This window comes from Solanum lycopersicum, chromosome 1 (assembly GCF_036512215.1).
Source record: "Solanum lycopersicum chromosome 1, SLM_r2.1".
In the NCBI taxonomy this organism is placed as follows: Eukaryota; Viridiplantae; Streptophyta; class Magnoliopsida; order Solanales; family Solanaceae; genus Solanum; species Solanum lycopersicum.
The window spans coordinates 90,668,983-90,947,857 of record NC_090800.1 but is presented as its reverse complement, the minus strand read 5'-3'; the positions used below and the strand labels follow the sequence as shown (position 1 = coordinate 90,947,857).

Sequence of the window (278,875 nt, the reverse complement as noted above, 5' to 3'; positions counted from 1 at the left end):
TATTTATATATTTAATCAAAATAAAAACGTATACGTATTAGTAATTAATAAAGAAAATATCTTTGGAACTAAAAATAACTGGCCACCATGGGAAGTGTAATGAAGTAGTATTACCAAATAATACAAACAAGATAGGAATTTTTTTGTTATTGCAGAAGCTCTGAGACAGTGTTAATGGCGGACAAATTAGGTCTTCCTCTTCTACTACCAAACCCTCCACCTTCAAAATCCATCTTTCAAGACTTCACTGTTTCTTCCACTCCATTCTTAAATGACTTCTTTCACAATCAAAATCCCAGCACTTCTCCTAACTTCCCTTCTACTTCTACCCAATCACCTCAAATCCCTCAATCCATTAATTTTCCTTCTCCAATCCCCAGAACACGACGGCGTATTATTGGCAAGGACAATGATTCCAACAGAGGCAAACCATGGAATCCTCATCGACTTTCCCCTCAAGGTGAGAAAATTCTCCAAACCCTTATAAGCCCGGAATTCCAAAGCGATAGTATGCACCAAATTTTGCTTAGTTTGTATACTGTGCATCGTTTGGAAAGTTCTGAATTGGATACAGAGTCTTTGAGTTTTGATATTTTGGGCATTATTAAGGGTTTAGGGTATTATAAAAAAATTGACTTGGCGCTGAATGTGTTTGAATGGGTGAGGAATCGACCTGATTCTGGGGTTCTGTTAAATGGTTCTGTAATTGCTGTGGTTATAAGTATGCTTGGCAAAGAGGGGCGGGTTTCGGTGGCTTCATCTTTGCTACACAATCTGCATAAAGATGGTTTTGGTATTGATGTTTATGCATATACTTCTTTAATTACTGTATTTGCGCGTAATGGGAGGTATAGGGACGCAGTTATGGTTTACAAGAAAATGGAGGAGGAAGGGTGCCAACCTACTTTAATCACTTACAATGTGATTTTGAATGTTTATGGGAAAATGGGGATGCCTTGGAGTAGAATTTCGGCTGTGTTTGAAGCTATGAAGAACTCTGGAGTTGTTCCTGATGCTTATACCTATAATACTCTTATTACTTGTTGTCGTCGGGGATCATTGCATGAGGAAGCGAGGCAGATTTTTGAGGAAATGAAACTAGGAGGTTTTCTGCCTGATAAGGTTACATACAATGCGTTGTTAGATGTGTATGGGAGGTCTAGGAGGCCAAAAGAAGCCATGGAGGTTTTACGAGAGATGGAGGTGCATGGGTTTTCGCCCAGCATTGTGACTTACAATTCTTTGGTATCTGCCTATGCTAGGGATGGTCTGATGGAGGAAGCAATGGAGCTGAAAGCCAAGATGATAGATAAAGGGATTAAGCCTGATGTCTTCACATATACCACCTTATTCTCCGGATTTGAGAAGGCTGGGAAGGATGAATCTGCAATGAGAATATTTGAGGAGATGACAAGTGCAGGGTGTAAACCAAACATCTGCACTTTCAATGCTCTTATTAAGATGTATGGAAACAGGGGAAAATTCACCGAAATGATGAAGGTTTTTGATGATATCAGGACGTTTGGTTGTTCCCCAGATATTGTCACTTGGAATACGCTCCTAGCCGTATTTGGACAGAATGGAATGGATTCAGAAGTCACTGGAGTGTTCAAAGAAATGAAGCGAGCAGGGTTTGTAGCTGAGCGGGACACCTTCAACACCTTAATTGGTGCTTACAGTCGTTGTGGAGCTTTTGATCAAGCTATGGTCATTTACAGGAGAATGTTAGATGCAGGAGTCACTCCCGATCTCTCCACCTATAATGCTGTTCTAGCAGCATTGGCTCGGGGAGGGTTATGGGAACAGTCTGAAAAAGTACTTGCAGAAATGAAAGATGGTCGTTGTAAACCCAATGAGCTAACGTACAGTTCCTTACTTCATGCGTATGCTAATGGGAAAGAGATTGACAGAATTCATTCTCTTGCAGAAGAAATATACTCTTCTGTAATCCAACCTCATGTTGTGCTTCTGAAGACCCTTGTATTAGTTTATAGCAAAAGCGATCTTTTAGTGGAGACTGAACGAGCTTTTTTTGAGTTACGAAGTAGAGGTTTCTCGCCAGACATCACCACCTTAAATGCCATGCTTTCTATATATGGTCGGAAGCAAATGGTTACAAAGGCAGCTGAGATCATGAACTTCATGAATGATGCTGGTTTCACTCCTAGCTTGACTACATATAACAGTTTGATGTATATGTACAGCCGGTCTAGCAATTACGAGAAATCAGAGCAACTGCTAATGGAAATTATAGCAAAAGGAGTCCGGCCTGATGTTATTTCATACAACACAGTAATATATGCTTATTGTAGAAACGGGCGGATGAGAGATGCCTCACGAATCTTTACAGAAATGAAGGAATCTGGAATTGTTCCTGATGTGATCACATATAATACCTTCGTTTCAAGGTATGCAGCTGATGCAATGTTTATTGATGCCATTGAAGTGGTTCGCTACATGATCAAACAAGGTTGTAAGCCGAATGATAGCACATATAACTCCATTATAGACTCATATTGTAAACTCAACCGGAGAGATGAAGCTCTGGCTTTTATTAACAACCTCCGTAAGCTTAATCCTCACGTCTCTAAGGAAGAAGAGACTAGATTATCAGCCAGATTGATGAAGAAATGAATTTTTTTTAATGGATGTTATAGTTTAGTATAAATACCGTTATGTTGTATTCTCTTCCTTTTTTCCATGTTATATACACGTACACTGCGAAAATACAAGTAGTGTGCTAATTGCTCTGTATATAGAAGGTCTTTTACAATCTAGGAGATCCTTGTTACTTTGTGATGCGTTGAGGCAAGGTTTGATACTAAAGGGTAACCTTGGTGGCTAGGTTTGATTAAGCTCTTAATTAAATTATGACATTTGTTGTACCAAAATGCAAACTTGTTAATAATCTATCTTCTGTTTAATTGAGATTTTGTTAACCTTTCAATTCACTGTGCAAGTGCATTGCCATTAAGATATAATTACGACCCTAACTTGGCATCAACTACTGATAACTATAACCTTTAACCTTGTGTGTGCGAACAAATGGATACATTCGTCTTACATGACAATTTTATGTCATACGGGACATTCCATTAGTATTATACCACATAGAACATGTGTGTATACAAGTTTAAGTACCTACTTGTTCACAGTCATAGTTGAAGGCATGATTGTCAGCTGTCAAATTAGAATCATGTTTCCGTATTAAACCTAGATTTTAGATTAGTGTATATTTATTTATATTTATGAATAGAAACCACATAACTGTAACTACAAGATAAAGAGGTAATCCGATTCTCACATTATTCAACTCTTTGCACAGCAAATGCAAAATACTGCAAAACCTGGGGATTTCAGAAAATTCCCCTACCTAGAAATTGTCATGTCAAAATAACAGGAGTCCTCTTTTGCACTATATATCTCAAAGCACAATCCGTCTGAAAAGAACAAAAAAATGGGTTTGGTCAAATCCTAAACTGAACTTCTGCTCTCAATTCATCCAATCAGCCACCCATAATCCCGTTTCATCTACATCAAACCTCTATTCTCTCCATATAATACTTTGTTTCTGTTGCCATTTCCCTATACAGTAACATTATGTACTGAATATACCATCCTCTTGTTGCGGTTTCTGGCAGTTCAAAAGGCTTCAATCACTTGGTTCTCCTCAGCATCATCTGAATTAAATGAGAAAATGTCTACAGGTGCAGTGATGGAGCCAAGAGTGCCTTTGGAATGGAATGATTCTTTCTGGTGATCAAGATAGATCACAATAACTGTTATATCATCATGGAAATAGCGCCTAATCCCCTTTTCTATCTTCAGGATGTCCTTGTACCTCATCTCCCTCTTCTTGGCAGCCTCCTGAAGGGCTGCTCGCACCAGTCTCTTAGCTATTCCCTGCAAGTACATCAACCAAATAAACATACAAGTCATAATGGGAATGACTCATATCTTAACTACGACTTCTACAAATCAAAGAACTGGTTTCACCAAAGCAGGATGAGCTATACAAAAGTAAAAGTAGCAAAATTTCAATCCATGACAGGTTACACATACTCAAGCTTGCATCCAGGACTGCAGTGACGACTGAGCATAGCTAGAAAGTTGGCTGAAATATCACTGACTACTTTTAATGCCATGTACACTTTGACCCAGAGGTATATCTATGATATAAACTCGACATGTTCAACCTTTAAGTTTCTTAGCACTAAATTGAACTTATAGAGAAGTTGAATGGTTTTAAACATATATAATTACGTTCCGTGATATCAACTTAACCCATAGATTTTAAGCTCCAACCACCTCTGACTTTACCACTATGCATAAATGCAAACATTTCCATTAGTTCACCAGGAGACAAAGGTGAAACAATTCGAACTTACAGCTCTTGGGTTTTTAAATACCATCTCCACAGCTGATTGATCACTTAATTGTTCCCAGAGGCCATCAGAAGCAAAAATAAGGAATAAGTCATGAGGCCTAATACTTCTTGTAACAATTGAAGGTTCTGCTGTCAATACAGGCCGCTTCAGAGGTACAAAATTCCCATATCGTTGGAAGATAGGATCCCTGTTAAATTCAGGTTTCTTCAAGTAGGCATCCCCAATAGATCTTGAGACCTGCAAATTTAGATGTATAAGTTAGCATCGTCTGAGATCTCCAGTAGACCACACAAGACTGAAGAGAAAACGGACAAATGACTACAAATATTCCTTGTTACGTTCCTAGAACAATTTCCCTTGCTTTTATCAGCAGAAAACATACAGAATCTACGTCTAATAGTTAGATAACCATCACAGGAACCCAGAGCCATTAAAATCACGACTCATTGCTTTATAAAATCTTCATGGGCATCTCATGTAGGGAACACAGACTTCCTCTAACTTGAACTAGGTGAAACAGTGGATCAAGAGGCATAGCGTGTGATTCCTGGAAGAGTAGGAAGATATAGAGCCTTGAGAAAACGTACGACAAAGATAAACAGAAAATTCCTCTCGGTATGCACACAAAATGATATGGAGCATAATTACCACAGTTCATGTTCTGAAGCCTAAACTTTCGCAAGTCATACAATATACACAACTCATCTCATAAATTCAGGGCTCAGCAATTATGAACCTGACTGAAAGAGAGTAAAATATAACCAACAGTACGACCATCGGAGGTTAGAGATAAGATTTGTGCAAAATAAAGATGAACCTAATGATGTATAAGGAGGCCTACAAAAGATATAAGTACTACTAGATAAGTCGGAACAACGTGAAGTCAGCACTGAGCAAAGTAAAAGCGCAAAAATTATATAACCTGGACTATTCAGATAGAACATCATTCCCACCTGGAAAGTTCAAATTTCACATTACTCCAAATAATACATATTCTCACATTCAGAACACAGATATAACAACTTCAGTACTCATCAACTGAAAAAACAAGAAAGATCACCTGAATTATGCCTTTAATTCTCCAAACACCTCGAATATGTACCACTATATCCTGATCATCAGGATGAAGTGATTCAACTTCTTTCCGCACTTCCTCACATGAAACATTGTGATCAGTTGATAACCTTTCTGCAACCACAGAATTTTTTTCCGCATCAAAACCTCTGCGTCCTAGAACTGCCCTAGAATCTCCTAAATTAGCCACATACAATTCACCCTCAGAAATTGCACCAACCAAACAACATGATCCAACAGAGGCAATTTTTGGCATTGCAGGTAATGATCTCTTCACCAATTGAATAAAATCCTCTTCTGTAGCATGAAATGCACTCTTTATAACATCAGACGACAAACCCCCTTGCTCTTTCGAAAACTCTACAAATTCAAAACCAAAATCCCTCATAAAAATCATCAACGGAAAACGATCCTTGAGCGAAAATTGCAGAAACAATTCGTGACCCACAAAAGAATACAACAGGAAAAACTGAAAAATCACGCCAAAACAGAAGAAAACTACGCACTAAGCAAATCAGAGAAGAGGGGTCTGTATAAATGAACGAACTTAAAAGCAGAAATTTCAGAAACAAAGATGAAAACGGCACTAAAACTTAAAAATCAGAAGAAGAAAAAAATAACGTACTATGCAAATACGAAAAGAGGTGTCTGTTGACAAAACGGGAGGCTTCAGGTCCACCATGTCCATCATAAACACCAACATAGGTAGCAGAAGGAGAAGTAAATACTTGACTTTGGTCTTCAAGAGAAGAATTAGCTTGAACGACGGCGATAGAGAAGTCGCCGGAAGCATGTGGCTTTAAGTCCATATGCCATAAAAGACCATCTCCGTTTATCCTCTCAAAACACCTCTCCAATGGCCTATAACACGATCGCATCATCATACTCTTCTCTCCGATAATCCACAATTTTGCAAAAGGGATTCGTTGAGACAAAAGTATCGAAAAAAGTAGGCTATTGTAATTCGAAAAGGAACAAGTAAAGAGGGCCTTCACGCGTTTCTCTCTATATTTATATACCCAACTACTCCAGCAAACAACACACACTACTTCTGGAACAATTGATTGTTCATTTTGTATTTTTTTTGCTAGTGTGACTGATAATTATTTTATTAAAATTAATTCTTTTTATAATTTAATTACTTTTAATTACAAATTGAATGACATTCTTTTGAAATGAATTGATACAAAAATTGAAACAGAGTACAATGTAGCTGACTCAAATGTTTATTGGTTATTTAATGATAAAAAAGAATTATTTATTTTCCTTTTAAATCTATTTTAAAGAGAATATTCTTTTTTGATTTTGGCAGTATTTTAATTTCTATTTTTTTTAAAGCATGTTTAAGACAAAAAAAGAAATTAATGGAAATTTTTATATCAATTTAGGATTATAAGATTATATTTTTTATTTATTTTATATTTATGTCAAGTTAAATTAAGTTATTCTTTTTAAACGGAGAGTATATTATTTTACTAGCTTTTAAGTTACATGAGTTTGTAATTAAAAAAAGTTATTATACTAATTATTAGTATAAGTTAATTTAAGTTAATTATATAAAACAAATGTATTACACTATTATACATTAGTGTACACAATTTATTTATTTATTTATGTAGAAACAAAGCAAACTGTCAAATAACTAACTATGGAGATGAAGTTTTAGGCAAGCTTTCTTTCTATCCGTGATTTATGTGATTAATAATCTGCGACAGAACAAATGACTTAAAATATTTATAGTTGATTCTTAAATTAATTATTATATTTCATTTTAGAAAAATAAACTATATTAATTTTTTTACTAATATTTTTAAATGTATTTTTTATAATATTGAAATGAAAAAAGTTGCACCATAAAATGTTTTTTTTACTGTATTTGAACTTGAAAATTTTAATTTTATGACTTATTTTATTGATCTAATTCAATTTTAACCATAAAAATTATGTTAAATTGACTCTCTTAAGTGAAATATGATTATATAGAAGAAATTTTTATTCATTTTGTCAGTTTACACCATTTACTTCTTTGTCACGTTTTTTGGTCATATTGTTTGATGCAATTGGATATTTATGAGTGAAGTCAGAAGTCAAGCTAAGGCAGTTGGATTTTTGGTAACAAAGCACGTTGTATGTATTACCAAATAATTTGTTTAATATTTATAAAGGAATTGATCATAGTTACGTATAATTTGTAAAATATCCAAACCATTTGGTAATAAAGCATTTTATTCTTTTTTATTAAATATAAAATAAGACTTTTTCCCTATGTTTCATTTTGATTGACAATACTTTTTAGTAGTTCATTAAAAAAAATAGATATGTTTTATATTTATTTGTTGATAAAATCATAATTTTAAAAATCTTATAATTAGACAAATATTTTTTAAGATTTAAGACCACATGCTTTAAAGGTTTTTCTCCTCTTCTTTTCGCAAATTTGAATTTGTATCAAATCAAATTACCCAATAAAGGAATAAATGCTTTTGTACATGTGTTATCTCCAATTTCTCTTCATCATTATTATGGATATTTGAATTTGGAATGGAAAAATTCAATTACTTTAAATAAAATAGTAATATCATTTACTTTGGTCTTATTTAAATTATTTTTTTCATGTTGTTCATTAATATTGCAAGCTATAATTACAAGTGTCAAATATTAATCATTAATTCTTAAAATGACAATTGTTTTGAGATAATTTATTATGTAAAAATAATAGTTAAAATAAGACGAAGCGAGTACCTCATATAGATTAGTTTAATTTAGGCATAAACATAATCCAAGACCAACATTCTTCTATTCGTTGGAATCTTCAAAATATATATAATTTTTAAATTCATTGGTCGTTAGATAAATTCGCATGTACAGACAAACAAATTAACGACTAATTGTTTGTCTCAGAATAATAACTGAATGTGTCTGCCTTAATATTTAATTAAATCAATTATATTTTATTGATTATTAAACTGCTGAGGTTTGAGTTCTCGAAATAGAAAAAGATCTTGGTCCATAACTTGAACTTTTATGGACCTTAATCGATGTGTAACTCAAATTAATTGGAACAAAATGAATTAAAAAAAATATCGTGATTATCCATCTGTCATTGAAAAATAATCACCATAAATTCGACAGGTAAAATTTGTCTAGCACTTGCACCACGGCATGGATTGTTGACATAGACTTACACTGTTAATTATTAGTCTTTTTCTAAATATAAACTTACTGATACGAGTAGAAAAAACACATTTAATTCCACCAAATATGGTTACCTTGTCAATTCAAGACTCAAAAACATTGAACAATGACATATTGATAGTTACACGAGACTTACAGACGTTGGGCGTCACCTAAATTCCTTAAGAAGAGACATAATATTACATTTTGACCAAGTCTCACCAAAGCATCACATTTGTAATTTGGAAAACTATCACCAAGGAGAAGGCAAGTAGTTTCCTGTTCTACTCATTTTATTAGAAAACTATCATTCAACCAAACAAAAAGGTCAAAGTCATCAAAAAAGAACTTCACAGAAGAGGTCACCATTCTAGTCTATGGTTGGCTTCACAACCTTCCTATGGCCCTACAAGAAGTTACACATGTATAGCTGCTCGACAATATGGGCAGTCCCCACAAGTTCGTACCCATGGTTCCAAGCAACAAGGGTGATATCTGTGCCCACAAGGTAAACATGCTAGCTTGTCTCCTTCCAAGAAAGCATCCAGACATATGCTACAGTCGATAACCGCCCGGGCCTCTTCCTTGTCTGAGTTACTGTAAACCCCAATATGCAATAAATCCATGGCTTCTTGACTCAGGCCAGGGGGCCTCTTGTTTTCTCTTAACCAGATAAGATGATCAGGGCTGGGGGTAGTTCCAGCTAACCACAAACTAGAATCCGCTTCCCCATCACTGGCATCAGCAAGTCCAAAATCATCCTCAAATGTAAAGTTGTTGCGATGGGAGCTTGTTCGGATCCCGTAACTTCGCCTAGCAGAAGTCAATATCAGCTTTCAATAAACTAGATCAACACTTTTGATGTTCAAATTAAATCGCCAGTGCACATAACAATTTTCAACAGAAGATAAACTAAAAAAGTCTCTGCAGTTTAGCATAGAATGTCCAAGTGACCCACAAAATTAGGGATGGCAATGGGGCAGCGGGACCGTATTTTCAATCCGCCCCCATAGCATTTCTTTCTCACAAAATGAGTGATGGCAATGGGGTGGTGCGGGGCCGATTTTGTCAAACCCACAAATTTTCAATCTGGCCCCCGTAGCATTTCTTTTTATTCTCAACCCGCCACAACCCACTTAAGTTCTTTTTTTTCTTACCTTTATTATTTACATGTACAACTACTTTCAAAGTTTATATATCACCACTGTTATATTTAGAATAATTTACCAATTGATTTAAAACTATTTTATTAGGCTACTAACTAACAAAATTTTCCTCGACAGCTATTTTATGAACCCGCACCATTAAAATGTTTGCTGCTCCTGTATTTGTCAATGCAGCATAGATGGGTGTCCATTTTTTTATTATACAAGGTTGGGACTTTCTTTTCAAGAAAGTGTTTTATCATTTTCTTTATTTAATAGAACATGATAGTTTATAACTTTCAGGAAATAAATTCTTACATTATTTTATGATTGAATATATTACTCTTGCCTGAGGCATTTCGTGTAAATACATTTTAAATGTTCATTATTTGCAAAGTTGGTGCTCCTAGAGTAGCTCAAATGCAGACTGGAAAACTGCATTAACAAATATTGGAGGAGACCCGCAGCCGCGCCACACATAATTTTAAAAAAATCGAGATTTTGACCCACCCTGCCACACACACACAGATTTACCCGCCCCGTCCCATCGCCATCCCTACACGGAATGGACGTACCAAGTTTAGCCAACATAGAACATCCTAAAACAGACAGCTAGACCAACTTTGAATGATATCAAGCGCCAAACTGCTCATGTAAAATGAAAAAGAGGAATAGTCTTCCCAGAATTTTAATCATATTGTAATAACCACCAGAGCAACTTACGAAGACTAGTGAGATATCATGCTAACAAGAAAACCATAATAGAAAACATAAGACTTGTAAGACTGCTGGGAAATTGACATCCTAAAACATGTCGTTTAACTTCTACAATGAGGAGGACCATAGAGGAGGAAGGGTCAGCAAAATCAACTAAACTTCTTACAAACCACTCAACAATGTATAGGAGCAACATATCTTAATAATCCTATGATGAAAGTCCATTCACTACAGGAAACTAACATATCCAGTAATTTTCATCTAAACATATGTTCATTTTAATCAGACAGCTCAAAGTTCATCAAGACCAAGCAATTTCATGTATGCTTCATCAGAAATTTACCCACTTAGAAATGTACTCTTACCCATCTCCGTATTTATTTAATCGAAGGAATTGTGGACATGCAATATCATAAACTACAATGGCCTGCCAAGAGAAGCTCATACTATTGGGTATAATGGATTCAAAATACCAACCTATTTCCAGATATAGATACACCTCTCAATCTCTGTAGAAGTCTTTCCCTTGCAAGTAGTACAGTACCAGGGAGCCGCTCGCTACCTGAGGTTCCCACCCTATCTCGTATCCTGTTATTGTTGTTTGTTGCATGATTGGTGTCTCCTGATGCAGCCTGGCTATTCGCAGAGTCGAGCGAAACAGAATCACGATCCTAACTTGTGAAAAAGGACCAAAATAATTAGCATCAATGTTTCAGGTCACCATCAAAGAATTGAAATCGACCAGAAAAACTAGGTGTTAAGAATTTATAACTCACATCCTACGACATTTTTGACCATCAAATCAGCAATATATGACACTAAACACGAAGCAATGAAATGTAACAACAAAAATGAATGAGCTAAATAAAAGTAATCTATCAATCGATTACAAGAGCACCAAGTACATGCTTGTACCATCTTATAAGTGAACATCAAAGCTGATTAATAAATTGTTTGAGGGGGGACGTAAAGATGTATCACATACATAGAGAAGTACATGCAGCACTATATTAAATATACAGGAGTCATACTTTAAGCACCTTATAATCAGGGTAATCCAGAATACAATGGCCAACACTTGGGCTAGGAAACAACCATTGTCTCGGAAATTCATACAGCTAAACCACACCGGGGCTGGCAAAAGTAAGCTGTCACAACACATTTGCTCGACTCATGCAACAGGGGACTTAATCTCAAAATGGCACACCACATGGCAATAATGACCTCAAAATATTGCCACCAATGGCAGGAATTAATTGGGAATGGAGCAAATCTCTTTTGTGATAACTAATGATGAAAAAAGATCCATATAAGACATATTTGAGATTTCAGCCTAATTGTTGAGTATTATTTTTGGTAGGTTCAAAAAATTAGAAGAAGTAACTATGAAATTGCACAAAAGCTTTATCATTATCGATACATTTACGGCATATCCCATGTTTGCCAGGATTTGTTTTAGCATGACTAGAGATTTGTATGTAGTGTAACGATAAGAATGAAAATAGAACCCTTAACTTTCTTACAAGCCAGACTACTGAGTACTACTAAGCGACGGACTCAAAGCAGATGCATAGAACTGCCCAACTCTAACTAGTTTGTATTTAATGTAGTTGATTGGTTTACTGATAAATAGCAAAAGAACAGGCAATAATTAACCAGGAAACAGAACAAACTTCTTATCATGATCAGTAGAGGAAAGTTAGTATTTTAATGGCATTGTACATAGTCCATACTAATACGGGAACAGGTGCAGATATATATGCCAGCCAAATAAGACTCTAACATTTACAGCAAGAAAATGTTGGATTAACGTAATGCAAGACTAATAATCAAGAACAACAAATCCAGATAATGTTATCCTGCAACCCACAAGTCCATCATCCATATAATCATCATAGGTGTTGAGTGTGATAAGGCAGGTACTATGTCAATTAAACGTCCATATCTGATTGTGGCACAATCTAAAAGATTCGTAAGTCTCCCGTTTGAAAAAATATTGTAGTATTATACAAGAATGCTGTGAACCAATTTATATTACTATCTACATTCACTACCCCTGTATCATATTTCATGTTTTCATCCTTTCCTTGCTTTAACTAACCCAGGCAAGAAATTATAGCTATAAAATGACAATCGGAAAATAAAAAAGGAAAGAATCCAGTGAAATGACAATTGGATTCAGCTAATTAACAATTCTAGTATTTAATATATGCATGTTGATCAATGTGACTCAAAAGCTTGAATATAATATGCCAGCACAACACAACAGATAAAGCAGCACCTAATTTTTTAATATTATCATTCTACAGTCTACACACCAAAAAAAAAAATCCAAAATCTTACAGGAGGCCAACGTCTAAGGCGGTGAGGAGGAGATCGGCGCAAGGGCTCACAATCGTTCACATCGACGCGATCACGGCGGGTATTATTGCCGGTTGGCTGGTGACTGTGATGATGATGGCGGCGATTACGAACGCTGTGGTTGTGAGAATTTCGAATTGTCGATAAATCCGACCCTAATTCGAGATCGCTTCGACCGTAACGAGACCTCCTAGTGAAAAATAGCTCTGAAGCACTCGTCATACAATTACAATAAGGTTTCTTCTAGTCTACCACCTTGCAATGCTCTGAGAATGATGGATATATATATACATACACAAAAAAAATTCACCAGTTATAGGATATTCCATTGAAACAGACAAGAAAAATCTCATACCTTAGGAAGAACCAGCGAAATGAGGAGGAAGAAGCAGATCAAGCGAGTCGGTCTAATTCGGTTACTAAATTGGTCATATGGATGATGCGAAAAAATAAATAAATGGGCTGGGCCTTCCTTACATCATTGACTCATGAGCCCAATGTGTTTATTTGAATTTAAATCAAACTAATAACCTAAATTAAATGGAATAGCTATGGTTTGATTTAATTGTGCTCCATAGCAAACATTAGCTAAAATTTGTCAGCATCTCTCTTCCAAAAATCTCGCTCGCCACTCTCCATTCTCGCTCGCCTCTCTCGCTTTATACACAGAAGTGTATAATTTTGTTTCTGTTTTGTATAAAGCGAGAGAAAATAGTATATACACATGCAAAAATGTATATCTTCGTGTTATACACTTAATATATAATTTACAAACATTTTACTTCAAATATTGCAGAGAAAAAGGCCAACGAATTATACAATTGCAGTGAAATACAATTTTCTCTAGCTTTATACAACAGAAGTGTATATATTGTGTTTGTGTTTTTGTATAAAGCGAGAAAAACATATATCTTCTTGCTATACACTTATAATTATGCAATATACATACATTTTAATTCGATTCAACCGTATGCAAAATAAATTATACAATTGCAGCGAAATAGGACAGCGAATTATACAATTTAGGCCAGCGAATTATGCAATTTAGGCCAGCGAATTATACAATTGTATATGTATAGCAAATTAAACAGTTTTATGTTTGCTATGTAGCGCAATTATGCAAAGTTTGCTATAGCATACAAATATGAATTTTTTGTTTGCTATATGTGAAAGTTGCCCTTATTAGTATATACTTTAATCTTAGAAAAACTATCTAATTAAAAAAAAAATCCTACTATAAAAACTTATTCACTCTATAATTTGAAATAATTACATATTGTCTAGAAATTAATAATTCCATATTTAGTTTCAAGACAGATAGACCACTCCTTTAGATTTCAAGTCAGATATATATGTACCAAAAGAAACATGTATCATTAAATCACACACAAATATGTATAAAATAATCATATATATATATATATATATATATATATATATAATATATATATATATATATATATAATACAAATATATATGAGGGAGACAAACAAGAGAGAAGAGACTTGAGCGAGAGAGTTAACATGTATATTTGATACCAAATACATTTTGAAATACAGATACACAAAAAGAGAGGCGAGTGAGGAGACATTATAGCCTAGATACATGTGAATCATGTTTAAATGCAGTGCATAATTATACCTATTTTGACTCACATGTATTTGAGGTATCTGTATCTTTCGAAATAAATATAGTATGAAAGGTAATTTCAAAAATTAAAGTGAAGGCATATAATACAATCCTAAACTAGTGAAATTTGTATTATTTGCTCTTTAATCTTTAGTACTAAAAGGTTGTTTTTTCAACTAAAATCATATGAGTATTTTATCGTATGATTAAATTTATATATATGTAAGATCTAATACGTATAAATATTTTTCAAATAATAATGTAATCTTGCTTCTAGACTTGTAGAATTTTTGAGTATTGGAACCTATAGTTCTAGTAACCAAATGGATTGTGTTTGTAATTTGTATGATTATTTTGAAGGGTAAATATTAGAGCAATTTTTTTCGTTTAGTTAGATGTATTTGTACAAAATAGTTAATTGAAAATCATACTTTTAGTGAAATTATTTAGGCCAAAATTTATCAAAGTACAAACAATTTGCTGATGTTGGCAGTGACAATGATTAGCATCATTAGGCACTATTTTGTATGCCACTGGAGAAATACCATTATGTCAATGGCTATATATTTATCATCAGAAGATCCATTATTTATTTATACTTTTCATGATTATCTTCTCAATCTTTTGGCACTCCATGGACTTTCTAATTCATCGATTATATTTTATTCCCCCGTCATTTTTACTTAGTTCAAGATTTTACGAATTTAAAAATAATGATAAATATTATATAAAATTAGGGTAAATATCCGGTTAAATTAATACATAATGGTGTATATTTGAGTTTGTATTAGTTTCATCAGATATAGGTCATTGAATTTTTTAAAAATATTGTATATTTAGGCGATTCAATTCAAATACATATTTTTAAAAATCTAATCTCGAGAAATAAATTACTTACGCAATTAATCTAATTTATGTTGTTTTTTCTCTCAGCTCATCTAGACCATATTTGCATCTACTAGGCTACTTTTTCTTGCACAAGAATATGGATATGTGTCGATTTTTACACTCAAACAGAAGAACAATAAGTTCTTTTTTTTAAGTGCAAAAAATAAACAATTTTTCTACTTTTGCTACAATTAAATTATTTATATTCAAATTCTATCGCTCTATCAGTTAAGATTTAAACTCATAAATTTATCACCTACATATGTCTAAATTTTTTATTTTCAAAGTTTAAACTCGAAAATTTTAATTAAAAATAAAAAATAATTAATTTTTCCATCACATATTTTGGTTGTAGTACTTGAGAATAATAATGAAGTTGATGGATTGTAGCCTAATACGAGGCAGTCATATCGTTAAAGAATAGTACATGTTCTTTATGTACTTTTAAAGGACAACAAATCCTTTTTATCCTCTCTTGGTGCCTTTAGGTATCAAAACTGAGGTCTTAATTAATCTTTACCTTTTTTAAACAAGAATTAAGAATAGTTATCGTTCTTCGGTTATTAATAAATTTAAATTTCAATTCTTGCGATATATAATCGACCACATTTAACTAATTAAAATATATATTCTGATAATCTTTGGTATACATCTGACTTATATTATTTGTTCTGTGTAGTAACTAACATCAGTATAACCTTAATATTAAGTAAAATGAACAATTAATAATCATAGTCAATATCAATTAATTTTTCGATTTTGTTTGAACACCTCTAATTCTATCCATGTCCAAGAAAAAAATATTTTTTTCATGTCAGTATCTTTTTAAGTAAAATGACTTACGTGGACAAAAAAAAAATTACGTTAAACTTGTACATATAACAATTGTTTTGCTTTGTTATTTATTTTTCAAAAAAAACAAACAAACTTTTTTTGAGGTTTTTAAGATTTGCAAACTTTCTTAGAATAGAATCATATTCTACTGGGAGTATATATAAAGCCCTAATTCCCTATAAAGATTAGCATTGCTACACTTTCTAATTTATAATTTGGTTTATCAATATTTATCTGCATATGACTGCAGCTGGAATCACTAAGCTTTCACAGAGATTACAACTAATTAGGTAATTAAAGTGTTGTTTAATTTCTTCTTCTCTCAATTGCCTTGCGTTATTAGTTACACGTACTCTTAAATTTATAGTAAATGTATAATTATTAATCATTCACAAATGCTAGCAGGATATATATCATACTTGAATTTCACAAATAGAGCCAAATATTACCAAAGTCTACTCGAATCGTTTTTCTTATTCAATCCGTCAACAAAAAATAAAAAAGTTTTAAGAATATATGGTGGAAATCATGTCCTTTTATACAATGGCAAAATTATGTTGGAGGTAGGTGAATAAATTTGTGATCTTTTCGTAAAATTAGATATTTTAGATATTCTCTTTTTCTTATTTTATGTGATATTTTTTTGAATTTCGAGATTCAAAGAAGTTGATCTTTGATCGTATAGATGTTTTATACATTTCGAAATTATCATTTATTGTGACTTATAATACTTTTTACGTAGTTTACAAATATATAGATTTCACTTCAAAAAAATTAAATATTTCATGCGCAAATTCTCGATCAAACTTAAAATATTTAATTCTCAAAAAATAACAAATGTCATATAAATATGAACAGAAGGAGTATATTTTTAAAAAAACTTAGCATAATATTATGCGTTGATATCCATAATATAAGATGGCTAAATGGTGTAGTTAGTTGGATGCATTGCCTCTACTCTTATGACATACTACTAGCAACTAAATAGTTAAAATTGTTTGATGTAGATCACAAAAAATATATCAAATTAAACGCGTGATGAGTACGTTTTCAAATATTGATGACAGAGCTGAAACACGAAAGAACTCTAAGGAGGAAGAGATAAAGAAAGAGGAGTGGTGGGTGCCACATCCTCGAACAGGAATATATTTTCCAATAGGGCAAGAAAGAGTAATGAATGATATACCAAATGGTGCAGCCTCTCTTCCCCAGAATTATTGGTTAAGGAATGAAGATGGTGTTGAAAAACCCGACCCGGATTCTCCTATTGCCTATAAACATTACTATTAGTTCTTAAGTACTTATTAGATAATAAAATAAAAGACTATGGATCTTCCAAAAATAACTAGTAATCTTATATATATGATATTAATGTTATATATATAGTTGTAATGTAATGTAATAATAACATACGTTGCGAAATAATAATGTATTACTATAACATATGGTTTATTATATATTCAGGCATGTTGGAAAAAAAGAGAAAAAAAAAGGGACAAGAGTGATGTCTTATGTTAAAAAAGATGTAAATAGTTTTAATTTTCAAGTTTGTTGAAAATTAATAAATAGTAATATTTTTTCCTCCGTAGTCTTTATCAAATCTAAGAATCAAAATTCGACAATATTTGTTAGAGACTAAAATTATGAATTTTTTATATTTTATAAATTTTTTTTATAGTTTTAAAATATTTATTTTTTTTATTTAAAATATCAAATTAATATAATCTAATTTTATTTTGAAAATAATCAAATTGACTTGATAAATAAAAGTAGATGGTGGAGTATTTGATTAAGAGATTATTTTAAACTTACCTTTAAGTACAAGAGGCCATTTTTTGTTTTTTCTCGTTAACTAAACACTATAATTTATACGACAATGATCATGATAATATATGATGCCAATTTGATAAATTTAAAATAATCAAATTCTAATACTTTAATTAACATTAGTAGGAATTAGAAAATCGAAATAAATAAAATACAACATATAGAATTAGAGAATTTCTAAAAACTAGGGTTTTGGTCTTAAACCCCAAACAGAACACTATCACTGATGCTTCCACCATTAAACCCTCTCTACCCTTTTCGCCCTCAAACTTTGGCTTCGAACCCAAAACAGAACACTATCACTCCTGTAACAAGGTATGTTTTCTGGTATGATAAAAATTTGTGGAGAAAGATTTAATTTTTATTTCAAAGTTTTTATTTTTTGACACGCAAAACAGGCGTATAAGCCATTATTGCTTCTTTTTATGCAATTTTTTTTTGTGGGTATGTTATTGTAGACTCTGTTTTTTTCTTGGGCATATATTTTACCATATCTTATTCATTGCAGAAGCAGAGTTTGGCAATGGCAGCATCTGCTTGAGACATTGCTGCAACAGAGTTCTTACAAGTATGATCACTATTTTATTGTTTTGAATATGTTCTGTTTAATGATGTTTAGAAAATTGTTTTTTAAATATGCTTTATTTACATTGCAGGGTTTTCATAGACAAAAGTTAGCATTGCCCAGACATTCTAGTAGGCAGACAAATCGTTTGCTTTGGGGGTACACTTCCAAGATTGAGCCCTATTCCATATTCACGTAAAAATTTGAGATTAAGGTCCCATATTCCAGCGAAGATTAGAGCTGTTGTTTCTAAGGATGTCAGTAGCTTGGTAAATGAAGATTCAGGCGAATTTCAGGAGGTTGCTGAAAAGGTGATACATGTATATGGCATTCCGTTTCAACAGGACAGTGCCACTGCTGAGCTTCTCAAATTGGTTCAGACAAAGATATCAAATCAAATAATTGGCTTGAAAACTGAACAGTACCTTAACATTGGACTTAGTTCAGATATTTGAGGTGATAAACTTTCTGTGCTTAAATGGGTTTTAGGAGAAACTTATGAACCTGAGAGATTGGGAAGTGAGAGTTTCCTTGATGGGGAGAAGAGAACAAGTGTGGATGCATATATCATTGAAGTTGGTCCACGGTTATCTTTCACTACAGCGTGGTCTGCTAATGCAGTGTCGATTTGTCAAGCATGCGGGTTAACAGAGATAAATAGAATGGAGCGTTAGAGGAGGTACTTATTATATGTCAATGAGTCACTTCTGGATAGTCATAGTAATGCATTTGCTTCGATGGTTCATGATCGGATGACTGAGTGTGTATATGCTGAGAAGCTTTCCTCTTTCAAGACAAGTATAGTTCCGGAGGAGGTTCGATATATACCTATCATGGAAAAGGGTCGTAAGGCATTGGAGGAAATTAATGAGAAAATGGGCTTGGCCTTTGATGAGCAAGACTTAAAGTACTACACCAAACTTTTCAGGGACGACATTAAACGAAACCCAACTAATGTAGAACTATTTGATATTGCTCAATCTAATAGTGAACACAGTAGGCACTGGTTCTTTACTGGAAAACTTGTACTAGATGGTCACCCTGTGGATAAGACTCTTATGCAGATCGTCAAAAGCACTTTACTTACGAATCCAAACAATTCGGTTATTGGTTTCAAAGATAATTCCAGCGCTATCAAGGGATTTCCAGTGAAACAATTGCGCCCTACTCAGCCTGGCTCGACATGCTCGTTGGACGTGACTGACAGATTCCTTGATATCTTGTTTACTGCAGAAACCCACAATTTTCCTTGTGCTGTGACACCTTATCCTGGAGCTGAGACAGGTGCAGGCGGACGTATCCGAGATACCCATGCTACTGGAAGGGGTTCTATTGTTGTTGCATCTACATCTGGATATTGTGTTGGGAATCTTAATCTTGAAGAGTCATATGCTCCTTGGGAAGATTGTTCTTTCACATACCCAGTAAATTTGGCATCACCACTGCAGATCCTTATTGATGCTAGTAATGGAGCGTCAGATTATGGAAATAAATTTGGGGAGCCCTTGATCCAGGGTTATACTCGAAATTTTGGAATGAGACTGCCAAGTGGTGAGAGAAGGGAATGGTTGAAGCCAATCATGTTTAGTGCTGGCATTGGGCAAATAGATCACCTTCACATATCGAAGGGAGAACCCGAGATTGGTATGTTGGTAGTTTAGATTGGAGGACCTGCATATCACATTGGAATGGGAGGCGGTGCTGCATCCAGCATGGTCAGTGGACAGAATGATACCGAGCTTGACTTCAATGCCGTGCAGCGTGGAGATGCTGAGATGGCACAGAAGTTATATCGGGTTGTTCGGGCTTGCGTTGAAATTGGTGAAGACTACCCCATTATTAGTATTCATGATCAGGGTGCTGGTGGAAACTGTAATGTCGTGAAGGAGATAATAAACCCAGAGGGTGCCAAAATTGATATAAGGGCAATTGTAATTGGTGACCACACTATGTCTGTTCTTGAAATTTGGGGTGCAGAGTATCAGGACCCTGAAAGTCGCGGTCTTTTGCAAGCTATTTGTGCAAGGGAAAGAGTTCCCATGGCTGTTATTGGAACAATTAATGGGGAGGGGCGTATTGCTCTGCAGGATAGTGGGGCAATTGAAAAATGCAGGTCTGGTGAACTGCCTCCTCCTCCGCCTGCAGTTGATCTTGAGCTTGAGAAGGTTCTTGGTGATATGCCTAAAAAAACATTTGAATTAAATCGCATGAATACTCTGCGTGAGCCACTTGATATTGCCTGCAACAACAGTTTTAGACTCACTGAAGAGAGTCTTGAGGCTTCCCTCTGTTTGTTCAAAAAGGTTCTTAACCACTAAAGTTGACAGATGCGTCACAGGCCTTGTCACACAGCAGCAAATTGTGGGTCCCTTGCAGATTCCTCTTGCTGATGTTGCTGTAATAGCTCAAACTTATACAGGCTTAACTGGAGGTGCATGCTCAATTGGGGAGCAGCCAATAAAAGGTCTTTTGGATCCAAAAGCAATGGCACGGTTGGCTGTCGGAGAAGCACTCACCAATCTAGTTTGGGCGAAAGTTACATCTCTTTCTGATGTTAAAGCAAGTGGGAATTGGATGTATGCTGCAAAGCTAGATGGCGAAGGCGCTGCAATGTATGATGCTGCTGTTGCTCTTTCTGAAGCTATGATTGAACTTGGAATTGCAATTGATGGGGGGAAAGATAGTCTTTCCATGGCAGCCCAAGCATCCGGGGAAGTTGTTAAAGCTCCAGGGAATCTAGTCATCAGTACTTATGTGACATGTCCTGATATAACTAAGACGGTTATGCCAGACTTGAAGCTTGGTGATGATGGTGTACTGCTTCACATTGACTTGGCCAAAGGGAAACGACGACTTGGTGGATCTGCTCTTGCCTAGGTTTTTGATTAAATTGGGGATGAAAGTCCTGATGTGGATGACGTCTGTTATCTTTAAACTGTTTTTAATGAGGTTCAGAATCTAATCTCTGATGAGCTGATATCTGCCGGTCATGATATCAGTGATGGGGGACTTATTGTGGCTGCCCTTGAAATGAAATTTGCAGGGAACTGTGGCATTAATTTAGATTTAGTTTCTTCGGGGAGTAGTGTACCCCAAACACTTTTTGCAGAGGAGCTTGGCCTTCTCATTGAAGTTAGCCGGAAGAACTTGGATTTAGTTCTGGAAAAGCTCCGCCTTGGTGCTGTTTCAGCTGATATCATTGGTCATGTTAATTCATCTCCAATAGTTGAATTGAGGGTTGACGGGGTTACACATTTGAATGAGAAAACTCCTGTGCTCAGGGATATGTGGGAAGATACCAGCTTTCAACTGGAAAAGTTCCAAAGACTGGCTTCATGTGTGGAATTAGAAAAAGAAGGATTGAAAAATCGGCATGAACCATCCTGGAAACCATCCTTCACACCAAAATTTACTGATAACAAGTACATGACTGCCAGTTCAAAGCCAAAAGTTGCAGTTATCCGTGAAGAAGGCAGCAATGGTGATAGAGAAATGGCTGCAGCTTTTTATGCTGCTGGATTTGAACCATGGGATGTTGCAATGTCGGACCTTCTCATGGAGATATCAAGCTTAATGAATTTAGAGGAATTGTATTTCTTGGAGGTTTTAGTTATGCTGACGTACTTGATTCTGCGAAAGGCCGGGCAGCGTCCATTCGCTTTAATCAGCCTCTTTTAAACCAATTTCACGCATTTTATAACCGTCCTGACACTTTCAGCCTTGGAGTTTGCAATGGTTGCCAACTTATGGCTCTGTTGGGTTGGGTTCCAGGGCACCAAATGGGAGATGTTTTGGGTGCTGGCGGGGACCCATCACACCCAAGGTTTGTACATAATGAGTCAGGAAGGTTTGAGTGCCATTTCACGAGTGTGACAATAGAAGAATCACCATCCATAATGTTCAAAGGTATGGAAGGTAGTACACAGGGTGTTTGGGCTGCTCATGGTGAAGGAAGAGCTTATTTCCCTGATGAGAGCGTTTTCAATCATATTCTTGGCTCAACCTTGGCACCAGTGAAATATTGTGATGATGATGGAAGACCAACAGATGTATATCCTTTCAATCTTAATGGCTCTCCCTTGGGTGTGGCAGCAATTTGTTCTCCGGATGGCAGATATCTTGCATTGATGCCTCATCCTGAACGCTGTTTCTTGATATGGCAGTTTCCATGGTATCCCAAGAATTGGGATGTGGAAAATAAGGGTCCAAGCCCCTGGTTGCGGATGTTTCAAAATGCCAGAGAATGGTGCTCATGAGCTAACTATTTTTTCATCTTCCTGTCGCTATTGGCAAATAAGTTCATGTTTTCGTGTAAATGCTTTAGTTTTCATACTCCATTATGTGTTGAGTGCACCTTCAGCATTGAATCATTGGGCTTCATGATTGGATTGAGGCTGTACTTGATTTTAGGCTAACTTCTTCGATGATTGATCAGCTTGTCCAGAATTGATTAGACACAAAGTAGAGAAGTCTAAGAAGCCGATGAAGGAGCGGAAGAACATATCCCAGAAAGTACGCAGTGTCAAGAAGGTAATGGTTTTTATTTTTTCCTCAGCTGCTACAACATTAAGAGGTATCACTTATTCTTGTTCTGTTTGTTTGAATTTTGCAGATGAAGGCTGGAGATGCTGGCAATAAGAAATGATCTACAAGGACCAGTTCCTTGAAACCAAACACACAAAATGTTTTCCCTTATTATGTTACTCTGGACATTTTATGCAGAATCTTTTCAATTTTGTTCATGTTGCACAATCTTTTTTTTTGTATGTACATGTTATAGTTTATCTTAACTTGGAGAATTGAAGAGTGTAGTTTTGTCTTTTTCTGTAAAGTTCTTCTTTGTTTTATTATTACAAGTGACTGAATGTATGATAGTTCATTTGTATTTATTCGATTTAAATATTGGATGCAGATAAATTTTTGTGTTCTATCTCTGGCAGCAAAGTCGCTATGTTGTTTTACAAAACTTACCTTTAGATTTAGATATTATAACCAATTATCACACTAGATTCTGATTTGGTGAATCTTTTTTTTTTATAATCGCTCTGTTATCTCATCCTAAAATCTATTCATTTCATAATTGTCCCTCGTCATTTTTATTTTATTTTTTAAAAAGATTATCTTAAAAGTAAATGTATCAAAATACAAAATCTTACTTGTTTAATCCATGTAGAAGTGTCTTTAATTAGATAAAGATAATTTCTTTTAATGTTATATATCAATGTTTCCTGATAAGATATTTAATCAAATTACCATAAAAAAAGATATTGAATAAAAATTATCAAAAAAAAAAATAAAAATCAGAAGGACAACTTTAAGAAATTATGCCAGAATTGATCAATAGGATAATGAAAAAGGAAAAAAAAAATATAAATTTTAAATTCCACTATTTTCTAAAATTATTCATTATCATTTATTAATAGTATTTATGTATTATTAAGGGTACAAGGAAGAAGGATAAACAAAAATATATAAAAAGAACCGTTGGGAACAAAATGATCGGTTGTAACGGATAGTTTTTCTTTACTCAAAAAAGCTATACTCTCTCTTCTTGTAAAATCAAGGAAAATCACAACACAAATTTTTCAGTTCTTCTTTCAGTAAACAATTTGGATTCAAGAAACGCTAATTAACACTCCCCATTGATTTTAGTAAGAATTTCGTATACTGCAACACATTGTTGAGGCCATTTGGCTAATTGTTCTTTTTAGTTCTACGAAAAGATTCAATTTTGATTTTGTGGAGAATGGATTTGGGTTGTTTTGATATGGGTTGTATTGAAAAGAAGCCGGCGAGCGACAATTTTTCTAATTCTGAGAACAGTCCCACCGCCGCTTCCAGAGTCGGAAAGGTACTCATTACCCATTCCTTTTTTTAATATCTGAGGAAAAGAAACTCTGTTTAGTTTTTGAATTTATTTTCTCGATTTTGCTTATGTTTTTTGGTTGGGGTTCTTTTGATCTTTTGGGGTTCTCTAAAACCCTTGTTCGTAATTAGGAAAAAAGATTTAATTTGATCCCCCAATGTTGATCTTGATTGTTATTATTGTTAGCTTAAGGATTTTGTGAGTGGGTGCAACGGTAATGACAAAAATAAAACTTCATTGTCATTGAGTTTGAGTGAATGTTAGGTTTGGTATGCAAGTAAGAAAATATTATCCCAAGAGCATTTATATGTTATCTAGCAAAACGTTATGGAGGCGGGTTGGGATGGGGGAGTGGGGGTTCAGGGATGGAGGGATTGGGATGATCAAGTGGGGTGAGGGTTGGGTGGGGAAGGAGATGATAAACTTGGAATTTCACTTATACAAAACATTTTGATCGACCAAACATTTCCTCCATACCAAACACACCCTAGATCTTCCCTTAAAAAGGTGTATATTTCTTTTGTTTTTTCATGTTCTTGTTTTCTAGGTTGCACAACAAGGAAATGAAGAAGGGTGACAATCAGATTTTGTTACTTTAAAGCGAATTCACATAAATGTTCACTTTGATTTGTGTGTTGTCAAAGTTTGGTAGTTGTCTTGTTTTCAGATAGTGCTGAACAAGGCAATCAAAGAAGGTCGCCAGTCAAATCTAGTTGCTTTGAAGTATTCTTTAATTAGTGTTTTCCAATTTGGGTTTTTCATTTTGTTGTTTTGGAATAGTGCAGACTAAGGCAATGAAAGAAAGTGGCCAGTCAAGTTTAGTTTCTTTAAACAAATCTGGATCACAAATTAGAAAGCCCCCTCATCGCAAAACTTCACCTCTGAATTGGTTCCCTCGCAAAAAAGTGGATTCCTATTTGAAGAGGAAAATAAAAATGCTCCAGGTATATTTATATTCTTGAGCATTCTCTTTTTTATCGTCAATATATAGTAGAAGAAGTACTGACAGAGTTATTGACCTGTTGTGAAATCTCAGGAAGTGGATGGTATGAACTCAACTCTTGATGAGACTTTGGGGGACGCTAATCCCCACTATTGTCGAGTTTTGAGAGAAAAGATTGCAGTGAAAGAAGCTGCTCAAAGAGCTCTGGAAGCTCGGAAGGCTGCTCTTGTTGAAGCATCATGGTGCCGAATACTTCAAGCCTCAAGGTGAGTAATTTAACATTCATTTATCTGTATTTGTTGTTACATGCATTAGATCCGGTGTTTGTCTGGAATTGTTTTTTCTGCTTAGAAACTCATACAGGAATTATTTGCCAATTATGTGATATTGGATACATTAAATTTTAGAGATAGTTACAGTTGAATGCCTTTTGTGATCTAATTTACAAAATAGCTAAGAAATGTATAGGTTTGTTATATTTAGTATAAATATACATAATATACTCACAGCTGAGAACATGATTTTATATATAGGAAGTTATGGTGGTAGAGGATTTAGGGTAGAAGGTTAGTAGATAGTCGAGTGTTGTTGTGTTGTAGTATGATTTAGGTTTCGTGAGTTTCTCTAATGTGTATTAATATATGTTGCTTCACTTGTTTTGTACATTGTTATCTTGTTGTCTCTTTTTCTTACTTTCTTGTGTCAATTACATTTGTTTTGATAGGAGAGTCTTATCGGAAACAACCTGAAGGTAGAAAGGGAAAGGTCGGCGCATGTTGTTGTATACATGTAATATATACGTAATCAGTGTTACATATATTGCACTAGCGCCCGTAATTAATTTTGGCCAACAGGCAAAAAATGGAAAAAATACCCAATAGTATTAGCTTGTTTATGACAGAGACATTGTTGATTGATTGAATAGAGATTTGGTCATATGTTAGTCTAGAACTTACCTTTCCTGTATCTGCCATACAGGATTGATTGTAAAGAAGCAGAACAATTGCTGATAAAGTCAGAAAAATATTCTGCAGATGCTTTTGAAGCAGCAACAGCTATTGGAGTAATCTTGTATGACATTCCTGATTGCTCACAGAAGCATTACAAAATAGAAAAGTCACCAGCAAAAGGAGAAGGACCCACCACTCATACTGTTAGAACATCTTTTGAAACTGCATTTGAGGTGGATAAACAAGTAGCAAGTGCAGTTAAGGCTGCCCTTCTTAAGCTTGCAAATTGCCCTTCTATGAACAAAGATGAAGTTAAGGAACTGCTGCACAGAATAAGCCAGAACCCTGAAACAGATGATAATCATCAAGAAGTGTCTGAGTTCTCTTCAGAATGTGAATCAGATACGGCATCTGAAGCCACAGAGTTAGAAAAAGAAAAAGTAAGGAAATGTAAAAAGAAGCAGGCATATGAAAAGTTTAATATGCCAAATCTTGTGGAAATGATGCTGGAAAGGCTTAGATGTTTGCAAGAAGATGAACTTTCATCTCTTGCTACTATAGTTGCAACGTGTGGGTTGAACGCTGCTCTAGCTGAAGCGGAAAACAGCAAAATGCATGTTTCAGGGTCAGCTGCTGATGATAGATCAGAAATATCTGTAGGAGACGGAACAGTTAAGGGCGCTGAGGAACTTCCAAGCCTGGATAAGTTTCTAGTTAAGCGGTTAACGAGACTTGAAAGGGAGGTATTAGAAGCCAAAAATGCTAGAAGTGAAGCTGGGGAAAGAAGTGAACAAAGTCAGAATGAATCTTGTCATAAAGTGATTCATTCGGGATACCATACAAATTCAAGCCATGATCTGGCAAGTATTCTTAAGAAACCATCTGTTTCAAAATTTGAGAAGGAAATTGAAGAGGCCAAGAACAACTCCAAAACTTTGGTAAGAACCAAGTGTAAAGCTACAGATAATTCGTCTGAGGTTCCAAGCCTGGACAAGTTTTTGGTGAAGCGATTAACGAGATTTGAAAGGGAGGTTTTAGAAGCCAAAAAAGCCAGGAGTGAAGCGGGGGAAAAATGTGAAAAAACACGAGATAAATCTAGTGATAAAGTGGTTCACGCAGACTACCATACAGATACAGTCAATGATCTGGCAAGTATTCTCAAGAAGCCTTCTTCAAAATCTGAGAAGGAAATTGAAGAGGCCAAGAACAACTCCGAGACGTTAAAAAACAAGTGTAAAGCTTCAAATAGCAATGTGCATTCATTTGAGGTTCCTGACTTAGGGAGTGTGTTGGTTAAGCACTCTTCAAAGCTTGAGAAAGATATTGAAGAGGCTAAGAAGAAGAATGAAAAACTTAGTGAAATAGAGGGCAAGAATTCGAATAGATTGGTGGGTACTGCAGCAATTGGTCGAAGAAAGAAACATGAAATGGATGTTCCTAGTTTAGAAGATTATCTGGTGAAACATATGACCAAACTTGAAAAGGAAATTCAAGAAGCAAAAAATAGGGAAAACACTGCTGACCCTGATGCCAATGTGTCCGAGACTACCTCATTGGTAGGAAAAGAAAATGTTGACCACAATGTAAATTCTTGTAATGGAGAACAACCATCAAACCCAGCAGACACGTTATCATTTGAAGTTGAAAACAAAGAAGCAGTGGATAGTCTGGACAAGATTCTAGTAAAGCCAGTTCATCGTCTGCAAAGACTTAAAATGCAAGAATCATCAACAAGAAGAGACTATCGTGCATCGAGGACTCGAAGAAAGTTTGAAGCTAATAGTGCCACAGATAGCGAAGGCTTGGACAAGATTTTAGTGAAGCATGTTTCAAAGCTTGAAAAAGAGAAAATGTCTTTTCACGCAAAGGAAGACAATTTGCTGAATGTAAAGAAAAGGGACACCATTTGTAAACAGTTGCAGAACAATGAAGGCAGTTTGGATCAGATTTTGGTGAAACACAAGTCGAGACTTGAGAGAGAAAAGATGGCTGATATTCAGCCACATGATGATGATGATCAGATAAGACATTCAATTACTCGGAAAGCTATAAGGGAGAGGGAGCTGCAAGAAGCTTGGGGAGGCTTAAGCCTCGGGAACTCTATGCGTCCTCATATGTCTAGACTTCAGAGAGACAAGGCAAGTGCATTAACTTCAGTCTTAAGCCATTTTATATTGTCGTTCCTTTTTCTACTTCTCATGACTTTACTCTTGTTTTCCCTTGTAGGCTGCCTGGATTAAAGCTGAAGAAGAGGAGAGGAAGGGAACCGTGGAGGAGGCGTGAAATTATGAGAACTAGTATATTAGAAATATCATAAATTCTTTGTATTTCCCCTCCCCATGCTTTTTCTGTTGATCAACATGACAACAACCAACTAAACTTTTGAATACTTCTCCACTACTCGTATAGTGATCTCGTGTGAGATGATCTTTTTTTTTGGTTCTTTTTTGGGGCAAATAGAATTAGAATGCTATTTTTTTTTCTCTTTCGAATATGTAACTGAAGGTTGCAATGTAAAGAAGAGTGCTGCAAATTTGTACATATTGCTTGCATATGTTCCTTTTATGTATATGAGTGAGCTAAGGATTTAAATATATAATATATAAGAGAAAGTATCGGACAGTGTTAAGTAATGTAAGAATAAAATGAGAAAAAATAGTGAAGATAATTTCGGCCATATTATCTTTCAATTATAACATTTTTGTTATTTACTAAAAATGAAATAAATCTAAAATCATGTAGAGAAAATTATCTCAAGCGACTTGTAAACAATTTCTTGAAATAAAAAAAAAAATCCCCACCCTTTTCCCAACCCCCCAGTTTTGTTGTGAATATTAAATGCTTGCATAAATTTGCATGTAATTATTGAGAGTGTAGTGAAATGGTCGAGATGTCATTCAATCAACAATGTTGGATTTGAGTTCACATAAAATACTTAAAAATTAGGAAATATAAATACTTAACCCCTTTAATTTTGTGGTTTGGCATTTGGTAGACAATTATTTCAGTTGAGAGTTGAGACAGGACAGAAGTCCTTGTGGAAAATCTCACAGTGATAGTGTGAACAACAGAACTGAGCACTGGTCTCATTTACTCACTTGAATAGTAATAACTTATACAAGGTTCTCAACAGTTGTACAAACACTCAACAGTATTTTACAGCTTCCAAATTTGACTTGACCTCTCTCTTATATAACACCCCTATTGGTTCTACCACTACTACATGTACTTTCTTCTCTGGCCTAAAACTTCCATTCTTTCTCCATTTCTTCAATGGCTTTTCCTTCCTCATTTCTCTTCTTCTTCCAAATCATTCTTTGTATTCCCTCTGCCTTCTCCACAAATTCTGAAGGTACTTTCTGCTAATCTAAGTTTCCCATGTTTTCTTAGGGTTTAAAGATTTCAGCTTTGTGTTGCTATATGAACCCCTCTTTGTTTTATTTTTTCTTTTTGGTTCATGGGGTTTGAGTTAAAATCTTGGAAATGGAAATACTTGTATAAAAAACAAGAAAAAGGTTCAATCTTGAAATGTTACTCAAGATTCTTTTTTTTTTTTAATTTTGTTTTGCAGGGACTGCTTTGCATTCTTTGAGAACCAAACTTTCTGACCCAAAAAATGTTCTACAAAGCTGGGACCCTACACTTGTAAATCCTTGTACATGGTTTCATGTTACCTGTGACTCAGATAATAATGTTATTCGCCTGTAAGATGCTCTATCAGTTTCTTGATTTTTGCCTATCACTTCTTGTTGTTGTTAGTAATTTGACAATTCTTATGATTTCATTTTAAATTTTTTGAAATTTGCAGGGATTTGGGCAATTCTAATATTTCTGGAACATTAGGACCAGAACTTGGTGAACTCAAGAATCTACAGTATCTGTATTTTTCTTTGTTTATCTCTTTTCTTGTATTTTTGTTTCTTGTCTCAGTTTAGTATCTTTTGTTGGCTGTACTGAAACCGTGGATAAAGTAACGGATAAGTTATAGAAAAAGGGGCGTTTTTTTTTTTAGACAAAGAAATAACTATGTATAGATTAGTGTCACATGATTAATGTTGTTTCTGTGATTAACAGTTCAATCTTTTGTGTGTTTTCTTTGCTTGCAAGTCTATCTATCTGTCTTTAAGATGATGGACAAACTTTATCCTGAATTGCAGGGAACTTTATAGTAATAACTTAGAAGGGGAAATCCCAAAGGAATTTGGTGATCTGGAAAATCTTATTAGCATGGACCTATATGGCAACAAATTTGAAGGCAACATTCCCCAGTCTTTTGCTAAACTAAAGTCTCTTAGATTTTTGTAAGTATATATTCTCATTGAATGATCAATGAATTTGACATTTTTTAATAGATATTTGATGTGATGTTATAAAGATTGAATCTTTTTCATGCTATGACTACAGACGGTTAAACGACAATGAACTAACTGGTTCGATTCCAAGGGAACTTACGACACTCCCCAACCTTAAAGTATTGTAAGTTCTCAAATTCTTATCTGCTGTTATTACCTTAGTATGTACACCTTGATACAGAAAAAGACAATCGAACAATATGGCGGTGATTTCTGCTTGAGTGTATTTGTTTATTGCATTGCTGCAGTGATGTTTCTAACAACAATCTTTGTGGAACAATCCCTGCTGATGGACCCTTTGGAAGCTTTCCTATGGAAGGGTAATCATTTTTTCTTCTTTCTTGAAAATTTGCTTACATTTTTCGCTGATCCTCTAACTATCCCTTGATATGGTGTACTAGTTCATTTCTGCTAATTTTATTGGTGAAGGTTGTTTTGAGCTTCATTCTGTTAGCTGTGTTACTGGGGGAGAAAGAAATCTATTGAATGACCGGTTGCATCATGCTAAAAAATGTGCTTTAAGGTTCATAAAACACATGTTGTGAGCTTAATCCACCAACCTATTGCAAAAATTTAACTTATGGCATGTCATTAGTTAGTAGTTGGTGGCTTTGGGTGATAGCTAAGTGATTAATGCTTGTTTGTTTGCAAGTGCAATTACTATATGCCCTCAAAATTGTTATCTGATGCTGATGTTCATATGATTCTAGTATGAGTCTTGGAAACCATTCATTGGCCTTGTGTAATTGAATTCGAATGACACACACAAGTTACAATCTCTCATTCTTGGATTAGGATATGTCATATTTTCAAGTAAAGCTGTGATATTTGAGCTAGAATGAGTATCACAACATCAAACTTTTATGTTGGGACCTTTACTATATAGTGTGATTCAATAGTAGATTCAGACACTGTTGTGTATTATTATTAGTTCTACTTGTAGTAAAATGAGCAATCAATGCAACTCTTGATGACATTCCTTTTGTTTCAGTTTTGCACACAACAGACTCAATGGACCTGAATTGAAAGGACTAGTGCCCTATGACTTTGGATGCAAAGAAGTTGAAGTATAGTTTGACAACAGCCTTCACAAGGTTGTGGTTGCTATTATATCTTATGTATTGTATATGTAGAGTTTGACAGTGTTACTGAAATTAAAAATCTCAAGTCGAATGCACTTCATGATACATAACGTTCTTTAAATTCATCACTAAAGCTCACCTTCACTGATAACTTGGCAGCAGAAAATTGTTGTCTTGCTGAATTTTGAAATTAAGTGCTTGATTGTTTTTGAAGTGAAATTTCTCTGAAAACAATCTATCTTTATTTCGTATCAAATCGATGTTGCTTCCTAGCAAAGACGATTTTATAAGAGTTGGGACCAAATTGTGGTGATAACACTATACATGTAATATGTGGGTTCATTATTTTTTGGTTTTTTATCTAGTGTTTGGTACTCATATTGGAGCCTGACTATATCCAGATTTCTGCTGGGAAGTCCTACATTTGGGATAAAAGCAATTCCGTACCAAGGAAGCTCAAATTTGAGATCTCTTGATTAAAAACAAAGGAGTACTTACTATTCCACCATAACTCTGTTGGTTTGTGATTGTTAATAGGCTTGTTATCTATGAGTAGTGGCAAACGTAGAGTTGACTTGTTATTAAAAATATTCCCTCCGTCTCATTTTATGTAACACTTTTCGCATTTCGAGACTCAAATAAGTGTATCTTTGATCATATTTTTTTCATATATCTTTTTAACATTTTGAATTGTCAATTATTGTAATTTATAGTATTGTTTACGTAGTTTACAAATATATAAATTTCATTTAAAAAAATTTGAGATTCATACGCAAATGTTCGATCAAAATAAGTTATTTGACTTTTAAGAAACAAAAAGTGTCACATGAAATTAGACGGAGGAAGTAATAAATTATTGATGTGAGATATTAAAAGTAGTAAAATAGTTTTTTGAACAATTTGGCACGTGAAGCTAAATTTGAAGAATTGGGTGGGTCATCCTAAAAATATTCAAAACTTGGAGGACTTACAAAGTAAGCTGGAAGGAGGTCCTGGACACGTGTTAAAAGGAGAATGGAAGTACGGAATCGTGTCAAAAGCTACTGCTGACGTGGCTGTTAACTAAAATGCTGGAAACCCTTCAATGCAATTCGTCATGTGAACTGACATCTCTACTGGCGGTGCCAATTATTGCTTTTTTTTTTCTTTTTCCTTAATAAAATTATATGCTATATTTTTTAAAACAAATTAAAAAAAAAAAAATTAAGTAATAGCATCGGTATATACCAAACTAGGGAAACAAATACTTTTTCTTGTTTAAATTTTATAATTTAATTGGAGAAAAAAAGGGTGTGAAAAGTAATACAAACATATCAATTTATTTTGCAAAAGAGATGGACAGAAGACTTTTTCATATAAAGTTTCACACGTTTAATTGGAGAAAAAAAAGGATTAAAATAATTTGAATATGAGCCTCTATAATTGCCTTAAAAAATGCATATATTTTGAGTTTAGATAAATCATATGAAGTTAAGAATAAAAACATAAATCAGTGTAATATCAAGTAAAAACAGCAACGAAATCATTATTGTTTTCTTCTTGAGAATTATACTGATTTAAGAAATTTAAAAAGAGTATATTGAAGAGTTACAAAACAAAAAATTCAAAGTTAAAACGACTCTCTTATCTCAAATGTTTTAGTGATATTAATCTTCATTTTAATTTCCTATATAACATACTACTTGCTAACAAAAAGAATGAATAGGTCCTTTCTAATTTATTCGCTCATCTAATTTTACTTATTCATTATATTACAAATAAATATTTATCCTTACTTGTTTAAACATTGAGAAATTATTCATCATCCAGATTCTAAAATTAAGAAATAAAATTCATCTCTCCAAAGTCATTTGATTAATATGATTCACATTAATTATTATTTCTTAAATACGAGATCATATATATATATACACCATTAAATTTTTAGAAAAGGCTTATTTTTGTTATCAATTAAAAGTTTGGTCATTTATATCATTACTGTTAAAGAAAAAGTTCATTTATGCCATTATTTTTTAACGGTAAATTTGCAAAATCATTTTTGACACGTGACAAATTATAATTTGACCACGTCATTAATTTTTTTAATAAAAAAATAATTTAATTTTTATTCACAATTTTGGTTTTTTTATTTAAAAAATTGATGACATGGCCAATTATAATTCGGTCACGTCATTAATTTATTTAATTAAAAAAATAATCAATTTTTTTTAGAATTATAATTTTTTAATTAAAAAAATGATGACGTGGCCGAATTATAATTGGTCACGTGTTAAAAATAATTTTACAAAATTATTATTAAAAAAAAAAATTTCTTTAAAAGTAATAGCATAAATGAACCTAATGACATAAATGAAGTTTTTTTGAAAGTTCGATCGCGTATATATTATATATATATATATATATATATATATAGTGAAGAAAAAAAAGAGCTATACACGTGGATGAAAATTAGGGAAGTGCTTGGTAAACCATAAGGCTTTACTTTATTTTTGTCTTCTACAGTTTGCTCCTTTTTATTGGCGGCCATCTTTGAAGGCCTGAAGCAGAAACTTCTCTTCCCCAACTGACGACGACGACAACAACAGACCCTTTTCCATTATAACTCCTCTTCTGCCATCAATATACACCTGGGGTTTATCTACAGATACAAAAGATGTGTGCTTTTTTCCTCAGAAATGGTTCTAAAACCCACCATTCATTGCAACATCTATGGAAAAGAAGTCCCTCCGTTGAATCTTGGAATATCAAGAACCATATTGTTCATCACCAACTTCAACATTCTAAAGTTTATTCACGATTACCTCATTCTTTTTACAGGAAAACTAAGGAATTAGAGTTGTCAAATCCCAGTTTTCTTGCTTTCTTTTCAGGGGTTTCGTCTTCTGCTTCAAAATTTGGGTTAGTGGGTTGGTACTTAGAGAAACTCAACTCTCGACCCATTATCACCAAGAGCATCACTTGCGGCCTTATTCTTACTGCTGCTGATTTTTCCTCGCAGGTACTTTTTCTTCAGATTCTTGAAAGTTACTTAGTTGAAAAATTCATTGTTAGGTTAAATAATCATGCCTGCTCTATATTGCCTTGTGTGCTTTGAAGAGTATAGAAATGCACTCTGTTCTTTAATTTGGGCTGTTGAAGGGGTTTCAATTGCAGAGAGTGTATTCTTTACTTTTAAACTTCTTAATCAAACAAGACAAACAGTCTTCTGCTTTTCAACTGTTAATGCACTTCTTTGATTCAGGAGAGTAGTTTGATATTCATTCCTTCTTCCACAGATAATCATGGACAAGTTCAACCACATTCAGTCATTTAACCAATAAGTTCCACAGTTATCTTCTCATAGTTGCCATATCTGACTCTGGTCTTTCTTTCCATGAGTACTTTCTGGGTTGAAAAAATGAATTACAGTTGGGAGTTGCACCAATTTCTTTCACATCATGACCATTATTGGTAATTCAGATTGTTTGCATCTAAAGACTTGGGATGGTTGATGTTGTCTTAGACTACACTAGACTGGATTCCACCAAATAACAATGAAGTGAAAAGGATTGTTAATTCTTAAAAACTAGTGCAAATTTACAAAGAGTGCTGCTTTGTGATTTGATAAATTGCAAGTTGAGATTTTGTATGAATAGTTCTAATACTAAAAGAGAAGATGTGGTGGAGAGAACTTTAATAGCAGAACAAACTTAAGAAAAACGATCAACATAAGATGAAGATAGAGGGTTAATGTAATCTTATTTTAATCAATGATGGTTTGATAATAGCAAAGCTCAAGTTAAAATTGTCCTCTTCAAGTTGGATTAAGTGATTAACTATTTTTGTTACGATTCTGATCTTAAATGTCCCTTTTTGATTGGTTCTTAGTTAGTACTCGTACACGAAAATCTTGTTCGGTAACACTTTAGAATGTCAAAGTTTGTTAGTTCTCTTACATTTTTCTCAACATATAATTATATAATTTGCATTTCTCCCGTCTTATTTATCATTCCCTCTTTTAGTGTAGCTTTTGATACTGGTTCACCTGTGGAATATATTATGGCCTGTTTTTAATCCTTTCCCCCTTCTCTGCTCTGCAGATGATTGCTGGGTCATTGTTGGAGCAGTATGATCTCACACGAACATTGAGGATGGCTGGTTATGGAGCGCTAATTGTTGGACCTTCACTGCATTTCTGGTTCAATTTCCTGTCGAGGTGCTTTCCAAAACGTGATGTCATTACAACATTTAAAAAAATAGCTTTGGGACAAACAGTTTATGGCCCTGCAATTAACTCTGTTTTCTTCTCCATGAATGCTGTAGCACAAGGTAAAGCTGAGTCCTGTTTTAGAAGTTCTGTGTTGCTTCTTAAATTTACTAATAGGCTGTACTCTTACTGTTATTCACAAAATAAAATATTTATGGAGGAATCTAAACCTCTGGTAATTATCATCTTCGAGATAGAACCTGTTCTTTTTGTACATGTGTCCCTGAGGCCTGAGAGGAGGGCATAGGGTGTGACATGAGAGGGAGAAGGGAGGTGGAGGTGGAAACTAACTCGAACCTCGAGTTTTAGGGATAGTGTTTAAACACTGTCTCTCTTTTCCCCCCATTTTCAACAAAAACTAGAAAAAGAAATTTAAGATTAGAAAAGGAACATCTAAAAGTTGGACACAAAATAAGAATCTGAGTCTGTTCATTTGCAAAGCTGCATTAGGAAGTGCATTAGCTCCTTTCCCCTTTTTATTCTTTTTGTTTTTTCTTAGTCCTTAATAGCTTTCTACCATGCTTGCTGAGTTTGAATTTGATTGTGTTGCGAACTTTTTATTTTACGGAATGAACTTGCAACAGATTTTAAGATCTATTCAAACTCTTGAGAATTCTTATTTTCTGAATTACAGTAGGCATTATCTTAGGATGCTTGTATCACTAATCCTTGTATTGGTTGCTACCTTAGGTGAAAGTAGTTCAGAGATTGTTGCCCGACTCAAGCGCGACTTGGTTCCCACCATTGTCAGCGGTCTTATGTACTGGCCAATATGTGATTTCATTACATTCAAGTTTGTTCCTGTTCATTTACAGGTATGCTCAAGGTCTCATCAATTTCTAAGGTTACTTTACACAATTTAGGATGTCTTTTCTGCTCCTCAAAGACTAATCCAGGATATAAATTCGATGGATTCAAACTTTGTGTTATAGTGCTCTTCTGCAATTGTGCATTCAGATTTAATATTTGTTACTCCTATTTTAGTAATTTTTCGAATATACATATATGCTCTGAGTAAAAAAATGTTGGTTCAGTTGAACCAATTGATTATACATTCCATTCCATTCATCTACCTCTGGGTCCTGTATCCTCTGTCTTTGCCGAAGGCAAAACTATGGTTCAGATCCCTCAACTCCCAATATATACATGTATTTGAGAAAGTGACTAATTAGGTGTTTATTACTACATCGACAGCCTCTTGTGAGCAATACATTTTCATATGTATGGAATGTATACCTGACTTATGTGGCAAGCCAACAGAAAGTCTCAATGGCATGATTTATGACAGCCTCTTGTGAGCAATACATTTTCATATGTATGGAATGTATACCTGACTTATGTGGCAAGCCAACAGAAAGTCTCAATGGCATGATCTATACCAAGCACGTATAATGTCTTCTCTGCTAACAATTCATATATTCTTCTTGCTAACAATCTGGCTGGAGGCATGACTTTGGAGTCATTTTCATCGCTGTAACATGTTAGTGTGGTGGAGCAGAACTTCTGCAGAATCACAGAGACCATTGAATGTGTTAACTGAGAGTTGCTCGGACCATCACTGTTCTTTTTGTATATCCTAGTTCTAGTTACAGAAATCGCGTATTACACTGTCAGCTTACATAAAAGAGCAATATCCTACTATTTAGGGCAGACGGTTCTAATTTTGAAGGTTTTGCAATTGTATCCTCCTTCTCAACTCATTAAACTCGGTTTATTCTTAACGTTGAAGTGAGTGAAGTTTTCATTCTCTCTTCTGTTTATTGTTTTAAAAAATTGTCAAATCTTTAACTACTTTGTGCTATTCCTCTTTGTTCTTATGTTGTTAATTTTAAATAAATTGTATTCATTTTATGTCACCAAGAGGATGCCTACCACTCTGTGCTGACAAAGTCTTTATTTGGACTTTGCTCTCATATTAGTGGGTAACCATGAAGCCATTACATCAAATGTCAACAAGAAAGATGTCATATTGCTGTATAAAAACCAGAGCTCCTAAAAAAATATGCAAGACAAGTTTTTAGTTCTCTCTATCTCTTCTCTAAGCATAGCTTTGGTTTGCATATCAAAATGATAAGCTTAGGGAAGCTGGGGCAATTGCCCCTACTTGCAGCTGCTTTGGCAATTTGCTTAGCAGCCAGCACTGTTTTTGCTGATTACTCCTATGGTTATACTTCTCCCACACCTTACAGCTCTAACAAGTACTACAAATCACCATCTCCATCTAAGTATCATGTGCCTACTCCTTACTACAAGAAACCTGTTGAATATTCTCCATCACACAAATACTACAAAGCACCTGTACCTTCCAAGCACAATTACTACAAGTCTCCATCGCCAATAAAATATTACAAATCGCCTACTCCTTCAGAGCATTACAACAAGTCGCCAATTGCAAAGAAGTATTATAAGTCACATACTCCTTCGAAGCATTACTACAAGTACCCAGTTCCATCAAAGCATTACTACAAGTCGCCATCGCCAGTAAAGTACTACTACAAGTCACCATCACCGATTAAGCACTACTACAAGTCTCCAACTCCTTCAAAGTACTACAAGTCACCAAGTCCTTCAAAGTACTACTATAAGTCGCCAACTCTAGTAAAGTACTACAAGTCACCAACTCCTTCAAAGCATTACTACAAGTCACCAGCACCTGTAAAGAACTATTACAAGTCTCCAACTCCCGCAAAGCACTACTACAAGTCCCCAACTCCTAAATATTACAGCACACCGTCACCAACGAAATATTACAAGTCACCAGTTTACTACAAATCTCCACCACCACCAGCTTATTATGAAAAATCACCTTCATACTACAAATCACCCCCACCTCTACCACCAAAATATTACGAGGAATCACCAATTAATTACAAGTCTCCACCTCCACCCTACTATGAATCTCCACCACCTCCACCAAAGACCTATGAACAACCACCATCATACTACTCACCTCCACCACCTACGAAGTACGAGCCATCAACCACCTATGCTTCACCTCCACCCCCATCACCATCTCCTACACCAACCTACAACTAATATTCAAATCCTTCACTTCAATATTTTTCCGCCATTTCTCTGACTTTTTGACTCATCTTCACCCTCCTATTCTGAGCATTTCTATTTTCTCTGTCAAAATTTGTTTGTGCGCTTTCCAAAATGATGGAGGTTGCTTGTTGTTTGTTCTTTTGTTATAATAATTTGTAACATGTATTTATTCGAGATCTCAATCAATTTATCTCATGAATCAAAAGATTCTTTTTGGTATATTCATCTGAGAATTGTATTAATGCTTTACTACCATCTTCTTCTTTCTCTACTATTGTATCTGCTTTATCAGCTGAACTGCTTGACTTATACCACTCGTATGAGCCATTGATAGTAACAAACCAAGTTATGTAATATCATCCCTCGTGATGATCAGAGTTCTCCCAGTATTCATTTGAAATCAAAGAAACAAAGACGTCTATTGTAATTATTGAGTCAGCTAAAACCTGTAGCTCAAGGAAACAATGATACAAGCTCAGCAATGCTGTTACGACATTCAATTTACATCAATTATAAACAAATGGGGTTACAAACACTTCCAATCATTCTGTGACCCCAATCAGTACTGTTCATGGATACAGTTGCATCAGCACATCCACATAGTTGTGTAGTTTGTCCTTCGGGAATATTATCATATCAGTCAGCTCAGTTCAGTCGGTATGTGCATTGGGCAATTCAAACAACGATGGTTGATGTTCCTCGAGTTGCTGGGACAAAGGTTAACATCTGTCGCATTAACATGAGGTAAAACATCTTATCTGCAGATTCAACTGAGCCATATCATTACATTTTCAGCCGAGCCTCCACGCTCACTGCTAATACATAATGCTCCTCCTTGTTAGTTTTTACCTCTCTAGTCCTACACACACATAAGATGAGCTATTAGACGGTGCTCAAAACATAGACGATGAAATTCATCTTCAGATGTGGAACTATAAGTGACAGAACTGGAAAAGCATGTCTGATATTAAATGTGCACGTTGTAAAGTTCGCGTGCAGAATTCTGAACCTACAGCAAGGCTGTTAGGATTTGTGTACAATTAACATTGAGAGCATGTTATCGTAGAGAAGTGCTACCTACTATGGTCGAAGACATAGGCAAATACTATATGTAAATATTTGAGAAACAAAATAATAATGAAAAAAATGGTGCAAACTTAACAACACACCTAGTGTAATCCCACAAGGTTGGGTTTTGGGAAGGGTAGAAGGTATGCGAACGCTACCCCTACCTCGCGGAGGTAGAGAGGCTATTTCCGAAGGACTCTCCTCAAGTAATGCATAGCAAAGTAGCTTTAAAAGACAAAATACTGAAAGAAAGCAGGCATGAGTCATGACAACTAAAAAGAGAAATCGTGCAAAATTACATAATTAACAACACTGAAAAAGAACAATCAAGGACACTATACTGTTGGATGATGTCAAGGGCCACTGTGTTATTGATTCTGCCTGCTCATTTAGAAAAGTAAATATTAGATCATTGAAATTATTCAGTACCACCAAAATGATAGCATTTGCTAAAATTGATCTTTCTAAAAAAATACTAATCACACTGATTCTGGTTATAAAGCTTACTATATATGAAGTACTGAAAATCAAGTATCTAAATTGAACACAAACAGACCTCTATGTATATCTTCATTCTATCCAACCTTGTTGCTGTGTTCTGCTTCTTTTCTAGCAAGTAATTAAATGTCAATCGCTTCAATGATGCAAAATTTCACAATATTCAGCTTCCCTACATAATCACTGAAGAATAGTAATATATTTTATTTTGGTCCCTTTCAAACATTGTATAACAAAATGTACTATATACAAATATTGTGTATGAAAAATATTGGTTGATTAAAATTCAAATGAATCAGTAACTAAAATCAATCCAAATTATTCAAATGTTCTTTGCCCTATCTCATGTGTTACTTGGTAAGGAGAAATAGCTGAGACAATGAGATCTCCATATTTCAAGAATATATATTTTAAAGATTGAGAAAAATTAGAATGCAAACTGCATATTGTATAGAGAAGGGATGCAAGCGCAAGTCAGAAAAAAAGAAATCATTAACATACAGAAAAAGCCTTTACCTGCACTAACAAGCAAATAACCAATTTTTTAACAATGCACAGTATGCTGGAGAGTGAAGACTGCCAATGGCAACCAACTTTCAAACAGAGATGTTACACTTTGCAGCCAAAGCTGGAAGCACATATCAACTGAGGGCTTGAAGGTGCCAATCAAGGTTGGGATTGGACAAACTTCAGATCAGCCTTAATAATTTAATGACAAGAAGAGCATGCCTCAACCTCAAACATTTAAAGGGTTTTCTCATTTCGATGAACTAGAAAAAAAGCAGGGCAAAGAGATATAAGCCCATACAACATGCAGAAGTTTACAAACAGGCACAGAAACAAGGAAGAGTAACAATTTATGCTATACTAGAGACAAAAGAGTGCCAAAAGCAACCAACTGCTGAACAGTAATTTTACCTTTTGGTGCAAGTACTGGAATTATAAATTATTTGAACGCTTGAAGCAACCAATCAGGCATCTAATTTGACAAAGTCAGTTCAGACTCAGCAATTTAAGGGCATGAAGTGCATACCTCAGCCTAAAACTTTTAAAGAGCACTGTCATATGGATAGACTAAAAAGAAAGGATGATAAAGTGATCAGAATAAACCCGCCAACATGCAGAATTGCACTAACAAGGAAGAAACAAAGGAAGAGTAACAATGTTTAATATGCTAGAGACCGAAGACGCTAAAAGCAGCCAGCCTTTGGTCCATGATGTAACCTTTTGCTGCCAATGCTGGAAGCATATGCATAACTTGAAGGACTGAAACCACCCATTAGGCATTGGGCAGCCTCAACCTCAAACATTTAAAAGACATTATCATTTGAATAGACTGGAAAGGATGGATAAAAAGCAAAGAGAAAAATGCCCACCAACACGTAGAAGTGCACTAACAAGAATACAACCAAAAGAAAAATATGTAAGATATGCTATAGACAGAAGATTGCCCAAAGCAACCAATCTTTGAACCAGGATGCTACATTTTGCAGCCAATAATGAAAGCATATGTCACCTGAAGCTTGAAGCTACCAGGAAGTGCATATCTCACTATATTCTTCTCTACAGTAGGAATGCACTTGACACTTCAACCCAGGAAGAAAAGTTAAAATGTCCATTTCACTTGACATAGGAAATATAATTGTTGCCTCTATGTTGCAGAAGTGGATCACTGAAGAGACAGGAAATTGGAAATTTTTGGGAGCTGAAATCACTCAGTAATGGTTAGAAATTGATTCACTTGCTAACTTCTCAGTTTTACAATAGTACACAGCTGCATTGAACTAAATGATTTATTTCATGAAAATATTTCATAGAAACCTCATGTTATTTCATAGAAACTTCATCTGTAAAATGAAAAATGACATACGAGCAAATGCTTGTAAACAATATCTATGCATAATCTATGTAACCCTGACCCTCCCAAGGGACAAATTCTCCTAGAATACAAATCTCACAACACACATCCGACAGCTTCCCACAATATTCACATGTTGTTCCTTTGGCAATTCTCATAGATACTTCATTCCGTCAGAAATCATGTCAAGAACCATCATTCTAATCAGACACAAAAGCCTGAATTTTCCACTTATCCATCTGGTAACAAGATTGATGAAAATGAGTTGTTTATTCAGAAGCAGCACAGACCTTCTCAAGTAGCATGGACCAATCTCCCCCAAGTATATGAGGATTAGTCTCCACTGCCACTCGGAAATCCAACATCCTACCAAATGAGGATCTTGTTTGTCTTTTTGTATAATTTCCAGGATATTGTCCATACCATCCAGGCAGTGTTTGACCATTACAATATCTGACACGTTCATTTGTATGTCGGGATCCAGCCAGTCCTATGCAAGGTTCAATCAGCCTTTTCAAAAATGCATCTAAGCTATTATTTAGCAGGTTAGCACAGTCCAATGTTATGCCAAGCCCTTCCGACTCTAACTTCCGCTCCAAACGACTTCTTAACGATCTACTCTCAGGCAATTCTCTACAGCTTTGAAAAGTCTCGAGACGAAAGTTGTACACAGATCCACTATGGAGAGTTTTTCGAGCACCACCTACATTCACAGAAATTCCAAGAGGAGCAGTGACGAGGCTTCTGCTTTGAATTCCTGGACTTCCAACAAATTGTTCAACTTCTTCCCCATCTTCTACTGATGCAACTTCAACTGGAGGTCTGCTACCAAGAGAATGCAATTCTGTGGCACTTTGCTGTTCTTGTACCCTAGGCGCTGCTTCTTCACACGTAACAGGACTTTTCCCAAGTGGTCCAAGAGGACTTGTACGGTCCCGCAACCTTCTGTCCCTACTAACTGGAGACCTGGTTTTGCGAGGTGATGAGGGAAATGCATCACCATAGAGCGATTGTAGACAACTTCTTTGGCAACCGTTCCCAACTTTAATGCTGAGAGATTCTTCAGCTTTTTTAGGCCTTGGTGGTGGAACCTTACCCAAAGAAGCATTTTTCACTATGGATAGAAGGAGACGATTATGTAGGTGAATATTCTCTCTCCCAATAGTTCGAATGCACGACTTATCGAAGTCAACCTTGCTCAACTTTGAACTGAAAAATCTACTAAGCTCATCAAAGTACTTTTCAGCTCTCTGCTGCCCAATCTTCCTATAGATTACATCCCTCAGCTCCAACGTATCCACTCGAGTATAATGGTGGTTGGTCACCATTTTCAATTGAACTTCCTAAACAATCAAAATAACCACACTTCCGTGAATTCCAGCAAAGAACATAAAACAAAAAATAACATCATTTACTCCCAACACCCAAATAAGCCCTAATTCCATATACATTCTCCTAGATCGCATTGTTACAATTCAACTATCCAACAATTAGATCAAATAAAAGCAATTAAACCTCAATTAACAGAATTCAAGAATTAACAAGAACCCCAATTTAGCAATAAAGTCAGCAATTCCTCCTTTACTAGCTCCAAATTAAATATATCAAAAACCCCAATTTAGCAATTTCAAAGTAGAATTAACCTCATGAAGATTAAAAATAAACCCCCAAATTGAGATTAAGCGATCGAAGGACAAAGAGACGAAAATCTAAGTAAGATTAAAAGATAATTAAGAAACCCTATTGATGATTAAACCCCTAATTAACGAAATTAAAGTAAACAGAAACACTAGTAATAGAAATTGACCTGTGTTGGGACGAAGACGACGTTGTAGGTGTTCACTCAAAGCTGTCTTTTTAGTATTTGTTTTATTTTATTTGAGGAATGGCTTTTGCGATCTGTCTGTCTTTTGTAAACTATTTCTTTTTTTTTTTTTTTGGTTTTTTTGTAATGAATATAAGCCAAACAGGAATAATTATTTTCTCAGTTATAAGCCCTAATGTCACACGTGTGATTTTAATAATGGGCAAGTTTTGTTAGGCTGTGTTTGGCTGATGTTGTATGAGGATTCCGTCAACAAATGGCGGCAACCGGAAAGTTTAGGCGCCGTATAAAATAAAAATGGTTTTTTTACGTATATTTGGACAAGTTTTTATAGTATTTGACAATATCACCAAGATAAATAGTTTTATTTTTTACTTACAAGAATTCCTTTGGTTTTTAGTAAATACAATCTAAAAACAAATCAACTTTTGATATCATGTTCAAATAATAAATCGGATAAAACTTGTAGATAATGCATCGAGTTACTAGATATAGTATATCTTAATTAGTTTGAAATTTGTATGTGCTTTTCATTATATAATGATTAAAAATGATTAAAACATTTTCAAATCTAGTTTTTGAATATTTTTGTTGTGATGTTTATAAATCTTATATTATCTCTGGACTTAACGAGTTGACTACGAAATACTTCATCAAAAATATTTTTCTGATAAAGATCATTAGATGACGAGTTAAAGATATTTCTTTTGGTCAAAGCTAATGTTCTTCACAAAATAAGAAAATACACATTTAACAATGATTTGACATGATATTCTGAGTACACATTTTAGTGGGTCTCTTCTATTTTCCTCAAGTTAAGAGCATATTTGTCTTAAGTATTGTTTTATGAAGCTGTGACTTATTTTAAAGGATAAATCATATAAATATGTTATATAATAAAAATATTTTTATCTATGTTAACATAATTTTTCTAGCTAAATATAACATTTTTTTTTAAAATAAAAAGATTATACCGTCTTGTCTCTTTCTCAGCCTTTTTTCCTCTTCTCTTCTTCACCTTTTTCTCAACTCTTTTTCCTCTTCTTCTTTCACTATTTTGCTTTTTCTTTTCTTTCTTTTTATTCTTCTGCTTCTTATTTCTTTCTTTTTTTTTACTAATCTATTTTTTTATAACTTTCTCTAACTTTATTTAGTTTCCACTTTTTTTTCTTCTACTTTGAATTTTTCATCTAAATAACCATCTTCAAATCAAGTTTTGCTCCTATGTCGTTATTTTTATTCAAAAATAAGATGAAAAGGGAAATAGAAAGATCAAAAATTTGTACAAAATCACGTTTTTTAGCAGAAATTTCAAATCTTTAGAATTACTGAAGCAAGAGTTCATGTCACAACCCAAACCGGGTTGCGACTGACACCCACACTTACCCTCCTATGTGAGCGAACCAACCAATCTAACCTTAACATTTCAATGTAATAACAACAGAAAGTAATGCGGAAGACTTAACTCTTTAATAAAAACCAATTCAATAACTATCAATATTAAACATCTATTATTCCCAAAACCTGGAAGTCATCATCACAAAAACATCTATAATCAAATTACTAAACTAAGAGTATTCTAAGAAGCTAAAAATACATAAGAAGCTAGTCCATGCCGGAAGTTCAAGGCATCGAGACTTGAAGAAGAAGATCCAGTCCAAGATAGAAGCATTAGCTCACCCTGAATTTCCGATGTAGTAAGACTGGCTTGAATTACTGTTGAGTCGAAGAGGACGGCACGATTGCTGCACTCCACAAATAACAAGAAGAAAAACATAAAAGTAGGGGTCAGTACAAAACACGGGTACTGAGTAGATATCATTGGCCAACTCAAAATAGAAAACAATATGTATTAAGCAATATCATAAAATCAACTAATATCCTTAGCATGCAGCATTTATAGTTACCATAACCCTTGGTTACAACACCAAGCACATCAATGAGGACTCACGCCTCCTCATCATACTCATTTGGGAATTCAGTTCATTAGATTGGATACATTAACATTTTTCAAGATTCATTATCTTTATTCCCCTCGTGTCGGTACGTGACACTCCGCTCCTCATTCTATCCTGGCACCGGAACGTGGCACCCGATCCATATTCTATCCTGGTGTCGGAACGTGACACCCGATCCATATATTCTATCCTGGTACCGGAACGTGGCACCCGATCCATATTCTATCCTGGTGTCAGAACGTGACACCCGATCCATATTCTATCCTGGTATCGGAATGTGGCACCCGATCCATATTCTATCCTGGTGTCGGAACGTGACACCCGATCCATATTCTATCCTGGTGTCGGAACGTGACACCCGATCCATATATTCTATCCTGGTACCGGAACGTGGCACCCGATCCCCTAATCTCACCACTTTCGTTCATCAAGCCTTCTTTTATACCAAGGCATCATCATTAACAAAATAGATTAGGGTTTCTTTCAAGATTTTGGGATTCAATAGCTTCATCATGCTTATTTATTCACAATTACATAATCACATCATTCATGCAAGCATACAATTAAGCATATAGAAGGTTTACAATACTACTAACACATATCATTCGCTATTAAGATTTTACTACGAATAGCATGAAATAACCATAACCTACCTCCACCGAAGAATTGAAATCAAGCAAGTTAATCCTCAAAGCTTGGTGTTTTCCTCTTCTTCTCGATCGCTTCTCTCTACTCGTTCTCTTTCTTTTTCTGTCTCTCTCCGTTCTTTCTATTTTTCTTATTCAAACCTTCTTTCTTTTACCCTAATTAGTATATAATTAAGAATAAAAGATGGCAATAATACCCCACTAATTAACTTAGGGTTACCTCTTTTAACCCCCAAGAATTTGAGTTATTAATATAAACCCACGAAATCTATAATTAAGGAAAGAATAGTCTAAAAACGTCCCTTAAAACTTCACCAGAAATCCGACTCTGCCTGGGATTTGCGCAACCTGTGACGGGCCGTCGTGCCTGCGACGGTCCGTCCTGCAGGTCGTCGCAGAGTTCAGAGAGTTGATTTTCAGTACCCAATTTCAGATTTTCTAAGTGTTTTGGGACGAGACACCCTCGACGGTCCGTCGTGCCCATGACGTTCCGTCGTGGGGTCCATCGTTTCTGCCAGTTTTTCCAGAATTGAAGTCTGTTGCTCAAAACGACTAAACGGGTCGTTACAGTTCATCATTGATGGTCATTATAAAGCTTCAAATTTTAAATTCATTATTTGAATTTTACGAATTTGTGATTAGTTTGGATAGTTAATTCCTACAAATAATTGATAATGTCGTTTGGAGTTGATATGTCAATTTTAAGAGGGTTAGGTTAAATTTATAATTGTTTATAGGAGAAATATTAGTTTATAATTTGAAAAAAGTGAAGCTTATGGAATTTTAAGATTTTTTTCTTACTTCAAAATAAAAAGGTTCAAACTTTTATATAAAAAAATTATCTACTTTTCACAAAATAATAATAATAGAATTTTGAATTAAATAATAAATTAAGTTTTTACGACAAACATCTAAGGTAAGGTAATTTGAACACATCATTATATCATCTAACTTACTATGATTATTCATTGATTTTATATTACTACATGAGGTTGAGTAAAGGCAAAAACAACTCTAAAATATTTATTTTTGTGTGTTTATTTATGTAGATTTGAGACATCTTATTAAGATTTTGTCTTACGCTACTAATTTTATTGAGATACTCGTACGACTTAGAAATATAAAAATTAGTGTACAACTTATTGAATAGCTTGTGAATGTTGTTTCTTATTACTTGCCCTTTGTTTGAAATGATACATAACTTTTCTGGTTTCATTCTTATAATTATTATCTTTTGTTAATTACTTTTATTTTATAAGTTTAAGTTCTTTGTTTATTAGATTTCTATTTTAAGTCTCTAGTGCATATGCATCTATTTTTGTTACATTTTATTTATTATTCAAAATATAGCGATCATTTTTTGTTAGTGACTTTCGATCTTTTCAATACATAATTTGGTGATATAGATAGAATAATTGAAACAATGCATCTAAAATAAAATAAATAAAACTTCACGTTATACATATTGTTCGCAAAACTTGCTCTTATGTGACACTGATGACATTTTAATGATTTTACATTGAGATGACATTTGCTTAAGACTGGTCAACGGATCGAAATCGATTCATTGGATCGAAACAAACCGAAATAGGACGCGTTGATCGGTATGATGGTCGGTACCGGAATGAACCGGACCAGAATTATCGGGACAAATAATCGGTTCCGTCTTGTTCGACTATATACCGGGATGGAATCGGAACAGAATGAAATAGAACGAAATTATGAATATTTTTTTTATTTTTCTAAGTTTAAATTAATAATTTTTAAATTTATACTATAATTTTTTACTTAAGTTTATTTTAAAGATATTTTTTAAAAAATTTTTTGTTATTAAGTTTGCAAGTAAAGTCTAATAAAGTTTTCAAAATTTAAATCTTTTGAAGTTTATACTTTATAAGTTATTACTTATTATTCATTAATATTTATTTTATAAGTTATATTTATAACTTGTGTTTTGTAAATTATAAATAAATAAAATTTGTAATTTTAAAAAATTTAAAATAAAATAAGGATAAAACAATTACAAAAATTAAAAAATATCAATTTAATTTATTTAAATTTGTAACAAATTACAATAGCAACTCTACAATCCATTAGTTCAAAATAGGCACGTAAATATTGACAACGTTTTTCTTGAAATTCAAAATATCTCTTTTTACCATGCTTCTTCATAAACCTTTATAACTAGGATTATATGTTTCAGGAATATATGCAATAAAATCCGGATGTTTTCCAAAACTAAAAGGTAAACCACAAACAACAACCATTTTAGCAAAGTTTTCACGATCACGATCCTTGTTATAGGTTCGATGTGTAAGAGGACCACTTGGGTTCGAAGTATTTAATTCACTTTGAACCATATTTGATCCTCTAGCCGATGCTTCAACACTACAATTTTCACCAATTTCAAGAGACGACATATATGCAAACCACTCTTTACTATGCTTGTTAATCAAATGTTTTTTTTAGTCCCTTGTTGAACCTCCAGTCCCACCAGATGTATATTTTAAATGTTACATATACTAAAAGCTTTTTCTTCATTCAAATAACATAATTTCCACACATGTGATTTTAAAGAACGTTGTACCTTGGTCTTACCTCTAGTTGGAATGATAGGGGGACGAGTAGTTTCAGTCGGAGGTGGAGCTTCAGTACCTATACTATTGAGGTCGGGGCTAGTCGATGTATCATCTAAATCTACTTCTTCATCTAAATTTAATTGTTCATCCATTTCCACTTCTTCATTTTCTTGATTAATACCATAATGGTTTTCATAGAGTTCATGGGGAATTATATAAGTATCCAATTAATATTTATAGGACTGGGACGGGAAAACTAATTTCATTCACATGTGTAAATTCATTCGTATTCATTCTAACAAGATGAATTTTATATTTAGAAGAACTAGCACCTTTATTAATTTTTTTAACTAAATTTTTTACTGATTCTACTAGACCTTTTTTATTTTCACTTTTTTTAGAAGACTCCATGATATAAAATTATAAATTACAAAATACGAAACTTAACAAAAACAATAATTTAATAAGAACAGCTTACAAGTTACAAATAATAAATACAAAAAAATAAATATAAGATTAGAGAGTGCAACGAAGTTACCAAACGTTTGTGTAAGAACAAATGATTATAATGAAAATTAAAATATTGATGTCGAAACTTGAAATTTGAAGAAGTTTTCTCCTCCGAAATAAACCAAATGACCAAATCACCAAATGATATTAAGAATTTAGAATTTGAATTGAATATTCAAAATCTGAAATTTTATAATTTATGATCCGTAATCGCTAAAACTTTGAAATATGAATGGAAATATATATTCTCTCAAACTTATGTATGTATATAGTTTTTAGAAATCAATTCTGATTTACAAAACAAAAAAAGTAGTCATTTAAATTTTTTCGTTTTAAAACGACTGTTGGAAAAAGGGAAAGGGAAATGGGAATGACGAATGGGGGGTTGGAAAGGGGAGCTGCAGCTTTATCAAAATTTGCAGGGCAAGGGCATGCGGTCAGGGACTCAGGCAGCTTTTAATAAAGTTGTCGCCTGCCAAGTATCAGGGAAGGAGAGGGTGTGGTGGATGATTAATTTTAATATATAGAGATTATATAAAATAATTTATATAAAATATAATATAATTATATAAAATATAAAAAAATTAATATATATTAAGTAAATCGGACCGGAATCGAAACGGAACACACCGAAACCGGGATGAACCGTTAACGGTACCGATACCAAATCATGATTCCGTCCCGTTCCATCTACCGATTCAGACTATCCCATCCCGTTCCATATGCAACCGAAACGGCACGAATCGAAACAAATTGGAACAGTACCGGTACGTCCCGTTCTGTCGCCCAGTCTTATTTGCATTGTAGATATCAAAAGACCCAAGTGATACCAACTCAAAACTACTTGACATATAGTTGAATTAGACAAGAAAAAAAATGAGAGAAGTTGATATATAAGTTTCTCGGAATTTTGATAAACTAGAAAAAGAAAGAAATGGAGATGGTGAAAACTAATGTTAGGCATAAAAAAATTATCAAATTTAAATAGAACTTTACCATATAAGTTGATCGATTTTGAAACTCTAAAATTTTAAGATTTGGAGATTATTCTATCCTAAATTCTAGTTTACGTCTTTATTTCTTGGTATTTATAAAGAGATCATAATGTTGTTTTTTTCAAAGACGAAATGATCAAGAAACATTTTTCCTTAAGATCAACTACAAAAAATAAAGTGGTGTCTTGTGTTCTTGGCGATATAATACATCACAAGGAGGTACACATCATCCTACATTCAAAAAATACATTACTAACGGTTCTCGAATCACAATGAAAAGTAAAAGATTAAAAATCAAAAGAATATACAAATTTGTACTCCTAATCTTAATATATAGATAGAATCGCAACGATCTGCTAAAAAGGGGAAACTTACATAAATATATCATAGTAAGAAAATATTTATCATTTATAGCAATGACATTTTTTTCACTTGATCACTTTTAATTTATTTATAATACAAGCTTAATACATATTACAAAGAACAATTTATTATTCACATATAACACAAGTTTTAATGATGGATAATACATTTATCACAAATTTTAATACACTTATAATACAATCTGTCAAATTTTTACCAAACAAACATAATATATTTTAAAAAGCAATTATAATCATATATATTGTATACATAATTTATTTTTAGTACACATTATAAATTTAACATAATATTTATATAAATATTAATAAATAAAAAATATAACTAAAATTAACAATTAATTTATTAAAATATACCAATTTACCTAATTTTTCCACTAAAAATTTGGTGGAGAATTCCCTTTGTAAATCTAATTGGGCCTCCAGATTTCAAATCACGTGGGCCGAAATATGCATTCGAATGGGCCCGTTTAAAGCAATTTTGCATTTTTTTGGAAATTTTAAGTAAGAAAAAATGGCACAGCATGTACTCTCTTTTCATTAATTGACAACATATAGCCTCTTTTTATTTTTATAATAAAAAAAGATCTTTAAAAATTAAAATTGACATATTTTAGCCATTATGGCCTACGTTAATACGTGAGAAGTAATTTAATTTTAGATTAATTATTTTTTAAAATTAATGATAACATGTTGCAGTTTTAAAGGGAAGTGAGACTTTGTTCCCTTTTTTTCTCCTCTTTTCTCATATACACGTTTTTTTTTATTGGTGAATATTTATGGGAATATTATATTTAATAGCAAATTAATAACTTAAAATAAATGGAGTAGGTAGGGTTTGATTTAATTTTGCTCCATAGCAAACGTTAGCTAAAGTTTGTCAGGCGTCTCTCTCCCCAAAACCTCGCTCGCCACTCTCCGTTCTCGCTCGCCTCTCTCGCTTTATACACAGAATTGTATAACTTCTGTTTCTGTTTTGTGTAAAGCGAGAGAAAATTGTATATACACATGCAAAAATATATATCTTCGTGTTATACACTTAATTATGCAATTTACAAACATTTTACATCAAATATTGCAGAGAAAAAGGCCAACAAATTATACAATTGCGAATTATACAATTGCAGTGAAATACAATTTTCTCTAGCTTTATACAACAGAAGTGTATATATTGTGTTTCTATTTTTGTATAAAGCGAGAGAAAAACACATATCTTCTGGCTATACACTTATAATTATGCAATATACATACATTTTAATTCGATTCAACTGTATGCAAAGTAAATTTTATAAAAATATTGCAGCGAAATAGGCAGCGAATTATACAATTGTGCATTATACAATCGCAATGAAATAGGATAGCGAATTAAACAATTGCAGCGAAATAGGCCAGCGACTTATACAATTTAGGCCAGCGAATTATACAATTGTATATGTATAGCGAATTATACAGTTTTATGTTTGCTATGGAGCGCAATTATGCAAACTTTGCTATAGCATGCAAATATGATTTTTTTGTTTGCTATATGTGAAAGTTGCCCAATATTTATTGATAATGTAAACATTTAGATCATTCTTCTTCGATCCTTTTAAATAGAAGTATTAAAAATTGATGTTATATCTTCTCTAGAAGATTTGTATGTTTTCACTTTTTATATTATTGTTAACTTTTTTCTTGCTTCTTAATTTTTTCAATTTGAAAGTTTTAATTTTTATATTTAGGTGAATATTAAGGAGATAGTAATTAATTGTGGGTATCAAATGTCATGGTTATGAAAAATATTTCAAAATTATTCATAAAAAAATAAAATTTTGATTCTGATTTTGTTGAATCTTCAACAAAAACTTCAAATTTTAGTCATGCAAGTTTTCGCAGTATCCGGTTCATACTAAGGATAATTTTAAAGGTAAACAATATGAATTGGTTGGTGTTGCTGATAAAAAAAATTAAGAAAAGAATTATTCCAATTGAGGTTGCTAAAAGGAGAATGATTATAGAAAGTGGTGAATTGTCTAACTTAGAATATTTTTGACTTGTGTGATACTGAATATTTTAATTTCCAAGTGTAATCCTCATTTACACACTAAAGGAAGAATCTGGAATGTATACAATTTTTTAGCGAATGAATAACATGTATGCATATATGAATTTTTGTATACATGATTGTTCATTCAAATGATAAAAAATTCATTCAAGTGATAAAAGATTATTCGATTCAATGTTTACATTTTTAGTGAACGAATACACAAATTGTATACATGAATGCATTGTATACATAATTTTTCATCCACGTGATAAAAATCCAATCATAAAATAAAAGATAAATTAGTTAATTATTTACATATTATAAATGATTGGATGCATAAAGTATATAATTTTTGAAAAGGTGTCCATTGTATTGGATAACATAGATTTATATGTCTAGTTATGCTAATTGAATTGAATAGTGTGTGGTGATTAGTTTCACAAAAAAATTATATTAAAAAAAATAGTAGTATACCGTCGGTTAATATGGACTACTTTGTGCTCTTTTTTCTTTTTGGTCTATAAAATGCTATTTATTTATGGGCTATTTATTGCTATTTTTTCATAACAATTGTATATATATATATGTCATTTACTCTCTTAGTAATAGGGTTAAGCTCTAATTATATGACATTCCTAGTTTTTTCAAAATTATAAAAATTACTTAAATTTTGTAGAATCTAGATATATTACAAAATGTTGATACAATGCGTTCCAGTTTCTGATACATCCCTCAATGTTCCAATATATCGCGTTTTGATTTTGAATGTGTCACTCAACGTCCCGATACATCACGTAAACTGATATCTTCGACTGATACATCCCATAAAATAATATATCCGACAGATACATTGTGTAGAGTGATGTACCCAAGAATCCGATACATGGCATAAGATGATGTATCCAACCGATACATCGCGTGAACTGTTGTATCTGATAACAAGAGAGACTAGACTTTTGTAAGTTTTTTAAATGGCAGAATTTTTTTTAAAATCTGATAAATTAAGTTGGTATAGTAATTTTCCCACAATTTTACTTGTACTATAATTCTATGCGCTTTAGTTAATGTTATACGAGAATTTCTTCAATTGAGTATGAACAAATGCATCTTTAAAAAATAATTTCATAACTCATAATAAACTCAAAGTGTAGTGTTATAGGTTCAAATTAAGTAGCCTCTTAGATAGGTCACCAAATGTGTTTAGTCATGAACAATAAAGTGATGGTTGAACTTAATAATACCTACAACTTAGTGAAGAGTATTATATATATTATCACTAGTCAGCGTCAAGCTACAAGTAGTTTGTCTAATTAACCAAACTATATTAGTAGTACTAAATATTAATAAAACACACATTCAAAGTACTTGGTTATAATAATCTACAGCTTTACCAAACACAGTCTCATCAAGCTTACCACATTAAACTTTCTTTAAATCTAAGCTATACTTAATGGCACCGTTAACATGTCAATTGTATATATTTTTATTAAGCCATTCAATTTCACTTTCTCAATCACTCTTTGGCCCCACTTTCTTAATTTTACTATTAAAAATATTAGATCTTGACTTAAACTTTGAGCTACAGTTTTGTTTGTTAATATAACATATTTCTAGTTTCTAGTAATTTAGAATTGCTTAAATTGTCACGTTTTGCAAATTGTAGGAGAAACAAGAAGCAAGGGATATTATATTCTACACAGATTCCACCAACATACATATATCAAATAATTCTGTTCATAATTTCAAAAGGTCAAGGAGAAGGGTTGACTAGGGCTGTGTATCGATCGATTCGTTTTGATTTTGAAGTTTATCGGGTTGTTTATTGGTTATCGGTTTGTAGAGATGCTAAACCGAATAGAACCATTAAGATATTGACTTATCGGTTATTGGTTTATCAGTTTTTCATTGTTATCGATTCGGTTATCGGTTTAACCGTTAAGATTTGATACAACAAAAAAAACATTGAAAATCACTTAAAAAACAAGGTGACAAACCAAATAAACCATTGCACTTGAGTTCACATGTTACATCTTAGTCAAAAGCAAACACTTTTACATTGTTGAATAACCAAGTGTTTGAGACAATAAAAAATAAAAGTAGGAAATCAAACTCCAAGTCGAGGACTTTCTATACAAAATGGTACAAATATAATTATTTAATTTAGTATCGGCTTATCGGTTAACCCGTTAAGAAAAAATTTCAAACTGTTAAGAACTGATAACCCGATAACAAAAAAAATCAAAACCGTTATCAAAACCAATAACCCAATACTATAAATCAATAACCTTTTTATCGATTCGACTTATCGGTTTCGATTAGATTTTGAACAGCCCTAGGGTTTACGGTCTAATTTCAAAAGGAACCCTAATTTTCATATTAGCAATATATTGCCATACCAGAATTCTTTTATGTCATTTTAAGCGAAGTTGAACTCTTAACATGAATCTAGATTAGTTGGGGATCGATGAGTATACTTACTAAACATCAAACCAAAAAAAAAAAAAAAAAAGTGATTCAAATCAAGAAGGGTTGTAGAGATGGTTGGCTGACACACGCCCCTGACCAGTGCTATAAATACATATGTACTCGATCATGATAATTTTATTTATAAATATTTAATCATACTCCATAAACGTTATATATTTTTTAAGTCACGAAATCTGTTCCTTAAATATTGAAATATTTCACTTTGTTTCTTGATCATAATTCTGTAGAATCAACACTCCTAAGTAAGATCTTGATTATGATTAATGGAATCCAAAAATAATGTTTATGATAGCATATGTGAGTCAGCTTGAATGGAGGATCTTAGTTTCTTGTTTTTTTTTTTAAAAAAAAAACAGCAAAAAGTTAAAAAGGAAGAAATAATTAAATTAAAGATATGAATTTGTCCACAGTAATGTCTATTTTCTGTTCCCTTGTGACTCATCATATCTGTTGATGCACACTTACTAATAATAGTATACTATTTTCTATAACTCCAATTTCTGGCACCTTATTATCGTTATCAAATTCAGAGCCATGAGTATCCAAAGCAATATATATTCATATTAAATTATCTAACATGAAATGCATTAATTACTCCATTTATTTAATCTATTTTAATTTAATAAAATAATATTTTATAAAAAAGATTGTGATCTAAAATTAAGACACATCAAATGTACTAAAAATGCTCTTTAATTTTGTAGCTTTTAATATGTTACATGAACAATTAAAATTAAAATATATTTTTTTAAATGAACTAAAAAAAAAACAGTACTTAGTAACAGTAATTAAAAAAAGAAAGATGACAAAAGAGTCTAATTTTGTTATTGAGTTTGGAGAAGTAAATAGACAAATGCATGCATGAAAAACAAAGATATCTGAATACATTCAGAGATACACACGTGCATTCCCATATTTTTATGTTTATAATCATTTTTGGATTCAATTTATTTATTTATAATTAAAATTATGGTTTTTCTCGATGAAAATATAATTATCCACGTGAAATCAAATTTTAACGTGAATATCAAACCTCGAGAATAAACTAAAATATAAAAAGTTTGAATTTGAATGATGTTATTCGAAAATAACCCATCATTTATTGTATTGACCTACTTGCTTCAACTCTCACCTTGATCATCTCTTTCTTATTAAAAGACAGAAGCATATTATATATAGGAAATAAATAAAGTCACGGGTGAACATAATTTCAAAAATAAAAATAAAAACTATATACTTCTTTGGACATGAAAATTCTGACAATATATGTGAATGTTTGGCAACAAATGGTTCTGTTTTAAATTATGATTTTGATGTAAATATGAGATATACACACATTATTCATGAACCTACATTACATAGGTTGGTTTTACATAATTAACTTGGTTACTAGTTACTACCTCAGAATCTTGTGACATATCTCACAACATTTATATGATACTTAAGACTTTTTTTTTCTTTTTTGTAGTTAAATATTATAATAAAACGCGAAAAAATGATTTTTCATGACCAAATATTATTTTCAGATCAATTGTAAAGAAAAGAAAATATTTTTATGAAGGTCAAATCTCCTAAATAATGTTAACCAAAAAATTTAAATGGTTTAGAGTACAACTTGTACAACATCAAATACTATAGGTGTTCTCTTAGAGAGTAACTTATTTTTTTAGTGATTAGTTAATAATAAGAAAATATTAATGCCCGGATCGAGAGTGGGGTTCCGGGTACATACTAATTAATTTATACATATTTATGTACTTTAAGATTTGTAATTATGATACTAATAACTTAATTAGCCGTAAAAAAGAAACGAGTTTAGAGCCAAAAGTTTGCTTGGATCAAGTTTAAATGGCTGGGTCAAAATGAACCATATAATTAATGGGTAACTTCGATTTAGTATAGTTAAGTTTGAATCTGATTAAATTATAATTTATTAAGTTATTGTAATTTCACTTGTATTTTTATGAATGTCGTTTTAACATTATAATTTGATAGATTATTTCGAGTTCAACTAGTTAAATTAATAATCAAAACTCAAACGAGTCGTAACTCAACTCGTTTAGATATTCGATAGGGTATTGAATAATTTAAGGCGAAGGAAACAAAGTGAAGGAACAAGGATAGAAGCAAAATGCGGCAAAAGCAAGGGGAAATATTATATATTTTTGTGACAAAAAATGAGTAGGACGGAGCATCTTATTACTAGGCTGAAACTTTAAAGAACTTTTTCCATTAATTATTTAACAAAAATACAAAATAAAAAATTGAAGCATATAGTATTATTTAGAACTTTTTTGTTTGCAAAGATTACAAGGCAAGAGTTTCCATTACTTACTACATTTGACTTCTCTCCTTCTTCTTACTTTCCCATCCTTAAGGTAATCTTTTGTACTCATACTATATCAAGTTTGGAATATATTGTGATCAATACCATTCGTAAAATTAATTTTGTATGTAAGACATATACTGCTAGAAGCTGAGGTTTTCGTATTTCAATTTAGTATAAAAGTATGCTATAAGATATTATTTTCTTGCTCAAACCCAATAAACCGGCTCAATGGGAAAATGCCTGGTAAAAATATACTCTTATTGAAATAGTGACAATTTTTGGAAAAAAATTATTGTTATTTTATCTTTACACACCGATTCAATTAAAATATTATGAAAATAGTCACTGCATATTTTTTCATTGGGAAAAAAATGTATGTATTTTTTTTTTTTTGAAGATATATACATGATTTTTTAGTATTGTGGTAGATGTTCCATTCATAAAGCTATGGAGGAAACTTGGATGAATCATCATATTATATAGAAAAAAAGAATGTAATGTTTTAGTGAAAAAGACATTTGATCCATATGAACAACTTTAGACAGACACAATTGACACTCAACTTAAAAAGTTGGCATACACTTATTTCTGATATATACACAAACTATATACCATGTACTTTATTACTCTCTACTGTGTTGCAATTTTACTAAATTTAGCAATGCTCACATGCAAATAAAACACAAAATTTTAATGCCTATATAAATTGTATCCATCCATGTCATTCTTTGTCTTACTTATATGCCAAAATATTAAAAACTCAAATTTAAGTTTGTATACATTTTTAGTATGCATATGAAACTTATAATAAATAAACATTTGTTATTGTTTAATCTTTGCACTAATTAGATTCCTTGGCTTGTTGCCTCTAATTACTAGTAGCTACTGAATAATTTTTTAAGCATTTCCTTTTTAATAGCCTGCTTAATAGTCAAACTATGAAATTTGTGTTTTGTTAGTTATTAACCTATATAAATAGCTTTGCTGCCCAACAAAATTATAGGTGCTTAATTAATTTAAAAAAAGTAACTAAAAGATGATGACCAAGATTAGCATGACCCCTAGGAACAAATGGAATCTACTAGATAGGGCTTTCACTTTTCAACTATTTTGAGTTGTCCAAATTTCTAATAGTATGGAGATATATGTTATTTAACTTTATAGTATATAGTATAACTGAGGGAACTAGGAAGTAGGGTATATAAATATTCTTAATTTTGTTTTTTCTTTTTTTAGATTGATTTGACACCCAAGTGTAATATGTCTTTCTTATTTGAAATATATAAGTATAAATAGTTTAATTTATCATATAGCCAAAAAAATAATAATATAATTTCCAAGTTTGTCCAAAAAATAATAAAAAATATTAATGGTGCAACTTTTGTATGTAAGGTTATTTAGATTTTACATATATAAAGATAGATCAACAACTAGAATTAGAAAGAGATGAATGGTTATGATCTAGTAGACTACTTGTTCAATGTTTGGATCAAAATTTTGAATTTATCTTTAATAGAGTTAGAGTATATTTTTAATCGAAATCTACCTCAACTAGGTTTATATTGGAAATAAAATAAATAAATAAAACAGATCGCTACTTCAATAATTTACTTTGTATAATATGCATACTATACTGTTTAAACAAAATATAAAGAATACCATAATGTACTATGTGAATTACATGAGTGATAATATTCGCTCGTATATAACGGATCTTTTTTGTTGATATGATTATACTTATATTGATTTTTTTTCTTTCTTTTTATTTATGTGATGATGTTCTGTGTGCATTATTTGAAATTGAATTTATAATTTTTGATGTTTTTTCCTAACTTTTTGATATAAAGGCATTACTGAAAAATTAATTATGATTTTAATTATACTAATAAATTTAAAAAATAAATGAAGATCCATCTGAGGTGATGGAATTCCTCAAGTGCTTGGTATCATGGAAGAAGTCAAGTTGTAGCAATTAACTTATCGAATACATATATACCCCATTTTGTTGGATTTTTTTGTTATGAAGATGGAATGAGTAGTTGTGGGGATGGTTTAGGGAGCGGAGGTGCTTATTAAAAGTTTCTAGAGACGAGAAACAGGATATTCTAATTTACTGTTTCTGCTCAGAGCTTTTCTTTGTAAATTCATTTTCGTAATTGCTGCATCAAGGATGCCCTTAGCCCAGCCAATGTATTTCTTAGTCATCCATCTTCATATTTCTTTTTTATTTTGTTTTTGACTTTGGCTACCACTTCTCTCACCAAGGGAGAGTGTACCTTGTTCGACACCTTAATTTGTAATTTATGTTCAAGAGTATCTATCTATTCTATCACACTGCTTTGAAGATTGCATGTTATCTCTTCAATAGCCCATACATATTTAAAAAAAAAAAAAAAAAAAAAAAAAACGAAACCTGAAAAAAAAAAAAAAAATACCATGGAGCTGAGAGGTATTAAAACATTATATTTGTCTTGATATGTCATATTCATTATGAAGGGAAAGGATAAACATTTTAAAAAGCAAAAAAAATTATTAAAGTAATTACTTGCATTTCAAGTATGGGAGTTTTTATTTTTTTTTATTTTATGTTTTATTATTTTCCCAACTTTTATATGGAGTTGGGACACGTCCATCAATACCTACGAACTCCACTTGCAATCAACAAAAATAAAGATTTAATTGATGTAAATAAGTGAAATAATCATTTTCTAATTACTAATACTAAATTACATTATTATTATAAAGTAGTGGAAAGGAAGCAAATTAAATATGATTATTAAGAAATATAATTGTAACATAAAAATTGTGATTTGCTTAGCGTAACGTCTTTCCAAAGATTCACAAAACCCCAAAATCACCCATAGCTAAAAGATGCACCAATTTTCTGTACCCCCAAATCTGACCCTTTTCTCTTCACTTCTTCCTCTTCACTCTCGCCGGAAACCTTTTCTGTTTCCTCATCTTTCTGCCTTTTTAGCTGTATAATCTTGATAAAAAATGTTTACTTTACCAGAAATACATAATGGGGTTTTGAGTTATGGTGGGATTTCTTGAATCTTGAATCTTTTTTGCAGGATTTTAGCCATGGAGACATGGAAAGAGTTAATGGGTAGGTGTATTTTGTTTTGAAAGTACAATGTGAGAGGTGAATTCCCATTTGGAGAGAGAGAGAGAGTGAGAAAGTGTGTGTGTGTGATGATGGTTGCTGCTGTTTCTGGAGCAGTTTCAACTGGCCGACAAAACCCCAAAACCCCATCACAAGATGAGACTTCAAGAAGACCCCCATTACTGCCCTCTGAGAAAGACAACAATGGAGTTGTTAACCCAAAAAGACCCAAATCAAGAACTGTTCAATCTCGGTATATGTCTCCTTCTCCTTCAACTTCTTCTTCAAATTCTTCTTCAGTATCTTCAACTTCTTCTTCTAGTAGAAGATTTCCGTCTCCTTTGATATCTAGAAACTCGGGCTCTACTCTTTTGTCAAATACTCCGGTTACAGTTCCCAAAAGATCTGTTTCAGTGGACAGGAGGCGGACCTCAGTTTCCAGGCCACTTACAGCTGATCTTGATTCAAAAGTTAGCAATGTAGCTGAAGTTTCTGCAGCAACAAAGCTGCTGGTGACATCTACTAGGAGTTTATCTGTATCTTTTCAAGGGGAAACCTATTCACTTCCAGTAAGTAAGACTAAAGCGGCTCCACCTTCTCCAAATTTGAGTAGTTTAAGGAAGGGTACCCCTGAGAGGAGGAGGACTACTACTCCCCTTAGAGGGAAAGCTGATGGGGCGGATCAGTTGGAGAATTCTAAGCCTGTTGATCAGCACCGTTGGCCGGGGAGGTCTAGGCAGGGGAATCCGCTGGCAAGGAGCTTAGATTGTAGTAATGGGGACAGACACAAGGTTATTGGATCTGGAAACGTAATTAGGACACTTCAGCAATCTATGATTGATGAAAGAAGGGCTTCATTTGATGGCAGGTTGAGTCTTGATTTTGGAAATGCAGAGCCTTTGAAGGCTGTTGAACAAGCTCAGGATGTAAATTCAGCCAATAATGATTCTACTCTGCCATCTGATCTTACTGCATCTGACACGGATAGTGTTTCTTCTGGTAGTACAGGAATGCAGGAGTGTGGTGGGAGTTCTCGTATACGTGGTGTGCCTCGTGGGATTGTAGTTTCTGCTAGGTTTTGGCAAGAAACAAACAGTAGGTTGAGGAGATTACAGGATCCAGGTTCACCTCTATCGACAAGTCCAGGGTCCAAAATGGTTGCGCCACCAAAGTTGAGAAAGTACCATAGTGATGTCCCAGTATCGTCCCCTCGAGCAATGTCATCGCCTATTCGTGCTGGCATTCGCTCTGCATCTCCTAGTAAGCTTATTGGATCATCTCCTTCCAGAGGAATGCCTAGTCCATCTCGTGTCAGAAATGTGGTTAGCACCATTAATAGTAACTTCATTGAGACCCCGTCAGTTCTTAGTTTTGCGGTTGATGTTCGGAGGGGGAAGGTAGGGGAAAACCGAATTGTTGATGCACACTTGCTGCGGCTTCTTTACAATCGACACTTACAGTGGCGCTTTGTAAATGCTACTAGTGAAGCAACTTTGCTGGTGCAGAAACACAGCGCAGAGGTAAAGCTGCATTTTTTACTTGAAAGTTTGAATCTCTTAACTTGAATTAGATTTCTCATCTATATGTTGTCTGTTTGCTATCCTGAAATTGGTGCCCTAATTTGCCTTAGAAGACAAATTACTTACCATTATTGAATCAAATAGGCCTGAATAGAGCAGAATATATAGAGGATCCATAGGCGGAGTCCAACTAGTTTGGAATTAAGTTGTAGTTGATTGATTGATTTGCCATTCACCTCAGTATCTAGCTGTTTGCTCTGACTATGTGCATTGTGAGAATTGAGAGAAAGAGGAGTTCAGGCTCTTTATATTTGCAGAAGAACCATGAGAACTAGTCACTTCAAATTGTACCTCTTACAGGAGATTTTCTTTGGTAGGTAATGGATGACATCTAGGGACAAAGAAGGCACAGGTTGATTTGCCTAGATATTTAGAAATTAGCGGTCCTATCTAGGAATCCAACTTTTCTATACATGTGGGGTTCTTGTTACTTCTAAAATAATGAAAAAGGTGCAATTTATAAATCTGATCAAACATTTCACCTATTCCTTGAATTTCCTTCTGTTTTGTTCTCTCCATATAATCTGCATAACAGCTTGTGGTATTACATTCCAAGCTCTACTCCTCTGGTTCTTCTTTTCTGTTCCCGCCAGAATCGAAGAGTCTGAATAACAGTCCTAGGCATTGTCTGGTTCACCGGAACGTTGCAATGAGAAATTCCGATGGTTGGTTGGATGGCTATCTTACAGAGAATGAGCAAAAAGATTACCATATTCATTGGCTTCTTTGCACAAAAACTACCAGCTGTTATTTATTCTTTTGTTCTTTATATAATTATCTCATGTTAAGATTGTGTCTGAAGCTGCTGTCCAAACTAGTAAGTTCATGTTGCTAGGAGCATGGCTGTGCCAATAGCCTAGTTAGGAACTCTCTTGTTTGCTGGTCTTATAAGTTCAACCTTCAATTCTAGTTTGTGGATAAGAGATGTTGCATGGGAAGCTTTAAGTAAAGCTATAAGTTCATCTATTTGGCCGTTGTTCTTCTCACTTGCTATTGAGGTAGGTAAAATTTAGGAGCATTCTTTTTTTCCAAGTGGAGTTCTATCTGTTAACATTGATCAATTTGATGGTTCTGCACTTCTGTTCTTAGAAAGCTTTGATCAGATCCCATTCACTTTGTTCAAGTTGTCATGAAAATAGCTTCAATTAACTAGGTGGCTATAAGATTGGAACAACTGCAACTTGTCCTTACATGACACTTAGGCTAATTTTACTTCATCATTGTATTTGGATATTAAAATGGCTCATTATCAGAGATCGGGCATCTGTTGGGGAAAATATAAAGCGTTCTAACCGTTCTTGTTTATAGAAGTAATTTCTATGATTTGAGAAGCATACGTTTTAAACTTGTTATGAAGACTCTTTTGCTTATAGTTTTACCAGCTCATGTTTGAGAGTCATGCATATCAAGTGATACAATTGAGAAATTATCTATTTCTGTGTGTTTTAAAAGGTTTATACTAGTGTTCCACATATTGGAGTTTGTGCTAATTACTTAGGTTATTGTATTTGTCAGTCTAGTAAGTGTTTATCACAGTAGGCAACTTTTCTAAAAGAGTACTGAATTTTGCAATTCGACCATACAGAATGTTGTTCTAGCTAATTTCTTTTGGATGTGCACATTGTATCTATCAGTGCATTAGGTACTGAAATGGCTGCATGTACACTGCTACAAAAAGAGTGAATCGGGTGCTCTATTGACCGAGGCCACTTTACTCTCTTCCTTTTGAAGGCATTATCTTAGTTCCTTCCTTAAGATTCAGCTGATCATAAGCAAGACTATAGTCCATTTTAAAAACATATTGAGCTCTTTTGCAGAAAACTCTCTGGAATGCATGGATAACAATCTCAGATCTACGTGATACAGTCACTAAGAAGAGACACAGGCTACAGTTGCTGAGGCAAAAACTGAAGCTAGCTTCCATTTTAAAGGGACAGGTATGGTCTCAGCCCCTTTTTCCCGTTGCACATTTTCAATATTATAATTTTGCTGGATTTTCGGTGAAAAGATATGCTATTTTCATCCTTATTTTGAAATATTCTTGTTAAAAAAGATATTCCCTACATGGTTAAATCAACCAACCTGGTGCAGTCAAAGTTTTGGGTATTTGCTTTGTTTCTTAAGCCTCATAATTGCCTCCTTCCTCTGGTGGTTATTATTGAATTATCGTGTTGGTTGATCTACCTCTTTGGCATATGAAATAGAACCCTCAACTGTGTCATTCATGAATCATGACTAAAATTGAATTTACAAGTGGAATCAGTTCAGGTCCTTCATTGCGTGTAATAAAAAGCAAGATTCACTAAAAATTGTACAATCCTAGCGAGTAATGATCTTTTACACTTGAATTTTTTTGTCTGATTTTCTACTGAAATTCGGATCTCCGCAAGTTCACTTGGAATTTTCTTTTTCTGGTAGCATAAAGTCAGTTAAAATTTGAAGAATGGGATGAAGAGATACTTCCCCGTGTCAATACAAGTTGAAATTTATGCGGGCACAATGGTTAAGAAAATAGTTGAAGTTTATTGTACTGAAATAGAAGTAACTTCTAAAACTAAAATTCCAGTAGATTTGAACCCATTTTACTGGGTGTCAGATGAACTTCTCATAGTAGAATATTGAGAAAGTATTGAAGAGTGAGACGGGAAGTGACAATTTCCGATAAAGGGATTTGTTTTTGTTTCATATTGATACTTGCCTTGCTTATTGAATGAGCAGTTGAGGTTAAATAAGTTGATGAATGAGAAATTGGCAGAAGTTACAACTTACCCTATCCAACCCAATCATTTATCAATTGTTTTAATTTCTTACTTTGATCGTCATCATGAAAGTTACTTGCTATATGTTCTTAAGTTTGTGACATTATCCTAATTCTGTATTTCTCAGTTAAAAATAAGTTTGTTGTCATACTCATAATGTTGAAAAGCTCTCTGTAAAGCATTACTTCTACATGTTAATGCAAGTTCCTGTGCTTTATAAGTTCATTATGAAAGAGCATTTTGTTTTACTTATTTTTCCCCTTTTTAAAATGACGGTGGTGTCCGAGCCAGCTTGCACACGCTTCTACTACTCCACAGGATACCATTTCATTAAAAGTAGTCTATGACTTGTAGTAGTAAGATTACCATATACAAATTAGATGTCAGTTTTCACCTTCAAAATATACGAAAAAACCCTGAACTACTTACTTTATGACTATGATTTGCAAATAAAAATTGCATCTAGTTTCCTCACTTAGTTTACATTTTCTGTGCACAATACTATCTTTTATTTTTCATACATCATCCATCCTTGTCAGTTATTTCAGCAAAACTATAGCCAATTGATCTGCAAACCAAGTCTAGATTTGAAATCTGATAGTTTTTAATATTAACTGCAATTTGTTACTCTGAACAAGCCTCTGAGACTCTTAGAAAGTATCTTCAAGTTGATATGCTTCCTTCGTTTAAAAAAGAACGGCCTAGTTTGACTTGGAACGGAGTTCAAGAAAAGAAAGAAGACTTTTTAATCTTGTAGTTCTAAATTAAAGTTATGTCAAATGTTCCAAAATTCCCTTTTATCTTGCGGCCTTAAACATGCCATGTAAAAAGTTGAAGTCAAAGTGTTGCCAAAAAAGGAAATGGGTCATTCTTTCTGAAACATACTAAAAAGGAAATTGGGTCATTCTTTTTTAAACTGAGGGAGTAATTGATTTGGCCTTGTTACAAGTATCAGAAAGAGTAACTGTAGGCATGATATGATCATTTCTGAGCTAAGTTGATTCTTTTCGTATGTAGATGATGTCCTTAGAAGTTTGGGCTTCATTTGATAAAGAACACTCTATCTCACTTCTTGGAGCAATTGAAGCCTTGAAAGCTAGCACTCTCCGTCTGCCTGTTGTTGGAGGAGCTAATGTATGTAGTTGTGCGACACATATTCTGGTTTTAGGTTTATTTCTGTTCTTCACTGAATCACAAAGAGGCCACTTGTAACTTTTCTGTGGTAATATCGACAGATTAACATACAAAACCTGAAGGATGCTATTAGTTCAGCACATGGTGTGATGCAGGCAATGGCAACCTCAGTTGGTTGCTTTTTGGGCAAGGTAAACCTCACTTATCTAGTCTTCTATCTGTTAATGCTGATTGTTTCCGTGAAGTCGGTTAATGCATAGTCATTTTACTAGTTTCTCTTTGTTTTGCATTTGTGTTTGATAAAACTGTTAGGGATATAAAATCATAATAAAATATTTTCTATCAAGTAGATCACAACTGAAGTTGGAGTTCGTATGAAATAGCTATAAAATTGTTCTTCTGCATCACTGGCTCTTGGAAATTTCTCGGTTACCCAAAAAAAGTAAAGATTGGTCCTATGTATCAACTAATTGTTCAGCATGGATCCTCTTTAGATCTGTTATCTTTTCTAATCTCAAGTGATAAAAAATACCAAGTGAAAGAAGCAGCATTCATCTCAGCATATTTCAAAATAAGAGAGATGCCTTGATGGAGAAAACATCTTATATCTTTTGTAAAATATAGGTGCTTACAGAATTTATATTTTTTGTGAAGGAACAAATTGCGGGGATGTAGTGAATTGAGGAAGTAATCTTTTTGTTGTTCTTTTACAGTACTCCCTTGGTACTTTGCTTAAATGGAACACTACTGTCTAATTTGATAAAAATATCTCTTAAAAAGATAATTTGTGAGGTTCCGCTGGTGCGACGACATTTCTTTTGACTTAGTATTATAGGGACAGGCATACTCTTAAAACTGCTTCATTCAAAGCAATTGTAAGCGGAGAATTCCATAAGAACTTCTAAATAATAAGGGAACCCAAGGGCATGACCTGGTCATGAAGTGGGTTGGAACCATGGGCTCTTAGGTTCAAAGCTTGGCGGAGGCAAAAATATTATGATCTTTTTTTCATCTGTTCAAGCTTTGGTGGACATAGTAACACAATATTTATGCTGGTGGGAGGTACCAGGTACCGCCGCAGAATTGGTCGAGGTGTGTGCAAGCTGGCCTAGAGAGCCCACAAATATTTAAGAAAAATAATAACTAGCCCACAACCCACAAATGTTTAAGAAAAATAATAACAAATCTACAATTATTTAAGAAAGAAAAACAAGGAACTTGGTTAAAGTAGGTTATTACATGAAATCTGGAACCCTTTATATCATCAGAGTACAACCTCGTAGAGGCAAAGTATTAGTGAAAAGAAGGAAAGAAGATCGACTTCCATATTTGAAGACCTATTTTCAGAACCTTGAAAGGAGTACAGTGATAAGCTGTCATTATGATACCCTTGAAAGATGTATAGCTTGAAGTAAAGTTACCATTATCAAAAAAATAAATAAATGCGTAGCTTGAAGTCTCAGACTATACTATTCTGGCTGCTCCACAGATTTTTTCTATCCAGGAAAATGAATTAGCTGTCATTATTCACCCTAGAGCCTTAAGCTTTTACTTTGGGTTACCTCCTAATTAGTTTATTCTGGGCTACAGGAGCTGACATGTAGGGATGGATTTCCATTATTAAACTGCAACAAAATTTTGAGACATAAAAATGGAGTTATGTATGGTGGAGAGGGTGAACTGAAATATAAAGCAGAATATATGATGGAAATGACAAATACATGAACAGGGGATTTGGAGGGTTATTGAAGAAAATCTGAGAACCCCACTTCTTTTTTTCTTTTGATAACATAGAATTCCATGGCAGACGGGTTCTAAATTCTGTGGATAATGGGCCATCCTGATCTGAGAACCTCACCTTAATCTGTTTAGATATCATTTGCCAAGTTGCTTGTTTTTTTGTTTGGCTGATTAAATTACAACCTGGTGACTTGCACTTGATTGCACTATCGTGAGATGTGAACTTCCAGTTCTTCGCTGAAGCCTAGACCAAAAGATTTACTCAATTAATAACAGAAGTTATGTAGCATGACTTTACCCAATGTCTCCTTTTGAAATATATAAAAGATGAGTTTACCCAATGTCTTACGGAACGACGCCATACAGCCATTTGTTAGCATATAATAAGAGCTGATTAGCCATGAAACATTGTTGCCAAATTCCAGAATAAGCCTAAATATGGGGAGTTTTTGGCCAAAAGCATCCTTAAACTATAGCCAACTTAAACTACATCCTCTAAATTATTTTTCTTAACAGAAAAAATTCCTCTATTATTTAAAATGTGACAACTTTCATCCTTTTTTCTATAATTTGTCAAAAATTAACAAATTCTTCACAAAAACACGTACAGTTCACACTACTCTCAACCAAACTTTCTAAATCACCAGCAATAAACCAATTTTGTCCATTCTACATACATCTAAAACAAAATATTGGGAATTTTTTTGGCAACAACGTTTTGCATTGGTTTCCTTTTAATTAGCAATTTTGTTTTTATTACTTTTCATTTGATTTTATATCAAAAAATTAAGAGTTAAAATGTTTTCTTCTTATTGAATCTGCAAAAAGCAGTGTCGATCGAAGACTTTTACTTCTAATAATGGAAAACCAAACTCGAGTACAAGCGATCAAAATTAGCTGAATCTTGATTACCTCAATTATCAGTTTGCCTCCCAAAATTATTGATCTAACGACATTTTGACTTAGCAAGGTGAAGATGGTGTAAAATTAATCTCCCAACTTCATTCAACTGTTAAAGGAGAAGATCAGATCATGTCTCCTCATAGACTCACACTGTCCTAACATTTATTTATTTTTAATAACAAACAAGGGTCTAATAAAAAATTATTTTTTGATAGCTTTTCCCAACAAGTAATAAAATCATAGAATTATTTTTTATGAGAATAGTATGAATTGCATATATTTTTGTGTGGAATTCGCTAATTTTTTGACAAATTTTAATAGATGGATGGAAGTTCTTAAGTTTTGAATACTTGGAGGATGTTTTTTTCTTAAGAAAGATAATTTGAGGATGTAGTTTAAATTGAGTTGTATAGTTTAAGGATGTTTTTAGCCAAAAACTCGATCTAACGACATTTTGACTTTGCAAGGCCAGAATAAGTCTTCCAAAATTTCTAGTTTTCACTTGTATCAAGTCTTCTTGATTGTATCCAGCAACACCAGTAACTCATATTGGATAGTTTGAACCACCTCATCTAAAAAGTTAAAGCGATTAGCTGTTGGATTGTTTTGCCTATGTCTCTAAGCATTTGAAACCTTTGGCTCATTGGTGCCATAAGATGGAACCTTTTAGGATTATTGTATGTACTGTTTTGTCTGTCGAAAGATATTAGTTTGAGGCTTTAATCTAATGTTGTCCAATCCTGCTACCCTGATAAGCAACAGATGGCAACAAGTTTGCCTCAATGCTCAGCTTGTTAAGGCTGACCAGTCCTGCTACCTGGATGCATTTACCTTCTCTCTCTTTTTAATTGTTTTGATTAGTCAAAAGAATCATCTAAGTCATAGACACAAGCAGGTGCCAAAAGTTAAATAGATAAAAGTGTTTAGTATTAAGCTTCAGAAAAATCTAACAATTATCTTTACAAAAAGTATCTTCTTTGTACCAGAAATACAAGTCGAAAAGTAGGCAGTCTTGATTTTCACACAGGCTTCTCAAATCTTGAAACTTATTTTTGTTTCCTTCCAGTCCTCTAGAAGGTTCATGAAGGTTGAAGGTTCTATTCAATGACCTTTCTCTCTAATTTAACGCATCTCCTAGTCACAATGCCTTCGGTAACTGTTCTAAAGCAGCCGTGAAATGTTGAGCGTGCTGTACACTTCTTTTTCAGTCTTCCAAGTATTTCTCCACATGGATTCCTCTTCCCTTTTTTGTTATTATTAGTGAAGGTAGGTAACTTCTAAAAAATATCAGCACCAGGACAGAATTACAAAGTCTTCGCCTGGTTTCCTCTCCTCTCCTATCATTTTGACAAAGGATTTCACCGAGGAATTATCTAACTCAGGCCCCTCTGCAGTCACTAGGTTATGTATTGCTTTGATGAATATGGTCTTTGCAGTTTACCTTGTTTGAAAAAAAGAAACAGAAAAAGATGGGCTTTCGATCATTCCTGATAACGAATTAGTCTTCTAGAGGAAGCATTTTCAGGAAATTGTATGTGTCCCTTTAACTAGTATTACACCACCAAATGCTTCTGTATTGGTGAAGTTTATCTCTTTGCTATCTTTATTAACTACAATGTCAGAGTACAATCTTTATTAACTACAATGTCAGAGTACAATTCTTCAGTTGGGTTCCCACTCTTTAAGTGTCAGTTTATAGTGGTGAATATATATGAAGATTATGTATGTCTGTATCACTGCCAAATCGACTATGACATGCCTCTTTTCATGACCAAATGTCAGAATGTAGTTGCAATATGGCTCTTGTTATTGCATGGTGGAATTCGATGACCTAAGGACCAATAGTTATCCAAGACTGTAAACAGTGATGAAAAATGTTGGTTGTAAAAGCATCTGATTAGAGATTCGTGGTTAAAAGTCTCTAGTTTGATTTGTGAAAGTGGGTAGTAACTGTTCCTGACATGTATCTTGTGGTTATACCAGTAGTGCTGCGATTCCTCCTTAAAACTGAACTTGTTGCTTCATCTCAGTAGTAATATGCTGCAGTGGACAAATACATTCATTGGATGCCTAAAAAGGGGTTTTCATTTTGTTCAGGTGGAGGAATTAAATTCTTTGGCAAGTGAACTTTCCAAAGTGACTGCGAAAGAACAGGCTTCTCTTGAACAGTGCAAAGATTTCTTGACGATGATAGCAACAATGCAGGTAATGCAGCCCTTTGGTTTTTCTGCTTTGTAGTATTTTTCCATGATTTTAACATTTATCATTTGTGGAACACAGGTTAAGGACTGTAGTTTGAGAACACACGTAATACAACATAACCGCAGATCAACAACCTGACATGACAGGCGTAGAACTGATCCTTATTTTGACCAATTTTTAATGCTAACACCCCCTATTAGTAACGGTGGCCAGAGCAAGAGAACGATGACCAGTCCTGGTTGTTGTTAGGCATTTTTTTGCAACACATCTGCGCGCCCTAATCTCAATGTATTTTCTTCTCTATCAGAAGATGATTTCGGAAGTGATTTCTTTCTCACTAATTAGTTGTATACATGTTCTAATCTTTCGTTCTTTTCTTTTTCCACTGTTTGTCAAGGAAGAAGAGAAAAAAAGAACTCCTGTATATATATGTAAAATTCTAACTAGACAATGATTCAGTAGTTCGTCCAACTTTCTGGTGTGTTTTTTCGTTTCAGTATATCTATATGACTTTAGAAGTACTTCACAATGATGCAATTGATTCCTTGTTACATCGCATTTTCGCCCTCTTAGTGAGTATCTCCAACTTCTTTTCAGGGGGGGAAAGTTGGTTTGTTTCTCTTGTGTTAATACGCATTGTTACATTATTCTTGTTATGTTTGTAATGTCGTTACTAAGTAAAGAATTTGGAGGACTTTGATTGATTTATCTCCAAAATTAATATTAAAAGCATTTTTCTAACAAAAGAAACATTTATAATAAACAATCATCTCAAAGTCAACCTCACATTTAATTTCACACAAATTCACAACACTTTGTAAGAGTTTAATCTCAATGCGTACACCTAAAGTCAATGACCATTTTAAGTAATACCCACTCTAATAAGTTCAATCTTCTTAATTATCTAAAGCAAGAGTTACCAACAGTTTCAAGGTTGAAAAAATAAGGATTTGATTCCCCAAGGCGTGCTTGCAACGTCAACCACTTGTCCTCTTCACTCTTACCAAGGTTTGACGATCAAACTTTTACCAATAAGATGACAAAAACCGACGCATGTGCAAACTGTTGTGTTGTGACTTTGCCCTGATACAACAAAATGAACGTAAGAAAATAAAAAGTCAACAATCTTGTGCGCCTCGTAACTCTCCTCTTAATTTGTCTTGAAAAAACTCTTCATCCAAAGATTTAATGGAATCCAAATTTCTGTCAAATAGTATTATTATTTACAGGTCAAGATTCTGTCTCAGATAATTTGGGCCTATAACTATATGGTGGTGGTCCTCAAAATCTAGCCATCGATTTTGTGGACCTTACTATATTCAAATGGTCCAAATTATAGCCTATAGGGGATGTGAGAAAACCCTCTCATGTTATATAGTTCATGAATCACTTATAATTATAAGGCTGTTCACAAATTTGTTAGTAGGTTGTGTGTCTGGAAATATCCTCCTCACTCCACACCAGTACAAATTTTGTTTCAATTTACATGATATGTTAACTGATAAAATATATATATATATATATATACATATATACAAGTTGATAGAGAAGATTGGATCAATAGAAGGAGAGATTAAGACTTTGAATTGGATTTTGATTTTTTTTTTTTAAGAACGAATTAAAATAAAAATAAAATATGCCAGGTGGTTCAAAATAGAATGAAAAATATTAGTATAAAATAAAAAAGAATATGTTATAATTAGTGGTGGGGTTTATTTTCCAAGTCTTTTGTGTAAAGTTAATGGATTATTAACCAATGTGACATTAGATATTGACTAAAAAATATGCTTCTTAAATTTGGTTGGTGCTGCTACCTCTTCTTCATATGATGATATCATCCAACTGCTGTGTGTTGCTGCATTTTCAACCTTTTTGTGTTTACATTTTTTTGTTATATCTATTATATTGTGGATTATGGATCCTTCTTTTTCTACTTATATATATTCTATTCTATATTTAGGTCGTGGATTGTGGACCCTACTTCTAACATACTTCTTTAAACATCTTTTTTTGTAAAGCTAATTGGTAGGGGGGGCTAAACCTAAATTGCAACTTTGAAAGTAAATATGCAAGCTTTACCTTAAATTATATCCATCTTCATTTTTAAAAATCACTTATCTTCAGTGTCTATGGGATTAGGGTTGTCAAATCAATCTTATAAAAATTAAAGCTGCTTAAATTTGGGTAGACATGATTTTTCGTACATCAGTTAAAGTAGTATTTAAAAAAAATTCAATCGCATTAATTTGTTGTCCAAATAAACTTTTTAAACGTTCAATAATTATCGAGTAAATCTAATTATTTCAAATATAAAATTATTTAATTTTTTCATTTGACAATCTTACATACTCGTATCATGATTAATTCATCGAACAATTAGATAAAGCGATGAATATATAATGCAAATTGTGCGTAGGACCCTCTTCACCACCGGCCAATTTGCTACTCCCCGTCATCCCTAGCTAAGCTAGTAGTTCTTTTTGTTTATTTTATTTTAATTTTTTATTGGTTACCCCCAAAGTTGGGAGTACATAAATGCATGTTAAATATGGCTCTTTCAGAATTGAAAAGCCAGAATTAATGTTTTATGGATTAAATATGTATACTGACTTCGTTCAACAACTACTACTTTATTTGATATAACTCACCTTTTATGTTGTCTGACTCATTGAGATCATCATTTCTGTCATTTAGTATCTCTAAAATATTTCAGTTTGCAAAAACCAAAAGCTTTGAGAGACAATATAACTACTACTACTACTACAAATAATAATATTCAGAATCTTTTTTATGATATTGATTGAAGTTAAAATGGTTGTCATGTGAGATTCATTTTTCAGGTGAATGACCTCACAAATATTAGCCCACATGGTATGCACGAGCTGTGCCTTCATTATTTCTCCCAACATATAGTTTATCATATTATTAATAGGATGCAAATGTCATGGTAAAGCTTTACTTTAAGAGCTAGCTAATGAATTTCGAGAGTCAAGTTAGTTAAGTTTGTAAATTTACGCATAATTTTTTATTATATATTTAACGTTAAAAGTACTATAAATCATTATACAATATTCATTCATATGTGCGTTAAGTCTGATTGCGCCTCAGACCTCACAGTAGTGAAAGCAACTTCATTTTTGTGTAGCTCTTTCAGTGGTTTCTTTTGGGACCAATTCTTTGTGTAAAGATTGACTAGATGTTGAAAATTTTCTAACAGTAAGTGTGTTTTACACAATATCTTTCACTATTTATGTCAACGTTCTAACTTTTGGTATTTTCAAGTCTTTTCACCAAAAACTTTTTCCATTAACAAAATGTTCCACTACTAACACTTGATAGTTGAAAAAGAAACCGCATAAGCTCCTGAGGGACATAAATAGAGTCCGAAGCATAATAGGTATAAAATATTAATAAAAATTTTAAAACAATACATAAATTTTAAATTTAATCAAAACGACAAAATCGCTGGTAGATTTTGGTAAAATATGTAAAAGCCATTTTATATTTGGACGTGTTTTAGTCAAATACTCCATAGGTCCATACGTACATTTTGCTTCGTTGATTCTCAACGCAATATCTACGTGGAGCGAAGAAGCATATTAATAAAGTATTACTCATTCATGTAGATTTTTCTAAGTATTTGTTTGGAGTATCACTTAAATTAAACTAATTCTTATATGACAATATTCGTCGCTTCATTTGCTTTACACATTTGACACCAATAAAAAAATTTAGTCAAACTTAATTTGGCAAATCATAATAAATAACAAGTATTATTGATAAACAAATTGCAAGTTATAAACCTTTAACTTTGTATTCTTGTGACATTCAGATGTGACAACGTAATTCTTTTTTCGATGTTTATAAATATACTTGATAATATAAAGAATTTAGTATAAAAAGTTGGTATACGCTATATTTTCAGTAGTTCAGAATTTAAAAGTTTTAATACATATTACTGAAAAGGATTTTTTTGGTTACATTACCTTTATTACGCTAAAGTGACTTTTTATTACGAGTCATTAAAACAAAAAATAGAAAATCCGAAAAAAAAAAGAAAAAGTAGAGAGCAAGCCAAAAAAAAAAAAAGCAACTCTCATTTTTCCCTCAAAAGTTCATTAATGGAGAAATCCAGATGCCATGGAAGCATTTTAATTAATTACCTCCTTAAGTTACCAAAAAAAGCAAAATTCGCTTCCTAAGCTTAAGTTAATCGGTAACTTGTAAGTAGGCCAAACTAATAGTTGGACCAATCTTCAGAAGAACAATCTAAGAAGCTTCGTTTCATTTCCTTGTTCTGGATTTTGATGGTATACAAAACCACTTTCCAAAGTTGTTGTATCAGATTCATCGGAATTCAATGAAGGCGTCGCCGCTCTTCGTTTCTCCGTTCGCCGGTTCAGTTTACCTCCGGCAACCATCGGTGATGATCCTGATGTAAGTCCGAGATCTAGATCCTCCGACACCTCATCTACAATTTTTCTCTTAGATCGGAAGTTGGAGCTTTGCGATCTAAACAGATCAACGTCGTTTGCTTCGGAATCAAATTCCGGCGAAGCAGTAACACCTGAAAACTCCGGCAACGGCCGTAACACGCCTCCTTTAAGCACTGTTTCTACCGCCGACTGGCACACGTGCCAGTTACCCGTCCACAGTAATCCTACTGCTCCGTGCACCGGGTTTACCGTCCTTCCGCACGCTTCGAACAACAACGACTGAAATAAAGCTGCAGGTACGCAAACCAAAACTCCTCAGCGCGTTTTTTTTCTCCAAATTCAAGTAAAATAAGAATTACTCCATATTTGTGTATATACTAGTTAAAAAATGGGTTCATGCACTTGAATTAATAGTAATTAGTACCTGGTCGTTGAGATTCGGAAACGGAAGTGAGGAAAGACATAAGGCCAGCTCTGCCGAAGAATTTGGCGACGAATACAGTGGCATTGGCTTGAGCATGAGAGCTTTCAATGCCCTGTAAACTTTGTCTGAGTATGCAATTCTCATTGCAACCTTTCCTGAGAATTCGACAGCCGTTGCAACTCATGATGAGAAAACGTAAACGTAAAATTCTTTTCTAAATTATGAAGAAACAAAAATTGATTATCAGAATTATAATGAATAGGAAGAAATGGAGGAATGTTGAAGTGATGAAAGTAGAAGAGAAAAGAAAATGGAGAGAGATATATAGAGATGAAAAGGATGTGGAGAAAAGTGGAGAATTATTGGATGAAGGTGAGGTAAACCATGATTAATAAAGTAAACTATGGTTGGGTGAAGAATAATGAGTGGCTTTTGAGTAAAATGAGTGGACATGAGAATAAGAAAATGAATCGAGGGGTTCCAAAAGTATTGGGTAATTAGAACGGCTCCGTGTCTCCGCGAATGGGTATAGTGCAACGCAGTTGAGAATCTTTTTCTCCGCCCATTGTATGGGAGACTCTGCCCTCGATTTACTCAACTTGCTCCACTTACCAACGCAACTACGTCGACGAGTGCTCGCATATCTTTTTCTCCACTACTACTTTTATTTTCCTTTCACATTTGACTCACTTTTCAACCCCCTTCACTCTGGGGATAGTACATCTTCTTTTTAGATTGATTTATAAAAAATAATTTTATATATTTAGTATAATTTTAATTTTGAATCACATGATTAAATTTTTATTTTTTTTTTAAATTTCGTGTCAAGTTAAATTAAATCATTTCTTGTGAAACAGAGAGAGTAATTCTTTAAAGTGCGGAAAATTATTTTGAAAACACTGTTACGTATTTTGAAGAAAAATATTGCAGTTGAAAAAAAGTATTGACGTGTTTGGGAAATAAGTGTTGTTAAACACTTTTCTTTTATCAAAATATCTGAAATACCTCTAAAATTGTTTATATAGAAATAAGTTGATCAATATAAGGTTTTTATTCTAAGAAAAATTAAAACAATATTAATTTATATTTTAATTCAATTTCAAATAAATTAATATTTGAGTTCATCTTAGATGTGCAACTTATTTTAAATTTCAAAAATAGAAAATTTGAATTAGATCATATGAAAGAATTTGGAAATTGTTCAAAAGAATTAAGGGTAAAATAATAATATACTTGATCAAAGTAAATGACTTTTAAGTTAAAAAGATAAGTAGAGGTCACTGTACTTTTAACTTATTTTAAGGTGTTCTTGTAACTTTAATTATATTTATCCATATATTAGTAACTCGGATATTACTAATTATGTCATGGTTTTCTTTTCTTATGTACAAGAAAGCATTAAATAGATAGAGCATATAACTAATAACTTGTACATAAGTTGAAAACTCTATCAAATATTACCAAAGCTAATCTCAATATTATTTTCACAATTACATCCCACCCTAAATATTTTGATCGCTGTCACATAATGCTTCCATCAAACACTTCATTACGATAAAAGAATTTCAATATCGAGTGCTTTTATGTAGTACAATTAATTTCTGGAAATCAAAGGTAAATTAAACAAAGTCCTTCAAAGAGACCAAATGCAATGGAGCTAACAGAATTGGATTCTTTTCGAGAAGCTTTTGTGATAGAGATGGTGAATTTATTAATATAAAATATACAAGGCATTTTTGGCTTCTTTTAGAGCAGCTGTCAATATTGACAATTGGAACAGTAAGTTATGATTTTATACTTTCTTCGCATACAATGGAATATGGATGTTCCCGAGGGATTTTGGACTTATAAATACTCTAATAGGGTATGCTCCATTAATATTGTTTTCTTTTTTATCTACTCCTCAACCAACGTCTTATAATTAATCATAACTTTCACTTATATAACTAGGATAAAAGTCAATTGCAGAAGCACATTTTCTCCAGTTAATTATTTCCTAAGATTCTTATAGCGGCATTTTCCTTTTCTTACATCATTGACTGGTTTAGATTGGTATAATGTTGCCCCAAACTTATATTATATTATAATTATTTCCTATGATTATTTGGTGTGTTAAAAAAAATAGATGTCTAAAATTTAACATAGATGAAGTAAATATGTAATGAATTTTTTTTTATACATATGCAATTGATTAGTTAACCACTTGACCTTATGGAATTAGTTTGCTTATTTTACTCTCTTATGTAGAATTAAAAGAAAAGTAGGTCAATTATTAAATTGGACATAATATTTGCCATTTGATATCAACATTTCAGATCCCACAATAATTAGGAGATCGAGACCAAATATGTTCTATTTTGTCATTGCCTTGTTTCAAATTATATTTTTATAATATAAGGGTTATGAGATTATAAGTTGTTTTGCACTTATCAGATAAAAACATATAATGGGCAGAAAAATGAAATATATTAGGAGTACATTAAATACAGAAATATATAGTAGTGGGGATAGGTTGAGTATGGCCCATGATAAGGGAAATAGATAAGCTACATTGTATGAGGTCCATGAAGATGATTGAGATTTGAGAGGAAGGGGCAAAACAATTTCAAAAGTAGTTGTCAGCTAAAGTTGCAATTGTCCTTTCAAGAACATGTAAAGATCTTTCTCATTTATTTCCCTACTTTTTTAACGTGAGATTCCCTTCTTCTTATATATATCTATTCATCTATTGATGGCAACTTATGACTCATCCTTCACTAAAAGCCCTTCCCCACTTCCTCTTTCATCTTTTTAAATAGCTAAAAAAGGTCTTTTAACTTTCGTGCACGAGTTAGTGACAGAGACAGAATTTTTTATCATAATCATTTACTATGTCCGTAAAGATCTACGGGGCTTAACGCCCAATAATTAAGTAATTTATAATACTACATAAAACATACATGATCTGATAACTATTTATATTGTCAGTGTATATAACTCAAATTTAGGTCATATATAACTAAGGGTTCTATTTTCAGTACTGTTACTGATCCCTTTGGTTTCTTAAATTGTGAGAAATGCTGATGCAACATAAGCTTAAATGATCAATAATTGAAGCAGAAGTCCATCCATTATAAATTCTTAAAGTGGCCCTTTTTGAGTTGTTAACTATGCATAGAAGACCCCTGTCTGAACTGACTCTACAAAAAAGTATTGTTAAATGCTTTTGTAATACCAATATGGATCACATAATCAATTGTTTGGATTAGTTATAAACAGCTGTTAATTATAAGTGATGACTGATGAGTAATGACAATGCATTACAAGCCAAAAGCTGTGAGATTCCCATTTGTTTTCTTTTTACTTGTGTAGTATTAGCCTTTGGATATATTAAAAGAATACCTAAAAATATTTTGGAGAAACACTTACATATGGTTTATTAATAATAAATTGTTTGATATTATCAAAGTTAATATTTCAAAAAACAAAACCTTCTATAAGATTGGATGGTCATAACTCATATGTTCAAGGATAAAACCAACCTATATTCAATATTTACATCAAACCATAAACCTATAATATGTATTTACACATCAATTTTTTTTAATATTTAATTAATACTTAACATACATTCTCATCTTATTAAATTATTTATGTTATATTGAGACCAGGAAGAAGATTCATGGTAAGTTACAGTTGTTGACCTATAGTACGTGGCATCTTAATCCAAAACATGAGGGTCTTAATCTGATGTGGACCACAATAATAAAATCCATAACTAGCATTGGCTCCACATAGAAGTTGTATCTCTCTTTTTTTTTTATGGAATTTAAGTGCAAATTCCAATGTAGAAATGATGTATGCTAAGAATGGGATTCCAACCCATGAGGGGAGGATGTTTGGCACTAGTTGAGAAGTTAGTCCAAATTAAAATTATAATAATAGTAATGGGAGTTTGGGTTCCAATTTCCAAATATATATGTAGATAATAATTGGACCACCTCAAGTAAGTTGAGGAAATTCCAAAGAGTAGGACATTTTGGATTTATTATCATAATAAAGCAAATGTGTCCTTCCATTGGTATAGAGAGGCAATTGGTGTTTTACACTCTCCAAGGGGAGAGCCACATGCACATTGCCCCCCATCAATTCAATTATTATTATTATTCTCTATGTTGCTTGATTAATTATGTGATAGAATGATTTAATTGAACAGTTATAGTATCTTTTAGTATTATGTTTGCTATATTAACTTCAAACTAATTAGTTTAGCCCTACATTGCATATGTAAGGTGATACAATTTTTTTTGGATTGAAGTGACAATCTAATAATCACAATTGCACTCAAGATTATTTATGTTAAAAGAAGTCTGGTGAACTAATCTCTATTGAAATTTTTTCATATGTACATACATATGAATATTTAATATGTATGTACTATCTATCAAGATGTACAAGTAAATTTTTCACATAATAGTTTCCCTGCTCAAATCCATAATTTAATAGAAATAATGTTTAATTTTTGAAAAATAGTTTTTTTTTTTTTTTTTTTTAAAAAAAAAGGAGCTTGCTATGCACTGGTGATACCATAATATACATGAACTATTTTTATTTTATTTTTCAAATTCTGTCAAGTAGTCCTGAGGGGGAAAAAAAAATCAGTTATAGACTGTGTCTTATATGTTTAAAATAAATTAATAATAATAATAGTGGTTAGTCGTTTGTCTATTTTGTGACTTCACCTTATCTAACAATTTTATCAACCTAAATACAAGGGCATAGATAATGTACTAAAATATGGCCAGCCAATTGTTAAAGAGGTCATATGCTTCTAATACTTTTATTTAATTGGCTTTGTCTACTTGGATTAATCCGCCAAGATAACTTAAAGTTTCTCTAATACATACATGTTGCTTTGTCTTTTTCAGTTTAAATGTAAGCTGAAATTTTAAGTTTGACTAATCATCCAATTTCAAAGATAAGATAATTAGCTGGTTGTTTTTAGTTACTTTGTAAATATCATTTCTCTGCATTTATGATGAAAGATTAACAATTCTTTAACATGCTTTGAGATTTACGGTATTCAGGTATGTGAAAATTACTGTCAAGCACGTGAAAATTATTTTTAATTTTTAAGGATGGCGATGAGATTTGATTTGAGGACCTTAATTTTTGGATGGTAGTGAGATTTGATCTAAGGATCTTTGCTTGCTCTGATACCATATTGAAGTGTGTGATCATCTCATTTAAAAACTTAAGTTTTTAGAAAGAGAGAGTACACTTTTATTATTTAATTATATTATCAATAATGAAATTATGAATATTTCTTGCTCTTAGTTCCTAATTTACCCTTATCATTAATTATACTAATTTTCATTGCAAGAAATTGTATTTATTATATTCAAAGGTTGGTATAATAAAATTACCTTTCTAAGTATAATTTCTTATCAAGTGTGCAAAGTCAATAGTGGACAACTATTGTTGGACGAAGAGAGTAATATTTTTCATAATGACTTGATACATGAATTAAGAAACAATAAATGATATGTATAATTTTAACAAAGCACCCTTATTAATATAAGTCATTTAAACGTTGAAAAATGAATAATTATTAATAGCAAGAAAAAAAAAGATAAATTATTCATTAATTTTATAAGCTGAACAAGTATAATTAGAAGTATCAAATTTTTTTTGATTTATTAAGGAGCTTATAAAGAAAAAAAAAAGTATACAATTAATATGAAATAGAAGGAGTATCCTTCATGTATCTTCCATAAGTTTAGATATATGAAAAATTAAAAAGATTTGGTTATTGGGCCAAGTGACCCAAATGTATTGGGTCAAACTTATCTGATTAAAGTCCATAATCCGGATATGAAAGAGATCGAGTTATTCATTCAAAACAATGTTATATTTGGGGCTAATTGCATAAAAATCAATTTGAACTTCTTTATCTTAGTAACACATTTCATTTCTTCTTATACACGGACTTATTTATTGTATTCTTGAAACAAAAGGATTTGATTCTAATTTAAAATTTTAAAAATAAAAAATACATTAATAATATTCATTTTCTGTCTTTAAGATATTTTCAAAACGAGACGATATAATACTTAAAAGTAAAGTTATCTCAATGAAATTAGTGATTGAAAAAAAAATCTTAATATAAGATTTTAAGTATATATACAAATGCGCGCACACAGAAAATTCATTTTATTATTTTAACATACTTGTTTTGAATGCAGTGTGCTTAAATGGCATAAAACATTTAATTAAGAAATATAAGACTAAAAAGTGGTTCTCGTTAATAAGATACTACTCATTTACTTGTAATACATTACTTTAGATTTTGTTTTTAGAACATTATTTATTAGTATGAAGATTTAAATTATATTAGTTCGAAGTTCTAAAATATTTTTGGGACAAATTAGATAGGTTTTTTTTATATATACAAATTATGATATATTATGTTGAATGTTCAATATTATGTTTTTTGCAACTAAAATGATATAATTCACAATTAAAAAATTCAAGAGTAAAGAAGCTTCAGTAGCTTCACCCGTTAGAAATAAGTTACATATCTTGGTTATTGATATGGGCCAACAGAAAACGCCTTAAAAATAAAAGAAAATTGGGCTAGTCAATTTGAGTTGCAGCATTTAGAAATCTTCACTAGCAGGATTCTAAATTAATCGAACCAGTAAACTAAATACGAAATGATTAAGCAACAAAAGGGGCAACTTGCCTCATACTGGGAAATGAAATGTATATATAAAATGAACTTACCTTTGCCATTCATAAGTGACAGTGTGCTGCTTAGACTGTCTTAAGTCTAAATTCACAGTAAAATTTCTTATATGATAATAGCACACCAGAAAGTCATAAAATTTAAGAGCCACCTAATGTTAGAACATCTATACAATAAAAGCTCTGTTTTTTTGGCTCATAAGAGGGGCTTCATTTCATCCTACAAACTTTTTGTTAATACTATATCCTTCAATTTTCTTCTAGAGACTTCAGAGAAAGATGACTAGTCTTTTGACATATGCTAACATCATTTTTTAAGTTCAAAAAAAGGCCACCAACAATGCATTCCTAAAAGCTGTTAGAACTAAGAAACTGAATGCCTTACTTTTCTTGAAGGTGTAGATTTAGCTTCTTCCAAGTTATTAGCAGATCCAAGACTCTCGGACGAATCTGAGCCACTATTCTCCCCTTGTCCACCTTTGTTTGACCAGATTTTCGAAAAGAGCCTCTTTGACATGAGCAAACCTTTCATTTTACTCATGGCAGCCCTGTCTGCATGGCTCTTGGCATCAATAACATTGACTTTGTCATTTGTTCCTCCATTTCCCATTCTTAAGGCTGCCAACTCTCCCCTCAAAGCCCTGAGTTCTTCTGCAGAGGCTGCAGCATCCCAATCTTCTTCTGTATTAGTTGTTGCAGATCTTGAGCTTCCATATGAAGTACTGTTAAGGTCCCTAATTGCTTTTGGAAGATCCGGAGTACTGCTTCCAGATGAGGCGTTAGCCCTGACTTGCTCAAAAAACAGCACTTGTACAACAACACGAAGGGGAAGCCTCTCATTTTGGACAGCATGCATACAAGCATCCACAGAGAGCTTCTTGCAGTCCATCAGCTTACAAATTCTTTTCCTCTCACTCTTGCTGATTCCAGGATGCTCCTACACAAATGCAAGGTTCACTAAGTACATACAGGGCATTCATTAACATGAACTATTTGTATTGAATTCAAGCATACCCTAACCGATACCTTCCATATGTAGATTCAGATTACACAAAGAAAAGTTGCATCCACTGGTAGCATAAACTAGTTTACGGAATTGACAAATGCAAGATAACATTTCCCATCATTTTTCCATAGCAGAAAATTACTAAGATATTTTTTTGACACTAATAAAACGTTAACTTCCCTTATGGAGTGAGCTTTCATGACTAAGGAAACGAACAAATGAAGTTAATCAAGGGGATTTGCAGGATCGGTTTGTTTACTTCTTTTTTTTTTTGGTCTGCAAGATCTTTTGACATGATTCTTTTGGACGCTAAAAGTTCCTCCACGAACTTGACAAATCTTACATGATAAATGAATACAATTGACTTCAGAAAAGCAACATATTTTGAGATAGCATAGATGTGGACATTCATTTCCAAATGTGGTTCAGTAAGCATATCTGTGTTTAAATTCTAATAAGAGTGGAGGGGAAGATATCCGCTAGTTATTTCTATTATGCAACTGTATGCAGAAGTCAAGGGAAACTCACCTTAAGGTACATATCAATTGCGCGATAAATTCCATCATGACCGGGTCGAGGGAAATTAGATACCATCTCTGCCAGACCAACAAATGTTGATATAGGGAGATTAGGATCTCTTGCAATTTCGGTAAGATATCCATCAACTAGCTTTGCCACCATCAGTTTTGAAGCTTCTGATAAAATCCCTGGCTTTCGGACCTCCTGAATTTCATCTTCATCTTCTAACTGAGGTTCAGAATCCTTATCTCTCATCATAAACGCTTCTAGTATTTTCTGTACAACATGGGCATCATACATGGTTCCTTCCCCATCTGCCGCTCGAATCAAAAGATCATTCACAGAAGATTCTTCCAATTGCTGTCCTATTCTCTTGACTAGTTCTGCCTTCACAGTTTCTCCAGAGTCTAGTGAAATTGATGCTTTTAGCAATTTAAACAAGAAACTACAAGAGACGCAACCTTTCTCAGAGGGCAATAGCCATACCACCGTATCCAATATTGGGCGACATTTGGAGACATCATTGAATTGGAAGGCTCCTTTATTAAAGCCTGGAAACCTTCTATATGCATAAGCTTTGGCAGCTTCTCCAATAGCTTCAGAAGAAACAATCCCTTTGTTTTTTATGGTGATAACCACCCGCTTATATAGGTCTACTTCAAGTTCACATAAATCCTCAACCCACCAATCTTTTGGCACCATGCGGCATCTAATTCCATTCAAGTTAGGATCATTTCCATTCTCCTCTGGAAGCTTTTTACGATTATAGGTATAGGACCAATCCACCCTGGAAACATCAACGGAAGCCCTGGATGCTACAGCATCAATGCAGTGGCTGGTCAACTTCAGTTCCTCGCACATGCGTGATTGAGACTTAGTAGTCTGAAGAACTATTATTGAGTCTTTCCAACTTCGGAAAATGCTAGAGTTCAGGAAAACATCAATCTTGTAGATCAGGTTTCCTTTCTCAAGACTTTCATTCATACCGAGATACTCAGCAGCACACCTTGTAGAAATGACATTATAAGCATTCAGTGTAACAGTCATGCCGTAACAAAACTTGGCACATATTTCAAAAGCACTAGGTCCTCCAGGAATGTCATGAATGTCAACTTCGTCACTATTCCCTTCACTTGCATTAGAAACCAGCTTTTGCAAAGTGGCACTCTTGGAAAGGAGAGGAAACTGCAGAGCATTTTCAGCAAAGAATGAGTAATCGGAGTAAAAATATGGTCAATTCAACAAGTCAAATACGTAAATAAGACATTTTCTTTGATCAAGATACTTCATATATGAAAAGTACTTTACAAAATTGTATCAAAAAGTTTTGCATCATAAAAGTACTCATACAGTAAAGCACCACTTATTTGAATTATGAACAACAGGTACTGCTACTGTGATACCATCAGTCCAAGGCAATCATAAGTACTACAGCATTGAGTGAAGTGACCATTTAACTTTAGGCACATGCACACACATAGAAATTATTAATTTGTTATCTTTTATCATACATAATGAGCAAATACATGGATTATAAATTTGTGTATTAGCACAGACAGCATAAGACAAATTAAAAAGAACTATTCAGCTACTATGCTGCTGTCTATTTGACACACCAATGAATGCAAAAAACCCATGCTAATATAGAAATTATATTTATCTTAATAAATAAGAGGAAACAGTAAACAGAAGCATAATTTGGACCTACTGTTTTCCTCCCTCCTTCAGGAGAAAAGGTACTGTACCGCCATTTCACAGAGTAACAAACACACAAAAACGAAAACAAATGCATGATTAACTCATTACTCTGTTGACTTGTTAGGCCATTGTACCTTATGCAGATAAAACTTCACATCTCCTACATTGATAGCGATGTCCGAGGCCAACTCTGAAGCAACATATCTGTAGTAAGAATCTGTTAGTAGAACTCAGAAGAGTCTAGACAGATCCATTAACAATAAATATGATAAGATTATAAAAAATCATGGTATAAATTATAAAACCAACTGCTACACCTCAATCCAAAACATGTCATGGTCAGCTATACAAATTCACGATATTTCTCCATTTTAACTCATTAGTGCTATAAAATCATACTAGATAGAAGTAAAAAAGAAAAAAGGTAAAACATATATAAATAATAATATTAAAAAATAGTTTTGTATATTTCTTTTTCTTCACCATAATTCTAACTCAACCAAATGAAAAGACACTAATCTTCTCTTTTAAAACAAGACTAGAAGGATGTGATGTCATTTAATTAGTTCGGCACAAATGTCCTCTCGGCTGAAAAATCTGATGGTTCAAATTCATCAGCTCAAGTCATAAAATGAAGTAACAAGGTTTCATCAATCATGTATGAGTCATCAGACGAAACTGGTGAGGCATAATGCTGCTGCATAATTATTGTTAGATACCCATAACCAGAGTGCAAAACGTTTAAAATGAGCAACATATGTAGGCCCTTGTGTCTGCTTATATTATCACTTATATTACCACGCTGATGTTATAGACCGTGCACAGTACTGATGAATCTTTTTTAGGTTTGATAGCTAAGACTAGACAATCATTTAATCAAGGATCAGTCGAATAAGCTACACATAAGCCAAAGATAAATGGATCATCAAAATATGGCTACTGTAAACTGGCTAGATATCTTTATTTTGATTATTTTGTTTATCTGTTAGGTTAAGAAATCACAAAATAAAAGATGAAGTTTATCTCTAAAAAACACCCTTATGTTTGGCATTCCTTCACAGTTCTCTCCTAACAATACCAGAAATAGAAAACTGAATGGTAATAAAATCAAAGTCCATAGATTTGGGGAAAGATTAATTAGGATAATTAGTAAACCTTGATATAATCCTTAAACCATTTTCTAAAAGAACATCCTAGACCCATCCCCACACACTCAAAAGTCAATAAACTAATCTAGGACAGAACACAAGTAAATAGACAAGGCTGGATGTTGACATTAGATGAAATGCCAATTTATTAACACCAGATACATAAAAAGACAAACACTAATTAATTATCTTGAGAATATGAAGATCAGTTACAATCCTACAAAAGAAAACAGCTATAGATGACCCATCTAATCGACGAAGAAGAAAGCTTTTTCTTCTTTTAGAAAAAAAAAACTTTAAAGAAATCTAGAAGAAGATCTGACCTGACATTGTTCCCATCTGTTTGAAAATTATCAGGCTTGGATCCAAGTTTCATGAACTTCATCTTGACAACTTAGAAAGATCTGATATTTGTATACACTAGAGAAAATTTACTTCCTTTAAGTACTCAACAAATCACTGCAAAATAAAACAATACCCTTTGTTCATAACCTGATATTCCCAATGCTCAAACATAACCTGAAACCAAGGACAAATAGCTCCAGAAATGGAAAAAATGTAAGAATCCAGGTGTGGGGACCAAGTTTCTGAATATAACCAATTTTCCTCAACTTCAAGGGAGAGAAGGGGGAAGACTAATGGGATCTCAAAGAAGGGTATGATAAGTAAGATATAAGTTATAGCACTTGGTATGACCGAATCTTGAAAATAAACAAAGGTAAAGCTGGATGAGCTATCTTAGAGTAAGAGAAGAAGAAATGGTTAGTTTAATTTAAAGAAAAAGAGGATCACTTAAATGTGAAGAGAGCCATTAAGAGAAGAGATTGTTTCCTTGGTCGGCGGCAAAGCCCACGGACCACGGGGGCTCCTTCTCAGCCCAGGAGACATAAACAACAGACTCTCTTCACTAAATTATTCACAAAAACCAGTAACTACACACCCCCACTAGCATCCATCTGACTCCACCCCACCATCTTTCTTTAATACTACTTTACTTATTTACTCTTTATTTCTCTCTCTCTCACACACACACACATAGTCTTGACTCTTTGCTTGTTTCTTCCACAAAAAATTGGTTCATTTTTTTATATAGAAAAAAGTTAAAAGGCTTGAGTTTCAGACCACACATAAAAGAAAAAACTAAAAATGGGGTCTTTTAAAAGATCCAAACTTCCAAACAGAAATCACATGTAAATCTAAACAAATGTAAGATATAACAGCATTTTTTAATTGAAAGTTGAGAGATTTCAAGAACCTGCAACAGAAAACAGCATCTTGGTATCAGTTGAAGGCACCACCAAAACGGGAGACAGCAAGCATCTAATCTTTATAGTTTTTGCAAAGCCAAAAAGAACAAAAAAATTAATGAGAAAGATCACAAGAATTAATAGAAGCATAGTTTATAATGCATTATTTCAAAGGACAAAATCAAACATCACCAACGAACAAAATCTGTAGAAACAACAAGAATCATCTCAGAGAGAGCAGAAATCTAGCCAGTAAAAAAAAATTCAAGAAATCAAGAAAATTTACTTTGTATTTTAAAGACACAACCCAAAAGCCACTCCCTTTGTTACATGAAACCCCTATGTAGAAACACAAGAAATTTACTTAAAAAGCAACTAGAAGAATCAAGAATACCCACAAAAATATAATCTCAAATCTTTTTCAAGAACCATTTTTTTTTCTTCTAGAAAATAGTTTTTAAAGTGATAAACATAAAAACCCACATGCAAATAATATAAATAATTTAAAAGAGCACATAAACCAACAAAGCAGAACTAAAGCCACCATAGTAATGTGAGAATCAAGAAAATGAGTTGTGTATCCTGTTTCCAGTAACTGTGGGAGAAAGAAAAAAGTAGAAAAATATAGCCCAAAAAGCCAAGATTTGCTAGTATGTGCTTACCAGTTTTGCTAGAATCAGCAAAACAACTTTATGGTATCAGAAGTTTTCTATTTTACCATTTCTTATCAAAGGACAAACAATAAAAAGGCACAAGTCCACTCAAATTTAAGAGTATTTGCTTCTTCTTTTTTTCCTTTTTATGTTTTTTTAAACCTTTTTCCTATTTTTTTTTTCACTCTGTAATTTTCAGGGCAAAGTGGGAAAACTATTATCTATTTCAGTACCAAAAGATTGAGAAGGTTGTAGTGATGAAGACACCCAATTTGCTATGATATGCACGCCATACTGACACTCTGCTTTCTTGCTCCCTCCCTTCTCTGTTTTTCTCCTCTTTAAAGTGATTGGTTTTATGACTATATTATTCTAGAATCATAATTTTGATATTATAATTTCCAAACTAATTAATATTTAGTTTGAAAAAATTAAGATGAAATGATATTAAGATGATAGAACTAAGATAAAATTTACATTGTATTTAATTGATAGTGGAATAATAAAAAAAACGTAATATAAATTTAATTCTAGATTATTCAATCTTAATTCACGTATCAAATAAGTCAAATGAGTACGTTGAATGTAGAATGAATTAAAAGAAAAATGTGTGCATTAACTTTATATATTACTAATATTTTGTTTAATATATATTTTTAATGACGGTAATAATGTAAGTGATCAACATAGTTGTGGTGCAGTTGAATTATTTTGACCATTTATAAGAAATAATAATTAAAACACAATATAAATTTAATTCTAAATTATTTCATCTTAATTTGCGTATCAAACAAGTCAAACGAGTATGTTGAATGTAGAATGCATTAAAAGAGAAACGCGTGCATTAACTTTATATATTACTAATATTTTGTTTAATACATATTTTTAATGACAGTAATAATGTAAGTGATAAACATAGTTGTGGTGCAGTTGAATTATTTTGACCATTTATAAGAAATAATAATTAAAACACAATGTAAATTAAATTCTAGATTATTCCATCTTAATTCGCGTATCAAACAAGTCAAACGAGTATGTTGAATGTGGAATGCATTAAAAGAAAAACGTGTGCATTAACTTTATATATTACTAATATTTTGTTAATACATATTTTTAATGACGGTAGTAATGTAAATGATTAATATGAATTGTGGTGCAGTAATTGAATAAGTTCACCATTAATCAGAAGAAATAATAATCAAAACACAATATAAATTTAATTATAGATTATTTCATCTTAATTTGCGTATCAAAGAAGTCAAACGAGTATGTTGAGTGTATCGAATGCATAAAAGAAAAACGCGTGCATTAACTTTATATATTACTAATATTTTGTTTAATACATATTTTTAATGACAGTAATAATGTAAATGATCAATATGGATTGTGGTGCAGTAATTGAATTATTTTACCATTAATCAGAAGAAATAATAATCAAAACACAATATAAATTTAATTCTAGATTATTTCATCTTAATTCGCGTATCAAACAAGTCAAACGAGCATGTTGAATGTAGAATGCATTTAAAGAAAAATGTGTGCATTAACTCTGAATATTATTGATATTTTGTTCAATACGCCATTTTTATGACAGTAATAATGTAAGTGACCAACATGGGTTGTGGTACAATAGTGAATCGTTTCACCATTAGTCAGAAGTCTCGAGTTCAAATTTCGTGTCTGAAGAAAATCGTATTGGAAGAGTCCTCCTAGAATTGGTCATGCAGTGCGCGATTTAAATTTAGTTGGAGCTCCAATGCTTAGCTTGCTTCAGACATCGAATAAAAATAAAAAAAAAATAAAACAATACAAGTAGTTTTAACGCATATATTAGCTTGATCAAAAACACGATATTTGTAAAGGGTTTTTGCAAACAAATAAATAGTATATTAGTAATGCAAATGATTTTAATTCATGTATTAGCATAATTAAAGACATAATTATATCTAAAAGTAATTATTTTCTTTCTATCATATATTTAGATGATATTTTTACAAATAAATATTTTTTAATATAATAAAATGTATACTATTTTAGTACACTAAGTCAAACATTACATGCAAATAATCTCAATATATATAATTGACACAAGAATTAATAATATTAGGATTATTACTACACCATATTTCATAAATTTCTTATATGGTGTTTACCTCAAAGTCTATATCAAAATTGACCCCATTATTATTACTAGTAATGAACTAGGAACCACTCCTTTGTACCTCAAAAATGACTTGTCAATCCAATCAATAATTCTTTAAAAAAATCTTTTAACTTTTTCTTGTTTATAATCATTGTGTTTGTACTTGTATAAGATCTTCATGGATCACATCTCCCATCCCTCCACTGTACATGCTAGATGAAATGAAACATCTATCAAGACCTGTCTTTGAAATCATACTACTTTATTTTTTGGTAGTAAAATATATGATAAAATACTTGCCTACTAATTACTAGTAGGTTATACTAATTAGTTAATTAGATTTTAGTAATGTAACCAATATACTGTTTAATGGTGCTAAATTTTTGTCATCATATCAGATTAGAGTAAATAACAATGTCGAATCAGACCGTCTTCTTTCTCAAAATAAGAGAAGACCTGTTGCTTACTGCTCATGAAAATATCTGATTTATATTATAGTCAAGTTGTTCGCCTTCGCCAATATTTCTGATCTTATTTTTTTCTATTCATTATATTTGTTGATATATATGTTTTTACTTCAGATTCAATATACGTCAAATGTTTATATTCTTCGACTGACACTACACTTGTCATCAAAATTCTTACCATATATAAATATAGGGATGGAGCTAAAATCCTAATACGAATTCGGCGAAACTCAATAATATTAAGTTTTTACTCAAATACTGTAATTCTTTTCTCAAATAATATATTAAAAAGTTTGTCAAATATATATTACAAATATTAAGTTTAGAATCTTATTATCAGCACTTAAAATTAATATTATAAAATTTAAAAATCACAAAATTAAACTTCTACCTTCGGCTCCGTATAAATATATATATATATATATATATATATTGAAAAACTTAGGTCATTTTATTTTATGTATATACTATACTGGTGTGAATCCTATAATATGGTCAAATCAACTAGTAGAAAATCCTGCTCAGCATGTTTTTCTAGAATAATAAGAGGCTAATTCCACTATCATAAATACAAAACACTTGCATATTGACTATTACGAATAATATTGAATATAAACGTAATCAAGTTTTCCAATCAATGCTAAAAACGACATTTGACTAATTGAACACCCCACATTTCAGGTGCCTAATGAAAATATCTTCCAATTCATATTACTTTTTATTAATCTGATTGATACATTCAATATATAAATTTAATTAAAAGTATGTTAATTTAGTGTGAGAAAAAAAAAAAACCTCTTTATTAATTTAAATGAATAAAAAATATATTATAAGAATGAGTAAAAAAAATCAGAGAAATACTACTAGCTAACTTTAATGTACATATGTAAAAAAAATTAGTTTTATATTTCTAAAAACTCGTGATATTTTTTGTCACTATAATTTTTATGATAGTTTGTAAACAATAAAAAATATAAATTGCACTGGATAAATCTATGTAACATACTCTACTCAGAAGATATTGAGGGAAAATGAATCCCGAATCATTCACGTTAATCACTGCTCTCCAATCACCGGAGCCATCAAGAGTGTATATGCAATTTTGAGCAATAGAATCAGTATTTGTTACGTAAATATTATTATTTGTGTTCCTCCAGGTTATAAGGCACCAAAATCTCTGGTTTATCTTCAATAGCACTTGACTAGGTCTTTGTATCTAATGACACACACATCTTCAACTATAATTACACTTTTGAAAGTCTATGAAGAAAAAAAAAACTGACCCACACTTCAAGTAAACACTTATCTACCACGGCACATTTGTGGGAACTTGAAGAGTGCAATCCCCCTCTAATAATATTCCTTCTGTCTACCTCCGGTAATGAAGTTGAAAACTTTTTTTAGATTACCATTGCTTGTTAAAAAACTTTTTTAATTATTGAATTCATACAAGGTAGATTCGCAATTGAAATTAACTATATTTTGCCATACGCATACAGATTTTGTCACTCATTTAAAAAAAGTTTACTTATTAAAATTATTATTTGACTAGGTTATTATTTATAACTCCACGAATTCTTTTACAAAATGTAAAATTAGTATCAGAATGGTCTAGATCATTCTGGAAATAAAATTTAAATTTATAATCAGATACCACCATGTATTTTGAATGGTATTTGACCCCCAAGATAGTCAACGATTTTTTCGTCAATACTTTTACGAATTAAAAAAAATATATATGTTTGATTAATCTTAAAATATTCTTTGTAGGGGAATAATATATCACTTGCTTGGAGGGTCCCCTTGTGTTTGATTTACTTTGACCCATCACATGCTTAATTATCATCTTCCCAACTTGCATGGAATCCACGAGTCCACGTAGTATATATATATTTTTTTATTTATACTAATAATAATATGATTTATTTTATTATAGCAGGTTAATTATTTAACAATTATCCTTGTTGAAATATAGATCAACACTATTAAATATAGAGATATAATTACATATAACCATATTTAATTAATATGATTTGCGTAAATATATTCATAGTATCGTAGCGTTTGGGATGAAAATTTGATGATTAGTAGGATCTAATTTCAGGTTTTGAGTAACAATTGAGTTATTCGTATTTGTCAAATTGTTTTTATAATTCTTTTATTTTTTTATAACGAAGCAAATTGAATTTTGGTGCTTCTATAATTGATTTTCGATTTTAAAATTTTTTTTTACGTTAAATTTGACATTATTTATTTTCGAATTTACGAGTGGGGTTTGGTGGGGGACAATGGTGCGACATCGAGACAAGAAGGATTCTCTGTGCCTAAACTCTTTATAATATCTTCGTAAGGAGGATTTACTAATTATTTTCCTAAGATTCAAGATCAATAATCATTGAAATTAATTAATTCGTCATGGCTGAGCGCAAAATTGCAATTAATTATTTAATCGATTATTTAACTGTTTTTATAGCCACTGCTTTTTAAAAAATTTCATCGTAATAACTCAATTAGCACATGGCCACATCCCCACCACCAAAATGGCAGATTCTACGTAGATTTATGGCTTCTTTTTTACTAAAACACTTGATGTGTGTGCTTAATTAACCACAATTTTAATTAATATGGATTTGATTCTTCTCTGTTAATTATGATTAGTACCATATGGGGTTATACTCATGGCAACTTGCTAATTAATCTCTTAATCACATGATTAAGAGTATATTCATATATTGCCATTTGTCAAACTCACAGATAGTCTATTTTTTTTATATATAGATCCTGGACCACTAATCCACAATTTATTTCCTTGATGTTCTTCTATTGATTCTTTTACTTTTATTGGTAGAAAAAAAAAACATATATATGGAAAAAAGCTGTATCCACAAAAAGGTAGTAGATTCCAATTGGGAACATTCTGGTTTTAATTGTCCATATTATTGTGCTACAGAATCAAATAGGATGATTTGAATTAAGATATTTTAAGTTTTCTTTATTATTTATTACCTATACAAAGAAAAATATCAACACAAATTAAATTAATAGAGTGTCGTCTTCACTTACTAATCGTACCGGTACCATCAAATTTTTGAAAATAACGAACATATCTATAGTTATAATTTTGATAAATATGCTCTGTAACTATAGTTTCGTTTGTTATGAAGACTGTGATTTGTATATATTTATCAATTTGTATATTTCATTTTGCGAATATACAAATAGATAGAGTAAGTATATGTATTTAGAATTTTTCAAACTACATTTGTATATTTCATTTGCAAATATACAAACGAAGTGATATTTTCATAAATCGTATATAAATAGATAAAGTAAATATATACGAAATTTTTAATTTATATGATCAAAAATCAAATTATATAAATTAGGCGAACAACAAAAACTTAAAAACTCTAACACCAAATTATAATTTTATTAAATTATAACTATAATACCTAATATAAGCTAAATATTTATTATTCTACATAAGTTTTCCTTTATTACATCTCAAGTTTAAGCCTTTCGTATACGTATCTAAGACAATATTGAATAGAGCGATTGTATCATTTTCCATATTGTCTTGATCATCTTTCAAATAATTAGTTGATATTTTAGATCGTTCAATAAGAACAGACTTCATAAGCACATAATATATAAAAAAAATATGATCAACCGTCATAAAATATGTTTTATAGGCTCAGTGGTAAATGTGAATATCATCCAATGTTATCCTAAAAGTGATTCATATGTATCTTTTTTATTTTTAATATAATATTTCGAGATTAAACTCTAAAAATAATTTATCTTATTGGAAGTAAATTATTTAATTTTTAAAGTGAGATTTTCTTATGCAAATTTAAATTCATTAAATTTTAAGATTATATTATATATACGATGAACAGATTGAGTGTTAGATTATTTTTTATCCTTAATTAGTAATTTTGAGTTTAAACCATAAAAATGTAATTAACTTTTGCTTTGAATCATGAGGTTCCTTATAATCAGATTTTATGCTACAAATTTAAATTTATCAAACTCCAAATTAAATATTAGAAATTTGACCAAATTATAAAAATTTGTAATATTTTTTATTTTTAAAACAAACTAATTTTTTTCTATTTCTAATTAAAAAATAAAAATATTTCAAAAGTAAAAACAACAGTAATAAACTATCATTCTTATAAATTCTGACCAAATTTTCTCGCGAATTTTTCGATTCTATGAACTAGAATGGAGTATAAGACGGGGATAGGACATAAATGCAATAGAAGAAACAGGCTGGCGTTGACAAGGAGGTTGATTTTAGAGTTAATATAGGTCCAGCTTTAGCATTAAATATTGAGTGTAACTGCAGAAATATTATTTCAGAAAAAAAAAATCAGATCAATTAATTCTAATGTCTACAAAAATAATAGCTTTCTTCTTGTCAGTTCTAAATTAGAACCTACAACCAATAACTCCTCTTAATTAATTTTGAACTCCTAATAAGAATTGTTGTACAAAAGCTTTGCATAATTTATTATGGTAGGTAGGGACCTGATTTTGAGTACATTTTGTAATCAATTAAAAAAATACAAAATCTACCTTGCTTAGTATGAAACAAATCCAAGTTTGAATATTTTGACTAATAAAATTAGACTTTCAAATAAGGCAGTTCACATAACTTTAGTGTCAAACCCAAACATTTAGGGTCCGTTTGGATGGGATTAATAAAAGCAGCTTTAAAAAAGTACTTTTGAAAGTGCTGAAACTTATTTTTAAAATAAGTAGTTATGCGTTTGGATAAAAGTGCTGAAGTTGTTATGCCAAACGTGAAAAAGGGAAAAATGAAAGAAAGAGATGTTAGGGTTATATGGGTAATTTGGAGATTGTATAAAAATATTAAGGGCAAAAAAATAAAAACGTGGTCAACTTAAAACAGCTTATAAGCTAAAAAAAAAACACCCCTACCCCAACTTTTAACTTTTGGCTTAAAATAAGTTTTTTTTTAACTTAAAATAAGTTATTTTGAGTATTGTCAAACAGTTAAATGAGTCAAAAATCAGCTTTTAAGTCAATTTGACCAGCTTTTAAGCTGAGCCAAATAGGCTCTTAATCACTTGAATAAATAGTTGCAATTAGAGGAGTCAAAATCAATTCATAAAATTATGACTCGCTTCATCTGTTTGGGTTTGAACGATGTTAATGATATTCGCTTAATTCAATTCATTTTAATACTCAGCTAATATACAAGCCAATTAGATATTAACTTTGTTAAAAATATTTTTAAAAGATATTTTTCATGTCTTGTACAAAGAATTAAATACCAATTGAAATTAAACAATTACAATTCAAAATTTGATATATCATAGCTAGTAAAAAAGAACAATTTTTTTTTATGTATACTCTTGCTAAATTAATGTTGTGTGTGTGTGTTTTTCTCTCTCTCTCCTTGGTTTGTTTTCAATCAAAGGTACATCCTAATATTTTCTTTAAAAAGCAAAAATCATAGAGTGCATAGTTGTGCAATTATTGAACTTTGGTACCACAAAAATGATTAACCTAAAAAAGTAAGGTAGCTATTTTTTGAGATTATAAAGTAGAAATTATGTCATTTTTAATATATAAAAGAGAGCCGATTTATTGACTTGTACGATAAAATAAGGGTAGCTCTTGCTATTAAATGTTGCTACCAATGGAACCGATAAGCATGGACGGAGGAAGAATAATAGTTACGGGTCTAATTTAATTTAATATCTATGATAGCGTGTTATTTTTGAAATCAAATTTCATTAGAAATTATATATTTAAAAAAGTCTACATAGAAAAATTGAAACAATTATTATAATTGTGTTTTGAAGAGGAGCATCAAGTTAGTAATTCTTGGAATTTTTAACATTTTGAGCCAGCGCAGTAAAAAAGATTTTTATGCTTGATACAATTTTCTAAAATCCTGCTTTGAAACTAAACTTCAAATTATTAGTTTTTCAAATCATAACATTTATAGCAAGTCCGATATGAGTTTTCTATGCTGAATACTCCATCAATCATGGATCTATCTTTTAATAACAAAACAACCCGCAGATAGAATTCACAAAATAATAGCACTTCTCAACTCTTTAAATTTCACAAGTAAAATTTGGAGTTCTTTTACTCGTAAATTTTGATATTTTATGAAAATGGTTACTGGGTCATTGGCCCATTTCTAATTTATTGGGCTAACTTTTACTTATGATCGAAGAGTGGGCCAAGCATGCTACTGGGCTAATTAACTACGACACGAGAGAAGTTTTGCTTTCAAATGTCCATTGGGGAAACAATGATACGTCCGTTGTCTCAATTTATGTGATTCTTTTTGTATTTTGAGAGTCAAATAGTAATTTTATTGACCATAATGTTACATGCGGAATCTTCAACCTTTTTGCAATAAAATTTACATGTTAAGAAACTATAAAAAAAAAGTACTATAAATCACATTGATTGAGATATTTTGAATATATATGAAACTATTTGATTAAAAAAAATTGTTTGAATCTTAAAATTTCAAAACTGATACATAAATTGAAATGTAGGGAAAACTAGGGACGAAAAGAACAAATTATGTTTTATGTTAAAGCATTTCACCATGTTTTCTTAAAAAAATTATAATGATTAAAATAATAATATATATATATTTGGAGTTGAGGACCTATCAGGATATATATTTGCTGTCCAATATGTTATTAAGTTTTAAATTTAGCAAACATAAATGCTATATTTGTATGATAAAGGTATAGTTGCACAATTGCATTTCATATAATAAATTTTATATTTGTCATGAAACATCAAATTGTATAAAATCGCTGACAGGAGCATTAAATTTGTAAAAATTGCTGATACGATTCTCGTTTATGTAAAAGCGACAATAGTATATATATATCAATTAGATAGTTGTATATATGCATCTAATATGTATATGTATGATGATTGTGTTTGTATATCTGAATGAAATTTGAATCGAAATAAAATAATTTTTTTATCAAATTCTTCTCTCGTTTTATACATCACAAATTATACATTGTAATTTATATAATCTTTGTTTGTATAAACCTAGGGAAAAAAAAGACAAAAGATAACGGGGCAGAGGAAGATCTTTATCTATATAATTATAAATGTACATGATAAAAATATATGTATTTGTATTTGTATATATACAATTTTCTCTCACTTTATACAAATATAAACACAATTTATATATTTATATTTGTACAGAATGAAAGAGGCGAGAAATGAAGAGTGGCGAGCGAGAAGTTTGGGAGAGAGACGAATGACAAAGTGTTTATTACTGATTAAAATTACATGAAATTATGATAGTATTTGATTCTAATTAATAATTTGCTATTTCATATGATTTAAATCAATTTCTTTTCCTGTATCATTCTTTTTATTTTTTCATTTTTTATTTTATTATGTCTAACACGCAGCTCTTTTTGGTAACCAATTGTCACTTTTTCCTCATTTGGTTGTTAAAGCATTTAGCAATTTCTTCGCATCGTCGTTATATATATTTTCTATTAATATATAAAATGTTAATAATAAAAAGCAAATCATAAAAATTATTAATATTCAAATCTGTGATAATTTAAAATATTTATTAAAAGAAGGTAAAAAATACGGAAACATACTAAAAAATAATTTAAATTTACGCTCCCTAATTTCGTTAATCGAATAATAATCAACTATTGAATATGCCTCTCCTTCCACCCCTTTACGAGAAGACAATGAAGGACATAAGCAAAACTTCAGTCAAGTCATTGATTTGACCATGCTTCTACATTATATATATATATATATATATATATATATATATATATGATAAAACAAAAAATAATTTAAATAATAATAATAATAATATTTTCAGAATATAATTTCACTAAATAGGAAATTGTATTTTAGTTGGCAGACTTTGTAGAACGTTATAATAAAGTTGGTGAAGTCAAACACACTTCCTATTTGAAACCAAATGGAGGTTAGAGTAAGTTGAATTTTTCATATTGATCTTTAACTCCATAGTGCCTTAGCAGCCTCTCCATTTTCTGTATACATTCAACAATTTATGTATAATATTGTATATAGTATTCGTAGTAGTTATTCACTTGCTTTCTACTATTGACGTCTTCCCATGAGCTCGTATTGATATACATTAGCCTCAATGGCATATTATATTTACTTCTCCACAAATTAGTTGACAAAAAGAAAAATATGACTCTTTCCATCTTAAATAATACGTATCGTATTTCATTTTTTTTCGTCAAAATAAACTGTATGAGCTAATATTTTGAGATATTTATCTTTTGATACGAGAAAAAAATATACTTTTTGTAGTAATATTTCTATGTTAGTCGCTGAATTTTCATTTAAGCTAGCAAATTAATACAATGTTATTAAACTTTGATAATTATTTGTCATGCAATTATTGGTCGATGAAGGAAAAATATCAATTTCGAGGAGGAATAAGCAATTATGCACGAATATCCAATGAAATAAAATCGAATCATCTATCATGATCCTCAAACAATTGTAGTTGGTGTGTTAAATAAATGTATTGAACTAAATGACTTAATAAGTGGATGAGTACCTAATATTTTATTTTCCCTCGCAATATTATGATAATATATATATATATATATATACTAGGTAAATTTAATTGTGATTCGTGTGGACATAAATAATCTTTTTAAGCTTTTGAACAACCTTTTCAATAATTGACTATTATAAGAAAGAAGAAAAAAAGAAATTTTAGTAGGTTTTAAGAATATTTCAACAGAAATTTAATGATTTGACATCATCACATATCTCAAGAATTGTAAATATATAATGAATGATTAAAAGTATCTTCATATCTAATTATTTTTATGTTTTACATAATTTATCATAATTTATGTTTGCTAATATAATTGTCTTGTAAAATTGAGTATTATTTTTATGTAGCGATGAAACAACACTTATTCTGAAATTTTTGACATGAGAAATACATAATTTGATAATTTTATGATTAGAAAATCGTTTAACTATGTACATCGAAACAACATAAATAGATTTTTTTTTGAGAAAATCTACTTGTTTGAGATCGAACGTTCAACACTTTTCGTTATTGATACTTTGTCACTCTAACAAAATTTATAGAAGGAGAAAAATAAATTTGAAACAATATCAAAAATAATATTTTTGATCCTTTTAGAAATACATTCTTTATGAAACTGCTTCTCTGAAGACCCTTCTAAATGTTCATCAATGCAAGTTTATGACTTTTTCAGAAATATATACGTATAATTATTATTTTATGAAAGTACAAGTAGATCAAAATGATGGATTCTAGACTCATTTTAAAGAAATATTTTTGAACATGAAAAAAAATTAAAAATAGATCTAACCTAGATAACTCAAATGATCAACAATGCACTTGAGACATGAAGACCAACAAATCTATATTAATAGACATATATATTTTAGCTTCAAACATTACTTTTATATGTAGTAGTTTTTTTATTTTTTCATATAAGCTTGTCAAAAATAGTCAACTCACACCAAAAATATTTGAAAGAGCCAAATGTGAAGGAAAAAGAAAAACATTAAAAGGATGGACTTTGTGAAAGTAAAATTATATACAAACACTTCAATCAACTTTCAATAATTAAAATATGCATAGTACTCATTGATAATTAGTTAAGTAGATAACTTAAAAAATAAAAGCCAAAAAATATGAGCATGAAAAATTATTAACTCTTAGATGACTGTGTAATGAACAAAACATATCAAAAAGGACACAAAAATTTACTTTTCCAGAAGAAGAAGTTCATATTTTGTTGTTTGTTTTACAATAAGAGAATTTTATTTATTTATTTTATAGACAATAAAGGGTAGTATGAACAAATGTTTATTGTGTCTTATTGAAAATGTTATAATTCTTTGAAAAAGTTATAATCCTTTGAAAAGATCACAACTTTTCATAAAAATCACAATTTTTCGTATAAGTCGCAATATTTTATAAAAATATCAACTTTTCCTAAAAATCGCAACCTTTTATAAAAAAAAAAAATTAGTTTTGAAAATAAAATAAATTTTCAAAAAATCCCAGTTGGTGATAACGCCATATGCAGGCCTAGAATTCCTTTTCTTTTATATATATAGGCTGATTTCGTCACGCCTAATTGAATTTTCAGTAATAATTAGGCAAAATTGTTACTATTTAAGAAGTCAGCATTGTGGTTTCAGTGTTTCCCTAAATATTTTAATTTCTTGGTGATCACTAAGAAAAAACTAGAAACTTTATTATTATTAATGGACAGAAGATAGAGTTGAAAAAATACCAACTACCAGCTTAACACCAATTAACAAGTGGCATGCATGATACTACTCCATCCGCCAATTTTAATTTGTCCACTATTTATCTGATATAGTTTTAACAACCAATTTAAAAAAAATTGTGAAACATCAAAATTTAATATTTATAAAAATGAATCGAAAAATGATCATAGTTAATAATAAAATATAGCGTAAAAATTATAATTTTAATATAATGGAGAAAAAAAATTAACCTAAAAGAGTAGAGTTTTACAATTGATTTAAGGAAAAAAAATTGGATTTATTTGTAGAATGAGTGCGTCTTATAATGCAACTTTTGGCAAGTAACCTAACTCATTAGGCTTTCTAAATTTAGCTGATTCATCAAATCCATTTTTGGGTTTTTTCTACAACCAAAACAAATCGTATTTGGATTAAGGACAAATTTCTGATTTATCTATCGAAAAAGGAGCATTAATTCGGTTTCATATTTAATTAAGTATTATAAATCTAGTTTCAAGAGACATTTTGAAAAGTAACTGAAACTTTTTTGTAATGCATAGTAAAATATAATAATTCCTGTTGATTGAGCCCTTCTTTAAATTATATGCATAACAAAATTTTAATGCATTGAACTGTCATTTTTTTCGTTCTAATTTATCCAAGTGAAAAGTAGTCTATAAGGTCCAATAACATATTTAATCAATACAGCCATATAACCTTTTTCGAAAATTGTTGTTCAAATTAATGTTTTCTTTTAATAATAATAATTAAAAAAATCATAATTGAACCAACAAACAATTTCAGATATATTACATTATTTTTCCTCTGTCTCCACAATAGATTAATTTGGATTGGAACTACACAAATTTGAGGTCAACTAAAGGAAGCCTAACCATATGCTAATTAATAAATTAGTCCATACGTTCCTTAATGAACTCTATGTATAGTCTTATCAGAGCTGTACTCGAATTTAATAATTAATGAATTTAAGCTAAACACATAATACAGTACAAAGACAATGATATGTCTTATCTAGCATTATAATTAATTAGGGTACCATTTTTGTTACATAAAGGTAAGTGTATAAAGTTTAAACTTTTTCACAAAATTAATATGATTAGGCACGATTGAAGTTGATATATCAAGAGATGATGCTTTTAAAACAAGTGTAAATTTATTATTTAACTTACAATCCAATTTGAACACTTCTTCTTACTTGCTAAGTATCTATGACACTTGGGTTAAGTGATAAATGCAAAGTTGCTAGAACAATATATGACAATAGGACTATATACTATGTACTAGAGTGATTGTATATCACCTTGTTATGAGCTGTAAAAGCTACTAGAAGAAGCTATTACAAATATATATATATATCTCTGATTCATAAAGTATATTTTATAAGTGATGTCAAATTACTATGGGTCAACTAATAATGAAATTTTAAAAAAAATTATTAGCGAAAGAGATGATAAAAGATATTAAAATTTTATAAAAATTGAGTAGGCTGAGTATAACTCATCAATATTTAACACACTTGGATCCAATTCAAGTAATGTTTGAATAAGTTAATGACCTGCTAACTTATTAATTTAACATATTTTAACTCATCAATATTTAATAAAAACCGCCGATGGACTGATTTTTCGACTTATACAAACTTGATCAATAAACAACTTTAATGTTGATCAAATATGTAAATAAGCAACAAATTAAATCCTCATAAATTCATTTAACTTTCGTATAAACTTTGTTAACCACCTCCTAATCTTGAATATGGGTGCAAAAGAAACACCATAATAATTAGTAGAAAGAAAGTAGGAATCACTCAATTCCCTGGTTACAAGGGATGGAACTACACTCTTGTCGAGGTGTCCAATTAGATATCTTTGTCGAAAATTATATTGTTTATACAAGTAAAATAATAAACAAAATGAATAAATAACATATTTCGAACACCCAGTAATTTTAAGCACCTTAAGAGCTAAGACTAGTTTATTTAAAAATTTCAATACACATTTGTCCAAAAAAAAGAAAATATATTTGTGTAATTTTTGAACCCCCTTCATGAAATTTCTGACTATGTCATTTTTATTATGTTGTGTAATTTCTCAACACAATTTCTCTGTCATTTTTTTTATGATGTGAAATTTCCATAGTAACAAGTGAAAGTAAAGGCAAGACACTAATGTTGGATCTCATCAGTAAAACACTTGTGTGTTTATGATTTTCATCATGTTAAATCATTATTATCAACTATATATATTCAGAAGTATTAGCTTAATGTAAACATCTACGGAGATTTAAATAAATAAATAAATAAATAGTGTGATGGTACAATTGTGGCTTATATGAGTGCATGCTTTAGCATGAATCCACCGCCAACAAATATATAGTAGATGCATATCTGTGGAGGCTGTAAGCAAAAGACACCTTCTGAGTACAGCCAAAGCAAGCATCACGAGTCTTACGTATCTGGCAAAACAAACACCCTACTATACAAATTCTTGTGAGTGACAGTAAGGTTTAGAATAATATTGACAACTCAAAACAACTAAACACTTAGCTTCCTTCACAATTCCATCATTAATCATTCTTTACTTTAATATTCTAATCACATATCATAGGGGTGACTTGTTCTTTTAAATAAAAAAATAAAATAATAATTAAAGAGGATTCCAAGCCGCGTTATGTGGTGCTTGCTCAAGAATAAAACCTTATTCACAATGCACGTACTCTACACGTTGCCTTGTTAATCACGCACACATATTTCATTTCACTAAACATCCATCATCCCTCATCTCACTCAATTCATGTTTTAGTTCATTTTACTGCTTATTTTGTTGAGCTATAACAAACTAATACTCTTTTTAACTAATGAGATTCGATATATAATATAAAATCTCGACTAATTCCAATTTTTTGTTGAGCTATTATAACAAACTGCTAAGTAATGAGATCCGATATATAATATAAAATCTCGACTAATTCCGATTTGCATCATCATTCATTATGTTATGAATTGAATTGAACATGGAATTAAACAATTGTTTTTTTATTGATATGTTTTTGTTCACCGCCCAAGTAACAACATTCTGCAGATCGTGCTATGGCATGCACCATTATACCCTTATCCACCGTCCTTTAAATTTCCACCTAGTATTAACCAATTCAATGATTGACTGACTGAAATAAATAATAAATTCATGAGTAAATAAAAAAGAATATTGTATTGAAATAGTAGAAAATGTAAAACCAATGAATAACCTACTGTTTGCTTCTATACATAATAATAATAATAATAAAAAGTAGTACTTATCAATGTTTTTACTTTTTTTCCCTAAAATGTATATATTAAAATAATATCATCACATGTAAAACCAATTAACTAATTTGACTTAAAACAGAATTCAATCAAATTTTCACTCGAAAAATAAACGCGGCTTCTTAGCAGGCATTGGACTTTCCACTTCTTGTTCAATCGGATGTTGAGTTCTACCTCCGCAGTCGATTGTCAGATCCAATTGCCATCCCGGCGAGGCAGGCATGTTTAGGTCAAAGTCACGCGCAATCGGAGTCGACGCGCCGCCGCCGCCGTTGCCGCTTCCGCCGTCTGATGTAGTCACAACGCTTCCACTATGAACGCCTCCGCCTTCTCCGCCACCGCCGATATAACGATTGTTACCGCCGAGTTTTCCTTCGTAGTGGCGGCGTTTGTGTCCACCCAAAGCTTGTCCAGTTGGAAAAGCCTTTTGACAAATAGAGCACACGTGAGAACGGCCACTCGGATTCAGAGCAGAGATATTAACGCCGCCGCCGCTAGTGGAAGTAGACGTCGACGGATTGCTATCATCGTCTCCGGTGGCGGGAACGTTAATTTTACGGTGACTTGCTTTATGCCCACCAAGTGCTTGATAAGAAGTAAAAACTTTAGGACACTCGCTACACCTGAATAATTGCTCTGTTTTTTCTTTAACAACAACCGGCTTCAGTAATTGCTCTGTTTTTTCTTTATCAACAACCGGCTTCAGTAATTGCTCTGTTTTCTCTTCAATAAAAACCGGCTTCAACTCGGCCGGTTTTTTCTCCGTTTGTTCAACACCAATCGAACCGGTTCCGTTTCCTTTTCCTTTCCCGAATCCAGTACCGTCATCGTTAGCGAGCATGAGTAAACAGAGCGCTAAATACTGATCTCTAGTTGGTGGATTTTCAATACGTGGTCGTTTCGATCGTTTACCTTTCGCCCACGAATCCAAATTATGTGAATCATCATCAATCTCTTCAAGCGGTGGTAGCTCCGCCACCGTGGGTGACAGCTTCGCCGCCATGGGTGACTTCAAAGCTTCAATCGACATCGAGAATAAAAGTACAAAGATATACAGAGAGAGAGAGTAAAATTGAGATGAAAGTTGAGTGAATTAGGACTGAAAGAGAAGTGTGTGATATATATAAGGGGTTAGGGTTTGGAGAATTGGAAGTTGCGTATGGAGTGGCGGTGAACAAGTTGTACAGGTTAGTATAAGCGTATAATATATAGTTTTTAATTCCTAATTCAATTGGGTTAAGGAAGAAAATATTAACAGGAATTGACACGTTTAGACATGACTTGTATCGGAGTCGGTCAAGTTAAGTGTAAGAAGAAATACACTGTATAATTATGGTAAAAGGATTTAAGCTTATGACTCAGCTTTTTTTAATTTGACTTATTCTATGGTCAAATTAAGAAAGAGTAGTGGATTATTATCACTATAATCAAATTACTTGGCAATATCGACTTAGTACGTTCGCAACTACGTAATCGCCTAATTGATTTTTATTTTTATTTAATCTATACATATAAATTAAACTAAAAGTTTTTTTTTTTGTTGTGATAAGCATGAATAATAACTTATGGAAATTGACCATTTGTCAGGTAGTTACTACCGTGAAACAAGACAAGTCCTATTTTTTAAAAGCTAAAGCAAAAGATGACTTTTTAGAAAATCAAAAAGTGGAATATTACAAAAAAAAAAAAAAAAAAAAGTACTCCTACTCTTACTTTGTTCGTTAATTTTATATACTTTTTAGGTAATTATTAACCTCTTCAATGAATAAATGAAAAAAAAATATATGTATAGTTCCTCACCATGACTCTGCTTATATTCACTCAATTATTTTTCTACCGTTAAAATTAATAAATTAAATGTAGGTAGAGGGCATGAGACTTTATGAAGTGATGAGATACTTGGTTAGCTTTATGGTTGGGCATCCATCTAGAAAGACACCTATGTTGTACAAAATTTGACACGTGTTTTTTTATGATGATTAAATTAATATTATTACACAATTTTCTAGAATGTAATAGATCTCCTTTGATTGGTAACAAAGTGTACTTTTTGACATGGAGTATCAACTCTAGTCTAGTCTAGATAGGAACAAATGTGATGTAGAAAATATTAGATATTTATCTCTTCATTTATTTTTCATACTATATGTACTTGTCAATTGCTAAAGCCTTTTTCCTGTTTTTTTTTTTTTCTTCTTTCAGATATTTTATTTTAATTTTAACGAGTGGATAAGTGAGAAAGGAGATTTTTAACTTCCAATACACATTAATTATTATTTATTTAACACTCGAACACGTAGCTAACAAAGAATAGAGTAGCAATTTTTTCTTTTTAACCCTGGTATATAGCTCACAACTATTATAATTTATATCACAATTTTAATTCTTTAGTGAATATTTCTTGTGCATTGAGTGAATTTCTTATGTGTTATCATCTATATAGGAGATGTGAATTGTAATAGATAAAACTTATATAACAAATTTAACTCAAAAAATAATAACGGAGGAAATTTAGCACGATTAATTTATGTAAATAATTACCTATTTATCGTCCAAACCAATCGAATCATCACAAGGAACTATAAATTTTTTATTATGACGATAATATTTAAAAGATTTTGTTTGATTATTATGTAATTTATAGTCTTATCTTTTCAAATATTTCAAGCTTATAAATCTTACTTATAAATCTTATGTAATCCACGTTTGAATAATTAATAACAAAAATAAAATAGTTCACTCATTAAATATAGAGATAAGTGTTAAAAACATATTTAAATCATCTTTATTTTTTAAATTACCTAAACTATTGAAAAGTTGAAGTTTTATATCTAAATCACTTTTTATTTTGACAAACGCACATTTTACTTTTATATCATTTTCCCTTTCTTTTATTTTAAAAAAATTTCACATCATACTCCACATTGATAAAATATTCAATCTTGACAAAAAATAAATAAATTATTAATTTACTTAAAATTCAAAACTTTAAAACTAGTATAATCTTTATAAAATAAAATGTAAAATATTTCTTAGCTCATGCCACCACTTCCTCACACCTCTCACCACCACCCCGGGTCATTTTTAAAATTTTTTAATTTTATTCAAATTTCTTTTATATAAAAGTATTTTATTTTTTTACTTCTTTTCATCCCCCTCCTAAAATCTAATTTAAATATTATTTTATTTTTTAATTAATAATTCTACCATCCCACTTCTTTATTCAATATTTTTGGGTGTATAGATATACGTATCAAAAATATTTTATTTGTTGTCATAAGATCTTTTTTAATTTTTCAGTTATTTGTACTATATTTGATGCATGAGTAGAATTTTTTTCTAAAAATATATGTATGTGTATATTTAACAGAAAATGAGATAAATGTAAAAAAACAAAAACGCAATTTCTATCTGGGGGAGGAGGCGGGGGTGGGGGTGTCTGGTCTTTTGTTTTGTTTTTTTTTTTTTTGGGGGGGGGGGGGTCTGCATGGAGGAGGCGGTGAGTGGAGTAATCTTTTATATGGATATTAATATTTTAATTTTTAATTAATATTAATATTTGATAATTTAATTTTTATCTTGGTAAAATATTTGTAGAATGTTATGTGTCAAGTGTTTTTCAAATAAAAAAAAGTGCATTATGCACATTACTAAGGTGTGTTTTTCAAATGAAAAAGTATTAATTTATATATAAAAATTACATTTTCATAATTTAGATATAAAATTAAAAAAAATGAATAATTTGAATGTATTTTTATACTTTGTCTCATGTCAGTTCTTCTCTCGTATCTTGTTAGTATAATCTTACTTTGATCCTTACACATATAACTTAATTTTATGCAGATTGCTTCTTTTATGGATAAAAAAATCATTTTTTTAATTCTGCAATCACATTTTACATTCACTAATTGTAAAATCATACTACTAAGATTTTAATTATGACATACTTATCATAATTTATCACGTCATGCTGACGTCAAAGATGTTTTAAAATGGTTTCTTCTCCATTGCAACAATAGACAAATTTAGAATAATAATAAAAAAAAAAGTTTGTAGTGAAGTGAAAAGAGTAGTGTGAAGACAAGAAACACGGCACGCAACGTGTAATATGTTGTGTGCGATGGATTTTGCAACACGTGTACACAAAACATTCAGATGAATAAAAAGTCAACACGTGGCGGCAGCTTCCTCAATATTTGGAACAAGTTAAACATACCTTTAAAGAAGAGCCCTCTCCAAGCACCATACAAAATTTGACAATATTAAACAACACACCAAATTAACTCAATCTATTTATTTATATGTGATCAACTTCTATTAGTAATTCTGAGTTTTGAATAGGAAAAGTTTTTGAAGAAAGAAAGTGTTATGCATAAATATAAATCAATTTGACTTTAATAGAGAGTATACATATGAATGAAAAAATAAAACGAAATATATATCCTTAACAATTTGTTGTAGGTATACATATTCGCATATTTAATTTTATCAATTAAATAGTTTTTTCCTTCAAATTTATAGAGATCATTTGTGCATACGCGACTTGTAAATCAAATTAAGCGACTAACTATATATAAGATTAAAAAAAATACGAAATATGTTAAAATGAACATAATATTACGCATCTACTATAGTCGAGGAAAAAAAGATAGACTAATATTAATTAATTACATTCATATTTTAAAAAAAAACAAAACATAATAAACATTTAAATATATGATTGGAAAAAGGAGAAACGAGAGGGAATTATAAAGTGTTGAATTAAACTCCAACTTAATCAAGAAAGTAAACTCTAACTTAATCAACAAAGTAAAAGATTAGATAATTATTTAAAAAATTAATTTATAATATATAATTTATATATTTATGAGTTCTGGCAACTGAGCACTAACATAATTGGTGGGCGATATCTACGTTTAATGCGTTCCCATAAATGTATTTGGAATTTAGTACAAAAATGCTACTACTATTTTTACAAATTAAAAGTGGATTATAATTGATAATTATCAAATTCCAATCTTGTTTACGTTTAGACAAAAGTCTCTCCCCAACAAACTTTTTGCCGATTCTTAAAAACAAGAAAATATGGTTCACAACAAGTGGCCAAACTCAAAATTAATTAATTAATGTCATGGATTGTAACATAATAGTAGGTGCTGGGGTTAGAATTTTTAATATAGAAAATATTGAAAATTTTACTTTATCAATGAAATATATCGTGTGGTTCAAATTTAATGAAAATATCAATACAGAATTCAAACATAACAAAGAAATAATTTATGTCTACAAACATACATAAGTCATGTAACTTAACTTTATGTCTTGTAGATGTATTTTCAAATCCCAAATAACACCTTTTTACTCTGTTTTAATTAGAGTAATATGTTGAATCATTTTTAATTACACAATATTTTACACCTTTGTAGTGAAATTCTTTTAGCTTAAATTTAAATTCAGTTAGATTTTAATGTAAATATCGAATAAATTTATATAAACAAAAGTCTATTAAAATAATAGTTAAGAAAATAACATTTTGCATACGAAAATAATAGATATTTTTTTTATATATATATTTAGATAACGATATAATCATTTTAGCAAACTGACCAAATATATAACTTGCACTCTAAATATATGATTTGGTTATATCGATCTGTATATAGTTTGGAGCAAACGCAAATTATTTGGCAAAAGCTATGTATTGCAAACTGTCACCACTTCATTCAATTCCACTTTACACCAGTTTTATATATCAATTGTTCCGTGCCAATTATCATCAATGCCCAAATATTTTGTATCCTCCCCCCCAAAAAAGGAAAAATATATCATATTGTAGACATAACTAAGTACATAATTTTTCTAATTTTCAATTTAATTTAGGTGAAATGGACATATAATTCAACATAAAGATATTGAAACCCGAATTTTATTGCTGAAGGTTCCCTGCATATTTGACACATAAAAAACATGAAGCTGAGATATAAAGAAATCATGTTAATATATAATTAAATGAATAAGAATATATTCTCTTTATTAAAGTTCAATGTATGTTGTGTTGACGATTATATATGATGATTTCCTATTTGTAAATTAAATAACGGCCTAACAAAATATCAAATGAAAGTGATTTTCTTGTTCTTCTCAACTCAATCCCTTTAGCGAGAGTATATAATGGGTTAAGCTTGAATGTGTTGAGATTGAACCTAATTCTAATTATCTTGAGCCCAACTCTGCGAGTTATCTATGTTTGAGTTCATTTTTGACACTCCTACTATGGCATATACTCGTTCTATTATATTTTATAAAGTAACTTTCATAAGTCAAAAGGTATTTGTGTTGTTATATTTATATTTTAAGTTTTTTTTTTATTTTTATATTCAACTAGTTATATATGTATATAAGTAATTACTTTAAAAGTTGATGAAATTATTTGTTTTAAATCACAAAATTTTTTGTATTTACGTAATTATATACAAAACTACTTTAGGGATTTGTGTATATACAAGTACTATATGCATATTTTTATTTATACATGTACAATTACTTGTATATGTATATAATAATTACTTTACTATTTGATACAAATCAAACGATTTATATTCATTTTATTTATATTAGTATATAAACTTATATACATTAAAAGTTTAGTTTTCCAAAAATAAGTTTGTATAGTTTTTCTGTTGCTATAGAATTCTTTTTTGAAAAAATATTTGATTTTGAATACTTAGCTTAAACCATGAGATCATGTAAATGCTTTTTAATGTATTTAGGGCTAATGTTACTATTTAATAGAAAAGTAAAATATAGTACAATTTTTTTAAAAATAAACATTTTATACAAATTAAAAGCTAGATAACAAATTAAACTACATTCATAGAATGTAATTCTGTAACTATACCCATATAATGTTATTTCATAAATCCAATTTGCTATATATGAAACTTTTTCCAAAAAAAAAGTACTATCTAATTAAACTTATCACTTGAAAAGAATTAGTTTTAATCAAAATTACATATATAACATATCTTTCAAATAAATAAATATTCCTAAATAGGATCATAGTCCAACTTTTTCTATGGAGAAAACCTAATTCAAAAAGACAATTATTTTTATGGTATTTCTAATTTATTTTGAAGATACATTTTATTTTTTTATATTGTTTGTTAATAGGTAAAGAGAAGTTATGATCGCGAGCAAAACAAATTTTTTCTTCAATTTTAAATTAATTTATAAAAAACATTTTTTAAATTTTACTAATATACGCGATTAAGTTAACTAATTTTAAATACATTCAAAACTGATTTTTTAATTTGTCCGTTTGTGCATGTGGTTTATAAAATAAATTATAATGTCTTTTTGTTAACTGATAGTTATTAATATACTTTTTTAATCTTGTAAATTAAACTTGTGTCTTTTTGTAATTGAATTTGTATTCAAATAGGATTTGGAAAAAGAAAAAGGTTTATATAGGGGTTTAATTGTGTTATTGCAATAAACAATTAATAGGAGTGTTTCTGTATTTAAATGCTTTTATTTTTCTTTCCATCACTTTAACAATTAATAGGAGTGTTTCCGATGAGGGACAAATACATAAGAGGACTTTTCAAATTTCCAACTATTCAAGTACTCAACTTTTCAAATTTCTCTCCATCTCTTTATTTCTCATCAATTCTTGCTACATATCCAACAATTATTATTTCAATCAAACCAAACCAAACGAATCTACAAATTTTAACTATGACGAATTTAATCAACCATGACTAATATAAGTTGACTTGTAAGGATTTGACTGTTACATTTGTCATGGTTGATTAAATCCTTACAAGTTAGTTTTTATAATAATTAAAAGCTACATAACAAATTAAATTATATCGATAGAATATAATTATGTAAATTAGTTATTTCATAGATTCAGTTTATGGTATATGAAATAATTCCTAAAAAATAATTTTACCATCAGATATTAGTTAACTTTGACTATGTCTACGTGGTGTACCCAACTCTCTCTCGATATATATGCACAAATTTTATATCTATATTTATAATGAGATTATTTTTAATAAATTATTAAATTTCTGAAAATTATTTTATCGAACGTTTTCGAAAAAATGTCAGAAGGCACGGAAGTTTCCTGACCCATTAGTGTATGACTCATCAATAGTGATTATCCATTTAAGTATTATTATTATTATTATTATTATTTACAAGATTAAAATTAAAATGTATATTATACTAATTGAGTTTCTAGATAGTTCAGTTCCAACTCTGGAAAGGTATTTCAGTAAGGCACTTATCTACATTCTATATTTGTTTCAAATTAATAAATATATGATATTTATTTGCTTATCTATAACACTTAATTATGATTAAGTATAATTTCGAAGGTGTTACTTCGAAAAATACTACAACAAAAAGCAACTTAGCAAATGGAACTTATTGCGTGTGTTGTCTCATACACGATAATTATACTTCACTATTAAGAATGGAATACAGTATCAAAATTGTACAAGTAATTCCCTTCTCAATCATTATTCTATTCTGCAATGTTTATATTCTTCCTTCCCATTCATCACCTTGTTCCACTTTCACTTAAATTGCTTAATTTGCTCCCAAATAACTGTTGGTGTCGTGTCAATATATAAACACTATTTTATCGAATATAGATTACGTGCTATTTCCCACCAATATACGTTAAGTTGATTACCTATGAGCCAATGTAACGATTACTTGTAAGAAATTAACTCTAGCATGCTTGTAGTTATGGCATAACAAAGGAGTTACTTTTTCTAGATTCGGACGTATTTACCATGTATTTAATAGTATAAAGAATTAATTTATCGAATCAGTACTAGCTAAATGAGGGGGAAAATTTCATTGTTGACAGTTGAGAGAATAATTGGCTGTAAATGGAAATCATGAATACTGTGAAAATTTATCTATATGGTGTTTATACATTGAATTACTAATGCATAAGAAACAATAAAATACAGTGAAATCCTATATAAATAATACATCAATAATAATAAACTCGGTGAAATCCACAAAATATGCTATGATAACTTAAATTGATTTGATGTATATAGGCATATGAAAAAATGAACCATCAATATTTACCCACGGGATCCTTACCATGAAAGAATAGTAAAGACGTTTACAAAGTGGCACGGCATTACAATTATCTGGAATCAAATTGCAATTGAAGTGTTAGTGAGATAAAATGAGTACCCAAAAATGCATTTGCAGCCTGGTTGAGTAACAAATATACACAGGTTGATGGCCAAAAAACTGTTTTCATTCCTGAAGCATTTGACCCCAGAGCGATTATAGAAAACGGTAAACAACCAATGGAAAAAAAGGCAACCATGCTATTGCACTATCTTCAGAAAATGAGGCTGCGGAATGTCATAAAGAAGGTACAATTGCTAAGTGGATAATTACAAATTTCCAACTGTTCTTTAACATTTCCAGTCGAGGGAATTGGAGTCCTGGAATTCAAACTGGCATATGAAGTAGATAAAATATTTTTTGTTTTCAATATATGATAACAAGTTCAACACACAGAAGATGGAGGAGGATTTCTAGTTTTTATGAGGTAGGATTTGGCAAAACTTTTGGCTTTGGCTTCACTTCAACTTCATTTACACTGCGGACAAATATGGCATCCGGCTCATGACTGCAAGGTTAAACCACAGAGTTAAGTCTTATGGCAAAGTGAACAACTATGGAGTAACAAAAGAAGTTAACAAAATAAAAAGAGTGTTCTTACGGCTTTTCTCCCTCTTCAAATGTATAACTTGATGCTACAGCCAAGAGTTTACCATCTCTGCTAAATGACAACGCGGCAACGCTTGAAGGATACTTAGGGTACTACAGGTTGGTCCAGTAAAAACAATCAACATACCTGTCAGTAGATACAGTGTGATAGAAACCAAAGGGGTGTCAACAAATATTTACCTGATACAGCCTCTTTTTGTTGTTACCATCCCAGACATTAACATAACCATCACAACCACCAGTGGCGAAAGTACCATAGCTGCAGTTAACATGGATATGGTTGTTAACCAAAGAACATTTAAGATCAAGTCAGCAGTACGAAACTAAAACACATGTCACACATCGAAACATATCAATGAACCCAGTGTTTTGGGAAGCGAGAAGCGGAAAAAAGCGACGAGGGCTTGCTTCACAGAAGCGAGAAGCGTGAAGCGAATTGCGCGCTTTTTAAAAAAAAATGACATTTAGTATAAAAATAAAAAAATATTAAATAACTAAATAGAGGTAATATAGTCTTAGATTGAAAGAAATTACATAGGCAAAAATACTCATAAGTCATAACATATAAAGCAAAAAATCAAAAACATAATTAAATCACAAAGATTCAACAAGGCTGCTAGACTGATCACAAAAAAAAAAAAAAACAGAGAAGGCAGCAGTAAGTAATAAGAAACAGAGCAGGCAGCAGAGATGAAGAAAAGAAGAGAAGAAGAAGAAAAAACTAGAGTAGTCGAAACTCAGAAAGATGAAGAGATGAAGCACAGGCGAAGATTGTATATTTCAAGAGAAAAGAAACTCATAGAGATGAACTAATAAACATTAGCTAAAAAAGAGATGAACAAAAAGTTACCTGCAATCGCGGTCCAGGTTGAAGAGAGAGGCAGCCTCAGTCAAGATCGTCATAAGAGAAAGAAGGGAAAGAAGTATTGGGAAAGAAGAGTCGCGAGGAGAGAAAGAAGGGAAAGAGTCGTGAAAGAAGAGTCGTGAGGAGAGAGAAGGTTATATTTCAGATTATTTTTAAAAAAAAAAACTATTTTTTTTTAAAAAAAAAAACTAATTGTCGCTTTTTTTATAAAAAGCGCGCTTTATTGCGCTTTTGCCTTAGGGGTCGCTTCTCGCTTCTTCATCTGAAGCGAGAGCTTTTTTCAGATCGCCTCGCCTCAAGATAAAAAAGCGCACAAGGGTCGCCTCGCTTTGAAGCACGCTTTAAGCGCGCTTTTCACAACGCTGAATGAACCAAACAAGCAAAATCAAGGAATTTGCTACAAATGGGCCATCAAAAGTGTTAACATAAATCAAAACATTTATGAAGAAATTAAACACATGTCACACATTGAAGCATATCAATGAATGTAACAAAAGGCAATTGCAAAAATACACTGTTAATATAAATCCAAGACACAGATTAATTGAAATTTCAGATATTTTAAGACCATTAATTCTGAAATGTCAGGATTCAAGGCAGTTATGATTCAGATGAGATGTTATCACAAAAGACATCACCCTTATTCAGTCTTGGACATCCCAAGAGAACCACTTCATTTCTACCAAATCGTTATGAAATTTGATCCATAGGACAAAATATACAAAAATACATGTCCTGCTCCGCTAGTTTGAGGAAATATTTCTCATAATATCAGCGATTAAACATTTTGCTGAAAGTTACTCCGTTTATTTAAACAAGAATAAAGGAAGTTGAAGTGAAGTTGGGACTCACATAGGGTGAAATGCAATTGCATTTACAGGGTACACGATATCTCTTCCAGCTTCAGATTTCCGATGACATTTAAATGCATATCTGCAGAGTAAGTCATTTCATTACATATGAATAATGCCAAATAGACAAATGACCTACCTAGCACATTGCAAAATCACTTCACATCCTTTGTGTTTTGGAGAAAGCTAATCGTAAAAACTAATCTATAACATGGTTCCCCATTCCCATTTCCAATTTCAGGAGGACTAGCTGTCTCTATCTCGTTATTGAACCATTGACAAACTTCATTTCACAATATACAAAAGGCCACATTAGAATTTCATATCAAAGATGAAAGAAAACAATCCAGCAAAAAGTTAACTGGACATTAAAGGTCTATTCAAAATTATATTTCACATAAAGACTTTATTTCCCATTCAAATTCCTTGATTGTAGAATGATTCTCTGTTTGTACAGACCATTTTGTCTGTCTGTACAGTATAATGAGCTCAAAGAATATTATCTTTAACAGATTTAAGTTAGATACACAGGCAATGCGGTTTAACTTGTGGTAGCAAATTAATTTCCCTTTTTAATATATCACTATTATTACTTATCATAAAGATTAACTGTAATTATCTTAAAAATGACTTAATTTTATAAATATTTTTCACTGTTAGAGCATAAAACTTAAACTCCTCTTCAATAATTACATTCTGTTCAATACCAAAAACAAGAAATCATCAAATATAACCAAAGAAAACACAAATAGAAGTCTTTTGAAGAAGTACAACATGGATAAAGATTGTTAGCAAATTTACATACTTCTTCGATTGACCGGACTCAGAAAGATCAAAAAATTCCATTGCAACCCGACCTTCAACTGAACTTAGAGCATAGCCTGCAAATTACACTTATAATGAGAATAGCTAGGCAATGCATCAAAGAAACCAGAAAATTGATGAAAGCATAAGTCTTAATCGGAACCAAATGCTCGGTTGAAGCTCTAACATTCATGATCCAATAAGTTAAGTTTCCTTCATGCCAAGAATTTGCTACAAATGAGCCATCAAAAGTGTCCTCCAAACTTCAACAACATTGATCATGAAAGACTTCAGATAATATTTGTGTGTCACTAGGTTTTTCATACAGATAATGATGTAAATGTGGTTTTATGGTTTATTTCAAATTAAGGATTGACTCTTTAATTTAATGGATCAGATTAGCTCATTTACTGAAACCACCAGATATTACAGAACTGAAAGTATACACCGGTTTTTAAATTCAACCCTGGAAGAGCTATACTCACAATTTTATTTTGACTACTGAGACTCCAGAAAGATATATATATATATGTGTGTGTGTGCGTGTGTGTATATATATATATATAAAAATAACTGATACATCTAGCGCTTGTTAATCTTTTTGACTCTGAAAATTTTAAATAACATAGAGTGGAAGCCCTATGAAAGTAGGCAGTTGTGGTGATGGATAATTGAGTCCAATACAGTGAAAATGGACCCCATGATGTCAATCATTAGAGTTACCTGCAATTAGCTCTAAGATAGAAAAAAGCAGAAACCTTGCAACCAGAAGTCCAATATTGAACCATTAAAACTCTACAATGGAGCAGCAAATAGAGATAAAGGAATAAACCTGTTCCATTAGGATAACACCGCACACATCTAGTTTGATACTTCAAGGATGATTCCCTCCGCTGTTCAGGTTGATTCATGTTCCGCAGGTCATAGACATTCACATGTCTTCCAGCAGTTGCTACAACTAACCGGTTCCCAACAAGGGAGAGAGAGTACACACGCTCTGGTTGTGTATAAGTTCCAACAAGAGTATGCTCCTGTCCACTTGCACCTCTAGGATCCCAGCATTTCAAGGTTTTGTCCCAGCTACCAGTTATCACTTGTCCTATGCCACACAAGAAAATCACAGAATTCCAATGGATCCAACTATCAAAACATACAGACTATAAGCTGAAATAATAGAATGCCACCATTGCGATTTCCAATCAACATTTATAGGGTCCACATAATCATCATGGACTAAAGTCATATTGGACCATATCATACTAACTGATGCATGATATTAGGTTAATATTTGACCACAATAGTAAGAGGCATATACTGGGCACTTTTGAAGAGATAGGCAATAAGTTTATGAAAAAGGTAGGTGCACAAGCAACTTCTCTATCCAACCAACCAGAGCTTGAGTTGTGATTGAACTGATTGAATTTCCGTTGCAGAAAATTCTATAGAACCACCAATATATTGGACATATGATTTTCTTACAATAACGTATTACTATCATTTTTGGTAGCTTTACAATTGGGAACATAATGTTGAACAGAATAAGAAAGCATAAGAATTGAATTGTGAAAAAGTGTAAAGATTCTTTCAGTTTTCACTATAGCCTGATTACAAGCTGGAATATGCATAGCAGAATGCACAAGATAATTTTTATCTGACTGGTAACTTTTTTTCAGTCTCCTTATAATTCAAATCAATACTCCACAAAGTCATATCTTAGAGCAGCAAGAAGTAACTTAAATTGTCAATCGAAAATTGTAAACGCCGTGAATTATCTATACTGACCAGTTGCATATGAGTAATCAATGCAGCGAACTGGTGCATCATGCCTTCCCAATATATCCTCTCTTCCAGAGTTGAACACAAGCCTTGAATAGGAGAAAACATTTTCCAGTGAGAAAGTTATTATGACTGAGGTAAATGTTCAAGCAAACACATACTATGCCATAATAAGAACTAACAATATGACATGGATGGCTATGACAGTTGTTTTTTTCCTCCAAAATTGTTACCAGTAACCAGAGAGCCAGCAAATTAGTATACAATATTAAATCCTAGAGAAAAACAATAGAATACTATTCACCAATTCACCTAACATGGATAATTCAGCTATGCACCGTATTTACACACTAGGTAAAATAGTAAACACAACATCATATTACCTTCTAACGGTATTATCAGCACTGGCACTGAATCCAGATGAATCATCGTGGAAGCAACAATCAAGCACTGCACCACCGTGCATGAACTCCCCTCTCAAGGCATTAGCACTTGCATCGTACAAACGGACCGTCTAATAAAATGCAAAGCAATTAAGCTTAAAAATCACACTAAAAATCAAACTAAAGATATAGAAACAACATATCTAGTGTAATACCACTGCGGTGGTATGTACACAGCCTTATAGACTTTCAGCTCAAAGTAAAGCATATCAAAAATCAAGCAAGTAAAGCAAACTAGAATTCAGATTAGTAAGATCTAATAGCCACAAAAGAGATGAAATCCAATAAATTGCTCAAAATTAAATTAAATGAACTCAGAGATTTAGCAATTCAGAAAAGTGAGTAACCTTATCCCAAGAAGAAACAAGGAGGTGATCGCTGTGGTTGGAGAAGCGGAGGTTGGATATGCCGTCCTTGGGCGGGTTTTCGAGCTCTCTTCCGGCAGATTGCGACACCGCCGTCATGATATCGCCGTCGTTCGCTTAAAATGATTGATTTCTGAGTTAAGTACAGGATGTGGGAGCGTATGGAGTGACTAGGGTTTCACAGAGAGTGGAGGGAGAAGGGGAGAGAGAGAGATTTTGAAAAATGAAAAAAAGGTCAGATGAATGCTTCCAGAATTTGAATTCAAATGGGGGCCAGATAGGGAGTAGTAATTGGTTTGGGTTTTAAATTTTGGCAAAAGAATTTTATAGAGCTAAAAGCGAGGTAGGCCTAACGTCTTTTCCGTTTTGCTGCGCTACTACTACTTCGAAAACATCGAATCAAACACAAAAGATTCCCTATCAAATTTTAAATTGTTTACTCAGTATAACTTTCTTATTCAGTTTGTGCCTTGTGAGTATGGGCATTTGACGTGAAAGCAAAATAAAATTTCTTACTTTCTTTCATTTTTTTTTTTCAAAATGGGATGGAAATATGAAATATAATTTAAATGAGGTTATATTATACAAATAAAAAGTTCAATATATATTTAAAAGAATAAAAATGAGGCAAGTCAAAGTAAAATTAAAAGCGTCGAATGGGCAAATAGGATTGAAATTAGAAATATTATAATAGGTTGACTAAATTTAGATTGAGTTTTGACCCGCCCAAGTTTTTTTTGAGCTCAAATGGGCTAAAAACGGTTTGGGGCTTGACCAGTTCAATTTGATCCGATTAATCTTAATAATTTAACATATTAATATTTAACTTTTATAATCACAATTTAAATTTTTTCCTCAAGATTTTTTTTGTTAAAAAAAGTAAAAAATGGATAGTTTGATCCTAAAAGATGTTTAATAGATAATAATTCATGTATACAACATTGGAACATATCTTAATAAAAAAATTTAAAACGAGTTGAAATTAGAAATTGTGTTGGGCTCAATTGAGAGTTCTCTTCAAATGGGTTAAACTTGATTGGATTGAAATTGAACCCAATTCAAATTATCTTGAGTCAACCCTTAAAATGCTGGCAAATTAGGCGGGTTAACTATGTTTGGGTTCATTTTTGACAGCCCTAACTAAAATTGTTCTCTAAATTTCATATGCAACAAGTTATATTTAAAATTTATAAACAATATTTTTTAAATAAAGTAAAAAATAAAATAAAATCCATAGTCAAATTAGTCCTTAGTTATACTGGTCTTACTCTCCTTCCTGTTTGAACTTCTGCAAATGTATTTTTATTGAAAAAAGAGCGAACTTCATTACTTGTAAAAAAAAATCTAAAATTTATGGATTCATTTGCCATTTTACTAAATACGGAAATCATGTTCATAAATAAGGTATTCAAAAAATAATAAGGGTCCAAGTTAGAAGATTATATTAAATTATGACCTTAAGGGAAAAACATTAAATGTTGTAACTTGTAAGTTTTATTTATAAGATTAAATAATCTATATATATATATATATAAATCTGAATCTTGATCCGCTGATGTGGCGCCCTCCAATGGCCAGCATTTGTCAATATCTATTTTTATCTTTTTCTGATTTATTTTTTATTTTTATCTCAAAACAAATACATAAATGAGTAAAAACATCACATTAAATACTATAGCTAATTACTTGCTCAGTTATAGCCCAAAAAATGTAGTCCAACCCATTTAAAACTCAGCCCATTAACATCACATTAATTACCCAAATTAAATAGATTTTAAATTAATTTTTTTAAAAAATTACTCACTCCTCAAATTTGAAATTGTTATAAAGAATTATTTGTTGAATTGCTATCTTTAGACTTTATGGCAACATTTATTGTTATTTCAATTTAAAAACACATTATGATTTTGTTAAAATATTTATTACTTATTCAATCCATAAAAGTTATAGTTATATATAATATAAAATTATTTCTTTCATCTCCTTTATTCGTTTTTATATTTATTCTTTTCCTCTTTTATTTATTTTTACAATTTCATATTTATAACTTATACCTATTAAATTTCTACTTTTAATACTATCATTAACTCTTTTAATATTAAATTTTCATATTCATAACCCCCAAGTATTTAATTACAATATAGACACTTTATAATATATTCTCAAATTTTACCTTTATAAATTCATAATGTGTTGTTTGTTCTCTCCATGTAAATCAAGATTTTTTTTTTATTTCATTGTTAATCTTTATATTATTGTAGGATCGAATTTATTTTGTGGCATAGCTCAACGAAGAAGGCTCTTGGATGTTAGTTTGCCAAAAGGGATGTCGGATAAGAGTAACAAAAATTGTGCATTGATTATACATTATTATTTTTATGTATTTTCTTATGATTAAAAGGAACTAAGAAAGATAGATGTGTTGTGTGTTCTCTCCATGTAACTCGAGATTTTATTTTTTATTTCATTGTTAATATTTATAAATATTATTATTATTATAGGATCACATTCATCTTTTAGGATAACTCGATGAAGAAGACTTTTAAATGTTGATTAGTCTGTCAAAAAGGATGTTGGACAAAAGTTCAAAAAAACTGTGCATCGATCTATATTTCTATTTTTCATTTATTTTCTTGTGATTAAGGTTAAGGAAGATGTGTGTTCTTTTCATTTAATTTCTTTGGATTGAGTTTTCATTATTTCTACTCATGACTATTCTTTTCACTTCATATTTGAAGTAGTGTTTTGCTATTATTATTATTATTATTATTATTATTATTATTACTATTATTATTATTATTATTATTATTATTATTATTATCAAATTCTTATGCTTGACTCGGTGAAGAAGACTCTTGATTATTGATTAGTTTGTCGAAAATAGTGTCGATAAGAGTTTTAAATTTCTACATTAATTTATATTATTCTTTTCACTATGTTCTTATGATTAAAGTCATAAAAAGATGTGTGCATTATGTTTTTTTTCATGAATTTTATCATGTTTGAAGTTTTATGAATTTTTTATTGTCACAAATATGTACCTTTGTTAGATACAAATTAGTTATTGTAATTTTGTCTAGAATATGATAAAAACTCACCTATGTTCAAAATTTTTTAGAAAATATTGATCTCATAATTGAAGATTTTGTAAATTTTTTAGTCAAAATTGTTCTCTTTTTGCTTTGATTTTCTTATATGTTAATTGTGCTCCATGCAAATATTTTGTAATATTAAATACTTGTATTTGATATACTATGAAAATCATATTTTGTAACTCTTTTGAAGTATAATTAAATATAGATCAAAATAAATAAAATGGTGAATATAAATATTTAATATACATTTTATGAAATTTAAAAATAGGATAAACATATATGCCAAAAAAGTTTATTCATGCATTTGATAAATTAATTTATTTTTATTAAGTATGTATCTTTTGAAAATTTAAAATAAAAGATGAATATAAATGACTAAGTAAGTTGATTTGATTTTTAATATATTTTTTAAAAATGAAACACAAAATTTTGTACATAAAAATTTTCCATATGAATTAACTAAATAAACACAAAAGTATGATTAAAATTTTAAATTATTTTAATATACTAAGTAACGAATATATATCTTAGGGTGTTCATGTATTAATTTTATATAGAAAGAGGTGCAATCATTGATTTGAGAATGCAAAAAATATATTTGAAATGAAACATATTATCAGAGTATTCAATTTAATTAACTTTTAAATTTTATTATTCTATACACATAATATGTGAAGATGTTTATTATCTATCAAATATTTTTACGTAGTTTATATAAATCTTTTATCTTTATATTTCATATAAAAGATATAGATTAAAATATAGTAAACGAGTTAATAATTTTTTTGAAAAAACATATTCTCATCGAGGTTGATTATATTGAAATTTAATAATAGCGTAACATTTTGGATAACATCCTTAAAAAACAAATTTGACAAACGATAACAATTATCTTTGATATAGGTGCAGCTAAAGAATCTAAAATACCAATAGATGTGATTCATGCAAAAATCATACAAATTTAAATAGTATATTTGAAAAAAGGAACAAAAACGATTGAAAAATGAAATATTCAAATGAGTTTTATCATATCAATATGAAAAAGGATAACAAGACGTGTAGATGTATTTTATTAGTATTTTTCAGTTATTTATAATATAATTCTTATGTACTCAAGAAAAAAATTACATCGGAGTATATGTTGTAATATAAAGATTCAAACTCATTGATATTCTAATAAAATGTAGAAAGTGACATATTAACTACATGTCCAAACAAAAAAATTACTAAGAAAATATATATTGACATTTGACATATTGATTAATAATGTACTATCCCTCATTTAATAGATTATAGATGTTAAATTTGTTAAGTTTCATTTCAATCGTCATCTAAAAACGATATTCATAATTAATATATAAGTAAAAAAAATAAAGTGATAATATTACGTTTGAAAATAAAGAGAGCTATAAAATTAATTAAAAAAAGTAATCCTTTAATATTTATTTTAAAGACCGCGCGAAGCGCGGCCAAATTTCCTAGTATACGAATAAATATTGAACTCAAGATCCATATATTATCTGAAAAATAATTTTCAAATACAATATTTACAACACGTTTAAATTATAGATACAATTAAACTAAAATAATTTGCGTAACAAGTGGTTTTGGTACCCATAAGAAAGCCCAACACCGAGCCCACGCTCCACAGATCCAGTAACGAGCGCCATCGTCATCAAACCATTCAACAACTCCCAAACATCGAAACGGATCTGTAAACTCCCCCTAAACTTAATAAACATAAATCTGAAATTGTTGCCATTTGCCGCTACACACACTGGAGTTTCTCTCTCTGAATTCTGCTATTGATTCGAATTCTCCGCAGCCTAAACCCTAACAATTCTCTGTCTATCGAATCCCCGATCTCAAACTCGTCTGTTTCACTGCTACTTTAGCCCATGCAATGGTGGTCTGCAAATGTAAGAAGGTATTATTCTCTCTTCCTCTCTCGCGTGTGCGATAGATGTGTTTGTTAGTTCAGATGATCAGATAATTTGTAATTTTGAAAATGTTAGAAGTCGATTGTATGAAAAATAAACGTGGGTTTCTATTGCAATTTGATCCGATCGGATGTTTAATTGCCATTCCAATCGTACATTGCTGATTTTACTGAATTCCAGCTGGTAGTATTTTAATTTGTGTGTCGATTTTCCAGATTCATTAATGAAGGCTGTAAAAGCTTATTGTTCTATGAAAGTTAACTGAACCTCTATCTCGTGATTTTTTACCCTAAAATTCTCAAGTATGTCTGGGTTGTTTACTGAAAATTTCATCCTTAATGTCCATTGAGGACTTTGACTTGTGATGTTTCATATGATCAATTGAAGTGTAAATTGTGTTGGATTGCAGGCAACTAAATTATACTGTTTCGTGCACAAAATCGCTGTTTGTGGAGAATGCATATGCTTTCCGGAGCATCAAATATGCGTGGTATTGTATTTTTGCTATTTATCTTTCGGCTTTTATCAAATATGCTGCTTACGTCTGTATTTTCCATTTGTCTCAATATGTGACTTTTATTTATCAGTGAATTGATAATAAGATGAGTGATGGAACCTCATTCAGATGATTGCACTAATATTTGTTTACATAAAACTTCATAGTTTTCAATTTTTCGGTCCTAATAACAAAGTAGACTGGAACTCTGAACCGTGGAGGACAAGATGTTTTTTATTTGATAGGATATATGTTTTGTTTATCATTAATGACCAATTCTATTGTGAAAAAGCTGTTTGAGATCTTAGCTCGAGGGTGTCAGAAGGTGCTAATGCAATCAATCTTCTCATTAATGATTTTGATCAAAGCCAATACTACTATGCCGACTGAGTAGTCATTCTGAATTTCTACTGTAATTGGTGATGTTTATGTTTTCACTTGAATCACTATTAAAGTTCGTGGTGATCAAAATATATGCATTTTTGTTCACTTTATTTTCCATCAGGCGTTGTACACTAATTTTGATAAGACCTGACTAATTTAATATTATTTTTGGGAATATGGGATATGCTATCTACCTTGCTGCATTTTTTATATAATTCGTATTTTTCATTACATTCTTGTCAAGTTGTTTTGTTTTTGATCTTGCTTCCAATGAGATCCACTTGCTTTCTTCTATCTTCCATCATTTTGTGTTTCCTTAAAGAAATCCCAATTTCAGATCCGCGCATATTCCGAGTGGGTCATAGATGGAGAGTATGACTGGCCTCCTAAATGTTGCTATTGTAAGTCTGAGCTTGAAGAAGGAACTGATGCTGGGATAACTCGGTTGGGTTGCTTGCGTATGTAATCTTGCTAATCCATTGCGACATACAAAATACCTTCCTTAATACGTTGATAACTTCTCTTGTAGTATTTTTTACATCAGTCGTTGCTTCTTGCAGATACAATACATACAAGCTGCTTGGTTTCACATCTAAAATCTTTTCCGCCACACACTGCTCCAGCTGGCTATGTGTGTCCTATTCCTGAATGTTCAACATCGGTACAGTCTGCCTTCCACAATTATTATACAAGTATTTTATGTTGCTCTTGTGCATAAGAAATTGATAGTCGAGATACTCTTCTGGATGAAATGGCTCGATTCGGGACCCTTAGGATTAGGTCTAGTGGTAAGGCTGCTGCGGCGCATAATATGTGGATTAGGTGCACCTTATGGGTCTGATCCTGCCGGACACAAATGTCTGATGTGGAGAAGGGTAGAGGGGCGGCCAGTACTCACTAAGTTTTGAACTGTTGCCATTAGTCTTCAGGGATTTCTTGGTTACAAAAAGGAAAAAATATGGCTGGATTAAGGTGTGAATTTCAGCTGTACAGTCTTTTGCTAGGATGACTTAAAAGGCATAACACATTGTCTGTATATAAAATGTCTTCAGTTATGGAAAGAGCTTTAGTAGTATTACCTGGATTAGAAGAGAGAGACTATTTTGTACCTTAGCATCTGCTTTTTGTTCCAGTTCATTAAAGAATTTAACACAAGTAGCAGAAAAAAGAAAATATATGTTCCATCGCAAGTCTATTTCTCAATGAATTTGTGATTGTTTTTTGTTCACCTGCATTTAGTTACTGCCTTATGTTTTTGCAGTTAACCGGCTTACTAGTAGGATTTTGTTCTAGTTAGAAGCTAAAAGATGATTTCTCTTTGCTCACTGGCACTAGTCTACTGGTGGGAGTGCAACTTGTGATGTGTGGGTTAACCACTTGTTACAAATCCATATCCTGACCAGTCAAAATCCTGGTTGGTATTTAAGTGGAGAAAGGTAGAGGGCCAGACCTATTACTGGCCGAGTTATGAATTTTGCCATTGACCATCAGCAATTGCTCGGTTATTGAGACAAGATGATTATTTTATTGAATAATGAATTCAGAAATAACCACTTTGAGATCATTAGAAATGTTCCACTTTGGACATATTGGCATAAAAGCTTTCTGACGCTTTGATACACGAGCTTAAGCGTGTTTTGGCCATATTCATTTCTCAATCACCATTGATAGGAGATACTTTGTCGATGCAGATATGGCCTCCTAAAAGTGTTAAAGAATCAGGATCACGCTTCCATACAAAGTTGAAAGAAGCTATTATGCAGGTAATTGTGTTGTCAGTTGCAAGCGCAAGTCCCCCCCCCCCCCCCCCCCCCCTTTTTTTTTTTCTTCGAGTCATTTAGTTATTGGGATATTCTTGCTTTGTGATGATTATGAAGAATAACACCTTAACACTTTCATACTTCAAACTCGTGTTCCGACAATGCCATACTTTTGGAATGATTCCAGTGATGCATGTTTATCACTTTTTGTGTTTATCTGCTTCTTTGAGCCAAAGAAAACAATATAAAGTAGAATACGGTGGTTTTGATCCTGACCTTCATTATGCTGCTTAAACACTTCCCGTTGGTGTTACTTCTTAAGTTCTGAATTTCTAGTTGTCTCCTTGTTGAAGTGCACTTTTGCTAGGCTGTGACAGCTAAGCTGATTGTTTACTGACATGATGGGTGTTGAACAATCAAATTGTGATTTTATATTCCTTCACCAAGAGAAGTTCGGTGGGTGTTCCCTTTTTTCTTTTATCAGGTAAATATATTTTCATTTATAAACATGGCCAAACTAAACCAGAAGGTAAAGAATCTACAAAATGATATGATTCTCTACAAACTCCACCAACATCTATAGTTCTATACAACAAGGAACTTTATGTGAGCACCAAAGAAACTAAGTGAACAGAGACTACTCCTTAACTGGGACAAACTAGACTCTAAATCCTTCAAAAACTCTCCTATTTCACTCTCTCCAAACAACCCACAGTAATGCAAGTGGAATCTCGTTGCAAGCCCTTCGTCTTCTCCTCCTACTGCTCTTCTAGCTGAACATCAACTCTTTCACAGTTTTTGGCATTGCCTATGTAGTGTCAAACCACCTAAAGATATCTCACCATACCTCATGGATGCCTGCAATGGAGAAGAAGATAATCCACGTCCTCAGTCGTCTTGTTAAACATGTAACACCAATTGACGCAAGCAACCTTTGGCTTTCTAAGATTTCCCGCAGTCAAAATCACCCCTCTAGCGGCTAGCCAAGTGAAAGCAACAGTCCATCTTTGGCACCTTTTGATATCCATATCGCATTACATGGAAAAACATATCCTCTCTAACCAACAGTTTCATATAGGAGTTCACTGAGAACACCCCATTGATTCTGAAGACTCCCACCAAGCATGTGGTTTATCAACCGGATTGACCTGCCCATGGAGTAAGGCAATCAATCACTAAAACTCAGGCACTTCCAAATCATGAAATTCCCTTCTAAATCACAAATTCCAATAAAGACTCTCCACCTTGTGTCCCCTTAATATGTTCTATTATTGAATTTCTTTGGCAGGATATTCTGCACAATCTTTGGAATTTCCTTGTTACATTGTTTACTTTTCCTTTTGGTCGTCGAGGTTCGTTTTAGCAGTTCCATATCATGACTACGGTCAGTTGGCTTGATGACATTTTGCATAGAGTAGTATGTAGTTGCAAGTAGGTTTAATCTTCTGAAGCATGTTATTTTCTCTATAAGGGTTGACAAATAAATGCATGGTGGACTTTTGGTTAGTCAGGCACCGTACGCTGGTGAAATGTGCTGTATTTATCTTTTAAGTGGTTCAGAAAAAATGTCTGATGAGAAAGTCACAATAAAGTCTTTTTTCCCCTTCTCAAAAAAAAGAAGAGAATGAAGCCCCTATTAAATTTGAGCATTCATTGTGCTTTTCTGTTTGACTTTGTCCATCCATACCTTCTCGTCATAACTAAATTATCTATCCTCTATTATTTTTCTTTTGAAATAATATATCTCATGTTTCAACAATGTCGTAGCTTTACGGTGTGTTTTGTCATTTGTGTGACTTTAAATGTTTACCATGTAAAATATCTTTTGTCAACGATTTCTTTTGTCGATATTTGGTTGGCATAGACGTAAGTTACATTTGGTATAATGGGGGATGGTGAGTGGTGAGTTTGACGGTTCCAACAATAATGTTTAGTGTATTGGTTGAAGTGACAGATTCAGACCTATATTTGATTAGCCCATAAATGTCATGTCATTTTCTCACGCGAGTGTTAGATTAAAACATCCTGATCAATTTACCTCAACCATATTGGAAAATGAACTTTCTGGTTTATCTTGGTTTCCTGGAGTACACCCTCCACATTCCACCATAGATGGTACTAATTGCTTTATTCTGAATATTCAATGTATATACTGTTATATCTATGTGCCATCATATACATTGGTCATTGGCTCCCATGTGAACCTTCTATCTTCTAATGAAGATGATTGTAGTAAGGATAGTACATAAGCTTCGTCTCCATTAGCTGGCTGTAACTTATTAGATGAAACTTCTTGTATTGTGTGGTATCTTGGCTACGGGATGATATTTCATTTCCAAGTTAGGTGTCATAGTTCCTAATAAGATTTTCTTCTGAAATAGTCTGTGTTTTTGCTTTCAATTTCGTTTAAGGGGGGGGGGGGTTGAATTTCATTGTCGCAAACAAACCAGTTGTGAATCACCATTCTGACCTTTTGCTGCTTTGCAGACTGGCCTGGAGAAAAAATTGTTTGGAAACCATCCAGTGACTCTGCCCGGAACGGAACCTCGAGGTCCTCCACCTGCTTTTGCTTCTGATCCATTGAAGCATATTTCAACTGGTGGAAAAGATTCTGAAGGATTAGCTGCAATTGCAACAGGTTCTTCCAAACCCGCAAGCCTGGACATTGTGGAAATAGATGGCTCCACCTCAGCACCGTCATCTATGTCTAATCACGAGACCAATTTCATGAAAAGCACAAGTCCTTCTGGTGTAAGCAACTTTTTTTTTCATTGTTGCAAGAGGCGTACTATGTAGAATAGATTTTGAATTTGTGTGTTGTTGGGTTTATTTGAACCTTATTCATGATGACATTCCTAGCAGCCTGGAGCCACCACACGAAAGAACACAGTGCAAGTAGAAAGGCAAAACTCTGAAGTATCATACTTTGCTGATGATGAGGATGGAAAGCGGAAAAAGTACACGAAGAGGGGTGAGCTCTCTTCCTTTTAATGATGTGTATATCTTTCCTTGCTGAGGCCTGAGCTCCGATGAGTCGAATGAAAGAAAAAGTTCATTGCAATTTGCCACTAATACTTTTTTCAATGCCTTTTTGTTGCTTTTATTTTTCTAGGATGATATTGCCACTTGGTGTTCTGAAACTGTATTTATCTGTCTCATTTTGAAACCATTGGGATTTTTCTGAAAAAAGTAGGAAGTATGATTAACTAGCATTTGCTCTCTGTAGTTCTTGGAGTTTCCATGTCAAAGGAGGGACCACAGTAAGAATTCCTTTTGTAGATAGATTGGTCTGTGCCACGATTTGATTGAATTATGTTGAAAGGGGATTAGTTGAACCTAAATCACATGGAGTAAAGTTGTTTGAAAAGACCTAGTCCATATGTTCTTAACAAAGAACATTATCCATATAAGTGATATTGACTACTTAGGAATTATGTTTTAGTCATTGTGGGGTATTACACTAAGTCAGGTGCTTGTCAGGAGTCTTTAATTTAGATATAGATTTGTATGTTAATGTCACAGAGTAAGCATGAGATTTAGAAAGTTGTTAGCTTTAGAGAATGAGACGATGGATTAGATATATAAGATTCGTGTAGACCCAACTGGTGTAGTTGTCTTTGACAAACTAATGCCTTTTATCAGCAGGTTCATTTCGCCATAAGTTTATGAGATCATTGCTCCCTTTTTGGTCGAGTTCCTTGCCAACTCTACCAGTAACTGCACCACCACGAAAAGATGCATCAAATGCTGATGAAGTCACCGAAGGTCGTCAGCGCCATCTTAAATCTTCAAGAATGGATCCAAGAAAACTCCTCCTCATTATAGCAATCATGTAATGCTAATTCTGATTCTTGGCTTCCCCATTTTATTGCTTCTTTCTTGATCAAATTGATTATGTTGAATTCTGTCTTTATTGTACATAAATTTAAATATAAGGTAGTTTAAGGAAGAAGGCTTGATAAATGATACTTTGAAGACTAAGAGATCTTGAAACCATGCTTAATTTTGTCTTAGCCATTGTTTTGAACTTGTTCAGATTGATATGTCACGTGTCCTTTTGTTCTGTTCATTTTGCATCAGGACAAACATTATCAGTATTGAAAATTTCTGCCTGCCTACTTATGGGAAGACTGCAAGTTGTAAACATAGATACTTGACCCAAAATATCTGGTTCATATACCCAGTTTCAATAGAAAAGTACAAATAAAAAGAAAAAAAGGAAAACCCTCCTGGAAGAAGGAAGTTTGCTAGCTTACATCCTAAGATTGCTTGTACATTCAGCACCAAAGTAATTCTCAGATGACTATGTTAAGGCTGTTGATGTGTATTTTTATTGTTGACATTAGTATTATTATTAGGTTCAGTTTTTGGTGGACATGAAACTTCTCTTCTCTCTTATGTGCAGGGCTTGCATGGCAACCATGGGTATCCTGTATTATAGAATTGCTCAGAGTGGTCTGGATGAGGAGCTGCCTGATAATGAATAGTGGTAATTTTATGGCCATTAAGTCTTTGGTGGCCTGAGTTACGGCTATACATCATTTGTCAACAGGACCGACAAGAGTTGCTTATTCTTCTGCTGCTTGTACGTGCTCAGTCTTTGTTGTCATCATGTCACTGTTTTGGGTGGAACACAAAATTCTTGGTAACCTGTGATTTATAGAGATACCTCCCCAGCTCCCATGTACCTCATTGATAGCCTTCTCTCTCTCTCTCCTCCCATTTCTTTTTCTTGTTTGGTTTTTTTAGTTACTTCTTTTTGGAATTTAAATAGAGTAACATGCTGAAATGAAATAATATCACCTTGTCACATTGTTTTTGCAACCGATTACATTCTGTTAATGGCTTTGAAATTGGTGAAATCATGTGATTAGTATGAAGAATTTGATTTAACAAGGATATGCAAGCCTGAGATCCGTTTGCCTCTTCACAAATCTCATTTCTATCATGTTACTGGTTTTAATATGTCAGTAGAAGTCCTGATATTTGGAAACTGTATGTAGAGATGCTTTTAACCTTTTTGACAGGCATCGGCTCTCACATTAATAGGATCCCAGAAAATCACTTCTTTAAGCAAGTCTTCATGCATGTTATTTTGAAGTTTCTGCTCAGAAAAGAAATTCTTAGTAGTTGCACTGATGATAAATTTTACTCCTCCGGGGTTATATCTGTATTGTTCTTGTTTCTTGTTCCAACTTCAAATCATGCCATCAATGCCTGTCTATAACTGAATATGGCTTATGGAATGTAAAGTTTACTTTCATCAAGCTTTATGTTCTGCACAGCAGATGTTGATCCAAGTTATTTCAGGAAATATGTGTCGTTATTAATCATGCCGTTCAAACTTCGGGTTCATTTTTAATAAATGGTTCAAAATTTACTGTTTTATTAGAACTTGGGCCAAAATTGGCGGATCGTCAAATTTCTTATTTAATACTAGGCATGAAAAGAAATGAAATTCAATTGATTGAGGAAATGAACCGCGCTAGTCGATCATGCTTTTTAACAAGTTTATGATGATTTAAGGATTGTCGCCATTAGGCCGGATGATTGCCAAAATATTTTCAATAGTATTTGGTAAAAGATGAAAGTGGATTGCAACATCAATTAATTTGCTTTTTAGTCAATTTAAAGTCTTAAAGATTAAAAATCTCGCAAACATAAGCTCTCTTATATTATTAACCGATTTACTAATAATCCACTCATTTTATTAAGTATTTTGTACAACACTTATCAACGATTTATTCTACCTTCAACACTTGTATTCTAACATATAGTTATTTATTTCAATGTTTTTATATCTAATCATGGGGTAATTACAATTTCACAGTTAGAGCAACTAGATATACCATATTACTAATATATTGCATGAGAAAACGCGTCGTTAGAATTAGATTAAATACATATATTGTTTCAACGTGTCGCCGCAATTCGACAATTCTCCATCTCTCAAACCACACCAATCTCTACATTTAATTAAAATAAGATGTATCTATATTTAAGAAGTTTAGCTTTCAAACGCAATCAAGCGGTAGATAGTCGATATTAATTAAAGATTTTGAGTTTAAGCTTTATGAATAAAAACAATTTTATTATTTTGTTTAATAAATTTTATTTAGTGTAAATTTAAATTATTCGAAGCTATCAACTACAAAAATAAAAATGAAAAAAATTATATTAAATGGATTATATATAAGTAGGTACCCACCCTCTCAAAAGGTAATGGAGCTATAAGGCAAGTAGAAAAAATTAGGGTAGCCTCGTCTCACGAGACATGAGCGACCCTTATATGTAGCAAAATCTTATGTTGTCTTTGAGTTATATATTCGTTAAGACCAATGAAATTATGTGTCTCAAAGAACTTAAATATATATATATATATATATATATATATATATATATATATATATATAATTAAAGCATGAATAAAAGTTTAATTAAAGTACTTCTCAACATCCTCCTCTCACCAATCTTTGAAAAGTCTTAGTACTCGATTTTTCAATAAGCTTTGAGATGATAGGTTATTTATTTTTATCGTTCGTTTACTCTTAATTATTTTCATTATTTTTCAAGGGGAGCGTATGTATTTAATAGATATTTTTCGTGAAAAATTATATAAAATAAATACTCTTTTTCTTAAAAATCAAATAAAAATGATTGTGGAGTGTGGTAACTAAACTGGTAATGATTTGATTTGAATTTAATTTTAAAATTCTCTTGGCTTCGTATCTTCCAACAGAATGTTCTTTCAGCGACTAAGGCTTTCTTATTCTCAATTATAAATTGAACAAATCATACTCCTGGTTTAAGAAATACAATTATTTTAAGTTTGTTCATGCAAGTTGATTAATTTTTTTCCTCTCACTCTATAGAGAAAATTTCAGAAATAACAAACATAATAGATATAATAAGACTTTATAATTATAATTTTTATAATTGCGCTCCATACTTTAATTCTGTTTGCTATGGAGGCTGCAGTTTGTATATTTCTGTCCGTTTGTATACTTCACTTGGTAATATAGTAATATACCTATAGGGTAAGTGTATACAAATTCTATATTTAGAATTTTTAAGAACTCTGTTTATATATTTCGCTTGCCAATATATAAAGAACATAATTTATTGTGAATTTTTCGTAAATCGTATACTAATAACTAGAGTAAGCATATACAAAATTCTCGATTTATATCATCAGGAACCAAAATATATAAATTCACATTCATACAAATCAGACGAATAACAAAAATTGAAGAAACTGTAGCGGCAGATTATACTTTTCTTAAATGACAAGATATAGTAGTTGAAATAAGCTAAATGTTTGCTTTAATTTGGAGTATAATACTGACCATTTGGAACCTTTGATTTGATTCAATGAGCAAAATACGAAAAGAGAGTGCCCCAAATCTGAAGCCCGTTTTGAAATTATCAAAATTGTGTTTTACTAATATTTTTCCAACAGCAGTACTGATGTATAATTTTTTCAAATTAATTGATGTTTCACTTTACATTATTTTAAATGAATATCGTATATATAGATATTATTTTCCAAAAGAAATATTAGTACTATATAATTGTACAACTGTACTAGCAATTTATAATAGTTTACCATGATTGGGCACCCCCTCCAAAATAAAACAAAATAAAATAATAAATTATGCTTTATTTTAGGGAACTATTTTTTTTTTCAAAAGAGAAATAATGCCTCAGGCTTATAGAAACAAAACAGACAAATTTGCAGACGTGCAGGCCGCCACTCAAACTGAATTTATTTTATGCTTAATTTAATATAGAGAGAAATATATAGTTCTTTTTTTCTCTCTCGATATTATGTCCTCACAAGATGAAATAATATCCATTAAATGATAGTTCTTATTTATTTATTTATTTATCATACTTTATGATAATTGGAAATCAGCTTTTACTAATATTATTAAAATAGTGCGTTTGTTTTTAGTGTTTAAAATTTAGGTGAGATTAATTTTTTAAGAGTTAAAATAAATTGATATACATTCTTGATAAAAAAAATTATTCGTCATTCTATATTTACGTTAAATAAGCTCTAAGTCTAAACTAATTGGTTCAAAAAAAATAAATATCATCCTAATAAAAAATAAATAAAAATGTAACCGTTAGATATAACTCTTTTAAGTTTTTTTTTAATATCCTCTCTTAATCTAAAAGAATCCATAGAAAAAATGTTAAGAGTTTTTCTTAATATCCTCTCTTAATCTAAAAGGATCCACAAAAAATATTAATTAATCTGATAAACTCGTGTTGTGGGCGGACTTTCGATTATTAATTAAAATATATATTGTAAATAGAAAATGGGAAATTGCAACTCGTTTTTAAATGTATTGTGCATGGTTTTTTTAATTAATATGATCATTGGATGTGAAGGAATATTAAAGTACGTCGTGCAATGGCCGGCACGCGTCACTCTTCTAAAAATGTTTATATCTGCAATATTCATTTAGAGTTTGAATTCTTTGGCACTAAAATAAATTTTATTTTTTTTACTATAAGACGTGTATATTTTCATAACAAGTAGAAAAACATAATTTGAAATATAAAATAATTAATTGTTATCAATTATATCGAGTTGAATTACACTAAAGATGTATCTGATCCTTTTTCCTGAGAAAATAAATGGGGTTTTTTTTTCTGGATACTTCAGCAAAAATGTTGTTGCATGTGAACATAGTACTATAGTAAACCAACATATTACTGTGAGGGGCAGGGATTGTGAGACCGGGATAGAGGCGTATTTAAGATTTTAAGATGATGGATGTATTATTATGAAAAGATGAATCTAAGAAATAAATTTAATCGATTTGATTAGGGGTGTTAAATGGTCAGATTGGATTGAAATTGGAAATATTAAAATGAGTTGAATAGAAATCGGGTTGGGTCTTGACCATCCCAAGTTTACTTTGGGCTCAATGGGCTAAAAATGGGTTGGGTCTTGACCCGCCCAATTTGACTCGATTAATCTTAATAAATTTAACATATTGATATTTAACTTTTATAATGGTGGAAGAAGTCCCTATTTTACTGGTAGTTCGACGCGTGTTGAAGCGTTAACACCGCCGGAATCTTTGGCTTCAATCGAAATATAATGAAGTAATGAGCCATTGACACTTGTTGGTTGTTATAAATTGTTACATGCCATGACACATACTTCCTCTGTCTCATTTTATGTAATAATATTTGATCGATTCAAAATCTAAAAAAATAAATGAAAATTTGAAATATTTATCAAAATAGCTTTTAAAAAATAGTCGTTGAAAAATACTTCTCCTCATAAATGTATTGGAGTACTACTTTTTAATGAGACCAACAAAGATAAAAGAAAAATTGTACATTTAAATATTTACAATATAAAAAATGTGACATTCTTTTTGGTACGGATTAAATAGAAAATGATGCCACATAAAATGAGACAAAGAAATAATATTTATCATTGATTACAAACTAATTTATTTTTATCTATATTGAAATTTGATATATTGAAAACCATTAAGTTATTAAATTGCTCTCACACTTTTGCTAAATTCAATTATATACGCTTTTTCTAAAAATTATTTACACAATCAATATTTATAGTTTATGAGGCTAGGTCCACCAGCTAGACAGCTATTTTTCATATAAATAATTCACAAATATAACTACGAAAGCAGACAAGAAATTAGGTCAGTCCATAACCAACAATTTTGTTAAATCCATTAAACTATAAAGTATATATTTAATAACTTCAAGTAATCTGTTCCAACAAGATTAGTCTTATTTGAATAATTTTATGTGTGAATTATAATCCTAATGTTATGCCAAGACCCTTTGCTGCATTCACCTAAGCAAACAATATGTGAAATATCAAGCACAATTTAGAATGATGAAGGGAAATAGTCATAGTGTAACTTTTAATTTATTATGATTAAAATAGTAAGTTAAGGAAATTATGAGTATAAATTAACTATTCAATTTAATAACAAAAATATATGTGTAGAAAATATGTCTCATATATTTATGTAAATAATCGATGCAAGTAAGTTTTTATCTTTTTCTATCACTCAAGTTAACAAAAAAGTATGCTTTTGTCCAATACCAGATATTTTTGTGATGTGATTTGAGATATGTTTTTATTTGTCAATTTTCAGAAAATCTAAAGTCTCAATAGGCCAATATATTTTTAATAAGATACTATCAATAAGATCTACTAGATAATTTCATATTAGAAAATCTTGATTACTCAAGAAAGTCAAAAGTTACCTTTCTGACTTTTACCTTCTAGAGCCATATATATACAAAAAAATTCACCTAAATTTAATTAAGTTGAGTTTTAGAAGAAGAAAAAATTGAAAAATTTTACGATGGGAGAGGTCCAATCAATAATAGTTGGGTGATCCTCAATTGATTAATTGACACATGGATAAACGTATGTTTTTTTTTTACCTTTTTACCATCTTTCTCTTACTTACCTTTCTTTTCTTTTAATTTTTTATTTTCTTACTTCTAATAAATATTTTTAACTTCATTTTCTTAAATTGTTGATATATTGAATAAAAGAATTAATAAATATTTCTTTTATCACAATAACTAAAAAAAAAATTTAGGACGAAGAATTTAAAATACTAATATCATACAATATTTTTTAAAATAATATCATATGAACTAAAACAGAATTAAAATAACAATGACTATAAATATATAAAGTAAAACAGAATTTTAAAAAATGAAAAACTAAATTTGAATTAATTTAATTCTTTTAGGTGCTAGTAATTGAAACACTAAATATTTTTAAGTTAATTTGATATTATTAAAAAATATTGCATGTTATTAGTGTCAATTAATCAATGGAGGGTCACCCAACTATTGTTGGTTGGACCTCTCCCATTGTAAAATTTTTCTAAAAAATCAATCTTTCTTTTCAATGAGTCTTTATTTCTTGCTTTCCCTTCAGTTAAAACTTTTAAACAAATACTTGTTTCTTACATCATATTGTTATTGCTTTATCCTGATTTGCTTCTTTACTTTCATTAGTAAAGTTTTGGTTAGGAGAATTCTTTGCGTTTATAAATCAAATCAAATGAATGACAAAAATTTCTATTACTATTCCAAACTGATTTGATCATGTAAAAGCAGGTTTCAGTTACGCGTATGTGAAAGGTTGGCTTGACCTCTTTCTTTCTATTCAGAAAGTGAAAGTCAACATTTTAAAAAACGTCCAAAAATATTTGTGGCTTTAAGAAATTATGAACGTTGGATAAAAATACAAAATATAGAGGAGTAAGTTGAAAAGATTAGATTTCAGAACTCCTTTACTTCAAATTAAAAAGACTAGAATCCAAAACTCATAAAAACTTAAAATTGAAAAGATTAGAATTCAGAACTCATTAACTTAAAGATTATAATTCAAAATTTATAAACTTTAAATTCTAGTTGTGCGACCGGTAGTGAGGTAGAAGACTTTCTGTGAAGCAGCAAATAGTTTAAATGTCCTCACCCATCACGATCTATGTTTTATTTGAGGATGTTGTCATTTTCATTAATATATTTTATTATGAATAAAAGACCCCGCACGTTCTATAGATTGCCAGATATGATTCTCTGCAGTATCTACTTCACCAAATGATATCTCACTTAATTCTATCTTTACCTAACTTCATTGCTTTTGATAACAACATTTTATCCTTTCATCAAATACTATATGATTTAAGTTTCAATCATATTCTCTTACACTTATTTATTATTGGAGTTCAAATTCATGCCCTCTCAAGAGTTCATTAATCATTTTATTGTTAGCTCACATAACTATTTTTAGTGGCAATCAGTTTTCATTCCAAATGTCAGACATTGGACCGTATGACAGATTAACAAATGCCTGTGTATTTTATTAGCGCTAAAAACTATTTTTGTTGTAGCGCCTGTCTTAATTGTACATCATTAACAAATGATTGCTAGTTCAAAAGAATTGGCTTTACCAAGTCCTAAAATATTGAAATACAGTGAATACCAAACAAAGTCAATATATCCACTGTCACATTCCTACATTTGTTTTTTGTTATATGAAGGAATATTCTTACATAGATATATATATATATATACACCTAAACGTTCAAGTATAAGCCTCTATCCGTAATAATATAGAAGGATATATATCGATAATATCGAACATCTCCCTGTATAATCAGAAAAAATAGAATGGAACCTGTGGTAGCCATGTCTGAAGGTGAATGGAGTTCCTTAAGTGGAACATGTTCTACCGAGGAGGCGAATTTCATGGCGCAGTTATTTGGTGCCTGTCCAAATGAACAACAACTACCTAGTAGTGGACTTCCAAATTTTTGGACAAATCATGAATCAAACATTGGAGGAAGTAGTGAAGTTTCAATTTTTTCTTCTCAACATCATACTAATAGTAGCATCTACCATTTCCCAACTAGTACTAATCATTTTCAACCAATGTTATTGACAACTTCAATGACAATGGAACATTTGCCTCCAACTAACAATTTAATCGAAGCGGATGCTGTTGAATTTTTGAACAAACAAGTGAACAATGACAGTATTGAATCAGGTGAAAACATTATGTCTGAATCTGTTCTTCATGGAAAGAGCTTGCAGCTAGGAAGAGAATATGATCAAATGCATCAACCAGAAAGCTCTAAGAAAAGATCACAATCGCCTGTTGATCATGTGAGTGTTTCATCTGAACTCAAATATTTGTAATGTTTCATCATCTCATTAAATTATTCGTTACTTATATACATATATATATTTCCAGAAGAACAAGAGAAGCGTAAAACCAAAGAAGAACATGAAGAGTAGTGTTGCTGATGATGAGGAGACTGGAAACAATAATAATAATAATACTGTGCTTCATAGACAGAGCTCATTTAGTTGCTGTTCAGAAGATGAATCTAATGTTTCTAGTTATGATATCTATGGATTAGCTTCGAGCGATAACTCAAAAGGAGTTTCTTTGCCCAATGGAAAATCCAGAGCCAACAGAGGCTCAGCAACAGATCCTCAGAGTCTGTATGCAAGGGTAAGTATCAACTGCATTGTAATTCATGTTATCCAAATTCATCTAAAAATGTTGGTCTTTAATAAGCCTTTCTCTTATTACAGAAAAGAAGAGAGAGAATTAACGAGAGATTGAGGATCTTGCAGAGTCTCGTCCCTAACGGAACAAAGGTATATGTTATACTGAATGAAACTGCATCAACTAATGATGTGTTGTGTTAAAACTGGAATCTGATTAGCAAGAGTTTTCATGACAGGTTGATATTAGCACCATGCTTGAAGAGGCTGTCCAGTATGTCAAATTTTTGCAACTTCAAATCAAGGTAACTCATATTTTCTCTTCACAACATATTTACAGATGGATAACACGATCAAACTCATTATGACTCTGAATCCTGAATTTGCTGCTAATTGTTATGATTTTTGTTTTGGTATTTTTGTAGCTGTTGAGCTCTGATGATTTATGGATGTATTCTCCCATAGCATACAACGGAATGGACATTGGACTTGATCTGAAGATTGGAATTCCAAATCCAAAACCGTAAATTTGGAGGATTGATGAATTCAGCTAAAGGCATTCTCAGGTTAATTGCAGTTGGAGAGCATCATCATACATATAATTTATTGCCATTTGTATAATTGTCTAGTTAATAATTAACACTTTAAAACTAAAACACTTTGTCTGTCGTGTTATCCATTATCAACTAATCATCAAAACATTTTTAAGTGTAATAAGTTCCTCTCTATGGAAACATAATGGGAAGTTCTTTATTGTTTTTATTTTTCCTATTCGTTTAGCATTTTCTTATAATGTTGATCATTAGGAAGTTAACATACATTGAAAATCAAAACCATATGAATATTATGACACGTGGTTAAGACTTTCATGAGCAAGTGTCTTAGATTTTACAAACTAACAAATTCACAAATATCAGACTGTGAACACAACTTCGTTAGATCTAGAATCCTATAAACGAAACTTAAACCAGGTCTTACAACAGTAAATATTCATGCAACAAGACATAGTGGAAGAACGAATATCATTCGGCAAGATTTACATGTTCTAGTGTAACCCTGCTTCACATATATCACAGCTTCTAATAGTGTGAGCCTCTTTAATACAACAGAAGTACTTGTGAGTCGAGACGAAAAGGAGACGCAGAGACGCAATTTTACATGACTGCATGCACCAACTTAAATTTATGGTGATACAACTCATCCATATTACAGCTGCAAATCCTACCACAAACTCGTTATCCTGACCCTAAACTGATGCCTATTACAAGACCCTCAACGATACATCATAAAATGAGAGGTGAGTAGCAGATAAATTAAAAGAAAGAAAACAACAATCTTACGTTGTCTTTATTATCCCCTGTATATAACAGATGTAAGAATTTACTTTCAGTTTCTATATCAGAAACAGAAGGCAAATGAATCTGAATCTGCCACTTCATCCAATTTCTCACAAGAATAATTACGGACAATATTTTCCATCTGCAATGCGAGCTTGGCAACATTTGGACTTCATCTTGGATATCTGGTGGCATGACGATATCTATTTCAAGCATGACCCTCGTTGACATGACTTTGGACTTCGTTTTGGCTGTCCAGAGGCATATATTGTGCCATAATAGCCCTGATCTCTGAATCCATGTATGACTGAGGATGTAATGGCAAAGGAGATATTAGTGTGTATCCAAACAAACAAGCAATGTCCAGAAACAAGCGTATTGCCAAGTTTTGTATTTCTGTCTTCCAGCATTAGTAATAAGCTAAGGAGATGATTAATTAACCAAGTATCATCATTTAAGTATATGTTAGACATAGACAAACAAATATCTTCAACTTATTCCTTCGTTTATCCAACACATAATGGAACAAAGTAGAGACAAGTGTGTTTAGTGTCGGAGTAAAATAGAAAATCAAGCTGTATATAATAGAAAAAGGAGGATAAACATTTCTTTCCGAACTAAGAATTACTCTTTCCTAAAGCTGGTGAGAACAAAAAGGACGATTAATTCTCGGATATGGGGCAACCCATTTATTTTGAGCAAACAATCTACCTATAGTAATTACTGAGAATGCTCTGGTCAGTCAATTATCTATTCACTAACAAATAAAACTTCTAAAAGTAAAGTAGAAGATTGTTTACCAAGATTTTCATGGGAAAGTCAAATACTCTAAAAAGAACTACTATTAAAAATCAACAATACAAGTCCAAATGATTTCTAAACTTACCCTTAATCTGTATTTGTACACAAGATATGCGCCGCCACCAGCCATAGCCAATCCAATCAAAATAGCCCAAACTGCAGCCCATGCCGATTTGACTTCCCTAGCTCTCTTGCCTAAAAATGAAAGTTGTCCTGACCAATTCTTACTTTGGATGAAAAATTATGCACATTTCTGAATGAAGTCTGGACTATATGAACTTACTTATGCAGGTATCATGGTCTCTGATGTACAGTAGTTCCCCACTGCAACTGCACTCATAACTGCCCCATGTATTTTTGCAGCTGCATTCAGGGCATTGACATGCTTTCTTTTCTCTACATTCATCAATATCTATGAAGTGGAAACACAATACACAATAATAGAGGTTAAAGTGAAATACCAATGATAGATCTCAGTTTGCATACACAAAAAGCTCATCTCGTACAATGTTTGCAGGTTATCTAATTCCCAGCAGCAATTCAGCACATCCCTTGCAGGCGCATGGGGGTTGTTGTGGGGGGTGGGGGTGGGGGTGGGGGGGAACCAGCTTATTCCCTAATACAATAACTTCATCATAATCAAGAAAAACCGCTTACCTTCACAGCTTTTAACACCATCACCTTTAAACCCTGGAGGACAGGTGCACTTGCCCTCCTCGTTATCCTGTTAGAACATGCTAAGCATTCAAATCTGAACCAGTTTGAAAATGGGATGTGGAGATACATATAACAAAGTGAAGTTACAAGAGATGAGTAACTAACCACACAAGCAGAGAAAGTGTGACCATCTCGAGTATCATGCCAACAGCCTCCATTGTTGAGTTTGCATCGCCCACGTCCACTTGCTGAAGATGGTGGAATTAGATTATTGAAGTCTCAACATAATAATATGAGACGGGAAAATTGTGTATGAAAAAATAAAAAGAAATACTCCCTCCGTCCCATTTTCCATCCCATTTATGTGAGGTACTTTGAATCGGCACAGAGTTTAAGAAAGGAAGACTTTTAAAACTTGTGGCCTAAAATAAATATATAGAAATTTTTGTCGCTATAACTCATTTTATTAACAATAAAATAGACATTTTAAAGTTAAATTATTACTTAATATAAAAATGTGTCATTCTTTTTGGAACTAACTAAAAAAGTGAGACATATAAACTAGGACAAAGGGAGTAGAAAAGATTGAGGAAAGAAGAAACATTAAGACAAATGTTTCTCAAGTAATCAGATATGAGCTGTATTCAACCTCTGAGAGCTAGACTTTTTAGATCATACTTTTCACAAAATAAATTCATTTCTTTAATACTTCCTTTGTTCACTTTTACTTGTTGCACCCATTAAGAAAATAATTATATGATATAGGAATTTGGCGCCAACTCCAAGTTCCTTCTCTTCTTTCTTTTTTCAAACCAAACTATCCCCTATAAAATGATGTCTTGGAAAATAAGTATTTAACGCTGAGGGTAAAACATGAAAAAGTTTATTGTTTTTTCTTGATATGTCAAAATTGACAAGTAAAATGAAAATCTATTTAGGAATAAGTGACAAGTAGGAAATATATACTGCCCACAAAGGGACTTATATACTGCCCAAAAATGGGCTGCCATGCATGCCCATATGGCAGCAAATTAAAACCCAAAGGGGCTGCTTAGGAGCTGCTTCTCATGCCCATTTTGGGTCACATCCAAAAGTGGTCGTGTTTTGGTTCTATATTTGGAAACTTTTCTATTATTTCTTTAGGGAAGATTTTTGGTATTATTTTTACATGCTTTCCTAGTTTAAAGTCACCCCCAAAACTGGGTTAGTTTCAATCATCTTATTAATACCTGCAGTCATTTTTCATAACAAATATGTGAAGTTTGCTTCTAACGAAATTTATGTGCATCTAAGTTGTACTTCATTTTAGCTTGTGCCCGGGTAACAACCATCATCATACTCTATCCACCTTTGCCTTATGAGTCCAAAAGGATAAATGCAAAGACAACCTGACCCAGCCTCCTGAGATAAAATGATGTATTTCACACCAACAGGTCTACAATAGTTAGAGAGGGAGCAATCCTCAACAAACTCTGCTGGCCCTAGACAACCTATCAAAGAGAGCCAAATGATAGAAACATTTACGCGGACAACATCAAGTACACCTCGATACTAGCTTGGTAATCAACCCAGACTTCTGCTAACTGATGAATACTATATCATTATTGACGGAAGGTTTGCTAGGACATTACTTAGATTTGATTTTATAAATAAGAAAAAAGACAAACCAATGTACGGTTGCATGCACAAAAAAGAATATTCTTAGAATATTTACCTATTTGTTTTTCTGATCTAATAACACACAGACATACAATTTTAGTATTTTCTACTCTTGAATTTACAGCACTTGGATGATCCATAATTAGCATAACCATCATTTCAAAATGAATAGATGGAGCAAAGGTGTTAGTTTACCGGTACAAGAGCTATAACCATCTCCTTTGAACTGAACACCATCAACCACAGGACATTCACAGACTCTACCACGAAATGTGTCCTGCTCATACAGATTAATAGTTAATAAGAAAAGAGAAAGAAAACAGGGATTGTTAGAAAATTTGATACAGAAACTGTTGTGAAAATTCCACAATTCAATGCAAGAACCTTGCAGGCAGTGATATTAGCAGCCTTGTCTTTCCAGCAGCCACCATTATTATCCAGGCATTCATTTGTCTCCACATCTGTTATAAAAGAAAGAACCATTATATGTTGTGATTAAACATCTAGTTGATATTTAGATTTAAGAATCATGTGCACTCACCATCGCTCAGACAAACTGCAGGCTCAGTAGTCTCCTCAAAACCAGCACAAATAGCCTTCAAAACAGCACCCTTCTCCAATTTCCCTGAAAGAAGAAGCATTAAGAAAGAAAGAATAAAGGTTCTCAGTTGAAGACAGGAGTAAGTGTGTGCACTAACCTCGATATTGTCGATTGTTGACAACAAGAGTAGGTAAGATGGTGACATCTCCTCTTGTTCCTTTACCAATCTGCATAGGAATTCTACTTTTCTAAGTGTTTGCACAAAGTTAAACTGTTTTAAACGTTTAGGAAAGATAAAGAAACTTGCTTGGGCATCCTGCTCTTCTTTCAGAACGGGGTTGTCCTCATCAGCATTAGGGTCTCCCATACACTTCTCAATCTTTCTTGAATCAAGACCTGCAGATAGGAAATATTGACATTAATCTGTTATCTGTTCACTGATGATAATTGGAGGGCATTGAGGGGAAGCATTTAATACCTAAAGATTTGATAACAGCATCAGCACATTCCTTGTTATATTTTTTCTCCTTCATGGGACACCGAATCTGAAAATCAGTCACATAATCCCACCAGACCCATGGCTTATTTGTCTCATTGGCCACTTTAAAAACACACAACTGCCTCAAGTTCTCAACAACAACGTCCTTCCCTTCATATCCAGAGCTGAAATCTTGTTCAGGATCAGGAGCACAATATCTTCCATGGTTGATACATTGAGACTTGCATTGCTTGCTGACAGTGAATGCCTGAGGGCAATACCAAGTAATATAATGCGGTGTGAATTGAGTATATCCACCTTTCTCGAGAATTTGTGCTGCACCTTTGAAATCTTTGACATATTTCATCAACATGTCACATTTGAAGCCACATTCATCATTGCTACTTGTCCAGAGCTCATACTCCACACGATCATCTGGGTGTGGCACAGCTTCTCTCCAATCAAGATTCACATTAACCATTTCCCCTGCACTTACAGCTTTCTTCAACTTCTCCGCAAAGTTCTTTTCAATGAGGGCAGATGGTATTGTTATGTTTTCAATGTATTTTGCAGAAGAACCATCTGCTTCAGGCGAGTCCATGGTTATCAATCTTTCATCGACATCATCAGCAACTAGAACTGCAGCAGCACCCGCATTTTGTGCATTCCAGACCTTCAGAGCAAAAAAGCAATCTGCCAACAAGAAAAAAGGCAACTCCCCATAACTTTTGATAATTTTACAAACGACCTCTTTCTAACTACAAATGATTACATCCACTTTCTTTTTCAATCCCCGATTACTTCTCAAAGTATCAGTGAACTATTGACACCTTTTGGGATCCAAATTACACTTCCAAATTGTAAAATTAAATTAAAAAAAGAGAACCAAAAGTGTTGAGGGATTCAAAATCAACTATAAGGGTAAGCCTATGTAATCCAGTCCAACTAAAAGCTGCATAAAATTTATCAGCCACTATTAGAAATACTAAAAGAAGCACTACAAATGATATGCCACTTACAAACAGTAAGAAAAGCAATAGGACTTCAACAATAAAGCTATCAACTTTAAGTATCATTACCTTTATAAGCAAAAACTACTGATACAATCCAAAAAAAATGACAACAAAAAAATTCCCCAAACCAGCAACAATAAAGACAAGGACCAAGTCAATAACTACAGCTATGCCTCATAATCAAATAAGTCAGGTCGACTATATGAATCCCCAATATCCCATTCTACTCTATTCACAACCATTTCAATCGAACACACAATAAATTATATAAAATTGATTATAAAATCCTACAAAGAGCTAGGTAAGCTGAGCCAATAGCGAGCATCTACCACATACCTCCGCGATCGACGAGAACAAAAGTGGGCATAGCACCAGACTTAGACTTAAAAGAAGTCCCAGAATCCTCAAAATTTCGACACCCCTTTCGATTTTCCTTTGGATAAACCACAGTCCCAGGAATACTACCTCCATATTGTGGAATCCCAAAGTTTCCAATTGCACTATCGTAAGTGCCTTTAATATCATCAGGTGAAACGACCCTTAAGCTGTTTTTTTCCACCACGAAACGACCCACTACTGATTGAAACAGGTTCAGCCAAAGAAACCCTAGAAAGATTGTAGCTTTTGAAGTCTTAGAAACCCCCATTTTCTTGAAAATCCAAGAAATGGAAGGAGGGTAAAAGGGAAAATCTTGAACCGTACTCGTTAATAGAGGAAACTTCTGGGTTTCTTTCTTGTTTTGTTTTTGTGAGCCTTTCGTGTTGAGTGTGATGGTAAATCTGAGTGAATTCCAATTTACGCTTAATTTAGTCTTTTTGGGAATATATTATTAGGCTTAAGATAAGGTTTTTATGTAATTTTAGTTAAAAAAATAAATTTCATTCATTACTTATTCGTTTAGGAAACTAATGGAATTTGTTTACCTCAGAATTGAAATTTAATGAAAATTGGAAAATGGTTGAACCATCTTTAAGCATATCCCCAATCAATACCCACGTGATAAATGGTACTTTATAGAGCCCATTGTTATGACGAAGCTCAACCAACCAACTTATTCCACGTAAACAAACGGTCAGTTTTCAGTTTTAATAATACTTATGTAATTTTCTATAAGTCGTTATTTTCGTCATTACTCATGTTCAACAAGTGTTGAGCTGATAATCTAATTTTGAATTAAGCGTGACAATAAGATGTTAAATATCGATAACATAAGTCTTAATTACTGAGTATAGGTGACATTGATGATAATAGTTTACGAGGCTTCCTGTTATTAAATGTCTGATAGTTTAAAATGTCTTTTTACTATAATACTGATACATTTTATAATTCTCGCAATCCAAAGAAAACATTTTGAAGACTCAATGTCTTAAAACTTTAAGAATTTGAAAAATATTGTGCTACAACCTTGTTGTCTTAAACCATATTAATGATATATTACATTCTATTGTGCATGATATCAATGAATTCAATCTTGTTTCAAAAACTATTACATCTTTGAAAATAAAAAAAGAAAAAAAAGCTCAAATATGCTATTAAACTTTTAAAAAAGACTTATTTATGCCATAGTCAAAAGTTTGACAACAACAACAAAGAGATCTATTCAAGGAACATGGAGACTAGTTGAAGTGCTCATTTATGCTATTTATCATTAAAGAAAAGGTGCATTCATGCCATTATTTTTTAACGGTGATTTTGCAAAACTATTTTTGACACGTGATCAATTATAATTCGGTCACGTCATCAATCTTTTAAATAAAAGAATCATAATTCAATTTTTATTCAGAATTTTGATTTTTTTCAAAAAAAAAATGATGATGTAGCCGAATTATACGTCATCAATTTTTAATTAAAAAAATTAAATCAATTTTTGGCTACAGTAAAATCTTCCCTCATATAAACAGGATTCGACATTGATATATACAAAAACAAAACAATTTCCCTGCATAGAGAGGGGATTCTGTTTGAATATAAATATGAGCTGATATTTAAAATTTTAGTTATCGACGATGTAACGGAGCACTTTGCTACTTTCAAAAGCCATTGCAGTCCTCTCTACATGCTTAAGTAGGATGCCATATATTTTGTTCCTCACTCTATGACATGTTTCAATTTCTGAGTCATCCAAATTTGAACCTTCTTTGTTGATGATCAAATCTAACCAGTCATTTACTCTCTTGATTTTATACATCATTGCTGCTACCTGATTATCTGATACCATCAACGACATTTTCCTTTCAAGTTCATTGATATATTTCTCTATGTATCCCAAAAACCTTTTTCTACAATCGTCCAACAACGAAGAACCTAGGTGAGTAGCTGCATCGATAGTGCTACCCCTCGTCCATTCAGGTTGCGTGTCATTGTTAGATGTCAATACAGGAGAAATGTCATCCGTGTTCTTATTATGATCAGTTTTAACAATGATTGCGCCTTTTTGTTTGGTACTGTCACTCGATGTTATCGACTTTTTCAATGTATTGGTGATGTTCCTACTGTTAGGAATTGGATTGAGAGCAGCGGATGATAGTGAAAGATCTAATGCCACAGCTGATTTTATCCATGTAGTCGCATTTTTCTTTCTTTGCACTGTGATTGACGATGCTTCAGTATCTGCACTGGTGCTACTTGAATCAGTTTCTTCTGTTATCGATGGACTTATATTTGTTAGACACTTGATTATTAGTCTTGTTTGAGCCATATCATCTTGAAGATCCAAAAACGTATCAATACAAGGTTGTAGATCATCTTCAGGTAAATGGAACTCCGAGAATTTGCTGGAAAAAACAAAATGTTCTGTTCAACTTTCTATGTTTTAGGATTCACAAGGCAATCGAACCGTATAATAGAGAAGAAAAAGAGAATGCAACAAACGAAATGCACATAAATCGGATAACAACTACCAAGATAGTCCTTATAGTATTGTGAACAGATTTTCAAACAAGGCGATAGTATACATGAAAGTTTTTAACTCCAGTTTGAGTTCATTTATCTTGGCACATTGCGAGTTAACAAACTTTGTTGTATGGTCATTACGACTATTAAGGAGATTCAACGTAAAGAAGAAAGTTGTCGAAAATTGTAAGATTCATTTAGCAAAAAGGAGGAAAAAGTAATCACCTTAAGGAATTGAGCAACCTCTCAGCTACACAAGCTTCTTGCAAAGCCTCAGCAGCTGCAAACAAAGCAATGTCTCTTTTCTTTACAACTTCCTGAAATGCAATAGAAAATCGCGGACATAGTTATTATTATGAATTTCTCAATAATGTCATTCAAGTTATGCCAATTAACTACACTTGAACTCAGTACCTTCCCAAGCTCCACCAAACTCGAGGAGAGTGAATCCCATGAAATTCCACTTTCTGCCCCTTGTCTGTCAAATACTAATCCTTTAATTGGACGGTTAATTTGTTCACTGTTGATCTTTGACACAGAATTCTTGCTCTTAGCTGAAGCCTTGACTGTTTTCTTCTCAACATTAACAACCTTTCTTCTTGATAGTGAACTTGAATTGTCATCTGAGCTATCATATTTGGTAGAACGAACAGGTGAAACCTGTTGACATAACAGATAAAGATTGAACATTTGGTAAAGTTAAAGTGTATATCTGAGACCATTTAACAAATTTCTACCACGAGTACATCAAACAAAAAAAGATGGAACATTGAGAAAACTAGTAAATTTGAAGGAACTCACAGTTGCACTACGACAACGTGGTGGTCTGATATTGTGTTTGACAACTGAAGAATCAAAAATCTCCTCAGCTCCCAAACTTTTTAACTCATTCCAACTTTTCCTCTTAGAAGTCCATGTAGACGACGAAACTGAAGATATCGTGCTATCTGTATCGCTATCATTGTCAATAGACATTCTCCTACACCTACCATCTAACCTCATACTATCAATATCACCTGATCTTTTAACTCCTGGACGAGTTTTCGAAGCACTCAAGGACCTAAACTTCCTTTTAGTATTACTACTTCCGTCAATAACATTCGTATTACTACTTTTTTTCCTCACTTCATCTACATCAGATGACTCTAAAGACAACCTTCTTAAACAAGAGGATATATCCATGATATTTTCTTCAGAAATAACACCCTTTTCGACGATAAAATCAGAATTTGATCCATCAAGAATATTCTTTTCCAATTTTGGAACCTTACCAATTTCTTCAGGGGTTCCATCACACAGACGTCTACCAGGCAGAGGCGTAAAATCTTTGAGCAATGGAAATGGTTCTGCATCCTCTAATTTTTGTACATAAATGAATTGTCCGAGTTTTAATTTGTTGCCTAAAATCAACTCATTTTGGTTTTGGGGCAATGTGACGTAAATTGCGTGTGATACATCTGAAATCTTGAGGTAAAATCCTCTGTTAGGCAGCAAGAGATTACCTTCTTCAAGAACAGGAATTATGCTTCTGATTTGTAACAAGATTGGTTTTCGATCTTCGACTATCATATTTTCGACCATCTTCATTTCTTCAAGTAACTTTACAAGAACCCCTGATTTCAAACTAGCCATGATAATTGAAATTATAAGATGCAAATTAAGAGGGTGTTTTTTCTAAGATCATGTGGATGAAAGAGAGGAAAATAAATACCTCAAGAAAGTGAAATTTTCAAGTCAAAATTTAAGTTTGTTGTTTGTCAAAAGATATTATCCCAAAATTCTAGGATTCTTTGCTGAAATAAACGCAAGGACCGGGTGATTTGAGAGGTGGTTAAAAGGGTTATAGAGGAATTTTTTCCTTGAATGGAAATGAAATTGGAAAAAGTAGTTCTTTTTTTCTAAAAAATAAATAATAAGTATTGAAAACAAACTTAGATTCGGTGTGAGTTATTATTTAGAACCTCAATTATTGATAGTTTAAAAAAAAACTAATTTTAAGTAATTTAAAAACATTTTTCTTATACATCATGTCATTTGCTCAAACATATATGTTATATATGAGTTTTTCTACTAATATGATATACACATAAATATATCTAATAAAATAAATATTTAATAATTAAATGCGATAACTTTACACGATTAAAGAAGATAAGAAGAACTTTTTTCTTTTATAAACAAATATTTTTTATCACCTCACTATCTACCTACGCCCAATAAAATTTCTGGGGTAAGAAAACATATTCTATTTCAAAAGTAATTTTAATTTATTTTTTTTTAGCACAAGGAGCGGGGAAAGTCGGGGTAGGCAGTTGTGTGGAATAAGAATATTTTTTAAAAATCTTAATAAATAAAAAATGGAGAGTTTGGGGTATTGAGTAAAGGATAGCTAATGAAAAAAAAAATCTTTCTTTATTATATAGAGGAAAGAGTCAAAATTATTTTTTAATATTGTTTTATTGGTTGATCTTATCTTTTTCGGCAATAAATTTAATAAATATATCCTTTTTTTGATGGAAACCTCCAAATCAATTGAAATTACTCAATCTTAATTAAAAATTATCCAATTCTTTTTTAACCCGAACCAAAATTCGACCCAATAAACTAAATAAAATCCATAATAAATTGGATTAATTACGGAAATCTCACCTTTGGTTTACTTATTACCATTATCTCCTATAAGTTTTACAAATTTTTAAAATCTCTCATTTTCGCGCATCACATTAATGTATCTCGTGCATCAAATTAATGTATCTTGTGCATCACATTAGTGTATCTCGCGCATCACATTAGTGTATCTCATGCATCATATTAGTGTATCATGCATAAAATGTACCTCGCGCATCAGATTAGTGTACTCGCACATCAAATAAGCGTATCGTGTATAAGATGTAATGTATCTCGCGCATCAGATTAATGTATTAGCACTTATATTATTGAATTTGTTTTGAGAAATTTTTGTAATTATAAACTTTTAAAAGATAGATTATAATTTTACCTTAAAAATATGTTATTTCTGTAATTTGCCTAGACAAATTAACCCATGAGTGGATGGCAAATGGTAATAACTAATAATTGAAGTTTTCAAAAATTAAAATTAAAAAAAAAAAAAGAGAGAGAGAATACGCTAGAAGGAGGGGGCTTGAACCTCCGACCTTGTGGTTAACAGCCACACGCTCTAACCAACTGAGCTATTCCAGCTTGATGTTAACCTAGCGCTTTATAAACTCAAGTATGTAAATCTTTGCGGTGCTACTAATTATTAAATACACAAACGAGAAAACAATTTTATTACAAGGTAACACTCCATAATACATGATAAATCAAAATCTTGTGGATGACTATGCAAAAAAGAAATCTTATGCTAACATCACTATCTTAAAGCTTCTTTGTCAAAACAGGAGTACTCAACACAGAGCCAATAATCTAAATCAAGGACCTACTCCCTTTGTCCCAATTTATTTGACCAAGTTAAATAGAATTGTGAACCAAAATAAGCCACAAAAATATAAAAGTAACCAAAATAAGTCATTATTTTAGTAAGTAACTAAAATAAGCTTAGTGGAAGAAAAAGTTCCACTATATCCAATAATTTAAACGTTTTCCGTTAGTTTCATAACGTTTATTTTTAATATATAACGGAATTTTTTCTTACACTTTATAAAGTGGAGTTTTTTCTTCCACTTTATAAAGTGGAACTTTTTATTACACTTTATAAGAAGAATATTTTTCACGTCTTGAAGAAGCTTTTTCAGTGTTGTCATATAAATTATATTGATTTGATATGTCATTAAAACGGAAAAAAATATTTCATTATGTATTTTTATTATTTTATTCTGAAAAATCTATTTAAGGACGTTTATGCATAGTTGATAGCACCTACAACATAAAGTCTTCTATATTTGTTCATTTCAATCTAAAAAAAATATCTTCTACACGTAAAGTTAAAGTTTCAATTTATTGAGATGACGAAATTATACATGACGGAAATATCATTTATTATAATTGTCCTCCCAAACACAATGCTAAATATCCAATAAATGTCCGATATCATAATTTTATTTCATCAATTTATAAAAGAATGAGTATAAACAGTACGATTATAATTTGATTATAGCCGAAAAATACCCTACTTCATTTTTATCACAAGGACAAGTAAATTTTAGAGAGTGAATTATATATAATGACGAATTCGTTGACCGACTTTTTAAGGGTTCCAAATGACTATATAGATCAAATCAAGTCAACAATACTTGGAATATATGTTAGGAAGGAGCCTAAGATTAGTCAACAACGTTCTCCTTTATCGGTCGATGTTCATTCCTAATTAGAAAATCATAATAGCATTGATGGATTTTCGATAACTCAATCTACTGATTTTCCTAAAATGACTCATTATCAAAATACTCTTACTGGTCGATATGATTTTGATTTAAACAAAACTATCAATGATAGTGATCGGTAATGCTCAATTAATATATTTCAGTTATTGTTTGTTGATTTTGTCAATTATTTATTAATTTATATTATTTATTATTCTTATTCTTATATATTTTGTAGCGGTTTACCTCAGCAAGATAGGAATATTGCTCCAAGTTATGACGAAAAATATTGGGACATTCTCAAATTTTCATGTCTCGCCTACTTTTGATGCAGATGATTATCGCTATGTCTAACACTTATTTTTTTAAGTGAATTTTTGATGCAGATGACCATCTTCAAAGTGATTTTTTTTGGAAGCCATGAAAAGAAAAAGGAGAGAAAGTGGAGGAGAAGATGAAAATGTAACTTTTTATAAAGTGGAAGATTTTCTTCCACTTTATAAAGTGGAATAAAAAGTTTCACTTTATAAAGTGGAAGAAAAAGTTCCTTTATATATTAAAAATAAATGTTATGACAGTAACGGAAAACGTTTAGAAAATTGGATATAGTGGAACTTTTTCTTCCACTAAACTTATTTTAGTTACTTATTAAAATAGTGGCTTATTTTAGTTACTTTTATATTTTTGTGAGTTACTTTTGTTCCCAACTCGTTAAAATATCATTATTCTATCCTTCAAAAAGAATTAATCAAAATTTCTTTTATATATTTTTAAATATTTTAAAATATTGTAATTTTTTTTTTAAAAAAAAAAGTTTACATAGTTTTAAATATATAAATTTTATTTCAAGAAACTGTAATTGTCAAATTTTAGAAGTTTTTAAATCTAGAAATTTGGTAGTACTTTATGTTGGTTTTATGCTTTTTCATTCTTTAGAATCAACAGAAAACATTCATGAAAATGCATACACACACATATATATATATATATGTATATGTATATATACACGTACTTGTGAAACAATATTCAGAAAGAATTTATTTTCGCTTCTTTACCTTTTCTCTCAGCATAATTCCCACATTTCAATTAATGCTTCATTCTCGTAAAATATCTGCATTTCCTACTGCATTGCCATCAGTAAGTTGAAGTTTTCTCAACATCTTCCTCTTCTACTTCTTTTTCTAATTAAGCGAGTCAAAAATGAATGATTTTAATTGAACTCGTTATTTTTTTGCTTGAATTATATATACATAGATAAAAATAATTAAATATTACTTATTCTAAATCGACTAACTCTAAATCATAGATTTGCTTGTTGACAAAATGATGGATCTTGGAGTACTAATTAGGTTTTGCACAAGTGGACAAGAGATGAAGAGGTGATTAGAGTTGATGGATCAATTCCAATGATATAGGTGTACAAACTTGAATTGAAAACTTAATTAAATTATAAATTGAGTCAAATCGGAAAAAAATTTCGATTAGTGATTTGGTTTGATTTGATTTGATGTTGGAAAAAAAATCTGATTATATATGAGTTGGTTTGGTTTCAACTAAAAAAACAACTCGAGACCTAATCAACCCGACATTATATATATATTTTAAAATTTTATTTTATACGTAAAAATACTTTAGTATAATTTTAGAATATCTCTTATACTTTTGCATAATTTTTAACTTTTAATATATTTGTTTCATGTTTGGAAGTTAGAATTCTTAATGATCTAATAAAGATTATAGTCCATACATGTTGGTAATTATAATTAGTGTAAATTAGATATATAGCATATTATGTAGTCATCTTCTCAAGTTATGGCACAAGATTTTGATTTTCATTATATAACATATAATATATCAAACTTATAGCATTTCTTTTAATTAAAAATATTGTAAATATTTATTCAGTTAAATTAGGAAGAAAAAAAGAATTTAAAAATGAGTAATTAAAATTGGATAATCCGTGAATGTAGTTACTGTTTTTAACTGACAACCAAATGTGCACCTTTTAAGGGAATTTAAAATATATTAATTATAGATATGCTCCTTAATTATCTCAATCAGTTTTTAATGGTAATTTTTATTGATTTTTTATCCTAAAAAAATTCTATTCTGTTATCTATCTTTCCATAAACGTGTTTCATTTTTTTTTCCAGAAATTGGACTATATTCATATATTCGAATTCTGTCATATTGTATCATTTTTTTTTGAAAAAACAATTAAAATTGAAGGTTGAAAAGGTTTATATTTGATTTGATGGAGAAAATTGTGTCAATTTTAATTAAACATGGTGGCAAATAGAATTCATCAGGTTAGTTTTTTTTAATATTTTCGTAATGTTTTATTTTTTTTCCCTTGTTATATTGCATATGTTAAATTGATATAATTTTTTTTGAAACATTAATTCAGTGTTTCTACTAATAAAAATTTCGTAATATTAAATATATTTTCATGTGTAATTAAAACGAAGAATGATGGTAAATGTGATTACTGGTTAAAATTTAAAATTTTAAAGTTTTTGATAAATTTAGCAAATTTTTTGTTTTTGAAACATTAGAACAAATATCTGACATTTTGTATTAATAATGTATACATTTTGTATTCTAATGTATATAAATAGTGTATGAACAATATATACGAAAATCAATGTTTATAGTTGTACGTAGCTATTATTGATTTGTAATATATATATATATATATAAATTCTGTATAAAAATGAATTAACTGTATATTATTTTTTATATTAAATTGGATAAATTGAGTATGAAATTGTATTTTAGATTGTATGTAGTATTTAGTTGTGTAGTATGCAGTATGTATAAAAATTGTTTTAATTTTGTATTAATTTAAAATCTGTTATTGTATATATAAGTGACTTGTATATAATTTTGTGTGATTTGTGTATTGATTTTTGTAGTAAACAATGTATTAATTGTGTATTAATTAAAATAGTGTATAAACAGTGTGGTAATTGTGTATTAAAATATGTATAAAGTGTGTATTATTTTTTGTACAAACTGTATGAAATGTGTGGTAAAAAGTGTATGATTTGTGTATTAATTTTGTATGAAGTGTGTATTATTTTTGTGCGAAGTGTATGAATTGTGTGGTAAACAGTGACTTGTATATAAATTGTGTATGAAATGTGTGTTAATTATGTACGAATATATTTTTAATTTTATTATGGGATGCACTGAATGTAATTTTAATGTTGTGGAACAGGGAAATACGTCGATGTGATGCTATCAGGTTGGACACAATAGGAAGACAAAAAGCACATGCAGTAGATGCCATCAGGTTGGACACAATAGGAAGACTTGTTCAAATTATCCTGTACAAAAACAATGATGTCGTAATGTTAAATCTGTGTTTTTGAGGCATTACATTGTTATAAAATGTTTTTTTATTGAATAATATTATTATTCATACAAATGTCATACAGTATTCATACAGTTTTCATACATTATTCATACCAGTAATATACATAAATTTGTTTCTGTTTGTATTTTGAAAAATATATTTTATAATTTGTCATAATTCATATATTTTTTCATACAGTATTCATACCTGTAATATAATTAATATATGTTTCTGTTTGTATTTGAAAGTGTATAGTATTCATGCAAAACAAATTTATGGAATAATTTAACATTACTATGTACTATATATCAAATTTAATATGACATTCATAATTCATATGATTTTCATACATGATTCATACAGTTTCATATATGTTAAATTGATACACATTTAGTAATAATCAGTAATAATTTATATAAAACCATCAGTAGTCACAATAAAAATACAAACAGAAACAAATTGTATGTATATTACTGGTATGAATAATGTATGCAAGATGGTGATACACATTTATTAATGTATAATTGTATGATATAATTCATACATTTTTCATACAGTATTCATACCAGTAATATAATTAATATATGTTTCTGTTTGTATTTTGAAAGTGTATAGTATTCAAGCAAAACAAATTTCAACATTACTATGTACTATATATCAAATTTTCATATGACATTCATAATTCATATGATTTTCATACATGATTCATACAGTGTTCATATATGTTAAATTGAGACACATTTAGTAATAATCTGTAATAATTTATATAAAACCATCAGAGTATTCATAATAAAAAAAACTGGGAAAATACATAAATTGTTCATAAGTTAAAAAAAAAGTACTATGTGCCATGAATATTTCTACTTCCTGATACGAAATTTTGGAGTAGGATAATTGGCGGTGTCCATAACTTGTTCTTTATGAGTTCGAGGTCCACCCTTCTTGCTAGTTCCTGTAACTTCACTTTCACTGATTGTGCCTTCATCATTCTTTGATTTTCCATAATGTCAAAGTAATGTAGCACATCTTTGATGATGATATGTTGAATCAATATCAATATGTGACATATCAAAAACACCATTGCTCATGTATTCGGCAAATAGAGATGTGTATAAACCACAATCACTGTAATCAAATTGAAAAAAAAATAGTAATGAATATATAACAATTTCAATTTAAAATGAATAAAAAATAATGTAAGAAATATACATACTTTGAACTTTCTTCTTGTTGAGGAACATGTGTAACATTCTTGATGCTTAGAGGTTCAGAGTGAGACTTCTGTTGATAATCAGGGAGATTATTCGCATACAAATCAAGCCTTTTGCCATAAAACCCTGTGCTCGTCAGAAATAAAGGTATCATGGTTGCAAGCTTATCAACGGCTTCTTTGACTTTCCTTGAATGAACAGATCCTCCCATCATAAATAAGTGTCTCAACAATTGACATTGGATTTTAATGTGATGCAAATTATAAAAAAATCCAAAAGGTGTTTCATCTAGGAATTGTTGAAACTTATCTTGACCTAAAAATGTCAACAAATCCGCAAACACATTCATGTTAATACATGAAGACAGATGTGTTTGTGTCTTCTTCTCCTAAAAAAATTGTAAAAATTAAATACATTAATCATACACATATTCATACACATAGTATACAAAACATAATACATAATTCATACACATAGTATACAAAACATAATACAATATAATCATACACATTTCAAACAAACTTACAGCATTCTTTCATACACAATATATTGAACACCAAAAAATACAACTCAAAATATAAAGTATAACTAATTATGGATATTACTAGTAAACAGTACCCAAAAACTTGATAAAAAAAATTCATACACATTTTATATATACAGTGAATCATACAGTGAGTCATACAAAATTCATACAGTGAATCATACACAATTCATACAGTTATCATACACAATTCATACAGTGAATCATACATAAAAAATATATTATTTATTTTAAACAGAAATTTCATACATGAAATCATACACAATTCATACATTATTTATTTTACACAAAAATTGTATAACTATTTTATATCCAAATAACAGAAAATAAAAATAACAGAACATAAAAAAAAATTAAAAAATTAACTTTTACTAACCTTTGAACTTTTTTTGGGTTTAACTGTTTCTTCTTCTTCTTGTAAATGTGAAGTATCGATTCCAGATGCTCTTGGTTTTTTGGATTTTGATTTTATCAATTCTTCCTCAAAATCAGATTCAGACTCTGATGATTCCTCGATTTCTTTTCCTTTCCTTTTCATTCCTCTTTCTTTCGTCGTTTTCTCAGATTCATCTTCTTTTTTCTTTTCTTTCCCTTTTCTCTTCTTCTCATTTTCCTTTGGATGTTTTTTTTTCCTGTTGTTGATGATTTAACTTTAACAGATGAAGGTTGAGATTGTGTTTGTGATAAAATTTTGAAAGATGGAGCATGGAAATCGTCTGAACTTGCTTCTTCATTCACTCTTCTACTTTTTCTCGGGGTTTCGTTGCCTCTTTTAGACATTGTGCGGTTTGTTTATTGCAAGATTTGAAGATTTGAGTGCTAAAAATGAAGATTTGAATGCAACTATTTGAGAAATCTTGAAGAAGACTGTTAAGAGAGATGAAAATGGTGAAAAGTTAGTCGTGCGAAAATGGAGAAAAGTTTAGGCGTGCGAAAATGGTGAAAAGTTTTGATAGGTGTGCAGATGTGAGATTTTTGTCATTCTTTAACACTCCACCTCACGCTATGAAGAAACACTCGATGTGAGATTTTTGTCATTCTTTAACACTCCACCTCACGCCTTGTCCACCCATCTCATCAACCATCGAGGTGGACTTTTGTCATTCTTTAACAGTAATATTTATTAGCATAATTCATTATCTTGATGTTCGTACATACGTTGAAAAAAAGTGCAATATTTTTGGATAATTAATATGTATACATATATGCGACCACTAGCTAGGTTGTATTTTGTTGACAAAATGATCCGCCAATGCAATAATTAAACTAATTGTCTGCTTATAGACATTGTATGATTATTATTAGTTTTTGTCACTTGCTGAAGATTTTGTCATGAAAAGACGTCTGACGTTGAGAAATAATTAGTGGAATGTTATAAATTGTCCAATATTTTGTTTCCTTTTGACGAAAAACATTGGGGTAAACCATGATATAATCCATTGTATTCGGTGAAAGAGTAAAAAATGTTTCACATGTTCCTATTTAATATTAGTCATTGTCAGAATGCAAAGTTAAAAATTCTCTTTGATTTTCATATATTATATTATTGAGTTATAGTATAAAAAGATCAATTAAAGCAATGACTAAAAAGTTAATCAACACATTAAGAATTGAAAATTAAAATTTGTAAATTGTATAACACAGTAACTTTAAATTTCTCCAAGCACTTGTTCAATCCTTGAACCTTAAAGCAACAATATTTCTATATAAGCTTAAAATCAAGCAAACAATATATTAATGGCTAAAAAAGTCATGTTTTACCTTGTTTAGATTTGCAATTTGGCAAACATTTTGCAAGTAAACTCATCAAGTAGTGAACTTAACACGAAATGAGATAATTTGTATATTAAGTGGAAGTTGAATAATAATAATAATATATCAACTTGATATAGTCTTTATTTTATAACAACCATATCACAATTGTTTGAACAAGACGAGAATAGAAAGGAAAAAAAAATCAAACAAATATTGCACATTTACACTTGAAAATTTTAAAAATTGAACACACGTAGTACATAATATCATCATTTTTTTCAACGCAATCATCATTTCCTGTGACGGAGATTATCAACAGCGTTAGTAGTCCGTTGTAAAGTAGCGGCATCATTCTGGTTGGAAAACAGAGAAGATGCTCTGTTATTGAAGGTTCTATTCTGAGGCAGATCCAGGAAATCAACAGTGGTGACCGGAGGCTGAAATTCCGATCGAGTTCTCCGGTGAGACGAGCCTTCCATGGATTCAGCTCGAATGAGCATGTGGTAGCTCCGGTTAGAGGTGTCGGAGAGACAGCGAAAAGTGTTTTGATGTGGCTTGTGTTTCTTCATAGCGTGAAGGAGAAATGGGATTAAACCTTCCATTAGTATAGTGGGTGATTGAATTTTTTTTTGAGTTTTAAGTTTTGATGTTACAAATTGAGATGGCTGACCATTATTTATAGTGGAGAAAGAGACGAAATTACAGAGTAGGAGGATATGGATTCCAATTGCTAAATTGTCAAACTAGTGTACCTACTTAATTCTTAAAACATATAAAATTTAGGATAATGTCCGAATACCCCTCAACCTATGCCCGAAATTTCAGAGACACACTTATACTATACTAAGGTCCTATTACCTCTGAGCTTATTTTATTAATATTCTTTTATCCCTTTTTAGCTTACGTGGCACAATCTTGTGGGCCCAACGTAAGCTAAAAAAGGGTAGAAAATCACATATAAAATAAGTTCAGGGGTAATAGGACCTTAGTATAGTATAAGTGTGTCTCTGAGATTTCGGGCATAGGTCGAGGGGTACTTGAATTTTTTCCCTAAAATTTATTTATATTATATTAAATATGATCTCAAATTACTATATTTTAAGCCTAACCCATCTCTTATCTATACAAAATCCTTTCCATTCATCAACCGGTTTTGGTGGGGTCCACCTCAGATAAATAGGACTCTGATATCATGTCAAATTAGATTTTAGACCTGATATACACTTTAAAAATAGTTCCAAAGAAAAGAGTTGAATCTTATCCCTTAATGGAATTCTTTACGTTCATCAATTTGTGTGTATTTTTAAACATGCTAAAATATTTATGTACACATACTATTGAACCTTATATTGTTAGTAGATGTATGGCCATAGATTTGAGATATTTCTTGAAAAATTATGAAGCTAGGATTGTAGATAAAGTGGTGTGTAATTATATTTTTGTGAAAGAATATTGAGTTGAAATAGTGCTCATGTTTGAATGTAATACAATTTTATATGTAAAAATAAACTAATACAACTAAAAATGAATTTAAAATTTTCATAATTAAATTATAAGGTTTTTTTTTTTTTTTGAGAAAATACAATGGACGGTATGATTTGCCTTGGGTTGGTAGGTGAAATACAACAAACTTACATACCATGTGATGTAAGATTTACTTTTTTTAATTGTCAATTTGCATTCAAGTAATTATGATTTTGCCCTTTAACTATTCTCACCTAACCTGTTAAATTTGACACGAGTTAATTACACAAACATCGGTTAAACATTTCATACATGCCTAGCAAATGAATATTAACTTGATCAAAAGTAAGAGTTAACAAAATTAGTCCATACAAATACGATTTTTCTTACTCGTTTAAGTTTGGGCCAATTTATGACCCCTTCTTTATTAACTTAATTGATTTTGATTTATCAATTAAGCTCACGCAAAAGTTTGAATTGATACGTATCTTAGACTTACTCATTAGATCTTGTTAAAATATTTTTTATAATATATATTTTTTATAAATATGCTATATATAATCATAATAAAGAGAGACAAAATATATTATATACTTGAATAAATTTTAAAAAATCTTAATAAAAATTAAGCGTATTGAATTAGGATTCATTATTTATTTTAGTCTGTTTTAACCCGATACATCTCAAATTAGGCTATATTTGAGCAAATTAATAACATATTATGTATCAGTTCAGTTCATTTTAATCCTCTCAAATTTAATCGAATGCATCCCCCTAATTTTGGAAGTAGCGAGGTGCTCTTTTAAGAGATAAGGGATAAGGAAAAAGACATAATCAACTAGTGAAGGTGTGTTCTATGTTCAACTTGTATTGTAGGGAGTATTTGATTTGAAATAGTTAATTGATTGAAAAAACAAGTTCAAAACTTGAAAATTAGTGGATTCCAACTGTCTCTAACGCGTTATTATTGATAACTATCTACTATTTCAATTGCCCACAGTTCCACTCTTATACAATGTGTAAAAAAAATAAAAAAAATCAACGGTCAAGACTTCTTCCTATTTAACTAATAATATTGTCTGCTAACTTTTTTATTAAAGATCAATTTAAAGTGTTAGAATTAGCGTTACGTTGAAAAAATGACATAATCTTGCAGCGCAAACAACTAATCAATAATTTGAACCTTCGTATTTGTGATTAAGATATTTAATTGTACGCCCAAAAGTGGCTAGGTAATCTTATAACTTAAAAAGATAAAAGAATAATCTTATAACTAACTTAAATTAGATTTTTAATTTGATCTCACGAATAAAATATGAAGAGAAAAGGCTACATAAATTATATGATACAGTCAGAATTTACGTTAAATTATATTAAAATAAAAGACGAAAAAGCTAAAATAGATTTAATTATTTACAAATAACATAACTTTATTTAATCAAAATCACTTTATAGATGAACCTCATCAACTCTACCTAACTCCGCTTACTTACGTCAAATATAAAAATTATATCAGATAATTACAATAAATTTCAAAATGATTGAAACATATTTAGTGCACTAATTTATCTTTCAAAAAAAAAAAATCATCATTTTGGATAGAGGTGATTGAATTTGTTACACTGGTTTGACAATTTTGCAAATAATCAACTTTGTTGACTATTCTCATCATCCATATCCATGAAACTTCTTCCTGCAAAATTTGTTTAATCTCCATTATAAATATTGGTCAGCCATCTCCATTTCTAACATCAAATTCTCAAAAACACCCACTAAGAAGAAAAAAGAAAACTAATGGAAGGTTTAATCCCATTTCTCCTTCACGCTATGAAGAAACAGAGGCCTCATCACAACAGTTTCCGGTCCCTTTCCGACACCTCTAACCGGAGCTACCACTTGCTCGTCGGAGCTGATTCCATCGACGGCTCATCTCACCGGAGAACTCGATCGGAGTTTCAGCCTCCGGTCACCACTGTTGATTTCTTGGATCTGCCTCAGCCTAGAAGCTTCAATAACAGAGCAACTTCTCTGCTTTCCCCTGTTTCCAACCAGAATGCTTCCAGATTGAAATTTGGTTCAAACAATATGGCTGCTACAAACAATTTACAAGGGACGGTTTCTGTTGATAATCTCCGTCATAGGAAACTTTGATTGCGTTAAAAAAACTGTTACTGATGAAGAATTTGTAAATGTTACTATATTTGTTTCATTCTTTTGTATCGACTATTATAAAACGGTGTTCTTTTATGTTATTAAAATGATATTTTAAAGATTTTTTATTTACAGATGATAAAATAAATATCAACAATTTAGCTTAATCTATTTTAATTCAATTCATTAAAAATTAGATTGATAAATAACTTAAAGTGATTTTTAATCAAATCTTGTAAAAGTATTTTTAATTTTTATTTATGTTATATGTTATATATAGTTATAACAAAGAAAATAAATTTTTTATTAGGCACATAAAATTTATAAAATAACATATAAAATTATTGAAAGTTAGTAAAAATTAACGAATTGAGTTATGATCTGTTATTAACCTGTTTTGACCTAAATAAATTTGGATTGAATTGGGGCTTGACCTATTCTAATCCGCCCAATTTAAGAAATTTGAGTTATGTTTAAATATTCATAAATAAAACTTCAAAAGTTCTTTAATTTTAAGATATAATAATGATCATAATTAAACATTAATTTTTAAATAAAATAAAAACCTATTAAAAAAATATAAAATAAAATTCTTATAATCAAACGGATCGCTAAAAAACTCAAGACTAATCGTGACTGCTACCAAACCTGAGGACCCATAAATCAGACATCTCTTGGCTGATTAAGTGAAATATAACAATCACATATTAGCACGTGTTAGTAAGATTTAGGTCGTACTATACAAATTATAGTTTACTAATTATTTTGAATTTTGCAGTACAAAGAACTAATATCAAAGTACTTGCATGAATTCAAACATCAAAATTTGACTTAATAATAAGTAGTATTTTTTTTTTATAGTGAGACAAAAAGTCTGTCCTAATAGTGAATAAATTAAGCCATACGGAAGACTATAAGCTTGTTTAGATGGTTGTTACTTATTTGTATTGTTAATTTGAATAAAGAATAGTATTTTATTATTATTTAAACTTATTGTATTTAAATGGTTAAATTCATGATTATATAACAAAAAGGGTCTATTTAATTTATATATAAAATGATCTTGATGTATGTGCATAGCTATCTTCTCTTTCAAAAATGATTATAATGTACTAATTTATCTTGATTGGCTTTTTGTTCAAGGGTATGTTAAAAACCATCGTCTTTTCTTTGTTTGTATCACCGAGACACCCGAAGGGCCGGCCATATGTACCTCGGGCCGGGCGAAGGGGAAGGAAGGGATGGGTGGTCCGGGAACAACAATGAGAGAGGGAGAATGGGCACAGCCCCACTAGCAGCCCGCGTTTCCGACCCGAAAGGAATTGAAAATCGAGAAAGCCCTTCGTTCGGACAGAGTGCAAGACACGTCTCTTTTTGAGAAAAGGCACCCCGTTTGTTGATTATGCCCTTCTTGGAGTCAAACTAAATAATATTAATAACATTGTTGTTTTTTGAATATACTATTACACTCGTTTGACAATTTCCCTTTAATCAACCTTGATGACTATTCTCATCCATATCAATGAAAAAACTTCAACCATATCTATATTTAATTGTTAGCCATACCCATTCAACACCAAAACTTACATAGCTAAACATCTAAAAACTCAAGGGAGGAGTCACCAACAAGCAACTCATCATGGAAGGTTAATACATCCCACTTCTCAGGTAAAATCACCCTAATTTTTTTTTGTTTGATTCTTAAAATATAAATTTATAAGTTGTATGATATAAACGGGGACAAATCACAAAGATTGTATATGCTACAACAAAAGAGAAACTTATTAGTGTTCATCGTTTTTCCGTTTAGGGTAATATTTATTGTCACAAAAAGATTTAGCGGTGGGTGATTAGTTAATGTCATTGCATCTAGAGGGTTGGTTATGAATAAATATATTTATTATTGCCAGTATATTGTGGAAAATTAAAATTAATTTTTTGGAGGTACAAAATATATCTTAGATATGTTGTACAGCATAGAAATATCTAGATTTTTTTGTTACATAGTTAGAGATTCAGGAAATCTAAATATTTCTTGTAGATGTATCCAAAATAATTTCTAGAAACATCCCTATACAAATATAAATAGGGGTGATATTAGACATTTGTATACAACCCAAAGACAACTCAAAGAAAAGAAATCTTCTTTCACAAACAAGTTCCCATTTCTAGTTTCATGTTCTTAAGTTGAATCTTTCTATTTTAGTTAACATCTTCGGCTAACAAAAGGTATTCCCGATTATATTTTCTTCTGCTATTCTCTACAGATATAAATTATTTTTTTGTTGTAGTGAATGTGGCGCCTTATGAGATCTTGTTTTACGAGTTATGATTGACTCAATTGATAAGATTGATGTAAGAATTAAGGAATAGTTTTCACAATTATAGGAATTTCATATTTACGAGGAAAAAAAGTACAACTTAAGAAATTCAAATTAAATGTCTAAACAATATTTTAGACTTTAAAACAATCTGATTTCAAATCATGTCAAAACAGACCTAACAAGGTGTTTGACCGTTGAATTTGGAACCTCTAGATCAACTTTTGATTTAAAATCAATGTTTGTTCATGAAATTTGCACAAAATTCCAAATCTTAATTTCACCAAAATACGATATCCAAATTGTGATTTCAATTTTATTCTAAATATAAAGCTCAGACTCGTAAGTTTATGAAATCGTGCACTCATCATTTTAATATTGCAGACAAAAAAAATAAGTTTAACTTGTAAAGATTGTCCATATTGTGTGAAAAGAATACTTATATTAAATAATAGCTAGTTGACTAGTAAATCTTTATAAAATTAAATATATTTGACCACAAACATTTACTTACCAAAAAAGTATAAATATATGCAGTTTATTAATGAGGGTCTTACAATATCCTGATACCTTGTTTATTAACTATCATTTGCTCTTTAGGTAATAATTGTAACTTCGAATCAACATGATTTGAAGTCACTTGCCATATTAAAGTTTAAATGGTCAAGATTAGCATAATCTAATAAGTTTTCTTACCAAATCTAATTTGTGGAACTCTTAGGTGATTGAAATCTATGGCCTCCAAGGTATCCATCATTTCAACATGGACTGTTAAAGCTGCTGGAACAAGTCAGCACCATACAGATAACTGTGAGATTATTGAGTTGACACCATGGGACATTCTTGCACTTCAAATTGACTATGCGCAAAGTGGACTCCTCTACCCCATGCCTACTGGGGAACAAGTAAGAGATGTATCAAAATCAACAAATACTACTACATTAATTGATCATCTTAGGGTTTCACTATCCCGAGCTTTAGATTTCTACCCTCCATTCTGTGGCCGCCTTGAGGCAATCACAGAACAGAGTGGAACTACTTCTTTCGTCATTAATTGTAACAACGCTGGCGTTCTATTCAGCCATGCCATAGCTGGTGGTGTTACAATACGCGACATCATTGAATCAAATTGCGTTCCTCATGTGGTTCGTGATTTTTTCTCATTGAATGGTGTACAAAACCAAGAGGCTACCTCCCAATTACCCTGTTTGGCTGTGCAAGTAACAGAGCTTGTGGATGGCATATTCATTGGCTGCACGAACAATCACGTGGTTGTCGACGGAACTTCTTTTTGGAATTTTTACAATTCTTGGGCTGAGTTATCTCGCGGTTCTAAAATCATCTCAAAAATCCCCTTTTTGAAACGTGAATTCCCTTTCAAAATTGATGGTTTCTACCCTAATCGTATTTCTATACCCAATGAAAGAATCAATTCAGGTGATAAATTCATTCCACCAGCACTACAAATGCTGCGAGAAAAGGTATTTCACTTCACCAAAGAAAATATCTACAAGTTAAAAGCAAAGGCCAATCATGAAATGAACACCACAAAGATTTCTTCTCTTCAAGCTGTGTTGGCTCACGTTTGGCGATCTGTGATACGTTGTCGTCGTCTCGATCACAACGAAGAAACTACTTTTGAGGTATCCATCAACATGAGGGAGAAAGTGAATCCTCCATTACCAGAAGGGTACTTTGGGAATGCAATTTACCCTGTTACCGTAACGATCAAAACGGGACAACTGCTGGAGCACGGATTTGGATGGGCTGCTTTGCAAATTAATGAGTCGATTGCTTCCCATGACCATGAAAAGTTGAAGTGCATATACGAGAATTGGATGAAGGACCCTGAGATACAAAAATTGGATGAATTGCCTAGCAATTACTTCATGCTGCATAACTCTCCGCGATTCAATTTTTTTAAGTATGATTTTGGTTGGGGAAAGCCAATTGCACATAGAAGTGGTGAGGGAAACATGTTAGATGGGAAAATAACAGTGTCACCTGGAGTAGAAGAAGGGAGCATGATCGTTGAAATTTGCCTTTCTTCAGAGACAATACAAGCATTGGAGGAAGACATAATATTTGGGGAGTTTGTGAACACTACACCAATGGTTGCTGTGGAACCAACGATTCGAGCTCGTATTTAACAGCTTTTTATGTTTTATTTTAATGCATGAATAAGGAGAAACTATTTGAGAAGCTACATTGTTTAAATAAGCCAAGCATCTGTATCTGTTTATCTTGGTGTCTCAGGGCTGCTTGTATTTGAGAAGCTACATTGTTTTCAAAGTTGGTACCATCTTTTGGGGCAAAATATTTGCTTATTTTTGCATCATATGTTTTATTAATCTCTATATAAACTTAGCTATTAATGAGTTGCCAATAGCTACACAATCTACTTGCAAAGAGTCTTAGAATTAAAAAGTGGAAAAAAAATAAGTTTAATAAGTGACATTCCATATTGAATATGTTTTCTCCTCCCACTATCGAACCCAAAGCTATGGCTTCCAAGGTATCCATTGACATGAGGGAAAAATTGAATCCTCCTTTACCTGAAGGGTTCTTTGGAAATGCAATTTGCCCTGCAGATACTTAACAACATGCAATAAATCACAACATCTGATACATTACTTTATTCACAGTTTATACAAACAAAGTTCTGATTTTAGCATAAAGCATCGGTGTTTATGTATCAACAATAATATTTGATAGTTGAATAAGGTTGGATGTGTGCACCAATAATAAGAGATAACAAAATTTGTAATAGTTGTGTATCCAATTCATAACAATGAACATAATACATTACTAATTAGTGTTTTGAATTATTTATCAAGTATCAAACACTAATATTTGATTTTTTATCAAATAAATAAAATAAATTAAAAAAATCGTTTTATTTTCCTCGGAAAACATTTACGTTTGTACCGAACACGCATACAACGGGCCGGGGAGGCCCGGGTTATATTGCCAACTTAAGAGAGCTGTCAATAAAAACCCAATAGTAATTCCATTTTTCTCCATCACAAACAGTTGCTGATTCTTAATTGCGGCGAGGTTACCAGTTCAGGTCCCGTTTCCGGCAACTTTTCCGGTTATTAAGCTGTTCCGCCGCTGAGCACACTGATTTAACTTCAGATTTACCCAATACAGAGGTATAATCGTATCTTTCTTCTATTTACTACTTTTGCATTTCTTTCTCTTATGCTTTCAAATTTCTTTGAAGAATTGATTTCTTTAATTTTGATCATTCAGAGTTTTGAATGAGATTACATCACTTGACTACTGTTTTAAGTAATTGTGAAGAAGTAATTAGTCTCAATTAGTTTTTTTTTTGGTTTTCCGACCCATATTGGAGCTCCTGCTAAATTTGGATTGTGCTCTGCAGGGTCCGATACCATGGACTCGAATCCGAGACTTTGGTCAAGTATAAAATATTTCTACCACTACACTACAACTCATGTTGTTAGTCTGGTTTAGGTTACTCATACAATAGTTAGCCAAAATTATTTATCCTACTAAATGCTGAGATTTTTTTCTTCTTTTGGGTGTACAACTTTTTATGTCAGATTTCGTAAGATGAACGGAAGAATTGAATTTGAGCCTTACAGCCCGATAACATGGATTAGGTTGTGTAGGTGTGCCTAAATTGTGTGATTTGATGGTGAAAGTAACATGGATAGGCAAACGTTGCGTCAGTTGCCTAATACCTTATCCTTGATGAACAATCTTTTAATCATAATTTGTATCATCAAACTTGTTCTTAATCCCTTTTCTTTAAAAGAACATATTGTCACTTTCATTTTTAAATCTTTCAATCTTCAACATATAATAAGGTGTGTGACAGGTGATTGAAAGCTATGGCTTCCAAGGTATCCATCATTTCAAAATGGACGGTTAAAGCTGAGGGAAAAAGTCAGCACCATACAGATAATTGTAAGATTATTGAGTTGACACCATGGGACATTCTTGAGCTTCAAATTGACTACTTTCAAACTGGACTCCTCTTCCTCATGCCTGCATTTGAACAAGTAAGAGATCTACTAAAAACAACCAACACCAGTTCCTTAATTGATCATCTTAGAGTTTCACTATCTCGAGCTTTAGAGCCTGTTTGGCTCAGCTTAAAAGCTGGTCAAACTGACTTAAAAGCTGGTTTTTGACTTATTTAAATGTTTGGCAATACTCAAAATAGCTTATTTTAAGTTAAAAAAACTTATTTTAAGCCAAAAGTGTGCTTTTTTTTTTTAGCTTATAAGCTGTTTTAAGTTGACCATATTTTTATGTTTTTTCCCTTAATATTTTTATACAATCTCCAAATTACCCATATAACACTAACTTCTCTTTCTTCTATTTTTCCCTTTTCACGTTTGGCATAACAACTTCAGCACTTTTATCCAAACGCATAATTGCTTATTTTAAAAATAAGTTTCAGCACTTTCAAAAGTACTTTTTTAAAGCTGCTTTTATTAAGCTCATCCAAACGGTCCTTAGATTTCTTCCCTCCATTTTGTGGCCGCCTTGGCACAACCAAAAACGAGAAGAATGGCACCACTTCTTTCTTTATAAACTGTAACAATGATGGTGCTCAACTCAACCATGCAACCGCACATGGTATTAGAGTCAGTGACATTGTGGAGTCAGATTACAATCCTTACGTGGTACGCGATTTCTTCCCATTAAATGGAGTCCAAAATCTAGAGGCTACCTCCCAGCCCTGTTTTGCAGTGCAAGTAACAGAGCTTGAGGATGGTGTATTCGTTGGCTGCTCAAACAATCATGTGGTAGTCGACGGAACTTCTTTTTGGCATTTTTACAATTCTTGGACTGAGATATCTCGAGGTTTTAATGTCATCTCGAAAATTCCTTTTTTGAAACGTCAATTCCCTTTCAATATTAATCATTTCTCTGATCGCATTTCTATACCAAATGAAAGAGTAAATGCAGGTTATAGATTCATTCCTCCACCAATGCTACGAGAAAGGGTATTTCACTTTACCAAAGAAAGTGTAGCCAAGTTAAAAGCAAAGGCCAATCTTGTAATGAACACCACAAAAATTTCGTCTCTTCAAGCTGTATTGGCTCACGTTTGGAGATCCGTCATACGTTGTCGTCATCTTGATCTTAGTGAAGAAACTACCTTTGAGGTATCCATTGACATGAGGGGAAGATTGAATCCTCCTTTACCCGAAGGGTTCTTTGGAAATGCAATTTGCCCTGCTACCGTAACCATCAAGACAGGAGAGCTACTCGAGCACGAATTTGGATGGGCCGCTTTACAAATCAATGAGACGATTGCTCTCCATGATCAAGAAAAGTTGAAGTGCATATACGAGAGTTGGATGAATGACCCTGAGGTAGTAAAATTGGGCGATTTGCCAAGCAATTACTTTATGCTGATTTTTACAAGTATGATTTTGGATGGGGAAAACCGATTACCCATAGAAGTGGCATTGGAAACATGCTAGAGGGGAAAATAACAGTGTCACCTGGACAAGAAGAAGGGAGTATGATTCTTGAGATTTGCCGACTATAAAAGCATTGGAGGAAGATGTAATAATATTTGGGGAGTTAGTGACTACGCCACTTGTTGGTTTGGAACGTACGATTCGAGCTCGTATTTAAATGATTCTTATGGTACTTATTACTGTTAGATTCTGAAGCATAAATCATGAGAAAATATTACTATGTAGAAATATATTGCTGGCTTCTTCTATCTCAGGACAGAGTATCATTACAATCATATGTATATTGCAAAAGAATACATTGTGTCGAACTTTTCAGGTATACGAAATCTACTATTTTCGAATAAATAGCACGTTTTACTCTTTAAATGGATTTGTCTTGTCATTTAAAAATCAAATTATGCTTAATTTCTTTATTACATTGAAGTCAATTTCCGAGCATAATTTTGGATTAAAAAATTGAATTTGTATCCCATAAAAATATAAGTAATTTATCATACCACAAGCATAAATTAAAGACCAGCATATCATGGTCCAAGTACACTGATAATTGTTGTACCCTAAAACAAACAATAGTTCAACAATTGTTGATTTGTCTGGGTGGTGCTTGGTTTAGTTGTTTTCGAGATTTTACTTTTACATGTGCTTTCTTTCTGTATAAAATTGGGTGTTTTAACTTTTTATTTAACCAAATCTCGTCGTAGTTAATTTATTTTTGTCGTATACACACCTTAGTCCTTTTCAAATAATCGAGCCTTATATATCTCAATCACGCCATTAGCCTTGTGCTTAACTTTAAGAACCCGTTAGGTTCTAATAGTTTTGCTTTTAAAAGATCAACCAGTTCCCAAATTGACTATTCCAACATCCCATCAAGCACGCTATACGTCAAAATCAACGAGTAAATATCTTTAAAAAATTTATTTTTTATGAATCATATATTATTATGACTGAGAAGCTGCTAAAGTTAAATTATCATTTTGCTCTTATCTTACCTCTAAAATAAATTAATATTAATATCTATTTAATTATTTAAATATTAAGTAATAGTTATGTTTAAATTCATGCATCAAACAAGATCTTAGTGCATCATATATTCATGTACTAATTAAATGTGGGTAATGAAGAGTCTTATAACCTTTCAATTTTAATTTGTAAGATAACTGGAGGGTAATTAAAAGTCTATCAGACATTCACACCATATTATTTATATTCCTTTCTTTTATTCAAATTTGTAATCATCTTGCATTCTACGGTATGTTAGTCTACTTAAGTTGTAAAATTTTCATTACCAGTTTGTAATTATAAGAATTCTTACTATTTTATTTATTCGTATTCTTTAAAATTTCATGCATATTTTAATTTAGGGTTTAGGGTTTATCTTCTTTTGTCGAGAAATATGTAAATTATGATAGTTACAAGATGAATATACTCCAATATGAAGTTGTAAGTAAATTTTTATTTTCATATTTCCATCGTTTTGAGTTTTTAAATATAATTTTATAATTGATTACTGTATTTTTGTATTCATCCTTTCTTCTATCTTTAGGATATATATAGTAAAGTTAATCACATTTTGTGTTTATTATTAATTATTTTGAGGGTAAACATGTTAAATCCCATAAAATAATAATTATGTCTTCTTCATTGTTTGATAATCATTTATTTTTTTAAAACAACATATTTGTACTTTTTCCTTTTTATGTGTAATCTCAAATGTTTAAAAAATTATGTACTTAATTGTTATATAGAGGTACAAAATAAGTACAAAAGTAAAAAAATAATGTATAGTAAAAAAATGACTAAATGATACATTGAATAATATTGTTTTAAAATATATATATATATATATATATATATATATATATATATATATATATATATATATATATATATATATATATATATATATATTTCAAGAAATACAATGTTATTTTGTTTTTAACATATTCATGCTTTCTTTTCTGTTTATCTTTTTTATTATTATAATATGATTATAATTTTTTATACATATGATATGTTTTGTCTACCGTAAATCAACTTCTAACAAAATGTAAATCAGTTAGTATAAAAATATTTTTATCTATACATTTTAATGTGATGTCTTTTATTATCGATGTCATGTCTTTATTTACTTCTTTTTTTCGTTTGAAATTGTAATTTTTTCTATAAATTTGATGATACACTGCCCAAACATTTTGTAATATTTTTCTTTATACGTATTTTTCTTTTTGTAGACAATTTTTTTTTAATTATTAAAACTTATGTTTGGTAATTAAAATATATCAATTCCTCTGATATAATAAAAAGTTCATTTTTCATGAAGTATTTAAAATATCAAACCTTCAACATCTAACACAAGATTTTCATGTTATATTTCGTGTAAAGTTATATTCTTATATTAAACTTACCTATGAAGGAACTTAAATTCAAACTTACCTATATAAATTAACTTTTCTAATATCAATTAGGAGACAAATGTGGAATGCACGTTTCATGAAATAGTTTTTCACATTATAAAGTTATGCAATCTTTTAACAGATTTTTCTTCTGTCCTTTTCCCTCTTTCATTATCTATCACGGTTCAATTCTTCTATTTTTTACTATTTTTTCTGCGTTTATTCCAAAAAGAATTATTCCCCTTTCACAAAAATTACAATTATGGATTAGTGGGTGGATGTAAGATATAATTTAATTTTATTTGCGGAGGCTTGTATGTATATATATGACATAAAATATTAATTTATGTTATCATGTAAAATTTTATAATAAACGTGGTAGATTAATTTTATAAGACAAAAATTTGAATGATTTTTATAGTTTAAAATGTCCTTGCACTGCCACAGTAACCATTGACCAATTTACTGTCAACTTACCACCAAAATTAAAATTTGAAAATCAAAATCATTAGAGCTATGATGGATGGATGGATCAAAATTTAAACGTGATCTGTTTGTGTAACAAAACATGATCTGTTTGTGTAATAGTTTTAGGGTTGACTTTCAATAGTATAATTTGAATTTTAAAATAGCACCACCGATCCCACACTTGTAAAGTAAGAAAAAATAATTGTAAACTGCATAATTTAAAAGTTTATATGCATGAATATGTTATGATATATACCGAGACAGGTGAACCAAATGTATTATTTAAGAGATATAATATTAACACGTTATTAACATTAAGATCCATTTTCTTGATACGCACAATCAATGAAATACTTAACCAACTAATTAATTAGTTTTAAATAATATTAATATCTCAAAATGTTACTCAACTTTATTTTGTATCAATTTGAGTACTGATAAGTTTATATATTGGAGATGATGATTTCTATATTAAATTAGTAGATAAATTTTAATGAGTTTTAACTGAAACGTTTTGGAACTAAAACTTTGATTCCAATCAGAGCTACAATGGGAGACCTCAAATAGACGACGTCAGAGCTCTGTTTAGGCCATTAGCGTGTCATTTTCAGATTTATTTTAATGATAAAATAAATAAATTTAGTGAATTTTGATTTTATATTTATACATATGTCCAAGTGCATGTCCGTGAAGTTTATATGTCATTTTCAGATTTATTTTAATGATAAATTTAGTGAATTTGAATTTATTTATACATATGTCTAAGTGCATGTCAAATGAAGTAGGTGAATTTGAATTTATTTATACATATGTCTAAGTGCATGTCAAATGAAGTAGGTGAAAAAAATTTAAGTTTTTTCAAAAAGTTTTATCTTTTTCAAACTAATTAATTGAGAAGTGGATGACGTAAAACTTTAAGATTTTAAAGAATATTTACATTTTTAAAAATAATTAATTGAGGTATAATGAGTAAATTCTTTTTATTCTTTTTCGATTTGTCAAAATGAACAAGTAGAAAGAGATTAGAAAAAGAAAGAAAAAAAACAATAATTAATAATAGAGGAAGTATTTACATTAGTTATACACGCTATTATATATTGGACACAGTGAATTATTAGTATCATGAATTTTTATGTACTAGTGATGAAAAAGAATTTTATAGATGCATTAGTAATTACCCCTCAAAATTTCTTTTACATCTTGTTCATCATAATTATTGAGGATATTTTTGTAAATGAATATTTGTGTATAATATATACTAATTTTAATATATCAAACCAAATAAAGCATTATAAATAATTTATGTATAATTAATACAAATATTAAGGAGTAATATTGTTATACACTCAATCAATTGATCGATTAGATTATTGAACTGGCGTTGCTGGATCAAATTATTATAATTTGAGCGATGTCAAATTAGATTTTAGGCCTAACTTACACCCCAAAGCTAGCTCAAAAGGAGGAGGATTATCCAATCTTTATAAAGAGTCCACATTTCATTAACCACTAATATGAGATTTTTATCATTTTTTAACAGACTACTATTTAACTATCCGTTTGGCACATTATTGATTATTGCATTTTACAAAATAAATACATTATTGTAATTACAATATCTCAATCAAATAAGTCAACATTAATATTTCTCAAGGTAATAAGTCAACAACTAACCTTGATATATTTATTAAAAAACTATAAATAGAAGGATAATTTTATTATATTAATCTTTAAGTATATAGAATATAATATCTTGAAAAATATAATAATTAATGATAAGAATAAATTAGAAACTAACTGTAAAATTATTTATGAATGTTTTAATATAAACAAATATTATTGAATATTTATTTTTAGTATAGTGGACAAATATATTAAATATTTTTGACACCATGAGAGCTTTAGTAATAAACTAGGTAAATACCTTGTTGCTCACTAAATTTGAAGATCCAAGGTATGGCCTCCAAGGTATCCATCATTTCAACATGCACAGTTAAATCTTGTGGAAGAAGTCAGCACCATCCAGATAATTGTGAGATTATTGAGTTGACACCATGGGACATTTATGAGCTTCAAATTGAATACTTTCAAAATGGTCTCCTCTTCCTCATGCCTACATTTGAACAAGTAAGAGATGTATCAAAATCAACAAATACTACTTCATTAATTGATCATCTTAGAGTATCACTATCTCGAACTTTAGATTTCTTCCCTCCATTCTGCGGCCGCCTTGAGGCAGCCCAAGCCCAAGAAGAGAAGAGTGGAACCACTGGTTTCTTCGTCAACTGTAACAACGTCGGTGTGCAATTCAACCATGCGATAGCTGATGGTGTTACAGTAGGCGACATAATGGAATCAAATTTGGTTCCTCATGTGGTACACGATTTCTTCCCACTAAGTGGAGTCCAAAACACAGAGGCTACTTCCCAACCATTTTTAGCTGTGCAAGTAACAGAGCTTGTGGATGGCGTTTTCATTGGCTGCTCAGCCAATCACGCATTGGTTGATGGATCATCCTATTGGCATTTTTACAATTCTTGGGCTGAGATATCTCGGGGTTGTAATGTCATCTCAAAAATTCCTTATTTAAAACGTAAATTTCCTTTCAAAATGGACCATTTCTCTGATCGCATTTATATACCCAATGAAAGAATCAACGCAGGTGATAAATTCACTCCACCAGCGCTGCGAGAAAAGGCATTTCACTTTAGCAGAGAAAATGTGTCCAAGCTAAAAGCAAAGGCCAATCATCAAATGAACACTACAAAGATTTCTTCACTTCAAGCTGTATTGGCTCACCTTTGGCAATCGGTGATACGCTGTCGTCGTCTTGATCACAGCGAAGAAACTACTTTTGAGGTATCCATTGACATGAGGAAAAGACTGAATCCTCCATTACCTGAAGGGTTCTTTGGGAATGCAATTTACCCTGCACCCACAACTATCAAGACGGGAGAGCTGCTCAAGCACGGATTTGGATGGGCTGCTTTACAAATTAATAAGACGATTGCCACCCATGATCATGAAAAGTTGAAGTGCATATACGAGAATTGGATGAAGGAACCTGAGGTACCAAAATTGGGGGATTTGCCAAGCAATTACTTTATGCTGAACGGCTCTCCGCAATTCAATGTTTATAAGTATGATTTTGGTTGGGGAAAGCCGATTGCACATAGAGGTGGGGTGGGGAACCTGTTAGATGGGAAGATAACAGTGGCACCTGGGCTAGAAGAAGGGAGCATGATTGTTGAAATTTGCCTTTCTTCAGAGACGATACAAGCATTGGAGGAAGACATAATATTTGGGGAGTTTGTCAACAACACTACACCAATGGTTGGTGTGGAACGAACAATTCGATCTCGTATTTAACTCTTTTTTAATGGTAGTTCTTGTTAGATTGCAGTTGTGTGTAAGCTTTTTTATCAGTAGAATAATGCACCATAGAGGTGTTTACTTGTGTCTCAGGGATGCTGCTTGTATTTGAGAACCTTTTTCTTTTTCTTTTTTGAGAATTGAGAAGCAAAGTTAGTACTATCTTTTGAGGGCAAAAACTAAAACAACCAACACCAGTTCACTATCTCGAGCTTTAGCTTTTTTCCCTCCATTCCGTGGCCGCCTTACACAACCAAAGACGACACCACTTCTTTCTTCATAAACTGTAATAATTATCACGGTTCTCAACTCAACCATGCAATGCAGTTCCGCACATGGTATTAGAGTCAGTGACATTGTGCAGATCCTTATGTGCCACTCAATGGAATCTAAAATCAAGAGGCTATCTCCCAACCTTGTTTTGCAGTGGAAGTAACAGAGCTAGAAGATGTCTAGTGAAACAAAATTTCTTTATTAATATTAAATTAAAGTCCGAGCATATTTTATTGGATAAATGTGATGCGAAAAATATGTTTATATCATAAGCAAGCATAAATTGAAGACCAACATATCACGGTCCAAGTACAATGATAATTGTTGTACCCTAAACATCAATTGTTTGGATGGTGCTTGGTTAAGTTGTTTTTGGTTTTTATATGTGCTTTTTTACTACATTAAATTGCGTGTTTTAGCCTCCTATTTAATCGAGTCGATATTATTTTTGTTATATATACTCCTTAACAACTAGTCTAGCCTTATATATCTCAACCATGCCATTAGCCTTGTGCTTAACTTCAAGAACACATTTGATTAGTTTTTGAAAAATTAACATCCCACACACATTTAAGAGGATAAATAGCAAGTTGTTAATCATACTCTTTAAAAATAAATTACTTACAGCATATTATTATCATCTTACAGCACATCAATTAATAATATATTAATTACAAAATATATATTTAAAAATAAACTATTTATAGCATATTATTATCAAGTTATAGCATATTAACTAATAATCTATTAATAAAAAAATATTTTATTATTTAACTAATAATTGTTATATTTAAATAATTAATTTTATTTATTCACTTACCTTTTATCAACAAAACCTTTTAAATTATTACTGATTAAACAATTACTTTTTAATATTTTTAATAGAAATAATAATTTATTATTTATTAAATATTAATTAAACTTCATAGTATATAGTTAACTTTTAAAAAATAAAATCTAAAAATTAGGGATTTGATTTTAATTAATTTCATATTATATGGTTACCCAATAACTAGTCATCCCATATCAACCAATACTCTTTTATCTTCTCCCAATACACTCAACCTCTCCCCATTTATTAATGATTAAAAATTTTGAAAACATTTATTAAGTTGCTTTTGACGGTGCATTTATTGAATGTTGCATGCCTGAGAATTTGAAGAGTTAATCTTTTTATTGAGTTAAATTAAAGCTAGATAAATTATTAGCAATACAATTATTCTTCATTTCAAAATTTCTCTATTATTTTGAAATTTCTTTCAACATATAATTAATTTCCCCCCAAGAATTCAAGATTATTTTCATAGCTGCATATTTCAATTCTGATGGATAACTTTGTGTAAATTTTAATTAAACATTGTGAAAAGTGGATTTTTTCAGGTTAGTTTTTAGTTATGATTTGTTTCTTTTAATTATGAGTTGTTGGTTTTATTTAGATTTTTCGTTTTTTACATTTAAAACATCGTTAAATTTTTTGTTAACGGCATTATCTGTAATACAGTTTGTAAATTTTTTTTTTTTGAAAGAAACAGTATGCTCTGTATAGCGTACATGAAGTCTGAAATTTATTTTTTTAGTGAATGAAATGTGTATGAAACATGTATCATTTGTGTATGAATTTTTTTTAATAGTACAAAATTTTGTTTTTCCATAATCCAGTGCTATAGACACTCTCTCTATATTGAATTTCTCATCTGACTAGATGAAACATATTCAATTGAAATATTATTTGACTGCATTTACATGCTCATTTGAAAGTTTGATAGATCATTTGGCTAAAGCATTGTGTGATTGAATTGTAGGTTAAAATCCTACCTGCCAAATATGTTATGAAGACGGACGATGATACTTTTGTAAGGATATCTAGTCTCAAGGGAAAGGATCCTAATGGTCTATTAGATGGTGGGATATCTTTTGAATGGTCTATAATGTATCAATGTTACAATTATTTATGTATGAATTTTGTTTGAAATAGATTGTAACTTTATATAAACTAACTAAACAATGCATGTATCATAATAGTTTATGATTGGCAGTATAGTTTAATGTATATTTTTAATGTATAAATATTGTATGAATTATGAATGGCATATTGATTTTGATATATGTAACAGAAATCAATGATATATATATAAACATTGTATGAATATTGCATGAACATTGTATGAATAACATATACAACACTTTATGAATGGCAGGACAATACAGTTTATATTTATAATGAATAAACATTGTTTGAATTATGAATGACATACTGAACTTTGACATATGCAATGAAAACAAATGATATATATGAACATTGTATGAATACAACCTGAAGATTATATGAATGGCAGTATAGCTCAATTTATATTTATTATGTATAAATATTGTATGAATTATGAATGTCATATTGTACTTTGACATATGTAACATAAACAAATGATATATATATGAAAATTGAATGAAAACTGTATGAAACATTATATGAATACCATAAATGTCAGTGATAACTACTGCACTCAATAAAACAAAATGTGTTTATAACATTCAAATCAACATAATAACAAATTTAACATTACGAAATCATTGTTTTTGCACAGGATAATTTGAACATGTCTTTCTATTGTGTCCAACCTGGCGGCATCTACTGCAAGTCATTTTCGTCCTTTTGAATTTCACGTCAGCAAACACCATCCATGATTGTTCACTTGTCAAAAATGATTTTGCAAAACCATCGTTAAAAAATAATGGCATGAATGAGCCTTTTCTTTAACGGTAAAGGCATAAATGAGTCAAACTTTTAACTGATTGCGTAAATAAGCCTTTTCTGAAAGTTCAATGGCATATTTGAGCATTTTCCTTTATTTTTAATACGTTGAAGGTGACATCTTTTGAGGAATAATAGTAATCATTACGCGTATTGAAGCTTGAAAAAGTAGCAAGTATAATCATTATACGTGTTAAAACTGAGGTGTATAGTAAATATAATCATTACACGTGTTGAAACTGAAAAAAAAATTACATTAGGTTTATGCCATAAACAACAATAGATATGATTTTCTAGTGAAAATAAGCCAGTTGTAAACTTTTTTTTAATAATTTCTCTTACATTTCTTTCTAAAGTCGTGATTCATAATCATGAATATTAATATGTTGTCGAGTCACAACCACTTAATGTAGCACATCTTGATCCCGTTAAACTGAAAACAAACGGCAAGCAACAGAAATATGAGGTGAATATAGTTGAAAAAGGCTTATGTATGATCTAGTAAGAAATCTAATTAATACATTCTGTTTAATTGAATTGTACCTCTTATATAACAAAAGATGTTCATTTTGATCATTTACTCTAAACTAATGAATGTATTTTTAAAATATATTAACTTGGATTGTACGTAGCTAACAAAATTTACATGTTCAGTGTTGTCTTTTTGATGAGTTTCAAAGAAAAAAGAAACTTCATAAAATTTTACACCATTTTCTCTACTTTCTCCAACAAAATTTACTATTTTCTCTTTTAATATAATTTTCTCTAATAAGTATATACCATTTATGTTTTAAATTTTAAGTTCTCTCTTTTGATTCAATTTTTAAATTTAAATGATCTTTGCATTGCAAGGCTATAATTTGCAATTACAAGAAACTTTTGGACCTTTTCCCAAATTCAATTTTGCAAAACTATACCTAGTGTTTTTGCCGATTGCAAACGTCGCCGTTAGAACATCGGCCGTCGTTGCTCCAGTTAGGGCAAGAAAAAGTGAAGTGAAGGTTCAATGGCGTTGAAATCAGTATTCGATTCTTCAGTGATTAGGGCAGAATTCGACAAAGCCGGAATCAACAATCGCTTCATCCCTCTTATTTGGAAGTTAGTTTCCACTCGTTCTAGTTTCTTTAGATGATGAAAAAGTTTTTTTTTTCTGCTCATAATTGTTGTGTGTATATGCATGAATAGGTATGTAATACAGAATCCAGATTGCAATTGGGAAGATATTCCATCTTTGCCCTCGTCAGCTTACACTTTGCTTCGTGCCAAGTTCAAAGCTTCAACTTCTGTTGTCCACTCTGTCTTCGAGTCAAACGACGGGGTTACCACCAAGCTCCTCATCAAGCTTCAGGTTAAATTCATACTCAAATCCGTTACAAATTGCTATTTAACAGGAGTGGCGGTGTGTTAGATTTTGATTGTTTCCCAAATTTTGGAATTTGTGTTATTGTGCTAATAGGAGGTTTGAGGTGTCGGTGTCCCCTTTTTATGTGCTTTAAATGTTTCTGATATACATATTAAGAAAAAAGGTGGTGCTTTATAGTATCTCTACCTGAACTTGTTGGTTTACAATCATATCTCATTGACGATTTTAAATTCTAGAATGGAGCATTTGTGGAGTCTGTGATTATGAGATATGACTCCAGCTTGGGGAAATTAAATGGAAAGCCTCGTCCTGGAGGACCAAGATCAACCTTGTGTGTATCCTCTCAGGTATGTCATTTTATTAACTTATATCTAGAAATGGCTGAGTTGCTTGTATATTAGCTGCAAACTGTTTTATCCTTTCGGCAACAGCAACAACATACCCTGCGTAATCCTTCCAATTATCCCTATGGCATGCCTAAGTATTTGATGTTCTGATCTGAAAGACGTTTTATGTTGACCAGACACTCTTTTCTTTAAGGTTGGATGCAAAATGGGCTGTACATTCTGTGCTACCGGAACCATGGGGTTCAAAAATAACCTGTCTTCTGGAGAGATAGTTGAACAGTTGGTGCATGCCTCTCATTTATCAACCATCCGTAATATTGTTTTCATGGTATCGTTTTTTCCTTTGTACAATTTTACTTTTCTCCATGGTATTTTATGTCTAGTTAGTGGTGGATCTGGATTTTGAAGGCACCTGGTTCTATGTTCTTTAGGCCTTTCATTGTTTAACTTTTTAATCAGTTGACTTATGAGCTCCAAAAAAGCTCCCAAACTTGTTATAATTTGTCAAGGTTCTTAAACTTGTCTGTGTAATTTCCCAAATTACTGAAGTACAAGTTTCTTCCTCCATCTCGATAAAAATTGATCAACTTTTTGCTACAGCAAGTTTAAGAGTAAATGCTTGTGTAGATTATTCTATGGACTAAGAAAAGTGAATAAACTAACTATTGAAATGTGACTAGTGCAGTTGAAATAATCTCGCATTAAATTTGTACCAGCAAAAGTAGTAGTATTGATCAATATGTGGATTGACAGAGGTGAAAAGCTTTCTCCTGAAAGTAGGTTAGGATTTATTGGATGGACGAAAAAGGAAGAGGTAAAGTTTCTTGGTAGAATGGTGTAAGCTGGTATATAATACATCAAAGTTGCAAATTCACTAATGAAGTTTGGGAGAATCTGTTGGAGAGAAAAGAGATGTGAAGTATCAAACCTTCAAGAAGGAAACTGAGGATATAACTATAGTTCTTCCAGTCCTTGTAGAAGGATTTTCTGATTTGAATTCATCTATCAGAGTAATTAAGAATTTTTGGATGCATTCTTCTTATCTACTTTATAATTTCATTTTTAAGTATTTTTTTCTTTTCTTTTGGTTTGTTTCCATCCGCTCATTCTTGAGTGTTCATTTTTGTTGCATTATCATCCAACTGATGCACAGGGAATGGGAGAACCGTTGAACAACTACTCTTCCCTGGTGGATGCCATACGAGTGATGACAGCATCTCCATTTCAGATCTCTCCTAGAAAAATTACAGTCTCAACGGTATGAGCGACCTATTGATGTCTATTTCTTTCATATTACAATATGCTATATGGTTGCTCACCTTGACTTCTTGATGCACACTCATTTTTATGTACTTGTGGTTTTTTATGTAATAAATTTTTTCATATCAGGAGTCTACTTTCTCATAATTAGCTCTTTCATTGCATGCTTTTATTATATAGATCATATGAACAGTAAATAACCGGTTAAAAATGTTTTGTAGGTTGGAATAATTCATGCCATTAACAAGCTCCACAATGACATCCCAAATTTGAACTTGGCAGTCTCTTTGCATGCACCGGTGCAAGATATCCGTTGTCAGATAATGCCTGCAGCAAGAGCTTTTCCTTTGGAAAAACTCATGAATGCACTGCAAGAATATCAAAAGAAAAGGTGTTGCCATTGCCCTGTTATACTTATATAGCATTCACTGTCTTTTTCCCATTTTAAATTGTGCCATTTGACTTGCATGGAGATTAAGATATTAACTTGTGTATTATATAATAAGTGGTCGTAGCAACTATATAGTTTTGAACTCACATAGATGGCATCAGTGTTTTAAGTCGATAATCAAGGTTTAAGTTTATTTAAGGCTCATCAGATAGGGATTTTAACCCTATGTATTTCAAATTTCATAAGCTTAATTTTTGTCCATTTATTTATATTAGAGTAAATTTGGACTTCAAACTTTATTCAGATTGCAGTAATGACAAGTTCATTGGAAAATTAAAATTTTGGCAGCTCATTGTAAAGCCATGTCTTTAAATGGGGCCCTAATTATATCGAGTTATTAAAACTTTTGAAAGTTCAATAAATTTAAGTATAAATAGAATGCTATTATACATTTTTGAACAGTTATAAGATGGAAAGAGTGGAATAAGTTGAGGCACATAAATTAATTTAATGTCCATGATGACCAATTTGGTATAAGTTGCTGAAAGATCTTATTTTTCCCTTATTTGTAGCCAGCAAAAGATCTTTATAGAATATATTATGCTTGATGGACTAAATGATGAGGAGCAACACGCCCATCAGCTTGGGAAACTGCTAGAAGCATTTCAAGTGGTGAGTTTTAAGCAGTTCATGTAAATCCCACCCTAAAAATGTGGGCTGTGAGTACATATGCGAGTTAATTTCTTCTTAACACATTTAGGTTGCATCCCTGGATGTTTCCAAACTAAAAAACATTTACTTGGAGGGAAAAGATAAAAACGAGGAGAAAGAGAGAGAGAGAGAGAGAATCTATGTCGATCAGCCATCAGACAGTGGGGGTCTTACGACCTATATCTAAACAGTTCATTTCATCTTTTACTCACAGAGAATTTTTCAAGTGTGTTTTGCATTTACATCAAAATATTGTTTTTCTTTCACAGGTTGTGAATCTCATACCTTTTAATCCAATTGGATCATTAAGTCAATTCATTACCAGTACAAATCAGAAAGTCGCCAGGTTTCAGAAAATATTAAGGGACATCTATGATATTCGCACAACTGTTCGCAAGGAGATGGGCCAAGATATAAGTGGTGCCTGTGGTCAATTGGTGGTTAATCTTCCAGATAAACGCTCTATCAGCAATGCAGCTCCTCTAACAGACATCGAGGATATTCGTAGGCAGTAGAGTTATAGGTATGTTCTAGGTTCTTAAATTAGATCAAATTTTCAATCAAGCCCCCCCACTTGATCAGGCTTTAGTACATTTGCAAGTGATAATAGTTTGCAGAAATTTGAACCAAATTCAGCTATTAAAGAAGTCTATTCCTCTTGTTATCTTGAACAGTATTATTTAAAGAAGACACAATAGGGAAACCCCTGTACAATATTGATGCATACAGAATGTAACGGTGACCAAAGTTTTTCTGCAGAATTCTATGTTAAAAGGAGAGACGATTAGCAGCTCTATCTACAGGATCTATATTGCTTTCAGTCTCTGCATTAAGTTGCTGTTAGTCCCTGCCAATCTGTGGTTGTGGTTGAACTAAGTTGGATCTCACTTTTCAGAAGGCTTTTGTGGAAAGGTCTTAATGGAGGAGTGAATGATGCATCACAAGCTCAAGGGAGATATATGACGAGCTACCTTTCTAATATATATATTTTTTCCTTTTCTCAAATTAGGAATGTAATTTTTTAAAATTAGAAATCGCACTTCAAAGGCATGGACGTGTACAAGAAATTGCTTAAGGAGATGTGTGTTCAGAAAATATTGTGCACAATCATGAAATTGGAAGACATCATAAGCTAGGCTACTGATGTTGGTCTGCATCTATGATTTTAGATGTATGCAATTTTAAATCACCACAACTCACAAGCATAAATTTTCAGTTTAAGTTCTGGAGGAATCTTGGTTCATAATGTCAAATACTAACCACTGAATTCAATAGTTCACACAGAAATCATGCTGGAGAATGCATGGACAAGTAATGGGAGAATATAATGAGACCCCAAAGATATGAAACATTTCCCCATGTCATTTAGGCATGAACGGAAAGTTGAGTACAAAGATGATGATGTTGCATGCAATTTTGCATCGGACATCGTTACGAAAGATGAATTCAACAATTCCAGAAGAACCCGAAAATGAGGGACGAGTCCATGCTGTAGTCAAACCTTGGTGCCCATTACTAATACACTAAATGTTCACAGAGCACACAACTAACTAACCCAGCATTTTTGAGAAGCTTTCTGCAAGTCCACAACTAAAATCACATTGCCAGGGGTACCCCCAAAACACAAATCCAAACAACAGATACAAAATAGCATTGCCTAAAATCAAAATTGAGAGGATTGTACAGCAATACTTCGATCATCAGTAATAACCCCCCCTTACCTTTTTCGACAAACAAAGAAACAGGAACTACCACTTCACTTAACTGCAAGACCTATGAAGACAATAGTGCTTCGATTTTTGCTATTTGATCTTCTTCATTTTTCGGAGTTGGATTCTTGTTTGCCTCATCATAAAGATCGTGTTTCCACTTTTCAACCACCTTACTTGGATTAGGTCCTTGCCTTGAACTGAATCTGTCTCTCCCCCTGTGATCACTATTGCCATGGTACCTGTCTCTTGATGGAAATTTGCCCCTCCATGTTTGACCCCTGTTTGCATACCTCTCACCAGTAAATGGTCTCTCATATCTACTAGGATGGCGTGACATGTGGTCAGTTCTTTCATTCTTTCTTCCGCCATCTACTTCAGGGTGAGAAGGATTAGGCTTAACAAGCTCCGTCACAGCTTTCTCAAGTTTTTCAGTATCCACTGGAATCTTTTCCTCCCTAAATGACCTTTTCTTCACAGGTGGTTTAGGATTTTCCTTTACTTCAAAGTACCTGTCATGGCGCCAAACATCATTTTGCCTGCCTGAAACTTTGCTCTTCTCGTCATTCATCTGCTTATCATTTGTTGTGGCTCTGTTCGATGTCTCTTTCGCATCTTTCCACCATCCTCGCTCTTCAGGGGGAAACAAAAGATAGTAACTAAATCTTGAACACTAAATACACAGGTCATAATATGCAGGTAGGAAATACTGTTTTCTTCTCTAGATATGTTTCGCTGACTTAGGTCTCAAGCATTTTCTACTTCTCAAAACTTAAGAGCATCATATGTTATACATAGTAGAATAAGTATCTAACATACTTGCACCGAAAAGTGTAGTCTAACGACCAATGAAGTTGATGCGAGCATTGGAGACTGGGGTTTGAGTCCTCTTACTTGAGGAATTACATGGTACCTATGCTGGCCCGGTGTAATAGTTGAGGTGCACACAAGTTGGCCCATATACCAGCATTAGCAAGGAAAAAAGCTAGATAATGTACTAATAACAAGTTGGCCTAGGCACCAAGCAAATAAAAGGAGGGTTCTCTCATTACAGACAGATTCTGATCACAGGTAAGTCAAGTTAGACGTCACACATTGGTCTGATGCTTGCTTTTGCTACTCAGGAAAGAAAAATGGCAGGTTCTCATCAAAATGCAAGAATAATATGTGGAAACTCACCAGTTGCTGCCTTATGCCTGAAGCTTCTATCAACTTGCCCAGCACTACCACGCTCATCGTGCTGTTATAAGATATGCACAGGCAAGTCTAACATGGTTATATACATGGATCTACTTGGAAGTCAACGGGCTGAACAAGAATCCCACAACATCAGCCACAATATAAGAAAAAAGAGTACATTAACTTAAATCAATGCACTTGTTCGTGGAAAATCTATTCTCGTCTACTGAAATTCAAAAATCTGAAATTTATTTATTCATTTTCTGACAATTAGAACCTAAAATTTATTCAAATAAAAAAAAATTCATTTGTTCTCTTGCTAAGTTGAATTCCATTCTCATCCCTCCCCACTAATTAACAGTAATGTTATCCTAATTGTGCACATGAATGAATAAAGGAACTATCATCAAGTATATTCGCATGCTTCAATAAAGTAGAAACAAACTCCTCCAAAGAGCCAGGTCACCAAAATTTTATCACAACAGTAATCAAAGGCATAATCTAACACAAACTGACACAAGAAGCAAATGAAGTTAGTGTACACAACACGGAAACCTGAAAAAATGAGGTAGAATGAGGTATTACTGATGGATTTGTAGAGTGTTTGGATGATCGATGGCGAGAACCTTCATTGAGATCAGAAGACTCTTTGATCCCATCATCTTTAACTGCTACATTCTCAGATGGTTTCCTTGGAGTTCTTTCTGACTTCGAATCTTGCACTGACGGAGCATCAAGAGGCACATCATCTTGCAGACGGCGATGGTGTTTTAAATCCCGTTCTGAATTGTTTTCACTATCTAAATTGTGTGTGGTAGGTGGTCTCTCAGTTTCTTGTCTACTTTGTCTCCTTGATCTCTTTGGACTAGAAAGAACAAACATGATACAGAATATTAGCACACGATTTGTATACGCAAAATCCACATCATTTACAAATTGAGTAATTCCAAATGAAGCAAAAGGTGTGCAATAAACAGAATTCCAATTTCACAAGACACAATTTACTGTTTCCAGTTGTGAAGCGGTTGAAGACACAACTCTTTAACTCTCAAAAGCAAAAATGGTTTCTTCTGTTACTCCAGTACTTTTTAATATAACAACCCGTTCATTTATGTCGAAAAAGCTTAAAATCTCGAAGACCAAATGGTTCTTTCATTCTCACCCCACTATTTTTCCTCCTCTCAGCAGTACTCGTATAAATTCAGTCCTACAGAAACCCCAAATTCACGTAACCAATTTTCATTTTAACGCCGATACAGAAAAGAAAAACAGAAAAACTTCACAGACCCGAGAAATCCTAAAAGTTCAAGATTACAAAGTCCCGCCAACTGTTCCTTTTTCCTCGGCTCTTCAAATAATGAATTTTAATCGAACCCTAAATCATTCGAAAGCTATTAAAAAATTCCCAATTATTTCAAGAAAATATAATCGATTACCTGGGTTCTTGATCGAACCGGGAACGGTGACGTTTCGAGTCGGAATCGCGACCCTCTCGACGAGACGACATTAGGGTAAATCGGAGAAGATAACTTGGCTAAAGGTGGGACTCATAAATGGTGATGACGGTATGTAAACCAGATATTCGGGTCGAGGATACAGTATGGGCCCAATATTAGTGGGCCTTAAGACTTGTGCGAAATAGGCTCTTTCAATGTCACCATTCAAGTTTTAACCTCTTTAAGAAAAAATATTTGCAAAAATAACCTTCTGGCCTCCATGAGGTACGTAAAATTTTAACGATGGACACAACTTGTTTTGGCATCAAGAATCGATAAAATTCCCAGATTAATTTGACTAATCGCCAGATCTTTGTCATAAATCTAGACGAAAATCAAATTGATGGACGAAACCAGGAATTTATGGCCAAATTTTGATGAATTATTATTGTTTTGATTGTAAATAAATCACCAGAAATGAAAATCCTAATCAATCTTGTATATAAATTTCACCAACACGTTTTTTGCTTCAAAATTAGTCCATAGAATAACTCCACATTTGACACATGTTCCTCTAATATTATCCCAACAATTTACAATAGTTAGATTTAACATAAACCTTCAAACATCAACACTCATTTTGTCTTTTTCAATAAGTTTTTTAAAAGTTTAACAGACACAATAATGGTGATAAGCAATGAATCTTTAATTTTCTACATTACATATTTCAGTGCTTTCTAATTGTAATTATGTGCCCATAATTTTGATTTATTTAAAGATGAATAAGGGCTAAAAAATTTCTAGCGTGCGTCTAAAATTATTAATGTTTGTTAACAAGGCCAAAAGTTAAACAGTATTACAAGAGGTTACTGAAAATAAATTTCACTATTTTAAGGCATGCTAGATGGCTTAATGTTTTTTAAAACTATGAGATAAAGATAGTTATAATTAATTGTCATATACAAAATCAGACAAGCAACTTGATATAACATACTTAGAACGTGAAATAATTCTTTATATGGTTGAAAATAAATCTGATATAAAATAATGGTAGATGAACTTAAAGTATGTACTTGTTTACGAAGATGTTCTTTGAAAACCAAACTCGAAATTAATTATTTCAAAAACTATTTCCAAAATAAAATTCAAACACCATTTTGGTTCATTAACTAAGGAGAGTAGGAAGGGAAAAAAAATAATAATCAGTCCATATATGATATCAAACATATACTTAAAGTATATTTAGTGTACGTAGCCAAACAACAGAGTTAAAGTCGAGGTCGTTGAAGGATTGAAGTAAAATCAACTCTTTGGTTTAAATCTGGTGCACCACTTTACAAGAAGATGTTCAATGTCTGCATCCATTCGAGTTCCTACGCCTCCCCAGACTAACATGTGACCAACATCTCCAAGTGATTCACCACTAACTTGGTGAACTGTCTTGAAGCCAATCCTTGTGTAGAATTTCACAAGCTGTTACAATCAAAGAGAAATATCCAATTTGTAATCAGAATCCACTCTTCTACTCGAATTAGAAAGTAAAAATCAGTAGGTGTGAATGCTTGCAGTAGAAAAGCCTATTGTCTAGTGATAAGAGTGCACATGTTACATATTTGAACTGTGTCTCAGACGAAAGGCTTTGGTAGCAAAGTGAAAAAAAGGGGAATTAACTCCCATCCTCCTCTTGTTGACATAATGGAGCCGGAGTTCCAATTAACAACAAGAGAAATTGCAATCCAAAAACAGGGCATGATAATTAACCCAGAAGGAGGGAAAATTGAAGAATAACCTTGGTGTGGTAAAGCTCAGTATCATAAATGGCGAGCAATTCAGCTTTTTTACAACCAGAGTCATAACCATGCCTAATTGCGACTGCTCCAATAAACAATCCAATCCCAAATATTGATTTTTCCATCCCCAGAGTCTCTCTCTGAAGTCTGATTGAGTCTAAATGTAGAATTTTACCTTGAAACCAAACCCTTATCAAACCCTCAGCTTTTCCAAGGTCTCTTTGGGTTTTTATGCTCTTCGCTGTGATTCTGAAAAAGGGCCCTAATGTTTTCAGCTGAAGATCAAGATTTTGGGATCTCGATGCCTCCATGATTTCTGACATGGTCGGAAAGTTATCCTCAGAATTTATACTGTTTGTTCTTGTTTTTTGGTCACTCTGAGATGAACTACTGGAGAGTGAAATACGAGAGATGAGGGATTTTGGATGTTTTGTAGATGTTGGTATTCTTGGATGAGGGAATTGAGTTATGGTGTTTCTGATAGAAATTGGGCATTTTGTGCAAGGATATGAACTCATTGTTGTGGAATTTTGAGGATATGAAATTGTGGAATGCCTCACAAAGTAGACATTTTATTTACTCTTTTTATTTCAACATTGCTATCTTTGCAGTTTATCGATCACATAATTGTCCATTCATTCATTCATGTGGACTCATGTCTTCCAAATAATCATAATACTATAAACTAATGAACTTTTACCAATCATATATGCATCATAAAAAAAAACCAATTAATCACTCGTATCATTTCATTTAATAAAAAAACAAATAAGCCCCTTCCCAAAGCTAAACATCTTGTTTTAATACATACAAGATTTCAATAGATTATATTATTTATAATGAGCACTAGTAATCTAAAGAATAAATACACAATTTTCCAACAAGATAGAGAGAGTTGTTATACAAAACCGTAGTTATTAAAAATTAACAATCAAAACATTGTATTTAAAGTAACAATACAATAGATAACAACCATTCAAACAAGGTGAAAGTTAACCATAACACTGGTTGCAGCGTTTTACTATATACAATTATACAGTTATATACAAAGAATACATGGATAAAGAAATAGACCGCATCCTCCCCACACTGGATATGTTGTGTTGTACATGGAAAAAGAAAATTTTATTATTATCTTCTGAATAAATAGAGTTTCACTATGTTATGCCTTTCAAAAATTCTGGTTCGTTTTAACAAAGAATGCATCAATTGGTACATATTTGCTAGCAGTTGGAGAGGGTTTCTGTTTCTTTTTCTGCCGACTGCTGCTTCCAGTATGGCCTCTCTGAGCAGCCCTAGCAAAAAATTAGAAAGAATAGGATGACACCACCAGTACTGATACAATGGCATTAAACTAGATGAGGAAATATATTCATGTATCATCAAGACCATGAAGTAGAAGGTACCTCTGTTGTGGCATAAAACTTCTGTGGTGGTTACCTGATTCTTCACCTTGCAACTTTTCAGCAAGATGAAAATCAGAATGTTCTTGCCTTTCTTCAATGAAACTAGGAGGCAGTTCAATACCACAAATAGAGCATTTGTAGTCGTCCACCCAAAGAAATAATTGCTTCTGATTTGATGCAGACCCTGCTTCATCATTCGCGCAGTTAACACCAACTTCCCATCTATCACAGCTGCTTGCCTCCAATTGTCTCACATAAGAATCGACCTTATCAGACTCTATTGTATGATCAGTATCGGTTGGTTCATGAACCTGAATACAATGACATTGACAATTAGAAAGCTTAGTATTTGAATCATTTAACTTTCTTTGGTCATATAGATGCACTTTAGCTTTTTAGTGAGAAAAACATATACCTTAGGTTGAGGTTCACTACTTTGAGGTACAAGAGTTTCATTCAATTCTTCATTAATGTTCCCTATTGCATGGCAACTGTAAGTAGAATCTGATGCCTGGTTCTCCATTGAAGAGACACGCAGATCACAAGATGTCTCGGGGCAGTAGGTAGGACAACAATTCTCATCAACTGAGAAAGTATTATCACAAACATTAGAGACCAAGGGCCTGTAATCACTTGTCTTTCCTCCAGAAGCATCTCCAGAAAAAATGAAACTAGAAAGAGTTTTTTGTGTAGGATCAGGTGGAATCCCGTTCTTGTCTTCACTGAAATGAGACATTCGAAGACCTGATAGAAAAGTTCAACTGCTTAGTCAAAATGCCTCATGCTGGAAATTTGCAGTCAAATAAAACAACATCAAAATAGGTAATGGCAACAGCTGAACATGTCATTTCCAGCTCAGGGAAGACAATAATATTAATGGTGTTTGGATTCTGTTTTAGGCCTTTTGATGCCCCCAAAGCACATTCATAAATCCATAATTAACCAATGAATGAAATTAAAAGTTACAGAAACATGGTGGCAAGTGAGTGGGACAGCATTGAAAACTGATAGAAGCACAATTATAAAAATTTAAAACCCCTCCACTGTTGTAAAAGAGGGCAAAGTCCCCTCATACAAATCAAAATAAGACCTATAAAACAGCAAATCCAAATAGCCTAAGGAACTAATAAAATCTATGAATTGTTCTCTATATTTGCTTCTTCTTTTGCACTGCCTGATAATGTAAACCTTCTTCAGAAAAATTATAGGCTTTCGAACGTTTTATTCATTAGTAGCTGTAACCTCTCCTTCAATCCGATAGCAGCCTCAGAAAGATTAGGAGAAAATAAATTTTGCAAACTTCAAGCTACACATTGCTACCAAATTTCAATTGATATCATGAATTTTTCAAACCAAATAAAAATATTAACACATCAAATTCCAGGTCCCCCTTTCACTCATCATCTGCAGTTATTAAGCAGAAGGAAAGAAGATGACTCCGCTAAGATGTAAAAGCAGACAATATTTGATCAACAGCTTATAATCTTTTTTAAAAATTAAAAAATTAAAAAATTGAAGTGTATTGTGGTATATAAATCAGTACATGATTTCAACCACATGTGAATTTAAGTATTTTGAGGCACATATTTTATGCTTTTCTCCACAAACACAATCATCTTAATATTCCCCCACACAAAAAAAAACAATAACAGCTTATTTATAGCACTGAGCAATATAGAGAAGGGAAACCACACAAGACAACCATATTTTCTAAAAGGAACTGAACAATGTTTAAGTACCCACCCATGAGCCTCAAAGAAACAGGAAATTCGGCCTTAAGCAGCTTTGAAGCATGTTTCAAGATTTCCTCACTGGAACTTATGTAACTTGGCAAAGTCACCGCTCGAGATCGAATCTGGAGACCTTGACTATATCAGCTAATGTTATATAGAAATAACCTAAATCTATGTAGTAAAAGTCACTAAAGCAAAATGTTGGAAGTACCTCAAAGGATGCGGTCTTCAGTTTTAGTGTCAATGTTCGCCCAAAAAGACCTTCCTTTATCATATCAGCAGAAAGCATTTCTGATAGATCAACTGCAAGCCAAAGTTAGTAAAATTAACTTGGTTTCAGGGTAAATTATTTCTGGGCTTCCAGCAGAAGGAAAATTTCTCCATACTCAAAAATCTAAAGGGGGGGGGGGGGGGGGGGGAGAGAAGGGACATATGCATTGGTCATGCAATCTGAAACCCTGCAGTAACTAAAACCATACCTAATTTTTGAAAAAGCAAAGCTTCGTCGCTAGTGGCTGAAAATGTTCTTTCGTTACTTATACTCTTTCTCATCCTATATTGAGGAGTATCGGTTCCACCAAGCCCTAGACCTACGGAAAGGAAAAAGTCTGCAACAAAAAGGCAACTGATATGTTGTCAATATACAGAAGAATCCATCAAGGGGAAAATTCAGGACACAAGCAGTGACCACTTCAGTTGATCAAATTTGAAGAAAACCTCTCAAACACAAAGAACATCATATTATACAGCTCAAATCGAGATTGAACTTTCTAGGTTGTGTTCTTGTCAGATTAAGGGGTAATAAAGAGATCGATTGTATCATTATCAAACCTGCTGAAGAACGAGAAAACAGGCCACAAAGGGAACTACTCTTTTGCAGCATCTCCTCACAGGTTGCTATTCCAAAGACATCCTTTAAGATACGTTCAGTGACCTTACCAATGCCCCCAATCTGTACATAGTTTCCTGAATGTCAGATTATAGACCTACATCCTAAAATGTAAAAGCAAAAGTGAACTGCCCAATTTGAATGAAGATACTTCACAAACCAGAGAGCCTAAACAATACAGCTACTCTCTGTACCTTCCTTATTGGAAGTGAAGAAATAAATGTCACAACAGCACTTCGATCATTTGGCAAAACAAACTGGCCGTTTGGTTTGTTGATATCTGAACAAACCTGTGAGACGGAATAAAGAAGCTATTATTCGAAAATCCACATTTGATACAAAAAAGTGTGAATAGCTGAATGTGTCTAATTAGTTGGGTTTCCAATCCATCTTCTATCATGCTTTTCCAAAATTATGATGCAATCTTTCCCTATTTTGGTGAGGCATACCTAGAAATGAGTTTGGATAATCCTCCTAGATCAATGCAGAAACTAATGCATCCTGTAGAAGCCTCGAAAAGATTCTATGTAGAAAGCACGACAAAGAACTAAAATAAATTATTTTCATTTTCAATACCTTAGCAAGTAAGCGGTTTGGTGCAACTCCAGCACTGCACGTTAGACCTGTCTCAAGGTGTACACTTTCTCTAAGCTCTTTAGCTACCTTAAAGGAGTGGAACAACCAAAAAATGGAGGATCACAAGACACAAACAAAGTCAAAGGAAAGAAAAAACAAGGATAGATAAGATTTGGGAGGAAATTTTGATGGAATAGAATTTAATGTAGACTTACTTCTCCACTCGTAATGCCACTCTCTTTGCAAACACTAGTAATATCTAGGTATGCCTCATCCAAGCTGGCAGCCAAAAAGTTCGGATCATATTTCTGAAAAACTATGAGAAGGTGGATTAACAATCCAAATAATTAGGCACATACCGATCAAAAACAACTAAGTCCATAGAATTACAGTATGCAACCTTTTCTTGTTAAGTTGCTGTAATGATTATATTTCTGAAAGTCTACAGGGACAAATAACAACTCTGGACATAGTTTACGTGCAATGAATCCAGGCATCGCAGCTCGAACACCAAATTTCCGGGCCTATAAAGCATAAGTACATGTTATTCAGAAAAAGGGAAAAGGGATACAAAGAAACAACATACTTTACAGAAATAGGAATCTGAAAGCTAAATTATAAATGAGCTAAACATGAATATCCACCAGCAACATCTGTGCAGAAAGCATCTCTGATTAATCGGAATGTCAAACCTCATAGTTCGCTGTGGAAAGCATGGACATGCTGCCAACAGCCATAGGCCTGCCTTTCAATGAAGGATTACACAAGGTTTCAACAGCTGCATAAAAAGCATCCATATCCACATGTAGCCAGATCCTTGACAAATCACGTGTGGCTTCTAGCTCTAAAATCCTTTTGTCAGCAATCTGGAAAAGAAAAGGAAAGAAGCTAACTTAATATATAAATTCAATGAAAAGTTTGGTTATGCAGTTAGAGCCAGACTGCATTCCAACAGAGAACCATCGGTAGATATAGCTTACGCTATGGGTTTATACTAGATTTGAACCCATAACTGTAACAATACATAGAATTCAACAATAAAAATCTTAAAAGTTGAAGCCATAACAATTTAAAACCTGGATCCACCTCTATTCCCACCCCAGCCCATCTCAGATCCCAACTGACCAAAAAACTAGTTGAGTCTGTTCTTCTGACAGTTGAAATTCATAATTGCACACTTAGTATATCCTCATAGAGCAGCAGCCAACTGATCCTAGACTTTAAAAAAAAATCCTTACACGCATCACAAAGAAGCACAACATTTTTTTATCATAAATACTCAATCAAAAACACTTGGTCATCCACAAACACATCAATTCATGCATGCAGAGAACACAGATAGACAGAAATGGGCAATTAGGTTCCTGACATGACACATTTGAAACATAACCATTTTCCTAATTGACATTAAAAAGAATTACCTTCTGATGATGAGATATATCTTGTGCAGTGAGTTTGGAGTACTGAATACGCATGTTCTCGATTTTCTGCTTCGTATAAGCTTCCTTCTTTTCCTCATTCTCAAAATACTTGGACCCTTTACTCATTTCATACACTATCCTCTGTACTTTTTCCTTGTCCACTCCTTCCATTCCTACAATTTCGATCATCAATCACTAAAACCTCGTATAGAAAAACATTTTAAACTTTGAGAAAAATTGATCCGAAACCAATTTAAACAAGTTAGGTCAACTAATCAACTCATTTTACATTCAATCGATTGGAAACAATTTCATTCTGAACTGATCATTTACACTTCAAACAGATGATTGAAGCAATTAATTGTAATAAAACAATTGGAAATACCTAAATATAAAAAAAATACTAGAAAGTAAAAATTACCTGCTTTGGCATTGGTGAAGACTGTGTGATAAGATTCCCATGGGCGAGAAGAGGACGGATCTTCGCTCCCAACTGAAGCTTCGCTCTTCGCCATGGATTGAGTTGCTTCGACAAGAAGATGAAGTTTTCACCTAAAAGGGAAAGACCGCGGCTTTTGATTTTGTCTCAATTTGATAAATATTTTACGCGCCACCTCTTTAGTTTTTTAAATCATATTTTGCACACTTAAGTTTTTGAGTTTCACAGATTTCACCCCCGTACTTATTTCCCGGTAACAGAGGTCCAAAACTTTGCTTAATGATTCATTTCTCGCCATTGCTTTAAACAAACAATTTTGTACCTCAAAATAATTTATAAAGACAATATGTATTCTACTCGAATGTGATGACGAATTTTTAACCAAACTAAGTCATTATATAAAATAATTTACCAAAGTAATATATTTTTCTAAAATTTTACAAAATTAGTATAAACGTATTTCACGGTAACGTTTTAGGGTATATTTTATTTTTAAAAAACTAATAGCATTAGGTTGATATACGTTATTGTAAATAACGTTTTACTTTTAAAACGTTATTTTCAGTAATGTTTTACTCCTAAAACGTTACTATGAGTAACGTTTTACTTTTAAAACGTTATTGTGAGTAACGTATATCTATCTGACGCTATCAACTTTTAAAAAATAAAATATATCCTAAAACATTACTGTGGAATACGTTTATACTAGTTTTGTAAAATTTTATAAAAACATATTATTTTGGTGAATTGCTTTATATAATGACTTAGTTTGGTTAAAACCTCATGAATAAACTTTTTCCAAATACGACTAAATAATGTAGATATTATTTATCATTGACGTATTATAATCAGTATAAAAAAGGGAAATTGCACAGACTCATGAAAAATTGGATATTATATAATAAAAGGATTATTGTATATAATAGCAAACTAATAACCTAAATTAAATGGAATAGCTACGGTTTGATTTAATTGTGCTCCATAGCAAACATTAGCTAAAATTTGTCAGTGTCTCTCTCCCAAAAATCTCGCTCGCCACTGTCCATTCTCGCTCGCCTCTCTCGCTTTATACACAGAAGTGTATAATTTTGTTTCTGTTTTGTATAAAGCGAGAGAAAATTGTATATACACATGCAAAAATGTATATCTTCGTGTTATACAATTTACAAACATTTTACTTCAAATATTGCAGAGGAAAAGGCCAACAAATTCTACAATTGTGAATTATACAATTACAGTTTTATACAACAGAAGTGTATATATTGTGTTTTTGTTTTTGTATAAAGCGAGAAAAACATATATCTTTTTGCTATACACTTATAATTATGCAATATACATACATTTTAATTCGATTCAACTGTATGCAAAACAAATTATACAATTGCAGCGAAATAGGTCAGCGAATTATACAATTTAGGCTAGCGAATTATACAATTTAGGCCAACGAATTATACAATTATATATGTATAGCAAATTATACAGTTTTATGTTTTGCTATGAAGCGCAATTATGCAAAATTTGTTATAGCATACAAATATGAATTTTTTATTTGCTATATATGAAAGTTGCCCTATAATAAATAAGTGATTAATAAATCCTAAATGTTTGATAGCAATAATATTTTGGACAAAGTTGAGTTGAAAAACAGGTCCTAATCCAGGCCATCCATTTAATTTAATTTGTGGTATGAGTTAACCATTAAGTTTTATATACTATGCAAAAAGTAATCGCTGCTTCTTATTGTGGTCAATCAAATGAAACAAGTGTGCTTGTGTATAAGGGAAAGAGAATTGTTCAAAAAGGGACAAAACCCAAAGTCATATTTTTTATGTTCATTTGTCAAAATCCACGTTAATGCAAGTTAAGGCAAAAAAAATTTAGCAACTTATTAAGAGATCGGAGTCAAAAGGGCAATTTTTTTTTTTTTAAAAAAATAGCATATCAAAATTATTTTTAACCAAAAGAGCAAAATTGTTTCATCATGAACGATTTTCTTCTGACAAAATTAAGATCGGTACAACATTAAAAAAATTGAAATCACTGCTCCAACAACATTTTTATTGAATTGCTTATATTTTTAAAAAAACTGGAATCGCTGCTCCAGCAGCGATTTCCTGATTACATTGGTCTGCTTCCAATATGGAAAATTCTTTTTGATGTTCAAATAAAAATTGATTTACTTTCTAATGTAACTAACCACACCAAATATTTTTTCTAACAAATCAATTTTTTTAAAAGAAAGAATTGATAAAATCGTTGCTATAAGCAGCGATTTCAACATTTGATATTTTTAATAAAAAGTCAGCGATTTTAGTTTAAAAAAATAAATTCGATAAAATCGCTATTGAGACAGCGATTTTAATTGAACAGAGCAATTTTGTCCTTTTGATTAAAAATAATTTTGATATGTTGTTTGATTTTTTGAAAAAAAAAAAGTTATCCTTTTAATTCCGGATTCAACTTACTAATGCGGACTCAAAGAACTTCTAAACATTGTCACTCAAATATTTCCATTAGAATGATAACATACGAGATTTAATTTGTAATCTTAAAAATAAGATATGTTTATGTCATAATGGATAAAAGATGATCTAGTAATATATTTTATATGTAAATAGCGTATATAATTTAAATTCAGAAAATCTTTATAAGTAATCATAACGAGGGAAAAAATGTATTAAACTGAATAGAAATTACAAACAGCACTCAAACTATGCATTAAAACATGATACTATTGTTATTTTTATGATATTCAGACCAACTTACGGCGCACCTCATTTTACCCTACCATCGAATAACTTTAAGATTACTCCATTATTATGATATTAGTATCTTAATGTTTTAAAATAGCAAAAACTAGACAATGACATTTACCATCAAATTCAAGTTGAAGGATAACCGTGTTTTCACATATAATTAAATTTAATTACATGCCCTTGATAGACCGCATTTGCATGCATGTGACCCAAACAATGAACAAGTTTTGTTTATTTCCTTAATTTCCACAAGTAATTAAGAATTATTAACAGTCAATTACTCTAATATTTGAATTTAGCAGAAGAATCAAACGTCGTCTTGAAATTGTTTAATTCGTGTCAAACATAGTATTGACTCAGAATCTTTAAATACTAATGATACAATTAGCTAGCTGTACTAAATAATTTTTACCTATTAATTTGATAGTATACTTAATACATACCAAACTTTGCAGGTTTTACCTATAAATATGCATGCATTGATTATAGCTTAGTCCAACAACTCGCAATAATAATCCCTACAATTTTTTTTATAAAACAACGCATGCATGGAAACTGTGAAGATGGAACATTTTTTACCTTGGCTGGTGATTTTTTTTCTTGTTTGTTGTTCAGGTTCGTAATTAAGCCTAGCCTTGTTGATAATTAAACATTATTTCAAAACCTTTTATATGAATTATATATATCAACTTTCTCATTTTTTTAGGGGTTGAAGTTTGTGGTGAAGACTATGACTATAGTTTCACATCTGAGGTAAAACGCTTTCCCACCCTAGGCAGTAATATTTTATTTATAAACCTGGAAGATTTTTTGAATTCTGGAATTTCTAAATATACGATTTCAAATTACATACACCAATAGTATAAATATTTTTATACTAATTAAGTGTAATTTAACTTCTTGTAATAATATTGACGCAAAAAAAAAAAATTGTTGTAATAGGTGACTCGCTCGATTGTGTTTTACAAATATTAATACAAAATTACCATGCATATGCTTCCAGTGTTTAGCAGATCCCCTTAGTGCTCAATACAACGGAGGAATAGTTGTGAATCCAAACTTCAATGAGGGACTCAATGGCTGGAGAAAATCTGGATTTGCAAATATAGCCACTAGGATGTCCAATAATACAAATAACACTTTCATTGTGGCTACTAACAGAAAAGGACCCCTTCATGGTTTTACCCAAAAATATTTCTTGAAAAAAGATACTTACTACGTCACTTCAGGTACTATGATATAATTTTTACTTACTCAATAAATTTTAATCCGCTCATTTGACACTCGTATAATTTGCAGCTTGGGTGCAAGTGAGCCATGCAGATGGAATAATAGACGCTCATGTGGCTCTAGCAGTCAGAGGACCACTTGGAATTCAACGTACTGGATGGGCTATTGCTCGTTCTGGCTGCTGGTCTATGCTAAAAGGTGGCTTAATAATACTAACTACTTCAGCTCATGTGGACTTATATCTTGAGGTGAGTTATTTTTTTACCTTTTATATTCAAAAAAAAAAAGAGATGTAATACACAAACGTGCGTTTTAACTTAATATTAGTTAACATCTAATACCGTCCATCTTTGAGCGTGTACAGTTAAACTTGCAATAAATTGTTTGAACAAGCAATGTATGATTCTTATTTCCTAGTTATACTAAATTCAACTTTGTTTAATTATTTTCACTTGTATTTATTTCTAGGCCAACAATACAGCTATTGAGTTATGGGCAGATAGCATATCAGTAAAACCATTTTCCCAAGAGGAATGGAAATTTCATCAACATCAAAGTACAGAGAAGGTAAATGACTCGAGTAAAATTTTATTTACTGTGGGTTGGATCTAGCTTAAAAGTCATGAATTCACATAAATCAATTACTTTGTTTCAAATTCTGTATATGTATTTACAAAAATCTGTAATAATAACACGTTGCAGATACGTAAAGCTAAAGTGAAAATCCAAGCAGTGGATTCTCATGGCCAACCATTACCAAACGCAACGGTCTCCCTGGCACAACAAAAGAACAATTTCCCATTTGGCAATGCAATAAGCCAACATATCCTCAACAATAAAGCCTATCAAGATTGGTTTACATCACGATTCAAGTACACGGTTTTCGAGAATGAAATGAAATGGTATGCCAACGAGAAAATCCAGGGCAAACAGGACTACAACATGGCGGATGCCATGCTTAGTCTTGTCCAAAAACATAACATTCAAGTCCGCGGCCACAACATTTTCTGGAACAACCTCCTGAACATGCCCTCGTGGACGCGTTCTCTTTCACCAGCACAGCTCGCTGCAGCTGCATCGAGAAGGATAAATTCGGTGATGAATCAATACTTAGGCCAACTTATGCACTGGGATGTTGTGAACGAAAACGTCCATTTTTCATTTTTAGAGAACATACTGGGGAAAAATGCGTCTGCTGTTTATTACAAGAAGGCTAATGAAATCGATAGCAGGGCTATTCCATTCTTGAATGATTTCAATACAATTGAACATGGATTTGATGGAACTTCAAATCCAGCAAAGTACTTGGAAAAAATTCGAGATCTTCGATCCCACGGTTATAATGGACCGTTGGGAATTGGGGTGCAGGGGCATTTTGTCAAACCAAATTTACCTTATATAAGATCTTCTCTTGATATGCTTGCTTCAGCTGGATTACCAATTTGGATCACTGAGTTAGATGTTGCAAACACCACCAATCAGGTAATTTTCAAGTCTTTTGCATAATTTCACTGTTTACGATTTTCAACCGATACTGATTATACATTTATTACAGGCCAAATACATAAACAGATCTCTAAAGTTGTTGGTAGTTTTCCCTCAAGTATCTTAACTATGCTATTTTCCTATTGAATCATTCAACCCCCGTATATAATTTGTTTCTTTGAAATACTGTTGGCTGATGTAGGACCAAATTTAACGAGAGGTATTGATAGAGGATACATATGTTGTTCCAAAACTCATTAGTCCAATTGACAGTGAAAATATTTGAAAATAATTGTGTTGTCATTTGAACACGTTAGGAAAAAAGAGACTAACACATAGTTTGTCTTCATTCGTGCAATCAAAATCATTACTATACAAACACAACTGAAGACATTTACAACAGAAAAGTCAATCAAAATCAGCCAACGGTGTTTAAAAGGAACAAATTATGAGTGGTTCAATTATTCAATAGGAAAATGACGTAGTTGAAATACCTGAGGAGAAAAACCCAACAAATTTAGAAATTTGTTTATGAGTTTGGCCTATTTTATTTTTTTTGATAACAACTGTAAAAGATTTGGCCTATATTATATTGACATGAATTATACATAATAATTTGTAATTTGTTTTTGTGAATAAAATTCAGTAATCATACATGAAATTAATCTTTAAAATTGGACAGGAGGTATATTTGGAAGAAATCATAAGGGAGGTTCATGCACATCCAGGATTGAAAGGAATAATGATATGGGCACCATGGGGTCCTAAAGGATGTTATAGAATGTGTTTGACTGATAATAATTTCAAGAATTTGGCTACTGGAGATATTGTTGATAAGATTATTAAAGAATGGAGTCATCAAGGTTTTTCTGGTACTACTAATGAAAATGGCATTATTGAAACTTCACTTTTTCATGGAGAATATCAAGTTGAAATCAATCATCATGAAAAACAAACATATGCCTTGATGACTCAGAAACTTAAAGTGGAAGCACAAAAGGATGAAACAAAGGAAAATTCACATTACACAATTTTTGTTTGACACTATTTACTCTAAATTAAGTATTGATTTTGGTTCTAATAGATAAATTTAATTTGATATTGGCGTAATGGTGTGTGCGCAATAAATTTCTAGTTAAGCAGATTTTTATCTTTAATTGTTTTATATATGCTTTTTTGAATCCTTCTACCTGAATTTTCATAAAACGTAATGAATTATCATTGTGTTATATTAAATTTATATTGTTATATCTTATTTGATATTTTCTCGTATAAAGGGGTCCAAAAAATATATATTTTAATTAATTGAAAGTTAAATACGCACATCTAAACAACCAAATTAGATTCTTTTAAAAAAAAATTATAATGATATTATGATTATTGTGTAACTTATAGTTTTACAAAATAAAACTTTGTTGCTTTAAAATGGTATCTAATACGCATATATGAGTGTTACGTTGGTGAGAAATTTCACTATAACTTAGCGAAATTGTTTTATAAATCCACACTCACAAGTTATTAATGCATAATTATACTTAGGAATTTAATTTGATCAAATACAATGTAACTAAAAAAGTTTTCCCTTTTTTCTTTTTTAATTATAAACAAAAAATTGGGATCAATTTAAAATAGAGTAAACACTTATGTCGTGAGCTAAAAAGAGGTCTGATTTGGAATTTAAATTTTCAAAAAAATGAAAAAAAATTATGGCTAAGGTTGTAGAACTTAATATAGATATACCTTAAGGCTTAAACAATCAAATTCCATTTATTATTTTGATTCAGAAAAATATTTAGGTTTGTCCATTTCCTCAAGAGTTGGAATCACGATAATAATTAGTAATTGGTCAAAATTTAAAGACATACATGTACACAAATTAACTAATCTTAAAATATACCTTAATAAGACTTAAAAATCTTTGACTTTGAATCCCCCAAAAAAGTAAAAAAAATAATTGATTTTCATTCGCAATCAATTGTATTTAAGCCTAATAAACTAGTTAGTTTGAAAATATTTGACTTACAATTACCGAAAGGGAAATATAGTTGATTCAAATACTTCATCAATTTAAGCCTTGTGAACTCTTACACACTATAAATAATACTGAAGTTGAACACTTATGCATATCATTACTTGCATTTTAACACCATCTCAAGGTAAATGTAATTTATTAGTAATTCTTAGTTCCCAATAAGGAGAGGAACAGTACAAGGAATTTATTTACTCAACTAATGTTTACATCAAAATTTTCCCTATCATTTATTTGTGATTTATATAATTGTTAGATTTAGATATTAAATTACACTAATTTTCTCCTCATAGTAATTATCTATTTGTAAATGCAGACTATTTTGCTGTGGATATCATGAAAATACAAGTTCTAGTTCTAGTGTCATATTATTTACTGCTTGCTTCAATAGGTTTGTATCTCCTCCTTTTTTCCATTTAAGTCTGTTTGGTACGAAGAAAAATAGTTTCGAAGTTTTTATACATTTTTTATGACATATGTTACTTTATGACTCGATTGTTATATGATTGGCAGGTTTTGAAGTTTATGCGAAGGACTATGACTACAGTTATACGGCCGAGGTATATATATAATTTTTTTTCTGCTTTAAGCCATTTACAAGAATAGAAAAATTTACTTAAATATATTGTCTCGTTGATTAGCTAACTAATTACTGATCATTTGTCATGATCTTTTTATTTATGTATGTAGTGTTTAGAAAGCCCTCTTAAACCTCAATATAATGGAGGAATAGTGGTAAATCCAGAATTTAATGACGGATTAACTGGATGGACCCTTTCCGGGGATGCTAAAATTGAACACAACGTTGCAAATGATGGAAATAAATTCATCGTCGCCTCAAAGAGAAAAGGACCATATCATGGTTTCTCACAAGAGTTTCAATTGGAAAAAGACAAGTTCTATGTGATTTCTGGTACTACTCTCAACAATTATAAGCGTGAATTGTATATACATATCTTATATATTCGTCTGATTAATTTTTAGTTCAAGTATTGATGAATGACAAACGAGATATATTTAATCTCTAGGATGGGTACAAGTGAATCATGGCGATGATGCCAATGTAGCAGTTATATTCAAGACGCAAAGTGGTTATCAACATGCTGCTTGGGGGATTGCTAAATGTGGTTGTTGGTCTATGTTTAAGGGTGGTTTAGTTGTCAATGCATCTGGTCCTGCTCAACTCTATTTTGAGGTAAAAAAAGAAATTAGTTATCGATATCATTAATCATATTTATAATAATAAACTTGATTACATGAATATCGTTAATTAGTTATTCTCCATCTTTTCTTTTTCCTAGACCAATAATACGGAAATTGACATATGGGTAGACAGTATTTCAGTACAATCATTTAGCCAAGAAGAGTGGACGTCTCATCAAACTCAAACCATTGAAAAGGTACAAAATTGAACTTTGAAAAGTTTACAACTCTATGCTCTTCTTCACTTTATATATTTGTTCGATTTCATTTCTTGTAATATTACGTAGGTACGCAAAAGCAAAGTGGCAATTCAATCAGTGGACTCGCAAGGCAAGGCTTTACCTAATGCGACAATCTCTTTGATACAAGGAAGAGCCAATTTCCCATTTGGTTGTGCAATCAACAAAAACATTCTCAACAACAATGCTTATCAAAATTGGTTCTTCTCGAGATTCAAGTACACGGTATTTGAAGATGAAATGAAATGGTACAGTAATGAAAATACTCAAGGCAAAGTAGACTACTCAACTTCTGATGCAATGGTCAATTTATGCAAGAGCAAAGGTGTTAGTATCCGAGGCCAAAGTGTTCTTTGGGACGACCAAAAATTTCAGCCAAATTGGGTCCCTGCATTGTCTCCACAACAACTCTCTGTTGCTGCTGGAAAAAGGGTTGCATCCGTTGTTAGGAAATATAAAGGCCAACTTCTTCATTGGGATGTTATGAATGAAAATCTTCACTTCAAATTCTTCGAGAGTAAACTTGGTCCAAGTGCATCTGCTACCTTTTATCATCTGGCTTCACAATTTGATAACAAAACACCTCTGTTTTTGAACGATTATAATACCATAGAAGTGCCAAGTGACGGACAATCATCACCAGCTAATTATCTTAATATGATAAAACAAGTGAGAACAGGAGGATACACAGGCACTCTTGGAATTGGATTAGAAGGACATTTTGGCGCTCCGTCCATACCTTATATCAGGGCCGGACTCGATACACTAGCTTCTGCAAAATTGCCCATGTGGATCACTGAGTTGGATGTTAGACCAGAGCAAAATCAGGTAAATTGATTAAATTACGTCAATGAATACACAATATATATATTACATAATAGTTGGTAACAGTTTTTTTCCCCTTTTGGCAGGCACAAGTGTTAGATCAAGTTATAAAGGAGATAGTTGGACACCCAGCAGTTCAAGGATTAATAATTTGGTCAGCATGGAAACCAAAAGGATGTTTCAGAATGTGTTTAACTGATAACAATTTCAAAAATCTACCCACTGGTGATGTTGTGGACAAAGCTCGTGCAACTTTATCACATGAGGGTTTGATTGGGACTACAAATGCCGAGGGTTATTTCGAGACTTCATTATTCCATGGAGATTATAAACCCATTATTACTCATACTTCCATGCCTGATTCGTTCTTTCACCATAATTTGACAGTTACGCCCACAGCTGAAAGTGATGAGAAATTATTACAAAGTTACCGCTGCATAAGACTATAAAAGACCATAGGGAGTATATGTATAGTAAATCTATAAATAATCTTATGAATACAAAAGTTGAATGAAAGAACAACTCTTTTTTTTATTATTATCAACATGTTAACGCAAACATATTTTGAGATGCCTTACATAATATTTTCTAAAATAAGTACTTCATTTATTAGTTATATATAGCTCTGATTGGAAAAATTACCTAAATGAAATTATGTAAGAGTGTGGTGTGTTATATTGATCATTGTTTTGCCTATCTCGACTCAGTACTTCAGGTATTTGAGGTTAGTTATATATATAGTATATTTTAGCACTCTTTTCAATAAAAGTATAAATAATTTTTTGAACAAATTGTGATGGCTAACTAGTTTGTCCTAATTCAACTTGTTTAATCATTTTCACTTTTTTTTCTTTTATATAGTATAGGCCAACAATACATCTAGCCAAATAGCCATCGAGTTATGGCCTATGGGCATTACAAGATATCAGTAAAACCATTTCCTCAAGAAGCTAAAAGTGAAAGATTCGTCAAATATCAAAGCATACAAAGGTAAAAAAATAGAAATATATATCTTTGATACAAGATCCTTTTCTATTGCTAAATAAAATAATTGGTTTACAATTACATCACGATTAAGAACGAAATGAAATTGTATCATTAAGTCAAAATAACTTTTAAATTTTTTATGTAGTGTTCGAATAAATAAAAAATATATATTTATTTTAAATTAAAGAGACAAAAATAATTCAATAATCAAAAGTTATAAGTCTATACAGACAGAATCCCAACCTCTGAGTCATAAGTTATAATGTCATTCAAAATTTTAATAGGCTCTAACCTGTTTGTTTAGACTTTTATAGAATAGGGTATTTGAAACAATTTATTATGTAGCAAAAATATATTTTGACAATGATATTCAAGATTTAAGAGGTGATCACCTCATAAAAAGATAATCATTGCTAACAAATATATGATATTCCGCATTTACTAACATATTTAAATTCACCTTATAATATAAAACATTTTAATAGTTTTAAATTCTATTATCAAAAAATAAATATTCAAACGTAACATCTTATCCAATTAATTCCATAATCGTCCTCATATCTAATTGATTCCTTTATCTGTTATCTAATCAATTCCCTAATCTTTAATAATTTCCATACGAAAAACTAATTTAAAATATATTTTTATAGAATTAGTTCTAGTACTCGTGCGCTCGATATAATTAAATTTAATCTAATCATAACAAATTTTATGAATTAAAGTAGCAAACATGTTTCGATATTTTATAGATTAAGGTATTTGGAATAATTCATTATGTCGCAAAAGTATATTTTGGCAATGATATTCAAAATTTAAAAGGTGATGTGGCCTGATAAAAGATAAAATTATTCTTAACAAATATGTAATATTTCGCATTAGCTAAAATATTCAAATTCACCTTATGAAACATTTAAATAGTTTTAAATCCAGTTACCAAGTATAAAATATTCAAACGTAACATCTTATCCAGTTAATTTCCCAATCCCCCTCATATCTAATTGATTCCTTTATCTATTATCTAATTAATGCCCTATTCTTTAGTGTTTTCCATACAAGTTACTAATTTAAAATATTTTTTTATAGAATTAGTCTAGCGTGCGGCCGATATAAATAAATTTAAATATTTAATCCTAACAAATTTTATGAATTAAAGTAGCAAAAATGTTTAGATACTTCATAGAATAAGGCATTTGAAATAACTCACTGTCTAGCAAAAATATATTTTAGCAATGATTTTGAATTTCAGAAATACTATCACCTAAATAAGAAGAATATCATTTTTAAACAAAATATTCGAACTCATTCTCTTATCTAATTAAATTCCTATTCTTCCTCCTATCGAGTTAATTCCTCATTTTATTATATCTAATCAATTCCCTAATCCTTGTTTGATTTGCCTAAAATATTTTCCGTTTTTGTCATTCAAATTAATTTTAAGCCTAGTTTTACACTATAAATAGTGTTGATGTTGAACATCAAAAATATCATTACTTCATTTTTAACACTGTAAGTTAAAAAACAATTCTTAGTTCTCTAGTTCTTTGTTTGGAGGGGAGTGGTAGAGGGAATTTTTTTTTACTCAACTGATGTTTTATATCAAAACTTTTCTAATGATTTTTTTAATCATTATACTTGATTAAATTGTTAGATTTAGCATACATATGAAATGGTATGTTTTTAATACTTTTGTAACTTCAATTCTTTTTTTATTTCTTGCGATCTTACATGTACTAAATTTTGCATCATACATTTTTTTTTATTTTCATCATAATATATATAACAGGATTATATAGTAATTGTGTATTTGAAAATGCAGATTATTTTTCCATGGACATCATGAAACGAGAGTGTGCAGTTCTTGTGTTATGTTGTTTGCTGTTCATCTCGATAGGTTTGTATAATAATTTTAGAAAAACAAAATACCTTTTTTTCATGTATGTCTGAATAAATATTTTGAATTTTTTTTTCTTTAGTAAAACAAGTTTGTGTTATCTTATGATTTTATTTTTATGTTTGACAGGTTTTGAAGTCCATGCGCTAGATTATGACTATAGTTTTTCAGCGGAGGCATAATTTCATATTGTTCACTTTTTTTTTTCTCTTGTTGCTTAGCTTATCGTATACTAATTATTTTTTATGGCTCTTAATTTGTATTTCAGTGTTTGAAAACTCCTCTTAAACCTCAATATAATGGAGGGATCGTGACAAATCCAGAATTTAATGATGGATTAAATGGATGGGCTGTTTTTGGAGTTGCTAAAGTTGAGAACAATATTTCGAGCGATGGAAATAAATTCATTGTTGCCTCAGAGAGGAAAGGACCGTATCATGGGTTTTCACAAGAGTTTCAATTGGACAAAGACAAGTTCTACATAGTTTCAGGTACAAATATATCAATTTTCTGACGATTTAGATCAATTTTTTCTAATATATTATGTTTAATTTTAAAGGATGGGTACAAGTGAACCATGGTGATGATGCCACTGTAGCAGTCATTTTCAAGACACAAAGTGGTTATCAACATGCTGCTTGGGCTAATGCTAAGTCTGGTTGTTGGTCTATGTTTAAGGGTGGCTTAGTTGTCAATGTTTCTGGTCCTGCTCAACTCTATTTTGAGGTGATGAAATTTATTAATTTCCCTTATTGATCAAATCTATTTGACTAGTTACCATTTTTGTAATCGCTTGGTGTTTATCATATGAATAATGATATTTTCAATCTTTTTCCTTTTCCCAGACTAATAATACAGTAGTTGACATATGGATAGACAATATTTCAGTACAACCATTTAGCCAAGAAGAGTGGACATCCCATCAAACTCAAACCATTGAAAAGGTACACAATAGAACTTACCAATTAATTTGAAAAATTGTTACTCTATGCTCTTTTTCACTTTATATATTTGTTCGATTTCATTTCTTGTAATACTATGTAGGTACGCAAAAGCAAAGTGGCAGTTCAAGTAGTGGACTCGCAAGGCAAGGCTTTACCTAATGCGACAATCTCATTGATACAAGCAAGAGCCAATTTCCCATTTGGTTGTGCAATCAACAAGAACATTCTCAACAATAATGCTTACCAAAATTGGTTCTTCTCGAGATTCAAGTACACGGTATTTGAAGATGAAATGAAATGGTACAGTAATGAAAATACTCAAGGCAAAGTAGACTACTCAACTTCTGATGCGATGGTCAATTTATGCAAGAGCAAAGGTGTTAGTATCCGAGGCCAAAATGTTCTTTGGGACGACCAAAAATTTCAGCCAAATTGGGTCCCTGCATTGTCTCCACAACAACTCTCTGTTGCTGCTGGAAAAAGGGTTGCATCCGTTGTTAGGAAATATAAAGGCCAACTTCTTCATTGGGATGTCATGAATGAAAATCTTCACTTCAAATTCTTCGAGAGTAAACTTGGTCCAAGTGCATCTGCTACCTTTTATCGTCTGGCTTCACAATTTGATAACAAAACACCTCTGTTTTTGAACGATTATAATACCATAGAAGTGCCAAGTGACGGACAATCATCACCAGCTAATTATCTTAGTATGATAAAACAAGTGAGAACAGGAGGGTACGCAGGTACTCTTGGAATTGGATTAGAAGGACATTTTGGTGCTCCGTCCATACCTTATATCAGGGCCGGACTCGATACACTAGCTTCTGCGAAATTGCCCATGTGGATCACTGAGTTGGATGTTAGACCAGAGCAAAATCAGGTAAATTGATTAAATTACGTCAATGAAATACACAATATATATTCCATAATAGTTGGTAACAGTTTTTTTCCCCTTTTGGCAGGCACAAGTGTTAGATCAAGTTATAAAGGAGATAATTGCACACCCAGCAGTTCAAGGGTTGATAATTTGGTCAGCATGGAAACCAAATGGATGTTTCAGAATGTGTTTAACTGATAACAATTTCAAAAATCTACCCACTGGTGATGTTGTGGACAAAGCTCGTACGAGTTTATCCCATGAGGGTTTGATTGGGACTACAAACGCCGAGGGTTATTTCGAGACTTCACTATTTCATGGGGATTATAAGGCCATTGTTACTCATCCTTCCATAACGGATTCGTCCTTTCACCACAATTTGACAGTTACACCCATGGCTGAAAGTGATGAGAAATTATCATTGACTTACAAATTTACTGCTGCATAAGACTATTATTGGTCATACAAATCTATAAATAATGTTATGACGAATTCAAAAATTAAATGAAAGAATGACTCTTTTTCTATTATTGTCAACATGTTGACGCAAACATATTTCGATCAAATATCAGTAAAACCTAGCTAGTTGTCCCAATTCAACTTGTTTAATCATTTTAGTTTATATAGTATATGCCAATAGCCACTGAGTTATGGGCATACAACATATCATCAGTAAAATAATTTTCTCAGGAGGTTAAAAGTGGAAATTTAATCAAATATCCAAGCACTAAAAAGGTAAATAAATAGAAATATATATTCCTTTGATACAATATCCTGATCTGTTCTTAATTATAATTTATTTACAACATCAAGATTCAAGAATGAAATGAAAAATTGTATAATCGACGAGAATTGATGCCTTTATCTATTATTTAATCAATTCCTTATTATTTAGTGATTTCCACACTAATAAACTAATTTAAAATATACTTTTTATAGAATTAGTACTAGTACTCGTGCGGCCGATATAAATAAATTTAAATATTTAATCATAAAATTTTTTATGAATTAAAGTAGTTAATATGTTTAGATTTTATAGATTAACGTATTTAGAATAATTTATATACCAAAAATATATTTTGTCAAATGATGTTCAAAATTTAAGAGGTGACCTTGCTTGATAAAAAATAAATTATTCTTAACAAATATATAATATTTCACATTTGGTAAGATATTCAAATTCACCTTATGATATAAAACATTGGAATAGTTTTAAAATTCAGTTACCAGAAAATAAAATATTAAAACTAACATCTTATCCAATTAATTCCCTAATCCTGCTCATATCTAATTGATTCCTTTATCTATCATCTAATCAATTTCCTAATCTTTAGTAATTTCCATAGAAGTAACTAATTTAAGATATATTTTTATAGAATTAGTACTAGACTCGTGCGGGCCGATATAAATAAATTTAAATATTTAATATAACAAATTTTATGAATTAAAGTAGCAAATATGTTTAGATATTTTATTAAAAAAATAAGGTAGTTTGAATAATTCATTATGTAGCAAAAATATATATTTTAACAATGATTTTGAATTTCATAATAATATTAGCTACTTAAGAAGAAAATCATTCTTAGCAAATATGGTGGAGTAATATATTTCGTAATTGCTAAAACAATCAGTTTATCATATCAAACATTTGAATACATATATTTTTTAATTTAATTACTAGGAAATTAAACAAAATATTTAAACTCATTCTCTTATCTAATTAAATTACTATTCATCCTCCTATAGAGTTAATTCCTCATTCTAATATATCTAATCAATTCCCTAATCCTTGTTTGATTTGCCTAAAATATATTCCAATTTAGTCATTCTAATTCAATTTTAAGCTTAGTTTTATACTATAAATAGTGTTGATGTTGAACATTTCAAAAATATCATTACTTACCGTGTTAAGTTTTATCACTGTAAGTTGAAATAATTCTTAGTTCTCTAGATTATTTTCTTTGTTTGGCGTGGAGTGGTAGAGGGAATTTTTTTTAATTCAACTGATGTCTATATCAAAACATTTGCAATGATTTTTTTAATCGTTATATTTCATTTAATTGTTAGATTTAGCATAGGTATGAAACAGAATGTTTTTAATACTTCGTGACTTCAAACTAAAATCTTAAAAAGTTCGTTCTTTCTTTCTTCCGATCTAATATATACTAAATTTCTCATCATAATGTATAATGAATATAACAGAACTATATAATAATTGTATATTTGAAAATGCAGATTATTTTCCCATGGACATTATGAAACGAGAGTGTGTAGTTCTTGTATTATGTTGTTTGCTGCTCAGCTCGATAGGTTTGTAAAAAAAATATCTTTTTTTCCTATATGATTGATTGAATTTTTGAAATTCTTTTTTCTAGAAAAACAAGTTTATGTTTTCTTATGACTTTAATTTTTTTATTTTTTTTTATGTTTGACAGGTTTTGAAGTCCATGCGCTAGATTATGACTATAATTTTTCAGCGGAGGCATAATTTCTTACTTTTAACATTTTTTTTCTCTTGTTGCTTAGCTTATTGATTAGTGATTACTAATTATTTTTTATGGTTCTTATTTTGTGTTTCAGTGTTTGAAGAATCCTCTTAAACCTCAATATAATGGAAGGATCGTGACAAATCCAGAATTTAATGATGGTTTAAATGGATGGGACGTTCAGGGAGTTGCTAAAGTTGAGAACAATGTTTCAAGCGATGGAAATAAATTCATCGTTGCCTCAGAGAGGAAAGGACCGTATCATGGTTTGTCACAAGAGTTTCAATTGGATAAAGACAAGTTCTACGTAGTTTCTGGTACAAATATATCAATTTTCAACTTACATAAGTGAACGACGATTTAGATTAATTTTTTCTAATACATTATGTTTAATTTTAAAGGATGGGCACAAGTGAACCATGGTGATGATGCCACTGTAGCAGTCATTTTCAAGACACAAAGTGGTTATCAACATGCTGCTTGGGCTAATGCTAAGTCTGGTTGTTGGTCTATGTTCAAGGGTGGCTTAGTTGTCAATGCTTCTGGTCCTGCTCAACTCAATTTTGAGGTCATAGAAATTTTTTCCCCTGTATGACTAGTTACCATTTTTGTTACTGCTTGGTGTTTATCATAAAAATATCTTTAGTTATTCACAATCCTTTCTTTTTTTCCCAGACCAATAATACAGCAGTTGACATATGGATAGACAGTATTTCAGTACAACCATTTGGCCAAGAAGAGTGGACGTCCCATCAAACTCAAACCATTGAAAAGGTACACAATAAAACTAACCAATTAATTTGAAATATTGTTACTCTATGGTCTTCTTCACTTTATATATTTGTTCGATTTCATTTCTTGTAATATTATGTAGGTCCGCAAAAGCAAAGTGGCAATTCAAGTAGTGGACTCGCAAGGCAAGGCTTTACCTAATGCGACAATCTCATTGATACAAGCAAGAGCCAATTTCCCATTTGGTTGTGCAATCAACAAAAACATTCTTAACAACAACGCTTACCAAAATTGGTTCTTCTCGAGATTCAAGTACACGGTATTTGAGGATGAAATGAAATGGTACAGTACTGAAACATCTCAAGGCAAAGTAGACTACTCAACTTCTGATGCGATGGTCAATTTATGCAAGAGCAAAGGTGTCAGTATTCGAGGCCATAATATACTTTGGGATGACCCAAAATTTCAGCCTAATTGGGTCCCTTCGCTATCCTCACAACAACTCTCTGCTGCTGCTGGAAGAAGAGTTGGTTCAGTTGTCGCGAAATACAGAGGCCAAGTTATTCATTGGGATGTTATGAATGAAAACCTTCACTTCAATTTCTTTGAGAGTAAACTTGGTGCAGGTGCATCTGCAACCTTTTATCGTTTGGCTGCACAATTTGATAATAAAACACCTCTGTTCTTGAACGAGTTTAATACGATAGAAGATCAACGCGATGCAGCTTCATCACCAGCCAATTATCTTAGTAAGATTAGACAAATAAGAGCAGGAGGGTATAAAGGTTCTCTTGGGATTGGGTTGGAAGGACATTTTATTACTCCTAACCAGGCTTATATTAGGTCCGCAATCGATACACTTGCTTCAGCAAAATTGCCTATTTGGATCACTGAGTTGGATGTCCAAAGCAGTCCAAATCAGGTACTCATATAAACTGAATCAAAGATTTTAATCATAATTGTTCTAACATCTCCCTTATTTTTTATTTTTTTTTGACATTGAAGGCGCAATTCTTGGATCAAATCATAAAAGAGGTAGTTGGACACCCAGCTGTTGAAGGGTTAATAATTTGGTCAGCATGGAAACCAACTGGATGTTATAAAATGTGTTTGACTGATAACAACTTCAAAAATCTAGCTACTGGAGATGCTGTTGACAAAATTCGTGTGTCATTAACACATGAGGATTTGGTTGGGACTACAAATGCTGAAGGTTATTTCGAGACTTCACTTTTCCATGGAGATTACAAAGCTATTGTTACTCATCCAACAATGGTGGTTTCGTCCTTTCACCACAATTTGACAGTGATGCCAACTACATCTGAAAGTAGCAGTGAAAGAGGGTTCAGTTACAAATTCACGGCTGCTTGAGTCAAACATGCTATAGGGATTATCTGTACTAATAATTTTTTTTTTTTGTTGCGGTTCAGTGTTTATATAATTATAAATGAAAGTCAGTTTGGACGAACGAATTACTTGTTTTCAGTTACAATTATCAACATACTTTCTACATTCATATTGCACTAGATATTTTAAAATCCAATAATTCAAAAATTATATTTAAAGTATTATAACTTGTAATTTTTCTAGTATCAAATATAATGAAATAATACATTTTAAAATGTTGATCAAAATTTTTATTGTTTGACTCTCAAAATTGAAAACTACGACAACTAAGTATCAATTGCAACCTTTTATTAACTTGTTGATTGGAGGCTTGAATCACTACTCAATCTGTTCCCTTGGCATTTTTTTTCTTTCCCTTTTAATTTGTTTTAAAAAATTATGATTCATTTTTATATTTATAGTTATAAATTAGTTTAATTTTAATATTTTACTGAACTTTAAGTTCTAATTATGAGATGACGGAGTTTACTTTTCATATATATTTTATCGTGTGATCAAACTTCACCATATAAATTGTGTAAATATAGTGCGAAATAAAATGTCTAAGTACAAATCTCAATCAAGCGTTTGTAGTCCAACGGTTAGGATAATTGCCTTCCAAGCAATAGACCCGGGTTCGACTCCCGGCAGACGCAATCAGTTTTGCATTATTAATTGATTGATACTTTCCATATTAAGGACTAATAAATAGAATGTAATTTTTACTTCCTCTCGCACCTAGTTCTAAACTTAAGTCTCTTTTTGAAACAGACTAAAAAAGAAATAAGATATTTGTTTTCTAAATTAAAATCGTTTTTTTTAAAATAGACAAAAAAAAAATAGAAATATTTTTTTTAAAAAATTGAGGGAGTAATATTATTTTGGTTGTAGGCAACCCAAATTATCCTCTTTACTTCTTTAATGAGATATTTATCCCTTAACGACACAACTTAGTCTGCAATTTATTAGCTGTGTTATTTATTATTGTGACATTTTATCCTTCTCGACACAAATTAGCCTGCGATTTATTACATGTGATATAGTCATGTGCATTTGTTATTAGAAAATTATATTGAATATTTTTTGTTTTAACTCAAATTAGTATTATTTGTCAATTTAAAAACTACTACATTAAATGTAACGAGAATTGGGAAGTAGCTTATTTTTAGCAAAACAAGTACTGCCATGTCTAAGGAGTATTATTTTGGGAAAGAAAAAAACCGCCTTTTAAAAAAAAAAAGTTAAAAGGCTGCTGCGTAGACACTTGGTCTCTTCTCACATTCAGGGCACCAACAGATGCCACTGCTACGTAGACACTTGGTTTCGTGGCAAGACCAATTGTTTCTAGTTCAACGAAAAATCGGATCACCTTCCATCTTTGAGGGTTGGGAGGCTGACTTTGAAACAAATCAATTCAATTTGGACGGATTTATTATTTTTATTAGTGGACAATTCTCTGCTGCAACTTATCCATATCTATCTCAACAAGAAAATCATATCTATTTCACCGATTTCACACAGTGCTATCATCACCGCACAATAGCAGAAGAAGAGTATAATTGGGGAATTCTTCTGCTAGCCCAATAGGAGTATAATTGGTTAGCCCAAGATCGTTAACTAAAAACGAAAGATTTAAACTAAGGAAGAGGAAGCTAGAAAGGAGAAGAAATATTTTGAATAAAATTACTTTGATATAGAAGAAGATTATTTGATTTGAGTTGATTACAAATGACTATGATCACCCCTATTTATACTATAAATTTAAGGAATTTTTTGTAAATACTAAATTTGTCGGGATAAAATGAAATTATTGAATTACACTATGGGATTTCTTAAATTTTTACAAAAAAGAATTATTCCTTTCTTTTTTTAATAATACTTTAATTTTAATTTTTCACATGGCGTGGCATGTTTAAGACCACAATATTAAAGGATATTTTTGTAAATTTGATATAACTTTAATTTGTAACCACAAGATTAAAAATTTTATTTTTCTTTTCTTAAACTCCGTTTCAAGTCAAACTAGATCATCTTTTTTTTAAAGGATAATGTCCAAGTATCCCCTCAACCTATGACCGAAATCTCAGAGACACACTTATACTATACTAAGGTCCTATTACCCTCCTGAACTTATTTTATTAATAATTTTTTACCCCTTTTTAGTCTACGTGGCACTATCTGGTGGGCCCAACGATGGTTGATTTTTTTTTTTCAAACTAGTGCCACGTAAGCTAAAAAGGGTAGAAAATTACTTATAAAATAAATTCAGGGGTAATAGTTATTTTTGGCAAAGTAATAAATATGTAAAAAGAATCCTAATAAAAGTCAAAAAGTGTTCTATTTTAATTGGTCAAACTCATCGATAACCCTTTAAAATTGGAATCAAATTTCATTTAGATACCTTAACTGAACGATGTTTTTTTTGGACACTTCAGGTTGGGTCTCATTGTATCATTTAAACACTTTTTGCTGACATGTAAAAGTGAGTGTGATACACTCAATAATAACCGCGTGAAAGACTTAATTTAGCTAATTTTTTATTTTGTTTTCTATTCTCCTTAGCCCTAAATGAGGTGTTTAAATTGAACATCGCACAGTTGAGGTGTCTATGTGTAATTTGGTGTCAACTTTAAGAGGCTATTGATGAATTTGATCTTTTTAACTCTTTTTTTTTTTTTGTGTTGGCTATATATATATATATACACACGCGCGATTTGACATGAGCATGGAATTAAAAAAAAGCATATGTTTCCCTTAAGGTAGTTGTCTAGTTGTAGTAGGAAACAAACTAGTATATGAATTGAGTCACTGTTTAAAGAGAGGGTGAAAGTTTGAATAAAACAAGAATCATGGAGATGGAGTACTATTTGCCATCAGTAAGGGCTGAAGAGGAGGACAAAAAATATTTGTCATGGATCACTTCCAAGGAACAAATTGATCTTAGCAAGATAGGCAGAAATTGCTTGGCTCGTTGGGACGATTGGGGTTTTTTCATTGACAACTGGGTATGTTTTGTTTGGAACTTCAAATGTCATACCAAAATCATGCTCCCTAATTTCTCTTACTACCATCACTGGATGACAAAGGTTCTCAAGTGTATTGTTTCCCCTTCAACACAAGAACATTTTCCCTATGACGATCAATACTTGTGCAACGTCTCTCTGTTCTTTTACGGAGAACCCTATTGTCTAATTTGTGGTCCTCCTTGCTATAAAAAGTGGGTAAAAGTAAAACTTTATGATGATAGCTGGTTGTTAGACGCAGTCACCTTCTGTAACGGTGAGAAAATATGCATTATGTTTCATAATGGGGAGCTAGGCATAATACAAATGTTCCCTGAAATAACTAAAACGACTCATCTCTCCCCTGTCACATTCAGGGCACCAACAGATATCTCTGCTTTGTATCGAAACAGACACTTGATATCGTGGCAACACCAATTGTTTCTAGTTCAACAAAGAGTCGGATCACCTTCCATTTTTGAGATTTGGGAGGCCGATTTTGAAACAGATCAATTCAACAGAGTATTCAATTTGGACGGATTTATTATTTTTATAAGTCACATATTCTCAACTGCAACTTCTTCATCTCTACCTCAAGAAAAAAATCGGGTCTATTTCACACAGTGCGATGATCACCGCACTGTATATGCCTTCGACATTGGCGATCAAAGCTTCTCAACAACTAAGCAATTTCGTGCCTATATTCCTCACAATTCGGTTCGTCTATTCGCCAATTAATTAATTAATTAATTTCATCGTCTGTTTGTGAATATTGTTCATAACATTTGATTTTTTTTTTGATAATTTATTCAGGTCAGGAAGGGCCAAAATTCAACATAACACTACTACTAAGCGTCCATCCGGTACTGGTATTTATAGTAACCCTGCTGCTGCAGACAGCAACATTTGCATCCGTGTTTCTCAAGACCTTCAAAAGAAAATTTCTCGTTATCTAATTTCTCAGGAAGCAGACTACATGAGTTTTCGCTTGGTGTGTAAATTATGGAGATCTATTGCTCCTCCATTACGTTGGAAAGTGGCTGTTGATGGTGATGATGATGCGACTCGTTGTTATGATCAAGACTCCATGTGGCTTCTATCTCTAAACCAAAATGATGGTTTGTGCACATTCTATAATCCTTTTAGAAATTTCAACTGTTATATGAGCAACAACGATTTAATAGGCTGTGAAATTCGGTATGCCAAAGATGGATGGCTTCTTGTATCTAAGGGAAAGTCTCTCTTCTTCGTTGAGCCTGGGAAGCAAATAATACATCTCCCACAAAAAGCAGATGAATATTTTTGTGACATTATGTCATTCTCAGCTTCTCCGACTAAGTCTTCTGCATGGGTAATCTTTGGTATAGCTTTATTCATGTCGCTTCACGTTAGAATTTCCTATTTGAAAAAAGGGGATGACAAGTGGACTACTATCATAAGGGACGGTAACTTCCCACCTTCATGTTGTAGTCCGGTCTATTTTGGTGAAGAATTTTGTGTCCTGAGCCAATTAGGTGATGTTGGTGTATTTGGCTTCTTTAAAGACGGAACCCCTTACTGGTTTGTCCATAAACTTTCTGACGTATATTCACCTCCTATTTGTGGTGCTTGCCGTTTGTTTTTAGTTCAACATGATGAATACTTGCTACATTCTGTGGTTGTGACACCACAATATGACGTTCATGTTTATGAACTATACTTTCCAAGCAACATAATAGTCAAATTAGTAAAACAAGTCAAAAATTGGCTTTTATTCACTAGTGAAGCCTCATCTTTTGGTGTTTGTGGCATGAAGGTAAATGTGGATAATGCAGTTTTCTTCCCCACTTTCAACACTAGTAACAACTATACTTATTATTCTTTGGAAGATGTCGCCTTCAAAGTATTGAAAGACAATTGTACGGAAAAAACGCAACAAAAAGAGCTTTTAAATCGTGTTTGGATCCGTTGTGAACTGAAACGAAATTGATCTTTCAACTCTGTCTTATGGAGTATTTCTAATGTATTCGTAGTAGTTTTCTTTCTTTTTTGTTGAATTTAATTGAAATTTATATTTATTTATAAAATAGAAAGATAATTATAAAATTTATATATATATAATTTCTCTCGTTTGATTTGATTATTTTTGCGAGTTTTTAAATGCAATCAAAACCAAACCAAATAGGATTAATTTTTAAAATTTAAAAGAAAACATAATCAAACCAAATCAAATATCAATTTTTTTAATAGGCTTGATTCGAATTGCGGTTCAATTTGATTTTTTAACCACGACATCACCCAATATCTATACAGGATAAATATTCTCTGGACTGGTACATCTCAAAACCTCATATGAGATATATAATATTTACAAAGATATAAAATAGTCAAGTACTATCGTTCTCAAAGCCATTTAGTTGTTCCTTAAATACACCAGAACATATAATATTGAAATCATCCTAGGAGCAATATGCTTCTAACAACCCTCACAAATATTCCTAAAAACGAGCACACCTAATAAATTAAAGATTCTAGCTAGAGAGATGCTGATGATGTTGGTGAATAATACAAGAAACAGCAGCCGTAATGATGTTCATAACAATGTAGCTCAAGTCATCAAATATGGCTGAGAATCTCATCTCTTGCAATTCCCATAGTGTTGTTATGAATTGCTTCACTCCATCAATAACCACCATCAAATAGTACCACATCTTCATCAATCTTTTATTACTATACTATAGCTAGAAAACACTTAGCTTCTACCACATTCTTTTTTCTTTATATTATAGAGTTGAAACAAAAAGAGGAATTGGATAAGCTAGATAGGTTTTTGTTGTCTTTATATGCTTATGTAGGCTGAGGAAGATATTGCATGGCATGTACAACAAATATGGTGTTGTTTCCCGGATGCTTCCTACTCTACGTCAAAATTAAGCCCGTGGGGTATGTCACACGCGGAGCATGATTAGTAAAAAAAATATTATTTTATACAAATAGAAGAAACCAAGTTTTACTTTCTTGCATTTTATTCACTAGCATTCACATTAAATTATTGGTTTTAACTCTACTATTTTTCTTTCAAAATCTTGATAAGGCTTAGAGTAAAACTGTATCAAAATTATAGTCAAAAAAAAGATATTGAACAAAGTAAATTATAACAACCCACCACCACACACAAAGCCTCCTCCTAAATTGCAAGCCCTTAAATTGGTAAGCATCACAATAGACATTATATTGAGGTATGTCTAAGTAACTTTTACTTCTTGAATTAGATTAATTACAGAATTTTTTAATTTTTTATTCAGCTTATTACTTATAGAATTATGTTAATGATTATCAACATCTTAAACTACTTCACTTATTGCCTTTAGCATTTTGAGTTGTGTCCTTGGATTCTTTTAATTAATTAGCTTCAAAGCGAGGTCAAATATTTATCTTCAATTGTAAGTTGGTGGTAGAGAATTGTTTGAAAGGAGGCCGAGTTTGCACCTCTGCCTCATGGCAACGGTTAATCATCAGTGATCAAAGGCAAAACACCCTTGATCCCTAATTGATGTTATAATCCAAACTTGATAAATCTTTGATATAAATACTTTTAAGTTTTGCCTGCTTAATTAAATTGGAAACAGATAAATTTTTCCCAAAAAGAATGATGATACTGTTTGATTTTTTTAATAACACCTTTCTGCTCCTCGTCAAATGAATTAAAAAAAGTAACACCATTCTACTAAATATTTCAGTTATGATTGTTGATCTGCATGTCTAATATCAACAAACTTTGATGGAAAACAAACATACATTTGCCTTCAAAAGAAATGTAAAAAAGTTGGGGCATTCCGAGAATCGAACTCGGGACCTCTCGCACCCAAAGCGAGAATCATACCACTAGACCAAATGCCCATTGTTGGCATTTGAGTGCTAAAGAAATTTATTTTCCTTTGAGTTAAGTCACAGCTGAAGCAAATAAAAGCTCCACTAAGGAGTATTCATAGTCCATCCACCACGGGCTTTTTGCTGGGGTTCTCTTACTTCCACTTCTCTTTTGGTACCTTATTTTTTTCATTTTAATTTGATTCAAAACTATGATACATTTTTATATTTATGGTTATAAATAATTTAGTTTTAATATTTTTATTGACTTATTGTATTTTTAATTATGAGATCTGTATTTGCTCTAGATTATAAACTTCAAAAACGAATTTATTTTATTTTATATACTTATTTCTTAATCAAACTTAGTCTCATAAATTGGAATGAAAACGAATATGTTGGAGTAGTCTGGGGTGGGATCTTACGGTCAAAATTTATTTCCTGTGATTGAATAGCAGGGAAGCGTTTGTAGTCCAACGGTTAGGATAATTGCCTTCCAAGCAATAGACCCGGGTTCGACTCCCGGCAGACGCAATCAGTTTTGCATTAATTTTTACTTATGTTTGATATACTTTCTTTCCATATATTTAGGACTAATAAATAGAATATAAATTTTAGTATTACTTTGGTTGTAGGCTACACAAATTAGCCTTTTTACTTCTTTATTGTGATATTTTTATCTCTATCTCGATACAAATTAGTATTATCTTTTATTTTCTCAATTTAAATTTTATTGTGCTAAAAATACAAATAATTAATGTTGAGTTGCTATTTTTATTTTAAGAACATAAGAGTATATGTGATTATATGAGCATCTCTCTAGCAATTAAATCAAAAATAAAATTATTAAGAAAATTAATAATAAATGTTTTATTAGCTTGATTGTGGAATTAGCATATAAATCAAAATTTGATGGATCAATAGATGCACACCCATACTTGTAAGTTGTAACTAATAATACACATGTACCTTTATTTACAAACTTAGCTAACGGAATTCCCCCTTTATACTCGTTGGTTCAGTGAGCTATTTTATGTTATATTCATATGCATTTGTTATGATGAAATCATATTGTATATTTTTTTATTTTAATTTATTTTTAAAATAACTATTTTTCTCAAATTATTATTTGATTAAATATATAAAAAAAAAATGTTTGGTAGATTTTTTCTTCAAAATGAAGTTTGAAGCTATTTTTGAATTTTGAGATTTGATTTTTTAAATCTTCTCGAAATATAAATAAAAGACAAATATTTTTCCTTATAAATCTCATTTTTCCTCTTCATAAGTTCTTTTTGGTTGAAAAATATCCCCAAAAATTCAAAAAAAAAATTCCTCATTTTTTTTCTTTCTTCTAAAATGAAAAGTCGAGCTCGTTCTCCTTGTAAGGTACTCCATCTCCTTTTACCACATTTTTCATTTTCATGGTTTCAAATATTATTTTTTTAATAATTACTAACCCATTATTTTTTTTCTTTTATTTGACGGCTTAACCAGAAAAAGGCATTGTCAATCAATCAAGGGTTGCTCGAGAAATTTTTTTTGCCTTCCAATAGAACCAACAAGGTGAGAATCATTTTCTACGTCGTGCTTTCATAAATAGCTATCCAAAAAACCTCTTTAGAAATAAACGTAAGACTTGGGTCTCATTCATAAAAAGAAATTTTTTGAATTTGGATAAGGTAAAAATACGACATGTGTATGCTGTATCAGAAATAAATTTTTTATTTCTATGAGGTTTAAGACATGGTTGTATACGTTTCATCACGAAAAATCTCTTTATTTTTACGAGGTAAAGATAAAGTTTACGTATGCTCATTGAAAATGACTTTTAAAGTCTTTGTACGCTCCGTAAAAAATAACCCCTCTATCAATAATAGTTATATTTACTACACATGTTATATTACCTCAAGTCTCAACTGGTGGGGTTATACTGAGAATGTTATCGTTTTGATAAGGGGTGGACCCACGTGTAAATGTTTAGGTGCTCGAGCACCCATTGACCTCGACGGGAACGTTTTATATGTATATAGAAAATTTGGAAAAATGTATATTCTCAGATACTACATTAATAAAATATTGCAAATTCATTTTCTTTATTTGTGATCACATGTTATTGCAAACTTTCAGTACATACATTTTCTTTATAAAGGTTAACTTATTAAAAAATCAACTTTCACAAGGTAGGAGCAAGATCATGTGCACATTATCTTATTCGGAACTTACTTGCACGATTACACTAGTTATATTGTTGTATTTTTTTATCGGAATAACTAGTTATTCTTTTATCCATCCTCCTACGACGTACATATAATTTCTTTATAACAAGCTTTATTTTTTTTTTCTAAATTTAAAATGATGAATTTTACGTGCAAAATGTATTCATATGGGCCAAGTTTGACAAATTTTTTTTAAAGAAAAAAATCACGAATAGAAATCATAAAAACTTTTTATTTTTATTTTTTGAAGAATTTTAAATTTCAAAACATCATATGAAATTATAATTTTATTCATATTTCATAAATAAATATTAATTTAAATCCATGTCTCAAATCGTATGATCAAACACAAGATTATCACTAGTCATTTGGTCATGTAAAATAAGTGCCTTATGTATTGAGTTTAAGTCATTTATATAACACTATAAACATGCTAAATTACTAGCTCACTAATCAGATATGAAACTCCCAAAATCTTGAGAGAAAAAAGAAGTATATTTTGTGGTTAAATGCAAGCAAATATTGTTGCATGCAGGGCGAAGTTAGGTGGGGTTCATGGTTTTGAAAGAATTTAGTAGTTTTTTCGTATATTTTGTATTTATATTAAAAATTAATTAAATATTTATATATTAATTTGTGAACTCCTAACAAAATTGATGGATGATTTTAAAGAAAATTTAGAACTCTCAAATTCTTAATCATAACTCCCAAACCAAATCAAAAGAAAAAATAAAACCAAATCAAACGAAAAAAAATTAATTGATGGTTTTTTAATTCGAGTCGAAAGTAATATTTTTTTTCCCAAATATACGTATTTCGATAGACACAAGCACCTCGTACATGAATAATCCACGTGAAAACTATATATGTGCATTCAATTAAGTAATACAAAAATTATTATTATATAAACAAAATTTAATTAGTAGAAAATATGACTATTTTATGTGAAGTAGGATAGGTAGAGACTTAAGTAATAGGTTTTGATGGACTTGACTTGGAGCTGTAATATTTGAGTTAAAATTTAACTTTCAGACTTGATAAAATGATAAAGTTAAACCTCAAAGTTAATTAAAGTTTAATAAAATATTTATATTTTATTTATAAATAATACGTAAATAATTATAAAGTTTATGAATATAATTTTTCGGTTTGATTCGATTATTTATGCCTTTTTTTAGTATAATCAAAACCAAATCAAATAATGTCAATTTTCAAAATTTAAAATCCAACATAACCAAATTAAATCAATTAAAAAATCAATTTTCTTAATCAATTTTGTTCAAATTATGATTCGATTGGATTTTTAAACCATAACCACAAAAAAAAAACTACTCCTTACACCTATACAGAGGTATATATTCTTTTGACAAATACATCTCAAAACCTCAAAATGGGTATATCGTAACTTTTATCTTTTTATCATCTTCTTGAATTAGATTATATGATTTTAACTTTTATCTTTATCTAAATTTATCAAATTATTACTTAAATAATTATGTTAAAAATTTAAATAGTGATTGTCTTGATGAAACGATATTTTGCAATTTAATTGATAAAATATCACCTATCATCAAAAATTAATAATGAAAAAAAATTAGATATTGTTTTAAATCCTGTGTATTACGTTGATTATCCATTGAGTTTATCCAATAATTAATTAGATTCATGTATAGGTGCTTCCAAGGAAATAAAATCATTTAGGATAACTATGTATATCTACTAGTTGGATGATTTTTTGAAGTGATACCTCAAAATTTCAAAATTATAAATAGAGATATTACTCACCATTTAAAAGACACTTGAATAACAAAGAAAAGTTCTCTTCTATCTCCGTATCTTGCATTCTTCTCTTTATAATTATATTATTCTAAGCTTATATTTATAACAGAAAATAATAATAAACATATAAAAAAATAAATAAAATAAAAATTAATATATATATATAAATTTGTTTAGATTTTACATTTTCAAAATTACAATTCGCCTTCACGAAAAGATAATATCTCCCACAGAGCGGAAAAAAAGAGAGAAGAAAATCAGAAATGCGCGCGCAAAACGGCAAGAATAAAAATATAATAATTTAAAGAGTTGTAATTTTATACTAAAAATTCTCTGCTTATTGCTGAGAACATTCTCCGACTCCGAGGTCCCATAGGGTTGTGATTATTCACTTCAGGTTTGTTCATCTTCCTTAATTTTTCAATAAGTTATTGTCGAATTCATACTCTATTGCAGCCCAAATTGTTTGTTAATTTGTGTTTACAAGTTCGAAGTGTGACCTAATTGTTCGTGTTTGAGTGTTACTTCGCTGTATTTTGCTTTGCTTTCTACTCTTATTCTTCGGGGTTGAAAGTAGTATTCTAGTACTTATATTGTAGGATATGGAGTTTAACGTGTTTATTTGACTTGCCTCCTAGAGGAAAAAATATATCTAAGTACTAGTTGAAGAAATCAATTTGATTGAAAATCATTCAAAAGATAGAATTTGATAGATTGGTCAATTTGAACTTCTTAAAGTTGTTGAAAGTTTTATAGAATGGTATCATTGGTGGAATTTTATCAAATATTCCCAATATAAGAAGAGTAAATTGGAATTAGGTCAATAGTGGTTCCTGTTGCTGATGGGAGTTGGCAGGTACCCGTGGAATTAGTTGAGGTGTGCGACAACTAGCCCACACACCACACTAATTTTAAAATATTAAAAAAATGGGATGGAGGGAGTAGCTTATATTGTGATTTAGCTTCCAAATATTTCTGTTCATTTCTTTGTGTTCATACTCTTCGCAAATTTGTGAAATTAAATGGTTTTGTTTTTTCATCACAAGTCGGGGTTCTGCAAGGTATCTCACTTTTTATGTCAACTTTTGAATTGAAAAAATAGTTATCTGCTCTTGCTTATATTACATATTTACTTGTTAGGTTTTGTATTCAAGTAGACACATTGCAATATCCTAGTGGGTTTTGTAGTGTTTACTAAGAGTTCCCACTAGCAAATGTAGAATTCATTTTCTGATGGGGACTTCTAAGTTTGATTAACATTAATATCAAATATTTCCCTAACCACTTGTTAGAAGGAAGAAAGCGTGGTTTGTGCCAGAGATATATGGCATTCCACATCAGGGGCATAAGAGCATCCAAAATGGTTATTAAAAAATCTTAAACTACTTCACTTATTGCCTGTAGCATCTTGAATTGTGTGCTTGGGTTCTCTTAATTAGCTTCAAAGCAAGGTCACATGTTCATCTTCACTGTTGGTGGTGTCCAGGGTGGAGAATTGTTTGTGAGGAGGCCAATGGGCCGAGTTTGCACCTACCTCATGGCAACGGTTTACCAGGCTGTTACAATTAGCATGTGAGCTCTCATATATGTGAACCTTTTAAGAAATAAAAATGCAATCTTACTAGAATTAATGTATTAAAAAGTACTTGTTTTTTTCCTGGATTTTACCATTTCAATTAGATGTTTAGATTCTTTCATGTGGTAACAAAATCTACATATGAAGCCTGTTGCCTCGCAGTAACTTTGATCTTCATCCCATGGCTGAATCGTGAACCCTTAAAATGGATTGTCTCTTATTTTTCTTGTGATTCGTAGTCTGATATGTTAAATTATCACTAGTTCTCCAAGTGATTAATAAGATAATATTTTAGAATACTATGTTTTATCTTTAGAGTGTGTTTGGTATGAAGGAAAACATTTTTTGGAAAATGTTTTCCAATTTTCTTATGTTTGGTTGGGGCAAAAGTTTTGGAAAATGTTTTCCAAATCAACTTATTTTCCTCAAAATTAAGGAAAATGTATTCCCTTCAAAAATTAAGGAAAACATTTTCCAAAGCTCTCCTCCAATTTCAAATTACATTTTTTTTTGGAAAACAAACATTAATTTTTTTAAAAAATATTTTCAATTTTAAAATTTTATTTTTTCACCCGATCTCTGACTACCCTCCCCTTGCCCCCCTCCCCCAACACCACCCCCTCCCCAAAAAATTAATTTTGCTTTTTCCCCCTCCCCAAAAAATTAATTTTGCTTTTTAAAAATATTTTCAACTCCAATTTTTTATTTTTAAGCTCCTACCTCCCCTCTCCCGGCCAGCCCCCCTACCCACCTATCAGCCCCCTCACCCCCACCCCCAACCCCCCAAAAAATTAATTTTATTTTTTTAAAATACTGTCAACTTCAAATTTTTATTTTTTTTACTCCTACCCCCTCCCTCTGCCCCCCCCCCCTACTACCCCCACCCCCTATCATCACCACCAAAAAAAATTGTTTTTAAAAAATATTTTCAATTTCATAAATTATTTTGTATTCTAGTAAAAATAAAAGATATTCCTCAAAAATATTTTTCATTCATAAATCAAACACAAAATCATTTCCGAAAAATATTTTCTACTCACCACCAACCAAACATGAGAAAATAAGTCCAAAATCTACTTGTTTTCCAAGAAAACATTTTCTAGGAAAACATTTTCCATGGAAAACATTTTCCTTCATACCAAACACACCCTTAGTCTATAAGGTTTTGACATTTTTTTCCTTTGAATGAGTACTTGCTGCATGTATAATATCACTAGTTGTGTTTATTAGTATTTACTGTTGTTTTGTACTTCCCTAGGTTTACCTTGTACTTGGTTTCAAAAAGCTTTTGGTTTTTGTAAGCCACAGTTCTTTTCCAGAAAAAGTAATTTTTTTGAACCGGGTGTGTTTAGGGATAGTTAGTAGCTAATAGGGAATAAAAATGTGTTTTTGTTTGATTGTTCTCTTTGTATAACTTGTTTTTCTGAAAACCACTATTTAGACTCTTTCATGTGAGTCTTTGTCAAATTTATGGAATATCCCTCCTGAATTTTTGCTGCAGAAGTGGATAACATTGAGAGAAATGGTCTTATTTGTAACACTTGGTCATTTGTTTACTCTTTGCTCACTACTTGGTATTGGTTTGATTTATGCGACTTCGTTTCAATTATTCTTGATTGTGAGTTGGAAGGGACCCATCTAATCTAACATGTGCCATGTGTGATGAGACTTAATGAAAATTTCTTTGCACACCTTTGTGTAGGATTTGTTTTAATTGTTTGAAAAAAAATGCTCGTTTTAGGATACGATAATAGGTTTTCCAAGCCTACAATTCGCATGAAGTATCCCTAGTTGTCCCATTTGAGCCTTAAGGGATCTTTCCAGAAATAAAAAATTGTTTTGTTGAGGCAATTTCACCTTGTGAGTTATTTGATTGTAAATGTTATTGCTTATCTTCAACTTAGACTTCAGATGCTCCGTTTTTCATACCAGCTGATTACTTTAATATTCTTTGGTAGCTTCCCCCCTCTCCCCCCCCCCCCCCCCCCCCCCATTTTTTTTTAAAGATAACATCATCATTTGGTACTTTTGCTGGCTCCCATTTGGATATGGGAGATGGTTAGATACTCAGATGGGTTGCTTAAAATATGACGCCTTTGCAGCTTCCTCTGATTTGTGCTGCTCTCGTGCCTAAAGATTGTATCTGCTTTCATTGTTACTGAAGCTCGTCTCTTTACAGTCCTTTTCTATCATTCTCAACCTTTTCAGCATCTGGAATAAAAAAGCCATTGAAACTGTCTAGTGATTGGGAACTGTCAATGGAATGAGGCCAGGATTTTGTCATTAGCTGTATCAGTATTGCATATTTGAACACATAGTTTGAGTAGGTCACAGCTTAAGTAAGAAAGCTTCCACTACATTATGAATATCACATTTGTAGTTAAACACGGGCTCTCTCGTTGGGTTCTTTTATTACCAATTTTCTTTTAGCTATACCTTCCTTATCTTAGATTCTTTTCACTTGTTTTCATGAAACGGCGTAGCTCATGGTATGTGAATTGGTACAAAAGAACACGGTACAATGATGTTCATGCATCTTTAGCTCTCTTAATTGAAATGAAAATAGGTATTTGAACTATGGATACCCATTAGTTCCTCATTTTGACGTGAAAGTCTAGAGAACTCTTGCCTCAATTTTGTGAATGACCTCTGAGCCGTTGATCATCAGTGATTAAGGCAAAACACCCTTGATCCCTAATTGATGTTTTAATCCAAACTTTATGAATCTTTGATATAAAGGGAAACCCGGTACTAACTTAACTTTAAGTTTTGCCTGCTTAGTCAAATTGGAATCAGATGGCAAAAATGGGAAGCATATCTGAAATGATGGCTGATGACAGTTGAGACACTTGAACTTACCCGTTTTAGCATTTTATATTCAGGTATCCCCGGAAAGTTTGACTCTGAATTTTGGAGTTTCAGATCTTATTAGTAAACTGAACGTGCGAGCCCAACTCTGTACTATTGCAGGTATTTATTAATTATTTGCTTATACATCTAGATTTACCTTATTCAGCTTTAGGTGACTCGTGTCATTTGGTTGTCCATGAGAGTGGATAGAAAGCATTTTGCCTGGAAATATTGTTGTATGAAGACATTTGGCTGAGTGTCTTAGTTGACTTGTGATCAAAACACCTAACTTAAGGGAAACAACAAACTGCTCTTGAAGTCAATACACTAGGTGAAGTTTAGTGTAAGCTTTGACAAAGCATAATTATGTCTGGACTGTAGAAATGATGCGCCGTTGCTCAAGTAAACTGAAATAAAATGACTCATCACTAGCATTATCCAATTTAACTCCAAATGTGAGTAGGAAATCAGAGAGCTTTTTTCCAAAAAGAATGTCAAATGATGTACTGTTTGATTTTTAGTAACACCTTTCTGCTCCTCATCAAATGAATTTAAAAAATAACACCGTTCTGCTAAATAATTCTGTTATGATTGTTGATCTGTATGTCTAATATCAACAAACTTTGATGGAAAGCAAACATTTGATTTGTTTCTGAAGGGAAAATTGCAAACCCTTAAATTTTCCTTATCATAGGTGAGATAATTCTTGTGCTAATCTATCTAAGCTTTTGAATATAGGGATTTCTTGGTTGTTCTATGTTGAATTTTGGAGTTCCGATCGGCTTACTTGTAAACTAGAGAGGTTAGCACAAATCCATATACTACCAGCACTCGTGCTTTGTTATTTTTATCTTGTAGTTCTGAAAATTTAGCTTCCAGAGCATCAAATCTTGCCATTCCATTTTCTTTATTTGATAAGGATGCATCTTGGCCTAAATGTTGTTATCTGAAAAAAACATGACTTTTGGCTGATTGACTTGGCTGACCTTACATCAGAATATGTACTGAACAGGAGACTGGAAAGAGCTGCAAGTCAAGCAATATATGTGGTTTACTAAAATACACTAGAAAGAAGAATCAGTTCTAGAACTTTTTGGATTACTAAACTAATTAATTTTAACTGTCTAAGATGAATAACCATTAATCATTGGAATCCTACCGAATTCATAAATGCATAATGTGCTTACTGCAATTTCCGGAACACAAATCTCACTATTGAATATTCAGCAAAGTGTTAAATGGATATCCAACATTTGCCTAAAAATCCTTTATAACTATCAGGAGTACAGGCTTGAAAAAAGGCTCTTGAAAATTTGGGGCATTCCGAGAATTGAACTCGGGACCTCTCGCACCCAAAGCGAGAATCATACTACTAGACCAAATGCCCAGCTGTTTGTTGGTCTCTCAGTCTAAGAAATAATTAGAAGTTCCATGTCAGTTATTCAGACCCTATACCATTTTTTGAAATGATTTTCTTGGAGGGATAAGCATTTTCTAGTCTCTAGGGACTCGGGGGATCCTTCCTTGTGTCAATCAGTGTTATGGTCCTTCACGAATTTGATTTTAGTTTTATAGTTATCTTCATTTTTACACTTGAGAGATCTGAAAAGGTTATTTTCTTCTATTCAATGTGTAAGCAGTCATAGGAGATCATTTCTTCCCTCTCCCTCCCTCCCTTTGTTAAAATGAAGTATATAGACTATAGAGAGGCATACTATGCTATTAAAGTTGCTTAAATTGTAGACATTATTGAAGTAGGTTGTATCTGGTATTCTGGTTGTATGTGAACAAACTCAACTGTAGAGGAGGAAAATGTCTCCTATGGCAATGCAGAGTCAGTTACAGATGAAGGAGCATTTGGAGAGTTAAATCAACTTTAGAGTAAATAAAACTTTAACAAAATCAAGGGGCATTCCGAGAATCGAACTCGGGACCTCTCGCACCCAAAGCGAGAATCATACCACTAGACCAAATGCCCTGCTTTTGTTGGTCCCCCAATCTAAATGATAGTTGGAAGTTTCATATTCAGTTGTCTGGAGTACCATCTTATGAAATGATTTATAGGAGGGATGAGAATTCTTCTGTGTCTAGGGGATCCTCCAATGTAAAAATAATGTATACAGTGAGACATAACATTGGAAGTAGTTGTAGAAATGGGGAAGTTTCCCATATCTGGTTGTAATATCTAAACGTACTCAACTGTAGAATCAGCAAGAGATGAATGAGCCCTTGGAGAGTTAATTAAGCTTCAGTAAATTAAAAAATTTATCTAAATGAAGGGGCATTCCGAGAATCGAACTCGGGACCTCTCGCACCCAAAGCGAGAATCATACCACTAGACCAAATGCCCATTGTTGGCATTGTCTTATTTGAGCTAGGCAAATGTATTTTCCCCCTTTGAGTTATTTGATCCCAAATGTCATTGCTCATCTGTAATGCAAGAATTCAAAGACTCCATATTTTACACCAGATGATCTTCATTTCTTGCTTAAATGTTCTTGTTGCTTAGAATATATGCCTCTGCAGTTCCTCTGATTCTCACTGCACTTGATGCCTAAGACGCTCTCAGCTTTGGTTGGTACTGTCACTTGTATATTTACAATCCTATGCTATCATATTAAACCCTCTGGTCATCTGGAATCCAAAATCCATGAGATATGTCTAGTAATTAAGAACTTCCATTGGACATGAGGCCAGGTGTCTAGCATTAGCTGGAGTAATATTACATGTTTGAGCTTCATAGATCGAGTTAAGTCGCAGCTGAAGCAAATAAAAGCTCCAGTAAGGAGTATCACATTTGTAGTTCAACATGGGCTTTTTGCTGGGTTCTCTTACTTCCAGTTCTCTTTTGGGCCTTATTTATTACTATAATATCATCATTACTTGTTTCATGGAATAGTGCAGATCATGTTAAGTAATTTTCATGATATATAATTTTTGGGTGCAAAGCAACTTGGTACAATAATGCTCCTGCTTTTTTTCTCTCTCACTGAAGTGCAATATAAATGGCTCATGACCTATGGATATCGGCTTTATTTCTTATATTGACTTGAAATTTTGAGAGCTACTGCCTTGGTTTTGCACAACATCTCTATGTCATTGATTAATGATTTCAGTTTTTACTGTTAACTTCCTTGACTCCTAAATGACCGTGTTATGGATCAAACATAATGATTATTTGATGTTACAACAAATCCATGTACTAACTTCACTTTTAAGTCTTGCCTGCTTTGTCAAATTTAAAATGGATGGCAAAAAAGCAAATCTGAAATAATGGCTTATGATAGAAGAGATACTTGAACTTGTCTGTTCGACATTTCATATTTAGGGATCTTTTGGGTGTAAGATGCTGAACCTTGGAGTTTTAGATCTGCTTTTTTGTAAACTGAACAGGCAAGCCCAACTCTGCACTCAAGTAGTCATGATGGATTGATCTGTATGTTATAGATCTAGATTTACCTTATGCAGCTTCAAGTGATTCATGTCATTTGGTTATCCATTAACATGAATTAAAAGAATCTTTACCTGCAAATATTTTTGTATGAAGACTTGAGATCAGCTTGCCAAAATGGGAACAATAAAGAGCTCTTGAAGTCAAGCATTAGGTAAGGTCTGGCATAAGCATTGACAAAGCAAAGTTAGGTCTTGACTGTACAAATGGTCCTACATCTTGATATAATAATAAACTAAAAAATTTATTGATTCCCCTGTCACATTAAACTGTCAGCATGTGACCCAGTGTGAATTCTATTTTTTGAATCTTAATTACATAAATGGCTGATGAACTTGCTGGAATTTTCAGAACATCAATCTGAATGCTTTCTTTTAACAAAATACTAAGAATCTTGCAATCCCTGAATCATACAACTAGATCAAATACCCAGTTATTTATGTTCCTTATAGACAATGTTGCAATAAGATTAACACTAAGTCATCCAAGATGAGAGTGTGTGCTAGTTGAAATTTTTTGTTTCCATTGTTAACAAGGTGGAGGATAAATTATAGCATTGGCATGATAATTTTGAGACTGCAGACTTTGATGTGTATTTTCTTGTAAGATCTCTGGCCAATCACACTAGGTTATCCATCAGTGTCCTGCTTAATTTTAATATATCAATTAGAAAAAAGAGTGAAGGAGCAGTTGTACAAGTAAAATGGCCTGCTTAATTTTAATATATCAATTAGAAAATAGAGTGAAGGAGCAGATATACAAGTAAAATGAAGTAAAAGAGTTACTTTAGCTGGGGGCATTCCGAGAATCGAACTCGGGACCTCTCGCACCCAAAGCGAGAATCATACCACTAGACCAAATGCCCTGCTGTTTGTTGGTCCCTCAATCTAAATAATAGCTGGAAGTTTCATGTCTCTTGTAAGCTTGTGCCATTTTTTGAAATGATTTTCTTGGAGGGATGAGCATTCTCCAGTGTCTGAGGGATCCTTCCTGGGCTCAATCGGTGTTATGATCTTTTACAAATTTGTTTTTAGTACTATAAAGATCTTCATTCTCACATAAGAGATCTAAAAAGGTCATTTTCTTTCATCCAAATTTTAAGTGTTCATAGTAGACCATATCCTCCCCCTTCCTCCCTCCCATTGTTTTAGTACTATAAAGATCTTCATTCTTACATAAGAGATCTGAAAAGGTCATTTTCTTTCATCCAAATTTTAAGTGTTCATAGTAGAACATATCCTCCCTCTTCCTCCCTCCCATTGTTAAAATAATATATGTAGAGAGGGGCATACTATGCTATTAAAGGTGCTGTTATTGTAGACATTATTAAAGTTGGTTGTATCTGAACAAACTCAACTATAGAGGAGGAAGTATTCTCCTACAGCGAATGTAGAGTCAGTTACAGATGAAGGAGTATTTGGAGAGTCAAATCAACTTAAGAGTAAATAAAAACTTAAGCAAAATAAAGGGGCATTCCGGGAATCGAACTCGGGACCTCTCGCACCCGAAGCGAGAATCATACCACTAGACCAAATGCCCTGTTTTGTTGGTCCCCCAGTCTAAATGATAGCTGGAAGTTTCATCTCCAGCTGTCTTGAGCTTATACCATTTTATGAAATAATTTTCTAGGAGGATGAAATTCTCCTGTGCCTAAGGTCTCCTCCAATGTTAAAATAGTGTATACAAAGACACATAACATCACAATTAAAGGTGTTTTAGTTGTAGAAAATATCTTAACATACTCAACTGTAGAATCAGCTAGTGATGAAGGAGTTGGTGAGTTAAATTAACTTAGAGTAAATTAAAACTTTAGCAAAACCAAGGGGCATTCCGAGAATCGAACTTGGGACCTCTCGCACCCAAAGCGAGAATCATACCACTAGACCAAATGCCCATTGTTGACATTGTCTTATTTGAATTTTAGTCAAATGTATTTTACCTCTGTAAGCTATTTGATCACAATTGTCATTGCTTACTGTAATATAGAATTCAAATAATCCTTATTTTACACCATATGATCATCATTTGCTTGCTTAAATTTTCTTGAGTACTTTGCTTATTAGGATGTGAGGGTTATATAGAAGGTTGCTTAAAATAATATGCCTCTGCAGTTCCTCTGATTACTCCTGTTGATGCCTAAAGATGTTATCAGCTTTGGTTGCTTCTATCACTTGTATATTCACAATCCTATGCAATCATACTCAACCCTTTGGTCATCTGGAAACCAAAACCCGTGAGATCTGTGTAGTGATTAAGAACAGTCATTGGACATGAGGCCAGGTCTCCAGTGTTACCTGAATTAAAATTTCATGCTTGAGCTTCATCGTTCAAGTTACAGCTAAAGAAAATAAAATATCCTCCAAGGAGTATCTAGTTGATAGTTAACCATGGGTTTAAAGTTACCAGTTTCAAAAAGAATAGTTAACCATGGGTCTTTTTCTGGGTTCTCTTACTTCCAGTTCTCTTTTGAATACCTTCTTTATAAGCTATATTAGTATTACTTGTTTCGTGGAATGGTGCAGCTCATGTTATGCGATTTTGGGTGCAAATAATGAAGTTCATGCTTCTTTGTTTCACTAAAGTGTAATGAAAATGGTTCATGAACTATGGATATCCGTTCCGTTCCTTATTTCGACTTGAATTTAGAGAACTTCCTTTATTTTTTTTGTGGAAGATTCGTGTTGTTGATTAATGATCTCAGTTTTATTGTTAACTTCCTTGACTCGTAAATGATCTTGTTATAGATCAAACATAATGATTCTTCGATGTTACGACAAATCCATGTACCAAATTGACTTATAAGTTTTGCCTGCTTTATCAAATTGAAAATGGATGGCAAAAAAGCATATCTGAAATGATGGCTTGTGATATTTGAGATACTCCAACTAATCTGTCCAACAATTATTTAGGGATCTTTTGGAAGTTAGATATTGAATGTTGGAGTTTCAGATCTGTAAACTGAACAGGCGAGCCCCCAACTCTGCACTATTGCAAGTATTCATGATGTATTAAGTTTTAGCTTATAGATCTAGATTTACCTTATTCAGCTTCAAGTGCTCATGCCATTTGGTTGTTCATTAACATGAATAAATATAATCTTTATATGCGATTTTTGTTTTATGAAGAAAGTCGATTGAGTTTTATAGTTGACTGGAGATCAACTTACAAAAATGGAAACAATGAAGAGCTCTTGAAGTCGAGCATTAGGTAACATTTGGTACAGATTATTGATTCCCTTGTGGCATTAAATTGTCAGCATGTGACCAAGTGTGAATTCTTTTCTTTTGAATCCTAGTTACATAAATGACCCTGCTTAATTTGCATGTACTATCACTTAGAAAATAGAGTGAAGGAGCAGAGTTGCAAGTAAAATGAATTAAAAAGTTGTATTAGATGGGGGCATTCCGAGAATCGAACTCGGGACCTCTCGCACCCAAAGCGAGAATCATACCACTAGACCAAATGCCCAGCTCTTGTTGGTCCCTCAGTGGTAATAATATTTTGAAGTTGATATTGGTTGTCTGGAGCTTGTACCATTGTATGCAATAATTTTCTAGGTGAAATAAGCATTCTCCATTGTTTGAGCCTTTGAAAAGTTAAATCATCTTAGAGTAAGTAAAAACTTATATAAAATTAAGGGGCATTCCGAGAATCGAACTCGGGACCTCTCGCACCCAAAGCGAGAATCATACCACTAGACCAAATGCCCATCGATGACATTGTCTTCTTTGAATTTTAGTCAAATGTATTTTAGCTTTTCAGCTATTTGATCACACAACTGTCATTGCTTACTGTAATATAGAATTCAAATAATCCGTATTTTACACCATATGATCTTCATTTTCTTGCTTAAATGTTCTTGAGTACTTAATTATCAAAAAATGTTCTTTGAGTACATGTTATTTGGATGTGAGGTGTATATAGAAGGTTGCTTAAAATAATATGCCTCTGCAGTTCCTCTGATTACTTCTGTTGATGCCTAAAGATGTTATCAGCTTTGTTTGCTTCTATCACTTGTATATTCACAATCTTATTCAATCATACTCAACCCTTTGGTCATCTGGAAACCAAAACCCGTGAGATCTGTGTAGTGATTAAGAACAGTCATTGGACATGATGCCAGGTCTCCAGCGTTAGCTGAATTAAAATTTCATGCTTGAGCTTCATCGTTCAAGTTACAGCTAAAGAAAATAAAATATCCCCCAAGGAGTATCTAGTTGATAGTTAACCATGGGTTTAAAGTTACCAGTTTCAAAAAGAATAGTTAACCATGGGTCTTTTTCTGGGTTCTCTTACTTCCAATTCTCTTTTGAATACCTTCTTTATTAAGCTATATCAGTATTACTTGTTTCGTGGAATGGTGCAGCTCATGTTATGCAATTTTGGGTGCAAATAATGAAGTTCATGCTTCTTTGTTTCACTGAAGTGTAATGAAATGGTTCATGAACTATGGATATCCGTTTCGTTCCTTATTTTGACTTGAATTTAGAGAACTTCCTTTATTTTTGTGGAAGATCTGTGTTGTTGATTAATGATCTCAGTTTTATTGTTAACTTCCTTGACTCGTAAATGATCTTGCTATAGATCAAACATAATGACTCTTCGATGTTACGAAAAATCCATGTACCAACTTGACTTCTAAGTTTTGCCTGCTTTATAAAATTGAAAATGGATGGCAAAAAAGCATATCTGAAATGATGGCTTGTGATATTTGAGATACTCCAACTGATCTGTCCAACATTTATTTAGGGATCTTTTGGAAGTTAGACATTGAATGTTGGAGTTTCAGATCTGTAAACTGAACAGGCGAGCCCCCAACTCTGCACTTTTGCAAGTATTCATGATGTATTAAATTTTAGCTTATATATCTAGATTTACCTTATTCAGCTTCAAGTGCTCATGCCATTTGGTTGTTCATTAACATGAATAAATATAATCTTTATATGCGATTTTTGTTTTATGAAGAAAGTCGATTGAGTTTTGTAGTTGACTGGAGATCAACTTACAAAAATGGAAACAATGAAGAGCTCTTGAAGTCGAGCATTAGGTAACATTTGGTACAGATTATTGATTCCCTTGTGGCATTAAATTGTCAGCATGTGACCAAGTGTGAATTCTTTTCTTTTGAATCCTAGTTACATAAATGACCCTGCTTAATTTGCATGTACTATCACTTAGAAAATAGAGTGAAGGAGCAGAGTTGCAAGTAAAATGAATTAAAAAGTTGTATTAGATGGGGGCATTCCGAGAATCGAACTCGGGACCTCTCGCACCCAAAGCGAGAATCATACCACTAGACCAAATGCCCAGCTCTTGTTGGTCCCTCAGTGGTAATAATAGTTTGAAGTTGATATTGGTTGTCTGGAGCTTGTACCATTCTGTGCAATAATTTCCTAGGTGAAATAAACATTCTCCATTGCTTGAGCCTTTGAAAAGTTAAATCATTTTAGAGTGAATAAAAACTTATATAAAATTAAGGGGCATTCCGAGAATTAAACTCGGGACCTCTCGCACCCAAAGCGAGAATCATACCACTAGACCAAATGCCCATCGATGACATTGTCTTCTTTGAATTTTAGTCAAATGTATTTTAGCTTTTCAGCTATTTGATCACACAACTGTATTGCTTACTGTAATATAGAATTCAAATAATCTGTATTTTACACCATATGATCTTCATTTTCTTGCTTAAATGTTCTTGAGTACTTAATTATCAAAAAAATGTTCTTTGAGTACATGTTATTTGGATGTGAGGTGTATATAGAAGGTTGCTTAAAATAATATGCCTCTGCAGTTCCTCAGATTACTTCTCTCAATGCCTATAGATGCTATCAGCTTTGGTTGTTACTATCACTTCTATATTTACAATCCTATGCAAGCATACTCAACCCTTTGGTCGTCTGGAATGCAAAAGACGTGAGATCTGTGTAGTGATTAAGAACTGTCATTCGACATGAGGCCAGGTCTCCGGTGTTAGCTGAATTAACATTTCGTGTTTGAGCTTCATCTTTCTAGTTATAGCTGAAGCAAAGAAAATCTCCAACTAAGGATTATCGAATTGATAGTTAACCATGTGCTTTTTTCTGGGTTATCTTACTTCCTGTTCTCTTTTGGATACCTTCTTTGTTAAGCTATATCATTATCACTTGTTTCATGGAATGGTGCAGCTCATGTTATGCGATTTTGGGTGCAAAGCAACATGGTACAATGAAGTTCATGCTTTTTTGTTTCACTCAAGTGAAATGAAAATGGCTCATGAACTGTGGATATCCGTTTCATTTCTTATTTTGACTTGAAATTAAGAAAGCTTCCTTGATTAATGATCTCAGTTGTTATTGTTTACTTCCTTGACCTGTAAATGACCTTGTATCTATAATGATTCTTCGATGTTACGACAATTCCATGTACCAACTTCATTAAGCATATTTGAAATGATGGCTTGTTATATTTGAGATACTCGAGAACTTTTCTGTCCAACATTACATATTTAGGGATCTTTTGGGAGTTAGATGTTGAACGTTGGAGTTTTAGATCTTTAAACTGAACAGGCGAACCCAACTCTGCACCATTGCAAGTATTCATGATGTATTAATTTAATTGTTAGCTTATAGATCTAGATTTACTCTTATATTCAGCTTCAAGTGCTCATTCCATTACATGAATTAAAAAGAATCTTTACCTGCAAACTTTGTTTTATGAAGACAGTCGATTGAGTTTTGTAGTTGACTGGAGATCAGCTTACAAAAATGGTAACAATGAAGAGCTCTTGAAGTCAAGCATTAGGTAAGGTTTGGTACATGCATTGACAAATCAAAGTTAGGTCTGGACTGTACAAATGGTCTTTTTTTTTTTTTTTAATTTACAGAATATTGATTTCCCTGTGGCATTAAATTGTCAGCATGTGAACAGGTGTGAATGCTATTTTTTTATTTTTCTGAATCTTAGTTCTATAAATGACTGATGAACTTGCTGCAATTTTCAGAACATCAATCTCAATGCTGATTCTTTTTACAAAATACTAAGAATCTTTCACCGATGAATCATACGACTAGACTAAGTATCCACTGTTTATGTTCCCTGTAGACAATCTTGCAATAAGGTCAACACTAAGTCATCCAAGATGACAAAGTGAGGTTGTGTGCTAGTTGAAATTATCTGCTTCCTTTGTTAACAACTTGGAGGGTACATTATAGCATTTGTATGATAACTCTGAGACTGCAGAAAAGACACTATGAAGTGTGTTTTCTTGTATCTCTAGTCAATTGAGCTAGGTTAGCCATTTATGGTCTACTTAATTTTGCATGTGAAAAAAGTTGTATTTGATGTTGGGGCATTCCGAGAATTGAACTCGGGACCTCTCGCACCCAAAGCGAGAATCATACCACTAGACCAAATGCCCTGTTTTTGATATTATCATCTTTTAAGTTATACTCAAAATGTATTTTCCTGTTGTGAGTTATGTGATCAGAATTGTCATTTCTCATCTGCAAATATAGAATTCTGATACTCCTTAGTCCTTACCTCATGTAACCAGATTTTAATTTATAAGTTTGAACCTCAGTAAACATATATAAATGGATGCTGATTGTTTTACAAAATACTTTCAAGGAGATCAAATTATGAAATACTCATAAGGAGATTGAATTATAAAATTTTCCTTAGCAGTGAACTTTCCTTGAAAGAAGGAAAAAAAAAAGATGGGGCGTTCCGGGAATCGAACTCGGGACCTCTCGCACCCGAAGCGAGAATCATACCACTAGACCAAACGCCCATGTTTGGAATGTGTTCGGATAGTTTTGATATTATAATATTTTTTCTTTGTCTTTGTTTTTGGTGGATGTAAAAATCCTTGATATAAAACTTTTTTCTGTAAAAACATCATTTTAGCTTTGTTGTATTTGGGTGATTGAATTGTTAGGTCTCACGAAATATCGATTTTAGTCCTTGAGGTTAATAAAACATAACTATTTAACAAAATAATTTATTGAAAATTTAGAAAATAAAATAAAGGATTGGTAATACGAAGAATTATGTATATAAAATTAAAATTATATATAATTTATAAATAGTTAACTAAAATGATTATCTTAATTATATAAATTGAGCAGTTGCTTCTCTGATTGCTCTACTTTATATTCACGATTACATTTGAAAGGTTAGTAGATGGACAGACTCTTTAAGGTTATTAATGATGTCGTAACAACTTTCTATCCATAAAATATTTAACATTTATTTTTTATTAAATTCATATTTTTTCATACACAATTTTACAAGCATTTAGAATCACTAACCCTTCGAATTATTTTATTTGTATATTTTAAAATGATTGTTTTGTTAAATAGTCAACTTTTCTTAACTTCAAAAATTAAAGCCGCATACTTCAAATCATTGAAGGTTAAATGTGCATAATCAAAGTGAAAATATGTAATAATACGGGGATAAAAAACACTATTTAACTAGAAGCTCTCAGCATATTACATAAATTTTAAAAAGTTGGGGTATTCCGAGAATCGAACTCGGGACCTCTCGCACCCAAAGCGAGAATCATACCACTAGACCAAATGCCCTGCTGATTGCATTTAGTCATTGTTAAATATATAACATATAATGTGCATCTATATAGTTATAGCGTAACACAAATATATATATATATACACGGGTTTTAGAGTTTAGAATGTCGATCACTTGAAAGTTGAAAGTTGAAAGTCGAACAAAGTATTTGTTTTATCGTCTAAAATGAATGCTAGCTATTTACCTTTATTAATGTTCTACTAGGACGAGCTATATCTTACATTGTTATCTTCCTTTCTGGCTAACTTCAATTATATTTAACTGAATGGCATTTGCAAGCAAAGTCTGAAGTCTTTGTGTGGCACAGAGGAACAAAATGGCTGGGAAGTTCCAACACTCTGTATCCAATTGAGGAAGTACCAACAATAACAAGTTCATGCAAGATATTTCACAAAAAAAAAAAGAAAAAAGAAGAAGGGTAAATTTGATTATCATTTTGAATGATCTCATCTTTTTCAAATTTCACCGTCCACATCAAAAAATGGTGATTTATCCAGCAAAAAATCATGTCTCTGTATGTTTAAAAAAAGATAACTGAGCAGTGACTCGAGAAAGCTTCTAATAGTTTAGTTATGTTACAATAATAGATTCTGTACCTTCCAAAATCCAAAGTTACTATACAAAAAACTTCTTCCAAACCATACCCCAATTTAATCAACACCTCCTTCGCGTCAACTACATTTGTACTCTTTCAATAGTTGTGCAACAAACACCAGAAGCTCAACCATCTCAAATCCAGCAGCAGAGACAAAGTCCATGTTTTCACGTGTAGAGTGTCCGTTATCCATCTCCTCTTCAACACATCTGCTGGATGATCCCGAATCTGCCTCCACTGACCAACTAAGAGGGAGGGAGATTCCAAGTGCAGTTTTTAACTGACTTGCCTCATTAATAATATTGTCCAATGACTCCGAGGAGCAGTTCTCCATACCTTTGGATGCAGCTGGCTCTTTAAACTACATAATACAACACACTTCATCAAGCAACTTGCAATGGTCAAACCTTAGGGAATTTCCTTACAGGACAAAGATTGAGCTATATATTTTTCATCACCTCAAGTAGACTGAATAAAACATTAAGCTATGCAATGTTATATGATTGATACAGAACGTGCGATATCTTTTCTGATCGCTACCTCAAGTGCAATTTTTGTTATGCATTCATCTCTCCTGAGAGGCGGTCTATCTTTACAGTGAATTATTGGCTTCTAAAGAAGTCCTCTGCAAAAACTAGGAAACAAATACTACCTTTAAAAGTGAAAGGCGAAGCCTCCTAACTGCACGAATTAGATGCTCCATACTCTCTAAGCTCTCTTTTAGAGTTGCATTCTCTATCTTCATCCTGAAAAGTGGTAACAGAGAAATATAGGAGAAACTATGTGATACCAAGGAAATATATTCTCTGTAACATTACTTCCTTTTATGAGTGTACCAGTAGTAGGAAGCAGTTATTAAGTGTAACAGAAGCATCAACAAAATTTCAAACAATACCTTGCAAAATCCATGTTGTTGGCTTCAGAATCTCGATGAATGTCAGCATCATTTCCATCTGAATCTTGTAAACCAGTCCAGCGTCTCAGATAAGAAGTTTTCAGAAGATTTTTCAATCTTCCATCTTTTTCCTGAAGAGTCTTTTTCACTGCAATCTCACCAAGAGATTTTCCTTGTCTAGAGGCCTGATTAACTTTCCTACAACATTTAGCCATCTAGTGGTAACCAATTTGAAAAAGTATAACTTTTAATAGGTTAAGAAGTAGGGCAAGGAAGAAAGGGCAAAGTAGTCAACAATTTATTTATTGTTCTTTTTTGAGGATGTGCATAGCAGTCCAATTTACATGCTGGTCAAAACTCTCATCACTGTTTTAAACCAGGTCTCATTGCTACAAAAGACCAATAGTATCATCTCCATATACCATCCCATGTTTTTCCTGTTCAAACCCATCACTATTGCTTATAGTGGAAGACATTCTAACCTTCCTGCTTTCTAATGTTTTTCGCGTTCAAACTCATGTTTATTGCTATAAAATAAATAAATGTCATTATTCACCCCCACTTCATGCCTCAGAATCGTAAAAGATTGTTAACACCCATAGTTAATCTTTCAAGGAAAATTCCACAATAATTCCTTTTTGAGAAGGCAGGTATTAAGATCTTCCTTTGACAGAGAAGCGTACCATGAAAAACAACGGAGAAAAAAATGAAGTTGTTCCTAGTTTATACACAGTTAACTGGATATAGAAACATACTCTTGCAATAACTGATGGTCCCGCTTCAACTCTGCCAACTCCATGAGGGCTTTGACCTTTTCATTTGTAACCTTAAAAAATTGCACACATATATCAGCCCAATTTGCAGTTTTTCACTCCAAGCCCCCACATTATGATCACGCGATAGTATTATTAACAGTGTTATTAAATAAAGAGAGAATAAATAAAATTCCCCCTGAACTTGGCTGCAAAAATAAATAGTGTTGTTAACTTTACGGGTAATTATTTACCCCTATTCTCTTTTCAAGTGAATTAAAATATACCTTAATATAATAATACCAGTCACACAATGGCAAGTGCATTCCACATTGCGTCATGTCATTGATACACATGGCACCACATCAGCGTCACATTGAACATTATTTAGATTTTGTTTTTAATTCTTTTTTGTTTCTTTTTATTTATTCACAATTTTAGAAAGTAAAAAAAAATCTCAAAAAATAAGAATTAATCAATGATTATAAGAAAAATAATCTCAAAAAAAGAACATATTTTCAGAGGAAAGAGATACAAAATCTTAAAACCATTCTCACAAAAATATTCAATTTTTAAGACACATAATCAAAACAAATAAAATAATAACAGCTGATAATTTACTTTGGGATGAAAAAATTGTAGATTTACATTTAAAAGAGCTTTGTTCATCACATTCAACCCTTGCCGTAAATACTAATTTTAATTTGAAGCAAGAACAAGTCGATGGCTTTTCTATATTTTCCTATCATCACTCTTTTTGGGTTTTAGTGATAGAAAGGAAATGAGGATGGGATGGGGGCTTCTTGAAGAAAGAGAAAAAAAATGGAAAGTTCAACAAATAATAATAAGAAGAAAAATGTGACACACCGAGGTTCGAAGGGAAAGAAAGAGGGTCGGAGTGGGAGTTCTAAGATGATAAATAGTATCGCGATGGGGTTTCAAAGAAGGAGAAAGAGGTTTGGGTACAAGTGGTTGTCGACGGCGGGAGGGGTGGATTGGGTGTGAGAAAGATGAAGGGGCTGGAGGTGGGGCTAGGGTTATCGTTTTTTTGATTTGGTTTTGCACTATTCGATTTGAATTTTTTGGTTTTGTAAAATTGTAACCCAATCTGAAAAGTGTAAGCCAATCCGATCCAAAAAAACCGAATTTTTCGGTTTTTGATTTTGTAAAAAAGTGTAACCCAATCCGATCCAACATAAATTTGGTTTTGTTTGGTTTTCCTCTTTCGGTTCGGCTTTTTTCGGTTTAGTTATTCGGTTATGTCAATGATTAATACATAACCAAAGTAATAATATTGAGTCTCTTAAATATACTTTCTAATATAAATCATAAGAAAGAACTTTAAACACGATACTTATAAATATACCTATTATACATGTTCAACCATAAAATATAAATATAACCATCGTGAAAGGCAATAACCAAAAATGGACAAAAGTGATTAACTCCAACTTAATTCTAAACCTAAGCTTATATATATATTGTTAGAATATCAATAGATCAATACAATCCTATTAGAATAGGAATATGTTTCTAAACCTAAGCTTATATATTGTTAGAATATCAATGGATTTATACAATCCTATCAGAACAGTCTTTATGTTTATAAATCCTACTAGAATAAAAATATGTTTAACAATCGTATTAGAGTAGGATTAGGAATACTAAATAATATCCTACTTGTTAAAGGATTGTATTCTAAGGTCCACAAAAAGGGGATCAATGTAATAATGTAGACACAACAACAATTCAATAATATTTTTTTCCTATATCACTCACATGGTATCAGAGCCTCTACGATCTTGGTAACAATCAAAGAGCTTCCACTGCCGGCGGGCGGCTGTTATCCATACATGTCACCTGCTCGGCTAATGATTATGTTAGCAAAAGTTATCTAATTTGTATAGCATCGTGCCATCATTCCGGTGACTACTTTCTTATATCTAATTTGTGTAGCACCGTGTCATCATTCCGATTACTTTTTCATATTTAATTTTTGTAGCACCGTTCCATCATTCCGGTGACTAATTTTTTATATTTAATTTGTGTAGCACTGTGCCATCATTCCGATGACTACTTTTTCATATATAAGGGAAGAGCTCGATAGGGTCGAGAAAGGGCGTAAACTCCCATAAAAGTGGAATTGGGGAATTGTAAATGGAAGTGAGTTCGTTCTTGACAGCCCATCTTTGTCTCAGTAGAGTCTTTCAGTGGCACGTTTCGGTCCTCTTCCCCATTACTTAGAAAAAGTATTTGTGTAGCACTGTGCCATTATTCCGATGACTACTTTTTCATATATAATTTGTGTAGCACCGGAACAGATCTACTAGTTCTTTGATTCCGGTTAGTAAGAGGGATCTTGAACTAAGAAATAGACCCTAGAAGCTAAAAAAGGCTTGCCATCCTTCCGGTAATGACTTTCTTTTTTTACATATCTGATTTGTGTAGCACCACACATCTCTCCAAACTACTTTTCATATTAAATTTTGTGCAGTACTATGGATTTTTCGAACTATTTTCTCATATCTGAGTTGCATAGCATCATGTGTTTTTTCCAGTGACTCAGATTTGATTTGCATACTTCCATTCGTCTTTTCGATGACTCCCCAAATCTGATTTGCATAAGGTTATGTCATCGTTCCAACCCTACCCATATAATTTCTCTTTTTCAATGGAGTCGTTCCATCAATTCGAACTATCCTTATAGTTGGGTCGTGACATCATTTCGACCCTACCCGTATAATTTTATTTCTTAGATTGTGACCACTTTTAGCCATCAAATCTAATATTTCGTCATATGACCATGTTTCGAGATGACTTTCTTAATTAATATCAACTTATCTATTGATTCCAACACGATCCATATACTTTACACTAGATTTGAGCATTTCGTTGCTCAGGGAGAGTCCTTGTATGTCGATTGTGCAGATCACACTCTATGATTTAGAACAATTCTTCAACAATTTTTCTCAAGCTTGGTTTGGGAAGTTCAACACCAAAATTATGCATCAAATACAATATTTCATGCGAAGATTAAGCTCATTGAGATTGACTGGCATTATACATCAAATCCTATATTAAATGAGAAGACAAGCACAATGAGATTGTCTGTCAATTTTGTGAAGTCTGCAAATATCTCACCAAGCCCCTCATCGGTCCTCGTGTTAATTACATTTGTAACAAGCTAGGTACGCTTGTTACATCAACTGTACGCACTAGCTTGAGGGAGAGTGTTAGAATATGAATTGGTTAATACGATCCTGTTAGAATAGAAATAGGTTTATACAGTCCTATTAGAATAGAAATATGTTTATACAATCCTATTAGAATAGAAATATGTTTATACAATCCTATTAGAATAGGAATAGGAATACTAAATAGTATCGTATTGGTAAAGGATTGTATTCTAGGGTAAATAAATAGGATCTCAATGCAATAATGTAGACACAACAACAATTCAATAATATTCTTTTCCTATGTTTCTCTCTCACACACATATATATATCCGAAACCAAACAAAGTAATTTATTAATCCAAAACCAAACCTAATTTTTTATATAAACGCGCTTTTACTTTTTTGACTAGTCATGTCAGTAATTTGGGTGTATTTTAAGTCACTTGAAAAGAGATAAGGGGGGTAAATAATTAGAGGGGAAAGAGGGGGGGGGGGGGGAGAGAGGGAAAGGGATTTTATGTATTGCTCTTAAATAAAAATGATGGATTTAAAGTGATAGATGGGGGATAGTGATCGGTAAAGGAAGAAAACACTCAGAGGAATACTTGAAGTAAGTTCCTCTGGAGATCCTCAATTTTCTTCTGCAGAGCTGCATTGACATTCCTCTCCAACAAGTGTCTTTCTTCTTGTTGCGAGAGAAGTAGTAAAGTCTCAACCTGAAACGGAAAGAGAAACTGATTAAATATAGCACATAATTACAATTTGAAAGCGCTTTGTTTTATTGCAACAGTTACAAAACCTTCTCATTTAGTGCCACAGCGAGAGCCTTTGAAGCATCACTATTTCCAACAGCAATGGTAGTTGTCAAGCTAGGCTGATTCCTCTGCAACAGGTAGAGATGGAGAAACTTCAGAAACATGTTGACAGCATATTTTTTGTTTAGAAGCTATGGTTCGTTTCGCTAAAGATTAGATTGCAAAGCATATAGAACTGATTGAAATAGTATTAAACAAAGCAATCCCATCCTCCGAAGTGACTGCTGATATCAACAAAAGCATTCGTTGATTTTAAGAATCATTAGTTACAGAGGAAAAAGGGAGAATCCACTAAGGGAACAAGTCTTCTTCTTCAATAACTATTTTAGGAAGTAGAGAACCTTATCCAAGAAACAACTTACAAAATCTCAGGAGACGAACTTGAAGATATAGTATTTATCCCATCTCTTTGACATAAAAAACAGACAGAAGACCACAAGCTAAACTTTTTCTTCTAACCACAAAAAATGTGCGGAAGCTGGTACAAGCACATAGCAATACTAGCGCAAATATAGGTGTGAGCATAAAATCTGCACCATCAACATGTTATACTTTTTCTTAAAGGGTTATACATTTGGCAATATCACCATGACATTCAGAAAGTGGAATAGCTTTCGTCCCTTGAATTTTCATCATTATTAGTGCATAACTGAGATATTTGAGTGCAACAGAAACCTTCTTATGACAAGAGAACTCCTAGAAGAGAACACTACCAAAATAAAATTGAACTGGAGATGTAGACAGCGACAAAGAAACGTCTAGAGTAAGAATACGAACTGATTACCTTAAAGATCAACTCTGAACCATCATCATTGTTTACCCGAACATCTTGATGTTCAAGTTCATTTTTCAAATTATCTACTTGAGAGGAATTTATGTCTCTCTCACTCATGCTGCAGTCCTTGAGCTTTTCGTCCACCATGTTCACAGCTGATTTAATATGAGAAAATCCCTCATCAAGTAAACTCGTGATATCAATTTTATGCTGAGAATGATAGAGGCGAAATGCCGATATTTGAGCCCGCAGCTTCTCTTCTGAAAGAATCTGCATGTTTGTCCTTTCAGTAATTAATACAAACACTGGTGCTTATATTCCATTTCAGAAAAACAAAATTCGTACTTTCTGTTTTTCCAGTGCGCGCACTTTTTTCTTCAAGTGATTTTCTATTTCAAGACCCTGAAAACCAACACAATTTTTTTTAAAAAAAAAAAGAGAGAGAGAGAAGAGAGCAATGAAATGATTAAGAATAGAGTAGAACAATAAGTTCCTGCAATATTGAACAAAGAGCAGATGAGAAACTACATACTACTTGTAGCTTGTTCTGAAGATTATCCAAAGATTTTCGTAGTGTCTCCACTTGTTCTTCCAGAGCACTCTGTCTGAGGAAAGTTAGTCAAGATCATATAATAAGTTTGAACAATTCTTTTTTATTTGATTGAACAATTAAAGAATTAAGCAGTCCACGAAAACAATTGATAGTGACTTGGAATTCCAAATTCCTTGCATTTAGGATGACACTTCCCACACTCAAATACGAGCTATATCCACAGCCAGCCTTCGAAGTAATGCAAGTATTTTGCAAATATTTTCTTCAATCCTCACACTTCTCCATCTCCTAATTAAATGAAAGAGCATCTCACCACCACAATGAGTGTCACCCCTTGTTAGACAAGAGCTCACTTTAATGATAAACATTTAATGATAAGTTCCCCAGCTTAAGTAGGGAAACAAAAGGGAAACTGATAACGTAGCCATTAAACTAGATGAATGCTCAGTAGAAGGTAACATCAAATTAATTATTCAGTATCAAACAAATACTCATTTTACTTAATCTCCTTAAGCAGCAAGTAATAAAGAGAAGAAAGTGGAGTGGAACCTGGAAATTGGTGTTAGCTAGAAATTTGATTAGCATAACAGTAGGATTTTGTGAACCAAGGAAGTCTGAATGGAAATATGTGCTCAAAATGATAACAAGCATCACTTTGTAGTTTGACTTTTAGCAGTGGAAACTTGTAAATTTTGGAGATGGATGAAATAATTTGGAATAGACTAATATGAAAAGCAACTCAAGTGATTTGAGACAAAACATCAGTTATAACCAGTAACGTCCAAGTTTTAAGATTGCTAACTTTCTGGAACTCACAATGTACTTCAAGGTGGATGTTTCCTCAGGATTGCTGAAAGTCCACATTTCAGACAAATCATGCAGGAGGCACCCACATTTGTCTTCCCAGGACACATCTTCTTCAATATCCTCCAGTGACTGCTGTCTGATCTCATAGAACTTGTGAACAACCTGTTGTACAAAACAACATCTTCAAGGGTGGATATTTATCAGTAATGAAGGAATATAATACATAGTTTCTTTCTTATTTCTTTGAGAGCTTCCTTGATCCAAAAATTGCATAAATGGAATGTTACACATGTATAGATGAAAGAATTTTGTTATATATTTTAGCTCTGTAACAATTATGAATATGGATTCACAGGGAGGGCATCAGAACTAAGTACCTCCTTGAAAGCCTCATCCAACCTCTCTTCCCCGTCCATCTCACTCTGCAAAGTAGCCGTCAATATTTTCTCTTCAAGTAATTCACAGTGCAGCTCTTCAATCCTGCATCAGAGATGGAACATAAGGGCAATATTATGTAACACTGCATATATTCCAAGAATTGTTTTTAGATGGTTTGTATACTGCAGTGGAATTATGTGGATACTATGGGTTGAACATATCCATCTTCATAAATATGAAGGCTATTCACCTCTTTTAGTCAGGTTCTGCAGAGTTTAGAATTCTAAATAGCTTAAACACCAAATCACAATTTTTATGGATAAAGATATCAACATATCATGAAAATTTCCAACTCAAATGAAGTTGCTTCTTAAAAATATTGACTATTCAGATCATTGTAGAAGTTACTTCCATTGCACTCAATTGCCCATGAAGGAGTGGGCAAATGCAAGAATCAAAGAAGAGCAAGAGTTCCAAAATCATGAAATTAGGGAATACACCACTTGAACACCCAAAGCCTACTCACCACTAAATTAAATCACTGAATTAAAAGCTAACTCCACTGTTCTAAAATCCATTGCTTCTCTACTACAGTAGAAGGTGAAAAACACCAGCATCCATTTTTTTTAATTATACTTTGTCGAATCTAATCTGCAGCGGCACAGCCAATATGGACTTATGTGGTAAAACCTTAGAATGTTACTTTGTGCTATCACAACTATTATGAGCCTTCTTGTGCTTTCCTTTGGCTGTTATAAAAGGTAAGGTGACGAAGCTTGCCTATTAATTATAACCAAAAAGGTTTTCTGAAGATAAGACCCCTAATGCAATCGGCGGTTCCCTGGAGTGAAATGAGAGGTAAACTATTTGACTGCATGGAAGTTATTTAGAAGAGAAACATTAGAAGTACATATTTTATGGGACACTAGGGCTTAGAATAGATATTTTCAAGTGCGACTTTGGTGCTTATGATTGTAATACTTAATTTATCACAGGAGAAATATGTCATTAGAAGTAGGAGCAAGACAAAATCTAATGCCTGTTAACATGTAAAAATTCAATCAAACCTCTGCTGAAGTTCATGAAATCCTCTTGAAATAAGCTCCTCCTTTTCCTTAGCCTTTTCAGCCTGCAACATTTATAGAGAATGTTTAAAAAAGCCTCCAAGAATTAGTTATGTGAAGGATGAACTGAACATGTAATCTCATGCTCACAAGTTCTTTAATAGTGAATTTTAAACAGTAGTTGAAATTAAACACCAGTCTATGCATCAATTGAGAAAATCTGGTTTTCCCAGAACATTTAAATCAAGATTCTTCAACAGTGATAGGCAGTAATAGATATGTAAAGGGTGTTGACCACACCGTCTTTTCTCTCCCTTCCAATTCCCCCTTTTTTATTTTTATTTTTTGAGTGCAGCAAGGGGGGGGGGGGGGTTCAGGATGGAATTAAAAGAAATCTTGACAACCTCCATTACAGCATGGTCCCGCTCAGAAAATGCAGCAGCAACACAGCCTTGAAAAAACTTGAGCTGCTTTTCTGCTTCAATATTCTGGAGTAAAATAGAAAACGGAGTAAGTTATAATATACTGGACTATGACGCACTTCCTGATATTTAATTGATCTAGATCCAACTAAAATGAATGTCTAAGACATCTGAGTTGCAAGCTCTTAGCATTCCAAGAACCAGAATTATAATGAAATTTGAGTCACAACCGCCAAACAGGAACATTTTAACAGTCAAAATAGCTTCAATAGTAACACACTCAATATATTAACAAGCACATGATGCACCTCCAGACCCCCTAATGTTTATGCTTTCTCTCTCCTTTCCGGGGTATAGGGTAGGGAGAAGAGCAAAGAGAAGACCTTGGAAACTTCTGCACTGTGTAGACTAGCCAGTTGACCCTAACAAAGTGAAGAAGAGAAAAAAGTGCATCTGTAAGATCAATAGCATAGAGGTTCTGCAATGACATAAAAGAGTAGTTGTAAACCTTACTTTGATGTGATAAGCTTCTGAAAGCTCTTCTTGAAGATTCTGATTTTCTCTTGTGCAAGCAGCTAGTTTCTTTTTCAAGTTTTCAGTCTCCTGCTCCAACCCAGCTATCCTAATTGGTTAGAAAAAATCCATTTTTAAATGTCATGACAAAATGCCCTTCTTCAATTCCACACAAGAATAAGAGAGAGAACATAAACAAGGAAAACAACCTAAACAAACAAATGACTAGCTTCCCCCCAACTTCCCAAAAAAAAAAGAATAAGAAAGTTGAACCTATGAAGAGGCACATGAGTAGGCAGCCCAATATAGCTAGGTCCACTTTGTTGCATGCATAGCTGTTCAATATCTTTATGCAATTCATCACGCTCTAAACAAGAAACCACAATACATTAGATTGCACACAATTTTCTCACTTACTAATCAGTTACAGACTACACCACTGCAAAGAAAAGAGGAAGGTTCAGAACACATTTAAAACATACTTGGATAACAACGCGAAAGAAATTAGCATGAATGAAGAAGTGCGAGTAGATAACATCATATTTAATTAATTCTTCACTACATAACCATTCTGGAGTCCACCAAACCAGCTCAACAATAAAAATGTTAAACTCGTATCGTGTAATCAAAAGTAGCAATCACATTAATGTCTGTTGAGAACTTGTTAGCGGAATTCTAAATCCTCTCTATTTTCGAGGAGGGGATGAATTTAACCCTTCTTTTGGTCACTCAATTACTCAACAGAAGTCGGTAACCTATTGAATCTTGAACTGTTCAGGCTTATCTGAAGTGTCTGAGTCATACTAATAATATAGTACATCCACAACAGCCAGTTGCTTCATGCCTATGAGGACCTATTCACCTTATCTAAACTGATTACATTCAAAGATTTGACGAATCCCTCATGTCATTAAGAAAACCATAGGGAAAAAATGTCCTTACTAATCGCATAGACAACTAGTATCCCCATGCATGATTCACCTTTAAACCTATATTCGATCTTCATTGTCAGGAGAAACTACTTTGCTGTATAGATAGTTGGACAAGAATGACAGACGAATCAAGAACACAACTTCTACTCTTTTCTCAACTTATAGAGTTGGTATTTAGTAATGAAATTTTATATATTCATCAAGAAAGAACATTCCACACTGTGTTAGTCCAATCTGGCCATAACACACATACAAATTCAAGAATTACAAAAACCATAACATGTAAGCATACCGCGTTCCAACTCTTTGATCCGAGCACGCAAAGATGCATTATCGTTCAAATTTCCATCCATGGCTGAAAAAAAAACGGAAAATCTTGATTTCCACAAGAACGTATGAATCATAATTCATTCTCCTACTACAATTACGTCGGAAAGTTGTGATAAACAAATAGTTCATCCTATATCGAAATGGACAAAGAATTAAGAAACCGAGATTTTGATAAATTAGAGGAAAGATTAAATCAAAGGGTCAAGAAAGTAACCTTGAAGGCTCCAATTCGAATGAGAACCCTAGAAACCCAACAACTGATTCTTAATTTTTTTTCCCTCTTTTCTTGCCGGAGACGGTAGTCGGTATATATAAACTTTTGATTGCTTCTTTAAAATATAATGTTATTTTTATGTCTTTCCAATTTAGATATTATCAGCGCGTTTAAAAAAAAATATTAAAATTTGATAATTTGGAGACAACAAAATTCGTGCTGGCGTTATTTGGAAATAATTTGTCATTTACTTATAGCTTGGACGAAAGTGTTGAATAGTTTTCTCTTATATAATACGTTTGATTTATTCTTTTTTTGCTTCAATTTTTGTATTTATGTTATTAAATAGTATTTTTATTTTGATTAATTCATTTGTATTTTATATGTTATGTATTCAGAAATTAAGAAGAATTAATATTTTTATAATCTAACTCCAATTGACATTGCTATTTACACTTAATTCATCATCGTAATAGTATTTGTCAAAAATATATATATATTATTTATTTATTATATTAAAGAAATCAGTTATTTTCTAAAAGAATACTTTTTATTATATCAAGGACACCCTACATCTCCTAAAGCAGATCAAAATTCTAGTTGAAGGATTATGTATGCTTATCCTTCCATTAGGATTAAAAAATATACTTCTGATGTAGATTTTGTTTACCCTCTTACCTAGACAACTAATAAATCATTTTCCTTTTATAATTTTTTCGTAAAAGCCCATTCCATAATAAATATCCAATATAATAATTAAATTATGTATAAGCTAGACTAAACACTGGCTTATAGAAAAAAAAACATTATCTTCTTTGGGACACCAATTAATTAAAGATCAGAATAATAGACCAAAACTTTTTGAAAATTATTTTTTCTAGGCAAATAAATTAGCTTTAAAATGAGAAAAAAAAATGACTTCTTGAAAGGAGGCAACCCAAGTTCCACAAGTAACATTGATGGTATCATCTCGACTTCTAACACGCCTCATCTTAATCCTTCATTTCCGCCTCGAATAATATTTGTTTAGATTATATAATAACATGTTTTACTTACGTATCAAATACACAAAAAAAAAATAGAAGTAAGAAACTACTTATTTTTGTGGTAAACCGAAAACATTTTCCTGCATATTATAATCTGTTTCATTAGTTCAAATCTTGTTAAGGATCTTGGACTAGAAATACAACAAGTAGAATTCAGCCTTATTTCCTTCTACGAGCACAGTTCACAAGTCTGAAACTCTATAGTTTTTCTTGAGGGTGCCCATGATCTTTTATGCTATTTACCGGAAAGGCTTTACTATCACAAACAGTGTATACATTTCCACAACTATTTACCAAATTTACAAGCCAGCAAGTAGCTGGCTAAAGGTTTGAAAAATAACAAAATGGAAAAAATCCATCAAAGCTATAGTATCAAGCCACAACTCTGGAAGATCCCATCAAGCATGGATCATCTGCACATTCACAGAGAAAGAAGCAGTAAGAAAAGGAATAGGGAGTAATTAGTGACACAAAGCGTTCACTTAACATATTAGGAAGAATATAACATTTACTGCACATCGACAAACTGCAAATCTACCTTCCTAACAATGGAAAGAAATACAACTAGATAGGTAATACTAAAACCTCATGATATCAAATTTACATTCACAAGAACATGTATTGAAGAGGAATGACATAAACATACACATAGATGCTTGTGAGTCTGTTTATTGTTGAAATCAGAGAACTTTAAACCATCAACTGATACGTGATTAAGTCATTCCAGCTCTTTATTCAATAAAACTACACCATAAATCGATCAAACTAAATGTTCTAATAGATAGAATTCAGTAGCGACATCTATCAAAACTTAGAGAAATATCATCTAAGCAAAGCTGAAGGGAAACCACAAACATGAAAGGTAACACAAGTTCATTGAGGGATCTCGAGTCCAATACATTGACTAAAAAACACCCGAGGAATGAGGATAAAAGGAAAATTATCTCACTTACAAGGAAAAGAAAGAAAAGATAAGGGGACTGAAGGAATGTAAGATGCAATCAAGAAAAACCAAGTAACTGATCCAATATTGTACAAATATCTTACCATCCTTGGGATGCTTCTCCCTTCTAGTGCTTTCATTGCAGCTTCTGCAAAGGCTTGTGCAGCTTCGGCATCAGCTTCAGCAGCATCAGCCTCTCTGGCAGCATCCTCAGCTTCTGCTATGGCTACTTCTGCTTCTGCAACAGCTCGTGCAGCAGCTACTGCTGCCTCTTGAGGTGTCATACTCCTCATCTTAGTTAACTCAAAATCTACTTGAGCCTTAGTAAGTGTGTTTATATCATCCGGATCAACCCGGGAGGAGATCCTCTGGCTGCTTTCCAAGAGAGGAACGGAAGGAATTCTTCTTCTGTCAGATAATACCAGTGTTGGTGCTATTATATACTTTCGCTTCATCTGCAAAAGAAAACGGCATCCTTCACATGATAATCAGCATAAAATCTAACTACTGACCATCATTCATAATATTCTTTTTCATCTGCAGAAGAAAAAGACTCCTCAATATCATAATCAGCATGAATCTAACTACTGGCCATCATTCATGAATTTGGATCTGCCAGTTCATATTGGCTTCACACTCAAAGCTAAGGGCAAGATAAGCAACACATGAAGTATGAATCCCAAAACTGAATATCACCTTGACAAGTCTCCTAGTTGCAGTTAAATACTTCAGTTTCGCTGAAAGTAGCCTTTTAAAGTTTGTAGGTGCCCAATATTGATCCTACAAGATATAAAAGTATTGAGTATAATAGACTGATATATGTAGCCATAATTTATAACTTAGCCAGGAATGCAAATTCGATGAATCTTGACCTCATGCATTATCTAAAGTTTTATCACATGGCACCTTACTTTCGAAACCATATCTTAATATAGAGAACTAAGATCAAGCACAGAGGAAAAAATAGTCAATAAAGCACCATCATATTAATATTACAATCATAGAAGGTAGCATTCAGTTTATACTGAAAGGAAGCTAATTAGATTCCTACAATCTTATGCAGTTGATCTACTGTTGTGAACACCAAATGCTTAAAAGCTTGTGTCCCGTCACACATTAAAGCATAAACAACTGTACAAGGAAAGAACTAAAAACCATAATAAATGAGTTCCAGAAGAGCTCATACTTGAATAAGCAAGAAGCACCAAGAGCAAACACGATTCAGAATGTTATTGATGGCACAACAAGCAAGACTTCAAAATTCCAAAATGTGTTAGAGGCCCTAAGAAAGAATATTGGCAATTTAACTAAGCAGTACTGCTCTAAATTGTTTTATTTTTCGGACATTAAGCTCAACAAGAAGATGAGTACCTCTATGTATGTTGCTATAGTAGTCTTGTTGGAACCACCCGGCTCCTTCAAGTTGCTTATAGCCTCCATTATAAGATTATCCAATCTATAATAGTAGTAAAGCAGCAACACTTAGAGATAGTCTTCCTTCCAGCAAAAAGTAAGACCAAAAACTGGAACATAACAAACTTATGATAAGGGTAGGACAACTTTTATCCATCTACCATCATCAGAATGCTAAAAATCAAACAAGAATGATCACTTGGAAAGAACATGTGTAGAATGTGAAAATAATTAGAACTATCGAAGTATGAGATCATGCAGAAGCCATCATTTAACTAAATCCATGAGCGCAAGCAAATGTACAAGGCTACAACTTGAGTCATGTTGTAGAAAGTAATGAGCAAGGTTTAACCTTATGATAGATCTTTTTGACCCACGCATCTGTAGAGAATCACTAGAAGTAGTAGCTAGCCTTGCTTCAGTCATTTCCTCGTCACTTATAGCCTCAGTGGAGACAGATAAAGACCTCTCATCCTGTTTACGGGCTTGATTCATTCTTTTGAGAGCCAACCTTGCTTTCTCTCTAGAACCACAACCGTTGGCCATCACACTCATGTTCCTCCACTTGTCCTGAACAACAAAGACAAATTAACATATCATGCATAAATACATAGCTAAGAGGAAAAAAAAAGTTATTGTGACCTTCATCAATTTGAATGACACCAAAGCTTCCTCTCAACAAAAGAGAAATTTATCCTAAGAGAAATGGGAAAAAGGGAAATTCTACCTTTAGATCTACATTTGAACGCGAGTACAACACTCCGCTAAACACTGGGTCCTTGAGGATCGTCCGCCATTTGCCTGGTCCATGCTTACGGACCCCAGCTTTAAGAGCAGCTTCTTCGTCTGGAGTCCACCTCTGTTTAGGTGCACCCATCCAAGTATTAAAAAGTTATCCTTCGAACAACCTAATCGGAAAACCGTAAATATGTGTCAAAAAAACTCAAGCAGAAGATCATAAACTGAGATGTAGAATTAGAATTTTGTATCTGGACAAGCAACATAACCCAACATAATCAACACTTGGCTATACATTCAAACGACATCGAATAATACAAAATATTGAAACTGCCTTCAATGCAATATGTAATTGGTGCTCATATACACCATACTCGCTCATGCACAGAGCTATAGTTCAAGAGTCATCACCACTCCCAACAGGCATCAGCTATAGTTTAAGGGGTTAATATATAATTAAAATTCCAGAATTCAGAAATATAATTCAAGGAACAATAATCATGTCTTCTGAAAGTCCTCCAAGTACTTTGTCAACAAAAATATTCCATCTTCTGTTTGTGCATTGCTCTGGATACCGCAACCTAATTCCTTTTGTATAGGCTTAACAATTCCTAGGATAACTTTTAAATATATAGGCAAACAAATGCCTATAAAATATTAGAAGCATTTCGATAGAGAAATTTGAGCTAAAATCTTAATCACAAAAATAAATTCAAACAAATCTCAACAAAAATCTAGTTCATGAATTACGTCAAACAAACCAGGTACTATAGCGAAATCAAACGATGCAATAACACTAGTATTCATGAAAACATCACCTTTACGCTAAATTATGGAAAATCACAAACACAGTCACATAGAAGAGGACAAATTTTCAAAAAATACATCAAGTTTTAGCTGAATTATGGAAAATCAAAGATCGGAACTTTAATTTTAGCCAATAAATCAACGAGATGATACATTTACATAATAGATTTTCAGTTTTTCACAACACAAATAAAAAACCCTAGTTTTGTCAAATAAATTAGGATTGCGAGAAGAAAATTACAATTCAATTAGAAAAACTGATCGAAAGAGAGGGAATGGGAGAAGAGAAGGAGATCGAGAATTACCAATTATGATCCGCAGAAAGAACGATCAAGCTTAAGAATTTGAATATTCCATTTTATATATTTTCCGTCAGAATTTCTACAACAGAATGCATTTTCTTCTTTAAAATAATTTTTTTTAAAAAATAAAGGTAGTAACATTTTGATCCCTCAATCATGCATAAATTTGGATTTGATCCCTGTGATATTCAATGAAGCGCATTTTGCCAATAAATTAATTAAAGTATCTACTTTTTGTCCTTTTTATGTAAAAATCATAGTATTATATTGAGACTATTTTGGAATTAGATCACCGCTTTAAATAGTTGAACTCAATAAGTAACTAAAATAATAAGTTTTATGATAGTTATTAAATTCAAAATCTACTAATATATTCACTTTATCTCGCGCAATTTTAATCTCTCAAAAGAATTTTAAATTTACTTTAATTTCTTAGCTAAATAAAAATACTTATTCTACTTTGTTAGTTTTTTTTGTGTAAATTCTTCATTACTAAGTACTTTCATTTTTACTTTTTCTCTTTTAGTTAAAAATAAATGAGAATTATGAGTTTTAAAAATATAAGCTGCAAGGTAATTTTTATTTGCAATTGATATTAAAGTTTTACTATAGATGAAGACATTATTTAATTTATTATGAATAAAATGTCATCATGATTTGAGTTCTTAATGATTATATGAATTTTAGAATGATTCGAGTCCTTAATGATTATATGAATTTTAGAGAAGTTGTTTTTTAAAAAATATGTTTTGATAGAAAAGTGTTACTCAATTATCATCATTAATTTCCACTATCAATATTCAGTATATAAAAAGCAAACTCGTATATCTACTAATAAGTGTAAATAGGATCCCTTAAAATGTGAATAGATACACATTTGAACTATATATAAATAATGTTTATAAAGATCGAGAGTACATAACAAAAAGGAAAAAGGTAGGTCCTTTGATTTGTAAGAAGATCATTACTGGATGCCATTTTCCTTTACAAGATCTTATTTTGTCATTAATTAAAAGCATGCATCTAAAAGGCAGCAACAGCAAACCGCAGCCAAACTGCAAAAAAACATTAATTAACAAAGCATAAGATTAATGATTATTATTAGTTTAATTTTCTCTATAATAGAAATGTGCTAGAGAATACTAATACGGTAAATGTTCATATTCAACAACTCAAATCATGATATCAGTATTCGTCAGAAAATTATACGTCAAAAAACTAGAGTTGAATTTACAAATTCGCCCATGCATATGCACGTAAAAATTAATTTTCAGAGATGAGGTCATACCAGCCGGTCATGACACCGGAGGTGGCTGAATTTTTCTGAGGCGGTGGCGGAGCGGCGTATTGAGGAGCACCGTATGGTGGAGGAGGGTAGCCGTGTGGAGAAGGGTAACCTGGCGGAGAAGGATAGCCTTGTGGAGGATAACCTGGAGGAGGAGGAGGGTACCCATATGCATCCTTTGGTGGATATCCTAATTAATTATTTCAACAAATCGTAAAATATAAATCAAATTCATATCGCGTAAGATCTAATAAACTCATAGAAAAACAAATGAAACAAATTAAATATTTTTGTTACCTTGAGGGGGAGGTACACCAACGGGAGGAGGTTGATTATAATAACTCATGATTAATTATATATATGTTCTTGGAATTATATTATATTATAAGATAGATATGATTTCTTTCATTTGAGATTTGAGATAAATAGAATGCACAACCATTCGCTTGATTTTACTTGTTCATCATCTTTTCATGTATTTCTCCATGGTTATTTTGTTGAATAGATAGAGAAAATTATAGATGTTTTTTTTTCTTCGTGTGAAAACAAATTACTCCTAGTAGTGGTTAGATTACTAAATTATCCTTTTTATTCTTTAGAAAATCATTGTAAAGATTTAAACACCTAATTTTTTTTAGCAACTATACATACAAAACTATTACTCCATCCGTTTCAAAAAGAATAGTCTGATTTGACTTGGAACGGAATTTAAGAAAAGAAAGAAGATTTTTTGATATTGTGGTTCTAAATTAAAGTTATGAGAAATGTATTAAAATGTCTTTTAATTTTATGATCTTATATATTCCACGTGAAAAGTTAAAGTTAAAATTTTGTCCAAAAAAAAAAGGAATCATTCTTTATTAAACAAACTAAAAAAAAATGAGGTCATTCTGAAGTAGATTACATTTTTTTTTGTATAAATAATTTTCTTACACACCTAAAAGGATATATTTATATTTTGAAATAACACAAAAAAAGTTACATGTTGTACCATATGATATGGTAAAATTATATCTCAAGTAAAATCCATTTATGTAGGGTGGAGTGTTAGTTAGGCTCATGTTCTAACCCTTGACACAATTTCTTAGAGTAGCTAGCTCACTTTTTCATATTATTATATGAATAAATAGATAGAAGGTCTACATCAATTTCTAATTAAAACATAGTAGTTGGCTTTTAGGCTCAACGATCACTAACCAACCATATCTATCTTTTTTTCTACTTCCCATGCAAATTATAAATCTGTTCTTTTTGCTTCGATTTCTACGATTTCTCCTAAAGTCAATAAATTTGTAGTCAGTATTAGTAAAATACATTTCTTTACTCTTTTGCTTATTGCATGTATATATATGTATGTGAAAAATAAATATAATTAAGAGCTTAGTAAGAGACATATTAATTATAAGAGAGGTAGAGAGATGACAGTACAGGCGAAAGATGAATTGGTGCCTCATCCAGTGAAAGATCAACTTCCAGGAGTTGATTATTGTATTAACAGCAATCCTTCTTGGGGTATGTTTTCAAAACTAATTAAATTTGATTATTAAGTTAGGGTGTGTTCAGTATAGAAAATAAGATATTTTCGATACATGAGCAAAAAAATGTATCATCTTAAAAGAATTTATATTTATGTATAATCTAGCCAAATTTTAATGAGAGGCTATGTGAGGGGGTGTGTTAGAGTCTTGAAGGATACAATCAATGTGAATGTCACTTGTAGAACTTGATTTACCTACGATTCTACAACGAAGTATTTTTCAAAATTTTTAATCAAGTCACTTTCTTTGTTGAATAAAATGGGAATCAAGAGTTTGAATGACTTTCTCGGATAATAACTATCAGTTGAGTGGCCATATGAGAAATCAACTCAATTCTGAGTTTATGATTGCTAAATTTGTAATTGGCTTAGTCATCACCAAGAGCAATGAGATCTTCAGTTGAGATCTTCTTTTATTCTCAATCCTTACTTCATCAAGCATGTGAGTTCCTACTCTGTTTGATCCCAAAGTTTAAATTACAAAATTAACAGAATACTCTTATATGATGTACTATTGTCTGTGTCCTGAAAATGGAAGATAAGTTTTGATTTTCTACTTTAAATTATGCAGCTGAGGCTGTTATATTGGGTTTTCAACACTATCTAGTAATGCTTGGCACTTCTGTCATCATCCCTACCATCATTGTCCCTCAAATGGGCGGTGGAAACGTAAGTACTTTTCTATTTTTTATGAAGTAGTAGTAGCAGTTGTTGTTGTTGTATCTTTGCTATCAATCGTATGAATGTGTACTACAGCCTATTCTATTTGACTCTTAAAAAAATCGGGGCTATAGTATACTTACAACAGTTTTTATCTTCCAGGTGGAGAAAGCTCAAGTGATACAAACTTTGCTCTTTGTTGCCGGGGTGAATACTCTATTGCAATCTTGGTTTGGAACTCGGCTTCCAGTGGTGATAGGTGGATCATTCAGATTCATAATTCCAGCCGTTTTTATTGCATTATCCAATAGATACAATGCATACCTTGATCCTCGTGAGGTTGGAGTAATCGAACTTCTTGCTTCATTTTTTGTGCTTTTGTGCATTACTCTAGGCCTCCACAAGTAAAATGTTTTCTGATTATAACAGCATTAGTGATTTTTCTTAATACTTTTGATCATTTTCTTCAGAGGTTTAAACAATCGATGAGAAGTATGCAGGGGGCTCTGATGATTGCATCAGTTATTCCAGCATTAGCTGGTTTTCTTGGAGTTTGGAGAATTGTTACAAGGTCGTGGCTCATTTTGAAGGATTATATTAGTAGTTATTGCATCCGCGTAGAAGAGAATGTTTGATTCCAGTTGTTTGACAATGTAGGTTCTTGTGTCCGCTTTCTAAGGCTCCACTGGTGTTGCTTGTTGGCATTGGGCTATATGAGCAAGGTTTTCCACTTGTAAGAAGTTTGGCTGATGCTTACTATACTTCCTTAGTTGCATGTTTCAGACGAAAGATGACACCTTTCCATACTTATAAAATTATTTAATCTTTAAATTTCTCATTTTTCTCTTAGTAACATTCTACAGGTTTTGAGACCACAAGTCACAAGGGTACTTTTGATATGTGCTCAATCTTCTTTTTTCTTGCTTGATGGCAGCTGGGAGAATGTGTTGAAATTGGACTTCCGGAGTTAGTTCTACTCATATTGTTGTCTCAAGTAAGCGTTATTCTTTACAGTTATTGCGTTCAGTATTGAGATGCATGTGTTAAAGATTAAGCATTAGAGGAATGGATATGGAGATCATTTGTGGTGACATTAGTTTTGTTTTTTGTTTGTTTCTGGTCTTCTGATATGTGCTTAATGAATGTTTATGCAGTTCATTCCTCATATGTGGAAATTAAAGCTACCCATATTTGAGCGATTTGCTGTCCTGTTATCAGTTGGAATAGTGTGGGCATTTGCAGCCCTTCTCACAGTAGCAGGTGCATACAAGAACAGACCCCTACAGACTCAGTTCAGTTGCCGAGTTGATCGCTCTGGGCTTGTTAGTGGAGCTTCATGGTGTGTACACACTTAAATAAAGTGATAAATGCCTGGAAGTCAAAGAATTTCTGATTTTATACTTTTAATGCTAGATAGATTCTTTTTCTTTCTGCTTCAACTCTGAAGAAGTCAGTTATCGAAATGCAGGATAAGATTTCCTTACCCATTGCAATGGGGTATTCCCAATGTTGATGCTGGACAAGTCTTTATGATGATGGCTGCAGTTTTTGTTTCTCTCGTTGAGGTTTATATCTTGTTGCCAATGGTTAATCTAATATTCTGGATTTATTCGCTGTGATTTTTTTAGCCTGGTGTTGTTGATATTGCCCTTCTGAAGAACCTTTTCCTACTCTTTTGTCAGTCTACTGGAGGATTTATTGCAGCTGCAAGATATGGAAGTGCAACATTTTGCCCAGCTTCTGTGCTGAGCCGTGGTGCTGGATGGCTGGTAAGTAAATTTATCACATCGCCATTCTCTCTTACTACGTGTTCTTTCTGTTGATCTATGATTCTCTTTCGAACTTAATATTTCTTTTGTTGGTGTCCAGGGGTTAAGTACGTTGATCAATGGTTTATGGGGAACCCCCAGTGGATCTACTGTATCAGTGTAATACATCTATCTACCTTAGGAAATACTTAGAGTAGGATATTTTAGTTTGTTCTACGCTTCATACAAAATTCTAGGCTAGGTTGTTGTCTCTGGATATCTCCGCTCCAACCATCTTTAAAGAAAATGCATCTACAGATACGTTCTTATTACCTGACCATGCGTTGCTAATGCTTTTCTCTCATGAATTATGAAGTGAAAATGTAGGTCTATTAGCATTGACACGAGTTGGAAGCAGAAGAGTAATTCAAATCTCTGCAGTATTTATGCTTTTCTTTTCTGTGTTAGGTGAGACTCATAGTATAATATAGATTATCTTGCTGATTTCTTGTGTGTTCTTGTTTATGAATGTTGGAGTAATGGCTAACAAACAGGAAAATTTGGAGCTATTCTTGCTTCAATACCTTTGCCAATCATTGGAGCTTTATATTGTGTCTTGTTTGCCCTCATGTGTAAGTGAAGTCTCTAAACATGTAATTAATTTCTAGTTTTTTGAATTAGTCCATTTTCCCTATATAATTAAGGTCTTTGCTATATTGTGTCTATTGGATGAGGCAGCTGCAGCTGGTTTTGATTTACTACAATTCTGCAACCTCAACAGCTATAGGACTAAGTTTATATTAGGCTTCTCAATCTACATGGGCCTTTCTGTGCCACAATACTTCAAAGGTTATGTTATAACCACTGGTCGCGGTCCTGTTCAATCTGGCTCAGCCACGGTTAGTATATACAGTACTCTACCCCTCTTTAAGTAGCATTTCTGGCATTTACCATTTATCCTATGTGCAGTTTGATCAGATTATGCAAGTGATCTTCACGTCCCCCGCCACAGTGGCAGGAGTTACAGCTTACTTCTTAGACCTGACTCTGGCGCGTAGGCACCCTTTAACCAGGAAAGACAGTGGAAGGCATTGGTGGGCTAAGTTCAAGTACTATGGGCGAGACCCTCGGAGTGAAGAGTTTTATTCACTCCCTTATGGACTCTCCAAGTACTTTCCTTCAGTATGACACATTGATACTATTAATTAACAATGAGAAATCTGTCGAAATACTCACAAAAAATGTCATTTCATTTGTATAATCCCCTAATGTTATTGAGAACTATTCTACAAATTATAGTTAATTAGTTGAATAACTTCCACGTATAGCAAACATAAAAATTATATTTTGTATGTTATAGATATACTTTGCATAATTATGCTTCATTGCAAACATAAATATGTATATTTCGCTATACGTATACAAAAGAAACAGTTGTATAATTCGCTATACATATACAAAAAAATAGGAGTTGTATACAAAAGATCAATTGTATAACTTATGTATGTATAAAACGAGAAAGAGAAAAAGACAAAATAAAATTGGGCATGGGAATATTTGTATTGTATAACATAAGTGTATAGAACGAAGATATATGTATTCGCATATGTATATACAATTTTCTCTCACTTTATACAAACAAAAACGCAATTTATATATTTTATTTTTGTTTCTATAAGCAAAGAGAGGCGAGGGTGGAGAGAGAAATCTGGGAGAGTAGCGTGCGAGATCTGGGAGAGGGGAACGAAAATATATGTGTATATACAAGTTTCTCTCGATTTATACAAACACAAATGCATTTTATACATTTATATTTGTATAAAAGCGAGAGGGAGTGAGATAGGGAGAGAGACGATTGACAAACAGTTTGCTACATGACACAATTAAATCAAAGTGCAGTTATAGCATTTAATTTGATTTATTAGTTTGTCATTATACACAAATTTTCCTAATTTGTTTGATGTACAGGTCCAGGCGAAAGACATAGTTTTCAACAAGAGAGATTATTTCTAATAAACCTTCTCCGTCCTCTTGAGCACTAATCTCTGCTCCTTTGTCAATAGTGAAAATGGGCTTGGTGGACTATTTGGAGTTGGAGTTGGGCCCATCAGAACATGGGCTTCATATCCAAGGTCCATTCTCTTTTGTCTTTTTCAATTTGTTCATAACATGATTAACCTCCGTTTCAACAGTCCACAACAAATAAATTAAAGAATATGAGAAATAGCACGTTTATTAGATGGCTGAATTAATTTCCAATTATTAAAACTCATAATGATTTCCCAAATATTAATGTTTAGGACTCAAAACATTTCTTTCTTTTCTTAACTATAATAAATTTGTAAATTATTACTTTTAAAAATGTTTTATTAATTAGTCAATAACATCATAGGTAAATAAGAATTTATTAAATTTTGAAGTGATTTTGAATATATTAATTTTGTGGATATTAGAAGACAAAAATTCAAGGCAGTATTAAGAAAAAAAGAAAAAAGAATTGTGGGCTTTGAGTGATTGCAAATCAAATAAAAGCCCAGAGGTGTTTGTCCGTACGGAGTACTCCGCTAAACGACAACTTGTGGATCTTTTAAGATCACATTTGTGTATTATGTTTTTGGGTCCCATTTTCCAATCCACGTGGCGGCGCCAACTAATCCTTCAATTTCTTGTTACTAATATTAGAATTTGTATTTTGTACGATATAAATTATATTAATTTAGTCTAAATATGAAATATAAATAAATTTTATTAATATGAGAAAATTATCTTTTAATATTATTAGTTATATTAATGATGATGGATTTCTTCAATAACTATAAAAATTAATTTAATGATAATAATAAAAGATTATGAACCAATTATTGGATAGGGGATAGCCCATCTTTTTGTCAATAATTTCTATTTATTATTATCCAATATAAAGTCAAGATCTTCTTCTGTTATTTTATTTTATATGTGAATAAGGAAAAATTGAATTTGTCTCTTTTTTGTCAAGCATGGTGAAGTGTTTTAGTGCAAATAAAGATCATTAATGTTTTTTTAATTAGACGGTTTAAATCATTCTTCTAAAGAATTGTTTGGTTCAATATCAGATTGTTCTAAAATTATAAATAAAGTTATATATCTCATTTTTTATATAAATAGATATCTCATGATTATACGTGATACAAAATTTATCTTAATTTTAATTAATTCCTTCAATCAACCACATAATAGATTCAATTTCTAATTTTTATATGAGTAACCTCTTGTTAAGTCCTTCTACCAAACAACCTCTAGAAGAATTTTAGAAAAGGATAAAAAGTAAATTGCTAGTAATATACATGATTGAAGACTCTAAAAAAAGTGATTAAACAAAAAAAGAACAAGAATACAAAACTAGAATAAAGTATTTATTATATAATTGCTAGAATGATTAAAGAGAAAGGTCAATGATTTTTTGATTTGACCTCCACCCAAAACCCCACATATGAAAAGATTGATGTTAGTACTAATAATAAAAAGAAAATTCATTTAATTAACATAGTGGATTGAGGGAAAGGGGTCAATTAAAAGAATGGAGAAAATAAATGGGACCCAAGTATAATAAAAACAAACATTTGTCAAATTATAAATAAATATTGAAGGCCCATATATGAGCTGGATTGGACACAGGGTATTGGCACCTTTCTAATGAATGCCCCTCTGCCCCCTTCACAATTATTTCATCTTCAATGTCCATTTTGCTACTTGCACCTCCTACATCTACTACTTGTGCAAATCACACCCTAAATTGTTTTTCTCTTTTTTAACTTCAAATCATATCTTAATTTAAGTCATGTTCAATGCCTTGTATATATAGAACTATCAATGTAGTTTAATATGTGGTTGGAGATATTTTTTTCGATCACACTAATTAAGTCGATACAAACTTGATGTATTATCGATCTTAAGTTTAGATTTTAAAAAAAAAATTTATGATAGACTGATAGCTAATGTAAGAATAACTAGCTTCATAATGCATCCTCATCGTCTTGGACGTACTTGCTAGTGAATTCTAATATATTTAATCTGAGCTTATATACGAGACTATGTTACCATCATTTAATGGTTAAAAGAAATAATTATGGTGCATGAAATTTGAAATTAGTGTGTTGAAAGGTTGAGTGTCAATATATGTTGACGAGTGATCCAATGAGGAAGAGCACATGATTTTGGGGCAGTGAAAGTTTAATCTATCTTTGACTAAATCCTAAAGCTAACAAGCAGAGGCCACCACATAAGTATTTGGCTAAGTACACTGCTACCTTGCTGCACATAAATATCAGTATTTCATGTGCGCATTCTTATTGTTCTGCTCATGTGCCTCATACTTTGCACCATTCCCTATAACACCTCCTTTTCTATTAACGATAATGTTCAGATCAATTTATATACACTTGATAATTATTCACTATTTCCCGTTTATATTAACACTAATGTTATCTTACTTTGGTTAAGATTAAGTTAAATTTTCACCTTACTCGTTTGAGTTTTAATAAACGAATAAAAATTTATATTTATTAAGTCTCTCTTATATTACGAGAGTTAGAAAGTTTGAGTGGATAAATTTAATTTAATTTTTTTATAAAGGTTGGTAGAGAAACTAAATTGAACAAGTGAACATTGGAATGAGTAAGATATAGAGCACAATCAAGTAATTAATTAATTAACATGATAGAGTACTATACTCCAATATGAGTATATTTAAACAAGGCAAGATTAAAGATTGAAGTGTGTGCGCACGTGCATACATGTGTGTATATCTGTTGGAAGCTCCCAAATAGGTCATATGCACACGTGCATACATGTGTGTGTGAGTCCGTGTTAAAATCAAAATGACTTCATGTGACTTCCCTTTCGTAATAAATGTCTAAAATCATTCTTATCAAAAAAATTTACTCATATCCGATATTAATTCATAATAATTAATATATATTTTAATCACAATATATTTATACGTCTTTATATAAAGAATGAATCTACATAATTTTTTTTTATCAATCGCTAAGTAATTCTCACTAAATCTTCGTTCGTGTCTAAGAGTTTAGATTAAACTAGTTTAATGTATATTACTACTATATTATATAGTACTAAAGTGCAAACATAGAGTTTTCTTGGAGATAAAAACGAAGTTAACAGACATAATCTGATGTCTCAAGCATTCCACGTCAGATTCTTGTCTGAGCATATGGCCATTTGAACTTTTTAACATAATATTATTTTAATACTAAATATACACACACTTGATTCAAGTCCCACTTGCTTTTTAAAACTTAAGTAATATTACAAATTTTATTACTTTTTCTGGCAAAAAGAGTTAGAGCACGATACATATTTAGAAAAAACTAGTCAAATGTTGTACCTTAATTTTGACTCGATTCGCTGACTAAAGTAGCATTTTTTTCACTCTATAATTTAAACATTAGTTAATCAAAATCCCACAGTTCTCCATTGGATTCAAATTCATATATATATATATATATATATATATATATATATATATAAATGCGACCTAATATGGCCTAATGCCTCAAAAATATTTCTATTTATGACAAGCTATTTGAAAAATCATTTTATGTGAGTAAGTGTAATTTTTAATATAATTCACACGAAAAATAATTGTATGTACCCTTTGTCAATTGAGCTTATAGTTGCTAATTTTGTCATCAATCATAATTGGTCGATGACAAAATTTTCTAACAATTGACATTCTATTTAACAAAACAAGGTATGCTTAGCTTTTTCATATTGAATTCTCGTTGTATGTGAGTGTATATTAGGAAATTTATGTCAATAGATATACGTACTCATATATAGATTCTTTATTGTAAATCTAATATATTTATTACGCGTATATCACTGTTTTAGATGTATACACGAGCAATGGAGAAGCCACATGCAACCAATGAAGAGAGTGCACTTAATTAAACTTTCTTTCTTAAGAGATTATACTTATTACTTTTAAATTTAAAATTTTTTAGACCTCTATTATTAAAAGTTGTTGAACCGTCACAAATTTACTAGTAGGAATAAATGTTTTTCAATATAATACATGTACCTAATTATTAATTTTTGAATAATAGGAGCCAACAATTAAATTTGTAGTGGGAAGAAGAAATTAATAAAAGGATAGAGGCTATAGTTGTCCAAATACTGAGGAAGATTGAAAAGTGTACCTTCTCTTCTGTTTTAAAACGTACTCAGTGCCTCGCTGTCCACCATGTGATAACGTTGTGGCTCCGTTCCCATCCATTCCATCAATTTCTTCTCTCACAAATACACCCATATTACTTAACACCCCCCCACCCCAATTAAAACGGGTGGATAAGTTGAACCCATCATTTTTGATACCGAATATAATATTATTGACGATGACTTAAAACGGGACGATACATACAAGTTGAAGTAAGACTGAGAGATTATTAGATTGATACATGCACACGTAAAAAATGGATGATACATATTATGAGTTGATATATAGTACATATAATGAATCCTAAACTTGACTTCAAATTTTAACTTAAACAAATACTTTAACTATCCAACTTTTAAATAAATAAACACATGACATAATATACGTAGGACAAAAAATGACATGTAGGATGACATATAGAACATTTGTGTCTATTTGTTCAACTTTGTACAAGTTTAAATGTCTATTTGTGCACATCCAAAGTTGAAGGATATAAATATGATTTGAAGCCAAGATAAATGACATATTTATATATTATGTCTTATGAATTTGAGTCTCTGAAAAAATCACTAATTAATATATTAAATTTAATGATAAAAATCTTTAAAAGTTTGAATTCTTTAAGACCTAGCGCTCTTTGTCATTGCCTAACTGTCATTTTGTGATTGATTCATATATATGGGAGAATAGAGTGCTTGAGTACAAAACAGGTCTAGGATTTCAGCCTTGATTCTCTTTTGGTCTTTTCCAATCTCCACTCTCATTTTTTGGCTTTTTCCTCTTTAAAAACCCCACACTTGTTTTAAAAGGACTAAATAGATAGAGTTAAAGAGGGGGATGTGTCACATATTTCTTGGACTATTTAGCAACAACAAAGGGTGTCTCACTACTCACTACTAACAATACTTGTCTAGTGCTTTTGCTCATCATTCCCAAACACACACACACAAAAAAAATCCCATTTGATTTGATTTTTTTTTCTTTCTGTTAGACATAGAAAAAAAAAAAATCAAAATGGATTATGGTATGATGGGAGGTGATTCAGAATGTAGTAGTGGTTGTGAGTCTGGTTGGACTTTATACTTGGAAAATTCTTATATAACTTGTTGTAAAGGTGAAAAGAGTTTAAAGCAAAAACAAGAAGAAACAGAGGAAGAAGAAGATTTGTCAATGGTATCTGATGCATCTTCAGGACCTCCAAATTTTCATCAAGAAGAAGAATATGGACATAATAATATTATTAATGGTGCTCATTATTATGCACCAATTAGTAATCCAAAAAGGCAGAAATCTAAGGATAAAAAACAAAAACACAAACAAAAACAACTTTCTGTACTGGATGATACAGCTAGTTCACCTATCTTTGATTTCTCCAATGTAAGTTTTCAATTTTTTTTCTTTCTTCTTTTTACTAAACATATAAATTTATGTCTTGCATTGTGACATTATTTACCTACTGTTTGTTACAGAACAATTTCAGTAATATCAACAACAACAACAACACAAAGTCAGTGGAAAATAATGTATTGGATTTTTCACAAGGTTATTCTGCAACACATTTTCAGGTACTTAAAAAAACAATTTGTGCATGTATTAATATTTATTTTTTTGAAAAAAAGAAAATACTAATAATTAGTTTAATGCAGGGGAGATCTACATACCAAGAACACTATGGTTATTTCCAGTCATCTTTACTACCTGGAAACAAATTTCAAGAAAATCAGTAAGTTCTGTTTTTCCTTTTTTTCTCTCGCATAAATAGTAGCCTTAGAGCAACATTAAAGTCGTTACAGTTCTGTTTTGTGCACTAAATTGTTCTTTTATTTTACGAGAAATAAGCTATTTTGATGATTTAATTAATTTTTTTTTTTTTTTTCTTGAATAGATGGTTTGAAGAGAAGAGGTGGGGATAACAGCTATCAGTTTTTTTTTTTTTTTTTTAATTAAAAAAAGTGCTGATGTTAAATTGCAGCCAAGTGAATGTTTAGAAAGTGGGAAGGAGTTAAATTTGTCAAAGCAAAAGGAATTGAATCTCCAAAGGGATTCTTGTTCCTTTTTCTTTTTTCTGTTTTTTTTTTTTTTGGTTTTCTTTTGGCTGTCAATGCATTGGGAAACAGCTTTAAGAGAAAAAAAATGGGAGTTAATTTCCTCTCTAATTATCTTGTTTGTCAATGAATAGTAGCTACAGTTTAGCTCTTCTTAAGATCTTGTTGAACAGCTTTTTTTTTTTTACTTTTCGGTTTACGAAAATCACTAGCATAATTAATCCAAATTCGAAATGAATGAATAGTTTATTTCTTACCAAAAAAATATTCATTGTGAAATCTTATTTCTCTATTGACCGATCATTTATGATGCATTATTTATTAAACATGTCATCAGTTCTCAATTAAATCAAGATTTCTAGAGAGGATATGAGAAATTTGGTCATATTCCTCTTAGGTCAGCAATCTTTTACTTCTAGTCGAAGAAACAAATAATCATAGTCAATCAAGCCAAAAAAATATTATTCTAACAATATCCTCAAATTAGTTTTCTATTGATATACTAGACTTGCAATGGAATAAAACAGGACTGTAAAGTAATCTTTTTTAAAAAAATTAAAAATAATAATATGTGATTAGGTAAAGATTTGTTGAAATTCATTTTGAAAAGCTTTGTGTCCAGTAGAAGCTGAACCAAAATCTTGGAAAATGCTTGGCTATATAATGTAGACAAGACCTTATTTGTCTCTTGGTGTCCAGACAAGAGTACATTCTGATCATAGTCAATCAAAGATTTATTATGTCAACATTAATTAAGAAGAGATGAATTAAAAGTTTTAGGATAATTGTAGAAAAAAATAACCTTATAAACATTTTTGATATTTTTATATGTCAAAAACAATTGAACCTATGGTTATGGGTAGTAAGAGAAAAATGTATAGAGAGAAGCCAAAATTAATATTTGGAATATTTCTTATATGCAAGTTCATGATCCTTTTTACAAGTGCAGAGATCCTGCCTGAGATTTGCCTGACCCAATGCTACATGCCATGTTTTAATTTAATAATATAGTCTACTCTTTATCTAATTTGGAAGCATCTTCAATATAAAAATTATTTTATATAAAAATTATTTATGGACTTATATAGTATGTTTTACTCCCTGAATTTTGTCTTTGTTGGACTTGATGTCATGCATAATTATATGCCTTTTTCTTTATTTTTTTGGACTTTTCCCACTTAAATTCTATTTCTCAAACTACAGTTATCTTTCGAGTATAAGAATTAAAAAAAGAGAGAGGAGAAAACATAAAATGTAATCGAAAAACAACAACGATAAGTAATCAATTATACACTAATTTGAAACGTAGGGCTTACCGCTATTACTATCACCATTGCTCACAATTGATCACCAACCTCTAATTTTTAGAGTAATCATCACCACTCGTTATTATTATATATTATCAATCACCATCATCATTCATCATGACCCCATCAATCGCCACCACCAACTATTTTCATCTACCATAACCACTAGCTACTACTCACAACATCAACTTCACACAACACTTATGACCACCATCACTAGTCATTACTATCATCAACCACCATCGTAATACTGTTGGATTATTGATATAATCCTAGATTAGTTTCATATTTTATTAACTTAAATATAGAAAAACTTTAAAGATTCAAATATTAGGAAAAACATAAAAAAAATTTATTATGTAGGGATTCTAATACATCATAGAGTACGTAGTATTTAGCTTCCTAACCTCAACTTACTTTCTTTTTTTAATACAGCAGCATAGGCCTTCACACTTCAAATAAGCGCATGATCTATAGACCACGAACTCGAATTGGGATTTACGTCACGATAAGGTGTCTACATCATATCCTTAGAGGTGTGATCCTTCTTTGAACCCTAAATGGTCATTAATAACTATGTAATATGGAGTTATTATTCTCTTTCAAGAAGTTGGGACATAAGAATATTCTTAGTCCAACAACTGTTTTTTCGTATATTCCTATTATTATCAACAAATAATAGATTTAAACAGTAAGAAAATAGTGAGTCCACATTATGCTCCATGTATGAACTCACTAATATACAATGTTCTATTTTACTAAATAATCATTACAACTCCTCAAAGGAAACAAGGGAAGAAAAATGAGTTAAAAAGACAAAACAAACATGGATACAAAAGGAAGATAATTAGTTTATTTTTTATTTTTTTTGGTTCATTAAGATGATTTGTGGTAGATAGGAATCAAGAAAGTATGGGGCAAAACATTGTTGTCCTACCAACTACCATCAAAATAAAGCCTTAGAATTCAATACCCTCTAAAAAGGCACACACAAGTTCCTAACAT

At 31.9% G+C, this 278,875-nt stretch overlaps 35 protein-coding genes, 4 long non-coding RNA genes, 18 other non-coding genes and 1 pseudogene across 92 annotated transcripts; 26 read left to right on the top strand and 32 right to left on the bottom strand.

The window, feature by feature from the left end:
* Positions 1-45: 45 nt before the first annotated feature.
* On the top strand, positions 46-2,928 carry LOC101245210 (pentatricopeptide repeat-containing protein). Its single transcript, XM_004230667.5, has one exon. It carries the CDS (start codon positions 175-177, stop codon positions 2,632-2,634), a length of 2,460 nt encoding a protein of 819 aa, XP_004230715.1. The 5' UTR covers positions 46-174; the 3' UTR covers positions 2,635-2,928.
* Positions 2,929-3,283: 355 nt separating this feature from the next.
* LOC101244719 (probable protein phosphatase 2C 63) lies at positions 3,284-6,501 on the bottom strand. The gene is made up of 4 exons (XM_004230665.5): positions 6,088-6,501; positions 5,449-5,822; positions 4,389-4,625; positions 3,284-3,903 (listed from the first exon to the last, which is right to left on the bottom strand). Exons 1-4 carry the CDS (start codon positions 6,344-6,346, stop codon positions 3,643-3,645), a joined length of 1,131 nt encoding a protein of 376 aa, XP_004230713.1. The 5' UTR covers positions 6,347-6,501; the 3' UTR covers positions 3,284-3,642.
* Positions 6,502-8,694: 2,193 nt separating this feature from the next.
* Positions 8,695-13,263, bottom strand: LOC101244425 (RING-H2 finger protein). Of its 2 annotated transcripts, NM_001321457.1 has the most exons (4): positions 13,215-13,263; positions 12,842-13,125; positions 10,976-11,169; positions 8,695-9,449 (listed from the first exon to the last, which is right to left on the bottom strand). In NM_001321457.1, the coding sequence occupies exons 2-4, from the start codon at positions 13,079-13,081 to the stop codon at positions 9,053-9,055; spliced, it is 831 nt and encodes a 276-aa protein (NP_001308386.1). In that variant the 5' UTR covers positions 13,082-13,125; positions 13,215-13,263; the 3' UTR covers positions 8,695-9,052. The 2 variants fall into 2 exon arrangements, with proteins under 2 accessions (NP_001308386.1, NP_001308385.1); NM_001321456.1 differs by having other exon boundaries at positions 12,842-13,263.
* A 5,000-nt stretch (positions 13,264-18,263) lies between these two features.
* Positions 18,264-22,969, top strand: LOC101256140 (probable phosphoribosylformylglycinamidine synthase, chloroplastic/mitochondrial; annotated as a pseudogene).
* Positions 22,970-24,071: 1,102 nt separating this feature from the next.
* LOC101255843 (uncharacterized) lies at positions 24,072-28,902 on the top strand. Of its 2 annotated transcripts, none has more exons than XM_004231340.4 (5): positions 24,072-24,453; positions 25,254-25,412; positions 25,505-25,677; positions 26,390-28,499; positions 28,588-28,902. In XM_004231340.4, exons 1-5 carry the CDS (start codon positions 24,349-24,351, stop codon positions 28,642-28,644), a joined length of 2,604 nt encoding a protein of 867 aa, XP_004231388.1. In that variant the 5' UTR covers positions 24,072-24,348; the 3' UTR covers positions 28,645-28,902. The 2 variants fall into 2 exon arrangements, with proteins under 2 accessions (XP_004231388.1, XP_010315193.1); XM_010316891.4 differs by having other exon boundaries at positions 24,104-24,453; positions 25,249-25,412.
* A 460-nt stretch (positions 28,903-29,362) lies between these two features.
* On the top strand, positions 29,363-32,505 carry LOC101244129 (leucine-rich repeat protein 1-like). 2 transcript variants are annotated; one of them, XM_010316890.4, is made up of 8 exons: positions 29,363-29,713; positions 29,933-30,065; positions 30,170-30,241; positions 30,519-30,662; positions 30,766-30,837; positions 30,962-31,033; positions 31,705-31,807; positions 32,197-32,505. In XM_010316890.4, the coding sequence occupies exons 1-7, from the start codon at positions 29,635-29,637 to the stop codon at positions 31,784-31,786; spliced, it is 654 nt and encodes a 217-aa protein (XP_010315192.1). In that variant the 5' UTR covers positions 29,363-29,634; the 3' UTR covers positions 31,787-31,807; positions 32,197-32,505. The 2 variants fall into 2 exon arrangements, with proteins under 2 accessions (XP_010315192.1, XP_004230711.1); XM_004230663.5 differs by lacking the exon at positions 32,197-32,505 and having other exon boundaries at positions 31,705-31,946.
* A 1,704-nt stretch (positions 32,506-34,209) lies between these two features.
* On the top strand, positions 34,210-37,832 carry LOC101243643 (uncharacterized). 2 transcript variants are annotated; one of them, XM_004230661.5, is made up of 4 exons: positions 34,210-34,793; positions 35,875-36,103; positions 36,732-36,856; positions 37,236-37,832. In XM_004230661.5, exons 1-4 carry the CDS (start codon positions 34,449-34,451, stop codon positions 37,317-37,319), a joined length of 783 nt encoding a protein of 260 aa, XP_004230709.1. In that variant the 5' UTR covers positions 34,210-34,448; the 3' UTR covers positions 37,320-37,832. The 2 variants fall into 2 exon arrangements, with proteins under 2 accessions (XP_004230709.1, XP_069146157.1); XM_069290056.1 differs by having other exon boundaries at positions 34,233-34,793; positions 37,330-37,832.
* A 196-nt stretch (positions 37,833-38,028) lies between these two features.
* Positions 38,029-39,305, top strand: LOC101255544 (extensin-1-like). Its single transcript, XM_004231339.5, has one exon. The coding sequence runs from the start codon at positions 38,109-38,111 to the stop codon at positions 39,075-39,077; it is 969 nt and encodes a 322-aa protein (XP_004231387.1). The 5' UTR covers positions 38,029-38,108; the 3' UTR covers positions 39,078-39,305.
* Positions 39,306-39,486: 181 nt separating this feature from the next.
* On the bottom strand, positions 39,487-40,849 carry LOC101268618 (uncharacterized). The gene is made up of 4 exons (XR_011211881.1): positions 40,711-40,849; positions 40,496-40,535; positions 40,256-40,396; positions 39,487-39,945 (listed from the first exon to the last, which is right to left on the bottom strand). It is a non-coding gene; the product is annotated as an uncharacterized protein (transcript).
* A 1,582-nt stretch (positions 40,850-42,431) lies between these two features.
* Positions 42,432-44,500, bottom strand: LOC138337000 (uncharacterized). The gene is made up of 2 exons (XM_069290047.1): positions 44,318-44,500; positions 42,432-43,853 (listed from the first exon to the last, which is right to left on the bottom strand). The coding sequence occupies exon 2, from the start codon at positions 43,836-43,838 to the stop codon at positions 42,780-42,782; it is 1,059 nt and encodes a 352-aa protein (XP_069146148.1). The 5' UTR covers positions 43,839-43,853; positions 44,318-44,500; the 3' UTR covers positions 42,432-42,779.
* A 16,387-nt stretch (positions 44,501-60,887) lies between these two features.
* LOC101268323 (QWRF motif-containing protein 2) lies at positions 60,888-72,141 on the top strand. The gene is made up of 6 exons (XM_004230659.5): positions 60,888-62,872; positions 64,750-64,869; positions 66,709-66,825; positions 66,927-67,016; positions 71,566-71,673; positions 71,749-72,141. Exons 1-6 carry the CDS (start codon positions 61,442-61,444, stop codon positions 71,806-71,808), a joined length of 1,926 nt encoding a protein of 641 aa, XP_004230707.1. The 5' UTR covers positions 60,888-61,441; the 3' UTR covers positions 71,809-72,141.
* Positions 72,142-75,769: 3,628 nt separating this feature from the next.
* Positions 75,770-81,940, bottom strand: LOC101268035 (LOB domain-containing protein 37). The gene is made up of 2 exons (XM_004230658.5): positions 76,531-81,940; positions 75,770-76,396 (listed from the first exon to the last, which is right to left on the bottom strand). Exons 1-2 carry the CDS (start codon positions 76,712-76,714, stop codon positions 75,927-75,929), a joined length of 654 nt encoding a protein of 217 aa, XP_004230706.1. The 5' UTR covers positions 76,715-81,940; the 3' UTR covers positions 75,770-75,926.
* Positions 81,941-83,258: 1,318 nt separating this feature from the next.
* Positions 83,259-90,219, bottom strand: LOC101267745 (phototropic-responsive NPH3 family protein NPY2). Of its 15 annotated transcripts, none has more exons than XM_010316884.4 (6): positions 89,761-90,219; positions 88,883-88,952; positions 87,951-88,086; positions 86,614-86,683; positions 84,791-85,966; positions 83,259-84,193 (listed from the first exon to the last, which is right to left on the bottom strand). In XM_010316884.4, exons 3-6 carry the CDS (start codon positions 88,010-88,012, stop codon positions 83,621-83,623), a joined length of 1,881 nt encoding a protein of 626 aa, XP_010315186.1. In that variant the 5' UTR covers positions 88,013-88,086; positions 88,883-88,952; positions 89,761-90,219; the 3' UTR covers positions 83,259-83,620. The 15 variants fall into 15 exon arrangements, with proteins under 15 accessions (XP_010315186.1, XP_010315188.1, XP_010315185.1 ...); XM_010316886.4 differs by having other exon boundaries at positions 88,883-88,947; positions 89,761-89,984; XM_010316883.3 differs by having other exon boundaries at positions 89,537-89,865.
* A 15,431-nt stretch (positions 90,220-105,650) lies between these two features.
* ZF2 (protein) lies at positions 105,651-106,920 on the bottom strand. Its single transcript, NM_001279257.2, has one exon. It carries the CDS (start codon positions 106,792-106,794, stop codon positions 105,862-105,864), a length of 933 nt encoding a protein of 310 aa, NP_001266186.1. The 5' UTR covers positions 106,795-106,920; the 3' UTR covers positions 105,651-105,861.
* An 8,222-nt stretch (positions 106,921-115,142) lies between these two features.
* On the bottom strand, positions 115,143-121,177 carry LOC101266983 (mitotic checkpoint protein BUB3.1). Its single transcript, XM_004230654.4, has 9 exons — positions 120,625-121,177; positions 120,218-120,348; positions 119,841-119,923; positions 118,891-119,157; positions 118,060-118,135; positions 117,256-117,336; positions 115,719-115,797; positions 115,531-115,631; positions 115,143-115,437 (listed from the first exon to the last, which is right to left on the bottom strand). The coding sequence occupies exons 1-9, from the start codon at positions 120,739-120,741 to the stop codon at positions 115,350-115,352; spliced, it is 1,023 nt and encodes a 340-aa protein (XP_004230702.1). The 5' UTR covers positions 120,742-121,177; the 3' UTR covers positions 115,143-115,349.
* A 4,152-nt stretch (positions 121,178-125,329) lies between these two features.
* LOC101266678 (uncharacterized) lies at positions 125,330-133,127 on the top strand. Of its 6 annotated transcripts, none has more exons than XM_004230653.5 (9): positions 125,330-125,664; positions 126,087-126,167; positions 126,895-127,015; positions 127,118-127,218; positions 128,249-128,320; positions 130,805-131,068; positions 131,180-131,288; positions 131,963-132,149; positions 132,723-133,127. In XM_004230653.5, the coding sequence occupies exons 1-9, from the start codon at positions 125,641-125,643 to the stop codon at positions 132,802-132,804; spliced, it is 1,041 nt and encodes a 346-aa protein (XP_004230701.1). In that variant the 5' UTR covers positions 125,330-125,640; the 3' UTR covers positions 132,805-133,127. The 6 variants fall into 6 exon arrangements, with proteins under 6 accessions (XP_004230701.1, XP_010315182.1, XP_010315181.1 ...); XM_010316880.4 differs by having other exon boundaries at positions 125,344-125,664; positions 131,177-131,288; XM_010316879.4 differs by having other exon boundaries at positions 125,347-125,664; positions 131,960-132,149.
* Positions 133,128-140,445: 7,318 nt separating this feature from the next.
* LOC101255251 (transcription factor bHLH84-like) lies at positions 140,446-142,120 on the top strand. The gene is made up of 5 exons (XM_004231338.5): positions 140,446-141,010; positions 141,099-141,362; positions 141,446-141,511; positions 141,598-141,663; positions 141,784-142,120. Exons 1-5 carry the CDS (start codon positions 140,516-140,518, stop codon positions 141,883-141,885), a joined length of 993 nt encoding a protein of 330 aa, XP_004231386.1. The 5' UTR covers positions 140,446-140,515; the 3' UTR covers positions 141,886-142,120.
* A 281-nt stretch (positions 142,121-142,401) lies between these two features.
* On the bottom strand, positions 142,402-148,835 carry LOC101266168 (vacuolar-sorting receptor 3). Its single transcript, XM_004230652.5, has 12 exons — positions 148,181-148,835; positions 146,832-147,524; positions 146,661-146,749; positions 146,511-146,580; positions 146,354-146,437; positions 146,197-146,273; positions 146,008-146,089; positions 144,319-144,401; positions 144,154-144,220; positions 143,780-143,908; positions 143,582-143,691; positions 142,402-143,002 (listed from the first exon to the last, which is right to left on the bottom strand). Exons 1-12 carry the CDS (start codon positions 148,488-148,490, stop codon positions 142,904-142,906), a joined length of 1,893 nt encoding a protein of 630 aa, XP_004230700.1. The 5' UTR covers positions 148,491-148,835; the 3' UTR covers positions 142,402-142,903.
* An 873-nt stretch (positions 148,836-149,708) lies between these two features.
* On the bottom strand, positions 149,709-152,662 carry LOC101265870 (uncharacterized). The gene is made up of 4 exons (XM_004230650.5): positions 151,538-152,662; positions 151,151-151,396; positions 150,962-151,053; positions 149,709-150,618 (listed from the first exon to the last, which is right to left on the bottom strand). Exons 1-4 carry the CDS (start codon positions 152,366-152,368, stop codon positions 149,838-149,840), a joined length of 1,950 nt encoding a protein of 649 aa, XP_004230698.1. The 5' UTR covers positions 152,369-152,662; the 3' UTR covers positions 149,709-149,837.
* Positions 152,663-153,861: 1,199 nt separating this feature from the next.
* On the bottom strand, positions 153,862-153,937 carry TRNAN-GUU (transfer RNA asparagine (anticodon GUU)). Its single transcript has one exon. It is a non-coding gene; the product is annotated as a tRNA-Asn (tRNA).
* Positions 153,938-157,032: 3,095 nt separating this feature from the next.
* On the top strand, positions 157,033-158,488 carry LOC138340879 (uncharacterized). Its single transcript, XR_011213719.1, has 2 exons — positions 157,033-157,367; positions 158,279-158,488. It is a non-coding gene; the product is annotated as an uncharacterized lncRNA (long non-coding RNA).
* Positions 158,489-159,158: 670 nt separating this feature from the next.
* Positions 159,159-162,671, bottom strand: LOC112941473 (uncharacterized). Its single transcript, XM_026030970.2, has 3 exons — positions 160,548-162,671; positions 159,630-160,015; positions 159,159-159,541 (listed from the first exon to the last, which is right to left on the bottom strand). The coding sequence occupies exons 1-3, from the start codon at positions 160,707-160,709 to the stop codon at positions 159,424-159,426; spliced, it is 666 nt and encodes a 221-aa protein (XP_025886755.2). The 5' UTR covers positions 160,710-162,671; the 3' UTR covers positions 159,159-159,423.
* Positions 162,672-164,697: 2,026 nt separating this feature from the next.
* LOC104645408 (uncharacterized) lies at positions 164,698-165,648 on the top strand. The gene has a single exon (XM_010316877.4). It carries the CDS (start codon positions 165,185-165,187, stop codon positions 165,539-165,541), a length of 357 nt encoding a protein of 118 aa, XP_010315179.1. The 5' UTR covers positions 164,698-165,184; the 3' UTR covers positions 165,542-165,648.
* Positions 165,649-167,006: 1,358 nt separating this feature from the next.
* On the top strand, positions 167,007-170,179 carry LOC101265373 (uncharacterized acetyltransferase At3g50280). Of its 2 annotated transcripts, none has more exons than XM_004230648.5 (2): positions 167,007-167,209; positions 168,584-170,179. In XM_004230648.5, exon 2 carries the CDS (start codon positions 168,597-168,599, stop codon positions 170,010-170,012), a length of 1,416 nt encoding a protein of 471 aa, XP_004230696.1. In that variant the 5' UTR covers positions 167,007-167,209; positions 168,584-168,596; the 3' UTR covers positions 170,013-170,179. The 2 variants fall into 2 exon arrangements, with proteins under 2 accessions (XP_004230696.1, XP_004230697.1); XM_004230649.5 differs by lacking the exon at positions 167,007-167,209 and adding an exon at positions 167,633-167,770.
* A 701-nt stretch (positions 170,180-170,880) lies between these two features.
* Positions 170,881-173,675, top strand: LOC101254955 (uncharacterized acetyltransferase At3g50280-like). The gene is made up of 3 exons (XM_069295279.1): positions 170,881-171,017; positions 171,710-172,022; positions 172,272-173,675. Exons 2-3 carry the CDS (start codon positions 171,723-171,725, stop codon positions 173,328-173,330), a joined length of 1,359 nt encoding a protein of 452 aa, XP_069151380.1. The 5' UTR covers positions 170,881-171,017; positions 171,710-171,722; the 3' UTR covers positions 173,331-173,675.
* A 4,322-nt stretch (positions 173,676-177,997) lies between these two features.
* LOC101265074 (protein ENHANCED PSEUDOMONAS SUSCEPTIBILITY 1) lies at positions 177,998-179,728 on the top strand. The gene has a single exon (XM_004230647.5). The coding sequence runs from the start codon at positions 178,151-178,153 to the stop codon at positions 179,561-179,563; it is 1,413 nt and encodes a 470-aa protein (XP_004230695.1). The 5' UTR covers positions 177,998-178,150; the 3' UTR covers positions 179,564-179,728.
* Positions 179,729-183,218: 3,490 nt separating this feature from the next.
* LOC101264767 (uncharacterized) lies at positions 183,219-187,846 on the top strand. Its single transcript, XM_004230646.5, has 9 exons — positions 183,219-183,686; positions 183,774-183,936; positions 184,188-184,298; positions 184,492-184,626; positions 185,452-185,556; positions 185,780-185,949; positions 186,522-186,621; positions 186,930-187,183; positions 187,420-187,846. The coding sequence occupies exons 1-8, from the start codon at positions 183,595-183,597 to the stop codon at positions 187,173-187,175; spliced, it is 1,122 nt and encodes a 373-aa protein (XP_004230694.1). The 5' UTR covers positions 183,219-183,594; the 3' UTR covers positions 187,176-187,183; positions 187,420-187,846.
* A 306-nt stretch (positions 187,847-188,152) lies between these two features.
* On the bottom strand, positions 188,153-191,142 carry LOC101264258 (uncharacterized). 2 transcript variants are annotated; one of them, XM_004230644.5, is made up of 4 exons: positions 190,985-191,142; positions 190,104-190,413; positions 189,549-189,609; positions 188,153-189,002 (listed from the first exon to the last, which is right to left on the bottom strand). In XM_004230644.5, the coding sequence occupies exons 1-4, from the start codon at positions 191,053-191,055 to the stop codon at positions 188,434-188,436; spliced, it is 1,011 nt and encodes a 336-aa protein (XP_004230692.1). In that variant the 5' UTR covers positions 191,056-191,142; the 3' UTR covers positions 188,153-188,433. The 2 variants fall into 2 exon arrangements, with proteins under 2 accessions (XP_004230692.1, XP_004230693.1); XM_004230645.5 differs by having other exon boundaries at positions 190,134-190,413.
* Positions 191,143-192,072: 930 nt separating this feature from the next.
* LOC101263941 (uncharacterized) lies at positions 192,073-193,456 on the bottom strand. The gene is made up of 2 exons (XR_011211879.1): positions 192,774-193,456; positions 192,073-192,457 (listed from the first exon to the last, which is right to left on the bottom strand). It is a non-coding gene; the product is annotated as an uncharacterized lncRNA (long non-coding RNA).
* Positions 193,457-193,669: 213 nt separating this feature from the next.
* On the bottom strand, positions 193,670-199,390 carry LOC101263644 (DNA polymerase kappa). Its single transcript, XM_010316875.4, has 14 exons — positions 199,221-199,390; positions 198,800-198,972; positions 198,071-198,244; positions 197,779-197,902; positions 197,594-197,694; positions 197,379-197,465; positions 196,997-197,092; positions 196,745-196,865; positions 196,393-196,521; positions 196,125-196,216; positions 195,924-196,035; positions 194,596-194,924; positions 194,181-194,491; positions 193,670-194,069 (listed from the first exon to the last, which is right to left on the bottom strand). Exons 1-14 carry the CDS (start codon positions 199,312-199,314, stop codon positions 193,946-193,948), a joined length of 2,067 nt encoding a protein of 688 aa, XP_010315177.1. The 5' UTR covers positions 199,315-199,390; the 3' UTR covers positions 193,670-193,945.
* A 3,152-nt stretch (positions 199,391-202,542) lies between these two features.
* On the top strand, positions 202,543-203,836 carry LOC104645474 (endo-1,4-beta-xylanase 5-like). Its single transcript, XM_010317193.1, has 4 exons — positions 202,543-202,581; positions 202,998-203,223; positions 203,294-203,472; positions 203,693-203,836. Exons 1-4 carry the CDS (start codon positions 202,543-202,545, stop codon positions 203,834-203,836), a joined length of 588 nt encoding a protein of 195 aa, XP_010315495.1.
* Positions 203,765-205,852, top strand: LOC104645406 (endo-1,4-beta-xylanase 5-like). Its single transcript, XM_010316874.4, has 2 exons — positions 203,765-204,706; positions 205,392-205,852. The coding sequence occupies exons 1-2, from the start codon at positions 204,119-204,121 to the stop codon at positions 205,749-205,751; spliced, it is 948 nt and encodes a 315-aa protein (XP_010315176.1). The 5' UTR covers positions 203,765-204,118; the 3' UTR covers positions 205,752-205,852.
* Positions 205,853-206,828: 976 nt separating this feature from the next.
* LOC104645405 (endo-1,4-beta-xylanase 5-like) lies at positions 206,829-209,542 on the top strand. Its single transcript, XM_026028968.1, has 8 exons — positions 206,829-206,865; positions 207,055-207,129; positions 207,252-207,298; positions 207,429-207,721; positions 207,762-207,933; positions 208,040-208,138; positions 208,229-209,008; positions 209,092-209,542. The coding sequence occupies exons 1-8, from the start codon at positions 206,829-206,831 to the stop codon at positions 209,452-209,454; spliced, it is 1,866 nt and encodes a 621-aa protein (XP_025884753.1). The 3' UTR covers positions 209,455-209,542.
* A 2,603-nt stretch (positions 209,543-212,145) lies between these two features.
* On the top strand, positions 212,146-214,252 carry LOC101254648 (endo-1,4-beta-xylanase 5-like). Its single transcript, XM_069292942.1, has 5 exons — positions 212,146-212,374; positions 212,443-212,609; positions 212,729-212,827; positions 212,928-213,707; positions 213,790-214,252. The coding sequence occupies exons 2-5, from the start codon at positions 212,553-212,555 to the stop codon at positions 214,150-214,152; spliced, it is 1,299 nt and encodes a 432-aa protein (XP_069149043.1). The 5' UTR covers positions 212,146-212,374; positions 212,443-212,552; the 3' UTR covers positions 214,153-214,252.
* Positions 214,253-215,992: 1,740 nt separating this feature from the next.
* LOC101254346 (endo-1,4-beta-xylanase 5-like) lies at positions 215,993-224,109 on the top strand. Its single transcript, XM_026029010.2, has 5 exons — positions 215,993-216,758; positions 216,866-216,964; positions 217,065-217,844; positions 217,928-222,027; positions 222,124-224,109. Exons 1-4 carry the CDS (start codon positions 216,576-216,578, stop codon positions 218,291-218,293), a joined length of 1,428 nt encoding a protein of 475 aa, XP_025884795.1. The 5' UTR covers positions 215,993-216,575; the 3' UTR covers positions 218,294-222,027; positions 222,124-224,109.
* TRNAG-UCC (transfer RNA glycine (anticodon UCC)) lies at positions 218,893-218,964 on the top strand. The gene has a single exon. It is a non-coding gene; the product is annotated as a tRNA-Gly (tRNA).
* Positions 224,110-225,117: 1,008 nt separating the features above from the next.
* TRNAP-UGG (transfer RNA proline (anticodon UGG)) lies at positions 225,118-225,189 on the bottom strand. Its single transcript has one exon. It is a non-coding gene; the product is annotated as a tRNA-Pro (tRNA).
* Positions 225,190-225,621: 432 nt separating this feature from the next.
* Positions 225,622-225,693, top strand: TRNAG-UCC (transfer RNA glycine (anticodon UCC)). The gene has a single exon. It is a non-coding gene; the product is annotated as a tRNA-Gly (tRNA).
* A 3,648-nt stretch (positions 225,694-229,341) lies between these two features.
* LOC104645404 (uncharacterized) lies at positions 229,342-243,511 on the top strand. 5 transcript variants are annotated; one of them, XR_011211874.1, is made up of 8 exons: positions 229,342-229,554; positions 233,616-233,703; positions 234,322-234,385; positions 239,944-240,000; positions 240,160-240,241; positions 241,784-241,840; positions 242,000-242,081; positions 242,829-243,511. It is a non-coding gene; the product is annotated as an uncharacterized lncRNA (long non-coding RNA). The 5 variants fall into 5 exon arrangements; XR_011211876.1 differs by lacking the exons at positions 239,944-240,000; positions 240,160-240,241 and having other exon boundaries at positions 243,202-243,511; XR_011211873.1 differs by lacking the exons at positions 239,944-240,000; positions 240,160-240,241.
* TRNAP-UGG (transfer RNA proline (anticodon UGG)) lies at positions 234,899-234,970 on the bottom strand. The gene has a single exon. It is a non-coding gene; the product is annotated as a tRNA-Pro (tRNA).
* TRNAP-UGG (transfer RNA proline (anticodon UGG)) lies at positions 235,490-235,561 on the bottom strand. The gene has a single exon. It is a non-coding gene; the product is annotated as a tRNA-Pro (tRNA).
* Positions 235,862-235,933, bottom strand: TRNAP-UGG (transfer RNA proline (anticodon UGG)). Its single transcript has one exon. It is a non-coding gene; the product is annotated as a tRNA-Pro (tRNA).
* Positions 237,828-237,899, bottom strand: TRNAP-UGG (transfer RNA proline (anticodon UGG)). The gene has a single exon. It is a non-coding gene; the product is annotated as a tRNA-Pro (tRNA).
* Positions 238,502-238,573, bottom strand: TRNAP-CGG (transfer RNA proline (anticodon CGG)). Its single transcript has one exon. It is a non-coding gene; the product is annotated as a tRNA-Pro (tRNA).
* TRNAP-UGG (transfer RNA proline (anticodon UGG)) lies at positions 238,857-238,928 on the bottom strand. The gene has a single exon. It is a non-coding gene; the product is annotated as a tRNA-Pro (tRNA).
* On the bottom strand, positions 240,431-240,502 carry TRNAP-UGG (transfer RNA proline (anticodon UGG)). Its single transcript has one exon. It is a non-coding gene; the product is annotated as a tRNA-Pro (tRNA).
* TRNAP-UGG (transfer RNA proline (anticodon UGG)) lies at positions 240,672-240,743 on the bottom strand. Its single transcript has one exon. It is a non-coding gene; the product is annotated as a tRNA-Pro (tRNA).
* On the bottom strand, positions 242,271-242,342 carry TRNAP-UGG (transfer RNA proline (anticodon UGG)). Its single transcript has one exon. It is a non-coding gene; the product is annotated as a tRNA-Pro (tRNA).
* On the bottom strand, positions 242,512-242,583 carry TRNAP-UGG (transfer RNA proline (anticodon UGG)). Its single transcript has one exon. It is a non-coding gene; the product is annotated as a tRNA-Pro (tRNA).
* Positions 243,512-243,707: 196 nt separating the features above from the next.
* On the top strand, positions 243,708-244,151 carry LOC138338859 (uncharacterized). Its single transcript, XR_011211878.1, has 3 exons — positions 243,708-243,817; positions 243,900-243,943; positions 244,017-244,151. It is a non-coding gene; the product is annotated as an uncharacterized lncRNA (long non-coding RNA).
* A 210-nt stretch (positions 244,152-244,361) lies between these two features.
* Positions 244,362-244,433, bottom strand: TRNAP-UGG (transfer RNA proline (anticodon UGG)). The gene has a single exon. It is a non-coding gene; the product is annotated as a tRNA-Pro (tRNA).
* Positions 244,434-244,733: 300 nt separating this feature from the next.
* Positions 244,734-244,805, bottom strand: TRNAP-CGG (transfer RNA proline (anticodon CGG)). Its single transcript has one exon. It is a non-coding gene; the product is annotated as a tRNA-Pro (tRNA).
* Positions 244,806-245,529: 724 nt separating this feature from the next.
* TRNAP-UGG (transfer RNA proline (anticodon UGG)) lies at positions 245,530-245,601 on the bottom strand. The gene has a single exon. It is a non-coding gene; the product is annotated as a tRNA-Pro (tRNA).
* Positions 245,602-246,019: 418 nt separating this feature from the next.
* LOC101263353 (uncharacterized) lies at positions 246,020-258,051 on the bottom strand. Of its 6 annotated transcripts, none has more exons than XM_004230641.5 (18): positions 257,826-258,051; positions 257,574-257,636; positions 256,623-256,716; positions 256,350-256,458; positions 256,220-256,258; positions 255,819-255,902; positions 255,418-255,479; positions 254,350-254,452; positions 253,982-254,134; positions 253,145-253,213; positions 252,958-253,014; positions 252,622-252,882; positions 251,822-251,905; positions 251,628-251,738; positions 247,851-247,921; positions 247,096-247,293; positions 246,853-246,946; positions 246,020-246,561 (listed from the first exon to the last, which is right to left on the bottom strand). In XM_004230641.5, exons 2-18 carry the CDS (start codon positions 257,632-257,634, stop codon positions 246,277-246,279), a joined length of 1,935 nt encoding a protein of 644 aa, XP_004230689.1. In that variant the 5' UTR covers positions 257,635-257,636; positions 257,826-258,051; the 3' UTR covers positions 246,020-246,276. The 6 variants fall into 6 exon arrangements, with proteins under 6 accessions (XP_004230689.1, XP_010315174.1, XP_025884048.1 ...); XM_010316872.4 differs by having other exon boundaries at positions 256,350-256,453; positions 257,826-257,965; XM_026028263.2 differs by lacking the exon at positions 256,220-256,258 and having other exon boundaries at positions 257,826-257,973.
* Positions 258,052-258,924: 873 nt separating this feature from the next.
* LOC101263059 (telomere repeat-binding factor 1) lies at positions 258,925-263,260 on the bottom strand. Its single transcript, XM_004230640.5, has 7 exons — positions 263,078-263,260; positions 261,955-262,135; positions 261,580-261,797; positions 261,186-261,270; positions 260,511-260,594; positions 259,919-260,269; positions 258,925-259,284 (listed from the first exon to the last, which is right to left on the bottom strand). The coding sequence occupies exons 2-7, from the start codon at positions 262,102-262,104 to the stop codon at positions 259,270-259,272; spliced, it is 903 nt and encodes a 300-aa protein (XP_004230688.1). The 5' UTR covers positions 262,105-262,135; positions 263,078-263,260; the 3' UTR covers positions 258,925-259,269.
* A 659-nt stretch (positions 263,261-263,919) lies between these two features.
* LOC101254045 (protein CYSTEINE-RICH TRANSMEMBRANE MODULE 13-like) lies at positions 263,920-264,882 on the bottom strand. Its single transcript, XM_010316871.4, has 3 exons — positions 264,657-264,882; positions 264,363-264,549; positions 263,920-264,129 (listed from the first exon to the last, which is right to left on the bottom strand). The coding sequence occupies exons 1-3, from the start codon at positions 264,703-264,705 to the stop codon at positions 264,084-264,086; spliced, it is 282 nt and encodes a 93-aa protein (XP_010315173.1). The 5' UTR covers positions 264,706-264,882; the 3' UTR covers positions 263,920-264,083.
* Positions 264,883-265,624: 742 nt separating this feature from the next.
* On the top strand, positions 265,625-269,619 carry LOC101262753 (nucleobase-ascorbate transporter 4). 2 transcript variants are annotated; one of them, XM_004230639.5, is made up of 14 exons: positions 265,625-265,871; positions 266,468-266,565; positions 266,719-266,895; positions 267,027-267,127; positions 267,214-267,289; positions 267,491-267,550; positions 267,711-267,895; positions 268,025-268,121; positions 268,239-268,325; positions 268,426-268,484; positions 268,681-268,772; positions 268,859-268,936; positions 269,043-269,203; positions 269,274-269,619. In XM_004230639.5, exons 1-14 carry the CDS (start codon positions 265,778-265,780, stop codon positions 269,490-269,492), a joined length of 1,584 nt encoding a protein of 527 aa, XP_004230687.1. In that variant the 5' UTR covers positions 265,625-265,777; the 3' UTR covers positions 269,493-269,619. The 2 variants fall into 2 exon arrangements, with proteins under 2 accessions (XP_004230687.1, XP_025884040.1); XM_026028255.2 differs by having other exon boundaries at positions 268,025-268,142.
* Positions 269,620-275,169: 5,550 nt separating this feature from the next.
* Positions 275,170-276,721, top strand: LOC101262261 (protein SOB FIVE-LIKE 5). Its single transcript, XM_004230638.5, has 4 exons — positions 275,170-275,895; positions 275,988-276,083; positions 276,165-276,241; positions 276,404-276,721. Exons 1-4 carry the CDS (start codon positions 275,533-275,535, stop codon positions 276,429-276,431), a joined length of 564 nt encoding a protein of 187 aa, XP_004230686.1. The 5' UTR covers positions 275,170-275,532; the 3' UTR covers positions 276,432-276,721.
* Positions 276,722-278,875: the final 2,154 nt, after the last annotated feature.

What these genes read in the sequence shown, in the direction of transcription:
- LOC101245210 (XM_004230667.5), top strand. Translation starts at nt 175, where the DNA reads ATGGCGGACAAATTAGGTCTTCCTCTTCTACTACCAAACCCTCCACCT.
- LOC101244719 (XM_004230665.5), bottom strand. Translation starts at nt 6,346, where the DNA reads ATGATGATGCGATCGTGTTATAGGCCATTGGAGAGGTGTTTTGAGAGG. An exon ending in CCTCTTTTCGTATTTGCATA is followed by an intron (nt 5,823 to 6,087) that starts GTACGTTATTTT and finishes TTGAATTTGTAG; the next exon opens with AGTTTTCGAAAGAGCAAGGG. An exon ending in TATTTAAAAACCCAAGAGCT is followed by an intron (nt 3,904 to 4,388) that starts GTAAGTTCGAAT and finishes ATGTACTTGCAG; the next exon opens with GGAATAGCTAAGAGACTGGT.
- LOC101244425 (NM_001321456.1), bottom strand. Translation starts at nt 13,081, where the DNA reads ATGACGAGTGCTTCAGAGCTATTTTTCACTAGGAGGTCTCGTTACGGT. An exon ending in GCCTTAGACGTTGGCCTCCT is followed by an intron (nt 11,170 to 12,841) that starts GTAAGATTTTGG and finishes TTCACAAGTTAG; the next exon opens with GATCGTGATTCTGTTTCGCT. An exon ending in GTATCTATATCTGGAAATAG is followed by an intron (nt 9,450 to 10,975) that starts GTTGGTATTTTG and finishes GACTTCTGCTAG; the next exon opens with GCGAAGTTACGGGATCCGAA.
- LOC101255843 (XM_004231340.4), top strand. Translation starts at nt 24,349, where the DNA reads ATGGATTTGGGTTGTTTTGATATGGGTTGTATTGAAAAGAAGCCGGCG. An exon ending in GGAAAATAAAAATGCTCCAG is followed by an intron (nt 25,413 to 25,504) that starts GTATATTTATAT and finishes GTGAAATCTCAG; the next exon opens with GAAGTGGATGGTATGAACTC. An exon ending in CTAGACTTCAGAGAGACAAG is followed by an intron (nt 28,500 to 28,587) that starts GCAAGTGCATTA and finishes TTTCCCTTGTAG; the next exon opens with GCTGCCTGGATTAAAGCTGA.
- LOC101244129 (XM_010316890.4), top strand. Translation starts at nt 29,635, where the DNA reads ATGGCTTTTCCTTCCTCATTTCTCTTCTTCTTCCAAATCATTCTTTGT. An exon ending in GATAATAATGTTATTCGCCT is followed by an intron (nt 30,066 to 30,169) that starts GTAAGATGCTCT and finishes TGAAATTTGCAG; the next exon opens with GGATTTGGGCAATTCTAATA. An exon ending in CTCAAGAATCTACAGTATCT is followed by an intron (nt 30,242 to 30,518) that starts GTATTTTTCTTT and finishes CCTGAATTGCAG; the next exon opens with GGAACTTTATAGTAATAACT.
- LOC101243643 (XM_004230661.5), top strand. Translation starts at nt 34,449, where the DNA reads ATGTGTGCTTTTTTCCTCAGAAATGGTTCTAAAACCCACCATTCATTG. An exon ending in CATGAATGCTGTAGCACAAG is followed by an intron (nt 36,104 to 36,731) that starts GTAAAGCTGAGT and finishes TTGCTACCTTAG; the next exon opens with GTGAAAGTAGTTCAGAGATT. An exon ending in TTGTTCCTGTTCATTTACAG is followed by an intron (nt 36,857 to 37,235) that starts GTATGCTCAAGG and finishes CTACATCGACAG; the next exon opens with CCTCTTGTGAGCAATACATT.
- LOC101255544 (XM_004231339.5), top strand. Translation starts at nt 38,109, where the DNA reads ATGATAAGCTTAGGGAAGCTGGGGCAATTGCCCCTACTTGCAGCTGCT.
- LOC138337000 (XM_069290047.1), bottom strand. Translation starts at nt 43,838, where the DNA reads ATGGTGACCAACCACCATTATACTCGAGTGGATACGTTGGAGCTGAGG.
- LOC101268323 (XM_004230659.5), top strand. Translation starts at nt 61,442, where the DNA reads ATGATGGTTGCTGCTGTTTCTGGAGCAGTTTCAACTGGCCGACAAAAC. An exon ending in CTGTTGTTGGAGGAGCTAAT is followed by an intron (nt 66,826 to 66,926) that starts GTATGTAGTTGT and finishes TAATATCGACAG; the next exon opens with ATTAACATACAAAACCTGAA. An exon ending in TTGGTTGCTTTTTGGGCAAG is followed by an intron (nt 67,017 to 71,565) that starts GTAAACCTCACT and finishes CATTTTGTTCAG; the next exon opens with GTGGAGGAATTAAATTCTTT.
- LOC101268035 (XM_004230658.5), bottom strand. Translation starts at nt 76,714, where the DNA reads ATGAGTTGCAACGGCTGTCGAATTCTCAGGAAAGGTTGCAATGAGAAT. An exon ending in TTCCGAATCTCAACGACCAG is followed by an intron (nt 76,397 to 76,530) that starts GTACTAATTACT and finishes GCGTACCTGCAG; the next exon opens with CTTTATTTCAGTCGTTGTTG.
- LOC101267745 (XM_010316884.4), bottom strand. Translation starts at nt 88,012, where the DNA reads ATGAAGTTCATGAAACTTGGATCCAAGCCTGATAATTTTCAAACAGAT. An exon ending in TGAAGTTTTATCTGCATAAG is followed by an intron (nt 85,967 to 86,613) that starts GTACAATGGCCT and finishes AATGCTCTGCAG; the next exon opens with TTTCCTCTCCTTTCCAAGAG. An exon ending in CAATTGATATGTACCTTAAG is followed by an intron (nt 84,194 to 84,790) that starts GTGAGTTTCCCT and finishes GCATTTGTGTAG; the next exon opens with GAGCATCCTGGAATCAGCAA.
- ZF2 (NM_001279257.2), bottom strand. Translation starts at nt 106,794, where the DNA reads ATGTCGATTGAAGCTTTGAAGTCACCCATGGCGGCGAAGCTGTCACCC.
- LOC101266983 (XM_004230654.4), bottom strand. Translation starts at nt 120,741, where the DNA reads ATGACGGCGGTGTCGCAATCTGCCGGAAGAGAGCTCGAAAACCCGCCC. An exon ending in TTGTTTCTTCTTGGGATAAG is followed by an intron (nt 120,349 to 120,624) that starts GTTACTCACTTT and finishes GCATTTTATTAG; the next exon opens with ACGGTCCGTTTGTACGATGC. An exon ending in GCAATTGCATTTCACCCTAT is followed by an intron (nt 115,798 to 117,255) that starts GTGAGTCCCAAC and finishes TGTTAACTGCAG; the next exon opens with CTATGGTACTTTCGCCACTG.
- LOC101266678 (XM_010316878.4), top strand. Translation starts at nt 125,641, where the DNA reads ATGGTGGTCTGCAAATGTAAGAAG. An exon ending in TTCCTGAATGTTCAACATCG is followed by an intron (nt 127,219 to 128,248) that starts GTACAGTCTGCC and finishes TTGTCGATGCAG; the next exon opens with ATATGGCCTCCTAAAAGTGT. An exon ending in GAAAAAGTACACGAAGAGGG is followed by an intron (nt 131,289 to 131,959) that starts GTGAGCTCTCTT and finishes GCCTTTTATCAG; the next exon opens with CAGGTTCATTTCGCCATAAG.
- LOC101255251 (XM_004231338.5), top strand. Translation starts at nt 140,516, where the DNA reads ATGGAACCTGTGGTAGCCATGTCTGAAGGTGAATGGAGTTCCTTAAGT. An exon ending in CTCAGAGTCTGTATGCAAGG is followed by an intron (nt 141,363 to 141,445) that starts GTAAGTATCAAC and finishes CTCTTATTACAG; the next exon opens with AAAAGAAGAGAGAGAATTAA. An exon ending in TTTTGCAACTTCAAATCAAG is followed by an intron (nt 141,664 to 141,783) that starts GTAACTCATATT and finishes GTATTTTTGTAG; the next exon opens with CTGTTGAGCTCTGATGATTT.
- LOC101266168 (XM_004230652.5), bottom strand. Translation starts at nt 148,490, where the DNA reads ATGGGGGTTTCTAAGACTTCAAAAGCTACAATCTTTCTAGGGTTTCTT. An exon ending in CTAATATCACTGCCTGCAAG is followed by an intron (nt 146,090 to 146,196) that starts GTTCTTGCATTG and finishes CTGTATGAGCAG; the next exon opens with GACACATTTCGTGGTAGAGT. An exon ending in AGACCATGATACCTGCATAA is followed by an intron (nt 143,692 to 143,779) that starts GTAAGTTCATAT and finishes TTTCATTTTTAG; the next exon opens with GCAAGAGAGCTAGGGAAGTC.
- LOC101265870 (XM_004230650.5), bottom strand. Translation starts at nt 152,368, where the DNA reads ATGGCTAGTTTGAAATCAGGGGTTCTTGTAAAGTTACTTGAAGAAATG. An exon ending in CACGTTGTCGTAGTGCAACT is followed by an intron (nt 151,397 to 151,537) that starts GTGAGTTCCTTC and finishes TTATGTCAACAG; the next exon opens with GTTTCACCTGTTCGTTCTAC. An exon ending in GTTTGGTGGAGCTTGGGAAG is followed by an intron (nt 151,054 to 151,150) that starts GTACTGAGTTCA and finishes ATTGCATTTCAG; the next exon opens with GAAGTTGTAAAGAAAAGAGA.
- LOC112941473 (XM_026030970.2), bottom strand. Translation starts at nt 160,709, where the DNA reads ATGAAAAGGAAAGGAAAAGAAATCGAGGAATCATCAGAGTCTGAATCT. An exon ending in AACCCAAAAAAAGTTCAAAG is followed by an intron (nt 160,016 to 160,547) that starts GTTAGTAAAAGT and finishes CAATTTTTTTAG; the next exon opens with GAGAAGAAGACACAAACACA. An exon ending in CAACAAGAAGAAAGTTCAAA is followed by an intron (nt 159,542 to 159,629) that starts GTATGTATATTT and finishes ATTTGATTACAG; the next exon opens with TGATTGTGGTTTATACACAT.
- LOC104645408 (XM_010316877.4), top strand. Translation starts at nt 165,185, where the DNA reads ATGGAAGGTTTAATCCCATTTCTCCTTCACGCTATGAAGAAACAGAGG.
- LOC101265373 (XM_004230648.5), top strand. Translation starts at nt 168,597, where the DNA reads ATGGCCTCCAAGGTATCCATCATTTCAACATGGACTGTTAAAGCTGCT.
- LOC101254955 (XM_069295279.1), top strand. Translation starts at nt 171,723, where the DNA reads ATGGCTTCCAAGGTATCCATCATTTCAAAATGGACGGTTAAAGCTGAG. An exon ending in CTGACTTAAAAGCTGGTTTT is followed by an intron (nt 172,023 to 172,271) that starts TGACTTATTTAA and finishes CCAAACGCATAA; the next exon opens with TTGCTTATTTTAAAAATAAG.
- LOC101265074 (XM_004230647.5), top strand. Translation starts at nt 178,151, where the DNA reads ATGGCCTCCAAGGTATCCATCATTTCAACATGCACAGTTAAATCTTGT.
- LOC101264767 (XM_004230646.5), top strand. Translation starts at nt 183,595, where the DNA reads ATGGCGTTGAAATCAGTATTCGATTCTTCAGTGATTAGGGCAGAATTC. An exon ending in AGCTCCTCATCAAGCTTCAG is followed by an intron (nt 183,937 to 184,187) that starts GTTAAATTCATA and finishes TTTAAATTCTAG; the next exon opens with AATGGAGCATTTGTGGAGTC. An exon ending in TCCGTAATATTGTTTTCATG is followed by an intron (nt 184,627 to 185,451) that starts GTATCGTTTTTT and finishes ACTGATGCACAG; the next exon opens with GGAATGGGAGAACCGTTGAA.
- LOC101264258 (XM_004230644.5), bottom strand. Translation starts at nt 191,055, where the DNA reads ATGTCGTCTCGTCGAGAGGGTCGCGATTCCGACTCGAAACGTCACCGT. An exon ending in CGGTTCGATCAAGAACCCAG is followed by an intron (nt 190,414 to 190,984) that starts GTAATCGATTAT and finishes TGTTCTTTCTAG; the next exon opens with TCCAAAGAGATCAAGGAGAC. An exon ending in CAGGCATAAGGCAGCAACTG is followed by an intron (nt 189,003 to 189,548) that starts GTGAGTTTCCAC and finishes TTCCCCCTGAAG; the next exon opens with AGCGAGGATGGTGGAAAGAT.
- LOC101263644 (XM_010316875.4), bottom strand. Translation starts at nt 199,314, where the DNA reads ATGGCGAAGAGCGAAGCTTCAGTTGGGAGCGAAGATCCGTCCTCTTCT. An exon ending in TTTCCACAGCGAACTATGAG is followed by an intron (nt 197,903 to 198,070) that starts GTTTGACATTCC and finishes TATGCTTTATAG; the next exon opens with GCCCGGAAATTTGGTGTTCG. An exon ending in GTGGCATTACGAGTGGAGAA is followed by an intron (nt 197,466 to 197,593) that starts GTAAGTCTACAT and finishes CACTCCTTTAAG; the next exon opens with GTAGCTAAAGAGCTTAGAGA.
- LOC104645474 (XM_010317193.1), top strand. Translation starts at nt 202,543, where the DNA reads ATGGAAACTGTGAAGATGGAACATTTTTTACCTTGGCTG. An exon ending in AACATTTTTTACCTTGGCTG is followed by an intron (nt 202,582 to 202,997) that starts GTGATTTTTTTT and finishes ATATGCTTCCAG; the next exon opens with TGTTTAGCAGATCCCCTTAG. An exon ending in TACTTACTACGTCACTTCAG is followed by an intron (nt 203,224 to 203,293) that starts GTACTATGATAT and finishes TATAATTTGCAG; the next exon opens with CTTGGGTGCAAGTGAGCCAT.
- LOC104645406 (XM_010316874.4), top strand. Translation starts at nt 204,119, where the DNA reads ATGAAATGGTATGCCAACGAGAAAATCCAGGGCAAACAGGACTACAAC. An exon ending in TTGCAAACACCACCAATCAG is followed by an intron (nt 204,707 to 205,391) that starts GTAATTTTCAAG and finishes AAAATTGGACAG; the next exon opens with GAGGTATATTTGGAAGAAAT.
- LOC104645405 (XM_026028968.1), top strand. Translation starts at nt 206,829, where the DNA reads ATGCATATCATTACTTGCATTTTAACACCATCTCAAG. An exon ending in CTGCTCAACTCTATTTTGAG is followed by an intron (nt 207,934 to 208,039) that starts GTAAAAAAAGAA and finishes TCTTTTTCCTAG; the next exon opens with ACCAATAATACGGAAATTGA. An exon ending in AAACTCAAACCATTGAAAAG is followed by an intron (nt 208,139 to 208,228) that starts GTACAAAATTGA and finishes AATATTACGTAG; the next exon opens with GTACGCAAAAGCAAAGTGGC.
- LOC101254648 (XM_069292942.1), top strand. Translation starts at nt 212,553, where the DNA reads ATGTTTAAGGGTGGCTTAGTTGTCAATGTTTCTGGTCCTGCTCAACTC. An exon ending in AAACTCAAACCATTGAAAAG is followed by an intron (nt 212,828 to 212,927) that starts GTACACAATAGA and finishes AATACTATGTAG; the next exon opens with GTACGCAAAAGCAAAGTGGC. An exon ending in TTAGACCAGAGCAAAATCAG is followed by an intron (nt 213,708 to 213,789) that starts GTAAATTGATTA and finishes CCCTTTTGGCAG; the next exon opens with GCACAAGTGTTAGATCAAGT.
- LOC101254346 (XM_026029010.2), top strand. Translation starts at nt 216,576, where the DNA reads ATGTTTAATTTTAAAGGATGGGCACAAGTGAACCATGGTGATGATGCC. An exon ending in CTGCTCAACTCAATTTTGAG is followed by an intron (nt 216,759 to 216,865) that starts GTCATAGAAATT and finishes TTTTTTTCCCAG; the next exon opens with ACCAATAATACAGCAGTTGA. An exon ending in TCCAAAGCAGTCCAAATCAG is followed by an intron (nt 217,845 to 217,927) that starts GTACTCATATAA and finishes TTGACATTGAAG; the next exon opens with GCGCAATTCTTGGATCAAAT.
- LOC101263353 (XM_004230641.5), bottom strand. Translation starts at nt 257,634, where the DNA reads ATGGATGGAAATTTGAACGATAATGCATCTTTGCGTGCTCGGATCAAA. An exon ending in GATCAAAGAGTTGGAACGCG is followed by an intron (nt 256,717 to 257,573) that starts GTATGCTTACAT and finishes TTTCTTGTTTAG; the next exon opens with AGCGTGATGAATTGCATAAA. An exon ending in TCCAGAGGAACTTACTTCAA is followed by an intron (nt 247,922 to 251,627) that starts GTATTCCTCTGA and finishes CAATTTTTTAAG; the next exon opens with GTTACAAATGAAAAGGTCAA.
- LOC101263059 (XM_004230640.5), bottom strand. Translation starts at nt 262,104, where the DNA reads ATGGGTGCACCTAAACAGAGGTGGACTCCAGACGAAGAAGCTGCTCTT. An exon ending in GTTCAAATGTAGATCTAAAG is followed by an intron (nt 261,798 to 261,954) that starts GTAGAATTTCCC and finishes TTTGTTGTTCAG; the next exon opens with GACAAGTGGAGGAACATGAG. An exon ending in CAACTAGGAGACTTGTCAAG is followed by an intron (nt 260,270 to 260,510) that starts GTGATATTCAGT and finishes TTTCTTTTGCAG; the next exon opens with ATGAAGCGAAAGTATATAAT.
- LOC101254045 (XM_010316871.4), bottom strand. Translation starts at nt 264,705, where the DNA reads ATGAGTTATTATAATCAACCTCCTCCCGTTGGTGTACCTCCCCCTCAA. An exon ending in TGGTGTACCTCCCCCTCAAG is followed by an intron (nt 264,550 to 264,656) that starts GTAACAAAAATA and finishes ATAATTAATTAG; the next exon opens with GATATCCACCAAAGGATGCA. An exon ending in TCCGGTGTCATGACCGGCTG is followed by an intron (nt 264,130 to 264,362) that starts GTATGACCTCAT and finishes GTTTTTTTGCAG; the next exon opens with TTTGGCTGCGGTTTGCTGTT.
- LOC101262753 (XM_026028255.2), top strand. Translation starts at nt 265,778, where the DNA reads ATGACAGTACAGGCGAAAGATGAATTGGTGCCTCATCCAGTGAAAGAT. An exon ending in CATACCTTGATCCTCGTGAG is followed by an intron (nt 266,896 to 267,026) that starts GTTGGAGTAATC and finishes CATTTTCTTCAG; the next exon opens with AGGTTTAAACAATCGATGAG. An exon ending in AGTGGATCTACTGTATCAGT is followed by an intron (nt 268,485 to 268,680) that starts GTAATACATCTA and finishes TGAATTATGAAG; the next exon opens with TGAAAATGTAGGTCTATTAG.
- LOC101262261 (XM_004230638.5), top strand. Translation starts at nt 275,533, where the DNA reads ATGGATTATGGTATGATGGGAGGTGATTCAGAATGTAGTAGTGGTTGT. An exon ending in CTATCTTTGATTTCTCCAAT is followed by an intron (nt 275,896 to 275,987) that starts GTAAGTTTTCAA and finishes TGTTTGTTACAG; the next exon opens with AACAATTTCAGTAATATCAA. An exon ending in ATTCTGCAACACATTTTCAG is followed by an intron (nt 276,084 to 276,164) that starts GTACTTAAAAAA and finishes AGTTTAATGCAG; the next exon opens with GGGAGATCTACATACCAAGA.